We start from the raw sequence: 244,243 nt of genomic DNA, 5'->3' as shown, positions 1-244,243 counted from the left end.
GTCCTGTATAAATGTGCCGAAATTGTGTTCATTGTTCCATGTTGCTGCAGAACAGGAACCTGCTGTAAACCAGTTTTTAAACTGAGTCAGGCCCGTTTATTGCAACTTAATTGTTGCTTTTAAATTTTCCTGTGTAATAAATGAAGTGTCCCAGTAAGCTATTTCAGTGAGTCAGCATGCACAATACCAGGGCCTCTCCTAAGTGGCATGCAGCCATTATTAATGGTTTTAAGCACACCTGTGCTGTTCCTACTATGACATGTCAACATGTCTGCCGTGAAAGGTCTTTTACCCAGACACAATTGTCTGAGTTTGTGCGAATCCTTCCCTCAGTGTAGTAGGCTATTTACTTGGTCTTCACCCTACATGTCCACAATGTTAGGAAATCTCCTGGTCCCGCACCATCTTGATTCTTTCTGATTTTCCTTTGGATCACAACAGCTCTATTACCATAGGAATAAATGCCAAATACTTTTTATTTTAGTCCATGCAGCTTTTCTGATCGGCTCCATCTATTTTCTTATGTAGTGCAGTTCCTTATTTTCCATAGAATTCCAGAGCCTTGTGAGACTCAATAGGCAGAATGTCAAATTTTGCTGGATCTGAATGGGACATTACAGCTGCCTTTTAGTAATTGCCATTGCATTCTTGGATGTTTTATTTTTAAATGTTAAATAGCAATACACTGAGAGGGTTTGGTAGAGCTTTTACATATTTATTTAAAGTTTTTTTTTTTTTTTTTTTCTTAAATGTATACATTTTGAATTATTTTATATTTAACAGCTAACATTCATTATTAGTCTTGAGTCATTTACTTACAAGTTCAAGTCGAGTCGCAAGTCATCAAAACGGTGACTTGAGTCAACTCAAGTCCAAGTCACCAGGCCTTAAACCTACATTGTGTCATTTTTTGAGTTGATTCTTAGCAAAAACTTTTGTTCTTTCACAAATATATGTTCATTGATGTGTAATTACTTCCACCAACTAATCAAAGTATTCTTGTAAGCATAGAATCTGCCATTCAGAATACATACGAGCGAGTCGTTTGAGTGACAGCCGCCGTGTTGTGCCTCCATCTTTAAAATAAATTAGCCAAAGAGGGACATACCTCCACCTTTCGCCCTTTTACACTCAGTGGCACCCCGCACCGTGACAAATGCCAGGGGGAGATTACTCGCCAGGGAAGCGAAAAAGAGAATTTAAACAACAACACGACAGGCAAAGCAACAAGACCAAAGTTAATATTGGAGTGATTAGAGCAGCTGCGTGTAAACGACGGAGATACTAAGAGCTAATTTCGGGTTCAGCCACCGTAGCAGTTAAAACACGATCGGAATGGGATGGGCAAGAAAATAATATTCAGTTGGTCGTCATATACAATTTCCCCGCTAGATGGGAGAAATTCTTACACAATGTAGCTTTAAGTCCACATCTCTGCAAAAAGTGTAACGAGTAAGAATGACGAATGCTGGGCTGAACCTGTAGTTTTATCAGCTATGGGTCAGCACCACTCTGGTACGTTGCTATCCCAGCATGCATTGAGCAAGACACAGGATACACCCTGGATATGTTGCCAGTCTATTACAGGGACAACACACAGGGTTCATTTCAATTCCTGTATATACCTATGGTGTCAGTCATTAATCCTGTGCCTCGAGTTCCGTACTAATTTGACTTTATTCACACCCATGTTTTCCTCAGTTGTGTATCTTACCTGATTCTTAGTCCCTCAAGTCCACTCAATTTTTTTGTGAAATGTGATGTTCTTCCCTCTCGGGCGTCATCGGAAGCTTTGTCAGTTTCTGATGACAGTGGACTGTTGGAGCAGCTTCAATTATTTCTGTGACAAGCATCCACGCATACGCAACTTGCAACCTGCATTGAGACTATTTACAGACCAGAGAATTGATTTACATCTACAGCTATCATCTACGTGAATTATATTGCAAAATGTTTCAGGACAGCATAATGAAATTAAGCAACAAAAATGAACATGTGGGGTTGCAGAATGACCCTGCACAGAGACCACACATGGACAATACCTGAAGCAATCGATGCTGCTCAAAGGCCTGGGCTCTCTAATTGTATAAACAGAGAGCAGATGGATAACACACTTGGATGGATGTCATTAAGCTTCTCAAAAGACCAGAGCTGCACCAATGCCAGAGTTACCGCTCAGAACATCCTTAATACTAGCGAACTAGTCTCACATTGCCATAAAAATCTTTACAGCGCTGTGGAGTAAGGTCTGGCTACACAATAGATACATTCTGGGATAGAAGGAAAAAAAAACGTTCTGGGTTGTTTGCATTTCTTTAAACCAATCAATCGTCTCGCTAAGCTTAACATTAAGTTAACTGTTGACACAATACATTAATGTGAGCTATTTAAATTAGCTGGATACATGGTTAAACCTGATTTGCTCTTGCCAGTACATTTTTGTGTGTACTTCGTCCACAGCAATCCCACTAATCGATCCCAAAATGTCCCAGTTAGAGGAAATTCCGTAAACATTCTTTGTAAATCTTGCACGATCCAAATTTTCAAAATCCAAAAAACTTGCCATTTTCGCTAGCTCGAAGTTTGTTGGTGTTTCCGCAATGGGACGGAGTTTGACAATGGCAACACACACACAGAGCGGAAAGTGAGAGGCAAATCCTATCTATTTATCTTGGAAATATACTTTGATTGATCCTAGTGAACGAACCTGTATCAGTGATTTTCCTCTCAAGGGGTCGCTGAAGGTCAGATCCGGCTTTAAATGTGTTTAACTATGCCAGGTCTCAAATGAGACAGGCTACTGTTTCAGACAAAATTAAAGAACCAGATGGATGGAGACTTCCTGTCTCTTGCTGTAATTACAGTTACTCATCATGGATGGTTAGCTGCATTGGGAAAGTGGGCATGTGCCGCTGGTCATAAGGTATCTTTTAAGTGGGTAGAAATATATGTACAAGGACTCCCTTTACACTGTGTTCCAAATTATTATGCAAGTTCTATTTTACACTGATTTTCCTAAAATAGTCGATGCAAATGATATACAGTGTAGATGGGTGGATGAATGGATGGATGGATGGATGGATAGATAATATAATTTTCAAGTCACCAACCGTTAGGGTATAAGTTGAATTTCATTGAACAAACCACCCAATGAAAACAGTATTTTCTTTTCAAAAATAAAAAACTCAAAATGCACTGTTCCAAATTATTATGCACAACAGTTTCAAAACATTTTATAGGTTGTAAAGAACTGAAAATGGTCATTAGCTCAATTTGCAGCATTAGGAGGTCATATTTACTGAAATCAAAAGCTATTTCAATCACACCACATCTTAACAGGGCAAGTTACATGAAGAGATTTGTGGCTGATTCAGAGCACACACGGGTTTGTGCAGATAATGGCATAATGAGGAAGGTTTCTGCCAGACAAATTTATCGGATTAAGAGAGCAGCTGCTAAAATGCCATTACAAAGCAGCAAACGGGTATTTGAAGCTGCTGGTCCCGTGAACCTCAAGGTGTAGGATCCTCCAGAGGCTTGCAGTTGTGCATAAACCTACTATTCTGCCACCCCTAACCAATGCTCACAAGCAGAAACGGTTGCAGTGGGCCCAGAAATACATGAAGACTAATTTTCAAACAGTTTTGTTTACTGATGAGTGCAACCCTGGATGGTCCAGATGGATGGAGTAGTAGTTGGTTGGTGGATGGCCACCATGTCCCAATAAGGCTGCAACGTCAGCAAGGAGTTGGCGGAGTCATGTTTTGGTCCGGAATCATGGGGAGAGAGCTGGTAGGTCCCTGAAGGTGTGAAAATGACCTCGTCAAAGTATGTAGAGTTTCTGACTGACCACTTTCTTCCATGGTACAAAAAGAAGGGCCGTGCCTTCCGTAGAAAAATCTTCTTCATGCATGACAATGCACCATCTCCTGCTGCAAAGAATACCTCTGTGCCACAGGCTGCTATGGGCATAAAAGGAGAGAAACTCATGGTGTGGCCCCCATCCTCCCCTGACTTCAACCCTATTGAGAACCTTTGGAGCATCCTCAAGGAAAAGATCTATGAGGGTGGGAGGCAGTTTGCATCAAAACAGCAGCTCTGGGAGGCTATTCTGACATCCTGCAAAGAAATTCAAGCAAAAACTCACACTACACTCACAAGTTCAATGGATGCAAGAATTGTGAAGGTGATATCAAAGAAGGGGTCCTATGTATGGTCCTAAATATTACCTCCTAATGCTGCAAATTCAGCAAATGACCATTTTCAGTTCTTTACAACCTATAAAATGCTTTGAAACTCTGTTGTGCATAATAATTTGGAACAGTGCATTTTGAGTTTTTCTTATTTTTGAAAAAAATACTGTTTTCATTGGGTGGTTTGTTCAATGAAATTCGACTTATACCCTAACAGTTGATGACTTGAAAATGAGAGATCGATCTATCTATATCTATCTATCTATCTATCTATCTCATTTGTAAAATAATTTGGAACACAGTGTATATGGTAGTAGGTCCAAAAGAAAATGCAATATAGATTTCTGTAGGTGTGACATAAAGTAGCCAATTAAAATGAATTTGCTATGTGTCAACTGGGATTTTGACATGGAAAAACACTTGTAGTGGGTCAGCCAAGCACAAAAAAATGTGAGGTTGAAAAAAAAAAGTATCCAGTGATTTACAGACGTCTCTTTCGCCATGTAAGTCTATAAGAAAAGTATTTTGGGGCCAGAGGGCATCACATGACGGACCATTTAGTTGTTATTCTACTGTTTGGCTTTGTCAAATTGTCCAGTGCACTTCATGGGGTCTTGGTTGGAAGTTGGAACTAGTCTCGCTTTGCCAGACCTTCTTCTACAGCACTCCGGAGGAGGGTCTGGCTAGTCCACACAGCATTCTGGCCACTCCTCGCGTGGATTCGAACCCGCGTCTAACACGACACGAGGCAGAGGGAAATAAACTGCATTACCATTTTCGGCCACAGCAAGGGGTCAATGGGCAGGTGGCGCTCTTTCAACATTTAGACTGCTGCCGAGGGAGACAGTAAAGCCCGGTAAAGACTTTATGTTCAGAAAAAGCGGGCACTATGTGTGAATTCATCCACTTCAGAGGGACAGATGTCGGGGGAGTTGATGGTGATTGTCATCCAATCATTTCAAGAATGTTTCTTAAACTACTCCTGAAGGAATTTTACTTTATTAAAGGGAGATTTGATGGTGTTTAAAGATCTTGCACTGCCTTTTTCCCCACTGAATCCTATTTTTTTTTTTTATATCTCCTGGGATGTAATCATTTATAGTATCGTAATAGGTTACCCTAATTTTAAACTGTTTAGACATGAAGTGAGGCGTCGGGTCTTATAGAGACAAAGTCAGACAACTGTAAGTCTTCAAACAGACAACAGATCATTAGGCTAGGTAGCCTATTATCTGCATTATGCCAAAGGTCATTAAAAGAGTATGATGTCAAAGCTTAAGAAACTACTAAGTCTTTGTTGAGCAATTGAAAAATGTAAGTAGCTCTATATTGTGGCTTTGAGACTCGTTGCTAACAGACGTGATACATGCAGCAACAACGGCTGAGGGTTGGGGGGATAGAGAGAGGTAGTATCAAATTCTACAGCGCTTTATCCAAGCCCACCTCCACGCACGAGCTACGTTATATAGCTCCGAGTCTCGCAGCTACACAGCAACCTACAGAAGTGAAATGGAATCGAGCTGTATTTAAAGGCCTCCAACGTCAACTGTGTTTCACTGAGGGTGTATATTTGTTTTCTCTGTTCATTCCTATGTAGGACACACTCTCTGTTCATTCCCATGTCGGACACACTCTTTCTATCTCATAGTCACTGCAGACACTGAGTTCAGATTTTAAATTGCTTTAGTTTTCAAATTATTGGCTTTGATTTGGCTGAAGATGCCCATTGGAATTGTGGGTAACGCCTGATACGTGCCATGTAAAATTAATGTATAGGAATTCTCATGACTCATCCATAAAATAGGAACTTTAATCAGGTATATATGGTCATGGTGAGTTGAGCTCTAAGCTAAATCACATTTCCTCTAGCCACGGCTGCCACTGTAGTACTTTTCCAGTTATTTTGTCTGCTGAAAATACGAGCCCATTAGATTGTGTTGTCGTGTTGTTATTTTTTTAATGTGGCCTCTACTCGCTTAGAATGGAACCCTCATCTAAAGCGCCATGAGGCAGGGAGAAATAGGCTGCATTACCATTTTCGGCCACAACGAGGTGTCAATGGGCAGGTGGCGCTATTTCACAATGACTCACAGATCTGATACTACTCCTGGAGCCTCATCGTTTAACCAATTATTCGCCTACCCAGTTGGAATAACAACTTCAACTTCCAGATTATTTAGCCTATATTATATTAATTAATCAGAAATAGCAGTTGAATGCGGTGTCAAAACAATCAAAGTGGGGCACAGCTGTTTCTATCACGCAAAACTAAACACACATCTCCGGGATCCTAACATCGGCAACAACTAATGAACAGGCATGGCTGCAGGGTCAAAGTGGCGCGGGGCGGAAGAGCTTGCACTGCCTTTTCTCCCACTTGTTCCCACTTTTTTTAATCTCCAAGAAAGTAATTACTTATTAGGAATTATTATTATTATTATTATTACTTATTAACAAATGATTGTATTTTAACAGCCGTCTTCAAGTCAGACAAGACTTCATGCTGTCTTCAAACAGACAAGAGAGCATTAAGTAGCCTAATATCTGCATCATGTCAATGGCCATTATAGGAGTTTTATGTCAAAGCTGAAACAACTACAGGCACTTAAATCAAATGAGATGGTGATTCCCAACGTTAAAGAGAGAAGTAAAGCCATGTGTTTGCTTAAAAATATTCCTAGCAGTGTCAGGACTCCACTTGGGAACATGACTTTAGACTGAGGATGTGGCTTGGTGCTTTGCTTTCACAGGATGAGTGTGTGTTTCTTAAGCCCAGGGATGACAGAGGAAGGAGGCAGGCCACACACACATTTACTGGTTAAGCAGTCACAGTAGGCTATGCATCTCCGATCTTATTTTATTTATTTTTGTGATCAACAATTTTTTTTTATTAGAAAAGATTGAAATATTACATTTACGGTCACATTTACTTTGAACATACACAGCAAAAACTACAGTACGACACTCAATACATAGATCATGAGAGACAAGAGTGAGATGGTGAAGGAGATTAAAGATAGCAGTTACAATGTCAATATTAGCTAGTAAGTATAAAGCATTCCCCAGAAAAAAAAAAAATAATAATAATAAAATAAATATAAAAGAAACAAAAAGAAACACCCACAAATCTATATTCAGGTCAGAATTTTCTGTTTCCTGAGGTGGTCTTGGATGGACAGTGTAATCTGCGACCATGCCAGAATGGTTGTTAGTTTGGCCTTGTTGAGGTGTGCAGTTGTTCACTCAAGAGAAGTAATATACTGGTAGGCAGTTAGCCAGTATTGTGTCAAGGTTAGATTAGGGTGGAACCAAAGCCTTAAGATGGTCTTTTTTGCTGCCATAAGCCCTGCCAGGTGTAGTCTACGTTGGTTGAGAGTGAGGGATAGCTGTGAATCATCGTTAAGAAGGCAGACATCCAGTAGTGATGACACTATAGAAAATACATCAGTCCAGAAGCGTCTGATTGGGGAGCACTCCCAAACCATGTGCATTGTTGTGCCAAGTGCCTAATCTGGGCAGTGAGTGCAAATAGGATTTGGACTAATTTCATTTTGAAGAGATGGTCTTATTTTTTTATTTATCTTTATCTTATTAAAGAAAACTGAAATCGCAAATTGTCTAGTGCACTTCATGGGGTCTTGGTTGGAAGTTGGAACTAGTCTCGCTTTGCCAGACCTTCCTCCACAGCGCTCCGGAGGAGGGTCTGGCTAGTCCACACAGCATTCTGGGATGGGAGAAAAAGTTCTCTGGTTTATTGGCATTTATTTAAACCAATCACAATCGTCTTGGGCAACGCAAAGCACCAAGGGGAGCAACGGCGCCTCTGCAAAATAGCCTCGGGAAGGAACTTGTTTTGGTGGAACGTGTGTACGTTCAAAAGTTGTTTTAGTCGTGCAACAGAAAACTCAGATTGGAGAGATAGTTGCTCCAGAGGCGTGCGACCTCTGACATATATAGCAATTGTAAGTCGCTTTGGATAAAAGCGTCAGCTAAATGACACGTAATGTAATGTAAAGATAGGCTATCTAGCTGTCTGGATTTACTCTGCAGAGATCTGAGGAGCAGTTAACCATAGTCCTCAAAAATCCACCGGAGTTTAAAATGCCAACACAAAGGAAGCCCAAGGTAACCTAAGCCCAAGGGGGGGGCGGTTTCACAGCAGGAAAAAATAAACTTAAATTTCTTCCTTTTGCCGATTATGAACAATTAGGAACACAAGTCAAAACAAACAGTCAAGGATTATACAAAAATCACATTGCGATTTCAGTTTTTTTTAATAAGATAAAGATAAATAAGACCATCTCTTCAAAATGAAATTAGTCCAAATCCTATTTGCACTCACTGCCCAGATTAGGCACTTGGCACAACAGTGCACATGTTTTGGGAGTGCTCCCCAATCAGACGCTTCTGGACTGATGTATTTTCTATAGTGTCATCACTACTGGATGTCTGCCTTCTTAACGATGATTCACAGCTATCCCTCACTCTCAACCAACATAGACTACTCCTGGCAGGACTTACGGCAGCAAAAAAGACCATCTTAAGGCTTTGGTTCCAGCCTAATCTACCCTTAACACAATGTAACGTTTCAATCTTTTCTAATAAAAAATTGTTGATCACAAAAATAAATAAAATAAGATCATCGGAGATGCATAGCCTACTGTGACTGCTTAACCAGTAAATGTGTGTGTGGCCTGCCTCCTTCCTCTGTCATCCCTGGGCTTAAGAAACACACACTCATCCTGTGAAAGCAAAGCACCAAGCCACATCCTCAGACTAAAGTCATGTTCCCAAGTGGAGTCCTGACACTGCTAGGAATATTTTTAAGCAAACACATGGCTTTACTTCTCTCTTTAACGTTGGGAATCACCATCTCATTTGATTTAAGTGCCTGTAGTTGTTTCAGCTTTGACATAAAACTCCTATAATGGCCATTGACATGATGCAGATAATAGGCTACTTAATGCTCTCTTGTCTGTTTGAAGACAGCATGAAGTCTTGTCTGACTTGAAGACGGCTGTTAAAATAAATCATTCGTTAATAATAATAATAATAATAATAATAATTCCTAATAAGTAATTACTTTCTTGGAGATAAAAAAGTGGGAACAAGTGGGAGAAAAGGCAGTGCAAGCTCTTCCGCCCCGCGCCACTTTGACCCTGCAGCCATGCCTGTTCATTAGTTGTTGCCGATGTTAGGATCCCGGAGATGTGTGTTTAGTTTTGCGTGATCGAAACAGCTGTGCCCCACTTTGATTGTTTTGACACACCATTCAACTGCTATTTCTGACTGCTATTTCTGATTAATTAATATAATATAGGCTAAATAATCTGGAAGTTGAAGTTGTTATTCCAACTGGGTAGGCGAATAATTGGTTAAACGATGAGGCTCCAGGAGTAGTATCAGATCTGTGAGTCATTGTGAAATAGCGCCACCTGCCCATTGACACCTCGTTGTGGCCGAACATGGTAATGCAGCCTATTTCTCCCTGCTTCATGGCGCTTCAGATGAGGGTTCCATTCTAAGCGAGTAGAGGCCACATTAAAAAATAACAAAACGACAACACAATCTAATGGGCTCGTATTTTCAGCAGACAAAATAACTGGAAAAGTACTACAGTGGCAGCCGTGGCTAGAGGGAATGTGATTTAGCTTAGAGCCCAACTCACCATGACCATATATACCTGATTAAAGTTCCAATTTTATGGATGAGTCATGAGAATTCCTATACATTAATTTTACATGGCACGTATCAGGCGTTACCCACAATTCCAATGGGCATCTTCAGCCAAATCAAAGCCAATAATTTGAAAACTAAAGCAATTTAAAATCTGAACTCAGTGTCTGCAGTGACTATGAGATAGAAAGAGTGTGTCCGACATGGGAATGAACAGAGAGTGTGTCCTACATAGGAATGAACAGAGAAAACAAATATACACCCTCAGTGAAACACAGTTGACGTTGGAGGCCTTTAAATACAGCTCGATTCCATTTCACTTCTGTAGGTTGCTGTGCAGCTGCGAGACTTGGAGCTATATAACTGTAGCTCGTGCGTGGAGGTGGGCTTGGATAAAGCGCTGTAGAATTTGATACTACCTCTCTCTATCCCCCCAACCCTCAGCCGTTGTTGCTGCATGTAGCACGTCTGTTAGCAACGAGTCTCAAAGCCACAATATAGAGCTACTTACATTTTTCAATTGCTCAACAAAGACTTAGTAGTTTCTTAAGCTTTGACATCATACTCTTTTAATGACCTTTGGCATAATGCAGATAATAGGCTACCTAGCCTAATGATCTGTTGTCTGTTTGAAGACTTACAGACTGTTGACGCCTCACTTCATGTCTAAACAGTTTAAAATTAGGGTAACCTATTACTATACTATAAATGATTACATCCCAGGAGATATATAAAAAAAAAAAAAATAGGATTCAGTGGGGAAAAAGGCAGTGCAAGATCTTTAAACACCATCAAATCTCCCTTTAATAAAGTAAAATTCCTTCAGGAGTAGTTTAAGAAACATTCTTGAAATGATTGGATGACAATCACCATCAACTCCCCCGACATCTGTCCCTCTGAAGTGGATGAATTCACACATAGTGCCCGCTTTTTCGAGGAGCATCTCGCTGCAGTCTGCCCACATCCAAGTCAGTCATTTTTTTTTTTTACCTACGTCGTCTCCCCATATGCTCGAACGGACCAAGACGGTAGCAAAGCTGATATCCTCTCTTTTCACCAAGGGGGTAAGCTTCTCCTCGGACCACGAACCTTCTATGGCGCCATTTTAATGCTACAAAGCGATCACCTCCCGTTAGCATCCCATTGACTGCCATTCATTTTGACGTCACTTTGACAGCGAATAACTTTACATCTGAAGAGTTTAAAGACTCTATTTGTCCATTGTTTATTTCTAAAGAAACACGACAATGTATAAAAGGCTCCATTATGTTGTACCTCACGTTATGGCTCCGTAGCAGACGTTTTTGTAAAGATAGACTAACGATTGTGTCATAACCACACGACTTACTGTCGCATAGTAGAGGAATTACCGTATTGTACAGGAAAAGCGCGCAGGCAGTTTCGTCTCACATTAGCTGTTTAAGTGTACTTCCTAATGTTAACTATCATTTTAGTTAGCAAAAATTAGCCTGTGCCTATGTTATCTCCTTACATATACCTACGCTCTCCGTCTCTGCAAGATTCGGAATGATTGAGATTTCTCTTGGCACAGCTACCAGAAGACTTACAACTTTCAGACACGTTGCTCACGGCACATTTACGTTGTCTCTCTCAGTTGGAGGCTGCGCAGTAACGCTCAGCGCTCACCGGAAAAGTGCTTCTAACGGCCTTCACTGGTCTCCGTCCAGAGCAACGGGATCTGTTGGTCCATTCTTATATACAGTCTATGCGTTTCACATTAGATGACAGAAACTGATGTAAGCTAAACACAAACAACATTTCATGCAACAACAGTGAACTGTAATTGGGCCCGTGTACTTTTTCGTTCATTTGATTTCCGACTTTGAAACGAAAAGAGTGGTTCGGAAATAACGTAAGACTGCTCCGGTGAAAGCCTTGTTTTCATGAGCTTCTGGGGCTAGCTGCTAGTTAGCTCGGAAGCTACATCTGATGGCAGGCAGGTTGCTAATTAGCCAATGCTAAAAAGTATGGAAGTAGCCTACTAGTTTCCCCTGCTTTCTATCAATATTCCTCAGTATTTGTCTTTTGGTGTAGTTTGCTAACATGCTCGTAGACATGTAAATGAACTGTTTGCGTGCTAGCTAAGTCAACGGTCAACACCTTTTATATTGTAACGTGAAAGCTCAGGCTGCGTTAGCTTCAGCTAAACCACAGCCGCAACTTGCACTGCCCCGTTAAAATGCAACTTCAACCCTCGGATATAACGGTAATCATGTAGCGATTTTACTTTATCTAAACATCTGTATGTGTGTTCGACCTTTTGAAATACTTAGATTAGGTGTGTTACTGTGCAGGTAATATCCGAGGAGCATCTCGCATGATGGTGAATTCTACTGAACCAGACCGAGGGACAATTTAAAGACTCAGGAACCCTTTGCAGGTGTTTTGGATTAATTGATTAGAGTGGGACACTTTGAGCCTAAAATATTGAACCTATTCACAATAATCAAATTTTCTGTAAAATTTCAAAAACTGTAAACCATAGTCATCAAAATTATAACAAATACAGGCTTGAAATATCTCGCTTTGCATGTAATAAGTCTATATAATTAGTTTTACCTTTTAAGTTGAATTACTGAAATAAATGAACTTTTGCACAATATTCTAATTTTTCGAGTTTCACCTGTATGCTTCTGGTTCACCTGTTAATTGTTAAAGCAAAATCGCCCCTTTGTACATTTGGTTGTGACTGAATTCTTGCTGTTAATATGAAAGTCCATAACGAAACAACACACCATTCTACTTTTGAGGGCTAAATTAAATGAAATATGGCTCGTTTTCCGTTTGAACACATTGTCATCAATATTAACAAGGTTTAAAATGACCCATTTTTCAAATTTGGATATCATTTCAAAATCAGAAATCAGTAGTTACTACATGAAAACTTCACTGTTGCATGAAATATCGTTTGTGTTTAGCCTACATCATCAGTTTCTATCTAATGTGAATCAAGAGGCTATATCAGCTTCGCTACCAGGCTGTCATTTTTTTTTTTTTTTTGTCTTCAAAAAACTTTATTATTCAAGTACAGATCCATAAACACATTGAAAACATTAAATGCATACATACATACACGAAAAAGGGGCGCATTAAATTTACATTAAAGAGGTTTTAAGGCATTGTAAATGTTCAGAGTCCGGATGGCTTTCTTATTTGTCAGTCCTTTTTTAAAGTTTTAAAATATAATTTCATATAATTTTTAAATTGGTGACCAGCCTATTCGGTTTTCTTTCAGATCATTTACATTTATAGATATAAAATTTTCAAATAAAATTAAAAGATTCAAAATAAAAAACATGGCATTTATCCAAATAATTTTCTTCATAGTAAAAAAATTCTACCAGGCTGTCTTGGTCCGTTCGAGCCATAGACTGTATATATTAGTGGAGAGCGCATCCGGTTTGGCAAAATGCGGCAAATGCGGAAGTGCCTTAAACTTGCATTCTATCTGAATTCTATCTGAATGCAAAAAGGAGGTCGGTTTCTATAGAAGTCTATGGCGAAATGACCCACTTCTCACTTGATTTATTACCTCAGTAAACATCTTCATAATGAATTTATGGTCTCAATCGCTAGTTTTAAGTCTTCTGCAACACAGAATGATGTTCATTTTTTGAATTATGGTCTCGTTGATTTTAAAATCGACGATAAAGCAGGGGCTGTTTTAGGGCGTGGCTATGATGTGATTGACAGTTTGCGGCCTGTCAATCATGACAGGTTTAGCAAAGCTTATCCATGGCACGTAAACTTCATTTTGAGGATTGACCAGCTTTCGTCTTCCTGACGGTGACACATGGTCGCCTAATAATGTCTTGTTCAGCGTTTGGTTGTACGACTACACTCAAAGGAGTCGGCAGTTCAGTTTTTCCGGTAAGTAACGTTACATTTTGTTTTAATACTGTTTTTCGTTAGCCAACGTTAGCATCCCAATTAATATCAGTTAGCTAGCTAGATTGCACCTTGCTTACCAAGCTAGCGGGCTAACTAATAACGTTATGCAGACCATATAAACGGATTAAAATCATACTGTTAATACAGTCTATGATTAAAATATATATATATGCAACGTTACAGTATGTATGCACAACGATCTCGCCGGTGATCTGTTTTTAACCATATGTGGTGTGGTGTGGTGCTAATCGGTGTGCATGTAATGGTAATGTTAGCTTAAAATCAAAGCCTGATATAGCTAACGTTATAGTGCAAATTCATATAAACCCTATTCGCACGGGATTATAATAATTTTGGGACCGCGTATGATGTTTAAATTACCCCCCCACATCTGAGGTTCGTGTGGCGCATTGGCACGGGACAAGCGGTGACTGCTTTTACTTGAATATACTGAAATATATGTACCCCAAGAGTTGTGCAACGTCACCCAGACGCGCGCGAAGGATGGCCAGGGCGGGGCCGCCGCACGGGCCGGGGTTGCGTATCCTTTTTGGCCCGAATTCACCTGGCACATACCCTATCGTCCCCACGGCGGCGGCACCCACGCAACATCATCGTCACCCCTCGGATAAAGCTGCCGGGGGGGGGGGGGCGTCGAATCGGAGGTCTCAGTGCGGGGGCAGTGGGCCAGAATATCCGTTTTTGCGATAAAATGGCGCACATGAAAAAAAAAATATATTATTGTAAAGTTACATTAGTGTTCTGTCTTGAAAAAAACAAATGTATATTATTGTCACATCTTAACTTAATCTATTAAATATACATTTTAATAATTTTCATTGCAGATGCATACAGCAGATATGGTGCCTTGTTAGTGTAAATTGATAATGTATACACCTTCTGGATGTGAGTTCTAAATGCACAACATGAACCGCATTTATTTCCAAACAGATTTCCTTCTGATGGCAGGCTGAAGCAATGGTTGGTGAACATGAGGAGGGAGACCAGCAAATGGAACCCCGAAAAGTCACGTCCGTGCAGTTCACACTTTGAGGAAGATCAGTTTTTCACAAACCGGCAGGTAGACATTAATTTTAATGCATCATTTATACTTTTTATATATCACTTACAGTAGTGGTGTAAGTGTCTGAAATACATAACATGGAGTACCAAAACAGTAAAAAATATTCTGAATGCGTGGATAGCAACATTTAATGTAATGAGAAATCATCGGTCACCCAAAATGATGTCTGTGATAATGGTGTCAAACTTTTAATTTCCACCAACATCATTTTGTTACAACTGTGTATTATTGTCCTTATGGCTTCATTGCTCCTGTATAATGTAAATATTTTTTGTATATACAAATTTTTACATTTTTATTTAGTATGCCAACACTGTTGTTTTGTGTATGTTTTTGAGTATTTTATTATTAAAAATGAAGTACTTTTAATAGTGGTTATTCAACCACTATTAAAAGTCTGTACTTTATTTTTTAGAATACACCATAATTTGTACAGTATTATAATCCTGTGATATGTATCTTAATCTACCTGCTGATGTTTTATGTATCTACCATTAGGGCAAGAAGAGGCTGAAGGACACTGCTGTGCCTACCATTTTCAACTTTCCACCACATTTGTGTCCAAAGGAAGGAAGGAACAGAGCCACACGGACCAAGTTTGACTATGGAGGTAAGTAACAGTTTGGTCTCTACATCTGGCTCTTCATGTTCTTCATCCAGCTGTCTTGCTCAGCCTCATGGGGTGCCTGGATCCTCTGATTTGTGTTCTATGTTGGATAATGAGGCCATCACTGACAATTTAGATAGTGGTTATATTCCTTTTTCTGATTATAACAATGTCATTGTGATGCCAGAGACTGCTGAAGAGACCAATGCCATTGACATGGTCCTTCATGATGACATTGGTATGATAGATGCCCATGCTGAGGTTGAGGTCGCTGATGATGACATAACTGAGTGTACCATAAGCGGAGACTCACAAACAATCATGCTTGATCATGACTACCACCGCAAACCACAACAACAAATTTCAAGCATAGATCACAATTACATTGTTTCAGAGTCTCCAAGAACACTCAAGCGTAAAGTAGATGCAGTACAGGATCAGCTTGGTGTAGCTCGCAAAAAGCTTAGATTGAGGTCTGAGCAAGTAAAAAGAATGAAATCGCGAGTCTTGTGCTTGAAAGATCTGACAAAGATTCTTCAGAAAAAGTTGATGATCTCCAATGAATGTGCTGCTCTTCTGGACTCTATAAATGATGTACCTAGACATATTCTAAATAGAATTCAAAAGAAGTCGAAGTCAGCAACATTTTCTGAAGAACTAAAACAGTTTGCGACTACACTACACTTCTACTCTCCAAGGGCATATGATTTTGTCAGAGAAAAGTTCAATTTTGCTTTGCCGCATCCTCAAACTATTCGCAGATGGTACAACAGCGCCTCAGCAGATCCTGGATTTACCGTTGCATCTTTTACCGCTCTCGAAAGTCATGTCTCTGAAAACCGTAAAGAGGGAAAGGAAGTTATCTGCTCTTTAATGATGGACGAAATGTACATTCACCAGCAAATTGAATTTGGAGAGGATCAAATTCGACATTGGTACTGGCGAAATAGAAAACACGGTAGCCACACAGGCATTGGTCATCATGGTTGTAGCTATCAGTGGGTCTTGGAAGATCCCCATTGCATACTTCCTCATCAGCAGCATGACTGTAGCAGAGAGGGCGAACATCATTCGGGAGAGCCTTCGTCGCCTACATGCCATCGGAGTTCAGGTTGTCCATCACAAAACTTCTCCATGATCCAAGAGCTTGGTGCCAACCTTGACATACACAACATGAGACCTCATTTTCTCCATCCAGAGGATCAAACACAAAAGGTGCATGTGCTCTTGGATCCATGTCACATGTTAAAACTCTTGAGAAACTCATTTTCTACAGCTGGAGTGTTGGAGACAGAGGATGGGAAACAGATCAGATGGCAGTACATTGAAGAACTCAACAAACTTCAAGAAAAGGAGGGTCTGCGTCTTGGCAACAAGCTGAAAATGGCACACATCAATTGGCGACAACAGAAAATGAAGGTCCACCTTGCAGCCCAACTGTTCAGCAGCAGTGTGGCTGATGCACTGGAGTACTGTGAGCAAAAGCTGAATTATCCCCAGTTCAGAGGATGTGCGGCTACAGTTCAGTTCTTGTGAACGGTTGATGCAGCTTTTGATGTCCTTAATAGCCGCAATCCATTTGGGAAAGGACTTAAAGCACCAATCAAGCCTTCAACAAAAGATCGTGCCAGGGCTATTTTGGAAAAAGCAGAGTCATGTCTTCGTGGGCTCAAGGTTAAAAACAAGAGCAACAACTTGGTCTACATGCATGCCACTCAGAAGAAGACCCCAATCTGTGGCTTCATTGCTTGTGGTAGAAGTGTGCTCAATGTCTACGAAGATCTTGTGGAGAGACCAAGTGCACCATGCAGATACCTTCTGACATACAAGCTGAGTCAGGATCACCTGGAGCTTTTCTTCTCGGCAGTCAGGGCACGTGGTGGGTTTAACAACAATCCCAATGCAAGGCAATTTCGTGGAGCCTACAAGCGCCTTCTTGTAAGGCACCAGGTGAAGAAGGGCACAGGCAACTGTCTTCTTCGTGACAACACAGAGATCCTGGACTCTACACCTGCAAATGTCAACATTGCACGCAGGGTGGATGTGGCGCCTGTGGAAGTGCGTTTGCCTGAAGAAGAAATCCTGACTGACCTTGCAGATGTAGATAACCTCTCAGAGTACAAGGAGGCAGTCATTAGCTACATCACAGGCTTCATCGTGAAGAAAATGAAGTAGAAGGTTACCTGCATGCCTTGTTCACTGGCACTGACATCAGACTCTGCACATCCTTTTCTGGAGTTGAAGAACAGAGGTGGCCTACAAAAACCATCTGCCGGCATTATTGCTGTTTGCCAGGCCACAGAGAAGTGCTTTCAAAGGCTGTTAAAAACCAATTGGGGAAAGGCTCCACAAGGACGGGGAACAACAATGCAAATTGTCAGTCAAGTCCTTGCTGATTGTTTGGGGAAAAACCTATTCCCAAGTTTGCACAACCACGTGTTTGTATGTGCGTTGAAGCAAACCATGTCCATGTTCTGGCCAGGATGGCGTCTACCTGGTATTGTAAAGTTCAGCTGAATCATTTGGCAAGAAGGCAGACCGAAAAAATCAAAGAAGGCAAGCTTGTACGCAAGCGACTCACCAAATTAATACATTTTTATGGTGATTAAAAGAGGGTGCAATGCATATTGTGTGTGTGTGTGTGTGTGTGTGTGTGTGTGTGCGTGCATGTGCACGTGCGCAAAGTGTTTCCCCTAGGTTAACTCTTGTTTATTTGCCCTTAAATGTAACACTTTAAAGTTGCTTTAAATGTTTAGAGTAACTTTTAAAATAATTATCAGTAACTTTTGAATCCAAATTAATCACTTTTCACATTAACATAAATTAGGCATCCTGTGGCAGAGGACATTATTAATATTGTAAAATGTTAGTAACTCCAAGCATCAATAAGCAAATAATGACAGGGGAAATGCAGACGGATGTTTGTGCATGTCTGTATCCTTTTTATATGGTGTGTGTGTGTGTGTGTGTGTGTGTGTGTGTGTGTGTGTGTGTGTGTGTCCTTTTATATGGTGTGTGTGTGCACTGCATTATCTTTTATTGTTGGCCAGATTAAAAAAAATTCATGGACAAACAATCAAACCCCCGGTTTAGGCACTGTTGAAATTTTGTATTAGAGCCTGCATCTACGAGGCCTAAGTATTCAGAATTTCAATACTAAAGCCTGTCCACCTGATCTACATTCAGCTGTTGAGTATAATTTTTGAGGATGGTCTGGCTATTGCTGAACTTCAAAGCATACTGTTTACTTAGAGCCTGCACATGGGGCATACGTATCAGATGCTTTACTTTGCCTACTTCCAACAACATAGTTCAATTGTTCAATACATCCACCTAAACGTTAAAGGTTTTTGTATATAGTTTTACATAATTGTATATATTAAAATAAAATTGTCATTTACTTCCTTTTTGTTTTTCGAGAGCATACTGTACATAAATTAGGGCTGCACAATATATCGTTTATCGTCATTGTGAAATGAACTCGCGCAATAAACATCGCAAGAGGCTGCGACAGAGACAAGATAGGTTTTTTTAGGTTAGTTGAAAGATATGCTAGATAACTCTACTTTAAAATGTAACTGTTATTTCTTTTTTAGTGCTGTCTATTATATTCAATGTTCAATTTGTTCAATAAAATGTTGGAAATTCACATGCATTTTAGTAATGCAATATCCTAGTTCCTATGTGTTTAATATTTTTGGTCAATAGATAAATATTTCTGAAAAAGGAAATGGATTAAAAATAAAAAATAAAAACTGTCAAAGGCACAAAAAAAGTTTTGTTCTTGAAAATGTTTAAGCAAAATTCAATAAAAGTTTGTTACAAAATTACAATGTTATCTGTCCCATTCATTAATATGTCCCAGTTTTTAGCTTATTTTTGTTCATGTAGTGTTGTGTGTGTGCTCTTCTTTATTCATTATGTGTAAATGTATGATTGTTTTGGTTTGTATGTATTTTTAGTCTTATTTTTGTTTTATGCATTTCATTGTCTAGTTCAGAGATCTTCAACAGGGCATACGCAACCCCTAGGGGGAGTTACTGCTGTTGCTCCGGCTCTCTTTCAGCAAAGGGACCTTGCCTTAAACAATGTTGAAGACTCCTGGTCTAGTTCATATTTTTTTATTAAAAGAAATGCAGTATGTGTTGTGTGTTTAGTGTGTGGTGTTATTTTATGTATTTCTTTGCCATTTCTGTCCAGTCTTGTGTCCCCACTCTTGGCCTGCACCTTGTCGTGGTGAGTGGGCTTAAAACCAAGACAGGCTTTTATTTAACAGTTTGCAACGTGTTCAACCAACTTTATGTGTTCTCAGGAAATGAGGCTGTGCTCTGAAAAATCTTCAGTTCTGCAGCCAAATGTATTTTATAAAGCACCAGGTTCAATATTGGAGCTTCACTATGTAAGATCTTTTCTAAAATTAATAAATTCTAAATACATTATTTCAGACTGTTAATATACCTAACAAGCATGCTGTTGCAGGAGTTATTAACCACTGTTGTTGATGCTGTTACACTGATGTGAGGACCTTCTGTCAGCACATGAGTCTGTTTTAAGATGAGTCACATACATGTTACAATCTATATTTACAAATGCTGTTTATTACCAAAATGTACATATCACTAAAAAAGTGTTGCATACAATACACGATAAAGATAAAATTTGACATGTAGGAGTATGTTTACTTAATACTGCAAGTCCTCAACTGAAGCATACCTTCATGTACAAGCTCATATATTAATATAATTCATTGTGATCTACCATGCCTTAACTACATGTTTGTCTTTTACTGTAATTACAAAGGTATCCACACTGACAACTGAATGACCAGAGTCTACAGAAAGAAGACCTGTGTATAGAGCGATGTATTGGATGCCATTCATCATCGGTCCTTGGTATTTAGAGGTTCAGTTTATTGTTTGACTTAGTTTCTGCTGTAGTTTGATAGGTGATAGTAGTAACATTAAGTAGTTGTGTGGATTGAAACAAATTTATTAATATTAAACTGGAATAAAATTATGGATCTACTCTAGCAGTCACTACCTTCACAGGTAAAAGTATTTTTTTGTAATTTCACATAAAAGGGTCTTCAATAGCTGGAACTGATCCACCAGAAGCGCACCCACAAGCAAAATGTGAGTCCTGTAATAGATGTGTCCTGGTGTTACTGTTAGGCCTGCTGCTACTGGGTAGCTTCTCTGTCTCTCCTCTCTCCTTCCTCTGTCTGTCCTAACTGCAGGAGTGGAGTCTGGTGTGCGGGAGTCAGTGTTCCAGCTGCCTCTCATCTACCACAATCAACCTCTGCTTCATATACCGGGTCATTCCTCCACTCTGCATCAGATTGTAGTCAAGTCTCGCTCCTGACAAACCTTGTGTTCTGTTTTGACATTTGTGTATTTGCCTATCCTTATCCTTTCTCTTGTGTCTCAGCTGCCATTGGAACCTGACTCCTGCTACCGTTTCACTCCTGCCATCCACTGGACCAGATAACCACCACTGGACCCCACCACTAGCCAGCCTACTGTCTTCCTCTGACGGACCCGCTCCTTCCCAGAAGGAGACCTGTTCTCCAACCTGGAAACCTGGACTTGCTTTTCCCCCTCGGAAACCTGGACTCCGAGGGGTACTTTAAATAAAACCTGTTAATTCACACTCCTGGCTCTGCATTCTGTCTGCATTTGGGTTCTGTTCACCATTCAAAACTAACAGTTACCACTTTAGAATATATATCATTTATATATTTTATGTATTTAGGATTAAATTGTTAGAATTAGATATTGACATTGCATGTCCTTGTATGGTTTTTAGTTTTCTTACTTACACATTTGATTTAATTATTACATTTATGGTAATTGAATAAGTTGTTTATTTTTCCTTTGCAATTTGTGATCATACTTTTGTTATAATACATTTACAGTAACCCTACACAAATTAAACACTTTCAAAATTAACTATATTAAAGGATTTTGGTGAAGTGTTTTCATGGTGATTAAAATTGACAAGTACATAAAGACACAAGAAAAGCACAAACTACATTTTCCTGATCCTTCTTTGTCAACATGCAAGTATGGTAACATTTAATAGATTTATATTTGTTGATTAAAGCCAAAATAGACACTTTTAATCAATTACAAATTCTATCATAAATGTCTTGTATGACTACACAACTGTAATATGTTCCTATAGTTACTTCAGAAAAACAACAAATGTAGCTTTAAAATGTCCTTTATTTCACATTGAAATGCGCATTAACATCAAAAATTACATAAACCACAAACAACACTGGCAATATTTTTAACATTATGTTGAAAATTGAAGAATTAAATCATGTAGTTCACCTTTTACAATCTAGTGTAAATTCCACACATAAAACACTGCTGTGGGTCAAGGTAAAGGCAAACTTAACTGTCACAAGACATTAATTGGTCCCAGTAACGACCTCTATAAGTATGTAATGCTCTTGGAACAGCACACTGATACTAATTATAATAACGAAGAACTATGAACGCTAATGTTTTGAACTATTTACAATGTTTTACAACTACGTCCGACAGAGGGGAAGAGAGTGTCAAAGACCATGGGGTGGTAAGACTGGGGTGGTAAGGGAGGTAAAAAAAAAAAAAAAAACACGTAATAAAGGGTGTAGGGAACAAGGAAGAGCAGAGCTGGTAAGACAAACAGTGTTATGGCCACAATTGTTAAATAAAAAAATTAATAATATGTTAAATAAATGACACTCATCACATAAGGCATGACACTATAGGCTTTCTTTGGGGCTAAAAAAACCAACCCATTAAAACTCAACTTCAACATGGAAAAACAACAGACATGAACATTTCACCCTTGTTCAAGTTGGGCTTTAATAGATTCTGCCAAACTATTTACAAAAATATAATTTCACTTAGTGGTGAAATGAACTCCATTGTGCAAAAAAAGCCCAGGAGTGTCAAACCTTATTTGAGGGTGTTTAACAAAGCTGCCACTTAAACAATGAACATATGTAGCCATAACACTGTTCACAAACCTGCGAGCGTGGTCGATCTTCCCTGGATTGGCAACAGCCCTCCACCTGCATCTCTGGGTGATGCCAGAGAAGATGATTTTCATGCCAGGATACTGCAGGTGGAGGTGCTGCAGGTCCTCCTTCATTCCTGCGACGAGGTTGACGCCCTTGACATCTCCCAGGTCATTCCCGCCACAGTGAACAAGGAGTCCTCCGGGGCTGCTCTTCCTTGTAGGGACTGGAAAAAGAAAGGGAGAAGGCTCTTCCACCGCAGACCACCCCCGCCGAACCAAGAAATGTAGACATCCTCAATGCCAAGGTTGTTCTCCATGGTCTTTGCCGCTCTCTCAGCCCCATGCCGGACGTAGCTGTCTCCAATGATCCAGACTGTTGTTGGATGGAAAAACACATTGTAATAGTGTATCATATTTTAGGCTATAGAGAAAAAGGATAAATGAACAGCACTCTTTATTACACACAGTTATTTGAAAATGCATTATTACCTCGGCTTAGTTGTACAAAACAAATTTGCTAAAAGTTTAATGTTGTACAATAAATAGCAAAAGAAAAGTAACTATTACTTACTTCTGGGGCATTGGGTGGGTGCACAATATGCCATCGTGGCTCTCTGGCTCTCTTCACTCTCACGCATTTCTGAAAGAAACAGAAAGAATCATCAATTTCCATTTGAGCCCCTCATAGTTAAATATATATGCACACTAGCATGTAACTGTACTTCATTAATTATCTAGAAGAATACACATAAACCAAAAACAGTCTATTGTTCTTTATTGTAACTTTAACTAGTTAAATGAGCTTATTTCTGCTAACGTTAGCTCTTAAAAGCATGTCAAGGCTAAATGCGCCAACCATAGACTGATGGCGCGAACAGTAGCAAGACATTATGGTGCATTATGGTTATTACAGTTAACCAAACGTTATAATAAACTGACATACATTTATATTAATTTGCTAATAGTTAGCATTAGATAATGAAAAGCATTGGCAATCCCCGTTTTGCATTTCGCTGATACTACGTCTAAATTAGGAAAACGTAGCAAAACTTTGATTTTGCAGAAAATTAACGTTAGCATGTTTTACCATAAGTGGCAAGCTAACGTTACATACAATTTATATGGTAACTTCAGATACATTTACTTTACAATGTGACTTTACAATGTGACTCCTCTTATAACTATGGGACGTAGATATATTTAAAACCTAGCGAAGCTAAATCTTACCTCGAATTATGTAGGCTAGCTTTCAGCAGCAGTTGCATCCAGATTGCCAGTGAAAGGCAAGGCAAGGCAAGGCAGCTTTATTTGTATAGCACATTTCAGCAACAGGGCAATTCAAAGTGCTTTACATAAAAACAGATTAAAAAATTTAAAACAGATAAATTACAAGAATAAAAGTTACAGTGCAGTATAAGAAATGAAACATTGAAGAGCAATTAAAACAGTTAAAAATATAAAAGCAGATAAAATAGGAATTTCTCTTTATATGCTTATATAGATTGTCATACAGTGTCAACAATGCAACTTCAGTATAAGAAATGAAGTTATTTAAAGAAAGGCAACATCAAATAGATAGGTCTTCAGCCTTGATTTAAAAGAACTGAGAGTTGCAGCAGACCTGCAGTTTTCTGGGAGTTTGTTCCAGATATGTGGAGCATAAAAATTAAATGCTGCTTCCCCCTGTTTAGTTCTGACTCTGGGGACAACAAGCAGACCTGTCCCAGACGACCTGAGAGGTCTGGGTGGTTCATAGTGTACTAGCAGATCAGAAATGTATTTTGGCGCTAAACCGTTTAGTGATTTATAAACCAGCAAAAGTATTTTGAAATCAATTCTTTGATGCACTGGAAGCCAGTGTAGAGACTTCAGTACTGGAGTGATGTGATCCACTTTCTTGGTCTTAGTGAGGACTCGAGCAGCAGCGTTCTGAATCAGCTGCAGCTGTCTGATTGATTTTTTAGGGAGACCTGTAAAGACTCCGTTACAGTAGTCTAGTCTACTGAAGATAAAAGCATGGACAAGTTTTTCCAAGTCTTGCTGAGACATAAGTCCTTTAACCCTTGATATATTTTTAAGGTGGTAATAGGCTGACTTTGTAATTGTCTTAATGTGGCTGTTAAAATTCAGGTCTGAGTCCATGACTACACCAAGATTTCTGGCTTTGTCTGTTGTTTTTAACATTATCGTTTGAAGCTGAGTGCTGACTTTTAATCGTTCCTCTTTTGCTCCAAAAACAACCACCTCAGTTTTTTCTTCATTTAATTTAAGAAAGTTCTGGCACATCCAGTCGTTAATTTGTTCAATGCACTTAGTCAGTTGTTGTATTGGACTATAGTCCCCTGGCGATAAGGTTATATAAATTTGTGTGTCATCCGCATAACTATGGTAACTTATTTTGTTGTTTTCCATAATTTGAGCCAGTGGAAGCATGTAGATGTTAAACAGGAGAGGCCCCAGAACTGAGCCTTGGGGAACTCCGCACGTCATATTTGTATGCTCAGATGTATAATTCCCTATAGACACAAAGTAGTCCCTATTCTTTAAATAAGACTCAAACCACTTTAGTACTGAGCCAGAAATGCCAACCCAGTTTTCCAATCAGTCTAGTAATATGTCATGGTCGACCGTATCAAATGCAGCACTGAGATCAAGTAATACCAAGACTGAAATTTTGCCACTATCTGTGTTTAAGTGGATGTCATTAAAGACTTTAACAAGAGCTGTCTCAGTGCTGTGGTGTGGTCGAAAACCCGACTGGAATGCATCAAAACTGTTGTTTAGTGACAAGAAAAGGTTCAGTTGTTGAGAAACCGTTTTTTCAATGATTTTACTTAAAAATGGAAGGTTTGATATCGGCCTATAGTTGCTCATTAGTGACGTGTCTAGATTGTTCTTTTTTAAGAGTGGCTTAATGACTGCAGTTTTCAGGGCCTGTGGAAGATACTTGAGAGAAGAGACGTGTTTACAATCTGTAGAAGATCTGTAGCCAAACAATTTGCAACATTTTTGAAAAGGCCCGTTGGTAGAATATCAAGGCAGCAGGAGGAGGTTTTCAGATGTTGTATAATGTCCTCTAGGTTTTTACGGTTAATCATATGAAATTGGGTCATATTGGAATCTGTTTTGCCTGGACACTGTGACAACACATACCCTGTACTCGATATGGAAGCACTGACTGTTTGTTTAATTTTCTGAATTTTGTCATTGAAGAAGGTGGCAAAATCATTGCAGGCCTTTGTGGATAAAAGTTCAGATGCTACTGGTACTGGAGGGTTTGTTAACCTATCGACAGTAGCAAACAAAGCACGTGAATTATTATTGTTTTTGGCAATAATGTCCGAGAAGAAGGACCGCCTTGCATTCCTCAGTTCCAAATTATAAGTGCGAAGTCTCTTTTTATAGGTGTTGTAGTGGACCTGGAGATTAGTTTTTCGCCACCTGCATTCTGCTTTTCGATACTCTCTTTTTTCTGTTCTTACCAGTATGGCATTTCTCCATGGAGATCTTTTCTTATCAGAGACAGTTTTTATCTTAATGGGAGCAATGGCATCAATAACATTTGTAATTTTACAATTGAAATTGTCTACAAGCTCAGTGACTGAGACCCCTGAGAGGGTGGGTGTGGACGAGAAAAGCTGAATGAATGTTTCACTGGTGTTGTCAGTGATATACCGTTTTCTTATTAACTTTGTTTGGACACTTTTGTGCACAGAGATAGTGCCATTAAAGAAAACACAGGAATGATCAGAGAAAGCAGCATCAGTCACCACAACCTTGGAAATGTTCAAACCCTTCGAGATAATCAAGTCCAGAGTGTGCCCCTTGTTGTGTGTGGGCTCCGTCACATGCTGAGTTAGTCCATAGTTCTCAAAAATACAACACAGTTCTTTTGTCCCTCTATCCTGGGGGTTGTCAACATGAATGTTGAAATCACCAGCAATAACTACACAGTCAAAGTTAATACAGATTAAAGACAGCAGTCCACTAAAGTCGTCAAAGAAGGATGCACAGTATTTAGGTGGCCTGTAGATAATTAGAAATATAGGTCGAGAGGGGGACCTTAGCTGAAGAGCCACATATTCAAAAGAAGCAAAGTTTCCATAAGCTATTTGAGTACATTGGAACGAGTCGTTAAACAAAATGGCGACTCCACCTCCTTTCTTATTCGCTCTATTCTCAGTCATAAAACTGAAGTTAGGGGGAGCTGACTCAATGAGAACAGCATCACTGTTATTATGGTCTAACCAGGTTTCAGTTAAAAACATAAAATCAAGATTGTGTTTAATAATAAAATCATTGATTAAAAATGATTTACCCGCCAAAGACCTGACATTTAGTAAGGCTAATGTTAGTGTGTTAAAATAATTATCTGTCTCTGTTTTTGGGACAGGCTGTGGCTGATGAGGAATGGATGCTAAATTTGCTAAGTTGGCAGTTAAGTGCTTCTTTTTCTTACTTAGCGGATTCACCATTCTTTTTCTATTACCTATCACAACATAGATTGACGAAGAATTGAATACACAGGGCCCAGGCTTGTCCTGGAAAGAGTCATGAGTGCCACTAGGCATGCAGCCTGGGCCCAGCACATATCAGTTAAAGCTTGTTTCATTCTGTACACAAGCATACTTATCAGTCTGTTGAGAAGGAGTTAACTGCCGTCCTTGAGGGGGCAGAGGTGCCTGGCGTTTTACTTTCAGTGGTTGAGTCCAAACAGGGTCAGTTTGATGCTGGGGGCGAGTGATGGGAGAAGGTAGTGGGGTAAACTTGGTTCCAGCATCTACCAGCTGCTCCATCCGGTCAGTGAACCCCAACATGTGGCAGGAGGAAACAGGGGAAAGGGTGAATGGGGAGAGCGATGGATCATCAAAGGCGTCGGTGTTGGTAAGGGGGTTTGAGGAGTGTTGGACGGGTGAAGGGGGTTGAGATTTCTCGTCTCCGCTCTGAGGTCCTCCATGGTCAAATCTTTGCTCAGGTGGGGGCTGTGGTGGATCACTGCCGCACTTTGTTGTGTCTTCCTCTTGTTTTGTTTGTGTTGATTTATCTTGTCCTGTGTCCTTGGCTGAGGGAGCAGATGTGTGGTGCAGAAAGTAAAGTAGGCTAGAGGTGAACAGCTTTACTCCTGGCTTGTTAAGGAAAAGTCCATCTGCTTTAAAAAGATGTCTGCGGTCCCAAAAAATTTTAAAATTGTCAATGAACCGCAGAGAGTGGACGGTACATGCAGTTGAAAGCCATTTGTTCAGTGCCAACAGTCTGCTGAATCTCTCAGCTCCTATTCTGACTGGCGGTATAGGGCCACTGATAAACACCTTCGCATTTAGGGAGCTGACTGTGTTCAGCAGAATCATGAAGTCACGATTCAGCACTTCAGACTGTTGCTTTACAACATCATGTGACCCTATATGCAGTATAATGTTTTTCACAGTTGGGTGTGCTGCCATGATATCCGGGATTCTTTGGGCTAAGTCAGACACCATGTCTTTGGGAAAACAGAGAATTTTGGTGTTTTTACTGCTTTTTATGTTTTTTACAGCAGAGTCACCCACAATCAGAGTTTGGTGCCCAGTCGTTAGCTTTCCCTGTAGATTTTTACTTTTTGAATTGCTCTCAGTCCTTACCCTGCTGTGTGACGATGAGACGCAATCCAGGTCATGTCCAGGGTCCTGCAGCAGAGGAGCAAATCTGTTATCCAGTTGCACACTCAGTTGTTGGGGAGGCATTTTGTTGCTAATTCTCCCTTTTGCAGCTGTCCACGGCTGTGTCCTACTGAGTACAGGGGTAGAAGAGGCGCTCTGCCTGGGTGGTAATGCAGGCCAGCCGTTCATATCACAAATCTCAGGGCGCTGTGCCCTGCCCGTTAGTCGTCCTTTCCAGGAAAAGGATTTACTCTTAGGCTTTGCACCAAAAGAGTTCCAGGGAGGACTACCACTTGTTGATTTGTTACTTATTCCACAGCCCTCCTGTTTGTCCGTAGTCTTGCTGGTGCTAGTTAGCCGTGTGTTGGCATGCTTCTGTCCATTGTTTTGGGTCAATGGTAAAGTGGTGTCATTCCCACATGATCCGTTCACTTCCAGGTTTACTTCTAACCGTTGAATTTTGGTTTCCAGAATAACAATCTTCTGAAGGAGTTTGTAGTAGTCCTCCATGGAGAAGGGAACGTCACAGTCAGATACCGCCCAACAGTCTATGGCTCCTCCCTCACTCCTCCATCTCGTATAAAAACGTCACATCCGCAACCAGGATGGCTGCGCCCATAAACGCAAACTCAACGACGGATTGCTGATCTCCACAAACCAATGGGTGACGTCACACATGCTCTGTCCACTAATATATACAGTCTATGGTTCGAGCGTATGGGGAATGACGTAAGCAAAAAAAATGGCTGACTTGGATGTGGGCGGGGCTTGATGTCAAGCCCCGCCTTCCCGCAGACTGCAGCGAGATATACTTGAAATAAACTGCATTACCATTTTCGGCCACAGCAATGGGTCAATGGGCAGGTGGCGCTCTTTCAACATTTAGACTGCTGCCGAGGGAGACAGTAAAGCCCGGTAAAGACTTTATGTTTAGAAAAAGCGGGCACTATGTGTGAATTCATCCACGTCAGAGGGACAGATGTCGGGGGAGTTGATGGTGATTGTCATCCAATCATTTCAAGAATGTTTCTTAAACTACTCCTGAAGGAATTTTACTTTATTAAAAGGGAGATTTGATGGTGTTTAAAGATCTTGCACTACCTTTTTCCCCACTGAATCTTTTTTTTTTTTTTTTTTTATATCTCCTGGGATCAGGGGCGGATCTACCAGGGTGACATAGGGTGCCACCCTAAAAGAAAGCCTTGCCACCCCTGTTGCCACCCCATTTGGCAGCAACAAATTCAAATTTATGGCCAATTTGACAATTTATGAGTGCAAATCTACAATGTCCAACTGCAGTCAAAAACTGTTTGCTTCCCCTCTCACACATCTGCCACTCATCACCTGTGTCTTACCTTAATGCCTTTCCTGTGATAATACTGCTATCATACCTCTATTTCCTATTAAGTGAGATCACATCGTATGGTCACTTATTCCTAATATGAACTGTTTCACATGAAACCTCAAATGCCAGACATTGATTGCATGAGATTAAGTTTGTCTGTCTGAGTTTGTAAATGGCAGCCTGTGCACTTTTGTAGTGTGTAAATACCATTTCTCATCAAACTGTGATAACTGTAATTAAATTCAGTATATATACGTCTGCCATATGTTGCCACCCCTCAAAAATTCCTGCTCCCCTCTTGCCACCCCAGAAATATTTTTCTAGATCCGCCCCTGCCTGGGATGTAATAATTTATAGTATAGTAATAGGTTACCCTAATTTTAAACTGTTTAGACATGAAGTGAGGCGTCGGGTCTTATAGAGACAAAGTCAGACAACTGTAAGTCTTCAAACAGACAACAGATCATTAGGCTAGGTAGCCTATTATCTGCATTATGCCAAAGGTCATTAAAAGAGTATGATGTCAAAGCTTAAGAAACTACTAAGTCTTTGTTGAGCAATTGAAAAATGTAAGTAGCTTTATATTGTGGCTTTGAGACTCGTTGCTAACAGACGTGATACATGCAGCAACAACGGCTGAGGGTTGGGGGGATAGAGAGAGGTAGTATCAAATTCTACAGCGCTTTATCCAAGCCCACCTCCACGCACGATCTACGTAATATAGCTCCGAGTCTCGCAGCTACACAGCAACCTACAGAAGTGAAATGGAATCGAGCTGTATTTAAAGGCCTCCAACGTCAACTGTTTTCAGCTGTGATTTACATGGGAATGAACAGAGAGTGTGTCCTACATAGGAATGAACAGAGAAAACAATTATACACCCTCAGTGAAACACAGTTGACGTTGGAGGCCTTTAAATACAGCTCGATTCCATTTCACTTCTGTAGGTTGCTGTGCAGCTGCGAGACTCGGAGCTATATAACGTAGCACATGCGTGGAGGTGGGCTTGGATAAAGCGCTGTAGAATTTGATACTACCTCTCTCTATCCCCCCAACCCTCAGCCGTTGTTGCTGCATGTATCACGTCTGTTAGCAACGAGTCTCAAAGCCACAATATAGAGCTACTTACATTTTTCAATTGCTCAACAAAGACTTAGTAGTTTCTTAAGCTTTGACATCATACTCTTTTAATGACCTTTGGCATAATGCAGATAATAGGCTACCTAGCCTAATGATCTGTTGTCTGTTTGAAGACTTACAGACTGTTGACGCCTCACTTCATGTCTAAACAGTTTAAATTAGGGTAACCTATTACTATACTACAAATTATTACATCCCAGGAGATATAAAAAAAAAAAAATAGGATTCAGTGGGGAAAAAGGCAGTGCAAGATCTTTAAACACCATCAAATCTCCCTTTAATAAAGTAAAAATCCTTCAGGAGTAGTTTAAGAAACATTCTTGAAATGATTGGATGACAATCACCATCAACTCCCCCGACATCTGTCCCTCTGAAGTGGATGAATTCACACATAGTGGCCGCTTTTTCTAAACATAAAGGCTTTACCGGGCTTTACTGTCTCCCTCGGCAGCAGTCTAAATGTTGAAAGAGCGCCACCTGCCCATTGACCCCTTGCTGTGGCCGAAAATGGTAATGCAGTTTATGTCCCTCTGCCTCGTGTCGTGTTAGACGCGGGTTCGAATCCACGCGAGGAGTGGCCAAATTAATAATAACAAAACATCGAAACATGATGGGCTCGTATTTCCAGCAGACAGAACAACTAAACAATACTACAGTTGCAGCTGAGGCTAAAGGAAATGTGATTTAGCTTAGAACCCACTTCACCATCAGCACATACAGTACCTGATTAAAGATTACACTTCATGTCTAAACAGTTTAAAATTAGGGCAGCCTAACTTGCCTAAGTAATTACTTTGCAGGAAATGAAAAAAAACAGGCTTCAGTGGGGAAAAAGGGAGGGGCGGAGATGTGCGTTTTTTGTCAGACGTTTTGCACTTTAATTGTTTTGACACACCATTCAACTGCTATTATTATTTAATTAATATAATATAGGATAAATAATCTGGAAGTTGAAGTTGTTAGTCCAGCTGGAGGGGCAAATAATATAATTCTAAATATAATAATAAAATAATTATAATTAAATAATCTTTACGTGTCACCCGATTGAAACCTCTCATTTAAAGAGCAAAACTACACACCAAATCTCTAAGACCACAAGCTATTTCTCAGCCTTTCACTCAGTTTTCAAATGTATAAAACACACTACACACGCTTCTCTACCTAAGACACAAAAATCTGACAGGAAGTGACTTCCTTTCCTTTTCCAAACACAACCAATCAAAATGCTATACTTATTCACCAGGTCCCACACACTCTCCTCACATGTGCAAACACTAATTGCTTAACTGGTCACTAACCAATCACTGCTTTAGTATAGACCTATAAATAGGTCAAAGGTCAGATTGCCTGCTTTGAACAGCGGATGCCGACAATAGACAGAGAGCAAGGGGAGTAGGAGGGAGAGGCAGGGGACGACAACCACAGCTGCATCTCATGTGGCTTAAATTGCCTCCTCGAGTCCTCCACTTGCCTCCCTTCCTCACGTCTTAGTCCCTCCCACCGAGGAGGCACGGGGGAGAGCTGCACGGCTTCTGGGAAGGCTGCTCTCGTGTTTCCTCGGCTATATCTCCGAGGTGTTCCCTCCTTGATGCTCGCTCTTCGGCCCTCAGGACAGAATTAAGAGCTCTGAGACGGCCTTCACTGAGGAGGGACGGAACAACTTCCGGTTCAGCCGAAGACAGAGGAGTCGAGGAGCTATCAAATAAGGGACATAGGATGTACCTCAGGACAAGTTCATGGAGGAAGAGTTGGAAGAGGAGGAGGAGGAAGAAGAGGACGAGGGCAGAGAAATGAAGGAAGGAGAGCCATCTCTGTTTAGATCAGGGCCACACTTAGTGATCTGGTTATTCCCACCATATATATATATATATACACACACACACACACACACACACACACACACACACACACTCACACAACAGTGTATTTTTTTTACAGTGCACAGAGAGGAGCTGCCTCCAGCCCCTCCCCCTCGTGAAGTTGCGTGCTGCCGTGTGCACTTGCTCAGACAGGCTATCGTTACGTTAGCATGTTGCTGGTGTTCTTGCCATGGGATTAACTGTACTAATAAAACTGTTGAAACACCGCGGCCACGCTGCTGTGAAAGCTCCCCGAACGTCATTTATCAGTCTGATTGTTACCCCTCTCAGTGGCAGCTCCTCCACTCCATATCTTTATAACGGAGCTAACCGCTAACTGGAGCTAATCGCTAACCGGAGCTAACCGCTAATCAGAGCTAATCGTTTCCAACCGAGCCTTGAGTTCTGTGTGCCTGTATCCATTAACTGCATGTATTCACCTTATTTTTAACGGAAATACGGACGCAGCCAGTTGACGGATTTTTGTGCGAGACTTCCGGTCAAGCACTTCCGCTCACTGGCTAGCTAAACTCACTTTTCACCATAGCGGTTAATCCTTCGTAACAACTAAGTTAAGAAATCGTTATGGCTTCGAGGAAGACCGGGATTGTTTGTGCAGTTAGAGGGTGTCATAATAACTGGTACAAAAGAAAAATTTACTTGGAGCAGGAGTGTTTTATTCACCGAACGCGTACGAGAGCTGAATGTGGATGCGATGCGCCCTTCAACCTTTACCCGCCGCCGAAGAATGAGGAATCCCTTCGCCTGTGGTTAAAAGCTTTAAATTTGAAGAAACCACCGAAGCGACCGTATGTTTGTTCTTTTCATTTCGTGAACACAAGACCTACAGAAGACCACCCGATACCAGAAAAGTGGCTGGGCTACGAAGTCCCAATAAAAACTCCAAGGAGACGTGTCAGGAGGTTAGCAGACACAGGTAAGTTAACGGATGTTTAAAGCAGCCATATTATGCTCATTTTCAGGTTCATAATTGTATTTTAAGGTTGTACCAGAATAGGTTTACATGGTTTAATTTTCAAAAAACACCATATTTGTGTTGTACTGCAGTGCTCTCTCTCACTGCTGCAGATCCTCTTTTCAGCTGGTCTCTGTTTTAGCTACAGAGTGAGACCTCTTTTCTTCTTCTTCTTCTGTACTATCTTTGATTACACTTGCACATGCTCAGTAGCTCAGATGTAGATCATGTCAGCTAGCTAGCTCCATAGACAGTAAAAGAAAGGCTGTTTCTACAACTTCGGTCAGTTACAAGGCAGGATTAGCTGGGAGACTTCTAAATGAGGGCGCACATGGAAGTAGTTCTTTTGTAGATTATGGTGAACTTGTGTGTGTTGTAGCAGTGCTTTGCTATTGAGAACGAGGTAGCATGCTAGCGTTAGCATTAGCGTTAGCATGCTAACGCTACGAGCTAATGGTTGCGGTTAGCCTGCTCGTTTCGGCCTGTGACGTCACAAGCCGTGCCGATTTTGAACAGCTCACCCAGAGACTGAAGGCAGGACACATTCAGAAACCGTATCTCACTCTAAACACCATGGATGGATTTTTTTCAAAGTTTGTATGTGTGTGTGGAAGCACCAGAGACACAACATAACACCCCAAATCCCAGAAAAAGTGATTTTTTTCATAATATGGGCACTTTAATTATAGAATATGGTGCAAACGTTCATTTATTTCAGTAATTAAACTTAAAAGGTGAAACTAATATATTATATAGACTCATTACATGCATTATATATTAGTTTCACCTATTAAGTATAATTACTGAAATAAATGAACTTTTGCACCATATTCTTATATTTCGAGTTTCACCTGTATGCTCTCAGATAAAGCCAACTGTCTTTTAAGTTTGTTCTCTCTGTATATTTATTGATATAGCTGTATTTTTTTCATCCCTGCTAGTCCGGGGCATTTGTAAAAATTGGAAGCAATGTAATGCAATATGATTATTTGAATGAGCACTAATACAGGTGTTGCTCTATTAGCTTGGTGTTAACATAGTTGTAAGTAGTCTAGGTATGCTTTATGTTGTTTGCTAAACTGGTTGTGGGCTTATGTGGTCTTGTGTTTGGCAGATGACAGCCACTGTGTTGAGGAAGCTGACCAGGCTGTTCCACAATCAGAGTCACCTACGCATAAAGATGCTGACACTCAGTGGGAGTTTCAGGCACTGATGGATCACACCTACGTATTAGGACAAAAGAAGAATCATGTATGCGACAGAGAAACACAATGTGGTGGAGAAGAACCCCTTGCCCATGCCATCCTGAAGAATGACACTAGCTGTGTGTTGTACACAGGCCTTTCTCTCAGTGCCTTTTTTGATCATGTTAAATATCTGGAACAGTTCTATAAAGCAAACTTTAAGATGCACGTAATGGATCAAATATTGATGACCATGATGAAACTTAAGTTGAATCTACTCCAGGGTGATCTTGCAGAACGCTTTGCTGTGTCCCAGGGGTTGGTGAGCAGGATCCTCTCCTACTGGATAGACACAATGGAGGAGCACATGAGAATCTACATTCCTTGGCTGCCATGGGAGACAATCCAGAGCACAATGCCTCAGTGCTTCAGGGAGAAGTTCCCCAACACCACCTGCATCATTGACTGCACTGAGACAACCCTGCAGAAACCACACAACCTTGACTCCAGAGGCGAGTCATACAGCCATTATTATTCCAGCAATACTATAAAGTATTTAGTTGCTATTGCCCCGTGTGGGCTTGTTATGTTCATTTCTCCTGCTTATGGAGGCAGGTGTAGTGACAAGTTCATCACTCAGGAGTCTGGCTTCCTGGAGTATCTTCGTCCCGGCGATGAAGTGATGGCAGACAGAGGCTTTACCATCAGAGATCTGCTGTTTGAGACAAAGGTTAACCTTGTTCTACCAGCGTTCACTCATAAAGGAGGGCAGTTGTCTGATGAGGATGTAACTGCCACAAGGAGGATTGCAAATGTGCGCATACATGTGGAAAGAGTTATCAGGAGGCTCAAAGTGTTCAAAATAATCTCCCAGACTGTACCCATCAACTTGGCACCAAAAATGGACAAAATCCTCAGAATCTGTGCAGCCCTTGTAAACATGCAGGGGGAAATCATCCACGAGGATGCTGATTGAACATAGAAGTTTACATGTCAAAAAGATCCTGATTTCCACTGTAGCTTAATATTTGTAAATAATTATTTGACAGCCTGCAGTGCCTTGATTGTACTATGATTTGCACATATCATTTGTCTTTAACATTTTATTTTTCAGGTATCTCTATTCTGCACTGCTAATTAGTTATTTTACAGTAAACTGTAAACCAATGAAATTATACTGCACAAGAATGTGTTTTGGATCTCAGGTTTTAAAAAAATAGTTATTGTGTTTGGCACTTTTTCAAGTATTGTATAATATCAACTTATTTTTAGACTATAAATGTTTACAGATAAAAAAAAACATATTTAACTTGTGTCCAACTAAATTGTGTATTATTAAAATTTTCAATCTGTTTTTTCAATCGAGTTTTTCAATCTGTTTTTTCAATCGAGTGGATGTTGCCCTAACCACATGTAAATAACTAAAGAAGTGTATTTTATGTACATAAACTGGCAAAAAGATACAGTATTTCACTAATGGAATTTATTAACTCATGTCATTTGTTTACATTGAATGTAATTACAATTATTCACTTTAAAAATGGCAGAGGTGTCAATTCCAGGTTCAGAAAGTAAAAGTCCTGCCATGTGTTTATTCCACCAATGAACTCGGCAGGACTTTTACTTTCTGAACCTGGAATTGACACCTCTGAAAAATGGTAAAACAACTAAATTTAAACATTTCACTTATGGCATTATTTGTAGGCCATTTCATTTTAAACATATTAATTATAATCACAATTACTATTAAAATGGTAAAACATCACCTTCCCGTGTAAAACAAAAACGAGCACTAGCTATAAAAAGTAAAACACCAAGGAACTAGCCTAACAAAGGGTCAGCGGAACAATTATTAACAGTTAGGTATCATCACACATCAACACAGACACAGGAAAGCTGGTGTCTGGCATGCCCATACAGCAGGTTAAATAACCTGAGCCTATTTACACATATGTACATATTTATGGCACAGTGTAAGTCTGCCTGACAGAAACTCATCTACAATCCTTGGCAGCATGTGACTAAAATAGAAGGACTTGAGTTTAGGTAGAACTTGTGAACAATACTCCAAATCAAATGGCACATCAATGACAACTTTCTCAGATGGAGCCCAGACAAGCAGCTTGCATCTCTCTAGTCTTGTACAAAACATACCTAGTTGGACTTGAAGGTAGTAACCACGGGATCCATTTGGTTGCAGCTGTGGAACCCCGTCCACCATCTTCACATCTGTGAGCTTGCTGGAAAACACTTCAGCCAGAGATGAACAGTTCTTGGCCAGAACAGGACATTTAATCTCCAGCAGGTCTGTGGAGTTAACCACGCCATCTGGGCTTGCAGAAAGCCATGGTTCTGTGACACTAACTACAGTGCCTCTCTTCTCAACTACAAACCCACAGCTCTCCATCCACGCGTAGGCCACCTCCTCATTCTCCTGGCCATACCTGGTTGCAGTGTTCCCGTGGAACCTAGGAAACAGATGCTCTCTAAGAAAGTTATCTGGCTTAGTAGATGTACACACGGGGACCTTTTTTGCAGAGCTAGCAGTTACTCTTAATTTACGAGCATCAAACCACAAGTGGGAGGCACTCTGCATTTTAGTGGACTCCTCCAAACTGGCACATTTATCCCCATCTAATTTAATGTACATATCATAAAATGACATGCATTTCTGGCACTGTATGTCCGTGCCATGTTCACTATGAGGCTGCTGGAGCTTTGTGGGAGCTGCTGGAATTTGCTCTGGTTCAGCAGAGATGCATTTGTGCAGAAGGCTTCCCACTGGAACATTTGCGACTTCTAAGCTCATCTTCAGTGCTTCATGTGAGCTGTAGGCAGGAGTTGGCGGTAGAGATGGAGAGATGGGCAGGATGTTCTCAGAGACATCAGAACTGTCTTTGTGGTGCCTAAAACATATATTGCTCAACCTTTTGGGGACTAAATTACGCCGTGTCCCTGAGTTACAGTGGCGCTGCTCATCTGTGCAGGACAATCCAGTCAGACCTTTGGACACTGCAAACTGCACCTTTAACAAAGTTTAAATAGAACAGTTGCATATTTTTAATGTATTATAGTCCTTGGTGTCACAATACTTATATAGAAAATATGGACAGCTATAAACTGTCCATATTTTTCAACTTACCTTGATGATGTACTTAAACAAATTGCCATTCGAGATTAGACTGGTATGAATTAGAATTGGTGAAAATAGAAACTTACTTACCTACACAGAAGAGGTGGTTCACCAAAATGTGGTGTGCTGACAGAATATTACATTTACCCAAACTTGAATGACCTTACCTTAACCCAAAGAGCATCAATGAACAAGAGATTAGACTTTTACTTATCTGGAAAAGGTGCACGATCTGTTAATTAAAAAATAAAAACATTAGTCATATATTAAATTTTATTTAACAAATGCTTTAGAAGCCAATGTTTTCATCAGCTCTTTAGCACTTATTTGTATTGTTTGGGTATGAAATAGAAATAAACTCGAAGCTTCAATGTAACTCTAGCTTAATCTAATCTAAAATCTAGCTTATTTTAATGTGACAAACTTGCATCAAGAGCTCGGTGAGTACACATCAGATTGGTACAATGTCTCAAACTTCAAGCCTAAACATTATGAGGTAGGCAACAGTTCAGTTAACGTTTTGATATCAAATTGTAACGTTAGTTCAATCCCAAACATTTAGCACTGCTATCTCTGTAAAATAAACTGACAATCTAATCACAACGAGGCAACAGCTAACGTTAGTATATTTTGACACTGAACCATATACCGTATACCGTATGTAAAACAGACAACTGAACAGGCAATTCATTAACATACCTTCCATAAGATCGCCGCTGCGTGACTGCAGGACTTCCCCTGTCCTGCGACACAGGAGCACCCGGCCGTCTCAACAGTGCCGGTAGATGTAGTCAGGATCCATGCAGAGTGAACGTCAGACTTGCTTTGGCTTGGTTGAACATCAGCCTTCATAAATACCAGGTCATCGATGATGTTGTTATTGATTAACACCTTCCCAACTTTTCCACTGTGAAGGTACTGATACGCCTCTGTACTTTTATAATTGCGCATTGTAGACCCATCCGCACCAAGTGACAACACAAAATAATTAAATATGTCTTCGTACGTGATCTGAGGCCACTTCTTCATGTCATCCTCCCACTCATGAATAGTTTGAGGGTGTGGCACTGACCTGCCATTTGGATTATTAAGCGATTTTTGGAAATGTTCCCACGACATAGTTAACCAATTTAGTTAAGCTAATGTTTTGTGTTAGTGTTGCCCAGGGAAGCGATGAAACGGAAGTCCCGCACAAAAACCGGAAGTTCGACCCATATTTACTTCCGCGTTCGAAAATAAGGCGAATAGACTCAAGCCCGAACCCTTCATTTTATTAAAATGGCTGTAAAAGTTTTAAACTACAACTCAGAGTTGTTTGAATGACAGAAATCAGCTGAAGGTACGGCGTAGCGTTAGCGTGCTAGTTGATGGTTTCTCTGCGGAGTGCAGACTGATTTGCTCTCGCGAGTCATGTGACCAAATCGCAGCCTTTGCGATTAGGAAATCGCGTTTTAACATATCGCGATATTATCGCAAATGCAATTAATTGTTCAGCCCTAATATATATATATATATATATATATATATATATATACACACACACGCCACATATCTCAACCCCTCTCAGCAAATTACTTTCACTGTAGAACATTGTATGGAAATGTAGATTTAAGCCTATGAAAGACAAAAGAGCTTTAGATTTAGAACAACAATGTGTACATGGTATATCTAAAAATGTAACCTATTGTTATGAAAAAAGCCATTTGATGCAAATTCTTCTTTTTGAGATGTGTTTGTGGCATTTTGACTGCAGTGTTTCATTTTGAAGGAGATGAGAGGCACTTTTTGTGTGCAGTTTTGGGAATTGTGTGTAGAGTTTTGAAAAGCGGAGAGATAGTTTTGAAAACGTGTTTAAGCAGATGTAAAAAAAATTTTAAAAAAAAAACTGTAAACGATGAGGCTCCAGGAGTAGTATCAGATCTGTGAGTCATTGTGAAAGAGCGCCACCTGCCCATTGACACCTCGTTGTGGCCGAACATGGTAATGCAGCCTATTTCTCCCTGCCTCATGGCGCTTTAGATGAGGGTTCCATTCTAAGCGAGTAGAGGCCACATTAAAAAATAACAAAACGACAACACAATCTAATGGGCTCGTATTTTCAGCAGACAAAATAACTGGAAAAGTACTACACTGGCAGCCCTGGCTAGAGGAAATGTGATTTAGCTTAGAGCCCAACTCACCATGACCATATATACCTGATTAAAGTTCCTATTTTATGGATGAGTCATGATAATTCCTATACATTAATTTTACATGGCACGTATCAGGCGTTACCCACAATTCCAATGGGCATCCCTAGCTAAATAAAAGCCAATAATTTGAAAAAAAAAAAACTAATAATTTGAAAACTAAAGCAATTTAAAATCTGAACTCAGTGTCTGCAGTGACTATGAGATAGAAAGAGTGTGTCCGACATGGGAATGAACAGAGAGTGTGTCCTACATAGGAATGAACAGAGAAAACAATTATACACCCTCAGTGAAACACAGTTGACGTTGGAGGCCTTTAAATACAGCTCGATTCCATTTCACTTCTGTAGGTTGCTGTGTAGCTGCGAGACTCGGAGCTATATTACGTAGATCGTGCGTGGAGGTGGGCTTGGATAAAGCGCTGTAGAATTTGATACTACCTCTCTCTATCCCCCCAACCCTCAGCCGTTGTTGCTGCATGTATCACGTCTGTTAGCAACGAGTCTCAAAGCCACAATATAGAGCTACTTACATTTTTCAATTGCTCAACAAAGACTTAGTAGTTTCTTAAGCTTTGACATCATACTCTTTTAATGACCTTTGGCATAATGCAGATAATAGGCTACCTAGCCTAATGATCTGTTGTCTGTTTGAAGACTTACAGACTGTTGACGCCTCACTTCATGTCTAAACAGTTTAAATTAGGGTAACCTATTACTATACTACAAATTATTACATCCCAGGAGATATATATAGGATTCAGTGGGGAAAAAGGCAGTGCAAGATCTTTAAACACCATCAAATCTCCCTTTAATAAAGTAAAATTCCTTCAGGAGTAGTTTAAGAAACATTCTTGAAATGATTGGATGACAATCACCATCAACTCCCCCGACATCTGTCCCTCTGAAGTGGATGAATTCACACATAGTGCCCGCTTTTTCTAAACATAAAGGCTTTACCGGGCTTTACTGTCTCCCTCGGCAGCAGTCTAAATGTTGAAAGAGCGCCACCTGCCCATTGACCCCTTGCTGTGGCCGAAAATGGTAATGCAGTTTATTTCCATCTGCCTCGTGTCGTGTTAGACGCGGGTTCGAATCCACGCGAGGAGTGGCCAAATTAATAATAACAAAACATCGAAACATGATGGGCTCGTATTTCCAGCAGACAGAACAACTAAACAATACTACAGTTGCAGCTGAGGCTAAAGGAAATGTGATTTAGCTTAGAACCCACTTCACCATCAGCACATACAGTACCTGATTAAAGATTACACTTCATGTCTAAACAGTTTAAAATTAGGGCAGCCTAACTTGCCTAAGTAATTACTTTGCAGGAAATGAAAAAAACAGGCTTCAGTGGGGAAAAAGGGAGGGGCGGAGATGTGCGTTTTTTGTCAGACGTTTTGCACTTTAATTGTTTTGACACACCATTCAACTGCTATTATTATTTAATTAATATAATATAGGCTAAATAATCTGGAAGTTGAAGTTGTTAGTCCAGCTGGAGGGGCAAATAATATAATTCTAAATAATTCTAAATATAATAATAAAATAATTATAATTAAATAATCTTTACGTGTCACCCGATTGAAACCTCTCATTTAAAGAGCAAAACTACACACCAAATCTCTAAGACCACAAGCTATTTCTCAGCCTTTCACTCAGTTTTCAAATGTATAAAACACACTACACACGCTTCTCTACCTAAGACACAAAAATCTGACAGGAAGTGACTTCCTTTCCTTTTCCAAACACAACCAATCAAAATGCTATACTTATTCACCAGGTCCCACACACTCTCCTCACATGTGCAAACACTAATTGCTTAACTGATCACTAACCAATCACTGCTTTAGTATAGGCCTATAAATAGGTCAAAGGTCAGATTGCCTGCTTTGAACAGTGGATGCCGACAATAGACAGAGAGCAAGGGGAGTAGGAGGGAGAGGCAGGGGACGACAACCACAGCTGCATCTCATGTGGCTTAAATTGCCTCCTCGAGTCCTCCACTTGCCTCCCTTCCTCACGTCTTAGTCCCTCCCACCGAGGAGGCACGGGGGAGAGCTGCACGGCTTCTGGGAAGGCTGCTCTCGTGTTTCCTCGGCTATATCTCCGAGGTGTTCCCTCCTCGATGCTCGCTCTTCGGCCTTCAGGACAGAGTTAAGAGCTCTGAGACGGCCTTCACTGAGGAGGGACGGAACAACTTCCAGTTCAGCCGAAGACAGAGGAGTCGAGGAGCTATCAAATAAGGGACATGGGATGTATCTCAGGACAAGTTCATGGAGGAAGAGTTGGAAGAGGAGGAGGAGGAAGAAGAGGACGAGGGCAGAGAAATGAAGGAAGGAGAGCCATCTCTGTTTAGATCAGGGCCACACTTAGTGATCTGGTTATTCCCACCCCCCCACACACACACACACACACACACACACACACACACCTATGTGTGAATGGTGCCTGTAATATGTAAAAGTGCACTTAGTAGGCTAGTTGATAAGACTAGAAAAGCACTATATAAATACTGTCCATCTATACACACACACACACACACACACACACACACACACACACACAAATGTGTTCTTTATTCTAAAATGATACCAACAATGATGCCAAAATATGATATATATATATACACACACAAACACACACACACACACAACAGTGTATTTTTTTACAGTGCACAGAGAGGAGCTGCCTCCAGCTCCTCCCCCTCGTGAAGTTGCGTGCTGCCGTGTGCACTTGCTCAGAGAGGCTATCGTTACGTTAGCATGTTGCTGGTGTTCTTGCCATGGGATTAACTGTACTAATAAAACTGTTGAAACACCGCGGCCACGCTGCTGTGAAAGCTCCCCGAACGTCATTTATCAGTCTGATTGTTACCCCTCTCAGTGGCAGCTCCTCCACTCCATATCTTTATAACGGAGCTAACCGCTAACTGGAGCTAATTGCTAACCGGAGCTAACCGCTAATCAGAGCTAATCGTTGCCAACCGAGCCTTGAGTTCTGTGTGCCTGTATCCATTAACTGCATGTATAGACTCAAGCCCGAACCCTTCATTTTATTAAAATGGCTGTAAAAGTTTTAAACTACAACTCAGAGTTGTTTGAATGACAGAAATCAGCTGAAGGTACGGCGTAGCGTTAGCGTGCTAGTTGATGCTTTCTCTGCGGAGTGCAGACTGATTTGCTCTCGCGAGTCATGTGACCAAATCGCAGCCTTTGCGATTAGGAAATCGCGTTTTAACATATCGCGATATTATCGCAAATGCAATTAATTGTTCAGCCCTAATATATATATATATATATATATACACACACACGCCACATATCTCAACCCCTCTCAGCAAATTACTTTCACTGTAGAACATTGTATGGAAATGTAGATTTAAGCCTATGAAAGACAAAAGAGCTTTAGATTTAGAACAACAATGTGTACATGGTATATCTAAAAATGTCACCTATTGTTATGAAAAAAGCCATTTGATGCAAATTCTTCTTTTTGAGATGTGTTTGTGGCATTTTGACTGCAGTGTTTCATTTTGAAGGAGATGAGAGGCACTTTTTGTGTGCAGTTTTGGGAATTGTGTGTAGAGTTTTGAAAAGCGGAGAGATAGTTTTGAAAACGTGTTTAAGCAGATGTAAAAAAAAAAATTAAAAAAAAACTGTAAACGATGAGGCTCCAGGAGTAGTATCAGATCTGTGAGTCATTGTGAAAGAGCGCCACCTGCCCATTGACACCTCGTTGTGGCCGAACATGGTAATGCAGCCTATTTCTCCCTGCCTCATGGCGCTTTAGATGAGGGTTCCATTCTAAGCGAGTAGAGGCCACATTAAAAAATAACAACACGACAACACAATCTAATGGGCTCGTATTTTCAGCAGACAAAATAACTGGAAAAGTACTACAGTGGCAGCCCTGGCTAGAGGAAATGTGATTTAGCTTAGAGCCCAACTCACCATGACCATATATACCTGATTAAAGTTCCTATTTTATGGATGAGTCATGATAATTCCTATACATTAATTTTACATGGCACGTATCAGGCGTTACCCACAATTCCAATGGGCATCCTTAGCTAAATAAAAGCCAATAATTTGAAAAAAAAACCTAATAATTTGAAAACTAAAGCAATTTAAAATCTGAACTCAGTGTCTGCAGTGACTATGAGATAGAAAGAGTGTGTCTGACATGGGAATGAACAGAGAGTGTGTCCTACATAGGAATGAACAGAGAAAACAATTATACACCCTCAGTGAAACACAGTTGACGTTGGAGGCCTTTAAATACAGCTCGATTCCATTTCACTTCTGTAGGTTGCTGTGTAGCTGCGAGACTCGGAGCTATATTACGTAGATCGTGCGTGGAGGTGGGCTTGGATAAAGCGCTGTAGAATTTGATACTACCTCTCTCTATCCCCCCAACCCTCAGCCGTTGTTGCTGCATGTATCACGTCTGTTAGCAACGAGTCTCAAAGCCACAATATAGAGCTACTTACATTTTTCAATTGCTCAACAAAGACTTAGTAGTTTCTTAAGCTTTGACATCATACTCTTTTAATGACCTTTGGCATAATGCAGATAATAGGCTACCTAGCCTAATGATCTGTTGTCTGTTTGAAGACTTACAGACTGTTGACGCCTCACTTCATGTCTAAACAGTTTAAATTAGGGTAACCTATTACTATACTACAAATTATTACATCCCAGGAGATATATATAGGATTCAGTGGGGAAAAAGGCAGTGCAAGATCTTTAAACACCATCAAATCTCCCTTTAATAAAGTAAAATTCCTTCAGGAGTAGTTTAAGAAACATTCTTGAAATGATTGGATGACAATCACCATCAACTCCCCCGACATCTGTCCCTCTGAAGTGGATGAATTCACACATAGTGCCCGCTTTTTCTAAACATAAAGGCTTTACCGGGCTTTACTGTCTCCCTCGGCAGCAGTCTAAATGTTGAAAGAGCGCCACCTGCCCATTGACCCCTTGCTGTGGCCGAAAATGGTAATGCAGTTTATTTCCATCTGCCTCGTGTCGTGTTAGACGCGGGTTCGAATCCACGCGAGGAGTGGCCAAATTAATAATAACAAAACATCGAAACATGATGGGCTCGTATTTCCAGCAGACAGAACAACTAAACAATACTACAGTTGCAGCTGAGGCTAAAGGAAATGTGATTTAGCTTAGAACCCACTTCACCATCAGCACATACAGTACCTGATTAAAGATTACACTTCATGTCTAAACAGTTTAAAATTAGGGCAGCCTAACTTGCCTAAGTAATTACTTTGCAGGAAATGAAAAAAACAGGCTTCAGTGGGGAAAAAGGGAGGGGCGGAGATGTGCGTTTTTTGTCAGACGTTTTGCACTTTAATTGTTTTGACACACCATTCAACTGCTATTATTATTTAATTAATATAATATAGGCTAAATAATCTGGAAGTTGAAGTTGTTAGTCCAGCTGGAGGGGCAAATAATATAATTCTAAATAATTCTAAATATAATAATAAAATAATTATAATTAAATAATCTTTACGTGTCACCCGATTGAAACCTCTCATTTAAAGAGCAAAACTACACACCAAATCTCTAAGACCACAAGCTATTTCTCAGCCTTTCACTCAGTTTTCAAATGTATAAAACACACTACACACGCTTCTCTACCTAAGACACAAAAATCTGACAGGAAGTGACTTCCTTTCCTTTTCCAAACACAACCAATCAAAATGCTATACTTATTCACCAGGTCCCACACACTCTCCTCACATGTGCAAACACTAATTGCTTAACTGATCACTAACCAATCACTGCTTTAGTATAGGCCTATAAATAGGTCAAAGGTCAGATTGCCTGCTTTGAACAGTGGATGCCGACAATAGACAGAGAGCAAGGGGAGTAGGAGGGAGAGGCAGGGGACGACAACCACAGCTGCATCTCATGTGGCTTAAATTGCCTCCTCGAGTCCTCCACTTGCCTCCCTTCCTCACGTCTTAGTCCCTCCCACCGAGGAGGCACGGGGGAGAGCTGCACGGCTTCTGGGAAGGCTGCTCTCGTGTTTCCTCGGCTATATCTCCGAGGTGTTCCATCCTCGATGCTCGCTCTTCGGCCTTCAGGACAGAGTTAAGAGCTCTGAGACGGCCTTCACTGAGGAGGGACGGAACAACTTCCAGTTCAGCCGAAGACAGAGGAGTCGAGGAGCTATCAAATAAGGGACATGGGATGTATCTCAGGACAAGTTCATGGAGGAAGAGTTGGAAGAGGAGGAGGAGGAAGAAGAGGACGAGGGCAGAGAAATGAAGGAAGGAGAGCCATCTCTGTTTAGATCAGGGCCACACTTAGTGATCTGGTTATTCCCACCCCTCCACACACACACACACACACACACACACACACACACACACCTATGTGTGAATGGTGCCTGTAATATGTAAAAGTGCACTTAGTAGGCTAGTTGATAAGACTAGAAAAGCACTATATAAATACTGTCCATCTATACACACACACACACACACACACACACACACACACACACACACAAATGTGTTCTTTATTCTAAAATGATACCAACAATGATGCCAAAATATGATATACACACACAAACACACACACACACACACAACAGTGTATTTTTTTACAGTGCACAGAGAGGAGCTGCCTCCAGCTCCTCCCCCTCGTGAAGTTGCGTGCTGCCGTGTGCACTTGCTCAGAGAGGCTATCGTTACGTTAGCATGTTGCTGGTGTTCTTGCCATGGGATTAACTGTACTAATAAAACTGTTGAAACACCGCGGCCACGCTGCTGTGAAAGCTCCCCGAACGTCATTTATCAGTCTGATTGTTACCCCTCTCAGTGGCAGCTCCTCCACTCCATATCTTTATAACGGAGCTAACCGCTAACTGGAGCTAATTGCTAACCGGAGCTAACCGCTAATCAGAGCTAATCGTTGCCAACCGAGCCTTGAGTTCTGTGTGCCTGTATCCATTAACTGCATGTATAGACTCAAGCCCGAACCCTTCATTTTATTAAAATGGCTGTAAAAGTTTTAAACTACAACTCAGAGTTGTTTGAATGACAGAAATCAGCTGAAGGTACGGCGTAGCGTTAGCGTGCTAGTTGATGCTTTCTCTGCGGAGTGCAGACTGATTTGCTCTCGCGAGTCATGTGACCAAATCGCAGCCTTTGCGATTAGGAAATCGCGTTTTAACATATCGCGATATTATCGCAAATGCAATTAATTGTTCAGCCCTAATATATATATATATATATACACACACACGCCACATATCTCAACCCCTCTCAGCAAATTACTTTCACTGTAGAACATTGTATGGAAATGTAGATTTAAGCCTATGAAAGACAAAAGAGCTTTAGATTTAGAACAACAATGTGTACATGGTATATCTAAAAATGTCACCTATTGTTATGAAAAAAGCCATTTGATGCAAATTCTTCTTTTTGAGATGTGTTTGTGGCATTTTGACTGCAGTGTTTCATTTTGAAGGAGATGAGAGGCACTTTTTGTGTGCAGTTTTGGGAATTGTGTGTAGAGTTTTGAAAAGCGGAGAGATAGTTTTGAAAACGTGTTTAAGCAGATGTAAAAAAAAATTAAAAAAAACTGTAAACGATGAGGCTCCAGGAGTAGTATCAGATCTGTGAGTCATTGTGAAAGAGCGCCACCTGCCCATTGACACCTCGTTGTGGCCGAACATGGTAATGCAGCCTATTTCTCCCTGCCTCATGGCGCTTTAGATGAGGGTTCCATTCTAAGCGAGTAGAGGCCACATTAAAAATAACAACACGACAACACAATCTAATGGGCTCGTATTTTCAGCAGACAAAATAACTGGAAAAGTACTACAGTGGCAGCCCTGGCTAGAGGAAATGTGATTTAGCTTAGAGCCCAACTCACCATGACCATATATACCTGATTAAAGTTCCTATTTTATGGATGAGTCATGATAATTCCTATACATTAATTTTACATGGCACGTATCAGGCGTTACCCACAATTCCAATGGGCATCCTTAGCTAAATAAAAGCCAATAATTTGAAAAAAAAACTAATAATTTGAAAACTAAAGCAATTTAAAATCTGAACTCAGTGTCTGCAGTGACTATGAGATAGAAAGAGTGTGTCTGACATGGGAATGAACAGAGAGTGTGTCCTACATAGGAATGAACAGAGAAAACAATTATACACCCTCAGTGAAACACAGTTGACGTTGGAGGCCTTTAAATACAGCTCGATTCCATTTCACTTCTGTAGGTTGCTGTGTAGCTGCGAGACTCGGAGCTATATTACGTAGATCGTGCGTGGAGGTGGGCTTGGATAAAGCGCTGTAGAATTTGATACTACCTCTCTCTATCCCCCCAACCCTCAGCCGTTGTTGCTGCATGTATCACGTCTGTTAGCAACGAGTCTCAAAGCCACAATATAGAGCTACTTACATTTTTCAATTGCTCAACAAAGACTTAGTAGTTTCTTAAGCTTTGACATCATACTCTTTTAATGACCTTTGGCATAATGCAGATAATAGGCTACCTAGCCTAATGATCTGTTGTCTGTTTGAAGACTTACAGACTGTTGACGCCTCACTTCATGTCTAAACAGTTTAAATTAGGGTAACCTATTACTATACTACAAATTATTACATCCCAGGAGATATATATAGGATTCAGTGGGGAAAAAGGCAGTGCAAGATCTTTAAACACCATCAAATCTCCCTTTAATAAAGTAAAATTCCTTCAGGAGTAGTTTAAGAAACATTCTTGAAATGATTGGATGACAATCACCATCAACTCCCCCGACATCTGTCCCTCTGAAGTGGATGAATTCACACATAGTGCCCGCTTTTTCTAAACATAAAGGCTTTACCGGGCTTTACTGTCTCCCTCGGCAGCAGTCTAAATGTTGAAAGAGCGCCACCTGCCCATTGACCCCTTGCTGTGGCCGAAAATGGTAATGCAGTTTATTTCCATCTGCCTCGTGTCGTGTTAGACGCGGGTTCGAATCCACGCGAGGAGTGGCCAAATTAATAATAACAAAACATCGAAACATGATGGGCTCGTATTTCCAGCAGACAGAACAACTAAACAATACTACAGTTGCAGCTGAGGCTAAAGGAAATGTGATTTAGCTTAGAACCCACTTCACCATCAGCACATACAGTACCTGATTAAAGATTACACTTCATGTCTAAACAGTTTAAAATTAGGGCAGCCTAACTTGCCTAAGTAATTACTTTGCAGGAAATGAAAAAAAACAGGCTTCAGTGGGGAAAAAGGGAGGGGCGGAGATGTGCGTTTTTTGTCAGACGTTTTGCACTTTAATTGTTTTGACACACCATTCAACTGCTATTATTATTTAATTAATATAATATAGGATAAATAATCTGGAAGTTGAAGTTGTTAGTCCAGCTGGAGGGGCAAATAATATAATTCTAAATAATTCTAAATATAATAATAAAATAATTATAATTAAATAATCTTTACGTGTCACCCGATTGAAACCTCTCATTTAAAGAGCAAAACTACACACCAAATCTCTAAGACCACAAGCTATTTCTCAGCCTTTCACTCAGTTTTCAAATGTATAAAACACACTACACACGCTTCTCTACCTAAGACACAAAAATCTGACAGGAAGTGACTTCCTTTCCTTTTCCAAACACAACCAATCAAAATGCTATACTTATTCACCAGGTCCCACACACTCTCCTCACATGTGCAAACACTAATTGCTTAACTGATCACTAACCAATCACTGCTTTAGTATAGGCCTATAAATAGGTCAAAGGTCAGATTGCCTGCTTTGAACAGTGGATGCCGACAATAGACAGAGAGAAAGGGGAGTAGGAGGGAGAGGCAGGGGACGACAACCACAGCTGCATCTCATGTGGCTTAAATTGCCTCCTCGAGTCCTCCACTTGCCTCCCTTCCTCACGTCTTAGTCCCTCCCACCGAGGAGGCACGGGGGAGAGCTGCACGGCTTCTGGGAAGGCTGCTCTCGTGTTTCCTCGGCTATATCTCCGAGGTGTTCCATCCTCGATGCTCGCTCTTCGGCCTTCAGGACAGAGTTAAGAGCTCTGAGACGGCCTTCACTGAGGAGGGACGGAACAACTTCCAGTTCAGCCGAAGACAGAGGAGTCGAGGAGCTATCAAATAAGGGACATGGGATGTATCTCAGGACAAGTTCATGGAGGAAGAGTTGGAAGAGGAGGAGGAGGAAGAAGAGGACGAGGGCAGAGAAATGAAGGAAGGAGAGCCATCTCTGTTTAGATCAGGGCCACACTTAGTGATCTGGTTATTCCCACCCCTCCACACACACACACACACACACACACACACACACACACACCTATGTGTGAATGGTGCCTGTAATATGTAAAAGTGCACTTAGTAGGCTAGTTGATAAGACTAGAAAAGCACTATATAAATACTGTCCATCTATACACACACACACACACACACACACACACACACACACACACAAATGTGTTCTTTATTCTAAAATGATACCAACAATGATGCCAAAATATGATATATATATATACACACACAAACACACACACACACACAACAGTGTATTTTTTTACAGTGCACAGAGAGGAGCTGCCTCCAGCTCCTCCCCCTCGTGAAGTTGCGTGCTGCCGTGTGCACTTGCTCAGAGAGGCTATCGTTACGTTAGCATGTTGCTGGTGTTCTTGCCATGGGATTAACTGTACTAATAAAACTGTTGAAACACCGCGGCCACGCTGCTGTGAAAGCTCCCCGAACGTCATTTATCAGTCTGATTGTTACCCCTCTCAGTGGCAGCTCCTCCACTCCATATCTTTATAACGGAGCTAACCGCTAACTGGAGCTAATTGCTAACCGGAGCTAACCGCTAATCAGAGCTAATCGTTGCCAACCGAGCCTTGAGTTCTGTGTGCCTGTATCCATTAACTGCATGTATAGACTCAAGCCCGAACCCTTCATTTTATTAAAATGGCTGTAAAAGTTTTAAACTACAACTCAGAGTTGTTTGAATGACAGAAATCAGCTGAAGGTACGGCGTAGCGTTAGCGTGCTAGTTGATGCTTTCTCTGCGGAGTGCAGACTGATTTGCTCTCGCGAGTCATGTGACCAAATCGCAGCCTTTGCGATTAGGAAATCGCGTTTTAACATATCGCGATATTATCGCAAATGCAATTAATTGTTCAGCCCTAATATATATATATATATATACACACACACGCCACATATCTCAACCCCTCTCAGCAAATTACTTTCACTGTAGAACATTGTATGGAAATGTAGATTTAAGCCTATGAAAGACAAAAGAGCTTTAGATTTAGAACAACAATGTGTACATGGTATATCTAAAAATGTCACCTATTGTTATGAAAAAAGCCATTTGATGCAAATTCTTCTTTTTGAGATGTGTTTGTGGCATTTTGACTGCAGTGTTTCATTTTGAAGGAGATGAGAGGCACTTTTTGTGTGCAGTTTTGGGAATTGTGTGTAGAGTTTTGAAAAGCGGAGAGATAGTTTTGAAAACGTGTTTAAGCAGATGTAAAAAAAAAAATTAAAAAAAAACTGTAAACGATGAGGCTCCAGGAGTAGTATCAGATCTGTGAGTCATTGTGAAAGAGCGCCACCTGCCCATTGACACCTCGTTGTGGCCGAACATGGTAATGCAGCCTATTTCTCCCTGCCTCATGGCGCTTTAGATGAGGGTTCCATTCTAAGCGAGTAGAGGCCACATTAAAAAATAACAACACGACAACACAATCTAATGGGCTCGTATTTTCAGCAGACAAAATAACTGGAAAAGTACTACAGTGGCAGCCCTGGCTAGAGGAAATGTGATTTAGCTTAGAGCCCAACTCACCATGACCATATATACCTGATTAAAGTTCCTATTTTATGGATGAGTCATGATAATTCCTATACATTAATTTTACATGGCACGTATCAGGCGTTACCCACAATTCCAATGGGCATCCTTAGCTAAATAAAAGCCAATAATTTGAAAAAAAAACTAATAATTTGAAAACTAAAGCAATTTAAAATCTGAACTCAGTGTCTGCAGTGACTATGAGATAGAAAGAGTGTGTCTGACATGGGAATGAACAGAGAGTGTGTCCTACATAGGAATGAACAGAGAAAACAATTATACACCCTCAGTGAAACACAGTTGACGTTGGAGGCCTTTAAATACAGCTCGATTCCATTTCACTTCTGTAGGTTGCTGTGTAGCTGCGAGACTCGGAGCTATATTACGTAGATCGTGCGTGGAGGTGGGCTTGGATAAAGCGCTGTAGAATTTGATACTACCTCTCTCTATCCCCCCAACCCTCAGCCGTTGTTGCTGCATGTATCACGTCTGTTAGCAACGAGTCTCAAAGCCACAATATAGAGCTACTTACATTTTTCAATTGCTCAACAAAGACTTAGTAGTTTCTTAAGCTTTGACATCATACTCTTTTAATGACCTTTGGCATAATGCAGATAATAGGCTACCTAGCCTAATGATCTGTTGTCTGTTTGAAGACTTACAGACTGTTGACGCCTCACTTCATGTCTAAACAGTTTAAATTAGGGTAACCTATTACTATACTACAAATTATTACATCCCAGGAGATATATATAGGATTCAGTGGGGAAAAAGGCAGTGCAAGATCTTTAAACACCATCAAATCTCCCTTTAATAAAGTAAAATTCCTTCAGGAGTAGTTTAAGAAACATTCTTGAAATGATTGGATGACAATCACCATCAACTCCCCCGACATCTGTCCCTCTGAAGTGGATGAATTCACACATAGTGCCCGCTTTTTCTAAACATAAAGGCTTTACCGGGCTTTACTGTCTCCCTCGGCAGCAGTCTAAATGTTGAAAGAGCGCCACCTGCCCATTGACCCCTTGCTGTGGCCGAAAATGGTAATGCAGTTTATTTCCATCTGCCTCGTGTCGTGTTAGACGCGGGTTCGAATCCACGCGAGGAGTGGCCAAATTAATAATAACAAAACATCGAAACATGATGGGCTCGTATTTCCAGCAGACAGAACAACTAAACAATACTACAGTTGCAGCTGAGGCTAAAGGAAATGTGATTTAGCTTAGAACCCACTTCACCATCAGCACATACAGTACCTGATTAAAGATTACACTTCATGTCTAAACAGTTTAAAATTAGGGCAGCCTAACTTGCCTAAGTAATTACTTTGCAGGAAATGAAAAAAAACAGGCTTCAGTGGGGAAAAAGGGAGGGGCGGAGATGTGCGTTTTTTGTCAGACGTTTTGCACTTTAATTGTTTTGACACACCATTCAACTGCTATTATTATTTAATTAATATAATATAGGCTAAATAATCTGGAAGTTGAAGTTGTTAGTCCAGCTGGAGGGGCAAATAATATAATTCTAAATAATTCTAAATATAATAATAAAATAATTATAATTAAATAATCTTTACGTGTCACCCGATTGAAACCTCTCATTTAAAGAGCAAAACTACACACCAAATCTCTAAGACCACAAGCTATTTCTCAGCCTTTCACTCAGTTTTCAAATGTATAAAACACACTACACACGCTTCTCTACCTAAGACACAAAAATCTGACAGGAAGTGACTTCCTTTCCTTTTCCAAACACAACCAATCAAAATGCTATACTTATTCACCAGGTCCCACACACTCTCCTCACATGTGCAAACACTAATTGCTTAACTGATCACTAACCAATCACTGCTTTAGTATAGGCCTATAAATAGGTCAAAGGTCAGATTGCCTGCTTTGAACAGTGGATGCCGACAATAGACAGAGAGCAAGGGGAGTAGGAGGGAGAGGCAGGGGACGACAACCACAGCTGCATCTCATGTGGCTTAAATTGCCTCCTCGAGTCCTCCACTTGCCTCCCTTCCTCACGTCTTAGTCCCTCCCACCGAGGAGGCACGGGGGAGAGCTGCACGGCTTCTGGGAAGGCTGCTCTCGTGTTTCCTCGGCTATATCTCCGAGGTGTTCCCTCCTCGATGCTCGCTCTTCGGCCTTCAGGACAGAGTTAAGAGCTCTGAGACGGCCTTCACTGAGGAGGGACGGAACAACTTCCAGTTCAGCCGAAGACAGAGGAGTCGAGGAGCTATCAAATAAGGGACATGGGATGTATCTCAGGACAAGTTCATGGAGGAAGAGTTGGAAGAGGAGGAGGAGGAAGAAGAGGACGAGGGCAGAGAAATGAAGGAAGGAGAGCCATCTCTGTTTAGATCAGGGCCACACTTAGTGATCTGGTTATTCCCACCCCCCCCCCCCACCACCCCCCACCCCCCACACACACACACACACCTATGTGTGAATGGTGCCTGTAATATGTAAAAGTGCACTTAGTAGGCTAGTTGATAAGACTAGAAAAGCACTATATAAATACTGTCCATCTATACACACACACACACACACACACACACACACACACACACACACACACACAAATGTGTTCTTTATTCTAAAATGATACCAACAATGATGCCAAAATATGATATATATATATACACACACAAACACACACACACACACAACAGTGTATTTTTTTACAGTGCACAGAGAGGAGCTGCCTCCAGCTCCTCCCCCTCGTGAAGTTGCGTGCTGCCGTGTGCACTTGCTCAGAGAGGCTATCGTTACGTTAGCATGTTGCTGGTGTTCTTGCCATGGGATTAACTGTACTAATAAAACTGTTGAAACACCGCGGCCACGCTGCTGTGAAAGCTCCCCGAACGTCATTTATCAGTCTGATTGTTACCCCTCTCAGTGGCAGCTCCTCCACTCCATATCTTTATAACGGAGCTAACCGCTAACTGGAGCTAATTGCTAACCGGAGCTAACCGCTAATCAGAGCTAATCGTTGCCAACCGAGCCTTGAGTTCTGTGTGCCTGTATCCATTAACTGCATGTATAGACTCAAGCCCGAACCCTTCATTTTATTAAAATGGCTGTAAAAGTTTTAAACTACAACTCAGAGTTGTTTGAATGACAGAAATCAGCTGAAGGTACGGCGTAGCGTTAGCGTGCTAGTTGATGCTTTCTCTGCGGAGTGCAGACTGATTTGCTCTCGCGAGTCATGTGACCAAATCGCAGCCTTTGCGATTAGGAAATCGCGTTTTAACATATCGCGATATTATCGCAAATGCAATTAATTGTTCAGCCCTAATATATATATATATATATATATATATACACACACACGCCACATATTTCAACCCCTCTCAGCAAATTACTTTCACTGTAGAACATTGTATGGAAATGTAGATTTAAGCCTATGAAAGACAAAAGAGCTTTAGATTTAGAACAACAAGTGTACATGGTATATCTAAAAATGTCACCTATTGTTATGAAAAAAGCCATTTGATGCAAATTCTTCTTTTTGAGATGTGTTTGTGGCATTTTGACTGCAGTGTTTCATTTTGAAGGAGATGAGAGACACTTTGTGTGTGCAGTTTTGGGAATTGTGTGTAGAGTTTTGAAAAGCGGAGAGATAGTTTTGAAAACGTGTTTAAGCAGATGTAAAAAAAAAAATTAAAAAAAAACTGTAAACGATGAGGCTCCAGGAGTAGTATCAGATCTGTGAGTCATTGTGAAAGAGCGCCACCTGCCCATTGACACCTCGTTGTGGCCGAACATGGTAATGCAGCCTATTTCTCCCTGCCTCATGGCGCTTTAGATGAGGGTTCCATTCTAAGCGAGTAGAGGCCACATTAAAAAATAACAACACGACAACACAATCTAATGGGCTCGTATTTTCAGCAGACAAAATAACTGGAAAAGTACTACAGTGGCAGCCCTGGCTAGAGGAAATGTGATTTAGCTTAGAGCCCAACTCACCATGACCATATATACCTGATTAAAGTTCCTATTTTATGGATGAGTCATGATAATTCCTATACATTAATTTTACATGGCATGTATCAGGCGTTACCCACAATTCCAATGGGCATCCTTAGCTAAATAAAAGCCAATAATTTGAAAAAAAAACTAATAATTTGAAAACTAAAGCAATTTAAAATCTGAACTCAGTGTCTGCAGTGACTATGAGATAGAAAGAGTGTGTCTGACATGGGAATGAACAGAGAGTGTGTCCTACATAGGAATGAACAGAGAAAACAATTATACACCCTCAGTGAAACACAGTTGACGTTGGAGGCCTTTAAATACAGCTCGATTCCATTTCACTTCTGTAGGTTGCTGTGTAGCTGCGAGACTCGGAGCTATATTACGTAGATCGTGCGTGGAGGTGGGCTTGGATAAAGCGCTGTAGAATTTGATACTACCTCTCTCTATCCCCCCAACCCTCAGCCGTTGTTGCTGCATGTATCACGTCTGTTAGCAACGAGTCTCAAAGCCACAATATAGAGCTACTTACATTTTTCAATTGCTCAACAAAGACTTAGTAGTTTCTTAAGCTTTGACATCATACTCTTTTAATGACCTTTGGCATAATGCAGATAATAGGCTACCTAGCCTAATGATCTGTTGTCTGTTTGAAGACTTACAGACTGTTGACGCCTCACTTCATGTCTAAACAGTTTAAATTAGGGTAACCTATTACTATACTACAAATTATTACATCCCAGGAGATATAAAAAAAAAAAAAATAGGATTCAGTGGGGAAAAAGGCAGTGCAAGATCTTTAAACACCATCAAATCTCCCTTTAATAAAGTAAAATTCCTTCAGGAGTAGTTTAAGAAACATTCTTGAAATGATTGGATGACAATCACCATCAACTCCCCCGACATCTGTCCCTCTGAAGTGGATGAATTCACACATAGTGCCCGCTTTTTCTAAACATAAAGGCTTTACCGGGCTTTACTGTCTCCCTCGGCAGCAGTCTAAATGTTGAAAGAGCGCCACCTGCCCATTGACCCCTTGCTGTGGCCGAAAATGGTAATGCAGTTTATTTCCATCTGCCTCGTGTCGTGTTAGACGCGGGTTCGAATCCACGCGAGGAGTGGCCAAATTAATAATAACAAAACATCGAAACATGATGGGCTCGTATTTCCAGCAGACAGAACAACTAAACAATACTACAGTTGCAGCTGAGGCTAAAGGAAATGTGATTTAGCTTAGAACCCACTTCACCATCAGCACATACAGTACCTGATTAAAGATTACACTTCATGTCTAAACAGTTTAAAATTAGGGCAGCCTAACTTGCCTAAGTAATTACTTTGCAGGAAATGAAAAAAAACAGGCTTCAGTGGGGAAAAAGGGAGGGGCGGAGATGTGCGTTTTTTGTCAGACGTTTTGCACTTTAATTGTTTTGACACACCATTCAACTGCTATTATTATTTAATTAATATAATATAGGATAAATAATCTGGAAGTTGAAGTTGTTAGTCCAGCTGGAGGGGCAAATAATATAATTCTAAATAATTCTAAATATAATAATAAAATAATTATAATTAAATAATCTTTACGTGTCACCCGATTGAAACCTCTCATTTAAAGAGCAAAACTACACACCAAATCTCTAAGACCACAAGCTATTTCTCAGCCTTTCACTCAGTTTTCAAATGTATAAAACACACTACACACGCTTCTCTACCTAAGACACAAAAATCTGACAGGAAGTGACTTCCTTTCCTTTTCCAAACACAACCAATCAAAATGCTATACTTATTCACCAGGTCCCACACACTCTCCTCACATGTGCAAACACTAATTGCTTAACTGATCACTAACCAATCACTGCTTTAGTATAGGCCTATAAATAGGTCAAAGGTCAGATTGCCTGCTTTGAACAGTGGATGCCGACAATAGACAGAGAGCAAGGGGAGTAGGAGGGAGAGGCAGGGGACGACAACCACAGCTGCATCTCATGTGGCTTAAATTGCCTCCTCGAGTCCTCCACTTGCCTCCCTTCCTCACGTCTTAGTCCCTCCCACCGAGGAGGCACGGGGGAGAGCTGCACGGCTTCTGGGAAGGCTGCTCTCGTGTTTCCTCGGCTATATCTCCGAGGTGTTCCCTCCTCGATGCTCGCTCTTCGGCCCTCAGGACAGAATTACGAGCTCTGAGACGGCCTTCACTGAGGAGGGACGGAACAACTTCCGGTTCAGCCGAAGACAGAGGAGTCGAGGAGCTATCAAATAAGGGACATGGGATGTATCTCAGGACAAGTTCATGGAGGAAGAGTTGGAAGAGGAGGAGGAGGAAGAAGAGGACGAGGGCAGAGAAATGAAGGAAGGAGAGCAATCTCTGTTTAGATCAGGGCCACACTTAGTGATCTGGTTATTCCCCCCCCCCCCCCCCCCCACACACACACACACACACACACACCTATGTGTGAATGGTGCCTGTAATATGTAAAAGTGCACTTAGTAGGCTAGTTGATAAGACTAGAAAAGCACTATATAAATACTGTCCATCCATACACACACACACACACACACACACACACACACACACACACACACACACACAAATGTGTTCTTTATTCTAAAATGATACCAACAATGATGCCAAAATATGATATATATATATATATATATATATATATATATATATATATATATATATACACACACACACACACACACACACACACACACACAACAGTGTATTTTTTTACAGTGCACAGAGAGGAGCTGCCTCCAGCTCCTCCCCCTCGTGAAGTTGCGTGCTGCCGTGTGCACTTGCTCAGAGAGGCTATCGTTACGTTAGCATGTTGCTGGTGTTCTTGCCATGGGATTAACTGTACTAATAAAACTGTTGAAACACCGCGGCCACGCTGCTGTGAAAGCTCCCCGAACGTCATTTATCAGTCTGATTGTTACCCCTCTCAGTGGCAGCTCCTCCACTCCATATCTTTATAACGGAGCTAACCGCTAACTGGAGCTAATTGCTAACCGGAGCTAACCGCTAATCAGAGCTAATCGTTGCCAACCGAGCCTTGAGTTCTGTGTGCCTGTATCCATTAACTGCATGTATAGACTCAAGCCCGAACCCTTCATTTTATTAAAATGGCTGTAAAAGTTTTAAACTACAACTCAGAGTTGTTTGAATGACAGAAATCAGCTGAAGGTACGGCGTAGCGTTAGCGTGCTAGTTGATGCTTTCTCTGCGGAGTGCAGACTGATTTGCTCTCGCGAGTCATGTGACCAAATCGCAGCCTTTGCGATTAGGAAATCGCGTTTTAACATATCGCGATATTATCGCAAATGCAATTAATTGTTCAGCCCTAATATATATATATATATATATATATATATATATATACACACACACGCCACATATTTCAACCCCTCTCAGCAAATTACTTTCACTGTAGAACATTGTATGGAAATGTAGATTTAAGAATATGAAAGACAAAAGAGCTTTAGATTTAGAACAACAGTGTGTACATGGTATATCTAAAAATGTAACCTATTGTTATGAAAAAAGCCATTTGATGCAAATTCTTCTTTTTGAGATGTGTTTGTGGCATTTTGACTGCAGTGTTTCATTTTGAAGGAGATGAGAGACACTTTGTGTGTGCAGTTTTGGGAATTGTGTGTAGAGTTTTGAAAAGCGGAGAGATAGTTTTGAAAACGTGTTTAAGCAGATGTAAAAATGTAAACGATGAGGCTCCAGGAGTAGTATCAGATCTGTGAGTCATTGTGAAAGAGCGCCACCTGCCCATTGACACCTCGTTGTGGCCGAACATGGTAATGCAGCCTATTTCTCCCTGCCTCATGGCGCTTTAGATGAGGGTTCCATTCTAAGCGAGTAGAGGCCACATTAAAAAATAACAACACGACAACACAATCTAATGGGCTCGTATTTTCAGCAGACAAAATAACTGGAAAAGTACTACAGTGGCAGCCGTGGCTAGAGGAAATGTGATTTAGCTTAGAGCCCAACTCACCATGACCATATATACCTGATTAAAGTTCCTATTTTATGGATGAGTCATGATAATTCCTATACATTAATTTTACATGGCACGTATCAGGCGTTACCCACAATTCCAATGGGCATCCTTAGCCAAATAAAAGCCAATAATTTGAAAAAAAAAACTAATAATTTGAAAACTAAAGCAATTTAAAATCTGAACTCAGTGTCTGCAGTGACTATGAGATAGAAAGAGTGTGTCTGACATGGGAATGAACAGAGAGTGTGTCCTACATAGGAATGAACAGAGAAAACAATTTACACCCTCAGTGAAACACAGTTGACGTTGGAGGCCTTTAAATACAGCTCGATTCCATTTCACTTCTGTAGGTTGCTGTGTAGCTGCGAGACTCGGAGCTATATTACGTAGATCGTGCGTGGAGGTGGGCTTGGATAAAGCGCTGTAGAATTTGATACTACCTCTCTCTATCCCCCCAACCCTCAGCCGTTGTTGCTGCATGTATCACGTCTGTTAGCAACGAGTCTCTAAGCCACGTTGTAAAGCTGCTTACATTTTTCAATTGCTCAATGAAACGTCATAGTTTTTTTAAGCTTTGACATTATACTCTTTTAATGACCTTTGTCATAATGCAGATAATAGGCTACCTAGCCTAATGATCTGTTGTCTGTTTGAAGACTTACAGACTTTGACGCCTCACTTCATGTCTAAACAGTTTAAATTAGGGTAACCTATTACTATACTACAAATTATTACATCCCAGGAGATATAAAAAAAAAAAAATTGGATTCAGTGGGGAAAAAGGCAGTGCAAGATCTTTAAACACCATCAAATCTCCCTTTAATAAAGTAAAATTCCTTCAGGAGTAGTTTAAGAAACATTCTTGAAATGATTGGATGACAATCACCATCAACTCCCCCGACATCTGTCCCTCTGAAGTGGATGAATTCACACATAGTGCCCGCTTTTTCTAAACATAAAGGCTTTACCGGGCTTTACTGTCTCCCTCGGCAGCAGTCTAAATGTTGAAAGAGCGCCACCTGCCCATTGACCCCTTGCTGTGGCCGAAAATGGTAATGCAGTTTATTTCCATCTGCCTCGTGTCGTGTTAGACGCGGGTTCGAATCCACGCGAGGAGTGGCCAAATTAATAATAACAAAACATCGAAACATGATGGGCTCGTATTTCCAGCAGACAGAACAACTAAACAATACTACAGTTGCAGCTGAGGCTAAAGGAAATGTGATTTAGCTTAGAACCCACTTCACCATCAGCACATACAGTACCTGATTAAAGATTACACTTCATGTCTAAACAGTTTAAAATTAGGGCAGCCTAACTTGCCTAAGTAATTACTTTGCAGGAAATGAAAAAAAACAGGCTTCAGTGGGGAAAAAGGGAGGGGCGGAGATGTGCGTTTTTGTCAGACGTGTTGCACTTTAATTGTTTTGACACACCATTCAACTGCTATTATTATTTAATTAATATAATATAGGCTAAATAATCTGGAAGTTGAAGTTGTTAGTCCAGCTGGAGGGGCAAATAATATAATTCTAAATAATTCTAAATATAATAATAAAATAATTATAATTAAATAATCTTTACGTGTCACCCGATTGAAACCTCTCATTTAAAGAGCAAAACTACACACCAAATCTCTAAGACCACAAGCTATTTCTCAGCCTTTCACTCAGTTTTCAAATGTATAAAACACACTACACACGCTTCTCTACCTAAGACACAAAAATCTGACAGGAAGTGACTTCCTTTCCTTTTCCAAACACAACCAATCAAAATGCTATACTTATTCACCAGGTCCCACACACTCTCCTCACATGTGCAAACACTAATTGCTTAACTGATCACTAACCAATCACTGCTTTAGTATAGGCCTATAAATAGGTCAAAGGTCAGATTGCCTGCTTTGAACAGTGGATGCCGACAATAGACAGAGAGCAAGGGGAGTAGGAGGGAGAGGCAGGGGACGACAACCACAGCTGCATCTCATGTGGCTTAAATTGCCTCCTCGAGTCCTCCACTTGCCTCCCTTCCTCACGTCTTAGTCCCTCCCACCGAGGAGGCACGGGGGAGAGCTGCACGGCTTCTGGGAAGGCTGCTCTCGTGTTTCCTCGGCTATATCTCCGAGGTGTTCCATCCTCGATGCTCGCTCTTCGGCCTTCAGGACAGAGTTAAGAGCTCTGAGACGGCCTTCACTGAGGAGGGACGGAACAACTTCCAGTTCAGCCGAAGACAGAGGAGTCGAGGAGCTATCAAATAAGGGACATGGGATGTATCTCAGGACAAGTTCATGGAGGAAGAGTTGGAAGAGGAGGAGGAGGAAGAAGAGGACGAGGGCAGAGAAATGAAGGAAGGAGAGCCATCTCTGTTTAGATCAGGGCCACACTTAGTGATCTGGTTATTCCCACCCCCCCACACACACACACACACACACACCTATGTGTGAATGGTGCCTGTAATATGTAAAAGTGCACTTAGTAGGCTAGTTGATAAGACTAGAAAAGCACTATATAAATACTGTCCATCTATACACACACACACACACACACACACACACACACACACACACACACAAATGTGTTCTTTATTCTAAAATGATACCAACAATGATGCCAAAATATGATATATATATACACACACAACACACACACACACAACAGTGTATTTTTTTACAGTGCACAGAGAGGAGCTGCCTCCAGCTCCTCCCCCTCGTGAAGTTGCGTGCTGCCGTGTGCACTTGCTCAGAGAGGCTATCGTTACGTTAGCATGTTGCTGGTGTTCTTGCCATGGGATTAACTGTACTAATAAAACTGTTGAAACACGCGGCCACGCTGCTGTGAAAGCTCCCCGAACGTCATTTATCAGTCTGATTGTTACCCCTCTCAGTGGCAGCTCCTCCACTCCATATCTTTATAACGGAGCTAACCGCTAACTGGAGCTAATTGCTAACCGGAGCTAACCGCTAATCAGAGCTAATCGTTGCCAACCGAGCCTTGAGTTCTGTGTGCCTGTATCCATTAACTGCCTGAAATTATTGGATGCCAACAGGGTGGCCATCTGGCATTTCTGGCAAATGCCAGAGGGGCCGGACCATTTTTTTTAAATGTGGGCTGGTCAAATGTATTGTTGTGTAATATTAAGCATTTGGCCAGTTGGCAACGGCCGGCCTGGTCCCGAGATGGGCCGACCGACCCAATCAGAGGTTACTTAAATTGGGACGTTCAGTCAAAATCCAGCACGTCGCCTTCAAACGGGATCTCTGTTTGCAGAGTTCAGGCTGTAACGGACCCTCCAGGTGATCATGCTGCTCTGGGGGACCGGCAGCGCAGTGAGAAGCCGCTGCTGACGGGCGCAGAGCTCCGCCGGAGCTCTGACTGCTGTCTGTCGCGCTGCCGTCTGATGGCATCAGAATTAAATTGAGACAGTTTAATTCACAGTTAAAAACGTCTCGTTATTGCGTTAAATAGTAGTCTGATTGGGTACAGTTGGTTTTAACGCCTGATGCGAAGTGTAGGCCTATAGAAGTACACATGACAACCCTGAACAAGCAGCGTCGTTCTGCTCCGTCTTTCTGCTGTGCCCCATTCACATAGTAGTTTTACACTATGTAGGTTAAACTCTGCAATTAATCCGCGCTTTACATGTATGTATGAACTGTGGTGGTCCGTTACACTGTAGGCTATATTCAACATCACTTATTAAGTAGCCTAAGTCAATCCTACATTTTTCAACTTTGAAGCAAAACATGCTCCTTGGGTAAAAAAAGTTACCATAAAGCCCTGTTCATGCTAATTAAACAACTGAACTTTAGGGTCAAGTGTTGTCGTATCCGGCCCATGTCCCGGATGTGAAAGCCCCCTTACTGGACTACTGAATATAATAATATTCCATTATATTTTGTATTTTGAATTGTTACCTGCCACCAGAATTTTGTGATTTCCTTGCAATAAATGTTGACATTTTTACCATAAATTGGTGCCTAAAAATGTATCAGAATGCAGGAATTGAAGTCTTTTACCCTCATAATTTCCTGGAGGAGGACCCACAGACCTCCCTGCTTTATGTGTTCCCCCAAAGACCAATTCTGAGCAAGGAAAAACCCTCAAGTATAATCACAGACAGCCATAAAAAACATTTCAATTGCAGAGTTAGAGAGTTAAAACAGATGAAAAGATGGAGAACCAGACAGACAATATGTACAGTGTCAACAGAGAGAAACACGGACAATCGAACAGACAGACAGTGACAACAAAGACCAACATACTGTAGAGAATAACAGCGTACAAATGGCATAAATAGGCAGTATGTGTAAATTTGTTATAAACGCGTGCTCTTTAAAAATTAGTAAGCATTGTTTGCCAGTTACATTAAATGTTTAAAAATCTGTTACATAAGGTACTGCTTATATTATTTCACCATCTGTACACAAATGTAATTAGTGAATGCATGTGTCCGTGGGTGGGGCTGCATGGGCCTGGTAATGTGGGCTGGTTTGGCTATAGTGCCAGGGCTGAATTTTTGTCCCAGTCCGGTCCCTGGATGCCAATCACCATCAACTCCCCTGACATCAGTCCCTCTGAAGTGGATTAATTCACACAGTGCCCGCTTTTTCTAAACATAGAGGCTTTACCGGACTTTACTGTCTCCCTCTAAAGGAAATGTGATTTAGCTTACAGCCCACCTCACCATCAGCACAAACCTGATTAAAGATTACACGTCATGTCTAAACAGTTTAAAATTAGGGCAGCCTAACTTGCCTAAGTAATTACTTTGCAGGAGATGGAAAAAAACAGGCTTCAATGGGGAAAAAGGCAGTTCAAGATTTTCCGCTCGCGCCACTTTGCGCCTGCAGTCAATGTTTAACTAACAATGATTAGGCTAGTTGTTGGTGATATTAGGATCCTGGAGATGTCTCGGCTGCGGCTCATCTTGAGTTTCGGCGTGTATCATTTATAGGCCATTAATAAAACTACTTTTACAGTAGGTTGCCAGGTTGTTAAAATATAGCCTAAATGATTTTAAAAAGTTAAAAATAAATTCATAAATCACTGCCTCAATCGGTTAGTTTGTGTTATTGTGTGACTTTGGTGAATTAGAACTAACCCTTTAAAACACCCAAAGTCACGCAGTAACACTAACTAACTAACCAATGGAGGCAGCAGTAGTTCAAAAAAAATCTGAACTCTCCCTTTAAAACAGCAACTTCCTTTCCAATCCTCTTTCAATGGTTGGCTTTTATGTTATGTATGTGCTTTCTTTCCTCAGAAGCTTGTTGCAATTTTTGGAACATGCTTTGTGAAGCCTAGGCTATATTTTTCTTATTGTATTGAGAAATAATCCAAGTAGTACTAGAAGAAGTGCTTCATGGCCACTTATAAAACATATGTGACATTATGTCAATGACGGGTCCCCACAAAGATAGTGCCACAAACCTGTGTGTGTGTGTCTATTCTTGTTTAACTATATTCATGGGGTCCAAAAACTGGGAATACAGTATACTTGTGGGGTCCGGACAGCTTTGTGGGGCCAAAATGCTGGACCCCACAAGTTTAAAGGGCTGTTTGAGGGTTAAGACTTGGTTTTAGGATTAGGGTTAGAATTAGGTTATGGTTAGGGTGAGGGTAAGGGTTAAGGTTAGGCATTTAGTTGTGATGGTTAAGGTTAGGGTAAGGGGCTAGGGAATGCATTATGTCAATGACAGTTCCCCACAAAGATAGCGAGACGCACTGTGTGTGTGTGTGTGTGTGTGTGTGTGTGTGTGTGTGTGTGTGTGTGTGTGTGTGTGTGTGTGTGTGTGTGTGTGTGTGTGTGTGTATGTGTGTGCGTGTTAGGCATCGTGACATGTACTAATCTCCCTCCAGCTGAAAGGAAAGGCTGCTCCCTCTCGCCGTGCACCCTCCCCTCCACTACAGCTTCATAAACGCCACAGCGTTTGGTTCGGGGTGCCAGTGCAGCTGCTAACTCCTACTGGCACTTCTGGAGCTACTGGAGTCTTCTACTGCGCAGAGAGACTGTCTTCCTTCTGGAGAACTAACTCAAGGTACCCTCAGGTTTCCACAAGTTCAATTTTAAGACTTTTTAAGAGACTTTTTTAATACCATTTAGAATTCCAACTCCATGGCCATATACTGGCAATGGTATGTAGGATATAATGGAATATCAGAAAGGATTTTAGGCTATACAAATAATGATTTACTAACTACTTGAACTTAATACAACATTGTATTGTGGTACTCAATACATACATGCTTTGTGACCAAACAATGGATGAGTTATTTAATCTTATGAAAGGACAATACAAATGTTAAACCTTTTTGTGAACAAAATTTTAAGACTTTTGAGTCCTTTTTTCCCTCCGAATGTTGTATTTAAGACATTTTTTAAGACTTTTAAGACCTTGCGGGTACCCTGTAACTGTCATCTAGTTTCAAGCTCAGGTGTAGCTTGTGCAGAACAAACAGCTTTACTGAGCAACCATTACCATTTCTCCTCCTGATCTAGATACAGGCATGCACGCCAAGAAGTGTGAAGACCAGGGGTCATGCAGAGGAAATACTTTTGACTTAGCAAACCGTGCTTATGAGGAAAAGCAGATCAACAATGAAGTAAGTAGCACTCGTAATGCTTAGTGTTCTGTTTTTAATTGACAAGCATTTGCAATAGGGCTGCACACTGTGAGAAAAGTCCGTAAAAATACGGGCTAATATAGCCTATAGGCTACCATGTGAAATATATGAAGGAATATTCTGTAATGATTTTTCACAGATCTTTTTGCCGTTTTTGGATTTTTTTTTAATTAAATGTCTGTTAAAAGGTACAGAGGATACAGTGGTGTAATAAACTAGGGTTTTTTTCCCAAAGTTTTTGTTCCTTTTCAATGTTTTTTGCCGTTTATTTTATTTTATTAATTTTTTTTAATGCCTTTTTCAATTTGATCAATGAAAGAACGTTGGAAACAATTTCCTTTCATTTGTTTTAAATTCAACAAGCAATTTGTTTTATTTTAGCAGAATACTGAAAGCAGCAGAATTGCGTACACTTCAATATCTGTTCATTTATGCATGTGATCCACGAAGTTATCACATTGCATATATCCCTCATATTGCGCAGCCCTGATTTGTAGGCATGTTTGACAAAGTGAGACAACAAACTGAAATCAACAAACTGAAATCACATTTAGTCGTCTCTTTTCGTAGTCAAACATAATGTCGACATGTTTAAAAGAATCGTTAATAGTTTTTTTTTAATTATTAAAAGGAAGAAAGAAAAGGTCTTTGGGGGAATATCAGAAATGCTCTTTTTCGTCTCAATGTCTGTGTTTGATTGACAGCAGCTGGCAGGCGGACAGTGCCGTTGTTGTGACGAAGACTGTTCCCCCGTCAATAGGTGTTTCCTCCTACCTAAACCTGGCCCAAAGCTTATCCCTACCATAACTATGGATGGGGACGCTACGCATTTCAACAGGAGGGAAACACTATTTAATGGGGGAGCAGACTTCGACACAACACCGGTGTTGCACTATAAAGAAAGAGAGACCGAGTAAAACTGTCTTTAACCCTTGTGTTGTCTTCCCGTCGACCATGCAATGTTTTGTTTTTCTGGGTCTAAAATTAAAACTATTTGGTCGTCTTTTTCGACACTTTTGTCGCATTTCCCGAACTTTTTTTCCAATTTTTTTGTCACCTTTTTTGATGTTTTTGTAGATTTTTTTTCTGAAGTTTTTATTGTTTTCTTTTCCTAAAAATTTTCACTGTCACTTTTTTCAACTTTGTTTCATTAATTTTTTTCAAATGCTATAACATTGAATAAAACAAGCAAATTCAGTGAAAGTAGTGAACTGATCATTTATTTTACTTGTGAAGCGCGTTATTCTTTTTGACAATTTGGTTGAAAGAAACCCAAATTTCGGACTTTTTGAAAATGGGTCAAATTTGACAACAGGAGGGTTAAATGGGGTCGTGTTTGTAGTGTTCACGAGAATACCAGTGGTCTATGTGAATGCCCCCCCTCTTGCAGTATTCACGACCTTCGAAGTATAGACATTTTCAGAATTTTTTTGTTAAATTTCCGGAGATTTCCCGAGTTGTGACGTGTTTCCTGATGTTTTCAGAAATTGCAGAGCGTGACAAATTAACGTATTGTGCTTTTAGTTATAGAGTTTTTCTTTGTGATTGAGGAAAATGTTGATGCATCCAACAGCCTAGTCTTTTTCCTTGCATTTCCTGCATGCTACCCGCTGGGTCGGATTTCTTTTATTCTTCTATTGGGTTACAAAGAAAATGTAATCTAATCCTAATACTTTTGGATTACTTTTGAACAACATCAAAATCAAACATTGAAAATACTGCATTTTATAATAAAAAATGGGACGCCAGTGTTGTAGTCAAGACTAGGGTTGCACGATATTGACAAAATGTGATATTGCGATATCGATTATGAATATTGCGATATCAATATTAATTTTGATATTTTTAAACATATGTAAAAGTACAAAAGTTATCGGAAAACGCATCAAAATAGATTCATAACAAATCAAACAAGTTTTGATTTGATTTGTTTTACTGGTTGGACAGTATAAAATAAATAAATAAAGAGAACAGGACACAACTTTTCTTTCTCTTCTCTGTTTCTTCACTTACACTGTCACTATGTCGAAATATGCACACACACGTCATGTGACATGCTCCATAGGGTTTGTCACGTAGTGGCCCCGTGCGCTGACATGTACTAACATGTGCAAGTGGCACGGTAACTGGCCAATGAAATGATGATCATTATAGCATTTCAAGCGGGCTCTAAATCGAACACAACTAGGCCACACAGCCAACAGACGGGACGCAGCGCTCCACGAAATAAACAAAATATTGCATATTGCATGCACTTTCGATATAATATTGCGCAACGTGATATCGCGATAATGATATTGAGTTGATATATCATGCACCCCTAGTCAAGACCCCCTAAACCGAGACCCAGTCATCACCAACACCAAAATGTATCGAGACCGAGACAGGACCAAGACTTTGAGGGGTTGAGACCGAGTCAAGACCAAAACCAAGGCAGGGCAAGACCGAGTCAAGACCAGAACGGGTTAACAGTTACACATCTCAAATTAGAAATGAGTCAAGTTATTGTCAAGTCTAGTCAAGTGGGTTTTATTGTCATTTCAACCATATACACTGTATATAGTGAGACAGAACAACGTTTCACCAAGGGTCAAGTGGTGTTACATTTAAAAAATATAAAAACGACATTTGAATAAAAACGACATTTGAACAGGCTACATTTAGTGCACACACATTATAGATACATAAAGTGCAATTACTACTTAAAGTAGAGCATTTAAGCCAGACAAGGGACAGGACAGACAACAGACAACAAAAGACAGGGCATAAGTAGACTTATGAGTTAGGTTCACAGTGAGGTGGAGGTAGAATATATAGAATTATAGAATTTAGCAGCAGAGAAAAAAGTGCAGGAGTGCATTTTCCGTTCAGTGTGAAAAATGTGCATCATGTTTTGTTGTTCAACAGTCTGACTGCTTGAGGGAAGAAGGTCTTCCCCTATTGGTTGCATTTGAAGCAGGAAGTTCTACATCCAATTACAGTAATGGTGTTAACACATAAAGTCAGACAATGCAGAGGCAATTTAGTGATATCCCTGCAGTTGTGGTCTTGACCGGTCTTAAATCGTAATCAATAAAATCCAGAGTCCTCTTCATCAGAGGCTGAGACAAGACAGAGTATAAATGTGGTTGATTCCGAAATGATACCAAGTCTTGAGTACTACAATACTGTTTGACGCAGCCACAAAACATTTGAGTTCCACAAATATTCTTTTTTTTCTCTTTAAAACATCTCAAAACATTTCCGATGCAGATAAAAATGCATTTAGCATTTAGCAAGCAGCTTCTTGTTTACATTCGGCCACCAAAGCGCAGCAACCCGTTGATGCCGCTGTTGCTGCTACGTCATCCGGATCGTTGGTCTGATTGGTTGAAGGACTATCCAATTGCGTACAGAGTCATTTGAACTATGCCTGTTGATCACGCCTCTTGTGCAGTAGAAAATACAGAGCAGACTCCCCAGACTAATGTTCAATCTTAAAAGATTGAGCTTGGTCTGGTGATAGCCAGACTAGGAGTATGTGACATTTTTTGCTAAATGTTTTTCAGTTACAAGGCTGTAGTTACTTCTACTGTGTTTTTTTCTTAGAAGTTTTTGTCACTTTTTTCGAAGTTTGTTGCTTATTTGAATTTCACTTTTGTCGCCTTAGTGTTGCCTTCCTTCTTTCTACTGTGTTTTTTTTTTTTTTTTCGAAGTTTTTATAACTATTTTTGACCTATTCTTACTTCCTTCTTTCTATCGTCTTTTTCTAAGTTTTTGTCGTTTTTAAAAAAAAAATGTTTTTGTGCCTTTTTTCATCAGCATTTAAATGTTTTCCAGGTACAAGGTTATTGTTTAGTAAATTTATCGCTGACATCGCTGTATTCTTCCTCTTTATATAGACTTTTTTTTTTCTACCAAAAATTATTCGCGCTGGTTAGGGGGTACATGGCTTAAAAGAACTGTTCAAAGGGGCTACATTATTGAAAAAAGCTTGAGAACCACTGGTCTACAACATGTGGGATGCTGTTTCCTTTTTGTAGTTGCTGTCTTTTAATCAAAGAACTTTGGAGGACTTTGCTCTTGTAAAGCGAGAGGAGCACTCACTCAAAATGTTTGTCTTCCATTTTCAATGTGAATAAAAACTCAATCATCCATCAATCATCATTAAAAAACAAAAACACATATTATTTAAGTCACCATTAACAAAACTGGTCACCTGAGAGGAGTAACTTCCTTTGATATACAGTAGAACATATTCATTTAGAATTGGTATGAAACAAAGAATTTGCCATATTTTGAAGTTGTAATCAAAAATGTAATCTCGTAATCCTAGAAAATGTACAGTACCCATGATCTAACAACACATTTTTCAAATGTAATCTGGGTTTATTATAGTTACTTATCTTTTGGTAATCAGATTACGTAATCCTGATTGCATGTAATCAATTACTACCCAACACTCCGCTCGCTAATTGTTATCCTCTGTGGTTGGCTTCTCCATATGTACTGTAACGTTAAAGCTACAGTTGGTTACTTCTATAAAAAATAACTTTTTGTCATTATTGCTCAAACGGTCACTGAACCTGGACGAGGCTTGTGTTGTCTCTTTTTGTTGTCGTTGCCTAGCAGCGGTACCCTGAAAATCCAGAGTTCTCGCGAGAGCACAATTTGAATTTGCTCAGCGAGTCACTCTGTCATTCAGTAATGATGCTCATTAACTATGCCCTTGTAGCCGAGCTGCACCAATCACATCGGTGTATCTGATATAGGCGGGCCAGAGGCCAGCTAAACAGATGACGACAGTTTAATCTACCAGTTAGCTCCGCTGGTAGCTAAGCGTACGGGGCTCTCTCTGGATACATCACCCCGTGTATTGTTGTGATTGGTCGTAGTGTTAACCAATTGCCTGCAGTGAGATTTTCAAATGCATGCTTGGTGCCACCCCTGGAATTGGGCCATTTTCATTACTCGATGCCAGACCCTTAATCTTTCAGATTTGGGTCTGGATTTCCAGGCTATAGCAGCGGTGTTCTCACGACTTAAATGTTAAACATTTACAGGACTTTCCAAGGTGCCCTGCAGGTTTAAGTCAATGTCACTAGCATTAGGGTTGCAATATTCTGGGAATATTTAAGGTAGAAACTTTCCATGGGAAATAACTGGAATACAATGGGAATATTGTAATGGCAAAATTATATTTAAGCATGATTCTTTATATTCTTGTCTTATTTCTGTTTTACTTTGTCTCACAATGCTGAAAGTGAGTTTTTTCTTATTCTCACATGTTGAAAGTAAGAGCCACAAAGTCTGGGAACGTAATGTGTATGCTGAACAGATAGGGACCAAAAGGTCACCCTAAACTATCTGTTATTTCTCCCTGAATAGTTGAGACTTCTCACATAGTTGAGATAAACGGGGTGTCTAAATCTTGGGGTAGAAAGTGGTACCGAGGGGAAGAAGTGAAGTGGCTCCTGAATGTCTGACTATGTTTGATTGTAAGAAATGTTGAGTCATGTTTAGAAAGGGGGGGCATGTTTTTCTATCTCACTGGAGATGCATATATACTGTGTGCTTTTTGTTATTCGTTGAAGAGACCTTTCACACCAGAGCTGCGTGCCTTTTGTGAACCATGTGCTTCCTGCATTTGCAAATGTAAATAAATACTCAAAGACCAAACTTTGGTTTAATCCTCAAATCGTCCTTATTTGTTTCATCTGGTGTTTTTGATACGCACTCCTGCTGCTAACAAGAAAAACTTCCACTACAATCTATGGGTTATTTGCTCAGGTTCCTACTGTATTAACCATGTCATATGCAGATAGAAAGAAAACTTTTACCATACCATAAGCACAAGCAGACATAATCTATTAATTTGCCAAATAAATCCATTCAGTTGTCAAATACATACAATGTGAAATATGCCATGTGGCGAGTTAGCTAGCTAGTAAATTAACTAATGGGGAAAGGTACACTCGAGCCGACAATGTAGGCTATGTGCAAACTTAGGTTTTAAAGTGAACAACTAACTTATGAAATACATGTTTTACAATAAATCATTTAGCAGGATCAAACAAGCTACAGCCCACAACATACCTGCCAAGCCAACATTCCCGGTTCGCTCAGGGTTCTCCTGTGTTTTAAAGGTCCAGTGTGTAACGTGTTCAGTTGTTCATTATCAAAATCGGTGTTGCCCGTTCACAAACTTGTCCTTTTTCATGAATGTTTACCACCACCATCTAGTCCAAGTATTCCTATTGGCTTGAAATTTAACATTTGCGTTTGCATGAACTGGGGTAGACGCTCCATATTCCTGCGCCATCTTGAAATACATTAGCTAGTAAGGGACATACAGGACATACTGCTCTGCCTTTCGCGTTTTCGCTGTCACATGATAAACTCACAGGCGCTGCTAACGCTACTAATGGGTATCGTCGCTTCCCGGTCCCGGCGAGTTTGAAGAAGGAAACCTGTTTCAGGAACAGGAGTCTTCTTCTTCGCCCAGAAAAAGAAAAAGGATATTGAAAAGAGCAAGAGACCGGCTTTTTGAAGCGTGAAGGCTACCAAAGCTGTAATACGTACTTTGAACTGCGTGGTGCGAGAGAGTTGATTGCGATATATGATCTCAATGCTAGATGGGAGAAATTCCCACACATTGGACCTTTAAGGCCGTGTCCCAGCACCGTCCCGTTTTTGTTGTTTCTCCCAGGAAACTTGCCTTGCCCTCAAACTTGAATATGAATAATCGTCAAACATGGATCCAGGGTGCGATTTGCTGGGGGGGGTTGCGTGGGATTTCCCCCTTTCTGGTCTATATGTCCCTGCCTCTGCTGAATAATTTTGTATCCCTGGTGGAGACAAAATGTACCCTCCATTATATACCTAAAATAGAAGTATTTTTAAACTAAGTAAAGCGCTGTAACGTGAACAGTCTATAGTGCCATAGAACAAAATAATCAGAGCGGCAGTTGGTAGATGTGTTTAGCCGCCAATCGGTGACTGTGAGCCGGCTACAGGCACCGTCAGATGAGGGGGGCCATGGTAGTGAAGTTTAGCCAGAAAAAGTGAGCGTCATGCGGTGCTGACTTCAGGCGCCAAAACGAGATGGTGGTTTGGATTAAAACACTCCCGAGGACCGAACGAGCGCTTCCTGGGTGAAAGTGTTTTGTTTTCACCACGAGGTGAACACCCCACCTCCGTCTTGAAAGCACTGTGTTTTGTGTTTTATGTTGACACCACGTTATGCTATTTCATTTTGAGATTATTTTTCCATTGAATATTGAAGTTCATAAATATATGTTTTGGCACAGTGGTACTATATCCATGGTATTGGAAGGGGGATTTTATTCTTGCATGTTTTGTTTTGTTCTGCATGATCAAAAAGCATCCCAACCCCCTCTGCTTTGTTCACAAATGGCACCCTGCACAGATCTACAAGTTTTGGATGTTTGTGTGATGTCAGCTATTTTGCCAGATCGTCTATGAAACACAATCTACACACACAATCCAAACACTAGGTACAGTTTTAACCCAGCTGTCACTGCACCGATTCAAGGGACGTGTGCTCAGCCGCCCTCTGCGCAGCCAGACGGGCCAGCTAACTGACTTAACGTAGCTGTTAGCTTAGCTGCTGTCAAAATGGCAGGGCAGGACGTAAAATTACGAATCCCACTATGGCCACGCCAAGACCCGCCTTATAGACGGGTCTTGGCGTGTTTGTCTTTCCTGTTTACAAACATTACAGGGTGCGTGCGCATACCAGGGGCAGAAAGCCAGATTGGTGAGCTGGTCCGCTACTGCAACAACCTTAAGTATTTAAGCTTTCCTTATTGTTTGTATATAACTGCTGACTCGATAAACGTGATTTTAGTTGGCTCTGTTTGTCTGTCTTTAATTTTGCAGTGTTACTGTGATATATATGTATGGCTATAATTATCGTTTTAGGCTAATGTAATAGCCAATGTTAGCAGCAGGGTTACCCCTGAGTGTACCCCTATGGTTGGTTTATGCCTTAAAATAATGGCCAGGATTCCCGGGCGAAAGGTACGATATGTGTCTCCATTTCAAACATCACTGCAGGTTGACTGTTTTTAGCAGCAGAGGTTGACTGTGGGCGAGAGGGCGACAACACTCGTGGTTAGCTCACCGAAACTCTACTGCCGGTGCCTCGGCAACGTTAGCTAATGTCCGCTAGCATATAGGCTAACTATAGCCAGTTAGCTTTGTGTGTAACGTAATAAAAACCCACCTATCTTGTAGGAGCGAAGCTTAATATTTTATTTAATAACATTATGGTACAAAAGGAGCACTAACGCCACAGGTCTTCTGTTGACAACGTAGACGCAGATATAAGAAACTCCAAAGGCAGTCGTAATATTTACCTAGCAGGCTAGGCTAACGCTGTTGCGCTAACGTTAGCAAAACATCGGCGTAGCTTTAGCTAGCAGTCTAAACTTGTCTCGAGTCCGGACCTTTAACTATCTACGGTCCGGACTTGAGTACTACAGCCCTGACAGGTAAATATTAGCTGAACAACTGAACAAGCTGCAACTTTTCTGATTGATACAATGGGAGCCTGACTCTTACATATGACCCCAATCTGCCCTTCTTATGGCTTGAAGCCATAACCTCCGCCGGTTTTTGGCAAAAGCATGCTTCCCCCTAGGTATGTTAAACATCAGGCACCCATCACTGGCTCTGTTTGTGCAATTTACCACGCAACAACTCCTTGGCATTTTCACTTACACTATGCTGCTACTACTACTAGCTATACGAAACACGTCTTCTTTCTGCCCCCCCGGTTGCGTGCGCAAGCAGTGATGACGTTGCCGAGAAATCCATGTATGAAGCAGCTCGATTGGTTGGGGTTAGGCATTTGACCTAAAGTGGTTAAAGGAGAATTTGGTGCAGGTTTTTTTCAAACGAAAGTACACGCATATTTATAGCGATCAAGATTAACGTAGAAATTGGCCGGAATTCTCCTGTAAGGTTAGGATAGCCGATTGGTCAGGGGATAGGACCTGTACAAATGGGGTTACGTTACCTTGCGTTCTCATGAACGCCTGGCCAATAAATGCTTTTGAAGGGCGGGTCTTGGCGTGGCCATAGTGGGAGTCGTAATGTCGCGGGCAGGACGGCGTCCGCTTAAAAGTTTTTTAATACACCCGCAAATTAAAGCAGAGTTGGACTAAACAGTTTCCATTAATGTGTTACAAGTCACCAGGATAGTGACCGAAATTGCATGAAACAACAAGCATACAACACAAACTGTGAATCAAAATCGAACATCTAACGTTACGCACTTAGCGTTATTAATATGCGTTTGCTCTGTATCGCATTGTTAAACTGCAGTGTTTCTGTGATAAAATTATGTTTTGTCATATTTTAAATTAAATAAAATAAATAAAAAAATCTGGTAATTTCCTTGTTTATTCTCTTCTTTAAAGGTTACATTCAGTAAATGTGATGAGAACCAGGAAAACAGGAGCATCTCCGCCGGAAGGCCCACCAGCTCTGAGAAAAATGTTGCGACTATCATATTCTCACTGAAAAATGAAGTCGGTGGTCTCGTCAAAGCTCTCAGGCTTTTCCAGGTGGGAGTTTTACAGTATATCTAGTTTTAAAAGCATGCTCTGTCATCTTTAAATTCAAATTGCTGAATCTTTTCTGTTGAAATGATCATCTCCGGAGGAGTTTAATCCGGATTGGATTTTTCCCACGTTTTGTTCATCTTGTCTGTTATGTATGTATGTGCAGGAAAAACACGTCAACCTTGTTCATATTGAGTCCCGCAAGTCCAAACGAAGGAATTCAGACTTTGAGATCTTTGTGGATTGTGACACTGACAATGAACAGCTCAAGGAGCTGACTCAGCTGCTGAGGAAGCATACTGATATTGTTGAGATTACTCCATGTGAGGACTCCACTTTACCTGATGATGGTAGGCCATATAACTTTTGACTGAACTGATTTACAGTAAGAGTATTTATCTATTCATGGTTAAAAACGTATATAGCACCAACATTAAGAGTGTATAGGGCTGGGTACCCAATTCAATACTTTTTAGGCACCGCCTAGTCTATATCGACGACATCCCACTTCTGGGATTGCTCCGGTGCTGCCGGAAATTCCGTTGGATGTCCCTCATTTTCGGCCGGTTGTCCGTCACCTTCCTCTTTCTTTGTGTTGGTGTTCTAAACTCCGGTGGATTGATGAGGACTAGGGTTAACTGCTCCTCAGATCTCTGCAGGGTAAATCCAGACAGCTAGCTAGATTATCTGTCCAGTCGGAGTTTTCTCCCGCACGATTAAAACAACTTTTGAACGTCCACCAAAACAAGTTCCTTCCCAAGGTATTTTGCAGCAGCACCGTTGCTCCGTTCGACGCTTAGTGCCCCCCAAAATGATTGTGATTGGTTTAAAGAAATGCCAATAAACCAGAGCACGTTTTTCTCCCATCCCAGAATGCTGTGTGGATTAGCCAGACCCTCCTCCGCGGCGCTGTGGAGGAAGGTCTGGCAATACTTTTGAAGCACCGACCGAATTGTCTCCTTAGTATCGAGTATTGAAAAAATGCCTCATCATTCAATACCCAATTTCAGTACCTAAGTAGTAAACATCATCAGTGTCAGTGAGCCAATAAGCATGCAGCGCGCTTCTACCAAGGTCTAATAATGTCTGTGATTGGCTGTCTAACGTTACACGTTGTAGAGACACGCAGGAAAAACTCTACGTTACGCACAGACACGGGGCTCACATAGTAAGAGCTGAAAAATAAACAACAGATTTGTGCCGTAATGTTGTCATTTCTTTTTGTTTTATAAAATTGATATCCAAAAAAAGTATTATTTTGGAACCGGTATGGTATCTAAGTCACAGTATTGGTATCAGTACCGGTATCGTAAATTGATACCCAGCCCTAATAGTGTATAGTTATAACAGATTTTCTAATTGAGCTGAAATTGAATTGTATAGATATATTTTGTCAAGCATTTTGGTCAACTATGGTTGTTTGTAAATGTGCTGTATAATTCAATTTGAACTGAATTGTATTTCAGATATGGCCGGCGTGCCCTGGTTCCCTAAGAAGATCTCTGATTTGGATCTGTCTGCCAATAGGGTTCTGATGTACGGCTCTGAATTAGATGCCGATCATCCGGTATGCAGGACAGTGTACCTTTGATACTTTCTTTACTTTTATGATAAGGAAATTGTGAAAACGTAAACTGAGATTGTGAGTGTGTTTTTGCAGGGTTTTCAAGACAACATTTACCGTAAAAGAAGAAAATATTTTGCTGATTTGGCTATGAGCTACAAAATGTAAGTTCCATTGTTTCTCGGACTGCGAATGTAAATTGTTTCATTTCTGCTTTGATGCATGAAATTGATTTGGGGTGACATTTCCATAATGTAAGGATAAACCCCTTTTGATGTGCAATCTCATCGCGGGGTAGGTCATGGCCAATAACAATCAATAAAGGCAAAATATCAAATATCAAAACACACTTAAGCAAAAAGGTTCCCTTACAACCCCAAACCACATCTAATACATATCTATTATAATGCATCATCTCCACAAAACTGACAATATGAATTAGGAACTGCCAGTGAAAAAAATTATTTTAATAGTATCGGGAAATGGAACCTATAAGCTATTAAAAGGAAGAGAGAAAAAAATCAGGATAACAAAGCATAAAGATCCAATTTTATATTTTTAATTTAATATTTATATTTGGGTAAACAAGCAAATAAGTATTGAAAGATAAGTAACAGTTTTGTGTGATTTTTGAAAGTTATTAAAGGCTTGTCCCCCTATTTCCTTAGAAATCAGACCCAAAGGATGTTGAGTGTGTATGGAATTAAATGATGTTTCAAATATAAAGAATAGTTGCATAAATGTATTTAAAAAAAAAAACCAACCCATGAAAATGTCTCAGAGTAACATTAAAGTCTAGTCTGGATCAACGAAAGTAGGCCTACATTTCCAGGATAATGCCTGCCATCTGGCGCCTGCCATCCGGCACCGGATTTAAAGAAATACAAACAAAACAGAACATTATTTTTTTTTTTTAACTGTTTTTATTCATTTTCATTCAAATACAATTTGAATGAAATTCAAACCGGTCAAATGGCCTCCAGATTTTCTCATACACCCCCAATTTGCCTCACAATACAGTATATATGTCAGTCTCTCCATGGACATACATTGCGCCATATTCTTGATCCAAGCACTAATTGTAAGCGCCTCCATTTTCTTCCAAATGAGAGCTATAGTCCTTTTTGCCTGCTGATAGCAAAATCCATAAGTTTATATTCTTTGGGTTTCAGATTTAGATTTGTTGGATACAGGTGCAGCAAAGTCATCTTATGGTCAAGTGGAATGTTCACAGATAAGATGAACCTAGTTTTATTGATCACCTCCCTCATTCTGTCATGCTCCCAGACACAGTGCATGAATGTTCCTTTAGCCTCATTGCATTTAAAACAAAGGTCCGGTATTTTACTGTTGTATTTATTCAATTTTTCAGGAGTTGTGTATACCATTGTGCATCAGCCATTTATTTTGGAGTAGCTTTAAATTAGAGTTTGCTGTTTTTAAAGCCAAACATTATTAGCCCCTATATCAGAATGTTACCTCGTGCAGCCAGACCATGATACTCCAGTGCTGTGGAGATCTAGCAATGCGTGACTTACAGTAAGGGGTAAAGAGTGCTGGACCTCAGTTAAAAGGTTGCTCTGGCTACGGCCCTGATTGCAAACTACATTTAAAGGATGAAGATGTGTTTTAGAGACGCTTAGCTATAATCGACGATCGGAAAAAGTATCTGTGAGACAATTAGTTTTTTTTTCACTTGGAGAGATAAAATGGTAAAAAGTAAAAGAAAAGTAATAGTGGCGGTACAGCCTTCTCAATAATTAAAGGTGCTTTAAGCGATGTTGGGTGACGGCACTTGTTGACGTTCAAAGTATTTTCAAACAAAATGAGGCTACCTCGCCCCTCCCTCCTCCTCATCCCGGCCCCTCCCCCTCCCCTTCCGTGCTTCTCACTAACCCCCCAACCCCCACCCCCAAATCCGTCTTGTCGGTTATTGGCTGGAATGCTGCAAGACTGTTATGTTTGGTGGTGCAGGTTGGCACAGTTTGTTTTTGTTGCAGTTTGTGGAGCCTGGGCTGTCTACAGAGACCGCGTTTTTTACAGTGTGGTCAGGGGACAGGCAGCTAGCAGATAGTGAGGAGATGTTTGCTGTATGTGACAAAAAAATGTTGTAGCCTAAAAAACGCATGACATCGCTTAGAGCACCTTTAATCTAACCCCCTTCAATTAAAGAAACACTTATACACAAATACCGTACTACAAAATGACAGCATATTTATTCGTTCGCGACATTGCTACATTGTTTCCATCCATGTTTTTATTTGAGCTCTCAAAGTTGTATAATATATTGCTATCTTGACGTCAATGAGCTAACTAACTCTTTGTCTGTCAGTGGCGATCCTATTCTCCGTATCGACTTCACAACAGAGGAGGTGCGTACCTGGGGCGTGGTGTTCAGGGAGCTCAACAAGCTGTACCCCAGCCACGCCTGCAGAGAGTATCTGAACAACCTCCCTTTGCTGACCAAACACTGTAACTACAGCCAGGACAACATCCCCCAGCTGGAGGACGTCTCACACTTCCTCAAGGGTAAAGCATGATTTATGCTTCTGCATTAAATTGACGCCGTGGCTACATACATAGGTACATGGAGATACCGATCCTACGCCGTAGCCTGACGTGCACCGGTTGAAAAATGTAACTACACATCGCGGAGATGCACGCCGCTCGGCCGTGGCTTGGTAGCATTGCATTTCCCCTGACTTATTTCCTGGTTCTCCTCCATAAACAACATGAAATTCTTCCATCTTTTTAAAATGATCCAGCTTTCCTTTCTGAGTGTCTCAGCAAACAACATGATAGGAACAGGAATAACCACGGCTGAGTGGCCTTAGGAACTGTTTATCTAATAACAAGAGGATGTCAGCTCCACGAAATCTTCAACCCATCACTCAACAAGAAAGACAAAACATGAATATCATGATCATGATTTTTTTTCATGTTTTATTTTTATAGTAGGTACTTACATTATTTTCTGCTAAACTTTCCCAAAGGAAAAGTCTAAAGTTACTCACCATAGTGAGGTTACATTACATTGCCTAGCCTTAAGAATTAGGTAATCTACTAAATTTACTCTGAAAAAGACTCTTAAGCAATGTGTGAACCCATGCTGGGCCTCATGTAAGACCATTTTCTTAGTCTTACCCTAAATCTCTCTTACTTTTTTCAGTGAGGCTTGCGCGTAGTGTACCAAAGTCTTAACTGCACAAACTCATCTGTAAATGGATTGTGTTAACTTGATGAACACCACCTGTACATGAGTGAGTGCACATTCATGAAACTTGATCATTAGTGTAATCAGCGCTCCAAATATCAGCATAAGGCCCCGATCAGACAGCGCATGTTTTAGCAACCTGGGGAGGCTTTTTGTAATTGTTTTCAATGAGAGTGTGCCTCGTGTTTTTCCGCTGTATGGCCATCTGTTTTTGCAGCAGCGCCCTGAAGCCTCGGGTTGATTGTTTTGTTTTTAACTCAGAGAGTTAACCATGTTAACCACGCCATTAACTTCACGGCAAACAAACAGATGGCTGAGGACAGGTGATTTGGTGGTTGCATAGCAAAAAAAATAAAGACAGACTGATAGCGTCAATTCAGTGGGCCTCGCATTTTCCAACATGTAAAGCTGCAGACACACCAACCAGACGGCCGACCCTCCGCCCAAAAAAGACAGACTGTCATGGCGGCTCGTTCAGAATACGATCTCATATTGTACTAAAATAGTTCACCGAAACGTGTTTCTGAAAACATTTTAAGCGAGAAATAGGCCATGCAGTTGCTGAATCTGTCTTCATTTCAGATCGACAGAGGTCAGTTTAAAAGATTTTCGTCAGATTTTGAGAGACTCTAGTCACACTCATTCCGCTCCCCGTTTCCGGGTTAGCACTCTACCAATCAGATGGGTCATTTGAGTCTGACTGCCGGCAGTGCCCGCCCCGCCGATTATACATGTCAAATCGGCCAAAATGAAGGACGACGGCCCCTCCGACGGATAACGGCACGGAACACACCGAACGGACTCGAGTCACTGACCTCGCCAGACTGTCCAACGGAGATGCTGCTTAGCAAAATGCTTCACTACTCACATCGAAAACAATTTAAAAAAGCTGCCCCAGGCTGCTAAAACTCGCTCTGTTTGATTAGGGCCTAAAGTTACCTTTTGTGACAAAAACCGGAAACAACAAAGTCAAAGAAGTGTGTGTGTGTGTGTGTGTGTGTGTGTGTGTGTGTGTGTGTGTGTGTGTGTGTGTGTGTGTGAAGAGCACTCAGGCTTCATCATTCGGCCAGTAGCAGGGTACCTCTCCCCCAGAGACTTTCTAGCGGGTCTGGCCTTCAGAGTATTCCACTGCACTCAATATGTCCGCCACAGCTCCGAGCCTTTGTATACACCTGAACCGTGAGTACACACACACACACACACACACACACACACACACACACACACACACACACACACACACACACACACACACACAAGACTTTCACTTAATACTATCGTTTTTTTGAGTTTGAGTTCTTCAGTGAAGCAATATATCTGCGTTTTCCTTCTGAAATGTGTGTTTGATGCAGAGACACATGCCATGAGCTGCTGGGACACGTTCCTCTGCTTGCTGAGCCCAGCTTCGCCCAGTTCTCTCAAGAAATTGGTTTAGCATCGCTGGGAGCTTCAGATGATGCTATACAGAAACTGGCCACAGTGAGAAAACACACACACACACACACACACACACACACACACACACACACACACACACACACACACACACTCAAAACCAAAGAGGAGACCAAAACTAAAAAGGGTGAATATTTTTATTGGCACCGTTATTTTTGTGGTGTCGATATGAACTTCTGTGTTCAGATTAGGTGCCGTAACAATTAAGTACAGTGTAGTGCTAAAAAAACAGCATAACATGATTTGGCTGCTGAACAGCATACATTTTATTGAGACCAGCTGTCATGTTCATATTGACTGCTTGTGTGTCTCCTAGGTGTCTTTTTAGCCCCACATCCCTTATAGGCGGCAGGCCCATGTGAAATCTGTGCCTGCAGGATGCCAACAACACCTCTGTAGAGTTTAAACGATTTTAAATCGTTCTTTGTAATCCTAAATTAATATTGTCTATCACATTACAAGCAAAAAAAATATTCCGCTAAATTCCGCAGATTTTCATTCTGGGTCAGCACTGAAACCTAAAAAAAGAATCTGCAGATTCCTTTTGGGTCTGCTTAAAAGATACAAAGTTGAACTTCAGGTGAAAAATGAATGTCGATTTACTTTGACCACTCTAGTGAATCCACTGATTACTTCAGTCCAGTGAAATGTTGCCATTTTAAATGTTGATGTGACCAGGCCTAAAACGTATAATATGCAGTCTTTTCCACAAAAAAAACAATGTATAGACTAAAATATAAAAATAATGCCTCTCAATTGTCACTTATGACCACTAGAAGTGTGTGGTGGTGTCTGTATGTGTGTTCTCTTTTCTTCTGATTTTGGTGTGTGCGGGACGTTTGTGGGCATCAGCAAAGAGTCTTTGGGCCCCACGTGGGTGTGTAACCCCCAGCCAATAACAGTGTGCAGCCTGCTCTCATTTCCAACTGCCGCAGCTAACCCAGTACTACACACAGTCTATGTTTTCAATAGGTATTTTCTAACAAATAGAATTCGTTTAGATAGAAATCACTTATTTTGCTTTACCTGGACTTTAAGGTTTTGAGTGTGCATCGTCAGCATAGCAATGGAAAGTGCTTTGCATTTATGAAGTAGCGGTGTAGCAGGTGGGATACTATAAACCACCCTTAAAACAATAGAACACAAGAACAGTCAGTGTTTCCTCTATGTTGATTTTACAGTAGCAGCCCACCATGGCAACATTTCTGCCACCACAGTATCAGAAATAGGGCTGTACAAAAAATGTAGTCGCGGTTGCCTTTTAGTAGAACTATTCAGAGGTTATTGGGCCCGTCCAGTTTAACTCCACATACTGTTGTGTTGATGTACTTTATTGTCAAAACGTTCGCTTTCTTCTGAGTTGACTATTAAACGAACAGCTCCGCTAAAAACGTCACCGCGGTGGGTCCGTTCTAAGTGTAGACCTGTTGTAGATGTTAAGTGCCCTATAGTTCCTCAAAAAATACAGTTCAATCACAACAAAAAATATGCCTCATTGTGTGTGAATAGAGATGAATAAATATATTAGTTTGTGTTGCAGAGACGTGTCAGTTCCGTTTCAACTCAAGTTAGTCAAATATGCATTTGTATTTTGTATTTTGTATGTGTATGTATATATATATATATATATATATATATATATATATATATATATCCTTACCATATGTACACACATAACTTGTTTAGTGTAGAGATCTTCAACAGGAGGTACAGGGCCCATAGGGGGTCCTCAGAGTTGCTGCAGGGGGGGCCACCAAATTATTGTTTGATATTTCTTTGAAAGTTTTTCTTGTTGTTTTTTTTAAATTAGAACATGCCTGAAAATAGACATTACCATGAATCCAACATATTATTAGCAAAGATAAATCGGCCTATTCGTAAAAAAAAACTAAAAAACATTTAATTTACACAATAGCAATCAAGACTATTGATGATTCGATTTAGTTAAGCTTAAGGATACACTGTGCCTTTCACATGTATGTTTCACATTAAAACATGATGTATACATATAAATACTGATCCATCCATTTCCATCTATCCAGCCCAGTTTAATATGCAACTAAATCTTTATACAATATAAGTAGTAGGGGGTCCCTGCTCTGTCTCACTTTCAGTTATGGGGTCATTGGCTTAAAAAACGTTGAAGACCCCTGGTTTAGTGACTTAATCTGTTACTTACATTCTATAAGACTGTGTATGATTAGGATGATGTCAAAATGACAACCTGTTTTTGTTCTAGTGTTATTTCTTCACAGTGGAGTTTGGTCTATGTAAGCAGGATGGCAGGCTCAGGGCCTATGGAGCTGGACTCCTCTCCTCCATCAGTGAACTCAAGGTAATATATCACCTGTTGTCTAACTTTAAACAGGGCTTACAGGTTCGTCTGCTGCACTTTCTCTATACTGTGAATTTCCATGTGAGTAACTGCTTAGTAGTCCTGCTCAGGTTTTCTTACATGCGCTTCAAAAAATGCAAAGATTTCAAAGAAAGTTTGCTGAAGATGTGGCCTCTTGGATCATAACTTCTGGACCGAGAAACATTTTCTTTTCATATTATAGTTCCTTCGTTACCACAGAGCCATTTATTGTAAATATAGCAACAGTATTTGAACATTTGATTTTTTTTTTCCTAATGATAATAATTTAAATGAATGAACAAATACTGATCTGGATACTGATCAAATATGATTATCCATATTGCATCAGCTAATCTAAAGCAATAGGTGGTCAGAGGAAATGCTTAGCAAGCTTTTACTACCAGCGAAGAGAATTTTGAGTGGAAAGTGTAAGGAATTATGTCTAAAATAAGGCCCTAAGGCCTGTCAAATCTGACTCCAATTTATTAATTCCCGCGTCTTCTTTCATCGGACTTAAGTTTGCCAGAACACAAGGATTAATCTGAGACGAAGAGTTCAGTTAAGCAAGTTTACTGAAAGGCCAGCATTTAAGTTTACAAAACACAATTGTGGTTTCACAAAATGACAAAGTTTCAAAGTCTCTGGCAAATTATGAACCCTGTCTAGCCCAAAATCCACATCTCTTATCCTCTTTGCTTGAAGGCATTCCTCTCCTCCCTCCAGGCAGATCCTCCGCATCCTCAAAAGCTCATACATGCTTAAAAGGAAGAAAAACCTGACATCCTTGGATACATAAATGTAAACAAAATTATATGGTACACACAGAGGCACACATACATAATAGCCACACGCACACACAGTTCTGTTTTACTAACAGTGTGGCCAATGATCTAACCATTCCTTATAAGGCCTGTCTATTGCAACTTATTCTGAGCTGCAGGATGAGAACACACACAAAAGTCTTCCCCAGGTCTATACATGGTGCAAGGAATACATCCTTAGTACTGAAATAACACATCTAGTTTATAAAAATATTTCTACAAAAGACAAAACACTTCACATTTCTCCTATTCTGTGTGTGTGCTAATCCACGTTACTGTAACCTTGCTGTAGCTTTCACATGCAGTCAACTAATACCATGTTACTTGACCAACCAGGTTTAAGGCAGGGTTGGTAACTATTTTCAATAAACACTTTTTTTTATATATTGTTTGAAATAGTCTTTACACCCCGGCAGCAACAAATAATTTATGGACTCTGTAAAAGGAGTGAAAAAGATCCGTCATCTGTAGCTGCTGTAATCCTGTAAAAAAGGCCCACCAATCAGAGGCTTGCGGTCCACTTGGAAAGAACCAATGAAATGCCTCCTTGCCCCACTGTGCGTACTCTACCCCTCCCATGTATGAGCCTGAGCTCGATGCGCGGCGTCGCCGTATTGCTAACAGTAGTCATCATCATCATCATCATCATCATCATCATCTTCTTCCGCTTATCCGGTAACGGGTCGCGGTCCCTGCTGGAGCTGCTACAGTAGTCATGTTTGTTTTTAACATCCGGTATCCTACTTTATGAGATGTTTGCTTACCGCTGAACGAGACATGAAGAAAAATTGAGGTCCTTATTCCACTCTGCTCTGAAGCAGCGACGCAGCGGTGCTCGTACACGTCTGTGTGGGGGCTTAGCCCTAAGGACAGGGGGACGGGTTAGACGGAGCCCCGAGGAGATGCTACTTTCAAATCTTGCTAACTTTTCAACATTACCAACCCTGCGGTCCAGTGTGTAACGTTTTTAGTTGTTCATTATCAAAATCTGTGTTGCCCGTTCACAAACTTGTCCTTTTTCATGAATGTTTACCACCACCATCAAGTCCAAGTAATCCTTTTGGCTTGAAATTTTACATTTGCATTTGCATGAACTGGGGTAGACGCTCCATATTCATGTGCCATCTTGAAATACGTTGGGACATACAGGACATACTGCTCCGCCTTTCGCGTTTTCACTGTCACATGATAAACTCACAGGTGCTGCTAACACTGCTAATGGGTATCGTAGCTTCCCCCGTTACAAGGCAAGTTTGAAGAAGGAAACATGGAGGACCACACGTATTCAAAATCCAAATTTCAGGAACAGGAGTCAGGAGACTGGCTTTTTGAAGGCTACCTTAGCTGTAATACGTACTTTGAACTGCGTGGCGCAAAAGAGTTGATTGCGATATATGATCTCAACGCTAGATGGGAGAAATTCCTACACATTGGACCTTTAAGAAGGGCATTGGAAGGTTGGGTGAGGCGGAGGCACAAAAACAGAGAAAGGCCCAGGTTGCAGTCCAGATGTATTTATTTACAGGCTGGTAACATCGAGCTCGTGCAACCATAGTTTTAAGTGCAACGCCCGGCCCAAGAAAATAAAATGAATTCAAGAGACGACACATTTACCAATAGAAAAATATGGAATTGCAATGCAAAACATAAAAATAAAAAAATAAAAACCCATACACAGACTTGATGTATTTATAAACAGAAGTGGCTATGCAGCATTATCTCAGTATTTAAATGTCTACAATATGTCTCTCTCTTCTATTAGCATGCTTTGTCTGGCAAGGCCAATATCCTTCCGTTTGACCCCGTGGTGACCTGTAACCAGGAGTGCAAAATAACTACGTTCCAAGACGTTTACTTTGTTTCCGAGAGCTTTGAGGAAGCCAAGAACAAAATGAGGTCAGTAGAAATAAGTGCATTACCCAAAAAGAAAAATTAACCATTTCTTTACCAACAGCATCTACTGTATCACAGCAAAAGTTGGTAAAATTGTTTTTTAGTCTCCATGTTGTGACAGTTAGCATACCCAAGCATCAAGGAGATAACTCACAGTGTGTTTTTATGTTAATGTATTTAGTTAAATTCAAATTTGGTGTATTTCAAAGTCCTCCCTTTGTTGGGGATTTAACACTGTAGTGATGGATCCTGGAATTTCCCTTTTCATTTTGATATGTTTTTGAATTGTTTTTAAATGACTACACACAAAACGACGGTTGGATGATTTTCTAGCTACAATGCTACAGTGATGTAGAAGGTTGAACTAGGCTGTGGATATAACTGACTTTGCTGTGTCTGCAGGGAGTTTGCAAAGACCATTTGGCGTCCATTCACGGTACGCTACGACCCGTACACCCAGAGCGTGGACGTCCTGAAGGACACCAACAGCATCAATGACATGGTGAAAGACATCCGGCATGAGCTGGACATTGTAGAAGACGCCCTGAACCGACTCAACAAAGACCTGAGAGTCTGAGGGTCAGAAGAGGCTAGCTGGGTTTGAAAGGTTTGGGTGGGGACCAGTGGGTTGGGGCTGGGTATACATAGGTGGGGGATTAGATGGGGATGAGGGGGTTGGTGAGAATGGATTTCACGAAACTAGGATACTGACCTTAATCCAAGATGGATAGTTAGACTAAGCTGTAGTGATTCGATTATCTTGAGTAGAGTTATAATCATACAGCACTTAGTGCCTCCTTCATGGGACAGGCCTGTAAGCTGCAGAGTGCACTTGGCCTCAAGATAGCCTTACGCTCTGTCTCAAATCATGTTTCTGTGTACTTACACTTGCTATTTTGAGTACATATTGTGTTTATGCTGACGAAGTATGGCCAAATGCAGCGCACTATAAGTAACCGAATATGGCACTCGAAACGGTGAAAATATTCAGTGTAGAACGCTGGACACTACTCTCGATCACCGGTCTACGTAGCGACAGCTACGGGACCACCATCGTATTTTCAAACTCTTGAATATGTGACGGGCGAGGAAGCTGCAGCGGTTGTGACTGAAACGGAGAAAACCGAACTTTACAAATGTAATTTTTTTTTTTATCATTGATTTTTTTATTGCAATGTCATCATTTTACAACTCAAATCCGTACACAATACAGGTTGCAAAAAAACATTTTGATTTATCCTATCCCTCTACCCTTATCGTAGCCTGACGTCGTCATACTCAGATTCTAGTCAGAACTTCCCGACCTCGAATGTTGTGGGCGGGGCTAAGTTCGGCTGGCATCCAGGCTACCTATATCCCTTACACTACCCCCATCCCTCCCTCCATCTTCTTCCATATCGCCCCCACTCCCCTCCTTCCCTCCACCAACCACCATAATAATAATATCCACTCAAGGATATCATTCTTATCTAGTTAGAAGATCTTTTTAACTTAGATATCAAATCTGTCAACATTGAAATCGTATTTGGTTGTGCATCGTTGACTCGGGCTGAAGATAGTTCCAGGTAAGAAATCTCCGAAGCCAGTGAGGAATACAATCTTCTTGGCTGCAGTCAAGCCTGTTAGCCAGACTTTGCAAGTTTTTTATACAAATGTAATTTATACATTGTTGCGCGCCAACGAGGCAGTAATGCTCCACCTGGCTGCAATTTACCATTAAAAAAGAATGTGGAGAATAATTTCCAGTAAGTGCATGACGGCCGTGCGCGATTTGAGACTACACTACCCTGTCAAATGTTACTCACTACAAGTAAGTACATAGTGTTCACAGTGTACTGCACGTAAATGTACTCACGGAAGTATCCAAATTGAGACACACTTTGGTGTGGCAAGAAGGTTGGGGCATTATTTGGGGGGAGCTGTGCTAAAACCTTGATAAAGTCACCAATCTCCACGTATTTATGGAATAATGACTGGGAAACCAATATATCTGAAAACCTTAAAAAAAAAAAAAAAATAGTTAGCCAAAGTCAAAGGAATTACGGCCGGTCAATCCATAATGTAAATGTAACAAGTAATGTGTGAGTGCATAATTCTGTGATTGATTTCTATGGTCAAATATGACCATAACAATGCAGGAAATGTGGAGTGATAATGCCTTGCCTAAATGGGTTACTGTTGTAATTTATGTGATAGAATTTGAATAAATGTATAATAATGTTAAAAATAATACATATTTTAAATATAAATATAACATCAAAATTCCTAAAAATGTAAAGGTTAATGTCTAATGCTAAGCCAGTTGACACTGTAAAGATGGATCCTGGTATTAAATGTTTCTGCTGACCGCTGCCGATTTGTTTGTCTTCTCTCTATTAATGGAGCACTGTGGGGTGTTGCTGACCGCAATGGATTGCAATGCCTTTGTTAAATATAATATAGATATGGACTAGGCTTTATGTAGTGGATACCAATCCAATAAAAATACAAGAGAAAAAAGTCGTGCTCGGAAGCAACCCACACGTAGCAGCACAAATAGCCTTCTACGTACCCTGAAGAAGGCTGTTTCTACGCGTGGGTTGCTTGCCCAGTTCTATTTTTAATGTACTAAGATTCTGATATGAAATAAATTTAAATTTTTTGCAAGAAGAGTGCCTTGGACCAATAAAAACAAAGCTCCAAGTGGCCTCTATGAAAAAGGCTGCCTTTGTTCCTTTCTCCCAAGGCCCTGCTCCCTAAATTAAGTATTTGTTTTCTGATTGGTTCAGAACCAACTCAACATGATGACGTTTTATATATTTTTATTGTTTTTGAATTGGACGGATTTTAATTGCTATTTGTTTGATTTAAAGGCTTATTCTGTACAGAACACATGTTGTGTGGCTGATGGTAGTCTCGCTTTGACAGACCCTCCTCCAAAGTGCTCTGAAGGAGGGTCTGGCTACTCCATAAAGCATTCGGGGATGGGAGGAAAACGTGCTCTGGTTTAATGCCATTTCTTTAAACCAATCAGAATCGTCATGGGCGCCGCTAAGCTCAGCACAGAGCCACTGCAAATTAGTTGTGCGAGAAAAAACTCTGCCTGGATTTACCCTGCAGAGATCTGAGGAGCAGTCAACAATAGTCTTTAAAATTCCAACACAAAGAAAGCGGAAAAAAACGGAAAATACATGCATCCGGCGGAATTTCCTGCGGCACCGCAGCAATCCTGAAGAAGGCTGTTTGTGCCGCTACGCGTGGGTTGCTTGCCCAGTTCTATTTTTAATGTACTAAGATTCTGATATGAAATACATTCTTTTGCAAGAAGAGTGCCTTGGACCAATAAAAACAGAGCTGCAAGTGGCCTCTGTGAAAAAGGCTTCTTTTCTTCCTTTCTCCCAAGGCCCTGCTCCCTAAATTAAGTGTTTTGTGTCTGCTTGATCCTTAATTTTAGTGTCATGTTTTAGTTTATTCGATAAATTATCATTTGATGTGTATAAAATGACATAGGCCTGTCCGTATACAGTATATATATATATATATATATATAGGTAGTGATGTCAGCAGTAACTGATCTATGAAAATGGAATGGTATTTTCTGGATCCAGAGTGTTGAACGTTGCCTTTTCAGTTTAGCTCACTCTGTACATACTGTACCTGTACAGGTGCTAAGTTCCTGTTAGGGGAGGCTGAGATTTTAAAGTGTCTTCAGGAGAAGGGGAGTTGGCAGCTTGCTGTGAGGTTGCTGTTTTTTGTTGTTGTTTGACATTATTTTGCCTCAGTTTAATTTTGTTTTTTTTTATATTCCGGGGGGCTATTGCACAAAACCAGGATAAGGGATTAAGCTAGATATTCCAGTTATCCTGGATAAATTTAGCCTTGACTTGGTTGCACAAAAGCAGAGGCACCTAAGTTACCATAAAGATTTATTCTGTGCAGCTAGCCTGCTCCTGACCAGGCTAACAGCCAGTATTTATTAATCCTGGAGCCTTTTCTGTTCACTCAGCAGTGGTTTTTACCTTATTGTTATCAGCGGCTCACTCTGTGCAAAGAATACACAATGCATATTCTCCATTTTAGCATCAGTAAATCAGAAATCTGTGATCGAGACTGCGGTCTGTTAAAGAAAGCCATGAACGCCCATCTATCAGAATTACTTCAGCCTGGCTCGACCTAGTCGCTCCTCCTCAGCCTGGCTTGGCCTTCGTGAAACGCACCTAGCCAGGATGCACAGATTAGACTAGGTCAAGCCTCGCTTTATCAGTTATCCTCCATTTATAAATTCTACTTTTGTAAAAAAAAAAAAACACTCCAATGGAGCTTTCTCTCCCACAGACAGAACTTTTTCTCATCTCCCTGAAATGCCTTGCCCACATTCCTGTTTGAAATTCCTCAATCAGTGATGTCACTGATTGAGAAAGCCAGCCCAGATTTTCATATGTGATGCCTGCCACAGCCCGCCCAGTGGCTAGCTTGAATTTGGTTGACTAATCACAAAAACAGTGGACCAGCTGACCAATCAGAGCAGATTGGGCTCTTCAGAAAGGTGGCCAAGAGCTCAGACAGTGGGGTCGTTGGCGATGAGCCAGGTCTGCTCAGAATCGATCACCGGCGATGGCCGCCCAATGCATTCTGGATCTTGGAGGGATTTTAATTGCTATTTGTTTGATTTAAAGGCTTATTCTGTACAGAACACATGTTGTGTGGCTGATGGTAGTCTCGCTTTGACAGACCCTCCTCCAAAGCGCGCTGAAGGAGGGTCTGGCTACTCCACATAGCATTCGGGGATGGGAGGAAAACGTGCTCTGGTTTAATGCCATTTCTTTAAACCAATCAGAATCGTCATGGGTGCTGCTAAGCTCAGCACAGAGCAGCTGCAAAATAGTTGTGCGAGAGTCTGCCTGGATTTACCCTGCAGAGATCTGAGGAGCAGTCAACAATAGTCTTTAAAATTCCAACACAAAGAAAGCGGAAGGAAACGGAAAATACATGCATCCGGCGGAATTTCCTGCGGCACCGCAGCAATCCCCGAAGTGTAGGTTGATGGTGACGTTTAGAAGTCAGAGAGACTAAATCCGTTCAGATTCCAGATCATCTACAGTCTGTTGTTTATTAACATCAGCAACCGATCGCACGTAGAGCATTTTGACAGCTACTCTGTCATAATACAAAAAAAACAACTTGAGACGGCATACAAGCTGATATATGGGTCTGATAACATTTTAGTGACCTAACAGGATGTATGTGTGTTTCTGTGACTTCCTGTTCAGCCTGAAGGCTGCTGGAAACTCCTATAAATTGTCCGATTGAACGCGGATTTTTGTCACCACCCACTGCTGCCGCTGCCATCCACTTTACAGGCGAGACGCAGCTCATCTCGAACGTGCCGTGTTTCAGGCAGAGGAGCTGCAGCAATGGGCAGCATGAGAAACATAATATGTTTTTTGAACATCAAAGCATGTAAACCCATTGTAGTAGACCCCAACAGTACAAATATGACACTGAAAATGAGTATAGGGGCTCTTTAAAGCATAAGTGTGACCGTGTGTGAGTTCAAAAGACAGACTGGAGAAAAACAGGAGGATGCGCACACACAGGTTTCCAAGCTGAGTGATACAAGCCGCTAGTTTGTGCACCCTCACGTCAACATAGAGTCCAGAATGGATCCACAAGTCACGAGGGAGGTTGTGGTTGAGAAAAGAAATACACGTTACCTTTTAATCTGCAGGAATATCAATAACTTCAGACATAAAGTGAGTGCATCACACAGTTATCTAGAGAATCTTCTAGTTCATGTGCTGGTGATCAGTATGCCATAGTGAGTTTAGAAAAGGGTGAACTGATGTGAGAGGGCATGTATGCCTTTGCTGCCAAGTTGACAGTCTAGAGACACAACAGGAAGTCGGGGGAGAGCCATCGAAAGATGTTGACTGTGGTCTCTTTTAGGCCCCTCTTCTCATTTCTCACTTTGTACATCCTCGATTCCTTTCCTCACCTCCTCTCCTCTCCTCCTCTCCTGGCGTCTTAGTCCCTCCCACCTGAGATGCGAGCGGAGGAGGTGAGGAAGAGACACGAGGAGAGAGGAGTCGAGGCAACAAGCATTTAACAAAATGAGACATCCGTGCTTCGGAGCGTCACTTAATCATGGATTAAATATGACGTGTGGCACAGCGGCCATGGTTTGTATATTCCCGGCTCTTTCACACATCATGCCGAAAAGACTTCTGAAAAGGATACACCGGCGTATCCTCGTTCACGGCTCTGTTGGCAAGCGTCCTCATCTCCTTGAGATGCATTTTAGGAATTGAGACATCCTTCAAGATGACGCGCTTAGAGCAATTTCCAGGTAACAGGCAGAAGGATGGAGGAGATAAGGAAATGAGGAGGCACAAAATAGAGGAATGAGAAGAACCCTTGGGTTCTGACGTTACTGGTCCAAATCCAAATAGTCCAGTCCCAAAACTTTAATGTCAAACAAGTAGCTTGACAGGATGTACAGAAAAACACATTTGTTAGAAAATATTACAAATATAATATTTATATTTGTGAATGTGTGTCTATGTGTGTGGTTTCTGAAAAGGGAGACACAAAACATAATACAAAAAAACAGTCAATGTAAAGGAATAACTTGGTAGACTGGATTGATTTACTGCTATACACGGCGCTGCCACCAGGTGAAGCCATCAGACCACAATGGTGCCAGCTACCCACCCTAAATGATCCCACTTCAGATACAGCTGACAAGCTAAGAGCAAAGCAACCACTTATTGATCAAAGTAGGCAGCAATTAACAAAGTTATATGCATACAAATACATGCCTATGACCGTAAATACAACAACTATTGAAATATAGGCTCTAATAGATAGATAGAACTCTAGAAAAAAACTCTCCTGAACAGCTTCTTCATGAACTACACTAACAGAGAGAGACACTGAGAGACACTGAGAGACGGGACATACCATTGGGGGCGGAATAGTCCAAACTGTGTTGGCCTTCTCAACAGAGGTCCTGTTCTGAGCTTGTGTCTAGAAAAGATACAGCTACAGCTGGAAGTTACGCATATTTACGCAAAATCTAACATCATTTCATATTATAATTTTAATGTTTTTTTTTCCTCGGGAGAGTTTGATCCGGTTTGGTGCCTAAATTTAACGGTTCCCCTCTATAGTTACAACCCTGTTCTGACCTGGTTTTAACATCTGTCCTGAGTGATCTGATCACAAGTGGAAGTACAGATGTTTACATCTGGCATTAGAATGTCTCTCCTCAAGTGACCACTTGTGATCGGATCTCACTTTCCTGCTCTTTATTCAACTAAACACATTAATCATTTCTGTTTGTATATACGAAAAATAGACATTTGAATGGAAAGTCTTTTTTAAATCGTGTATGTTGGGCGTGTGCACATACATTTCTGTTGTTACTCTCACATAAATCATACATTATTACAGAAATGCGCGATGAATAATGAAAAGCGTGTGTGCGTGTGACTTCGGGACCGTCTACATTTAGCTGACGCTTTAATCCAAAGCGACTTCCAATAAGTACTTTCTACCATGAAGGTACAAAATCAGAACAGCAAGAATCACATTGAAGTACATTAACTTCAAACTACAAAGTGCCACATTTAAGTGTGTTTTTTCTAAAAAACAAAAAAGATAGCGTGGAAGAAAAAGATCTCTTATAGGTCCAATTTAGTGGCTGGTTCAGATGACTTTTATTAACTGCGCAGCGGAGACAGAAGTTCACAAGAAGCTGTACAAGTCTCTCTAACCAGAATGAGTTCTGGTCAGGGTTTTTATAGGAAACAACAGCCTCTGCTGGTTACTGGCAGCAGAGATCGGAGCTCGCTGAAATCATTTGGGAGTTGAGACCCCTCTTATCACTTTCCAACAGTTTAAATTTGGCATCATCTCACAATCATAACTCTTGAGAAGGCTGTTTATGTAATTCCTGCAATTGAGATTATAACTTCCTGACTGGACAAAAAATGTTTTGCCTTACAGGTTGGAATCATTTGTATAAATATGGATTCATATTCTTACAACACTTAAAACCATTTCCTTATTATGTGCTGTCTGCTAGAATGGCCACGGCCACACAGGCAGCAGGTGGTCCTGACAGCCGCAGCTGTCAGATGGGAACTGGCAGCCTTTTATAGACTGCCACTGACATTACCTCGACCCTACCACAGCACAAGGGAAATCTGAAATGTACTTAACCTAAACAATTATACAAACTACAACAAACACATAGACTACATTTCCCTACTGTTATTACTCTCAATTTACTTTGCATTGGGTTACCTTGTACAATCAAACATAGTTGGCCTGAACAACTTATCTAAGTTCGTAGGCCTACCAAGGCGTAGGAAACCAGAGTAGGCTTAATCACAAAACTGACCAGTAGCTCAGAAATCTAAACTGAAAATAGAGTGGGATCTGAATCCTAAAGTAGTATAGAAAGTAAAACTAGTTTAAAAAGGGAAAGTAAAATACCCTTGAGCCAGACGAGTTTTGTTCCCCAGCCAGATTGCCCATGTGGGTACCACATGTTAGTTTTGGGCTGCTCTCTGGGCCATTTTGCCCTGATATCCCACAGATTGAATCCTACTCAACATTTTTGAGTTTGTATCATTATAATGAGCAGGAAATAAATTCCATGTAGACATCTATTTGCAAACCAAATTCTAAAATAAGTAAAGAAATAAGCCAGCTGTGAGTTTGGTGACCAGCATAAGTGGTTTTACAATAAACTGAGCCATTGTTCAACTGTGAACCAATGCGATAAGACACATACAACCATTCTATTAACTGCAGCACGGTGGGAACAGGCTTCTATACAAATCTGCCTGACTGGTAAGACAGAAGTCTTTTTTCAAGTGGGAGATTTTTTATGTTGTGAGAAGAACCATTTAACAAACGGAAGCAAAGCAGACCCCTCCCAAAATGTCGAAGAATGGTAAGTCGATGTTTTATTTTGAAGGCGTTCAACGGAAGTCTAGTGTTAGCATTGGATTATGTGTGTGTGTGTGTGTGTGTGTGTGGGGTCTACAGACGGTGAGGGAGGGAGGAGTTGGGTGTTGCCTCAGCTCTGTCTCCAAACTGAAGTCAGGATTCCCAGTCGAGACTCAGCCCCGTTATACACGCCGCGACACCTGGCCTGCTGCCGCCGTTCTGTGAACTCTGCACCGAATACATTTGACTAACGTTAACCGACCACAATGGGAGTCGAAGGCTGCACCAAATGCATCAAGTACATGCTTTTTTTCTTCAACTTCATCTTCTGGGTAAGCAAGCCTTGGTCATTTAAAAAAAATGATTTTTCAATGTGTGTTCACTTCGGTGCGCAGCGCCGCCTCCTCTCGCTTGGTTAGCGGTGTTGGTTTGTTTAGGCTAGCCCGTTATGAATGAACGATGCTGGATAAACTAACAACACACATTACATCTCACGCATGTGGTACCTTTACCGTTATACCTCATGAATAACCGCGCGACAGCTATTTCATCACTAGGGGAGATTATGGTAATGGTAAAGGCATGTGTGGTAAATGTACGTAGCATATTACACACCCACGAGGTGGTGAATATCATAGAAAAATATGCAGCTAATATGCCCGGGTAGAGTCCTCCTAGCTAGGTTTTAAGTCAGCACTAAAATTAAACGGAGAAAGTAGCATTTTTGTATCCCCAAAATAACAACTTCGCGCGATAATTTTAATTTGTTGTGACATGAAACATACGGTTCAACCGTTTTGAATTACATTTAGGTCACTGACAGGCTCAAATACTATAGGCAACATCCGTAACGTCAGTTTGTAGCTCTAATTTTAGCCTACAGTGAAGCCGTAGATGTTGGGCGGCAGTGGAGACTGCCTCGCTTGGGTTTGGAGAATGGCTTTGTTTGGATTACATCCTCCACCTCATTTCGTGTGTGCGTGTGTGTGTGTGTGCGTGCGTGCGGAGGGGGGTACTCATGGTGGTTTCCATTTGGTGAGTCAAGGCCTTGTGTTGGGTGATGGATCATGGAAACATTTGTGGGTGTTTGAGTTTGTTCTCCAAACAGTTCCTTCGTTCGATCCCCATTTACTCATTCACGTTTTTCTTTCTTTAAAATTCAGCAGCCTGAATGAAAAAAGTGGCACTTTGTTTTCCTGTAATTTGTAAAGGGTGTTAAAACAGTGCAGGGGGCTTCATTGGTGGGGGCGTGGTGTTGTTGCTGAGACACTGAAATATGATCATGGAATTCCAGTTGGAGTAATTCATTTAAAGGCCAAAACACTGCACAACAGTTTACACTGACAAAGGATTTTACGGCAACTATTTTATTTTGCACTTACTGGCAATCGATAAGATGTCAACAGACGCTTGACTAAAAGCCAAAAAATGTAAAAGTGGCGCTAGTTGAAAAGTCAGAGGATCACCAAAACCAGTATGATTCATCCTCTGGGGACCATGAATGTCTGAATTAAATTCCAAAGCAATTCATTTAGGGGTGTTTTTTTGAGTCAGTGCAGAAATTCCGCAAACAAAAAAAAAAGAAAAAGATGATGACAATGAATGGTGAAAAGAGGAAGGAAAAGAGATGGTAATCAGTATTTTACACAACCCTAGAAATAGAGGGTTAGTTAGAAGTTCATTTTAAGAGCCAACTGTAATATCTTTGTTGGTCGATTGCATTCATTTAATGTGCGCTCTTCATATTAACTTTTTAAATTAAAGCAGGCGTGTTGCCCACTCATCTGTCACTTGGGTACAGATCACGCTTCCTGTTACAGCCTCTTTGCAGAGAAAATCTAGACACATTAGAGGATGTTAGTAGTGTAAGTGCAATAAACACCACAGGCTGACATGTTGCAGACAGGTCCCCCAGTTTAGAAGTAGCTTAATCAGCAAATAAGCATGTCTGTGTTGAGTGTTTTAAAGTGTTTGCAGTCAACATTTGTTCCATGTAACTTGCCATTTTTGCTTGATTATACAGCAGTAACGATTAATCCATTAGCAAAATTGTTGCAGATTATTGTTCCGAAGACTGACTAATCAATCGTATGATTGTGTCAGCTTTCATCTGTTTCTCAGCAGTATCAAATTGACATCAGAGTTCACCTACATATATGGAAAATGTTGTCATATTGGTGTTGGTGGACTCACACCTCGCCTACAGTTTGAGCCCAGGAAACCCAACAGGAAATGCTGAGAATAACGATCCACCATTGCCATTATCAATACTGGATGTCAACTAAAGTGCTGGCATGGAAAGGTTAGCAACAGGCTCTTTATTTCCCACTGCTGCACTTTTCCTCAGTCTAACTATTCAGGGACCAGAGAGTTAATAATTAAGCCACAGTGCTAACACTATCTAACAGATAACAGGCAGAAAGTCACAGCAGCAGCTTCAGCGCCCCATCTGTGTCTACACGAGATGCGTTTAGGTACGGTGTCCACTGTCCACGCAGGAAGAAAATCGCCCTTTCAAAGACACACTTTTCTTTTCATTCGTTTCATTCATTTTTTTTGACTTATTTCCTTCATTTTCCATCATGAAAGCGTGTCAGAACTAGGGCTGCACAATATATGGTATTTCTATCGTCATCGCAGTATCAACTGCACTTTGCACTTTGTTGTGTTTTAGCTGAATACTGAAAGCTGCAGAAGGCAGAACTGAGAACACTTCAATATCTGTTTATTTATCGCAAGTAATATCGTTATTGCGATATTTAACAACGTCAACACAAAGTTTCCTCATATGGTGCAGCCCTAGTCAGAACCCGTGTGTCAATTGCCAATGGCAATTGTTAGAGATACAAGCTCTTACCACTTATTTATGTTATGGTTTTATAACCCTTTCAGACAAGACCTTATGTAAAACCGATATGATAGTTTGGGTTAATAAAATGAGTGTCCTTATGCCTAATTTATACTTCTGCGGAAAGCTTCTGCAGGGCCCCAGAGATGGTTTGCGAGGCTCTCAGAGAGTGGAACGTAGCACGCACCGTAGCTAGCCTGGCTCCGCCCTCCTACGTACTTCCGCTCAATTTTCATTTTCCTTCAGTACTACGTCTGGGTTTGCGGTATATTCTTGGGTTTTCTCCGACCAAATATTTGGCGGGCCAATCAGCGAACAGAGGGAGTGGCTGAGAACGATGACGTTGCGGTCATGACGTGTGCTAGTTTGAGTTATAGTTCCGTAATGGCGGCGGAGAAAGATGCGGTCCGTTGTGGCAACGCTGCCGAATATCCAGAAGTTAAAGCCCGAGCAAGAACAATCTTTGCTGAGTTTGGTTGGTGGCCATGATGTTGTGGCCCTCCTCCCCACGGGGTTCGGGAACAGTTTGATTTTCCAGCTTGCTCTGTTAGCGGTTAAGGAGTTGGCTAAGGCTAACGCTAGCGATGGTAAGCCGATAGTTAATGTTGTCTCCCCTCTTGTGAGCCTGGTCCTACCAGACAGTACGTAGGAGGGCGGAGCCAGGCTCTGGGCAGATCCAATAGTTTTAAACTTCAACAAAGTACCCCCCTTCAAGGAAGTTAACACTTGTCAATGGCGAGTGGCCAGACTCTCTGTACAAATGAAATGGACCAGAGTCTGGTAGGACCAGGCTACACCGTAGCTGCCGCAGAAGTTTGATCGGACATCAGAGCCGGGAGGTGGGATTTCCGGATGGTTCTGGTCCCAACCGGGGGTTGATGCATAGACTGTAAGTGAAGCCAAAACATCTGGATCGCCCCCTGGTGGCTGGCTGCACGATAGGTCATAAATCCCGCTCCCTCCGTGTTAGTGCATGGGACAAAGGCCAAAACAAAAAAAATCAAAGTACACGTCACATACGTTTTTCCCCAATGATGGTTTCTGTCATTTAAGGTAGTTCTTATGTTCATTTTTCTGCTAAAATTGTTTTTTTATTAGTTATCTGATGCCATAAATAAACGGGCTGAAACATCATGACTGACAGCTGTGATTGACTCACGATTGGTCTGGCGGTTGTATAGGCGGGACTTTGACAGGAAATTGGGATGTGCCATCCATCTTATATATATATATATATATATATATATATATTTTTTTTTTTACAGTTCATGGTCCCAACTTAGGCTTTGTTTGCTACCTTTCTAGTTAGATTTGTTTTTGTTTAGTGTTGTTAGCCTTTGCCCGCCCCGTAGTGAAATCAAGCTCCATGTACTTTTCATATCACTTAAATAAATTCAATTGTCACTATAGTAAGTAATCTGTTTCTGTGGCTGCATGGAGAAGACAGGGCTTTCTCACGTTGTGTCTCGGCCACCCCTCCACAGGCCACAGCCCGGTCGCTGATGGCGCGAAGATGTTTACCGACAGGAACCAATCGTTTCGTAAATCGATTAAGTAGGCCTAAATAGTACCGGAGCAAACTCAGCTGATACCAGAGTGGGTATGGGACATCTCTAGGAAATACAGTGTTGTGCTTAAAAAACATTTTAATTTGGACTCTATAAATTGCTTTCTGGCCCTTTTTAACTTATATTTTTGGAAACTTCTGCTGCCGATGGATGAAGTTGTACTTCTACTCAACTGCAATGATGAAAAACCGAAAACAGGAGAGAAATAAATTTCCTGACTCTGTGTGCAAAATAGTCATTGTCCAGAAGTAACGCTTGGTAACGCTCCTGAAAAAGTGACTGTTAATGTGATTGTACATGCATTACAGCATCTCTTTGGCTCCTTCTTTCTTTTTAACACATATTCCACTTTAACCCTTTTAGCTTTATTGGCTGCTCTAAAGAGCCGGCCGTGAAAGGATCGTTTAGAGTGGACGGGTCCAGTTATTGTGAAGAAACACTTTGACTGTAATGTGCGGTCATTGAGCAGCCGGCCGCGGAGGCTGCCTCTTTAAAAAAGGAGACCTCCTGTTTCCATAAATCACACTGGACACTGAGAGGGTTAAGAGGCTACATGGGTGGGGGTGGGGGGGAGGGAAGCCTCTGTGTGGCGGTATAGGAGGCTTCTGGGAACTGCAGACAACACCCCAACCCCCCACTCCCCATCCTCCAGCATGCCCAGCATTCTACAACCCCTGTACTCTGGGCAACAGGCAGAAATAGACATTGCGGGGAGGGCGGGGGGCACTTCAGCTGTGCTGATCTCACTTTAGATGTTATTTGAAGCAATTTCTGAGTTTCCCTTCCGTGTTGAGAGTCATTAGGTATTCGGTTACAGCTGCAGTGACCTTTTTCTGGGTTGCAACACATTTAAACTTGCTTAATATTAGTCTTAGGGTTTTGCTCAGAATGAGCCTGATGCGCCTCCACTGTCAGTCACCAGCAGCTATGCCCTGTATGGTGACAGCAGCAGGCTGTAGGAAACCTCATGATGCTGGCCCATGTGTTTAGACAGTTTACTCGGTGTGGAACGTGTGACAACAAATGCAGTGGCTTAATGAGCAACAGGTGGTTTGATAATGTCTTTGCCATCTGTGGCCATAACTAATGTCAGCCACTGAAAACGGGGCAGGTAGCCTATTTTACGTGTTGTTCTATGTTAACACTATTGTAAGCCTGTGATACCTACCTAAGAGAAGTTCTAGTGTATGTCATAATTGTAGCATGTCCGCTTGCCTCTCAGTTTAGATTTCCTGACAAAAGGCCTCTTTAAATGACAGACATTTTGACTTGCTATATTTAGGGCTGTATCAATTCCAAATTTTGCTGCACAATTAATTGTCTCAGAAATAATTGCGGTTAACAATATAGAAAATTGTCTCTTTCAGTCCAATTTATAATAAATCCCAGGATACATATTTTGGTTATATCACTGTTATGTGACCCAGATAGTGTAAAAACACAAATAAACCACGGCTCTTCATTATCATAAAACATTGTTTTATTTTTATTTTTTTTAAGATAATTTTTTGGGCTTTTGTTTTTTAAGATTATTTTTTGGGCTTTTTTTTTTTTTTTTTTTAAGATTATTTTTTGGGCATTTTCCAACCGATCTATCCGGGCGCCCCAAAAATGAACATAAAATTGATAATTACCATCAACAGTCATACACCTTAGGACCTTAGCCAATGTTGGCAATTAATTACGGTTAAACAAAGAAACGGTGATACTTAAAAAATATTGCGGTTAGACAATTATGCAATAGTTGGAAAGCTCACTAACAACATTAATAATAGGTCTGTTCCTTTTTAAAAGGCCTAGTAAGCCATGCCAATGAACCAACACGCACTATACCAGGGTTCTGTTACCCACACGCCTAAATTAGCACGCTTTATTATTATAAATGTTGGGTAATCTGTTGTATATTTTCCTCAATTAATTGATTCGTTGTTTGGTCTATAAAATGTTTGTTTTTTTAAATGGCGAAAAATGGGGATCAGTGTTTCCCAAAGCCCAAGATGACGTCCTCAAATGTCTCGTTTTGTCCACAACTCAAAGATGTTCAATTTACTGTCACACAGGAGTGAAGACACTAGAAAATATTCACATTTAGGAAGCTGGAATCAGAGAAATCTTAAATTAAAAAAAATGAGTCTGTTACGTTATTTGACAGAACTCTATGAATGTGGCTGCTATTTCTGACAATTTGATAAGCACAAATGTATATTTTGCTTGAGTAAATGAAATCCCAATAAACCAAACTGCTTAAAACAATAGCATTAATATTAAAATACCACCGTTAAAATCACCGGGAGAGTCCGGTACAGCCTGACTCTGGACGCTAAAACTGAGATTTCAATCAGGAGAGACTTCGTTGCAGATATGCAAATATTTATTGTAAATAAGCATAATATGAAATGTACATAGTCTTTCGGGATTAGACTCCATCGTTACAAAATATTTAAAGGGGTAGAGAAGCCAAGACATATTCCCCCCGATGGAGCCTAGACACTCGTGATGGCGGAGAGGGAACCCAGAGACCAAACGAAGGACCTGTCTGCCGGAAAGGGACTCGGGTTGCCGTGGTCGACGATAATCGGAGGTGGAAGGGGAGGAGGAGGGCTGCACGTTAGCCTGAAAAGACTGCTGATAGCAATGAGAGAAGCCATTTAAAGCAGGATGTCATGCTGTGATTGGATCATGAATTTCGTGGCCAATTGTGGTTGGTTTACTGAAAAGTGAACGCCTCTTGAAGCTGAATAGTTTTAGGGAGAGATCGTGGTGATTGCAGTAATTTAGAAGGAATTCTTCCTGGAAGAATTTGTGCTGAGTTTCATTAGCGCTCATATTTAAGTTTATGTTCTTGTTGTTTGGCGCTGGTGATTTTCCTTTGGGGCTGGCTAAAACCACCTTTGGGGTGCCCCGAAAATTCCTCTATGCAGGAAAAACCCTGATAATGTGCAAAATAGTTGTTGTTTTTTTTAAATACAATGTGTCTGTGATCGCTAGGAGCCAAAATCGCAAAACCACGATCAAAATTCGATATGGCCCTAAGTTCCAATGGTTCTCTAAAAATTGGTCGGAACCAAATCTGTGGTTGATCCTTTGGAAAAGCTGCCAGTCCCTCTGACTCAAACATCCCACATACCGTATTTATAGCTCAAAGACCACCTCATGGATTTGTGATTAACTACTTTATTACTTTCTCTCACAAAACCAGCGGCCGGTAGAGTTTTATGGGTCACACCTCTTTGCGTGTCCTGTAGGCTGTAGCTGACCTGGGGCCAGGACTGTCCCCGGACCTCAGATACCAGTAGTCGCTGCTCCAGCCTCGGCCACATCTCAGGCTCACAAATCATGGATTTTAACCATGTTCTGTCTGGGTTCTCCCTCTGACTCATGATTTATATAAATACTGTAAATGAAAGCCTTTCAGAAATCATTTTAAATCTGGTTAAACCTTTATGCATTCCACTGACGAGTCAGTGGTAATTCACTGGTTGGGAGACGGGGAGTTCACTTAAAGTTAGTGAGTCATTCTGTGTGTGTGTGTGTGTGTGTGTTGAATTTCTACACTCTTGCCAGTTATGCTGTTGATCTGGTTGCTAGGCAGCCGCTGGCCTTAGCTCTGGAATGGACCTCACTAAAAGAGGAGGAGGATGGGGAGGGAGGGCCTGTTTTGGTTCAACATCTATTCACAGAAACTTGTGTGAGCTAGTTTAGTTTAGATATTCTCTTTGGCCACGTTCACTATTTTGGATGTATGGAAGTATGAGATTTATAAAATAGCCAAACCCCCATGTGGAGTCTGTTGTGTCCGCCAGTGTTTTATTTTACTTATTTTACTGTGTGAGGTATATGCTGTATATGTTATATTTAGGATTTCTTTGTCCCAGGCCGAACAAAAGGGCTCAGGAAGGCTTTTGGTCAATGTAAACCACCCAGAACAATACATCAACAAAGATACACATTGCAGTATGTGCAGGGTTTCCCCAAGGAAATTGGTGAGAAGAGGAAGTATGATAACAGATGAACAAAGCGTCTCCCAGACGTTTGCTGCTGTGTTTGCCTGGTTGCCTCTGCCTGCTTTTTGACATTTTTGGAAATACACTTAGTTGCTTTCTTACAGAGATTTAGATGAGAGGATTGATATCACTCTTGTGTCTGTATGCTAAATATGAAGCTATACATATATATATATATATTAGTGCTGTCAGTTAAACACATTATTAACAGCGTTAACACAAACCCATTTTAACGGTGTCAATTTTTTTATCGCGAGATTAACGTTCTTTTTGGCCTAGCAAACTTTGTAGTTTTTTTCACATGCTGTTGCAACAACTAGTAACGTTAGAAAAACTACAACACCACACCGGATCTAGTTAGACCGGAAACTAAACATCAGCACGCCCCACACAGTTGTTTGGGCTTGCGAGCCGGCCAAAGAGTAGTAGGCTAACGTTCGCTAACGTTACGTTTTGAGTGGATGGCGAGCGCGAGATGCCGATATGGATGCCAATAAGATTCTGAATGGAAAGTTTACGCTACAAGGCAAAGCCTCTTACTGGCATGGATGACTGTCCCCGGGAATGGTGGTCACCACATGAAGGGGAACACAGTGAAATGGCCCGCCTTGCTTAGCAAGTAAGTAGTTAGCAACACCGGCCACATCAGTACCTTCTGGAAGGTTGTTTTCACTCTCTGGGCATGTTGTACAAAAGAAGCGAGCTTCCCTGTTGTCTAAAAATGTCAACAGGCTTGTCTGTTTGAGTACCTGGCTCAAAGCAAAGAAGAAGTAGGCTTACCTTTTATTGCTAGCTGTTACTGTTCATTCTTTCTGAAATAAGAGGCTGGGTTGATGAGCCTCTGGTGAATAAAGAGCAGTAGCCTGACTGCTATGTTCAAAGCAAACTTGAGAAAAAGAAAGTATTAAGCCATGGTTTAACTGCACTATAGGCTGAGTCCTAGTTTCTCAGAAAGGGCTGTTGAAGGGGCTGTTTGTGTGACAAAGTATTTTTTCACCCTTTTATTGATGGACAGTGTTACATTGTGTGAGTGATTATTTGCTCCAAGTGAGAATGTTAGTTTGAAATAGAACACTACAGTATATGCCAATGTTGTTTTCAATAAAAAAAACATTTGCATAAAATGATGGGACAAAAAGAAATCAAGGGACATTTAGAATAGATAAAAATGTGCGATTAATTGCGAGTTAACTATGACATTAATGCGATTAATCGCGATTAAATATTTTAATCGTTTGACAGCACTAATATATATATATATAAAATGAACCCTTCAATTTATGTGTATATACACTGAAAAATGCCTGGCTGCATCCAAGCAGTGTTGCCAACTTGGTTGTCTGGATCAACGGAAGTGCATTTCCAGGATAAGCCAGACAAGCTTTGCCCCGTCACAACATGAACAACCTTTCAGCTAGCAAGCTAACGTTGGCAAAAAATGGCAAGTTTTGATGACTATTTCAATCACGCAATACGGCAGGCCTGCTTGGTTCTTTTGGTTGTAAAGATTTACAAAGAATACTGTATGTTGATACCATTTACTCTCTTACCGTTCCTACCGGATTACTATGAACAACAACAACAACAAGTTAGTTACAATACGGCGATACACTGGTAAGAGCAAATGAGGTTTAACCATGTATCCAGCTAATTTAAATAGCTCACGTTACTGTGTTGTGTCAACAGTTATCTTCATTCATGCGGTGTTTTCTTTTGCGGGGTGCAAATGTTCCACCAAAACAAGTTTCTTCCCGATACTATTTTGACCCGGACGCAGCGAGCCACCGTCGCTGCGTCCGGAGCTTAGCAGGGTTGGGTACCGTTTGGATTTTTACGATTCCGATGCCGAACCGGTACTTTTAAAACGATTCCGATTCCTAAACCGATTCTTGAAAAACTGAAAGATGTCACCTAACACATAACTACAATAATTTAACAAATAACAGTTACACTAACAAGTAACAACAAAATAAATGTTGTTGAGTTGGTATGCCAACCAGCTTCAATCTTCAGCAGTTCTTTTGCAGAAAAATGACCATATTTGCTTCTCTGGCAAGATACGACACCTCTCCTGATGTATGGCATGTCCTGCACAGAAGAAAACTCTCTCAGATGGTGTCAAAGAGGCCTGTACACACAGCTATGAGTTTGAAAGGGCAGACAATTTGGGGAGGCTGTCCCGCCTCCCCCACCACCAGGCTACAGGGTCTTGTCCTGAACAATAGACTAGCAGAGCAAGTGTCCGTTTTGGTGAGCCCAGAGGGAAAATATGGCATTTTAAAAGTAGCCTACATTTACGATAGCTAGCTAACGGAGGATCTAGACTACAGAGAAAGTATGATATTTTTACGTCCGTTTCGGAGCGTGTACAAAAAGCCGTCTATCAGCACAGCAGTGATTGTAGAGTGCATGTCGGAGAATAGCGCGGACACGCGCTTCACACCGCGAGCGGGCACGTGCGCCACTCAGCAGAAAAGGGAGAAAGCGACAGGGAAAATATTTCAGTCAGAACCGAAATTTGCGTTTTAATCCGGTCCGAATACTACAGTTTGCGTAGTGGAACCGGGTTTCGGTACCCAACCCTAGAGCTCAGCGCCGCCCAAGACGATTGTGATTGGTTTAAAGAAATGCAAACAACCCAGAGCATTTGTTTTCTCCTCTCCAAGAATGCATCTGTGGTGTACAGACCTTACTCCACAGCGCTGTGGAAATGGGTCTGGCGATGCCAGGCTACCAACTTGGCCACTTTTTTGCTATATCTAGCGACTTTTCAGACCAGCTTAGTGACTTTATTTCTAAACGCTGCCATTTAGACCATCAGGGAAAAGGCGAAAAACATATATTGTAAGTCATCCCTTGCATGCTGCTCAGAGTAGAGAGTAGTCGCAGTCCACGGCTCTACTGCCAACAGCACGGGTCTCTTCCTCTCCTCTTGCGCTGTGCTCAGTACTTTAGTTGTCAACATTGTTTACAAGAGATTGATGCCTTTAGTTCACCGAAACATGTTTCTGAAAACATTTTAAGCGAGAAATAGGCCATGCAGTTGCTGAATCTGTCTTCATTTCAGATCGACAAAGGTCAGTTTAAAAGATTTTCGTCAGATTTTGAGAGGCTTAGTCACGCTCATACCACTTGCCGTTTCCGGTGAGTCCCGACTGCCCTGTCTCCGACTGAACACGTCAGGTCGGCCAAAATGAAGGACGACGGCTCCTCCAACGGACGACGGCACGGAACACACCGAACAGACTCGAGTCACTGACCTCGCCAGACTGTCCAACGGCTGATTATCTGCCCGGTGTGTAGCTGCCTTTAAGCATACAGACATGAGAGTGATCTCTTTTTTTTTTTATTATTATTTTTTGGGCATTTTAGGCCTTTAATATACAAGGCAGCTGAAGACATGAAAGGGGAGAGAGAGGGGGAATGACATGCAGCAAAGGGCTGCAGGTCGGAGTCGAACCCACGGCCGCTGCATCGTGGAGTAAATAGTCTATATATGGGCACCCGCTCTACCAACTGAGCTATCTGGGCACCTCTATCTTTGTCTACCTTTCGACAAGAAAGTGCATGAACATATTTCACAATCTTTCCTAATCTTTTTTTTTTCTTCCATTAAGGCTAAGGTCTTTGCAAATACCTTGAACTGTGACATTTCCCTTGATACTTTTGCCCCTTTTCGATCAGAACACAAGACGTATTAAGAGTTTGCTTGCAAAACGTAATGTGCAAAATAACGTTTTTTTTCTCAATTACATTGTGTTTGTGATCGTTAGGGGCCGAAATCGCGATCAGAATTCCATTGATTGACAGATGGATGGATAGATAGATCTAGTCTTTATTGTCCAATGGGGAAAATAGTTTTCACTGTCATACATACACATTACATGTCATTTTAGCTGATGCTTTTATCCAAAGCAACTTACAGTTGCTATATATGTCAGAGGCCACACACCTCTGGAGCAACTAGGAGTTAAGTGACTTGCTCAGGTACACATTGGTTGATGTATCACAGTGGGAATCAAACCCAGGTCTCCCACACGAAAGGCATGTGTCACATCCACTGCGCCATCACCACCCACCACTAGACACCTTCACCCCAAACACCCTATAATGCACAGTTCCCTCCAGTCCGTTCTACTGGCACCCCTGGTGGGCGGCATATACAACATATACGTAGGTAACGCAGCCCTATACTGAACTGAAGAAACTGCATGTGTTGTGTGTTGCAGCTTGCAGGAGGTGTTATCCTGGGCGTGGCCCTGTGGTTGAGACACGAACCCAAGACCAGCAACCTGCTGGATGTGAAATTTGATGGAGCCCATCCCCCCAGCACCTTCTACATCAGTACGTATCTCATCTGTACCATCTCCACTCTCTGCCTCTGTCTCCGGCTTCCCGCTGTGACTTTGTCTTGTGAAAAATGTCTTTCTCAATCCTGTGGACACAGTTCAGTAATAGAGCAGCATGTGGCATGAAAAAACGCCTCTGTTGCCACACTCAACCTAGTTCCCAGCTGAATGACGCTCAGAAAATGCTGGCGTTTCTGACGTTTCTGCTCATTTGCATTATTTCCACACGACGGCACTGCCCTTTGTCCACTAACCAGGCCCAATTACACGTTACCCAGTTATTCAAATGGAAAGGCTCTCCTATGTTATTTAGTCTTTTAATTATTCTCGTTAGACTCATTTTGCTTTATGGATTAAAAGGAAAGCCCTAAATTCTGTCTTAGTCTGTTATAAAAAAAAAAAGAAGAGAAAAGCTGCATGGAAACCGAACTGAAAATGAAAACTCATATTGTACAAACAACATATTCTATTTCATTCTTTTTTACTGATAAACATAGACACTAAAACACGTGGGGCTATGTTTAAAATAGCACAAAATACCGTACACGTCCATATTAGGGAGTTCAGACCACAGCATGTGACATTGGCCTACATTTCAAAATGCAAGTTTACATTTAATATATTCTGGCAGGTTATTTGATCACCATGAATGTCAAAGCCAAGTAAACTTAGGGATGTTAATGATTACATTTTAACCGTTAACCGGCAATAAGATTTTCGACCGATGAATCAGTTAAACAGTTAGAAACAATATTTTTAAAATAAAAAATAAAAAAAGTTATTAAAACAACTTTTTTGCCTGATAAAAGAAATATAGGCAATACAATCTATTTGCTAAACTGAACTGTAGTTAAGTTGCTAGCAGTGATGGAGTACTCGAGTCCTGGACGAGTCCGACTCCAGTCTCTATTCTCTGGTCTCGTGACTTGACTTGGACTCGCGGACTGATGACTTGGACTTGGACTCGGACATGAGGATATATAAAACCGGACTTGAGCATTCATGAAAAAGGACTCAGACATTGGATGACGTTTCTGACTAAATAGGTTATAAAAATGTGATCTAAGACGTTACCCTTTTCCTGTTTCCGGCTCCGAGACCGCTGGGGAGATGTTCCATCCAGGGCTGATGTTCTTTTGGGGGTAACCCCCTTTACTTCACCAACAGTACTAACACAAGATGAAGCCACCATGTCTTGAGAAGCTTCTTGTTTATTGTTAACTGTTAACTCACTTTACATCGTCTTTTTTCTCGCGCTTTTTCCTCTCATGGCCGTTACAGACCAACCAGACGGCCGACCCTCGGCAGAAAAGGCAGTTAGACTGATCAGTCTCCCCGAGTTGGTCAAAAAAGTGTCTCGGAACACACCAAAGCGACGAGACGTAATACGTCTCCATAACAGCAGGCAGCGCTAATCTGTATTGTTGCCCAAAAAATGAAAACCGGCAGCTGATTGGATGAACGCGTCACGTGGGTCTGGCTGCTGCTTCCGGATCTTGGATTTTTTAACTGGCCATTAATGGCGACGCATTCAGAATATGATCTCATATTGTACTAAAATAGTTCACCGAAACGTGTTTCTGAAAACATTTTAAGCGAGAAATAGGCCGTGCAGTTGCTGAATCTGTCTTCAATTCAGATCGACAAAGGTCAGTTTAAAAGATTTTCGTCAGCTTTTGAGAGGCTCATCCGCTCGCCATTTCCAGGTGAGTCCCGACTGCCCTGTCTCCGACTGAGCATGTCAGGTCGGCCAAAATGAAGGCCGACGGCTCCTCCAACGGACGACGGCACAGAACACACCGAACAGACTCGACTTGGACTCGAACACTGGGGACTCGAGATGCGACTCGGGCTCGACTCGGACTCTTCTTTGGTGACTCGGACTTGGACTCGGACTCGACCACTGGGGACTCGAGACTCGACCCAAACTCAACAGTTGGTGACTCGACTACAACACTGGTTGCTAGCGCTAACTTTGCACAAGCAAGCTGCGTTTTAAGCTGCACCTTTTTTCTGCTCATGGCTCTCTGCTGGACGGCGCTCACGACAGAGAGCTACGCGACACGCGACACATGGCTCTGTATCGATGAGGACCGGCGGGTTGAAATCGGCCGTGCTACACACAGAGTATGCCAGGCAGACACACAGCCTACAACCTCACAGGGTGACGCGGTGGAGACAGGCTCGGAAATGCACACCACGGATCGCTGTGGACTTGTGTCGGTCATGCAAGCGTAAAAATTCCAGGACTGGAGCGCCCCGGTAGCTCAGTTGGTAGAGCGTGCGACGCAGAGGCCCAGGGTTCTGATCTGATCTGCGGCAAATTCCCCCCTCTCTCTCCCCTTTCATATCTAAGCTGTCCTCATGATTAAAGGCAGAAATGCCCGAATTTCAGGACACTGGTTGCATGTGTCCACGACAACGCACAGAACATCGTTGCCGCGCGACCGGTACAAGTCCGCAGCTGTCCACAGAACGCAGAGTGTGTCGGTTAATGATCGGTTAACTCTAGGGGAGAGCCGGGACAGTTGAAACAGCATGGGGGGGCGGATGAAACATGCAGTTTAAGCCATTTAAACTTCCCACAACTTCAATATTTTACTACATATCATGAATGGTACTCCCAAAAGGTGTTATTTTAGATAGATTGTTGCTGGGCTATACGTCTTCGTGAATGTCTGTTAACATCTAATCGCCGTCATCATGAAGCGGTTATTGAAATATCATGCACTGTGGATGATTCTGGCATTTTTATAGCTAGAACAGTAAGTTTTCCCATTTATAAACTTATAAATGTTTCTATTGTGGAAAATGTCGTTTCACTAGGTTTTTACGTGGGTTAGGTCACTGCACATCCAAATAAGTGCCCTTAACGACCCACAGCCCATCAGTCTCCATTGGATAACATCGACCCCCTACCTGGTGGGCTCAAATATATTTTCATCTTTCTAAAACTGCTTTTCCATGTCTCACCTCCATAAATTATTGTATAAACACAGATATTTGTGCATTTACTTAAAATACATGGAGTTACAGCCAGGTCAGGATGGTTGAAACAGCTGTTTCAATCGTCCCGACATAGATATATGCCATTATAGCTTGTTTTGCTTTCCATGTAAACAAGCATGCAATATGAAAGTCTGGGATTGTGGAGAACACTAAATGGTCTACTGAATAAGAATGTAGTCGAACCTTTAAATGAAAAACACTCATTAATGACACCGCTAATGAAGTTTACTTTGGACCATCAAAACTCGTTTATGGCCTGTAACTCTGTGATAAAAGGAAATAACAGGAAGGCATTTGGCTGTTAGAAGGAGGTTAACATGCTCTATGTTTTGACCTAAGGAAGTCTGTCTATCATCATTGCACTCAGAGAAAACTGGAATGTTTCATCCGTCCCGCGTTTCAATCGTCCCGGCTCTCTTAAAGAAAGAGTCCAGCCGTATCATGAAACCAGTGTTGGCTGCCTTGCTGCCTTTCTAATGTTATCAAATACATTATCAGTCACATCCATTTCTATGATGTGCTGCAATGACTAACAGTAGGTGGTATACAGTATGTGATAGGTCCACATTAACTATTAATGGCCAGAATAAGTGGACGATTAAGATGAATGTGATAGTCATTATCAATAAGTTGAAGATAATAGGTGGCTTTTATAAAACCTTTTTGTAAATCATCACCATACACATCAACTACATGACAGGGTTTTTCCTGACTCAGGGGGGGAGGGCTACGCACGGCAGTAAGCATGATCGGTCCGTGTACAGTTAAGGCAGTAAGTCTGTGTTACCTTTTTTTGATAGAAATCTATTCATTTTCAAGTCAATTTGATAAACAAAAGCATATACTATGCTTGAGTAAATAAAACCCCAATTAACAACGGGTTATTAAAAAAAATAATATCAATATTAAATAAATCACCAGGAGAGTCCGGTATACAGCCTGACTCTGAAGATAAAACTTATATTAGCTCTTATATTCAAATTCATGTTCTGCTTTTCCAGTGGTTGTTTGGTACATTGCTCCTAAACACATTTGGAGAGGATTTGATTTGCTATTTTTTATTCTCAATTCTCGTCATTTTGGTGCTGGTGATTTTCCTTTGGGGCCGGCTAAAGCCTCTTTGGGGGGGGGGCGCCAAAAATTCCTCTACGCAGGAAAACCCCTGCGTGATAGTAAAGAATTGTGACCACTAATTTTCCCATTTCCGTTCAACGAAGTGAGCACAACAGAGCAGATGAAATGTACGCAGATATTTCTGCTCTGTCCCGCTAAAACAGATTTTTGAACTGGAAATCTGGGCTTTACTGTGCCATCTGGTGGTGACGGTCCATAGCTGTATGAGATTATTATTATTTATTTTTTTAAATAAGCGTTACAATGACAGCCTCCCAAGTGGTGAATGGGAAGAAAATATTAACTCTCAGTAATGTTTTAGTCTTGTTGCATTGCACGTTTCACCTCTAATAGTCCTTCACAGAGGTCGAAAAATCACTTTCGACACAACAACACTTATTAGTATTCTCGGTTGTCCCCTGGGACCAATCGGAGCCGAACAGGCCTAAAACCCACCAGGAGATACAGATAATGAAATTTAGGCAGAAGAAGAACAAACAACTTGCATATGTAACACATTTAGCTCATATTCACAATTTTCCAGTCTCTGTACCATTTTTTTTTTTAATGTTTTTGTTTGAGCCATGTGTGGTGGAAAGTGGGCAGCCATGATGGACCAGGCACTGAAACAACTGCTAGTTTCTAGAGAGCTTTGTTCGCCATTTATGTTCTGATCGCTTGTTCTGATCCACAAAGTTCAGGATCAACCAATCAGATCCTTTTTATTTTTTTTATTTTATAATATTGATCCTTCTGAACCGAACAGTAGGGTTGCAAATAACAATTTTCTTTGATTATCAAATTATCCAGCACATGTTTTGTGATTATTCAATTCATTGCTTAGTCTACAACATGTCAGAAAACAGGGAAAAGGGCAGAATGTCAGAATGTGTCTTCACGTTGCTTGGTTTGTGCGGCCAACAGTTCAAAGCCCAAAGAAGGTTTTCCGTGATATAAAACAGAGGAAAGCAGCAAATCCTTAGATTAGAATCCTTCGATTAATCCGCTTATTGTTTCAGAGTCCAGTCAATCATAGCATTGTTTCACACACACACACACACACACACACACACACACACACACACACACACACACACACACACACACACAATACAGTACAGTACAGTACAGCACGGGGTGTGTATGGCTGGCCCTCAGTTACCTGGGCGTGAGAATGGTAAAGTGGTGTGAACTGTGTTAACGATGGAGCGAGGCCCGGCCGCCTCGCCCACATCACCAGCGACTTGTGACCAGGACTAACAGACGACACACCGCTCATCATATGACTCTGTTAAAAGATAGCCCCACCCCACACACACACACACACACACACACACACACACACACACACACAGTCACTCCCTCCTGACTGCATCAACAACCTGAGTCATCTGCCTTGTGAAGAACAAGAGGGAGAAGAGAGCTGAAAGGGAAGATGATAGCAACATGCAGAATCACAAACATAAATGTGAGGGTCTCCTATCTCTAGGATTAGGCATCGAGAACCGGTTTCCAACTTGGAACCGTTTCAAAAAGTTGTCATTCCATTGGAATCGTTTGGAAAATTTCGTTTTGAATGCGACCGTCCGGTTCCATATTCAACACACGCAGGTTTGGGTTTCCGTAGCGGCCGGCGTACTTCCAGCAGGCGCTCGTTGCGTTGCAGCCACGGAGCACAGTAAGCAGCGCTCTAAAGTGTGGCTTTTTATTTTACGTTGAAAAAGCCCAGTAAAACTGGAAATCACCCCTGAATCCAAATTAAATGAAAGAATGTCCCTCTACCTGTGAAATAAGCACGTGGCCCGTTTCAACTCCACCCCTCAAAAAAACTGCAATCGAGAATCGATTAAGAAACGTAATTGAAAGGAAGAATCGGAATTGGAATCTGGTAATTGTTCTATCTCCATCTAAAATACAGCTACAGAAAAACATGGAGGGTGTGCTTTCTCCGTTTCTCTGAGGCAGCATAGCTGTGGTTGTTCAGTGAAAAACGGCTCACCAGTCAAAGAGGAACTACTTAGGGACTTTCTCTTGAACAGCCTCAATGATTGCATCCTTCCCATTACATAAAGCCTCCCTCTCATTCCCGAGGAGGGGAGAAAAAGCCTCATCGGTATAGGAAAAAATTCCTCACTGGCCCTCCCTTCTCCTCCTCCTCCTCCTCCTCCTCACCGGCCCCACCCTCTTCCCCCCTCCCTCCGCTGTGAAAGTTTTCCTCTCCTTCACTCCGCCTGGTTTCTTTTTCCACTGTCGCTCCCCCCTCACTTTGCCCATCTGGTTGTGGTTAGTGTTTTGAGTCGCGCTGTCTCACTTCTCCTTATTTTTCCTTTAGTGCTTCCCTCCGTCTATCTCTGTCTGCCTCTTTTTTCCCCTCCCCCTCCCCTCCTGTTTTCATCCCCTGCTGCCAGGAACGTTTCAATATGGAGTCCTACATCTGCTCTCCTTTCTCTCACCCCTACCCGCTCACAGACACAGTAACCCAATGGCAGGCCGCCTCTTGCCTTTCTACAGAATTAAACGTACACTGAGTTTCTCAGTTAATAGACAGGTCCATTTTTAGGGAAGTCTCTTCTCTAAACTACCCAAACCTAAAAACAACAGAAATGAACGGGTCTATAGCTGAAAAATCAGTTGGAAGTGAAGTAAGTGCTTTGAAAAAATGTGATGTCTTAGTTCCTGTTAAGTCATTTTGTTTTCCAGTTACATCAGTTTTCTCAGTAAAGCAAGAGTAGCAAAGGAGATGAAAGGTCAGTTCCTTCCAGGTTACGTAATTATTAAAGCTTCTGTGGCATAGTTAGCAAGTGTCATGAGCATGGTAGTTGGAACTAAGAGGACAGGCGCACGTGTACTGAGAGGTTTATGCGTCGACGCAGAGGGCCAGGGTTCAAATCCGACCTGTGACGATTTCTTGCATGTCTTCCCCTTTTTCACCTAGCTGTCCTGCCGAAATTAAAGCCTGAAGAGGCCCCAAAAAAAAAAATTTAATAAAAAAAAAAAAAAAAAAAAAGAAAAGAAATGCTTCCGTTTTTATCAGAGAACAGACCTATGATCTATATCTCAGTCACATGTCTGAAAAACCGATACCAAGCCTCAATCGTTATGTAACTGTTTTTAAACTTAAATGAAGGGTTTTGGTGCGTTAATACCAATGCAGTGCATTCTGCTTATGCAAATAAGCTCAGAATGTATCTTGCAGGGAAACTACAGTCATGTGAACAAATTAGGATACCCATGCTAAAGTTGACTGAAAAGAGGAATAAAAATAACATCTTTAGGAAATTGATGAATTAAAAAAATTAGGAAAAATCCAATCTTTAAGGACACCAATTTTCTTTGTGAATGAATAATGTATCATAAATAAATAAATGTTCTTCCTTAAAATACAGGGGGCATAAGTAAGTACACCCCTATGTTAAATTCCCATAGAGGCAGGCAGATTTTTATTTTTAAAGGCCAGTTATTTCTAGGGCTGCCACCTCTTAGTCGAGTAGTCGACTAATCGGTCGTTTTGGTCTTAGTCGACTAAGATTTCTTTAGTTTAGCTTAATTACTCATTTCCAAGAAACTTATGAGCACATTTCTGGTAAACACAAGATTTAAAGTGGTGCTTTTGCAGGATTAATTGTGGAGAAAGTCAGTTTTACAGATGGTTCATTAACTACATTTATATTGTGCTTTTCTAGTCTTAATCACCTCTCAAAGAGCACAGCTCTGTCGATTACATCAACTAATCGATTAATCGACAAAATCATATAAGTGTTAGTCAACTAAGAATTTCTTTAGTCGAGGACAGCCCTAGTTATTTCATGGATCCAGGATACTATGCATCCTGATAAAGTTCCCTTGGCCTTTGGAATTAAAATAGCCCCACATCATCACATACCCTTCACCATACCTAGAGATTGGCATGGTTTTATTTCAGTTAGCCTAATAGCTGGTTTGATTTGCATTGAGAGATGATTTTATGGAAAGTAGCCCATGCCAATCTCTAGGTATGGTGAAGGGTATATTTTACTCACCAAAGTAATCGCTTAGATCTTTGAAGGCAGCAATATGGCTGAAAGTCCAACGGTGCAAGAAACACGATCAAGTCACACACTCAAATATTTATTTTGAAGAGGAAACAAAGACAAATGGTAAAACTGTCTGCCGTAAACATCCATCACAGTTTACTGGGGCTGTCGCTTTGGATTCAAAATATTTGCTCTGTAATCATGTATTCAAATTGAAATGTCTCAGTGTATAACAGAAGTGCACCAGGCTGTGCCTTGTTCTCCAGTGGTGTTACAATTCCCCAAATTCTTTTTAAACCTCCATTGTGTAATTTTTGGAGTTTATTCTTAGCAAAAAAAAACCTTTGTTCTTTCACAAATATGTGCTCATTCATGTGTAATGACTTCCACCAACTAATCAAAGTATTCTCTTAAGCATAGAATCTGACATTTAGAATCATTCGGAATACATATGAGCGAGTCGCTCAAATGACGGCCGCCATGTTGCGCCTCCATCTTTAAAATACATTAGCCAAAGAGGGACAACACCACCGCCTTTCGCGCTTTTCACTCATTGGCACTGACTGTGACGAATGCCAGGCAGGGAGGGGGAGAAGATTACTTGCGATTTGAAAGCCTGTTTAAAAAGGATTGCGCCTATTCTCGATGACATGTAACGGAGTCGCCAAGGAAGTTAAAAAGAGAATTAAAATGACAACGCGACAGGCAAAGCAACAAGACCAAAGTTAATATTGGAGCGGCTTTTCCAAGACGGAAAGAGCTCATAAGGAGCAAGGATTTTAAAAAGGGACGCCGAAGTTGCCTGCTTTCCTCTCGACAGGTAATTCTGCCTATTTGTGTAAAATTAAAGTTTTATAGTTGCTACTTGCTTGGCTAACTATAGCATGGTTGTGCATAACGCTAGAACGACGTCTATGATACTTTTCCTCGCGTCAATGATGAAAAAGGATTGTCTACCTTGTAACATAAACGTCATCATATGTGTCGTGATTTCCCTGGCAGCTCACGTCATGTTCAGTTGTACACAGACTAGCTACAGCTAGAACAGCTGCGTGTAAACAATGGAGATACTAAGAGCTAATTTCGGTTGCATTGACATTGTTCATACTGCTCAGAGAAATATATTAAAAACTAGTAATATTCAGTTGGTTGTCATATACAATTTCACTGCTAGATGGGAGAAATTCTTACACAATGTAGCTTTAAGTTAACTCCACCGAAAATGGAGTTATGGTACTGTGTACACCTCCCTTACAGTCAGGCACCAGTGATGCTGAAAATGGAACATTTTACTTTAACATTTTGATATTTTAGATTACGCTACGTGGGTTACTTTCAAATTCGACTCAATTTGATTGCCCATTTCATTCGATTCATTATCGATTCAATCAGGGATATTTCAGTTACTATACCAATTTTGCTTGGATATGAAAGAAATTATCAGAGAACTAATGCTGTAAATTGTAAAAAGGAACCCTCTAACCTGCTGCATTATTAAAAATATTAATGTTGACGTTAAGAATTGACCCCAAAGCAGTTACATAGAGACAGAAAAAGTGCTTTCTTTATTGCAGAGGGTTTGATGCAGAGACAGTATACCTAAAGCCATACATCTGTGAAATAGGCCATGGCAGCTTTTCCCTAGCCAAAATTTCACCTAACTTCGGAGTGCCATCTAGCGTGACATGGGTTCCTTAGATCATCTACTTTCATACGATACCAATATCTTCACTCTAGCTTCAAAACAGAGCCTCTTAGAAAAAATTGATTTTTAATATTTTTTGAATCGATATCAGATCATTCAAAGGAAGATCATTTTTTTGAAACCCAGCCCTAGATGACAGACATTTCTTGGTTTAACTTTGGCCTACCATACTTGCCGTAGTTGTGCTAGTGCGCTGTCTTTTTAATTTATTCAACAAATAAAGTCATTCAGTTTAAATAAGTCACAATACTAGAGCTTGGGATTGTAATTTCTAAGGTTGTAACTGTGGTAACTACACATTTTAAGTTGATTATGTTAAGTTGAAATACTGAGTTAATGATTAATGAGTTCATGATAGAAGATCAATGAAAGTCATTTAATTAGATTATGGGTTTGATAGTAGAGCCGCAGTCTACAGTGGTGCACTGTACGGAGTAAAATGAAAGCTGCTAAATGGTTGTGATCCGTCACGTTTCAGACGCGACCACATTCTGCGAGGTCATTTACACAGTAGAGCTGGGCGATATGGAGAAAATCAAATATCGCGATATTTTTGACCAAATACCTCAATATCGATATTGTGGCGATATTGTAGGGTTGACAATTGGTGCTTTCACAAAATATGCACACAATGAGATTTTTGATAAATAATCATCAGTTATGTTGATATAATTACTATGTGGGTAAAGGCAAATAAACAGCTAGAACAGTCTCGTGTGTTCAGAAAATGACAGCACTTTACTGTAATGCAGCCTTTTAAACCAGGAAAAGATAACACAACCTGTGTCATATCAGGATATTACGATATCCAAAATTGAAGACGATATCTAGCCTCATATATCAATATAATATTTACATATTGCCCAGCCCTATTATACAGCCATGTTACTGTTACTGTTCAGGCAGAGAGTGGGTAATCCAAGCAGAACCAAACAGAAACTTTATCTTTCTAAGAGTTATCTTTCACGTACAGCCTCAGGAAGTTATTACTTAAACCACTCGACTCACTTTCCTTTTCGGCAGCGAACCACATGGTCACTGACTTGTCAAGACGTGCTGTCACTGGGACACCTCAGGTGATTTCCAGAAGAGTTAACATGAAACCAACATGACACACCCTAGTATTTGACGCATGGCATAGGGATATTCACATGTCTGGTGGTTTACGGTACCAGCTCACAAAAATAGAATCAGAGTCAGAGGACTATCCCCTCTTCCCAAGCAGGTGGGCTTTATTTGGAATATTATAGGTCTAGGAAAGGATTTCAACTTTAAATGTACGTAGCTAACTGTTATTTCCACTCATGAGCCACAGTTGTACTCCACATGTTAATATGCTGTTCTTTACGCAAACCGGACTATAGCTTCCCAACATTAAACCACAGATTCATATTTCTAGAGCCACAGCTAGGCCTGTTATAACTATCTATTTGAAAAAGGAAAGCAAACAGTCTTGTTATAATGTCAAGTGTTGATGGAGATATAAAAATGAACCACAGATGTGATTATTGATGTGCCAAAACTAAATGGAAGAAAAATACAGTCATGTCTATGGATGATATTATTGGTTTTTAAAGCTGCGTTTTATAGTGTTGCGTTTAAAGTCAGACAGCTGCTGGGTTGTGATTCAAGATAGAGCAGTACATAGCAGAATATCAAACAACATCATGTCCCCACGGACATTATGTTGTTTGTTAGGTCTGATAGGTCCAGAAAGTCATGTTTTGTTGTCAGCTATTTGGTGCCAGGTAGGTAGCGTACAGTGAGTTTATTACAGTTTTTTATTTTTTGGCTGAAAGACAAAGGTAACTAGAAAGGCCCTCAGAGAGCGCAGACCTCAGCCACGGCCATGCCCTATCTCACAATGTTAAAGTGAAAAGTAATTTGTGTACCCGCCCCATGATTCGGAGCCACTCTAAAATGTAATGCGTTCTTCTTTGGCCCATGCTACACTCTTCCACCAAGTTTCATGAACCCCAGGCCAGTAGTTCTTCCGTAATCCTGCAGACAGACAGACGGACAAACAAACAAACCGAACCGAAAACAAAACCTCGTAGAGTGGAGTTTGTGGGCAAGAAATCTTCAAGAGGCTAGAGGCTCTGTAGAGTGGCAACCATGCTTCACATTACACATTAATCCATTGGTAATACCAAATAGAAAATGAACTGCTTTTGGGAGCAGGAACAAAGAAAACCAGTCATCACAATACAGCATAACACTTTTTTTTAAACTAAATAAGTAATGTGAACAAACATTACAGTAAATTAAAAAGGTTAGAATGCATTGGTTTAACAAAAATCATCCAATTTCACACATAATTCTTCCAAAGCTATGGGGACTTGGGCACCTGACGTCGTCATACTCAGATTCTAGTCAGAATATGAGTCTGATACTGCTCCATTGGGCTGTGATTATGGGGCGTGTTTCAACCGAACAAGGAAAGAAAATGCCTCTGCACTCAATTGGATAGACCTTCAACCAATCAGAGCAACGGAGACAGACGTCACAGAAGCTGCAAGTCAAAGACAGGCTTCGACAGAGCAAAGGCAGAGGCGGCAGTTTCCGTGTCGTGCGGACGGGTGTGGCAATGTGTATACATACGTGATCGCTTTTCTCTGTTCGTCTTTTAAAATTAATGCGCTGTCCATATCTTCTATAACAGGACGCAATGGCAGCCATCTTTGTTGTAAACAAATTCAACCCAAGCGCTCTTTGGTGACTTGGTTGATTACGTTACTGTTGATCATCTGTCCATCATCGTATAAAGCCCGCCCTGACAATTTGATTGGTCCGAACAGCTCTGGTTCGAGCATAGTTGCTCCACAAGGGATCAAGTCAAGACCGAACTTCCCGACCTCAAATGTTGTGGGCTGGGCTAAGTTCGGCTGGCATCCAGGCTAATGGGGACTGATGCGCCGCTTTGGACTGACTTTTTTTTTTTTAAAACGTCCATCGAATCTGTTATCAAACTCTTGGAGGACTGAAAGAGCCGTGGCCACTGTCAACAAGTCCGAGTCGTCCGCCAGCCAATGCATGATGTTGATTGATTGAACTGATTGATTCTACAAAGGAAGGCTTAGTATCAAATATAGCGTTAACATAAAAAAATAAAAAAAAACTTGAATGACCGATTTACAGATTCTACATGTTCTACTGAATAAAACCAAGTCATTCTGGGCGCCCAGATAGCTCAGGTGGTAGAGCGGGTGCCCATATGTAGAGGTTTACTCCTCGACGCAGCGGGCCAGGTTCGACTCCGACCTACAGCCCTTTGCTGCATGTCATTCCCCCCTCTCTCTCCCCTTTCATGTCTTCAGCTGTCCTATCAAAATAAAGGCCCAAAAAATAATCTTAAAAAAACAAGTCATTCTGTGTAGCGTTCCTTTTTCCACTGCACTCAACCTGAAGTCAGAATTTCTGATGTCCTTACATGGCCCTAAACTACCAAAATATAACAAGGATCCGGAAGCAGCAAAAAGGAAAGGCTTTCATTGTATAATAAACAATAGTCGGATGACGTCAGCGAATCAGCTAAACACATCTGTATGAAATATTTGGAGGTGCGTTGTTGTACTTGCTTCATCGTCACAGAGAAACTCCACCTGGACTATATGTTGTTTGCAGCAGCGAGCGGATAATCAAACACACTAGGCTGAGTTTTAGGAACATGGATACTTGATGTTGCTTATTTTAAAAGACAAATAGGTTTTTCTTTATAAATACAATTCTGTTATAATAATACTAAAAATACTACATTGATTTTTGATTCGATTTAAGTTATATCCTGCGTATATGTTTTGTAATTTATATAATATGACCACTTGTTACTCTGTTCGACCGTCCGGCAGGCACTTTAGTTGAATTATGCTGACACCTTGAGGAGCAATACAAATTCAAATCTAATACCAGGTTGTAGAAATGTAAAGTTGGCAGACCATTTTGTTATTGCTGCGTATTATTACTTGTTAGCACACTGTGTGGTCTGAGACAATCTTGACACACGTCAGAAAAAGCTGCAACGCCCGCGAGTCACGTCATCCATCAGCTGCACGGGGCAGATAGAGAGCATAATGGAAGAGGATCCACGAGAAAATGAAATCAAGTCAGACAGGAAAAGACATTTAAGTAAATGGAATTATTGAGAGCATAATTTGGAATGAGCGAATGCATTAAATAGAAAGGAGAGATGGGGCGCTGGCAAGAGAGGGAGGGATGGAGAGGGCAAACGGCATTGAGGGAGGGAGGGAGGGAGGGAGGGAGGGAGGGACTGTGTCACACTGGAGAGCCACAATATAAGAGATGGAGGGAGCACTTGGTCCGTCTCCAAGATATCGATTTATAAATTAGCCGTAGTGTGTGTGTGTGTGTGTGTGTGTGTGTGTGTGTGTGTGTGTGTGTGTGTGTGTGGCTCTGTGGGTAGAGAAGAGGTGGGGGATGGGGGGGTACGGGACCAGTTAGTGGTCCACAATCGAATTATGTCTGAGCTGACAAGCAGGAGTAATGATGCTGGGGCTGAACACAGAGAGCTGCACTCCCAGCCTGATAGCAGCACAATAGTCCCAATATGCCCCACGGTGCTCACTGACATCAATATGTGAAAAAATGTACTTGGATGAAATCCAGGTAGGGATTGTGTTATTTATGGAGCCCCAAAGTGCTCGATATTAATTAAATAAAGACCTCATATTTAATTACTTAATCATATGAAAATGTTGAAGTGTAAAATATATGAATGAAATCTCGGCTATTCGTTGTGAAATGTCATAAGAGAGACTTCATTCAAGAGTGAATGAACATGGTGCATAATAGGTTGATATGTTAGAGTCTTTCGCGATTAGACTCCATTGCAATGTTAAATTATAATGGGTATAGAGGCCAGGGATATATAGGAATACACCCCCCCCCACCCCCCCCCACACACACACACACATACACACACATTTAACAATCTACAAGACAGGAAAGTCTTGGGCAATCTTTTATATTCATAGGACTAAAACTCGCAGAAACAGCACTTTTGTTTTTCAACGTTAAACATTTTTTTTGTCATTTAAGCAACATTTTCTCACAGGCTCCATAATGCCATTAATACTGAACACATTCAGAAAGAATACATATTTGTATTTGCGCCAGTATAACCATGTCCCGCCTCTCCAGTCCCAGCTTTGACCCAGCCTGGCTTACCAGACATCAGACCTTTGACCTGAACCTTTAATAGCCTTGCACTTTATCTCAGCTGTTCCTCTAAAAAGGCCACTGAGCAAGATGCGAGTCGCAGAAATGACTTTCCCTCCCTCCACCCTCCATAGAGTCAAATATTAACCTTCAAGCATCCGACAGCCTAACACAGGAAACACATGGAGGTCTCTACAGCTGCTGCCAGATAAGTGCAGAGAGAGAAAAAAAAAAAAAAACCCAAGTGCAGCACCTGTTTAATGTCCTGGAGGAAAAGATAATGTTTTGAATTATGGCACAGACAAGAAGCAACTTCCTGTGAACATAACTGGAACATGACTCACTTTATTCTACTGGCATGAAAACAAGATTGTGCCGTCTGCTGTCCGTCACATGGTATTGCATACAGGCAGGTATTAAAATGGGGTTAAGGATCCTTAGAACGCTTCAAAACCACAGCTTCTAGTGGTTTCTGTTCTTCTAACAGCTGTTTGCATGTACTTGTTTGTCTCTAAGAAGCAGCATGACTTGAAAAAGAAGACGCTTTATTTATTTGGCACATACAACTGCACAGTACAATGTAGTGAAGTTCAATAGAGCTGCAAAGCTCTGCTGCTGGAGCAGTACATAGCAACTCTAAAGCTCTTAAGCTCTTTAGATTTCCTTGGATAAAATTAAGTTGCATAACTTTGAGTGAAGTAATCGATTAGTTGTCAACTATCAAATGAATCGGCAACTATTTTGATAATTGGCTTGAGTCATTTTGCATTTTGCAAAAAGTCAAACATCTCTGATTCCAGCCATAGGCTGTATAATATTAATGGACAGAGCATGTGTGACGTCACCCATTGGTTTGTGGAGATCTGCTATGAGTCCTCGAGTTTGCCGTTACGGGCGGAACACATCCTGGTTGCGGATGTGACGATTTTAGATGAAAGGGAGGAGTGAGGGAGGAGCTGCTTACACTCTACGTTACGTTACACACTTACACTGGCAATCACATCATAGCCACGCCCTAAAACACCCCCTGCTTTATCGCCGATTTTAAAATTCAACGAGACCATAATTCAAAAAATGAACATCATTCTGTGTTGCAGAAGACTTAAAACTAGCGATTGAGACCATAAACTCATTATGAAAATGTTTACTGAGGTAATAAATCAAGTGAGAAGTGGGTCACTTTCTCATAGACTTCTATAGAAACCGACCTCCTTGTGCAACCGCATGTGTCGCCTCCTGCTGGAATTCAGATAGAATGCAGACAAGAGACAAAAACAACTAATCCATTAATCCAGAAAATAATCCACAAATTAATCGTCAATAAAAAAACAATTGTTGGTTGAAGCCCTAAAATTCAATCTCTGCAATTGACCCATCCCGAGCATTAGGAGCAGTGGACGGCCGCATAGCAGCGTCCGGGGAGCAACCTGTGGTTCAGGGTCTCACCCAGGGACACCTTGACATGCAGCTGGAGGAGCTGCTGAACCAACAGCCAGTCATGTGTTTGAAGGAAGACTCCCTCTTCTACCAAAGCTGTCAAGTGTTGCCATGGATATTAATCGGTCAATCTCCACTGTCCTTCTGTCCAGGTGTCCACATCCTGATCGCTGTCGGCGCGGTGATGATGGTGGTCGGTTTCCTCGGTTGCTATGGTGCCATCCAAGAGTCCCAGTGTCTATTGGGAACTGTGAGTAGAGCTGCAACAATTCCAAGTTTTGCTTTACGATTAATTGTGCCAGAAATCACATCACATCACATCCCCTTCACCATACCTAGAGATTGGCATGGGGTACTTTCCATAAAATCATCTCTCAATGCAAATCAAACCAGCTATTAGGCTAACTGAAATAAAACCATGCCAATCTCTAGGTATGGTGAAGGGTATGTGATGATGTGGGGCTATTTTAATTCCAAAGGCCAAGGGAACTTTATCAGGATGCATAGTATCCTGGATCCATGAAATAACTGGCCTTTAAAAATAAAAATCTGCCTGCCTCTATGGGAATTTAACTGGTATTTTATTTGGTATTTTATTTAATTGGTATTCTCAAAGGTTGGATTTTTCCTATTTTTTTCAATTAAGGCATTAAGATCAATTTCCAAAAGTTGATTTTTTTATTCCTCTTTTTAGTCAACTGTAGCAGGGGTTCCAATACTCATGAGCAGCACTGTATAGGGTGAAGTGCCAACATCTAACAATTGAATTAATAATAAAAAATATATAGTTGCGAGGCGTAAACGTAGCAAAAGCTATTCATTTTTAAACCAAAAGTACTATAATGTAAATGCACTGAACACATGTGTTAGACCGGAAGGATGAGTAACACTGAACTTTTGTTTATTTCACAAGAAAACTTCAACTTTATAAAACCCTATTTTCTCTCATTAAAACGTAAAAACCTTGGTAAGCTGGACCAGTGTTCTGATGTCTCCATTCTGTCCTGCAGTTCTTCACCTGCCTGGTCATCCTGTTCGCCTGTGAAGTTGCTGCTGGAATCTGGGGCTTCATGCACAAAGACACAGTAAGACTGCAAACCTACACTTCAAAGTATCAATACATCAATATGCACGCAACATTAAGTCCAAAAGTCAGTAAACACCTCTACAGGGTATTTGCAGGTCCTTTAAGGAAACATATTACATATTATGAAACACATGCCTCAAAAAGTCAGGACCTATGTTTGTTGAGGGTGTTTTTCAGATATTCTGGTTTATTTTGCCTGAATTGGCACTTTAGGGCCCTGACACACCAACCCGACGGCTGACCGTCGGCAGAAAAGGCAGTCGGACTGATCAGTCGGCTCCCCGAGGTCCAAAAAGTGCCTCGGAACACACCGAAGCGACGCCGACTTGTAATCGTAATACAAAGAACTGAAAACCGGAATTGACGAACACCTCACGTGGGTCTGGCTTCTCCAGCTGACCGATAATGGCGGCTTCTTCGAAATACGATCTTGTATTTTACGAAAATAGTTCACCGAAACGTGTTTCTGAAAACCTTTTAAGCGAGAAATCGGCCATGCAGTTGCTGAATCTGTCTTCATTTCAGATCGACAAAGATCAGTTTAAAAGATTTTCGTCAGATTTTGAGAGGCGTACGTCACTCATCCCGCTCGCCATTTTAGGGTTAGCACTTCACCAATCAGATTGGTCATTGAGTCCAACTGCCCGCCCTCCGACCCAGCGAGTCAGGTCGGCCAAAATGAAGGCCGACGGCCCCTCCGACGGAAGTCGGCACGCAACACACCAAACAGACTCGAGTCACCGACCTCACCAGACTGTCTGACGGCCGATTATCGGGTTGGTGTCTCAGGGCCTTTAGACTTACAGACTTAGTATAAGCCTGAGTGACTGTGCTGTTTAGTTGATGTGCCTTGTTAGCAGAAAGTGCAATGGAAACAGGCCATGAGAATCAACGGTTGGGAAAAATGTGGATTAACCTTAATATGCATGGCCACTCTAGCCTTAGTTTTTGCCTCTCATGTGTACCATTACAGAGCCAAGCATCTGTCTAAAAAAATAAATAACCAGCAATCTTTGAAAAACCCAGAAGGTTATTTAACAACACTTGCTGCTGTTCTAAATGTAATGTAATTTTTTTTTCCAGTTAACAAACATTGCGATTGCATTTCCTAATCCAAACAAAGATGGCAGCCGAGAATTACATATATCTGCGCCCAATTTGTATGATTTAAAACAAGATTAAAACGAAATCTTGGGAAAACCGGTTTTAAAAAACAGGTTATAGGTAGAAATCTTTTCTGTAGTACAAAATAAAGAATACTTTTTCATTCAGAGGTTAGAAGAGTCTTTAAGGTTTCTGGAAACAGCTTGAGAACAGAGGTAAGTGTTGTTAACTGACCCTCTGGGTTTTTTCAAAGACTGCTGGTTATTTCTTTTTTGAAAAAAACGATGCTGAGCTCTGTGATTGTAATGTAGTAGGAAGACATGAGAGCCACTAACTGGGGCTAGTGTTAGATTAACAATGAATAGGGAAGTGTGTCAATATGACAACAATGGTAAATACGTCTTAAATCAACTTTTATGTAGCACTGCACAGATCTTTAAAATCATTACAGACTTGAAATGCTACACTGCTGATAAAGTATTTCCCATTAGGGGGCCCTATTTTAACGATCTAAGCGCACGGCGTGAAGCGCATGGCGCAGGTGCGTTTAGGGCGTGTCCAAATCCACTTTTGCTAAAAAGGGTCCGGGCGCATGGTTCAAAATGTACTTAGTGTCTTTGTTAATTCATAGGTGTGTTTTGGGCGTAACATGCAATAAACCAATCAGATTGTCATCTCCCATTCCCTTTAAAAGCCAGGTGTGTTTGGACCTTGGCGCATTGCTATTATGATGGCGGATTTGCACCGTAATATTTTTATTTGTAATCTTTTGCATGTTTGTGTGCTGCAGCGCTTCCCTGTGTGTGTAACGAGCACTGTGTGTGTATCGAGCACTGTGTGTGTATCGAGCACAGTGTGCACGCGCGTAGTGCACGAGCCTAGGCGCCTTTTACTAATTTGCTGTTAAAATAACAATGAAATGCTGCGTTATTGACTTTAAACCAGGTTTTTGTTGGTCAATGGTCAGTTCCCGCTGCCTCAAGATAGCAATACGCCAAGAATGCACCTGAACACACCTCCCTGTAAGACCAGTGCGCCCATGGGCGCACAGATGGGCGCAGGTGCATTTGCTATTTAAACGACGGGGCGCTGGACGGGAAATTAACAACTGCGTCGGTCTTAAACTAGCAAAGACACTTACGTCGGGCTTTGCGCTGCGCCGGGTACAAGATAGAGCCCGTAGTGTTAAGTTTGAAGCTGAGCCCGCAGTAAGCTGTCTGTTCTTGTTTAAAGGTATCGAAGGAGATGATCAACTACTACGACTCTGTGTACGACAAGGCCATGACCCAAAGCATCACTGACAAGGACAAGAAAACGACTGCTGCCTCCGTGCTCAAGGTCTTCCATGAGACGGTATGAACACGCACTGTCAAAGAAATCATCATCAATTCTATTACAAGTATTCATTTGTTTATGTTTATATAGTATAATAATTATAATATAACATGATAAGATGCACTTGGACCTAACAAAGGACAGGTTTCAAGATTAGGGTTTAGGTTTTAGCATTTACCAAGTATCGAATTATTTTATTTTAATCCTTTCAAACCTCTATTTATGCTTACCAATCAACTTTTGAAAGTTACTAAAAGTAGAAATAACTGAAATTTTAAAGCATGCAGTTGAAATCTGTAGGTTGAGAAGCCCTGAAACCGTTTTGAGCGGCAGCCTGTACTGTACACAACCTACGACCTGAAAATTCATCCGGAATGACATTTTATAAAGAACAGCAGCAGAAGATGCCAACTGTTGATTAAACACATATCTACTTATTGAAGCAACAGCATCCTTCTGACTTCAGCACACATTATTTTCATAAAGCCACTTGCTCCAAATACTGAAGGTCCTTATTCAGTAGTATATCCAGGATATTCTGTTTGTTTCAACTCTGAGCTTTGCTAATAAGAGCATGCGAACCCATACCGGGCCCACCAAATCATTTTCACTCACTCCGAGCGACATAGTCGATACAGAATATCAGCAATATTGGTGGCTGTTCCAAAATACAGTTATCAGCTTTTAGGGAAAAAAGTCTACAGTTGACTGTGCTTTAGTCTGCTGTCTGGATCCTCAGAGAGAAAGGTGGAGTCTGTTACAAGCAACATTTGAATTGGGAATTTAAAATGGGGAATACTTATACAAACCAGTTATCAACTTCCAACATCATTGTGATCAAAATTGCAGAATGCAAGTTAATAAAAGGAAACCTGGCAATGTGAAGTGTAGCCGTTTATAGATGTTCAGCGTGTATGATCAGGTAGAAGGCGTGAGGGCTGGAAATCTGTTCACATTGCATGAATGAATGCTTTATTTCCTAACACGTAAAAATAAAACAAAAATAAAAAAATATAAAAGCTAAAAGAACAAAAACACAACATTAACTTAACATGTTCAAAAAGGATGGTGACCTACGTCATGGCGCATTGCATTTCTGGCACGCCGCTTTCCGTTTACATTATATTCCACCACGAGCACACAGCGACAAACTCAAATCAACAGAGAACTCTGTAACAGTATCTAACAAGTGTATTGAAGCAGCTCTGTTGTAAAGGCTAACGTTGCTCGGTTAACACAATGAAATCATGTTAGAAAGCACATCCGAAACAATTGTTCATACTAAGTAACAATGGTGTTAGCCACGGTGCTAGCAGCATTGATAAGTAAGCCAAACGGTGCTGTCACTACTATTTTAGTGATTTATAAGCAACCTGTTTCTTGCAGATTGTCACGTTACTTAGAAAGAAAAGTTAACATATGAAGTCGAGGCTAACGCTGACAGCTGTAGGGCAGCTAACATTAACTTTAGCTGTCTCCATGAAGCTCCCAGCTAAGCTCCTATAACTCTCGACGCAGTTAGGAAACCAGAACGAGCTAACGTTAACATAAGCATTTTGGCTCGGTGGATGTCGATTTTTAAGTCATGTTAAAACTATTTCCCATCCTCCTTCCGATTTCTAGCCGCAGCATGTCACTCCCCCCTGTACTAACGTTACGTGATGTTAAGACCTCACAATGCCTTGTGTTTCTCACTCCCGCTAACGTATTGTTCGTCAGATGCGACATGACAAAAGCATTTCCAATAAAACCCGTGCTGGCGTGGAATCACAGATGATAGTTTGATCGGAACCATCTCCGAGCGGCCTACAGTTGGAGAGATAATCTCTTCACTCAGAGAACCAAGGTTACAACGTAACCAAGCGATTAGCTAACATTAGCCAACATATTTATAAAAAAAAAAAAATCACATTCGAATAGTATTGATTTTTTTTTACTATTCGAATTATATTTGCCTTTCGGAATTCGTTCCAACAGCCCTAATATGTATATATGCAAACGCAAAAAAGAAAACACATATTTACACGTGTATATATTCACCATAGAAATCAATAATTTAAATAAATAAATCTGTGAGAAACACTCCTTCCTCCCTGTACCTTGTGAAAACCATAGTGTTGTACTGCTTTTTAAATGGATTACTACTGACTATATTAAAATGATAGAGCTGATCACTGCCAGACGAGCACACTAGGAAGCCAACGACAGAAGGAGTACTGTGGGGAGGAGCAGGATGATCACTGTGTTGTCTTTGTGTTTCAGCTGAGCTGCTGCGGTAAAGGCCTGGGCACGTCCATTTTCACATCGATCACAGACACTATGGGCATGACTGAAATCTGCCCCAGCTCTGGAGTCTCAGTTGTAAGTGCCGTCGTCCATCTCGACAGTTCTATCACCACTCTGATGCCTCAACAGCTTGTGTTCACATTGCATCTAGATGAAAGCAACACACAGACAGTTTGAGTAGGTTACATTTCAGATACAATATTAAAGGTAAAACTGATCACGTTAACATGTATCATTATATACAATACACTGTCCTCACAAAGTTGTGTTTCTCAACCTTTCTGCTTGGAGTTAGTCGATACGCAGGTGGCAGAAGAATGGCAATTTTCTCTGACGTATTTTTAGGGCTGTCAAAGTTAACGTAGTCTGGCATTGCCAGACTTTCCTCCACAGCGCTGCAGAGGAGGGACTGGATAATCCACACAGCATTCCGGGATGGGAGAAACACGTGCTCTGGTTTTTTGGCATTTCTTTAAAGTGCTCATATTATGCTTTTTGGCTTTTCCCCTTTCCTTTCTTGTGTTATATATCTTTTTGTGCATGTTATAGGTTTACAAAGTGAAAAAGCCCAAAGTCCACCCCAAAGGGACTTACCATCTCCAACAGAAAACACTGTTCACAAACTGCTCCAAACAGCTCTATTGTAGTCCAGCCTTTACTTCAGAGACAAACGTGGTCACTTTGTAACACACGTTATATTGCTCGCCTAGTTGCTAGCGTGGCACTCCCCCATGCTCTGCAACTGACTGGCTAGCAGTACTTACTGCGCATGTGCGACTCCCAACAAAGATGGTACAGAAGTGAGATGCCTCACTCTGTAGCTAAAACAGAGAGCTCAACACACAGGGTGAAAAGAGGAGCTGCAGCAATGTGCAGTACAACAAAAATATGGTGTTTTTTGAAAATTACACCATGTAAACCTATTCTGGTACAACCTCTAAATACAATTATGAACCTGAAAATGAGCATAATATGAGCACTTGAAACCAATCACAATCATCTTGGGTGGTGCTAAGCGCGGACGGAGCAACAGTGCCTCTGCAAAATCGCCTCGGGAAGGAACTTGTTTTGGTGGAACGTGTACGTTTAAAAGTTGTTTTAGTCGTGCAACAGAGAACTCAGATTGGACAGATAGTCTAGCTAGCTGTCTGGATTTACCCTGCAGAGATCTGAGGAGCAGTTAACCATAGTCCTCATGATTCCACCGGAGTTTAGAACGCCAACACAAAGAAAGAGTAAGGTGACGGACATCCAGCCGAAAATTAGGGACATCTGGCGTATTTCCGGCGGCACCCTGAACAATCCCGGAAATGAAACGTCAGCGATACAGACTAAAGTTAACGCAATAATAATGAGTTGACGCAAATTCCTTTTAAAGCCACGCGCGTCCTGGGATTGGGCCTCGGGCCGCTCCCTAGTTTGGGAAATCAGATAGCGAGTGACGTTGTGGATGGCTAGCAGAAACAAAGCGCCGCGAGCAGAAATGGATAAAGAAAAGGGTCTGTTGAACGGCGAGTTGAGTTTCAGAGCCCTTCCAGATGGTTCTCTCCACAAGACTTAAGTTATTTGCATGCACTGTTGACGTGAACTGATTCTTTAATGCGATCAGTTACACCTGGTTGACCAGTCAAAATATCTGCTGTGACAAAGGTGTGTGGGAGCAGCGGCCTAAAAACGGTTGAGAAACCCTGATGTAAAGCAATAAGTTTAAGCCTTTAAGTGCAGTGCAGTCTTAGTGGAAAGATGTGCAGGGAACGTTCTCTGTATTCAGGACCTGTGCTGCACGGGGGCCCTCACTGGATTTCTTGGCAGCATGCTGACATTAATGAAATGACCTGAGTCCAATCCAAGCCTCGCAGGTTGCCAGGATTGTCTTTTGTTCTGTTTTCCGGAACTGATGTTTCCCAGTGTGTTACGCCAATGCCTTCAAAAGAAGCACTGGCCTTTACTCTCAATGAAGTCAGGCAATGGAAACGTGGATTGATTTGACTATGGGTGTAATCGTTATGCAAAGGGACATGTAGGCTACTGTGAAAGAATTTGTAATAAAGTAATTGGAACATAGTAATAGTTGTTAAATTGTTTAAATATAGAATTTGCTTCTCATATTCACCATGTTGATGTAGCATATGCATGTGCTGACATTTGCCAGAGAAATATTGTACTTTTTACTCCACTACATTCATCTGACAGCTTTAGTTACTAGTTACTTTACACATTAAGATTATTGCACACAAAACACATGTAGTTTATAAAATATGATGTTTTATTATAAATTAAACTACCCAACAATATAACGGCCTACAAGTCCAGCTGAGATGATTAGACCATTAAACACACAACTGTTTGGATCCTTTCCACTTTCAAAAATGGGAGGATTTTTCTGCATTGAGTACTTTTAGTTTTAATACTTTAAGTACATGTTCCTGATGATACTTACATACTTTTACTTAAGTAACATTTTCAATGCAGGACTTTAACTTGTAACAGAGTATTTTCACAGTGTTGTATTAGTACTTTTGCTTAAGTAAAGGATCTGAATACTTCCTCCACCACCGACCACGTTGCTAGCTAATTCTGATTTCAGACTTTGTTGTAGACAGTGTTTGACAAAGTTTATAAAGTTTTAATGCAAACTATATATATATATATATATATCTATCTCAATTTGACTCTACTCATCCTCTGCATGTTTGAATTGAAATCTTATTCATGAATTTAAAGTCTAATAAACATACCTTTGTCCACAAATGTCAGTTCTTATTAATCCAACGTAAAGAGCAGTAAACATCGGGGCGCACCCGTAGCATTAAGGCTGAGTCCTTACCGCAGTGGCCAGGGTTTGAGTCCGGCCCTTGGCCCTTTGCTGCAGGTCTTCCCCTCTCTCTCCTAATTCCTCTCTGTTTCTGTCTAAATAAAAGCATAACATGCCTTAAAGTAAAAGTCCTACAGTACAACATGGGGTTTAGAGATTTTCTGGTTAGTGTTAAGGAGTTGTTCTGAGCAGGTAGAGGTAACAACAGGGAGTGATGTGTGATATCGACTTGTCTTAACATATTGTTCTTTAGTTGACAGTCTGTTAGTGAGATTGATCCTCTGGTTAGTTTGAGCTGTAGTCTGTGTGTGTGGGTGCTTGTGGCTTGTCAAGACGCCTCACTGATGGACCATTAAGTGCGGGAAGAAAGATGCACTCTAATCCTAATGATGTGTGGGCTCTATGGCATAGTGCGATATCCTGAGGAGGAGGGAGTCTTCTTCTGTCAGTTTGAGAGGAATAAAAACAAAGAGGTCTGAGCTCCACTGGAAGGAGCACCATTTTCAAACCTTTGCTCCACCCCCCTCTCATTCACAGTGTCCTCACATGTTAAGTAATTATTACAATTTGGTTTTAGTTAAGGCCACAAAAACACTTGGTGAAGGTTAGGTTAGAATGTAGTCATGGTTGATAGTACATATAGTAGTAAAGGCTGATTTTCAGTCTGAGGTGGTACTGGAAAATTAGGGCCACGGGGTGCGTTGAACACCCTGTTGTGTGCGCAGTAGAGGATGAATACCCGAACCGAGCCCGTCGGGACCTAACGGGCCGGGCCGGGTTCGGACAGATATTTAGAAACGATGTTCGGGTCGGGCTCGGTCACATCAGCGCGATAAGGCATTGAACATTTTAAATTTAAAAAAGCTTGTTATGTAGGTGCGCGCCTGTGCGCTTGTTGCCCCGTGTGCGCTCATCTGTTGACATTTCCGAATGCCTTCCTACAAACGAACATGTGTCATTAGTATCAGAAAAAAAATGAGATTTTAACTGTGTCGGGCTCGGACATAAATATCTTAATGCCTGTCGGACGCAGGCCGGGCTCGGACAGAAAAATGCGGCCCGATCCGCACTCTAGTGCGCAGGCGCTCTGCCTTTTTATCACCACGAGTTTACAGACAGGTCTCTGCTGATTGGGTATCACCTGTGACACAGCAAATAAACAAGAGACACCCCCACCAAACGAGAGAAAACGCATCTCAAAGACGTCGCCCACCGTTTTAGAGGTGCAACGATGAATCGATTAATCGATTAGTTGTCAACTATTAAATTAATCGCCAACTATTTTGATAATCGATTAATCGTTTGAGTCATTTTTTTATTAAAAAAAATAAGATTTCTCTGATTCCAGCTTGTTAAATGTGAATATCTTCTAGTTTCTTCTCTCCTCTGTGACAGTAATCTGAATATCTTTGAGTTGTGGACAAAACAAGACATTTGAGGACGTCATCTTAGGCTTTGGGAAACACTGATCCACATTTTCACCATGTTTTGACATTTTTATAGATCAAACAACTAATCGATTAATCGAGAAAATAATTGACAGATTAATCGACTATGAAAATAATCGTTAGTTGCAGCCCTACACCGTTTCACACCATTCCGAAGAAACATGTCGTTCAACCAGGAAACCGTAGCAAAGCGGTGCACACTGTTTTGAAATTGAACGTGCCCCAGGTCTCTGGTACTATAGTAATGCTGCTCTCTAATGTTTCACACACACTTTGCAGAATTCATGCAGAGTGGAATGCCGTACAAACAACATTTAAAAACAGGAGAAAAACATTTCAAGTTGTGTATAATCTGCCTCCTTCTTGAGTGTAAACTGCATATGTCCCGAGTGAGATTGGAACGCTTGACAGGCGTAGCAACCCATGTAAACAATTTTGGTATCAACTCCTCCTTACACGTGCTTGTCCCAAACTCTGAATCCAGCCCTGAATGAAGAAGCAGCCCAAACTGGTCACTACTACAGCTGTACAGTGGAATACTACTTAAATACTAATAAGCCCAAGTAAAATGTGCCAGATATAAATGATGAATGACGTTCTGATGTGTTTCCTTTGCAGGATTGCCACAAGAGGATCGATGAACTGTTCACAGGGAAGATCTACCTGATTGGTATCGCCGCTCTGGTGGTTGCAGTTATCATGGTGAGAACGTCACACACATCAAACCTTTCGATAACACGGTGGTCAGAACCTTTTCTTTCTTTTTTTTCAATCATTTTGCCAATTTTAGTACTTCTTTACCAACTGTGGCTGCTTGTGTTTGGACAACATTTAACATGTTCATGTTCTGGTACTGGTACTGCGTGTCTGTCTGTTGGTTATTGTAAATCTTTACTTTTCTCACCCAATCCCACAACAAAGATCAAAAAGCAGCAATGTGTTAGTCCATCTCTCAATGCTTTCTGACTTCCATAGCCTCATGCCAATTGAATAATAAAGGTTTTTTTAGGCCAGGGACCCCTTAGCTGAAAGAGAGACCGATTAGGGACCCCCTACTACAAACGTATACTGTATACAATTGAGATGCATATTAAACTGGGCCGGATAGATGAAAATAAATGTTTATTATTTATATTGTTATTATTTATTGTCTATTATATATCATGTTTTAACGTTACATATACTGTACATTATATACCTTCATGGATTCCCGCCCATACTAAAATGTCAAACTATTCCTCTGAGCCTTCTTTTGCTGATTGTAATGCAGACTGAATACTTTTGCTGCCTCTGTGACATCCCATTTTTTTTTTTTTTATATCGAGGATCAGAATATCTAATTGTGGTGGAATTTCCAGAACCACCATGTTGTGGTATGATGAGATAAAGGGAAAGCCTAGACAGCATCAGGTCATTCATAGGCCAGTCTCCAATAACTAAACCTGTTAATGCATTTTTATGTTTGTCTCTCTTCAGATTCAGGCAATCTAGGCAGCTGGATGACAAGGGAATGTTTTGTTTCAGGACTGTCTCCTTTTGGAGGGCGGTGGGCCAGCCACACTTTTGCCTTCTTCCTAGAGAGAGAAAGAGAAAGAGAGAGAGATAGGCTGAACTAGGCGTTAGCATCTGTGTTTAGGCACCTGCAATATCTTTGTTTACCTTAAAGGTTCAGCTAGACGTAACGCCTCCAGCATGAGATTAGATACACCTTCAGGAGGACAGGAACTTCAGAGAGTTGGGACGGCACTGCAAAAAAACACATGGTGGTTAAACTGTACTGCCTGCTTAATTGTCTCCTCAATTGAGAGTTCATTAAAGGAACACGTCGACTTATTGGGACTTTGTCTTATTCCCCGTATCCCCCAGAGTTAGATAAGTCCATACATACTTAGCACAGATCCTGGAGGTAACCGGCTCCATCTAGCCTACTGCTCCCAATAAGTGACAAAATAACGCCAACATTTTCCTATTTACATGTTGTGATGTTGTTACATGTCACTGCTACTTCTGCTACTTGGGCGGAGTGATTTGCTTGCAGCACCTGAGAAGCTCCGTGGTGAGGAGCAGAGAGTAACAACGGTGCTTTTCAGGTGTTGCGCTTAATCACTCCGCCCAAGTAGCAGTGCTTCGCCTTCTGAGAATATAGTTCCCAGTATGTATACGGTTAGAAGATGGCTGTGTCTCATGTGACCTTGTTATTTGTACACGCTGTGACTATACAAATTACAACATGTAAATAGGAAAATGTTGCCGTTATTTTGTCACTTATTGGGAGCAGTAGGCTAGATGGAGCCAGTTACCTCCAGGATCTGTGCTAAGCTAGGCTAGCGGTGGGTGCGTCAGACAGAGTTACGACACGCACGGAGATGAGAAGGGTATGTATGGACTTATCTAACTCTGGGGGATACGGGGACTAAGACAAAGTCCCAGTAAGTCGGCATGTTCCTTTAAATGCTTCTGTATAAGTCATCAAAATCTCCCCAACCTTCTTCACGTAGGTGAAAATGAGATGTGCTGCTCCTGAGTTTTTTTTCCCTCGACACTAATCACAACCTGTGTTTGTGTTCTTCCTCCCAGATCTTCGAGATGATCTTCAGCATGGTGTTGTGCTGCGGGATCCGCAACAGCCCGGTGTACTAAAGCGACGCTCGCCAAATGAAGGAAGGACGACGTCTCCGTCTCCGTCTCTTTCTTTTTTTTTTTCCCTTTTCTTTTATAAGCAGGAACACGTCACATATATTGCTTGCTGGATTTAGTCAGCTCTTTGAGAAGACAAACGTAAAAACCATCCTCCATTGAGCATTTTTTTTTTATTTTTTATTTTTTTTTTATATATTACATGTCAATTCTTTTGTTTTGTTAGTCACAGATGCTGTTATGCATATTTGACCAGTGCTATCCTAACCTGATATGTAGATATTATATCACACGGTCACACATGAATGCCATTCACCAGTTGGTGCTCTAATCCTTTAGTGACGCATTAGTTGTTTTACTGCTCCCTTTGCCTATGAACATGTACTTTTTTTTTCACTGTTTGATGTATAAACTGTATATAAATATATATATTAACAGTGCTTTATGACTGCCTAAGCATGGGAAATTGTATTACAGTAGGTCTTTCTCCTATATTCTTCCTGCACTCTCTGCGTGTTTGTCTTTGCTCTAGACTGAACCAGATGACGGCGTCCCCTGCCCTACAGACCATTGTCTCGGTTTTCACCCACACTGCTGTGGGATGTCTGTCTAACATAAGGAATCTCAGTGTAATCCGGAAGCTGGAACCAAAGTCAAAGTGGCCCGATGTCTTGTCACGTTGGCCCCTGTGGAGTTATTTGTTGGTTTGTCTTTGGCTGTTTGTTGTTCATCGTGTCTCCAAACGCTGTCCGAGTGCTCAGTTGTATAAAACCTACGAGGAAGGTGTTTCCTCCTCAGTAATGTTCTTTAGATTTCCTTGGACAAAAATGAAGCTGCTTAACCTTGAATTAAGGACAGCCGCGATGATTAATGGATGAGTTGTCAACTGTCAAATCAATCCCCAACTCTTTTGATAATCGATTCATCGTTTTGAGTCATTCTTTCATGAAAGCAAAAAGTCAAAGTTCTCTGATTGCAGCATCTTAAAAGTCAATATGTTCTAGTTTTCCTCTCTTCTGTGACAGTAAACTGAATATCTTTGAGTTGTGGACAAAACGAGACATTTGAGGACGTCATCTTGGGCTTCAGGAAACAACATTTTTCACCATTTTTAAGACCAAACAACTAATCGAGAAAATAATCGACAGTTGCTGCCCTAGAAATAAGTAATGGTCTTATAAACCATACTTTATATTCATCTAAAAACACACAAATGTCTATTTTGGCCTAGTTCCAGACTTGTGAACCACCACCTACATCTCGTATTTTGTCAAAAAAATTTCAATTGGGTGGTAAAAATGCAAAAAAAAGGCATTCGTATGAGTACTATTCATTCTGAATATTGAGCAGAATCTTTTTGTATGATATGATTTTCTCCAGACAACAACAGGAGTAGCAGGAGTAGACACGTTACCGTGCTTTTTGCTGGGCTGAGAAATCCTTATTAATTATTTCAGCACGTTTGAAATATTTCCCGGAAACCCATTTTGGTGTAATCTGTATGTGAGTAAAAAATAACAAAACATTAAGATAGATCTAAAAGAGAAAAAACTTTTAACGGTTTTATACAACTGTGCACTTATTTGTGGAGGCGACTTGCTTAACACTATGACCATCTCTCCCAAATCGGAGGGCTCAAATTGAAATGTGACCCATAGCACTTACACTTAGAGCAAGTTGGCTGATCTCTGTGTGACTGACACTCCTGTTGCATCCATAGTATTGATGGTGTGCTTTTTCCCGAACTTGTTAACCATCAGCTGTTAACTTCAGCCAGCTGTCCTCTGGTTGCTCAGCTCTGCAGGCTCGTAGAGGAAACACGTGGTGCGAGTCCAGCCTGTAGCCGTCGTAGCAGCAGAAAGAGCCTTACTTTGGTGTTCTGAATCAATCTGGCGTTGCCTTGTCTGGTTGAGTCTAGTCCTGCCTTATCTGACCTGATTGTGTCATTAATGTACTCTCCCCCCCTCTGGCTTCACAGCCCACTAACCTCTTCTGGTTGACACCGTTGCTGTGGTAACTGTCCCTGATGCGGGGCTGAGTCAGCCAGCGGTTCGCACCAAGCTGTTTGCCCTCCTGCTTACGTTGCTATGCTGTTGGTTTGGCCCTGTATGCACCACCAAAAACAGTTTGAGCTAGTGTATTTGTGTGCACATACAGAACAGGGGCGGACACAATATCACGAACACCAGGTGCAGTCGAATCATGATGTACGGAGGCCCATTCCTGCCAGGAAAATAAGTCCCTGAAAAACTAGCAACGATTTAAGAAGATTGAAGAGTAGTGGTGTCTGTTTTGGGCTGGGTTCAAATAATCGATATTCCAATTTAAAAAGTGATCTGATATTGATTATTACAATCCCGAAATCAATCTTTTAATATATGCCTTTTCACCATGGATGTATAACCCACCACCAACGTTTTGGGAGTCAATTCTTAACGTAACAATCCGGCGCGTTATAAAAAATATTTGAGGGTGGCCTCTTGCTTGTACAATTTACAGCATCTGATAATCTCTTTTACATCCAAGCTAAATTGATATTATAACTGAAATTCCCCTTTTAATATTAAATTGAATCCGAAATGTAATCGAAATCTGGACCTTGTGAGTCGGAATCAAATCCATTCGGTAAATCCTTGGCAATACCCAGCCTTAGTGTTGTTGCTTCGAGATTGCCAGGCAACCAGCATTGGCTCCTGGAAGTCCAAACGCCCAGAGAAGAAATAGTTCCAGCACGTAGTTCCCCTTTAAAACCACAACTTGTGGTATCTTGTAATTAAAACCTAACCCAAGTCGTATTTGACTCCCATATTAGTACATCTGTCAGTTTCACAAATCCACTTCAGGGCTGTCGTAGTAGACTGCGTTAGGTTTTTACTGGTGGTCAAGATTTTGTGTCTGCGTCCTTTTAAGTGTTTTTTATGACCGTCTCTGGCTGATTGCAGTGGTAATATTTGTATTGGTATCGGTATAGGGCAGCGCAGTTGCATTAACAGCTACCGCGTGGACCACAAATCAGTCTTAACTGCCTGCTCAAGCTCAGCCAATCAGAAAGCTCCCACCTGGCAGCTGAGCACGGAGGCTTGGAAAATAGATTTTGAAGTCTGTTGCTACTAGACCCTGCTGCCGCTGACACTAACACACAACTGTTTCACGCATCATACACACTCAAATGAAATCATTATCATCTCGCGTCCCCTTTCGTATTATCACAGCTTTTGTCAACCAACTAAAAAACCTTAGCCTGTTAACGTCTACTTAAACCAAGAAAAAACAGTAAAAGTGTCTTGTAATATTTACAGCTCTGATGTACTAACGAAAATCATGAAGGCTGTAGATAGACAATGTATGCCTTTTTTCTCTTCTTGTATTGTGATATCTGTGTTTGGTACGTCGTCAAAGGAGTCTGGACAGAAAGAAGGGTGGGGATGGGGTGGGGGGATTTTGTGGCAGTGGAGACTGAGGAGTCAAACCTTCAACACATCAGCTAGTTTCCCCTCAGAAATCATTGGGTGTGGGTTGGATAGGACTACACTCATCAGTCCGGTGGTCCCCGATGGTGAGAGAACTAGCTGCGTTCCTCCGACAGAGCCCACCGTCCATGTTGATGCCTCTTTCATTTGGGAGATGACACTCAGGACCCACTGCCACTTACATCTCAACCCCCCCTTCTCTGCTCTTCTAGACTTTTGGTTTGCCCAAATATAAAGGGATTAAATGTATTTTACAAATAAACAACCATCAGGTGCCCTTGTCTTTCTTTGGGAATCCTAATGCGAAATGTGGAAACTACTAACTCATGACAAGCATGAGGAATGAAGGGAAACCTACAGGCAGGCTGAAGATTACTTCATTACTTATTTTTTTTTTTTAACATCAGCAAAAAAGATATAAAAATCAACACCCAAAATACAAACATACTCACATGCACGCATATACACACACACACACACACACACACACCAGGGGCCAGTGATATCTTTTTACTGACCAGTCAACTGACGGGAGCTTTTCTTGCATGTTAAAGAGACTGCAAGATTGGAAAAATGTAAGTCAAGATAGCTTAATAATAAGGTTTTGTTAGTTTATTAATAGGCATATAGCAGTTTGAAGTGGACTGTCAAAAAAAAGTTCATTCTGGGGCCAAAAGCTTAGGAGCCATACAATGATTTAAACTTAAGGGTTATATAATAGTGTATTTTTCCTCCAGGAAAATGTTTTAAAAGTCAGACTATATCTTGCTAGTCTTATGCACTTGTCTTGACTATTGCAATGCAATGCTAATTAAATGCTATTTTAATCAAATTAATTGTAATATTTGCTGTAAAGCAGGGGTCTTCAAGAAATCTGAAGCCAACTCAGAGAGAGACAGACCAGGGACCCCCTACTACATATATTCTATAAAATGAGTACATACTGGGCCTACAGTAATGTGTAGGGCGGCCTAAAGCCTTTATACACACCTTTTTTTGCATAGAATACTAAGCTATTAAAATAATAATTGTTGCATGATTTTATAAATCATGTTTTAATGTGAAACATACTGTACATGTGGCACAGTGAATCCTTAGAATAACTGTATCTGTGGTTGGCTATCTTAGTGACCTACAGGCCAGTAAGCCTATCACCAGTGGGGTTTTTTCACAAATAGGCTGATTTATATTTGCTTATAATATGTTGGCTTCTTATCAAGACTTAAATTTTTGAAAAAACCTATCATAAATTAGGAAATATAGTATATAATTTAGTCAGGAAGGTTAATTCAGGGTTTAGTTCACAATGTGTCTCATATTTGCTGCCCTGCTTCGCTTTTACCCTTTTGATTTTATTTTCTCGTTCAGCCATACTGCTGTAATAATTCCCATAACTTAGACAAAGTGTGTCCATAACATTATTCTTTTATTTTTATTTTGAAAGAACAAAACAGAACATGTCACATGTCAGGGTCAGATAAATGCACACCTTTCTTATGCTGCTGTAACACAAACTAAACACAAGGGGGAGACGTTGACAGTAACAGTAAATGCTTAGTGAGCACATTAAGCTCAATCTACTCTAATACAGGTTACTGCTGGCCAATCACAACTACAGCACATGCTGAGGGGCCCCCACTCTTTTACAAACTCCCATTTAGAATGTTTATGTATACAACTGTGGGCCCCTCATCCACACCATAGACATACATACACATATATACAGTATGTCTATGATCCATACCCACTCCAGCACCACAGACCTATACCATAGACCAGTGTTTCTCAAATGGGGGTACGTGTCCCCCTAGGGGTACTTTGGAGGACTGCAGGGGTACGTGACATTTTTTGCTAAATGTTTTTCAGTTACAAGGCTGTAGTTACTTCTACTGTCTTTTTTTCTTCAATGTTTTTGTCTCTTTTTTCAAAGTTTTTTTTCAGCTTTTTTAAAAGTTTTTGTCACTTTTTTCGAAGTTTGTCGCTTATTTGTTCCTCTTTATATAGACTTTTTTTTCTACCAAAAATTATTTGCGCTGGTTTAAAACATGGTTTAAAAAATTTAAAAAATTGTTCAAAGGGGGAACATTATTGAAAAAAGCTTGAGAACCACAGCTCTGCCTGGAAGACGACGTTGGGGGCTTAAAACACCAAACACCAGTCAGAACGGAGGACGAGGTATTCATCTTCCCGAAAACGCAACAAAATGAAATGTACCTGCTAGTGTCATCAACAAACATGTAGATGATAAGGCAACTGTTAACTGATGTCATGCTGTGAATGTGAAATATTAACTTTAGCCACATAACATTAGCAGTACTTTGTTAGCATCATTTTGCTAGCCTTGGATTGGTTTCTTCACCAGAAAGTATATTGTGCGCACAAGAAGAAAAAAAAGTCATATCATGTCCCCTCAGGAGCTCTGTACCTTTTCACATCAGTTTCAACATTTAATATTATTAGATAGTAAATTCTAGTTTATTTAACTGATTTTGTGCATTAGACTGAGATAATACATTGATTGCAGTGATCTTAGAAGACGTGCATGTAATCTCTGTCTCTGTAGGTAAAAGCCTACCAGCACCCTTATGCTAATTACCACATTATATCACCATAGTTGATCTTTGGACAGCTTCAGGCAAGCTGTTTCCCCCTTGCTTCCAGTCTTTACGCTAAGCTAAACTAAGCTAAGCTAACCTCACCTGGCTGTAGCTTCATATTTAGCATACAGACATGTAGGCTAAGTGGTATCAATCTTCTCATCTAACTCTGGGCATGAAAGCAAATTTCTCAAAGTGTCAAAAAATTTCTGTAGCTACACTTTTAGAATAGTCGGTAGAACTACGGGATAATATAATGTGTTAAAATGAAGGAATTTTCTGTAATGTTCTTTCACAGGTGTTTTTCCGTATTTAGATTTTTGGATTAAAAGAAATGTCTGTTAAAGGTAGGCTACAGAGGATATACTATAAATTTGGAGAATTTTCGGTTTCTTTTGGATTAACAGAAATGTCCGTAAACTTAACGGAAAAAGGTACTGGTATTTTTCTGCCAGGACATTATCCATTTTTCTACGGATTTTTTTTCTTACAGTGTACACCTAACATTACAAAACATTAGCTACGTGATCTTTTCCATAATTCAGGGTCAAGTAAATAAACACATTCTTGATAGAGCATGATGACATCATACATTTGAATGTTTGGACAAATCAGATGGCATTCTGTCTGACTCCCATAATCCCCCTTGGCTTTCTATAACCATGGGCAATAGTATCCAGGTGAGCTTTACTTCTACAATGCATCTGGTGCTAGAAATGCCTTTGAAGCTACACGCCCTAGAAACCATTCTTTTGTGGACAAACTAACCATGCAAATACACGTCAAGTGTCTTATACAAGTAAATCAGAGCTAGGACTTTTCATTCTGCTAGCATTTAAACTGACATCTTCATTACATGTCATTTAGCTGACGCTTTTATCCAAAGCGACTTACAATTAAGTGTGTTCAACCTTGAAGGTGCAAACTCCAGACAACAAGTAGTAAGTGCAAGTACATTAGCTTTAAATAGGTAATGCTACAAAGAGCCATATGAAAGTGCAGTATCAAGATATATATATATATATATATATATATTCATCCATTAAATGAAGGAGGGAGACGAGAATGTGCTGCCTGGATCATTAATTGGAACATTTACTTGTAAAAATCTTCTTCCTGCCAACCCTGGCTACCGAAATCTGGTGCCACTGATATGTCTGCGCTTCTCTCTGATGCTCTGAAACAGGCAACACAAACACCGCTGCACGGGACGCTAGTTAACACTATATTCGACAGCAGCTAACGTTAGCCTACCACTAGCTAGTAGCTGGATTAAACATGGTTACAATGCTGACAGCTAACGCTAAACGGTGTAAAGTTTAACTGTGTTTTTTTTCGTTTCTTTTTTTACTTTCTTAAAAAGTATCGGTTCAGGCACCGTTAATTATGCACGCGATTAATTTCGATTAATTAATCACAGAGTATGTAATTAATTAGATTACATTTTTTAATCGATTGACAGCCCTAATATATATATATATATATTTTTTTTTTTTTTTTTCATAAGAGAATGACTCAAACCGATTAATCGTTTCTCAAAATTCTTTAAATTAATAGCCGATTCATTTAAAAGTTGACAAGTCATCAATCAATCTTTGAAGCTCTAATTTTGAATACATCTTCTTTTGTCCAACAGGTGAGTTTGTCAATTATCAGATCTTAAAATCCAGATCCTGAAGAGTTCAAATTATGATACAGAATGCAATTTATATAAAAAAAAAAATACTCTAATGTTACATTCTTTATTGTGTGATTCAACATCATTATAATATTTCATCCTTGCAATCAGGACAAAGCACACTGTTGCTTTTGTCTCTCTTTTTTTTTTCATTTATTCATTCACATCGTATCTTTAAAACACAATTTCAGAAGGTACAATGATCATATGTAGGCCGTGTGAAATGGGGAACCACAAATAAGCCACCAAAAGCTTTTTGGAGAGGGTCTCAATAGACTTCTGCAACGTCGGCAGCATGCTACATTAAAGCTACACTAATCAATGTTCTTATGTTAAAGTGCTCATATTATGCTTTTTGGCTTTTTCCCCTTTCTTTATTGTGTTATATATCTTTTTTGTGCACGTTATAGCTTGCAACAGAAAACACTGTTCACAAACTGCTCCAAACAGCTCTATTGTAGTCCAGCCTTTACTTCAGAGACAAACGTGGTCACTTTGTAACACACGTTATATTGCTTGCCTAGCTGCTAGCGTGGCACACCCTCATACTCTACTTCTGAATGGCTAGTAGTCCTTACCTAGCTACTGCGCATGTGCGACTCCCAACAAAGATGGAACAGAAGTGCGATGCCTCACCGTAGCTAAAACAGAGAGCTCAACACACAGGGTGAAAAGAGGAGCTGCAGCAATGTGCAGTACAACAAAAATATGGTGTTTTTTGAAAATTAAACCATGTAAACCTATTCTGATATAACCTCTAAATACAATTATGAACCTGAAAATGAACATAATATGAGCACTTTAACAATGGATCAAAGGACTTTGTGTAAAGGAGTGGCTCGTAGTGACAAACCCACAGAGTTTTATCACCTGAATTTGCAGTTTCCCTCATTGTTTTTAACGTCTTCTGGCTCATTGTTTGGGTTATAAAGCCTGCGACTTTACTATTTTATTCACTCACCGCTGGTATTAATATTAATACCAGCCATACATTTTGTAATAAACTGGTATTGTTTCAGTAGGCCTGTGTAAGCCATGTTTCACACTGTTCCTCCCCCACTCATGCTGCTACTTTAGCACATAACCATTGCTCATTGCCAGTTTGGTGATTAATAGCTGAGAGTATTAGTCCTGGATGCTCTGAATTCCAACACCCACTCCCTATCCAAAGGAAAACCATTTCCGCCCCTTCAGCTGTCACAACAAGAAAACAATGTCTAAAACTAATGGGATTGTCTTTCAAAAATACCTCTCAAAGATTTGGGGATTTACTCAAAAATGTCAATGTCAAGCGCTTTCACGTGTTAACCCTTGTGTTGTCTTCCTGTCGACCATGCAACTTTTAATTTTTATCTTTTTTTTTTCCACCTTTGTCACTTTTCCTGGCGTTTTTCAAGCTATTACGACGTTTTTGTCACTTTTTTCGATGTCTGTCGATTTCTTCTGCACTTTAGTTGAAGTTTTTGTTTTTTCCCCATGTTTTTCAAGCTTTTTTCACAACATTTGTCACTTTTTTCAACGTTCTTTCATCACTTTTTTTTCAAATGCTATAAAATTGAATAAAACACCCAAATTCAATGAAAGTAGTGAACTGATCATTTATTTTACTTGTGAGGAGCATTGTATGGAAACATCTACGTTACTTTTTTTTACAATTTGATTGAAAGAAAACCAAATTTTTGATATAGAAACTTTTTGAAAATGGGTCAAATTTGACCCGAGGAGGGTTAAGAAACATCAATATTATTGTTATATATTGCTGTTCATTTTAACAAGCCGATGGCTAGCAGGGGCTTTCTGATTCAAAGGACTCAGCATTAATATCCCTGTATCAATATCACTACCAGTGATAACTCATAACACCCTGTATAAAAAACATGAATGAAATATCCTTTTAATTGGTTGTACCTGGGCATTGTTTCCCAAAAGCATCCAAAGGCTAAGATGATGTTAACCGATTTTAATTTTTAATGGGACTAAGATCATCTTAGTTGTATGAGGCTCAGGTTCTGTTAATGAATGTGTTGAATATGGAAGTCTGTGACTGCCAATTTAAAAATCAACTTGACGTTTAATTTTCAGTTTCTGTGTGAATGATGTAGGATTTTATAATCACATTTTCAAGTTTGAAAAGCTTAATTACCTGCAAAATCAAAATAGAAGCTCTACTGTCAGATCATTTTCGGTGCATAGCAGTGCTATAATATTAGAAAGAAATGAATGCAAATTTGACTTTTAATTTTTTTAACCAGGCAGACAAAATGAAATTGCAAACTAAGTCTACAGCCACACACTAATTATTAACTAAGTTTGTGTTTAAAAAAAACGCATATCCTAAAACAGAGATATTTGGAAATGCTGCTGACCCCTGAAGTTTGAAAACTCTGGGTTGCTAAATGCTTGTGTGGATGGAGATTTTTTTTGTTTCAAAATGCCATTTGAAAATGTAAACATAGTAGTGTGGATTTAGCCTATAGACCATGACCATAAAAAAGCCACTACATTTAATTTTCATTAAAATGAGCTATAATCAGGATACAATACAATAACAAAAGGTCTAATTTGCCATTTCATTTTCATGTTTAAGTTGCACATTGTTTGCCAAAAACAATGTGCAACTTAAACTTTTGTTTGTTTAAAAAACAAAAAAATTAAAAGTCCATTTCACCTTAAAATGTCCTTATCAATATGGCGGTGTTATTGTTTGGAATACACTGAAAACTGTTTTTGTTTTAATTCTTATTATGCATTTCTATTAGTTTTCATTAATTTTGTCATAAATCATGCACACACATATGAAGAATTAGAATTCTGTTTAATTGAATGATTTCATTTCAGCCACAAACTTCCAGAGTAGAGGACATATAGAGCAATGCACGTAAGAAAAATTATGAGCTACTACTCCAAACCTTCTTGGACACACAACAAGTAAACAACATGAGAGCACAGCCATGTGTTAAAGCTATAATTTGTGGGATACTGATAATTAAAACACTGTCTGACTAGCCTGTAATTAAAAGTAAAAACGGAAAAAGCAGGGCAAATTCAACTGGAATGAATTTACTCTTAACGTAATCTCTGCATGTTTGTATGGCTTCTTTGTTAATTAAATGATAAGAACATGTTGGTTAGCATTCCTGGGTTTATGCAAGTCAAATTAAGAGGTCAGAACCTCTGTGTGTAAGTGAGTATGTGTTTATTCGCTAAGAATGCAGCACTCCCCATTACACCCACACCCAAACTGAGAGCCGGTGGTTTCTGTAGGTTTGTGTGAAAGCCTCAGCGTCTCAGTACTAGCAGGATTGTTTCTGAGACAGGCTGCAGGAATCCTCCCTGAGCCTCTCTGGCCTTGACTTATTACTGCTTCTCAGACTCAGTCTTAGCTTCCCAGACCTCCCCCAAGATTTATCATGTTAGTTGTAGGTGATGAGGTTACTTCCACATTCCTGGACCCTTAAACAACCGCCCATCAACGAGAAAACTGGGCTTATTTCGCAATACTATCATCGTTGCTCTCATTTATTCGCATTTGAAATGTTGGCAAAAAGGACAATAAAGTGGAGATAGAGCCAGAGGGGAAAAACAATCTAACGTCACTCACTAGTAGTATTTGTGTCGGGGGAGTGGGGGGGCTTTGAGATGATGTCCTGTTGTACTTGTTTATCTGAAACGCCAGCGTCACTTCAGCTGAGCATGTCAGCTAAACTTGTGAACCCTCTCACCCTGACCCCACCCTGTCCCTCCTGATGGCTTCAGTCACCACTTACATCATTCATAGGTTTGGATGAGGCTGATTATTTTCAAGAGCTTGCATAACATACAGACATGCAATATGTAATCTAGGTTTACTAATGTGTGATGACATTTTACAAATGAGCATCATTTTTAGTCATGTTTGGCTCACATCATTGAAGATTCAAACAGACTTACAGGAGTGGAGAGCTGCAACGATTCACTGATGAGTTGTCAACTATTAAATGAATTGCCAACTATTTTGATAATTGATTGATCGGTTTGAGTCATTTTCTATAAAAAAAATATTTTATCAGAATACAGCATAGCAAATCTGCTTAGAAATATAAGAAATATTGAATATATTGCAATACACAATGTATTCCTTACAGCAACAAGTGCTCTGCAGCGAGTTTAATATTTCTACTTCTAAACTGGTCTCAAAATTTTAACAAAGTACACAGTTGCCATACAAAGAATATATTTACCAAATGGAAAGGCAGCGATTGGCAGAACAGGCGGCAAAGTGCCAGTACTCTGATCCAATGGAAATCAAATTTGACAGATTGACAGCACTCTACCCCAATGGAGTGGCAATCATATTTCAGGGGCTAGACCCGCCCCTGCATCTTGGGCTTTGGGAAACACTGATCAACACTTTTCACCATTCTCTGACATTTTTATAGACCAAACAACTAATCGATTAATCGAGACAATAATCCACAGCTTAATAGACAAAGAAAATGAGTTGCAGCCCTACAGGAGTGCCATGGAATGTACTCAGCAGACTCTTGACTCTAGACCTTCATCATCCCGTCAAAAACTCACTTGTTAACACGCTGTGTTACCTACATGTAAACATTTTGCATCCACACAGGTTGTTCATAGATATTTCTGCACGGTCACACACCGAAACACCTACTAAATGTCATCTGACTAAATCAACATTTAATACAAGTTAATGACAGTGTCATGTCATTGTCTGCCGCAGTGTATTTGTTGATCATACCACTGGGAGTCACCAAAGTCATACATACATCCTACATACGGGCTTTAAGTAGCTCAGTTGCCAGCCTTAGCCTAACATCACAGCATCATGAACATGTCAGTGATCACAGATCATAAAAAGTCCTCACACAGATGAAGACAAACATTTGCATTTCATTAGTCCTACCTGTCGGCTATCCACCATGCACTTCTGCAACAGTCTTTGTCACTGTGACAGGATGTGGCAGATAATGAGCCATACAGCATATAGTAAGTTACTTCACCAGTAACTTTGATAGTTTACATGAGGTGTTAGCTTACAGTACGACTTTCCATACAGACACACAAACGTAACAATACAAACCATGGGTATACATGCAGTTTAGTGTCCCAAATTCCCTGTAACGTATCCTCATTTGTACAACCACCTCGAGTGGTTAAGGTTAGGATGTTGGTCCTATCCCCTGACCAATCGGCTATCCTAACCTTAACCACTCGAGGTCAAATGCCTAACCCCAACCAATCGAGCTGCTTCGTAGGGCGGGTCTTGGCGTGGCCATAGTGGAATTTGGGACACTAAACTGCACGTAAACCCAAACCATGAATATGGAAAAAAAGGAAAAAAATCATAATTTTCAACCATTTGATGAGATTTCGTCTTATTACAGAAAGTGTATAAAACCCATGTCCAAAATAGTCACACTTTATGTTATTGTATTTCGTATGGATGGAATTAGAGAGACAATAGGCTAAGTATTCCCCATTTTCATGGGGACCACCAGGAGCCCCCTCAAGGACCCCTGGGGGTCCCTGGACCCCACTTTGGGAACCACCGATGTAAGCTACAACATTCACATTTTTATAATGATTCCATCAATTCAAACAATTTCATATTGCTTTATATTGTGACTCACATCCTGACATAATCAGTTGAATAATGCTCCGTCACTAAAGTACATATTGTGTTACAAGTTTGGATATTTTGGCGGATAAACAAATCAAATAGCCTACGTTATAGTACCAACTCCATACACAGTAGGCTATCAACATTTTTGCAACTTTCCAGATTGTAAAACAATGTAGGCCTAATCAAAATGTTTGGGGCTAACTGAAACATAATCCGGGCGCCGTTACGTTTCCTTCAAAAAATATTTGCTGTTGCAAAATGAGATGTAAACGTCATTTCTCGGAGTCACGGTTGTCCTGACAATGACTTTAGGTGGATTTGGGTTGCCCCCCCACCCTGAAGGTCCCGCCTACCTACAGTCAGTCGGGCTGCTGACCGTTCTCCATTTCGCAGCGGACACTCAGACAACACAGAGCCGCCCTCCGGACGAGCCGCGCCCGCTGAAGGACCTTCTGTTCCCCGCTACTTTTCTCTCTCTTTGTGCCTGGGTCAGACTGTTTATCCCCGCTCTAAGCATGAGTGTAGCGGTGGCAGAGGGCTGCTTTCTGTCCGCTCTGCAGCCCAACTCGTCCTGCACCGCCTATGGGCTTCCCTCGGACGGTATGTCTCCGGCCAGGAGGGTCCGAGAGCAGGTCCGGATGCGACTGGCTGAGAAGAAGTCCTCCTCCCTGCCCAGGCTGGACGACTCTATGTTTGGACCAACAGGTGAGCCACATCACTTTAAAAGTTGGTTTCTAATTAGCCCCAGCTGCTTAACGTTAGATAGACTACACGTTGTTTTCAGTCAATAAACTACAGGTTGAAGCACTGCTGCTGCTGCCAGACCATTAAATACACATTGTGCAATAACAATGTTACCAGTAAAAACATGCTGATAAGGAATTACAAGGCAGAGTTAACTGTGGTTGAGGTGGTGTAAAGTTTATATTTATTCATAAGATTATATACACTGCTTCAAAGAGGCGTTAGTGGAAGGATGCATGTGCAATATCTGGAAGGGCATTGGTGCAATATTTGTAATTTGATAGTGAATGTGTGGGTCTAATATAATACAACATTTGTGCAATAAGTAAGTTATTGATCGCTGCTTGATTTAATGGGAAATGTGCAATCTGGCTAGAATATATGTGCAATATCTGGGGGAGGATGTGCAGTAGGTTATCCTTCTTTGTGTGTGTGTGTGTGTGTGTGTGTGTGTGTGTTTGTGTGTGTGTGTATATTATTGAATGGTAAGTTGATTACATTTGTATTAGACAATTGGGGTTTACGTGCAGTTTAGTGTCCCAAATTCCCCGTAACGTAACTCCATTTGTACAGGTCCTATCCCCTGACCAATTGACTATCCTAACCTTAATCACTTGAGGTCAAATGCCTAACCCCAACCAATCGAGCTGCTTTGTAGGGCGGGTCTTGGCATGGCCATAGTGGAATCTGGGACACTAAACTGCACGTAAACCCACCGCACAATTGTATGTTTATTAGTGTGTTTATGTGCAATGTGTCGCCATTTTTGTTCTCTCGACTGCCCAAGACAGATTTCTCCTAAAGGAAACAATAAAGACATATCTTATCTTATCTCATTAATTAGCTGCATTGATTGTTTTTCGAGCACTTAGGCAGTGGAACAAGTTGTAAATGCAAGAGTAGTAAAAGTCTCCTTGGCTCTGTTTTAGTCTCTACCAATTCCTGAGGGAAACACGATGGCTTTAGCTGCTAAATGTTCCACTGTGTTCACCAGCTTCTTACAAACTGTGTCTGTTTGGCGATCGGTGCTGGGCAGGTAGTGGTCAGTGGGTTTATCAGAGCATTTGTGCTGGAAACAGCTACCTGCTGCTGAAAAGGGTGGAGTCTGTAGAACTAAAACAATGAGCTGAAGGAGTAATGCTTAAATATTTGATGTAGCTGAGGGTCGCTGCAGTTTTTGGGAGACAATTCTTGGTTGGTTCGTCACTACAAGTGGCCCCTTTGACATTACACCTAGTCACGTGATCTGTTGTTAATATAAAATATTGATAAGTGCAGCTTCAAAGCAACGTTTGTTTTCCACTGAGAAACAACACTCTTACCTCAAAACCAAGATACAGACAAGTCATTTAATCGATAAAATGTCCGACCTACTGCACAAAAGTTCCAACAACAAACCTTGATATTTAAGAGGCTGAAACCATTGAATTGTTTAGAACTCGTACAGATTGAAATGTGGGTTTGGGCAACCATTGTTGGCTCTATAACACACGTATTTCTTTATTTCTTGCTTACCTGACACCTGAGTATGGTAACCTTATCATCCTTGATGTGATTGTTTAATATTCCGTAGTTCTGGCTTAGGAACTTAGGAGCATACATTATAATAGTGTCTGTAACAGGTAAATACTTACATTATATTTTGTGTGCTGCCTGTATTCTACAGGGACTTATGTGTGCTGGGTTCGCCGTGTTGTACATTGTGGTGTTGCTACAATGTGGGTTTTTTTTTAATCATGAAAAAATCATTTCACATTCTTACCCTGTTTGTGGTGTACTATGTATCTTTACCATTAACACCTCATTGTACTTTCCTAATGTAACTGTACACCATTTGAACACAGTGGCGGAAGGTTGTGGGCTGATGGCTTACTTTTTTTCAGTAAATGTAACCATTCTTACTTATTCTTACTGTAAAAGATTAGCCACTGACACGCAGAGGTCCAGGGTTGGAGTCCGACCTGTGACTATTTCCTGCATGTCTTCCCTCTCTCTCTCCCCTTTCTCACCTAGCTGTCCTGTCCATTAAAGGCGGAAAAGCCCAAAAAAATAATCAAAAAAATAAAGTAAGTAGGAAAAAGTCAATAAGTCAGTCATGCTCCATTATTATTACAAAAAGACTCAAACGTTTAAAAAAACAACTCTGATTATGTCATCTCAGCTTGGGCATGACATTTAAAATGTTTGACAGAATTCCTGCATTAAACACTGGAGGTGAAAGATAGTGTGACAGAAGTGGGCATTTAGGAGCCAGGGAGGGGCTAATATATGATGCTATACAGTTGCATTATGGGATAATGTTATGGGAAATGCTTCTGTTGCTTAAATTTTTGACCATTCTTTTTTAAGAATTATATCTCCTGAATATTCCAAGACCTAATTGGATAGAAATAAGCTAATTCCACAATTTAACATTAATTTTGTTTGTTCGTAGGGCACACAGATCCAAAGAAAGTTGCATATCAAATTAATGTCATGTTCCAAACTGTCCTGAATGAATACACGCACTGTTACAACACTATTATTCATACAGTCAAGTAGTGATCGACCAATGATCAGCCTGGCCGATTATCAGGATCAGGATTGGCATTTTGCAGATTATTGGTATCTGTGTTTTAGTTGACCGATAATTAAAAAGTGTGCTTCTTTGGCTCCGCTACAGCTCTGTTAGCAGGCTGCGACACCTGCAAACAAACTGTTAGCACATAACAACTTCAGGAAGCTATTTTTGTTTTTATTTATTAATTTTTTTGACTGTGTATTAAGTTTAAAGTTTCTGTTTTATTAAATGCTTGCTTAAAGCATTTAAACTAACTTTTGTGTTGGAGTTTGTAACATTCCAAATTGTTAATTTTGACAAAAGATTTTCTTACTTTACTGTACAATAAATGCATATCGGTTCCAAATATCAGTTTCATTAACTACTAATAATCGGTATCGGTATTGGCCTTGAAAAACCAGTATCGGTCGATCCCTACTGTTAAGTGCCATCCCATGATGATGTGGAATTTAGAAATTCAAATTACTTTTTACTTTTGGTCTTTAGAAAATGTGTTAAAATGTGCACATGCTGGGTGCCCGGATAGCTCAGTTGGTAGAGCGTGTGTCCATATGTAGAGGTTTACTCCTTGATGCAGCGGGCCCTGGTTCGACTCCCACCTTTGGCCCTTTGCTGCATGTCATTCCCCCTCTCTCTCCTTCCATTTCTTCAGCTGTCCTGTCAATAAAGGCCTAAAAATGCCCAAAAATAATCTTTAAAAACGTGCACATGCTTGTTGTTGTGTTCCAGTTCCTCCCAAGGCTGTTCGGATGATTAATGCCACAGCACTTTAAAGTCCATTCAGTTTATTCCTGGATGATTACTATTATGTCAATTTCCTTCACCAAGCCATTCATTCTAACCATTTCACAGGTTTTTGAACGGAGATGACACATTTATAAATGTATTAAATTCAACAACATGTGTATTACATAAAACTTTACCCAAAAGTGATGTAAATGAGGTCAGAATAGTTGTTTATTCTTGTTTATTGTTGGCCCACTACACAGGTTGTATTTGTCCACTATAGGAACCACACGGTGTGCTACTTCCTGCTCATTTCCTGTTTTTTTTCCTCCCATGGAAACTTTAATTATGACACCACAGGTTCCAGTCAGGATGGTTTTGACTTATGACTGTTCACATCTTGGACAATAACTGTTTTTGTTATTAGTTAGGAAGTATGAAGCAAAAGTGATAAGTGGGATAGTACGGTTTTTTTTTGGAAGTGTGGTTGTTTGAGGTACGTATCCATAGTGTATTACCTACAGTAGATGGCGGGCGGCATGCGGTAGACAAACGTATTGTAGCCACTTAAAAAAAATCTATATATGTTCAAGTGTGCGCTAAATAATATTTTCACCACTTTACCTTGCCGTCAGACAGTGCTTTCCAACGGGGAACTGAAGCCGTTATCTCCGCTTTCTTCAAAGCCACCAGACTCTGACAAAAACATTTTGTCAGGTCATTTTACCTCGCAGAACACCGGAGTTCTTGCTCTACCGCTGCCTCCATCAACATCCATCCACAAACAAACTAATGGATCAAGGCAGCGGTAGAGCAGCAACTCCCGTGTTCTGTGAGGTAAAATGACTGTTTTTGTCAAACGAGTCTGGTGGCTTTGAAGAGAGCGGAGATAACGGCTTCAGTTCCCCGTCGGAAAGGGCTGGGAAAGAAGTGAAAATGTCCTAAATATAGTGTACACCTAAGCTGATATTTTTTTTACCCCGTCTACAGCAGGACATTGCTTAGTTTACGTGTCGGTACTTTTGCCTGCTTCTCCAAACTGGGGGCGTGCTAGTCTCGCATTGCCAGACCTTCCTCCATAGCGCTGCTGAGGAGGGTCTGGTGAGTCCACACAGCATTCCAGGATGTGAGAAAGACGTGCTCTGGTTTATTGGCATTTCATTAAACCAATCACAATCGTCATGGGCGGTGCTAAGCGCCGTACGGAGCAACGCCGCCTATGCAAAATAGCCTCGGGAAGTTGTTTTAAGTTGTTTTAATCGTGCAACAGAAAACTCAGATTGGACAGATAGTCTAGTTAGCTGTCTGGATTTACCCTGCAGAAATCTGAGGACCAGTTGACCATAGTCCTCATAAATCCACCGGAATTTAAAATGGCAACACAGAGAAAGCCCAAGGTAAAGGATCTCTGGCCTAAATGAAGAAGTAATCCCGGAAGTGGAACGTTGTGTATATAGACTAGGGGCGTGCTAACCGCCATCTACTGTAGCTAACACACTGACTATGAAAAAGTACCTCATAGAACCACACTTCATAAAAATCCGAACTTTCCCTTTAAGTACACAGATCCTCCTTATGGTCTCTGCTTTGACATATGAAGGTTTATTAGTGGCCAGTCAGCCTGGGAAGTTCAGATGATCCACATCTGTCTCATCGCAGGCCAAATGGTGACCTGGCATTAGTCTTTTCAAATGGAAAGTACGGGAGAGGAAGGGGAAATCCCTCCCTCCCTCCTCAGACTGCTTCTCCTTCTTCTGTCTGATAAGACTGCAGCGCTTCAGTTTGACCCAACAGAGAGTCAGGATGTTGTTTGAAAGCTGCATGTAAGCTTGTGTGAGATCGTCATTCATTAGTAAAAATGACTAACTGCATATCTCCAAGCCAGCACAGATTACTTTTCATTAGAAATTCCCATTACACATCCACAGTTTTAGGTGGAAACCAGAAAAATGACACACCTTTACAATTTGATGTAATTTGCTATTTAACATTTCCCAGGTGATAATCCGACATCCGATGAGTACCTGGGGCACAAAAACTGAGTTTGGAGCTATCCCCACATAGCAGCATCTCGAGCCGAGGACATTTAAAACACCAGTTTAAAACTACCCAGCCACTGACCCAAAATTATAGAATTAAAGGTGCCGAAGGTAGGATTGCGAAGATCCAGGACTTAGCCAAAAAATTTGAACATCGACAACTTCTCAGTCCCAAAAGTGACGGTCTCCTAAGCTCCTCCCCCCACAAGGGAGAATGAATGCGTGTGCATGAGCACAGTTAGTTATATATGTGATTTTGGATGTCTTTTTACTTCAGTATAGACAGCCAGTGGTTACCGTTTATGTCTGGAATTAATTAGAAAGGCTGCACTGCATTACCTTGCAACAATAAGCACCTTTTGACAGAAGTTATTGCAGAATTGATTCAATGTGATTGATGACACGCTTCCATTTTCTGCTCAAGAGTCTGGTAAAACATTTACACAAAGTACAAATGTGAAAGAAGACCAATACACATTTAGAATTGTAAAAAACATATTTTACTTTTAAAAGACAAATTGAATTAAAAATTAGTTTTTTTGCTTAGACAGCAGTATACATCGTATATGTATTGGTTTTGACTTGTGTACCTATTTTGTCAAAATTATAATTACCAAAAAAGAAGACATTTTTCAGCAGTGACAGAGGCCCTCATGTGTGTCACAACCAAAGCACAGCATTGTGCTACTTCATGACTTTGTTTAGTATTGTTATAGTTAAAATTTCCCTACACAAAAAGTCAGGAGCGTTCAGATTTTAGTTTATTTTACTTTAAAACAAAACAGCATGTGATGTAAAGTATGCGTAATGTTGTGGTACGTAGGCTAATACATGCAAAACCACAGATTTAAAGTTATTGTAAAACATTTTCGTTTATGGTGAAATGGCTCTAATTGCCATGTAGCCTGAATAAGTCAAATTTTCTCATGAGATCTAAGTTGGTGCTTTACCCGTTGTGACCTAAGTTTGGAATTTATTTTGTGTGACATTTGAAGTTGAATGGAACTGAATAAGCCAAAGAGGTTTGGCAAAATCGGATGAAGTTTACACATGGTGGTCTGAATTCAACATAGTCTGGATGCAGTCCAAACCACAATGAGCGTGAAAACAAAGGAAACAGATGGAGAGGACGAGTGGAGCAAAACAATGCAAACTTGGATGGAAATGAGATGCTTGTGTGGAGCGATGATGAGTGTGATTGACCAGGGGTGTCAACTCCAGTCTTTAAATTGTAATGTAAAAAAACTTGTTGAAAGAGAAATGCAAGTGAGGTTCAACACACCTCCTAAGCTCAGTGACCACCTTCTGTGTGGAACATTCCTTTCCAATCTCCTCTTTACAGCATGTTATCAGAGACTATTTTAGACTGGTCTCTACATCGGCCAGTGGGGTCAGGCAGGCTGTCATTGTCTGATTTTTTTCACTGGGCCATACAACTCGAGGGCTAAACATCAGGGCAAATTGGATATACTTAGATCTGATGACATTTGACAGTTGAGAAATTTCCCCTCGGTTATAGCACTTCTGGCCTTACGATTTGTGCTGAGACCTAAAATACAGCATTCTGGATATACTGGCAGAAACTCAAAGCATTGTATTTTAACCTGGATTTTTCATGTCCAAGTGAAAGTAAAAAACATCTTAGGAGTTTTTTATTTCACTACCTGAGGTAGTAAAAACAACCAAGTTTGAAGGGTTGTGAAAACATCCTTATCCACAACAGATGAGTTAGATTTGCAGTTAAGTGAGATAAGAAGCAAAGAGCATAAAAACTGTAACCATTCCTAACCACCAAGGCCAGGGTCAAACTTTCAATGCAACGCAATGACAGGAGTCAATTCTATACACAATCCTGTCCCAATTGTTTAACTATATGTGAGCTTGGATGAGAGGAGATGGGAGTAGACCCTGACATACAGAATACCACTGCAACACTTGTGCTGTAGCATAAAGATGGTGATATTCATCAGTTATTACATACATTATGTCCTAAGTATTGGTCGAGTTGGCACTAAATTGGCAAACCTCACCATTTGTCTAGTGCGAAAGCCAGATCAAAATATCCCCCCCTGAAAAGTCCAAGACATGCTAACTTGAAAACCATTGACCAGATTGCCATGTCATTTACTGCACATGCATGTCCGCCAGAGGATGAACCATTTCCATTTTGGCTTTCTTCAACACTCAGGCCAGAATGTTAAAGCAACAGTTCAACCTTTTTGGGAAATATGCTTATTCACTTTCTTACCGCGCGTTAGAGGAGAAGGTTTATACCACTTATGGCTGTAACCTAAATATAATGCTTCAGCCAGTAGTCGGTTTGGCCACAAAGGTTTCCCGTTGCATGTCTGTTTATTTTTATCATATAATCTTCTTTTAGTGCAACCCTTGGGGACATCTTAGCCCCATGGATTGTCAATATGTTGTTTGTTTTATCCCACACTTTGGCATTGTGGGAAGTAAATTATGTTGCAGATGATTGTAAGACTCTATTTATTGTGTATGGAGTTTAGACTTGTGTTGAAGACCAAGGTGTTGGAGAACAAGTTGTTTTTGGATATCATGGGACAAGGACTGGAGCTGTAGCAGAAGATGAGTTTGTGACAGAGATGGATTGAGAAAACGTGTTGCGAAAGGGTTGGCTCGGTATCATTACCCAATAATGGCTCATGGTGAATATGAGGAGCTGCACACATTCCATACGCAAAATAAATACATAAATCACTCTGAGGCTTCTTGTTTTGCAGAGCCAATGAGAAAGCTGTCTCATCTGGGCTTAATCACAGTCATAAACGTTTGAGAGAAGAGTTGATTGAAAACATACTTAAACTTCAGATAAGCAACACTCCAATATTCTGGATTTTTCGTGGCATGTGAGCGTTTTTGTTCAGACACAGTAACTAAGTATTAGCCTACTTCTAACCATTTGACTGTGTGTCTTAGTTGCATGTCTGTCACTATTCGAAAGTTGAGACATAGACCTTCAGTAAAGCGCTAAAAGACATATCTAGGGTAGACTGGATACGACACCAGACACCCTGATAGAGAAGTCTGGATATAGGGGAGTTACAGCAGAGACACCCCCACTCTCCTGGATCACTGCCAAGATAGATAGCTAGTTCAGAAACATACACAGTAACGCTTGTGTTATGCTTGATCAGAATTAGTTTGTATGGCATGTTGTCTGACAACCTCTGAAATCATAGTTTTTTTTCCCAACAGCCACATGTGAAGGCAGGGTAAAAAGTTGACCGTCATGAAGACAGAGGAGATGCGATACCGTTTAAATATGGGGATAACGGTTCCAATTTTCCGACAAGGTCTCTTGAAAGCATTTACAGTGTTGCACTTGGTTGTTCACATGCAAAGTAGCATAAATAGTTGTGTTAAGAATGAAAATAGGGAGCTAGAGAGCTCCTTTCTCATCCCCGCACAGCTGGTTGTGAATGTGGGAAACTCGGTTTTTGCAGATAGCGTCAGACACAGGCCTCTCTAATCCGATGTCGGGAAGCTGTGGTTGTCCGACCATGTGTCAGAAGCTGTTCTGATGGAGTATAATGGCAGTTTAAGTAGTCACCTGCGGTCTATTGGCATTTCAAGATCCCTTATCACAAACACCACCACTGACAGTGTGGACAACAGAGTTAGACAAACTATGACTGGAGCCCTGGTAAACGTGGGGTATACTCACCGCAGTCGAGCTGTTGAGCGCCAGTGTGACGTCATGGGAGCGCCGTAACTGTTTATACTCGCGTGTGGTGGTCGCGACCGACTTTGCTATTTCTATGGACTAGAAGAAGAAGAAAAAGGTCAACAACGGCAGAACTGGCAGCAGCATTGACGTCAACGCTTCGATTTGATTGGATGACCTACTTTGTCGGATCAAGCCTTTCATTCGCCATAAAAGAACTCATCTTAACCCAGTAAGTTTACAAGAGAGACTTGCAGTCACTCTGAGAGTCAGGACTGATCGCGTCGGGGTCCTGATCACCCTGTCGGGGTTGTGTTCGCTATAACAACCGCCTCGCTCTACATTATCCCTTACTTACGCTTGTTAATAAGTTTGCCAGATCGGGTAGCGGATCTGTAGTTCGAATGAACTGGACAATGTAGTGTAATGGACAATTCCGCTTCCAACCTGTAGGGGGACCGAAGCGGGAAAAGTTACATAGTGTTGCTTTAAGTTCTTCAACATAGAATGGGAGTCACCTGGGTAATTTAAAGCTTTAGTGCGTAACTTTTTTATAATAATGAACGTCCGTTACATTCAAGCGATTGCCAAATGAGTTGCTGCAAAGCTAAGACTGTCAGCTCCACACAACTCTCTCTGTACAGTTACAGGTATAATATGTATGGATGTATAATAAGAACTGCATACAGCATTCAAGGCAAAGTCCAGTTAATTCCTATGAGAGTTGCTCAGTGGTGCATGAAGCCATCATGGAGCCCAACCTGTGTATAAAATGACCCTGATGATCGGCGCTGGTCCCGTACTATAAGGCCCATATAGAAGGCGCACTACAGACCTCAACCGGCCGAGCCGGCTACTTCCGGCTTAACGTTCCACTAACTTGAATGGGGATTAAATTATTTAATTGTGCGTTTTTTTCCAGACTTTCCTAATGTTTTTGGACCGAATGGATTAAATTCTGATAGTGAAACGGTTCACACAAAGCAGTGAATCAGAGGAATTAAACTGTATTTTCTGATTGTTTCACGGCGGTTACATTGTAAAGGACAAATAAACACACACTGAAGCTGCCACATTGACGGATTATGAGTGAATGCAGAGTTTCAGTCTGTGTGTGTGTCGGTTAAACTTGTGCGTTGGTATGATATGCTGAAGGGTGTGACAAAGCGGTGGTACCTGGAAGTGAGAATGGGCTGCAATCTTCACTTTGTCGTCTCGTTGACTATCCCTTCATGGAGAAACAGCTGATTGTGCATTGTGAGTTCTGTCTGTCTGTTTATTTTGTATCGATATTTTTATCGACAAAAGAGGGGCCCTGCAGAAAAAGTGTGGGAACCACTAAAAAACAAGGTTTAAAAACATTGGAGCCCTCCTTTAAATATTGGTGCAATCGAATTTGATAAAATGACTAATTTTGTGTGGAAAAACTCTTAATGATTACAGCTGATAAGAACCCTTATAATTAAAAAGCTTTAGTCGTCTCTGTGGTTGCGTTGCTGTGTAATAAGAGATCCAGATCACATGTGCCGTGCATGTTCTCCCTATTGTGGTGGTCGTGTATGTGCATACCTTCCCCCACCCCCACCCCTGACCTGGTGATGCTTACGCTCAGGCATGCAGGCCAGGTCCCCTCCCAGCAGCATCTCCTCCCTCCTCCCTCCTTCCTTCCGTCCTGCTGGACTGGATGCCGTGTTTTGTTCTCCTCCTAGCATTTTACTCCAGGCTAGGCTCCCCCTTTCCTCTCTCTGTTCAGCTCATAGCTGCTCACTTGTGTAATGTTTTATAGAATAACGACTCCTGGGTGTTCATTCATACATGTGGTTAGTTTCTTCAAGTCTTATGTTCATTATTTCCATCTGTGAGTTGAATCCATCTGTTTTACAGTAGTTCTGCCCAATGTGTACAAAGAGCTTTAATGTGGACACTTTCCTGTTAACATGATCATTTCTGTTTAGTGCTTATAACATAATGTTTAGTTTAGTTTATTCACACAACACAACAACAATACGCTTTGATACAAGGTAAAACACTGTGCAGGGGAGGTTAGAAGCCAAGAAAAGGCTTATAAAGATACCATCCCTCCAAAGCCCGAGACACACCAAGCCGATAATCAGCCGTCGGACAGTCTGGCGAGGTCAGTGACTCGAGTCTGTTTGGTGTGTTCCGTGCCGTCGTCCGTCCGAGGGGCCGTCGGCCTTCATTTTGGCTGATTTGACATGTTGAATCGGAAGGCGGGCACTGCCGGCAGTCGGACTCAAATGACCAATCTGATTGGTAGAGTGCTAACCCGGAAATGAGGAGCGGAATGAGCGTGACTAGAGTCTCTCAAAATCTGACAAAATCTTTTAAACTGACCTTTGTCGATCTGAAATGAAGACCTGGCCTATTTCTCGCTTAAAATGTTTTCAGACACACGTTTCGGTGAACTATTTTAGTACAATATGAGAACGTATTCTGAACAAGCCACCATGACAGTCTGGCTTTGAATTTCCGGAGAAACCAGACCCATGTGTTCGTCCAATCAGCTGCCGGTTTTCATTTTTGGGGGCCTTTTTAAGGGCCTTGTTGATTTTAATGATGCTAGTAGATTGTTCCAAAGAAATGGTCCTTTGTATTTCAATGTATATTGGTTCATGGAGATGGAAGTCCTTAAAGTGTCCTGTGTTGTATGAGTGAATCTCTGTGGACAGCATACAATGTTTTGGAAATCTTGGCCTATTGTCTTACGGGGCCTTGACCTGGTTGCTGTGTAAATAGTGAACATTGTAAATAGTTAGTTTGTTACTTGCTGTTTCACAAATTGTGCTTGTGGGCAGCACTGTCTCCTCACAGATGTCTTAAGAGTTACCCCCATACATACGGAACAAGTAACGAGCGGAGAGATAGGTTACATTGTTCTCGCAAACTTTCAGGCTGCTCAAAGAAGGTTTCTGATCAAACTATCAGGGATTCCATGCCAGCACAGGTGCTTTATAGATAAACTGTAAGGCGGGTGTGTCTTCAAAATACCTTCCGTTAAGATGTCCACTTTTGTTTTGTTCTACAGACCCATCTGTATCCGCTTTACACACACACACACACACACACACGCATATGCACACACACACACACACACTCACTCGCACACACACACACACACACGCACGCACGCACACACACACACACACACACACACACACACACACACACACACACACACACGCTAACAATTTAAATACTTATCGTCTCTTTGGGACCCACTATTGCACCACACTTACACATGAACGTCCGTTTTGTTGTCTTACTGTATGCATATATGGATGTTTTTATGTATGTATACCTATGTATATATGTTGTATCACTGTCTGTTAAATCCCCCGTTGTGTTTCAGCTTCACCAGTTCAGAGAAGAAAAAAAAACAGTTGAAGGTTTAGTCCAAGCACCTCTCAATGAATCATTTTCCATCTGCACTGTGCTCTCTTATCCACCAGTGCGGTTCATAACACGAGGTGGCATTCTGAATATGAATATGAAATCTGTTTTGACACAGTACCATAATGATCCAAAACAGTAACATTTGCTCTTTCTTCTCTTTGTCTAGACTACAGCTTCCCTGAGGCAAAGAGCTTTTCCCACAGCCACGGTTTCAGTTCCAGATCCATGATACACACACCCAGCCGCGTCATGGCCGTGAGTACCGCATGCCACTACTGCATTACACTACAATACATGCAAGAAAACATGGAAAAGAGCTGCCCAGTACAGATCAGTGCAAAAAGACTGTAGGTTTGGGAGCCGTTTAGTGTATCTTAGGGCAAAGCCTGGTAACACAGCAGCTTAAACCATGTACATTTACAGTGGTTAGTTCTTCTGACATCACTACAAGAATTGGTTTGTTTTGGTATTTTACACAGTGTGAAGAGGATTCACTGTACTCTCCATGCAGCCAGAAACATGTCAGTTTGACTGAAGATCTTCTTTGTGGAGTTTACTCTTGCAGTCCACAGATACAGTACACAAACAATCTGGATTGGAGATTGCACTCACGAAGTTAATTGCTGACATTTATTCTATTCTATGCTATTCAATTTTATTCATAGTGTCAAATCAAAACAGATGCTCTCATCGGACACTTTACAGATAGAGTAGGTCTAGACCAGTGGTTCCCAACCTGGGGTCCGGGGACCCCTAAGGGGGGCGGCAAAGATCATAGGGGGGGCGCAAGTCTTTATCTGGTTTGAGGTTGAGGTAAAAAAAAAATATTTGCATGTTAAACAAATTATGATAATACACTAGAATATAAAAGTTGGTATAAAAACTATATATTTTTGTTCTCGCTTAAAATTGTAGGCAGGCTACTTAGTAGGCCAAACCTCCGGGACCTCTTAACCTGGGACCTTGCTGTCATCAGGTCAGCTGCTAGCTGCTATCTGCTATCTGCTATCTGCTAGCTGCTATCTGCTATCATCCCGCCACAGCATCACTATTTTATGAATGAAACATGGCAGAGAAACATAAAAGTGCTGATAACTCCTCTGTATCAAAAAAGAAAGTAAGGCTCTATCTCGAGAATTACCTCCACTTCGGTTTCGGGGGGGGCTCAGCTTTTCTTACACATAAGTAGGGGGGGCGCCAAGGAAAAAAGGTTGGGAACCACTGGTCTAGACCACACTCTATAATTTACAGAGACCCAACAATTTCCCACCAAGAGCAAGCATTTGGTGCAACAGTGGCGAGGAAAAACTTCCTTTTAACATTCAGAAACCTCAGACAGAACCTGGCTCTTGGTGGGCGCCCGGTTGGGGGGAGGGGGGGGGGGGGGGATTCACAAAGAGAAAGAGAGAGAGTGTGTGTGTGTGTGTGTGTGTGTAATGCCTAGTTTCCTGTGTAATGAGGGGATTATTAGCAGCATTCCTTTTGTAATCCCTTTCGGTTTTACCTCCAAATAGTGGTTGAGATGATCTGGATAAACTGTTGGCTTGTTTACCACTGACACTTCATTTCCTGAGTCTTTCTTGTCCCAGATTTCTGGGTTCAAAACCCAGCCAAAACTATAAAAATAAAATAATAATAAATAAATAACAACATAAGTTGTAATAAAATGATCATTCACTCAGACTTCATTTGCAGAGCTCTTTTTATACATACAAAGTGCTTCACGGAGACCACACAAAGCGACATGACTTTGTAATTAATAAAACACTCAATAACAGCATACTCTAAAAATAAAAACATGAGCTGATAGCATTTCCTCAGCTCGTGTTCGGCGTGATAGCCCAACATAAACACCAGAAAGAGATAAAATCTTCAACTTGGTATATTCCAGTGGTTCCCAACCTTTTTTCCTTGGCGCCCCCCCTACTTATGTGTAAGAAAAGCTGAGCCCCCCCCGAAACCGAAGTGGAGGTAATTCTCGAGATAGAGCCTTACTTTCTTTTTTGATACAGAGGAGTTATCAGCACTTTTACGTTTCTCTGCCATGTTTCATTCATAAAATAGTGATGCTGTGGCGGGATGATAGCAGATAGCAGCTAGCAGATAGCAGCTAGCAGCTAGCAGCTAGCAGCTGACCTGATGACAGCAAGGTCCCAGGTTAAGAGGTCCCGGAGGTTTGGCCTACTAAGTAGCCTGCCTACAATTTTAAGCGAGAACAAAAATATATAGTTTTTATACCAACTTTTGTATACATTATATATTCTAGTGTATTATCATAATTTGTTTTAACGTGCAAATATTTTTTTTTTTACCTCAACCTCAAACCAGATAAAGACTTGCGCCCCCCCTATGATCTTTGCCGCCCCCCTTAGGGGTCCCCGGACCCCAGGTTGGGAACCACTGGTATATTCCAGCTTAGACCAAGAAGTAAAACAGGTTAAAACGGTACATTTTCTCTTAAAGAGTAGCGCAGTGTTCGTCACTGTTCATTCCTTGATTGAAACCTTGTGAGTAAAGCCTAAACACACACACACACACACACACACACACTCTAATGTGTATGCATACTGTTACCTCTCTGGTCTAATTGCTGACCAAATTCAGAACAATGTGAAGGCAGAAGAAAAATATAAACAGGACGCATGTCTGTTTCTTTTAACTGGCCAGTCTAACAATAAACAGGCAGCGGTGAGCTTCCTGCAGCTTACTGTACAGTAGCCTGGCTTTACTTTAATATAGGAAGAGCTGTTGAATGTGGAACCTCTCACACCAGCTTTTTGCTGCCCTGGACGGTTTCACCAGCCTCAAACACTGTTTATGTATAACGGTGAAAAAAGAAGATACTCACGACTTCTTTTCGACCTTACACCAAACAACTTTTCAAGCTATTCCAGTGTCACAGAGAAATTTCCAATTTCATTCCATTGGAATGAAATCATGAGAGTCTTGCTAGAATTGGGGCACACTCCCGTCATATCAACCATTCGTTGTAAGGTGGTCATAAAACTAAGTCCAAGCTGTCTTAAGTCAGTCTTTTTCCCGTCTTGACGTTCAGACAAAACCAAACGTGTTTAAATTCTTTTCAGAGTCTTCAAGTGTATGGTAGGCATTACCTGTTCTGTAAGAGCTTCTCTATAAGTACTGAGGAAGTTATAGGAACATTTGCCTTTTTCATTTCAGAAATTCAGAAATAATGGTGTGTATCTTGGTCTGCTGCTGTGTGTCTGTTAACCTTTCATTTCTCCCCACACCTCCCGCCCTGCAGATGCCCACAGCACCCCTTCGCTCCCCCGGTTTCTCCTCTCGCTCTGCTGTGGAAAGCAGCTCCAAGGTGAGCCATAAAGACTCCAGCACGGCCCGGAGCAGCTTCCGGTCCTTCCAGTCACAGAGCAGAAGCAGACGCTCCAAGTCACTGTGCCAAGCAGACCAGGAGGCACTTCCTCTCACTGTGCTGCCTCCTCCAGAGAACGCCTCCTACATGATCACTGTGCCTCCCTCTGGCACCCTAAGGCGCAGCCTCAGCGGGACACTGGCCCAGGACAGAGGCTGCTGGCAGGCCGAGGAGCTGCCGTGTCAGTACACCTACAAAGGCCCATCCCACCGCACCATCAGCAGAATCACCAACCGGCAGCAGCAGCAGCAGCAGCAGCAGCAGCAGAGCTCTGCCATTGGCCAGGAGGGCTGGGTGGGGACTGGCAGGGGTGTCCCCATGGCAGGTGACGGCTGGGGGACACAGTGGCAGCAGCACGTGTCCAGGGCCAACCATGCCATGGGGACGGGCCAGTACCAAGCCACGCTCCACCGGGCCGCCTCGCTCCGCAGTTTGAGGAGTGTCGGGAAAGGAGTGGATATCTTGGATGGAGCGTCGATACACAGCAACGACCCACTGGAAGAGTGAGACATATTATTCATTCATTTACCTGGCTAAAGTATCTGGGCCGGTTATTATTATTTTCATTGTGGATCATTGTCATTTGTTTTCTGGATTAATGGATTAGTTGTTTGGTCTATAAAACGTTAGAAAATTGTGTGTGTGTGTGTGTGTGTGTGTGTGTGTAGTATGCAGAGTCTGGACATGGCTACAGCTGTCAAATATCTGTCTGAGTCCGATGATGCCTTGCAAGTCCTGGGAGCGGCATACATACAACACCAGTGTTACCATAGCAATGATGCCAAAAACCAGGTAACACGCTTTATTGTGTCTGGTCATATTTCTCTTATTTGCTGTATTTATCTATTTGTGTTTGATTGTATCATTTAATTTAGTCTGCAATGTGTCCATCACCAGCACTTCTTATCCATATGTTTGCATCAACACTATATGGTGATCCTCTCTCTCTCTCTCTCTCTCTCTCTCTCTCAGGTCCGTGCTCTGCATGGCGTCCCAGCTCTTGTTCAGCTTTTCTCCAGTGACAGCCTAGAAGTGCAGCGCTTTGCCACCGGCGCCACGCGGAACCTCATCTACGAGAATGCTCACAACAAGGCGGCACTCATCGACGCCGGCGGAGTGATGCGTCTGGTCAGCATCCTGAGCAAACCTGACGAGGAGCTTCGAAAGACCATCACAGGTAGTAATGGTCCTTGCTTTCAGATGGCTTTGAACCCTGCCATTGAGCTTAAGATATTTACTAGGGCTGTCAATCGATTCAAATCTTTAATTGTGATTAATCCCATGATTGTCCACAGTTAACACAGGGATTAATTGCAAATTAATTGCACATTTTTATCTCTTCTAAATGTACATTTAAAGGGATATTTTCAAGGTTCAAGTGATCCTTTAGACTCGACATACTCTAGTGGTAACTCCATTCACATCGACAGTACATGCAAATGACTTTAGTCTTGTGGAGAGAACCATCTGGAAGGTACCACTACCGGTCAAAAGTTTGGGGTCACTTATAAATTTCCATTCCACTCCATTATAGACAGAATACCAGCTGAGATCAGTTGCATTGTTTTTTTTAATCAGGGCAGCAGTTTTCGGATTACATTATGTGCTTACATAATTGCAAAATGGTTCTCGACTGTTGTAGGAAGAAGTGGCTGATCTTTAATGCAATATCTACATTGCCCATATCAGCAACCATTCATCCAATGTTCCAAAGGCACATTCTGTTTACGAATCTGATATCATTTTAAAAGGCTAACTGAGAAAACATTGGAGAAGCCTTTTGCAATTATGTAAGTACATAATGTAATCTGAAAACTGCTGCCCTGGTTAAAAAAAACAATGCAACTGATCTCAGCTGGTATTCTGTCTATAATGGAATGGAATGGAAATGGAAGTGACCTCAAACTTTGACTGGTATTGTACCTGTAATTCAGTCCCACCATCCAGGTGTTGTTACTGACTGATCTTTATGTATATTACTGCTTTGAATTACTCAGTTACTCAGGCTACAGGTTAAAAACGTGTTTGCTGTGGCTGCAGGTGTCCTGTGGAATCTGTCCTCCAGAGACAACCTGAAGGAGAAGCTGTCCAAAGAAGCTTTATCAGAGCTGACAGAGAACGTACTCATCCCTCTGTGCAGCAGCATGCCACTCAGCCCGTCTGAGAAAGACATCTTCTACAACACCAGCGGCTGCCTCAGGTGACTACACAAGAGCCTGCCCAAACTATTACCCTGTGCCCAACACATGTTAATGTTCTATGGGTTAGACACTGTAATCATACCAAAAGTTTGAATTTGTCACATTTGCTAGTTGGCAGTATACACAAAGTACAGCTGAGGCTCATGGGAAAGTATTTCATTCTGGACCAAATTGGTGGACCAACCAACTGATCAGTCAACTGGCACTGCCACGTCAAGAGACCTACTGCTAGCATGGATCAAAAGTAACAATCATACTCCAAAAACAATGGTCGAATGTTCCTCCACGTTGTTTTCCTCAACTTGGTCGGCTGAATGGCACTAAATACTACATTATTCATTAACCCTATCTGCTGTTGCTATGGAGATACCAGGCAGAAGCATACATTTTAAAGTTAAGGACAGGGGCAGCACTTGATTGCTTATATTGGAAACAGCATGATTAATTAAAGGTACATTCACATAGATGATCTCTTTACGCTGTCTTTACAGAATGCAGATTTTATTCACTTTAACAGCTTCTGTCAAGATCATATAAACATAATTTTTCCATAGCATGGAACTGAAGTTACACTGGGTTACACCTTGTAAAGCATGTCTCTGAGAAGTTTATTGACAGATAGAATTACATGTAAGTGCAGTAAGATCCAAAAAATAACTCATCCTTTCAAAGTGGTGAAGGCGCTACTGAAGGTTCTTAAAGTTTGTGCTATAATCACTCAAAGATTCATTTTATGAAGACAGCTTTACAGCAGTACGTTCCAACAGCCTAGCCAGGGTTTAAATTTCTCTATCTGTGTGTTTGACTGCATAGGAACTTGAGCTCAGTGAATGAGAGGACGAGACAGAAGATGAGAGACACGCGAGGCCTGGTGGACTCTCTGGTGTCCTACATTCAACAAGCGGACAGGGCAGATGACAAGGTAACTCTGACATGCACTGTTATAGCCTGTGACATTTTGATACACTGTAAATGACAATGTCTGATTTGAAAAGCACTATGGTCAGGCCTGGCAGGCCCTTTAAAACATCAATAGCTAGGAGCACTCACCACCCAAGCTGGAGATAAAAAGACCAAAAAGATTACCGTATTTTCCGGACTATAAGTCGCTCCGGAGTATAAGTCGCATCAGTCAAAAAATGCGTCATGAAGAGGAAAAAAAACATATATAAGTCGCACTGGACTATAAGTCGCATTTATTTAGAAATGTATTTCACAAAATCCAAGACCAAGAACAGGAAAGGCAAGTTATTCAACTACACAACAGCACACAGAACAAGGGGCTGAATACGGTAGGTGTCCGGTATGTTAACGTAACACATTAACAGTTATTCAACTACACAGTAGCACACAGAACAACTACCAGGGCGTGGAGACGTAACTGCAGCGTTGACGAGCCTCTCCCAGCAGGACGCTGTTCAAGCACCCATCTGTGGACTCGTTCCTCCAGCTCTGGCCATCTTGCTTTCAGCCCGCGATTAGCCGATTAGCTTTCTTTGTTTCCTTCATTGCAGTAAGAGTCACCTTTTCGCCAGTCCCTCGCAAGTTTCTCTCTCACTCCAAACTTTCTTTGTGCTGCTCGATTACCGTTTTCGGCTGCGTATTTTACTACCTGCAGTTTGTAATCTGCAGAATAAGATTTTCTTTTCTTTCTCAGTTGTCTTTAGGAGCAGCATATAGTTGTCACAAGCCTAGAGCGCCTCTCGCGGCTGTAGATGGTAATGTTTTCAGTATGAAATAACATTTAAAAACATGTTAAATTATATATATTTTGATATATAAGTCGCACCTGACTATAAGTCGCAGGACCAGCCAAAGTATGAAAAAAAGTGCGACTTATAGTCCGGAAAATACGGTACACAAAATGAAAGACTCCACAGCTTCTTATGACATTTAATAACATATTCACGTTAAAGGAAAAGGCCTGTCTATATTTTTCTTTTTTGTCAACAAATCCCATGACCCAAGACCCAAACTAAGACTTTGTTGTTAGTCATGCTCTCAGTACTTTCTAACTTCCCTTCCTTTTTAGCGGCGGATTAATCCACATTCAGTGCTCTAATGAGTATGTGTAGCAGCAGGACGGTGTGGGATTGAGTCAAAATAAACTACAGTGTGTGTTCATGGTAATGAAGGAACATGTCAGCCAGTGCAACAGTGTGGCTCACTGATGTGTTTCAATAGTTTTTGAGTAACAATTGAGCTCTATGGCACAGAGGGGTAACATATACCAGGCTTTGACTACTTAGCAAGATCAATTTTATTGTCGGTTCGGGTCTTTTCTAGCCTGGGAAAACTCTGACGAACTTCCGGCAAATTTGAGATTTGCTCTGCAAGTCAGTCTGGCCAAGAGCCCATTCAAGCCCATTTCCAATTTTTCCAAATCGAGGCACCAATCACAACTGTTGAGGCGGGCTTTACACGATGACGATGACGATAGCGCAGCAACGGCAAGCAGCTTTTTGTTTACATTCAACATGGCGGCCACCGAAGCGCAGCAATCCCCCCTCTCTCTCCCCTTTTAGCTGTCCTATATAAATAAAGGCCTAAAATTCCCAAAAAATTCACCAGCCGTATCTTTTAAAGCACTGCGTTAGAAGCGTGTTGCATTATTCGTTGGTATTTCTTCAGCCTGGCAGCTCCACTGGAATTGCACTAAGGGACTAAGGAATGTTAGCTTGTTATCCAATTCAGTACTTTATCTCTCAGTTCTACATTGTGAGGTACAGGGACCTGCGTTACTAGTCATACTTGGATAAATCTTTAACTAACTGGCAGATGATTGATAAAGGCTCTGCTTCCATTAGACAACAACATCAACCCTTCCTTCCTGTGTCTGATTTGACCAACATGCTGTGGGACATGTCATCGGTTTTTAAAATGAAAAAAATAAAAACACAAGGTGGCAGCTCTGGAAAGTTCGTATTTGATCTAAACTCTCCAACTAAATCTGATTCAAAATAATATTGAGTAGAGGAAAAAGGTCATGCTGAATTGTGTTTTACAACGTATTTAAGGTTTATGGATTGAGTTAGGACTCATTGTTGACAGCATTAAGACCATTCTCTATAATTTGCTGGCAGGAACACATTCAATTCCTCTATTCCGCAGATAATCTCCGTTTGTCCAAGACAAATTTCCTTCAGGACAATAAAATTCTGGCTTATTTTATCAATTCTTAGCTCATGTACAGTACTAAAATGAGCAAAATCCAGCCACCAGTATCTCAATTATGTGACCATTATAAACGGTCTCATTCACTTTAGTTTTCTCTTCTTTTAGATGATTATTTACTAAAAGTATTGTAGTTGGTTATCTAAAGTATTCAATAAAAAGATCCAACCAGATCCACTTTTGGCAATATCTGCCTATTCTGTCAAGACAAGTATTTTTTTTGTATAATTTTGTATAATCTTCATGTTTTTGAAAATACTGTAGTTGAATGAGATGAGATGAGTGGCGTAGCTCTGTGGATGGACTGCAATGTCTGCGGTTCACCACTTTGGTCCAGAGCAGTGTTGTAGTATAAGACCAGTCTTGGTCTCAAGACCACTTTTTGAAGGTCTCGTCTCGGAATCGACCGCATTTTTACTCGGTCTTGTCTCGGTCTTGGATAAAGAGGACTCTGGATCTTATTTCAAGACTGGTCAAGACTACAGCTGCAGGGATATCACTAAATTGCTTGTGCATTACTGTTATTGGATGTCAGACTTTCTGCTCCAAATGCAACCAATAGCTTGACTAATTTCTAATTTGAAATTTGTTACTGTTAATCACTTCTCCCAGACCCTTTAACACGCACTCCCAAGAAAGTGAATGCGGGAAACAGGAGAAAAAGCACTGGCTGTCTGGCACTGGCCTAGTCTTGGTCTTGACTCGGTCTCGCCCTGCCTTGGTCTTGGTCTTGTCTTGGTCTCGATACACTCTGGAGTTGGTGATGACTTGGTCTCGGTTTAGGTGGTCTTGACTACAACACTGGTACAGAGTGAAATATCTCAACAACTATTGGATTAATTGCCATGGCATTTTGTACAGACATTCATGGTGTCCAGAGAATGAATCCTACTCCTCTGACTTTTCATCTAGCGCCACCATCAGGCCAAAGTTTACATGTAACTAGTGAACTATATCAACATCTAAAATGTGCTCACAGCGCTGTGTTGGTTCCATGTTCCATGTTTCTATGCCTCAGTAACCTTTAAACATTCAAGGACATCAGGCATTCAACTCAGATTTCATATGATCAGAGTACAAACTTATCAGCTTATTCCACCAGTTGTGCAGTTTACATGTTTCAGCATCCACTCAGGCTAGTTATTTATTTATTACTGCTTTCAATACAAATGGTCCACTCTCACCCTCCTCTTGTCAAACCCCAATTCATTTGGTCTCCTGTATCTGTCTTTCTTAATGTTTAGGGTTTGGAGAATTCATTGTGTGTGATGAGGAATCTGTCCTACCAGCTGTACACGGAGCTTCCTCCCTCGGTCCGACACCGTCTGGAGGGCCCGACGAGAGCCTCGGCCTCCAGGGACAGTGAGGCCATCGGCTGCTTTACTCTGTATAACAAAAAGCACACTGAGGTACAATTCATCACACATCGTGAAATGACACACCGGAAACACGACTCTAAGCTAATGCTTATGTTGCTCTGCGTCTGCAGGATGTGTCAATAGCCAACTGTTTGCTAGCATGTTGTGCATACTGTAACAACTTTAAAAAGTGATATTATGTCAATGTGTGTTTACAGCTAGTTCCGTTTCCCTTAGTTAGAAATCAATCAATCAGTATTAATCAATTAATACTGCTTAAGTCTTAGGTCCTAAAATATAAAGTATAGAGTCAATGACAATTAATGTAACTACAACTTTTAATAGGAATTATCAGTATGGTAACGAGTTACATGCAGGCATATTTTACCAAAGAGTTGTTTTGCTTTGCTTTTTTCCCTTCATTTTATATATTTATGTATTCATTTTATTTTTAATTACATTACTTACCTTTAAAGTTATCATACGTTTGTCCCAAATGCATGTCCGCTTTTTAGACCCAAAGTTTATATAATCCCAAACATGTTGCATATGATGTCAGCCTACTAGCTTGTCTGCTACAGCCACCACACCCATCACAGCCATGCTCTCATTCACTCTGCACACTGTCACTGCTATTCCTGCTGCTTGGCAGAAGGCTGTCTGCTGGTGATTGCCCAATGCTTTTCACATAGACTGTAAAAACAATAGACGTTAGCAGCAGTGACGTCACCCATTGGTTTGTGGACTGCCGTTTAGAAGCCTCGAGTTTGGCGATACGGATGTCGCCATCTTGTTTTTCTTAACCCAGATGTGACGATTTTTACGGAGAGGGTGGAGCCAGTGTTGTTTATGGTTGCAATGATGCTGTGCTAAGCTAAATGCTAATGAGTGAAAGTTGCCGATTTTCAACCCTTCAGGAGCGAGTCCGGTGGATAATTATAGCTGGGTAAACTCGTTATGAAATTGTTTACTAGTAAGAACTAGGCTCATTTTCTCATAGACTTCTGTAGAAACATAGCCTAGTTCAGTGGTTCCCAACCTTTTTTCCTTGGCGCTCTCCCTACTCATGTCTAAGAAAAGCTGAGCCCCCCCTCCGAAACCGAAGTTGAGGTAACTCTCGAGATAGAGCCTTACTTTCTTTTTTGATACAGAGGAGTTATCAGCACTTTTACGTTTCTCCGCCATGTTTCATTCATAAAATAGTGATGCTGTGGCGGCAGGAAAAATGAGGATGATAGCAGCTAGCAGCTGACTTGATGACAGCAAGGTCACAGGTTAAGAGGTCCCGGAGGTTTGGCCTACTAAGTAGCCTGCCTGGTTGTGATTGGTGCCTTGATTTGGAAAAATTGGAAATGGGCTTGAATGGGCTCTTGGCCAGATGGACTTGCTGCGAAGTTCGTCAGGGTTTTCCCAGGCTAATAGAAACAGACTTCTTTTTGCAACCAGTGGAGTCGACCCCTGCTGGAAATGAGATAGAATGCGAGTTTAAGGCACTTCCGCATTGACTTCACCTCTCCGACCCGGAAGCTTCGTCCATTATTTTTACAGTCTATGGCTTTTATCCACGTATACATCTTAATGAAGGCTTTAATTGTCAGTAGCTGATATTGAAAACATGAAGAGAAAATGCATTATGACTGCATGACATTACATGACAAATGTTTTCTACCCATCTCATTCTCTTTTGGAGTCTTACAGACAACATCAACACTAGCCAACCATTTTTTTTTTTTATCCTTTTCTGGCCTCAATAACATACTCATTGTTGTGACACAGGTCTGGGAAGCTGGGGTGCTGTTTGTCAAATGCAATATCATAATCAGAGTTTGTAATGTGCTTGAGGCATTTCTGTACAAGTCATTTTAAAGATGTTTCACTTATCAAGCCTCAACAAGTCAAGCATTAGGTCGGGCCGTTGACACTGAGCAGGCCAAGGTTCTCTCAGGTATCTCGGTAATAGCTAGATAATAAGTGGCTGAGTAGTTAGAAACCTGAGAAGTGTCCTCAGGTCCACAGGGAGGATCCGTTTCCAATAGAACCAACACACAACCAGCAGATCACATTACTTATTTTAATAGCAAGCAGTGGAGGCTAAAGGAGTACACATCAGGCCCACTGTTACATGCATGTTCTCATAGTCACCCCAAGAGTGAGGATAAAGAGACCCGTTTAACTATATATGACCTACTTTTGCATGTTGCTTAGAGCAGATCATTAGCCAGGTTATATAGAGGCTGAACTGGGAGGATTTTTATCCTGCTTTAGCAGGGCCTGAGGGTAGTGATCTGTCCCTTTGTTAATGTGGCTAACACTTTAGTCCAGAGGCAGATGTCTTTCAGGCCATAGTGCGACATTCAGGGTCTCTAAAGGATACTCAGTTGTTCTGGTCGGAATCTTTTTCCTTGACTTGCCTTTGGTCCATGACCAAATATCTTGAAAACCAATGGCCAAACTGACTGTATGCTAACCCCCTCCTCCGAACAGTGATTGTCCAATAACAGCTTAGCAATGGTAACTGGCACTGCCAGCCTGTCAAGCTTTGTATTTGCCCACTAAAGCAATGTGCATCTGCATTTAAAGAGTTTTGAGAGTGATTTTTGGGAGAGTTTTTAGGCCTTTTTCATGATGATTTCATGATCAGAAATACAAGAGCAAACGTGTAACGAATGGATTAAGCACTGTGTTGCTCTGAAAATGTGAACAATAAAGCATGAATCTGACCTTGGTCATTTTGTTAAATGCATATTGTTTGCATTTTGTTTAATGCAAACAAAACCAAGGCCATGTTCTTTTCTAACAAAAAAGAAGGTGGCAGCTGTTTCACCCTGCATCATGTCCTCACAAGGTACCCCTTTTGGCACTGTGACTATCTACAAATATTTCGGTAAAATTGATTAAAGCCTTTCTTTCAAATTCCATGTTGATTAATTAATAAAAAAAGATATATATAAAATTATTTATAACCACTTGTAAACTCTTTAGGCCACTAGCCATCATTATCCATGCATAGAACTTTGCACTGGTATAATTATATTTACAAATCCATCAGTGGTCTGCTGCCCAATTATTTGTCCACTTAAAGGACATGTCATGTAAACAGTGTTGCCATAGTCTACATTCCCAGGGCTTAATTTTTTTCTCCATCCCCCCCAGTTTGTACAACATTTGGTAAAAGGCTTCCTCCCACTCTGCCCCCTGAACCTGTAACAAGCTGCAGCAGGAGCTGAAGCTGTCCAGGCAGCCTGATTCCCCTCCCCTAAATTACTTTTAAGACATCTGGAGGGAGTGTACATGGGGGTCTGCCTGTTCTTTTTGATAGTTAACCTTAACAACAATTTCAGGCCATTCTCATGAACCATCCCTATATCTACGAAAAAGTAATGCACTGTAATTTCTATGTGTTCCACGTATTTATTATGCACCACATTGACTGCGTAGGGAGAAGGTCGGGGTGGATGCATGGGTCCTAAAACACAGGGCTTTCAAGCAGGGAAGTCATGTCCAGGAAGAAGTTAAGGGAAAAACACAAGACGTGACTTTTACCCAGAAAACGGGTGTTTTAAACCAAACCACAATCTTTTTTATAATCTGAACTAGTTGTTTTGGTGCCTAAACTTGGTCTCACCGCATGACAGTCACCTTTGTTAGGCTAAACCTAACTGCAATGGCCGCTGAAACGTCAGCAACCTCGCGGTTCTCTGTACCCGGCTCACAGTCACCTTTTCTCGACAAAATTTAACTGGAAAGACAGCTAACCTTAAATGTCATGTGACCAGTCGGCACGTGACGGGGTCAGTGGTCGCTGTAATTTCGTAGGCTATCATACGAATTGTTGTGCATAGATTTTGGTACGATATCACACATTTTGGCACTTTTGCACATGACTTGTGTCCTATTTTAAAGAAGAAGAATACGTACTTTATTAATGTCTTGTCTGTCTGTAACTCTGTGTTTTGTTGCTGTTGTGTCTTGACCAGGTGTCTCTTGAGAATGGGACTGTGTTTAAATGAGATTACCTGTATGGTTAAAAAAAAAACGATGTAAGCTAAGCAGCCAAACAGGGTTATGTTTGAATGAAATAAGTCTTTTTTGCCGTATCACGCTTATAATACTAGGACTAACTAGCTTTACACTGCAAAACAAGAACAATACTGCTTTTTTTCCCATGTCTTCTACATGAGTCAGCAACTGGTAAGGATACTGACTTTTTGCCTGGAACATGTTAGCTTTAGCATCTGCCTTTTAGCGCAATATAATATATGTAGGCATCATGTGCGTGTTTAAGGCCCCTTTTGCAAGATTCTCATTTTAAAATGAGTAAGTTGAAAACATGAAATAAGTCAGCCGGAAACAGTTTTTTTTAACCAACTAATGGAGCTAACGTTAGCTTAATTAGTTACAACTAGCGACACCTGATAAGAGCTGATACAAGATAAAAAACGATGTGAGTAAAATGTAATAGAATAAACTTACAGTTGTGTAGCTACAACAGAACGTATTGTAAGTAAATGTACAATAAATAGGCATTTTCTCTCTCTTTTATCTCCATGGCAGCGTAACCAGAATCTGTCCATATTGTCTGAGGTGTCCCGACAACCTAAGGGCCCTGAGTGGCTGTGGCACCCTAATGTGGTGGCGCTCTACAAGCTTGTTCTGCAGAACAGCGACAGCAGCTCCACCAGCCGCGAGGCTGCCATAGGTGCCCTGCAAAATATCACTGCAGGGGAGGCCAGGGTAGGATTTCACAGAAATATTAACTATGCATTCCAAAATTAACTGTCTGATTTCTTTTGTGTGGTTGCTTTGGAGAAGGATTCTTCAGCAAGATAGCCAACAATGCCAAGACTGTATGGCTGCAGCCTGGAGCGTCCCATCTCATGCTGTCCCGCCTGGTGCCGTCCCCGAGCTTCTACTTTTCAAAATAAAAGCTGGCGTCTGGAATAAAGTACTTTACTACTTTAATACTTTATTTTTTTTAAAGACACTGAGTGTACCTTAAGGAAAATCACAGAAAGAAACCATCTTTGTCTGCAACCATAAATTGCTCTAGGTATAGAGTTATAATATTCGCTAACAAATGTCAACCAACGCTGATGCAGGTTTCATCAAATGTACGTTAACATCAGGGACACAACAATAACATCCAGAAATCAGCAAACTATATGTATGGTTAAAATTGTTACTTTAACAGTTTAAACGTTTTCCAATTGATTGCAACAAACGTGCCATAGGCGTCGATTTCGGTGTGGGGACAGTGGGGACGCGTACCTACCAGATTAGATAGACCAGTTAAAAAAAAAGTCCATAACACATATAATTCTTGAGCGACAGATGCCAAAAAATCCAGAGCAATCTCTATCCCCACAGGGCAAGCACACACAGGCACACACACACACACACACACACACACACACACACACACACACACACTCTGCTGCTGCGCTGGCTGCAAGCATCTCTGTTCACAACGCTGCCTGTCGGGACATTCTGCTTAACGTGAAAAAGCTTAACTGGTTTAATGTACCTAAACAACGATCAATCATCACTAAATTTCTCATGGCCATATCTTATAATGAACACTTAAGCCTGTCAAAAGAACTAAACCGAAATCCAACGATTAAGTTCTCACATTAACATTTTCTTCTTCATTGGCGCCTATGGCGAGGAAAAAGCTTCTACCTAAACAATGATCAATGATTACCAAATGTCTCTCTCATATTGCTCCTCATAACCACTGAAAACTGTCAAAAAATCTAACCAGAAATGTGGTGATGATTGATCGTTGTTTAGGTACATTAAACCACGTTAAGCTTTTTCACGTTAGGACTTATAAACCCCATGAGAACCGTGGGGAGTCAACCCACAGCCGCTCCGCTGCCCTGCTGAAAATGTGAAGCAGAAACGCTTAATTTCAGATAACTTCCATAATAATTTCACTTTGGGTTGGATTTTTTGACAGTTTTCAGTGGTTATGAGGAGCAATATGAGAGAGACATTTGGTAATCATTGATCATTGTTTACGTACATTAAACCACGTTTTTATTCATTAGCTACAGGACAGCGTCTTTCAAACATGACCTGCTCGAAAGAGAAACAAAAAAATGAATGCGTCATTGTACCCAGCACTTCTGGAAATGTACTTCCAAATTTGCGTCTCTCTTCACATTTCAAACCAAACTGACGCCCATGAACTTACCCGTATCTCCATCTGGAAAATAATTTGATTTCGTATTTTTGACCCTCTGAACTTACCGTTGGACACGCCTCGGCATGAGACGACACGGCATGAGATGGGACGGCTTGACATGGGACGCTCCAGGCTGCAGCCATACCCGCCTCAACAATGCACACAATCAGAACAGAAGTCAGTACAGGCTCATGTGATCTTTGCCCCTCTCTGCCAGTGGTCATCGGTACTGAGTGGTGTGGTGGTGGAGCAGGAGAGGATGCTGCCCATCCTGCTGGATCTGTTAGACACCAACAGTGACATGGAGCTGAGGTCTCTGACCGGCCTGCTGAGAAATCTGGCCAGACACTCCACCAACAAAGACCACATGGGTAAGATGCAAACTAGGATTGCTGAAGGTGCTTCAGTTCTCTTTGGCTCGCATTGCCAGAAAAATCTCCACAGGGGAGTTAGGTCTGGCTGCAACACAGATACATTCTGGGATAGGAGAAAGAAACGCTCTGGGTTGTTTGCATTTTTTTTAAATCAATCACAATCGTCTTAGGTAAGTCTAAGTTCGGACGCAGAAACAGTGGTTCTGCAAAATAGTCTTGTACAGGAACTTGTTTTGGTGGAACATTTGCACCCTGCAAAAGAAAACGCCACATAAAATCTTAAAGTGCCCATATTATGAAAAAATCACTTTTTCTGGGATTTGGGGTGTTATTTTGTGTCTCCACACACATACAAACTTTGAAAAAAATCCATCCATGCTGTTTAGAGTGAGATACGGTTTCTGAATGTGTCCTGCCTTCAGTCTCTGGGTGAGCTGTTCAAAATCGGCACGGCTTGTGACGTCACAAGCCGAAACGAGCAGGCTAACCGCAACCATTAGCTCGTAGCGTTAGCATGCTAACGCTATGGCTAACGTTAGCATGCTAACGCTAGCATGCTACCTCGTTCTCAATAGCAAAGCACTGCTACAACACACACAAGTTCACCATAATCTACAAAAGAACTACTTCCATGTGCGCCCTCATTTAGAAGTCTCCCTGCTAATCCTGCCTTGTAACTGACCGAAGTTGTAGAAACAGCCTTTCTTTTACTGTCTATGGAGCTAGCTAGCTGACATGATCTACATCTGAGCTACTGGGCATGTGCAGTGCAATCAAAGATAGTACAGAAGAAGAAGAAGAAAATAGGTCTCACTCTGTAGCTAAAACAGAGACCAGCTGAAAAGAGGATCTGCAGCAGTGAGAGAGCACTGCAGTACAACACAAATATGGTGTTTTTTGAAAATTAAACCATGTAAACCTATTCTGGTACAACCTTAAAATACAATTATGAACCTGAAAATGAGCATAATATGGCTGCTTTAAATGACTGTTGACATAATACAGTAACCTGAGCTATTTAAATTAGCTGGATACATGGTTAAACCTAATTTGCTCTTACCAGTGTATCGCTGTGTGTAGGCTACTTTGTCCAAAGCAATCCCCACCAATCGGTCCCAAAATCTTTACAATCATTCCCCGAAAGAACCAAGCAGGCCTGCCTTGTTGCACGATCCAAATTCTTTTCACAGCTTACAATTTTTAGCGTGTAGCTTGCTAGCTCGAAGGTTATTGTTGTTTCCTGTAGCGGAGGGATTTTGAGAAGGGCAACACACAGAGAGGCTTTATCCTGGAAATGTACTTCCATTGATCCAGACTAGAAGGGCACTGACAATAGTTCATAATTACACTTTAGTTCCAACAGCTACAGAGGCAGTTAATCAACTAGGAGACTGACATTGCTTAGTCCCATTGGCACTCTGTATCTTCCTCCATGACTCTGTATGTTACTCTATGTCCTGATTAGAAAATGGAGTCCCGTACTGCTGTGGTCACAGTACTAAACACTTCTGTGAGTTTTCAGTCTGGTCTGAACCCCCTACTTTGTATAATGTGGAACCAACACAGCACTAAGTGTGTTTGTAGGTGTTGAAATAACATGAATGATAAGTACCGCCTAGTGGGAATCAGTGCTAAGGTTAGCAAGGCTAACTAGCTTCCACTTCCCTTGTGGAATACAAACATACAAAGTTTTCGATACTTGATACTATGGAGGCAATTTGTTCGGGGCCTTAAAGTGTCAAAGTTTGGTACCCAGCCCTTTTTAGAAGATTTATATAAAAACAGTCCTGTAACACAACCCCCCTTGCTCTTTGTCCTTGCAGCTAAGAGCGTGGTGAACATTCTGGTGTCCAAGCTGCCCAGTGATGGCCTGCAGAAAACACCATCCAGCGAGGTGGTGGTCAACATCTGTGGAGCCCTCAATCACCTGGTCACCGGCAGTTCCTTGGCAGCCCGTGACATCTCATATTTCAACGGCTTGCCCAAACTGTTGGGAATCAAGACATCCCATGATAACAGGTAGGACTGACTTTTACTGGAATCATCAAATATCAATACGGTACAGGGAGAACACAGAGCTGCTGCTTCAGAAAGCAGAATGAGTAAAAGTTATTAACTTACCATACATTTTGAATCTATGAAAACTGTTTTACCTTTTCTTTGTGCTCTTTATAATTGGTTAATATTTTTTAGGTCCAACAATCTTTCAGTTTGGAAGTTGTTATCTCTGTTTGCTGTCAATGACTTTACATATTCTGGAACTGTTACTGCGCTCCCATCTGGCCACACAAACATATAACCCTCTGTTAAGATTTTAGAAGACATTTTAGAGTGTTTATCACTGGGTTTCTCCCCTCTGCTTTTGCTGTGGTATTTCCTCCTTGTCTCTAACCGTCTGTCACTGTGTGTTGGTTTAGCTCTGGGAGTATAAAAGCCGCCAGGGCGGCCTCCACTGTCCTCTGCAACATGTTCCAGTACAACAAACTGCACAAGGACTACAAACTGGTGAGGTGCAAAGCTGCTGATGCAGCTATTTTGTTTTCTATTAATGAATAATGAGTCATAGAGTTATGATGCTCTCCACAGCTTCCCAGAGCCCACGGTGAGGTCTTGTTTTAGTTTTCATTCATTTATTTAGGTTACACTTCTATCTGAACTCTAGTCTTATCTAAATAAGACTATATTATTTTATATTATATTATCTATACTTTTTTGGGTTCAGCATCACTGCATCATAGAGCATTCATCTCCAGACATACTTTGCTGCTACCTTAGAATCATCATGTCATCATCTGGGTGCCTGGGTAGCTCACCTGGTAGAGCGCATGCCCATATTTATAAAAATATTGTTGAAAAAAAAGCCAATTATCATACATTCAGCAGTAAAAACCAATACGACCAATTAAACCAATAAAACCTTTTAGTTCTCTTTTGGTCTCCACCAACTCCCAAGGGAAATATCTGGCTCTTGGTTAGCTGCTAAATGCTCCACTATGTTCACCGGCTAGATAGTTGCTAAATTGTTTCTGCTGCTTGGTACTGGTCAGGTGTACAGTTGATTTATCAGAGCTTTCTTTTCAAAAAACAACCTGCCAGTTACGTCTGGAAACAAGGTTAATGTGACGGAGTTTGAGGGCCAGAAAATATAGCCTACTAATTAAACTAAAAGATGCTTAACGCTCTCTGGAGCTGGAACGTTTGGTAATAATTGTCTTGTCCTACTTGGACACCAAGCCTTGAAAAGGGATCAACTAAAGTTGAAATCATGGCTCCTGACAACCAACAGAATCAAAGGTTGCAAGCAGAAGATGGACACATTTTAACTTGACATTATAAATTGAGAGGTCATTTTGTATTTGAAGATAGGGCAACCCTAACCTACAGATCCATGTGACCTCACATTGCCGTAAATGTTTGTGTGATGGAAGTGTTTTATCTCTTGCTGACCGCAGAGCAACCACAGGAACGAAGCACCCCAGAGTTAACTCGGTGCACCATTGTTTGTTTTAACTGCAACAGCAGAAGAGTTTCTGTTTGGCAGCAGCAGCAGCAAGGGCTGTTATTTCTCTCAGTGCTTCTAATCCTCGCACCAGTGATCTGACCGTGGTGAGCCATGACCACATTCTGAAGTACATCCATCATAAGACAGATGGATGGAAGTTATATAAAAACACTTTATTAAAAGGATATGACGAGGAAGAGAGATGATGGTGAAGGTGGGACAGTGTACGGATTGTTATGGGGTGGTGGATTATGGAAATGGGTTGTTGACTTACTTAAAACGTAAAAAAAATAAAAAATAAAAGGGTTTGGCACGTGTAAAATTAGAGATGTATTGTTGTGTATATTGGTTATCCTACTGTAAAAAGATATGATATATAAAGGAATGAGTTAAAACTGAACGAGGGGTGGGAAACATCACAAGCTTCGGCTTCATCCTGCTCCTTTTCGGACAGTTTTTGAAAATATTAATTGTAATAGTATTGTAATATTATTTGTAACACTGTATAGATATTGTTCTTGTTGCTACGCTCTTTTGTATTTTTATATTTTATTTTATAGTTATATATGTATATATGTATATATATTTTATTTTTGTTCGAAATAAAAATAAAAATGAAATGATTACATTAACTAAAATGTTTTTGGCTTCGACGCTGAGAGTCGGAGGCAGCTGGAACATCGCTAATTGCCTTCAGTGATCCCAACAGTACTGTCACTATCCTGTGACCTGACAGCCACCTCTTTGAATGGGTCCGGGTAAACTACAGTTGAAGCCCAGAAACCTTCATTAAAGTCTTCATTAAAATAGTTGACCCCCAGTGTTGAAAGACAGGCTTTCAGGACATTCACCCATCATGCCCCGGTTAGTGTTCCTGTTTATGCGTGGTTGTTGGTGTTTGGGATTCACTATGTTTGGCTCAAGTCTCATACTATCATGTATCCGTTTTCCTTCTGGTCCTTGGCACTTTGCCTGAGCCCTGGGCTGGGATATGTGGCAGAACATTTTATCAAGAGCTCTTTTGTTGTATCAGTTGATAAAAATAACGTCAGAAATTAAAGCACATAGTAATGTGCTTTGTTGTAGGGGTGTTTGACTCACACCCTTTTCCAGGAAATGCCTCTATTTTTTAGTATTTGAGACACTTCAACTATGGTGATACGTCAGGGGATAAAGTTTGTGTGTATCTTTTGTCTTTGTGGGCATGTTTTCGGATTAGTTCAACAGGAAACACCAGTTTGTTTCACGTCAAACTTGAAGTAGCCTAGCCCCGTTTAGGAAAGTGCTGGTATTCGAGACCATCTTTAAAGGTATGATATGGAGAATTATCCTAAAAAACAATGTATGGACTAATACAAAAGTAATCTCTCTCAGTGTGTGGCGGTGTTTGCCCTCTGCCTGTATGTCCTCTTTTCTTATTATTTTTCCGAGTGCGGGACGTTTATAGGCGCCAACAAAGAGTCTTTGGGCCAATCCCAATAGACCCCTTGCCCTATCATTCTGTTTTGCATGGAAGGGGTGTCCTGATTCTTGTTGGGATAGAGAGCTAGGGTAGTGTTATAGAGAAGACACACCAGCCCGATAGTCGGACCATCTGGCGAGGTCGGTGACTCGAGTCTGTTTGGTGTGTCCCGTGCCGTCGTCCGTCCGAGGAGCCGTCGGCATTCATTTTGGCCGACCCGACATGTTTAGTCGGAGACAGGGCAGTCGGGGCTCACCCGGAAATGGGGAGCGGATGAGCCGCTCAAAATCTGACGAAAATCTTTTAAACTGACCTTCAATCTGAAATGAAGACAGATTCAGCAACTGCATGGCCTATTTCTCGCTTAAAATGTTTTCAGAAACACATTTCGGTGAACTATTTTAGTACAATATGAGATCGTATTCTGAACAAGCTGCCATGACAGTCTGGCTGTGAATTTCCGGAGAAAAAAGAACCACGTGACGCGTTCGTCCAATCAGCTGCCGGTTTTCATTTTCTGGGAAACGATCAGACTGTTAATGGAAACAATACAGAGCAACGCCGCCTGCTGCTATGGAGACGTATTACGTTTCGCGCATGCGCAGAGCGTACGCTCAAGTCGGCGTCGCCTCAATGTGTTCTGAGCCATTTTTTGGATCTCGGGGACCCGACTGATCAGTCTGACTGGCTTTTCTGCCGACGGTCGGCCCGTCTGGTTGGTGTGTCAGGGCCTTTAGGGCTACCGTATATGGCCCTCCAAACTCAGGTTTTTCACTTAAAAGCGAGTATTATGAAATGAAAATCCTTGCAAAACATCATCTGCAAGATGGTGACTAAGGCTGCACAAACAAACAAAAAGAAACCCACAAATGTAATTATTTTCTTCATTAATAAAGATTTAAAAGTTCCGAAAAAAAACGTATCATGCCGTTTCAATTAATTATATTTTATATATATATATTATATAAAATAATTATATTTATATTTTCAGAGACTGGCCGGGTCAGACAGGCGGCTGTCAGTCATTTAATACACAGAGATTTTGAGCCAGACTAAAATATGTGAATATGTCACTTTATTAAGTTTAATATATTTTCAGGTGAGGAAGTAACCATTTAAATTCCCAATATGTCAGTTTATTTGAAAGAACACCTGATTGGAAATGTGTCTAGAATCTATTACATTGATTTCATCACAAATATTGTAGAGCATACATAATTGTCTTGGCTGATAGCTGTTGTGTAGAATTGTTAATTGACAGCCCTTATCAACCCCCACAGCTTTACTGTGCTCTGTTTGCAGTGGGACAGTAATACTTCCTGCACCTAATGGTCTTTTGTAAGTGTTATGGCTAAATTTAAGTCACAGAGCCAAAAACAACATTGCAGTGTTAATATAAGGTATTTTAGGCTGCTGCATGCGTGTGTGAATGAAGACATGAGTCTGAAGTCAAAGTGGAGAGCAGAATGTGTGGGTGTTGGCTGACATTGTGCTCGAAACTGTTGTCTCCACCAGATGGTTTTCCCATCTGTACACATCTGTTTTTTATCTTACTTGACCTCTGCTCCTCTCTTCCCATTGGTTCTCTGCTTCACTCCTTTGCTCTGTTCTGAAAGCCTGTTGTTAGCCTATGGTCATGCCTTATCTGAGGATACTTGGCTCTGCAAATGAAAATATTTCCCCAGAATGTATCGTAAATAAATAAATGTTCTTCCTTAATTTACAGTGGGCATAAGTATGTACACCCCTATGTTAAATTCCCATAGAGGCAGGCAGATTTTTATTTTTGAAGGCCAGTTATTTCATGGATCCAGGATACTATGCATCCTGATAAAGTTCCCTTGGCCTTTGGAATAATAGCCCCACATACCCTTCACCATACCTAGAGATTGGCATGGGGTACTTTCCATAAGATCATCTCTCAATGCAAATCAAACCAGCTATTAGGGTAACTGAAATAAAACCATGCCAATATCTAGGTATGGTGAAGGGTATGTGATGATGTGGGGCTATTTTAATTCCAAAGACCATAGGAACTTCATCAGGATGCATAGTATCCTGGATAGTATGCATCCTGATAAAGAGATGATAGAGAGATGATTTTATGGAAAGTACCCCATGCCAATCTCTAGGTATGGTGAAGGGTATGTGATGATGTGGGGCTATTTTAATTCAAAAGGCTAAGGGAACTTTATCAGGATGCATAGTATCCTGGATCCATGAAATTTAAAAATAAAAATCTGCCTGCCTCTAGGGGAATTTAACATAGGGGTGTACTTACTTATGTCGCCTGTATTTTAAGGAAGAACATTTATTTATTTACCATACATTATTCATTCACAAAGAAAATTGGTGTCCTTAAAGGTTTGATTTTTTAATTAAGGCATTAAGATCAATTTCCAAAAGATGATTTTTTTATTCCTCTTTTTAGTCAACTTTAGCATGGGTTCATAAACTTATGAGCGCCACTGTATGTGTTAGCAAACAATGGCTTATTTACACATCCAGCAGATAGATAATCCCTTCATATGTTTGTGTAACCTGAGGAATGTATGTCCAATATTCTCTCTCATTTAGCTTTGTTTTGGTCTACACCCACCCCTGAGAAAAATATCCGGCTCTTTAACGGCTTACTGGGTTATCATCACCAACGTAACTCATTCCAGTCTCAATATGAAAATATTGATTAAAGCAACTTTAAAGTTGCTACCTGCTTGCAGCTTATTGTTGCTTTTCCACACAACTGTGATGGAAAAGAACAGCTCAGAGTTCATTCTGTCAGCTGTTCAGTTAAAGAAGAACAAAAACCCCAGGCAATTATTGAAACTGGGAATGAACTCAAAAATCTGACAATATGTTAAAATACAACTTAGAACAAGTGGGTTTTCTCCCAGTTTATGAAGTTGATAAAGATCCAAAGTGAGTGGCTAACAGGATTACAGCAGCCTGGGCACGAACAAGACAAGCAGTTCCTTTTATAGAAGGATGTTTCACCAATCTGCTGTGGAATGCCACACTGATTATATTAGATAGCACAACCTCTAATGCCTACTGTCAGGGGTTTGTAATTGCAAGTGGAAATAACCCAACATTTTACTCGATTAAAACTACATTTACATACATTTAACAATCCTTTTAAAAATGCCTTTAGTTTTGTATAACACAGTGACAGCACTCTTTCTCACTGCATTCTTGTGAGGCTCCCTGCTTTGTCTCCTGAATACTCTACTTGTGTCTATCACTGCTGGTGCCTGGCCCAGGTTTTTATTTGAGTTTTAGTTTCTGAGCGACCGCGGCGCTCTCAGCAGAGATGCAGAGAATTTGGCTGAGATATTTGGGATTTGTCTCTTTTGTGCCTTCTGGAATGAATAAAAGTAGAGTTTGGATATGTGGACTTGGCAGTCCCTGAACACTTATGTTCCTCCTGTATAACACACACACACACACACAGACACACAGCCCTCGCCGACAAACAAAAGCCATGTGTTTATCTGACTGCCTGGTGGCCATGGTGAAGTTATTACATTTGATAGATATCCTGTTGTGTGTCTGTCCTCAACCCAATCTCATGCAGTTCATACAAAACTTGCTGCAAACATGCTGTGCTGTCTTCACAAGTCACAGTACAAACAAACTGGTCCAAAGCAAAATATCTGGAAAACTACGAGACAGACTGCCATGAAATTCGCTGCTTTTTTTACCCATGCATGAGCTTTTCCCCAGAGACACACACCAGACAATATTAGTGTGAACAAAATATTTCCTCATATAAAAGAAAGACCATAGAATTTCCTGCGCTACCCCGAGAGGAAGGACATAATGGTCGAGTGGGGCAGGTGTGGGCTGTTGCACTAGGCATTTAGTAGTCTCGCATTGGTCTGGCTAGTCCAAACAGCATTCTGGGATGGGAGAAAAACATGCTCTGGTTTATTGGCATTTCTTTAAACCAATCACAATCATCTTGGGCGGCGTTAACCCCCGGACACAATGAGGGTGCCTCTGCAAAATAGCCTCGGGAAGGAACGTGGTATACGTTAAAAAAGTTGTTTTAGTGGTGCGACAGAAAACTCAGATTGGACAGATAGTCTAGCTAGCTGTCTGGATTTACCCTGCAGAGATCTGAGGAGCAGTTAACCATAGTCCTCATTAATCCACCGGAGTTTAGAACGCCAACACAAAGAAAGAGGAAGGTAACGGACATCCGGCCGAATGAGAGAGACATCTGGCAGAAATTCCGGCGGGCACCTGAACAATCCCAGTCGTCGATATAGACTAGGCATTTAGTCACCACTGAATGGCAGTGCAAAAAGGATTTTTAGCCTCTTTAAAGTTGCAGTTATCAATATTTTTACATTAACAATGGATCAGATGACTATGTCTAAGTCTCCACAGCGCTGTGGAATAAAGTCTGGCCATGGTCACATGTTTATAATGGCCACTCTGCAGCAGTGAATAGAACAGTCATAATTGGGAGTCATTGGAAATCGACCTATTCTCTCGTTTAGATATGAGGATCTGTTGGTCTAAAAGTTAAGCAATGTACCCAGGGGTTTGGCTATTTAATGCCTTATAGGTGATTAAAATAACTTTAAAATGGATTCTAAAACAAACTAGAAGCCAATATAATGAAACTATGTGGCAGCAGAGTTTTGAACAATCCGTAGGTGAATAAAGACTCAAATATGCAGGTAACTAAAGGTAGGTAGGTAACTAACAAAATTCATCGTATGTGTCCTCATACCTGGCAAATAAAGCTGATTCTGATTCTGAACTATCTTAGTGCAGACTGAGCGCACAGCCAATGGTTGATGGCAGCACAAGCTGAGTGTAAATATCTAGCCCAATCATTAGGCTACATCATTTTCGGGAAGACTGCTTTTCACAATGTTTATCAGTATTTGTATTGTGTCTAATGTTTTTCAGAAAGGATTTGCCAGGCGAGACTTCACAGATGCTGCCATCTAGGCCGCAGCACATTATGTGATTCACCCTGAGCTTTCGACCTCAGGATCAAGGTTGCTGGGAGGAAAAAAGACGTGGGACGATTCACTGAGCAGATTATCTTACTGTGACAGAAAGAGAAAAATGGACTGGAACCAATGGACTCAAAGCGTGTCCTCTTTCAGGTGGCTGGCTGTGTGTTTAACTTGGCTTAGCTTGCACTAGATAGCCTGTGATGACGGGAATTTAACGGTTTCAACACAGAGGACTTCACCCCCGAATATACCGTTATGCTCTTTGACTGATATACTGATATGTTGTTTTGACACTGATTCCAAGTTACTTTAAACTAATGTTGTTTATAGCTGATATATGATGCCCACATTAGAGAGAGAGAGAGAGAGAGAGAGAGAGAGAGAGAGAGAGAGAGAGAGAGAGAGGCTTAAAGAGATAGCAATCGGTCAATCAGTCCACCCTTAGGTCCAGACTAGGGTGACCAGACTTCCCCGTTTTCCAAGGACAGTCCCCGGTTTTGGTGGCATGTCCCCGGTTGGAGATGTTTCCTTGGAAACGTCCCCATTTTAAAATACTGTGTGTTATAAACCGGCCGAAAAGTGAAATGATATCTTATGTGGCAAGAAAGACAGCAGAGCCTACCGGTTGACATCTTAATCGCTCTGTGCTTGTTTTTTAAAACAGTTAACATGGTCAAAATACATGAAACCAGAATTTATTTTATAGATAATAACATTGGATATTTCAGTGATACTGTATATTGACCGCTGTACTAGGAAAGGCCCCCGCCATTTTCATTTCAGAAATCTGGTCACCTTAGTCCAGACTGGAGAGTCTCGACAACTGTTGGATGGATTGCCAGATTCCCGGCCTGAATCATTATCCCAGGCCCGGGCTTTGGTGATGATCAGGGTAAAATATGAATTAGTCTAATACTTTAGTTTATGAACAAATACCTGCAAAACTAATGACATTCCCATCAGCCTCAGCTGCGCTTTGTGTTTAGCGCTAATTAGCTAATCTTAGCATACTAACACGCTAAGATGATGAGCATGGTAAACCTTTTCTGCTAAATAGCAGCATGTTTGCGTGCTAATGTTAGCATTTAGCTCAAAGCACCAATGCTAATGCACACCAACAGCTTCACAGAGTAGCTAGCGTGGCTGTTTGTAGTCTTTTTAACAAACAAATGTCAGACGTGTTTTTCTCTCAGATGTTAACCATCAGAGTTGGGGCGTAGCCATTTTCGTTTTGGCGGGGGGGGGCAGCAGCTCCAGATGTCATTTAAGTTTAGATATCAGCCATTCATATCTTGTTCATTTGAGATTTTGCATTTGTTTGATTTCTTTTACTTGTATCTGTCCTGAGAATGAAAATGCTCTTAGAAATGAATGCATTTAATTATCATTTCATAAAAGAATAAATGAGAAGACAGCACGAGAGGCCACCATGGCAGTCTAAGAAAGGAGCATCAACTAGGCCTACTCTTCACCAAATATCAAATTATTGGCCAAACAACTGTTTGCAATACAGTATGTTGTGCTCATAATGATGTAAATCATCCCCTTTAAAAAAATATACTGTATGTGCTGTGGAATAGGATCAAAGATTGGAGAAAATAGTGTGTTATTTAAGAAAGAAATTGGATACTCCTACTCTGCCCTATATAATCTATCTAGTCAAACCAAATTTACTTTACAGTAGAAGGAGAAGCCTGAGCCTCACAATAGTGTCTGCTGAGAGGCCAGCAGGAACCAAGGAGGGGATTTCTCTGGAAGGCCGTGTGGGGGAGAGCGTTGTAACCTTCGGACCTGGAGTTTATCACATGGAGGAAACTGCAGCAGACCAGCAGCAGATGGAGGAAGGGAGTGGCTCAGACTGACTGGTGAATAAAAAGGCCTGGTTCTGCAGTGGGAACAACTGGAGAGAGGGGCTTCAACAAAAAGACCACCCACCCCCTGAAACAGGGAAGCAGTGAATATAAGAGTTCTATAAAGTGAAATGATCTGCATTTTTGTGCAGCTGAATTTGTACATCCATTCTCTTCCCCTCAGATTCCAGGACATTGAGCATGTTAAGCTGCACAGAGCAGATGTGAACAATAAGTTAGATCAGGTAGAACTGCATCGTTATGGAGTATGTAGTTGTTTTAAATGTGTTCCCTGTTCTTCCTTGTACTCCATTTTTGATCATGTTTATTAATGATCATAATAAATATTAACATTATTAATATTTGGCTGATTTTGAGTTGATTTTCTGTAACTTTGTTCATATGGCAGCTGACTGGGACATTTTTTACATTCAACATGTAACATGACGTTCAACTTACAAGTGTCTCAAACTGTACTTACTGTGAGTGTTTCCATTTTATGCTACTTTATACTTCTAACCCACTTCAAGGCAAATCATTGTACCCATATACTGTAAAAATAATAGTGTGCCAGCCCAGGTCAGACATAGACAGACAAATTAGACACAATTTTGCCAACAGCACACGTAGGCCTACTGCTCACAACATAATGGGGTATCTCAATTAATATTCATGATTTTTCTTGGTTAGTAGCCTACATATCTAAGAAATAATATTAAAAGACATTGAGTGAGTTTCGTGTGGGACCAACTTTATTTTTCAGAATTAAAGTATTCTTTTGGAAAATGCACCCACTGAACTTTGTGAAAAGGTATTTTTCATTGCATGGCACTAAACGAATTATTTGGAACTGCTGCCACAGGCTTGAACTAAAGTTATGGTAACACTTTACGGTAAGGGTACATGAATTATGAATTAATGCATGAATTAATTCTTGATTTGTGCATTACTTCATTCCTTTATATCTTATGAATCATCAGGAATTGACATGAGTTCATAGCCTCTCATTCATGACCTCACGCATGAACAACACATCAACTAAAGCATTAGGTAAGTTGTGTTCAAATCAGAATTTGCGCAATGATGACCACATTTTTTTTGCAGAAAAATAAATAATCATGATCATGCTTAATAAATCATAATTCATAATGATGTGCCCACATACCTAATGCTTTAGTTGTGTTGTTCATGTATGAGGTCACAAATGGCAGACTATGAACACAATTCCTGATGATTCATGGGATATTAAGGAATGCAGTAATACATAAATCATTAATTACAAAATGCATAATACATACTGTACATCAATTAATTCATGCATGAATTCATGATAATTTGTGTACCCTTACCGTAAGTGTATTCTAACCAACAACACGCACACAAAGAATTAGTCTTTCTACATGGGTTTAGTTAATGATTGTGCTATAATAAGACCAAGTCGGCTATGTAATCGCTGACAACCGGGAAAATTTCATAGTGGTTAGTGTAAAGCAGGACATTTTAGCGTCCCGACAGGCTTTTGTCGGGACAACTCAAAATCGGGACTGTCCCGGTCACCCTATTTATTACCTCAGTAAACAGTTTCATAATGAGTTTATGGTCTCAATCGCAAGTTTCACGTCTTCTTCAATACAGCATGATGTTCATGTAGTAAATGATGGTCCCATTTATTTTGAAATAGACAATAAAGCAGGGGATGCTTTAGGACCTGTCAATCAGGACAGAGGCTTAGCAATGCTAACCATGCTTGGACGCTAACCACACTGTGGACATTAAAATAGACCTCACTTTTTTTTGGCTGTTATCCGTGTTTTCGTCTTAAACTTGGACCCTCTCACCCCTCTCTCTCTGCCCGACTGACAGCCAACCTTTCTTGTCTTAACGTCACTGCAACAAGCTCTAAAAAGGCTGTGACCTCGCGGTCGTCTGTACCCAGGGCACAGTCACTGTCTGTCGGCTGTCTGTCCGCTGAACAGAAGCAGGGGATCAATTTCGGTACTACTTTTTCCAGACCCTGTTATACAGCTTGTCTACGTGTATAGACAAGCTGTATAAAAGGGTCTATGTAGTAGATTACACATAAAGGTTGCATGCAATTTTGTAAAAAAGTGTGAGCCATCTTACTGTCACAATATATCATAACCTTGAAGCTCTGCGATGGTAACGTTAGCCACAATAACATAACATAACGTTACATACATTGCAAAACGACCTGTAGAGAACACTGTGTCCCAATCCAACAGGCTACGGGGTGTTTTGCCAAAGTTAAATTGTATGTTTCCATAATGAAGAAGTCAAACTTGCGGTTTCTGGCATATGTCATGGATCCTACGTTAGCGTGTATTAGCATGTCGGCATTAGCACCAATCAGGATCACTTCACCGGCTATGTCTGCATTTTTTTGCGAGTAACTAACTGGAGTTCTCTATATAATTTAATGCAAGCACATGAATGTTGAAATGAATGAAAATGACTATCCCTACGTTAGCCGTGATATAAATGAATGAAGCTCAACGCTTACCTGTCCTTTTAGGCTCTAAGCTGTCTCCATCTTTTAAATGCATCTCCAAAATGTACTTGTGTTTTACCTTGTCTCTGGTTATGCAACTGTTTAGAAAGAGTTGTTTTTTTAAGGCGGGTAGAATGAATCTATCGTGCTGGGTTCGCATTTTTTACAGGTATATCTGGCAACCCGGCCCGGCTGTCTTAAACGGGCAGATGATACCAACACACAAGTCAAAACACAAACAGATATTCCGTCACGGAACGGAAATTTCAAAAGGAGAAAATACTGGCATTAGCATTGTTGTCAGAAAACATAGTATTTCAACTTAGTGGTGTTTCCTTAATATCTGATGACACATTGGGGTCATTTTTTGATGAAATACAGTAAATATATTACATATTGCACCTTTAAAGTCTATGTTTTTACTCCACTACATTTATTTGTCAGCTTAGATTTGAAATTAATCAGCATTGTTTCAAGTCTAAGAGCTACTTCTACGTTCTGGCAATTTGAATTCTGGGAAGTTTGAAGTTGATTTTGTGAGCAAGTGGTAGCCAATGTAACGATCTGACAGCTGCATTGTGGATCAGCTGAAGCTGTCTGATTGGTTTCTTGGACAGACCTGTGAACAGCGCATTAGAGTAGTCCAGCCTGCTAGAGATGAAAACACATACAAGTTTCTCAACTTTCAACTTTAATTTGTACCCGGAGGGCAATTGGTTTTTACAGCAAGGTATACAATACATGAACACAGAAGGAGATGGGGGGTGACCTGAATACCAGTGGGCTAGAAGACCAACAATAGTCACTGGTGACCAACTTTGACATTTCCCAGTGTACAAAGCACAACATCAATAACATTTAAAAAAGACAGCGGCAGAATGACAAAAAAGCTACAACTACCCACAATAAAGTGCAAAGTGACCAGGCATGTTGGATACATGAGCAACATCTCTTACATCATGACGCAAATTGTCCAAATCAGCGGCAATAAAATGTTTTGACAAGACGTCCCTGATCTTACGATATTTTAAGGTGGAAGGGCTGATTTTGGTATTGATTTAATGTGACTACTGAAAATCAGGTCAGAATTAGGATAACACCAAGATTTCAAGTTTGACCTGTGCTCTTCAAGACAGATCATTAAGGTAAGCACAGAGTCTTTCTTCATTTGCCCCAAAAACAATGACTTTGGTTTACATGATGGATAGATGCTGCTCAGATGGATCTTCTCTGCCCTCCTGTGGCAGAAAATATCACAGCATATACAGGTGAAACTGAAAATTAGAATATCGTGCAAAAGTTCAGTTATTTCAGTAATTCAACTTAAAAGGTGAAACTAATATATTATTATAGACTCATTACATGCAAAGCGAGATATTTCAAGCCTTTATTTGTTATAATTTTGATGATTATGGCTTACAGCTTATGAAAACCCCAAATTCAAAATCTCAGAAAATTAGAATATTACACGAAATCATTAAAAAAAGGATTTTAAATACAGAAATGTCGGCCCTCTGAAAAATATAATCATGCATATGTACTCATTACTTGGTTTGGGCGCCTTTTGCATGAATTACTGCCTCAATGCGGCGTGGCATGGATGCCATCAGCCTGTGGCACTGCTGAGGTGTTATGGAAGACCAGGATGCTTCAGTAGCGGCCTTCAGCTCTTCTGCATTGTTCGGTCTCATGTCTCATCTTTCTCTTGGCAATGCCCCATAGATTTTCTATGGGGTTCAGGTCAGGCAAGTTTGCTGGCCAATCAAGCACAGTAATCCCATGGTCATTGAACCAGGTTTTGGTACTTTTGGCAGTGTGGGCAGGTGCCAAGTCCTGCTGGAAAATGCAGTCAGCATCTCCATAAAGCTTGAAGGAAGCATGAAGTGCTCTATAATGTCCTGGTAGATGGCTGCATTGACTCTGGACTTAATAAAGCACAGTGGACCAACACCAGCAGATGACATGGCTCCCCAAATCAACACAGACTGTGGATACTTCACACTGGACTTCAAGCATCTTGGATTGTGTGCCTCTCCATTCTTCCTCCAGACTCTGGGACCTTGGTTTCCAAATGAGATGCAAAATTTGCTCTTATCAGAAAAGAGGACTTTGGACCACTGAGCAACAGACCAGTTCTTTTTTTTCTTTAGCCCAGGTATGCTTCTGACGTTGTTTGTTGTTCAGGAGCGGCTTGACAAGCCCATGTCCAGGATCCGTCTGTGTGTGGTGGCTCTTGATGCAGTAACTCCAGCCTCAGTCCACTCCTTGTGAAGCTCCCCCACCCTTTTGAATGGCCTTTTCCTGACAATCTTCTCCAGGCTGCGGTCATCCCTGCTGTTGTGCACCTTTTTCTTCCACACTTTTCCCTTCCACTTAACTTTCTATTAATGTGCTTTGATACAGCACTTCGAGAACATCCAAATTCTTTTGCTATTACCTTTTGAGGCTTTCCCGCCTTGTGGAGGGTGTCAATGATTGGTTTTCTGCACAACTGTCAGGTCAGCAGTCTTACCCATGATTGTGAATTCTACTGAACTAGACTTAGAGACCATTTAAAGGCTCAGGAACCTTTTGCCGGTGTTTTGGATTAATTAGCTGATTACAGTGTAACACTTTGAGCCTACAATATTGAACCTTTTCACAATATTCTAATTTTCTGAGATTTTCAATTTGGGGTTTTCATAAGCTTTAATCCATAATCATCAAAATTATAACAAATAAAGGCTTGAAATATCTCGCTTAGCATGTAATTAGTCTATATAATATATTAGTTTCACCTTTTAAGTTGAATTACTAATAAATTAACTTTTGCACGATATTCTAATTATCCGAATTTCCCCTGTACACCTAAGAGCTTCAATTTAGTGTTGGTAGCATAGGGTTAGGGTCCCCCCCCTGTTGAAGATCTCAGGTAGACATCTCGGGTTAAAGCAATTCCCCGGTTTCTCAAACATTGTACAAATGTTTTTCTATCTTTGAAACTACATGCAAAGTAGTTTCATCAACATCTTTATAACACAGAGAACATTGAGATACTGGAGCTGGATGGCAAATGTAGCAAAAGGATCAACAATTCCCTTTAAACGAGATAAACCTTTTTTACACACTGTTTCTTCAGATAAAATACTTTGTATCGATTTGGTTGTTGGTCGTACTTTACTGTTACACATCGCACATAAACACACAATAAACATACAGTAAACATGCATAAAACATTATCATACATTATCTCATCCAATGTGTTCAATGAACATCTGATAAACCTCATACAAGACCCCCCTACCTTCCCTCACACTCACAGAAGAAGAGAAGAGTATTAGGCCTGCTGCTGCTGCTCCTACTGCTGCTAGGTAGCTCTCTCTCTCTGCTCTCCCCCTCCCCTCTGTCTGTCCTTAATTGCAGGAGTGAAGTCTGGTGTGCGGGAGTCAGGGTTCCAGCTGCAGCTCATTCACCATAATCACCTCAGCTTTAAATACCCGGTCAAACTTGCCACTCATCGTCAGATCATAGTCAAGATGACTGTGTTAGTCGCGCTGCTGATGCAACCTGCTTGGTTTTGCTCTTTGTGTTTTTGGCCTGTCCTGATTATATTTCTCCTGTGCCACAGAATATTGGAGCCTGACTCCTGTCTCCGCTTCACTCCTGCCACCACCATCCTGCTTGCCACAACTGGACCTCACATTGGACTCACCACGGACACTAGGACTGTACGGTACCACTCCTGCTCAGAACCCCTGGATCTGTTAACCCCCTTGTAGACCTGGACTTGTTCTTTCCCTTTTTGAAAACCTGGACAATTTAACATTGAAATAAACCTGTTAAACCTCCTCCGACTCTGCGTAGTTGTCTGCATTTGGGTTCAAATTCAGTTTCAATCATAACAAAGAGAACCCACAACACATCCTCCTCGTCATATTGCACTTAATTCTGCCAAGATTGCACATTTCCCATTAACTCATGTTGTGGTCAATAACCTATATGCCCACATGCACAACTGCACAATTAAAAATATTGCACCAGTACCCTATCAAATATTGCACATCCTACAACCATAATGGTAAGTACCAGAAACATTACCTATGCTTAACCTCAGCACATTCAAGTCCCCCCCCCCCCAATGCACCCACACATCTTATCTTTTATTATTCATTAGTTTGATTAAAAGCGGCACACATGAGAATTTATACCTGTTCAGCTTGCACTTTGGTAATCTGTACCTTCTGCTTGATGGCATAAGCTCATACTCACTATTGGGATGATGTGATTTGGGTTGTGGCAGTGGTGTAGTCTAATTTATTGTAGTGGGAATACTGTACTGTATATGTATGGGCCAGAATGGGACTTTGGGGGGGTGGGGTCTGGGTGTCCTCCCCCAGGGAAATTTTGAGCGTCAAAGACTTCATTTCCAGCATTTTGATACACTTTTATGCACCAATTCACAGCTGAAATACCTTTATTTAGCCTATGCAAAGAAAAAAAAAAACACATGACAATTCAAAGTATGTTGTTGTATGTCATTGCGCATTTTTAAGTGGGTATATGGAAATCCTGGAGTTTTCATAGTGAGTATACTGCGTATACCTGCGTATCACGTAGACTACACCACTGGGTCGTGGGTGATTTAGTGTATTTTACGATGCTAAAATTACTGTTTAGTTACATGGAGTCTTGTGGCTTTAGCGAATGATTAACAATTCGCTTAAAAAGGGATCTTACTCTTCAACAGAAACGTCGACCTCCTTAAATATATCCCTTCCATAATGTTGTCAGACACTTAGAATATTAATCTGAGCATGTCAATGGCAAACCAAGCACTTTTGTGAATGTAAATACAAGCTGCACAATTGCCCTACATTGTTGCGATCTCGCCTAATACTGAACCAATGTCAAAGATTGTTGTTCTCATCAGTCACTTAGACACAAAAACAAATAGGTTGAAAGGGTTGAAAAAAACGGTAGTTAACATTTCAAGAGGAAAGGAGCTTGCAAAGTGGAGACATGCTATGTGCATGTCACTGCAAAAGTCCAAATTTTAGCCTTGCTCATTCCCCCAAAGTAAAAATCCTCCGTATAATTTCGTGCTGCTTTTGTTACCCAATCTGCTTTCTGCTGACATATCAACACAAAGTCAACTCGAACATAATGAACAACAACAAAGTTTCATTCTCAAAACCAATCATGACCTCTTTCAAATAATCAGATACACAGATGTAGTCCTGAGTGGTGATTATTTCAACAAGTGTGTTTATTAATTTTCAGAAAATAATCACACTACAACAAATAATACAGGTGCAAATCAGAACTGTCACAGTAAGGCTCATCTTCAATAAAATAAACATAAACATGACAGGGCTGTAACATGCGATATTTGGCACAGTAAGTCAACATAAGTCATCCTTAAGAATCACCGGTGGTCCAAATGTTAACTTATCCTGAAGTTATCCCGAAGAGAAAAGCACTTCAAATAAAACTAAGCAAAGACAAACAGACATATACTAAATACATAGCAATATTCATTTGTTGATGGTTGACATACACGGAGAGCATGCCTCCAATGCTATCCTCCCCTCTAAGAACACCATAAAAGATCTCCACATATTCTCAAAGACGAGATATTTACCCTTTAACGTAAAAGTGAGTTTTTCCAGTGCAAGACAGTCTGACAGTCCTGCAAGCCAGACATTAACACTTGGTTTGATAGTGGATTTCCAAGATTTGGCTATGGTATATTTAGCTTGTAAGATGCAGAAAGTAATCATAGATTTATTTTCCTTGCTGAGATTATGATTTGTGGGAAAAATGCCAAAGATACACAGTTTGGCGTCTAATAATAGCTTTATATCTGTGACATGTAAAATCATATCCATCACTTCTCTCCAAAAAGCCTGGATTTGTGGGCAGTCCCATAGGCAGTGATATAATGTGCCCTTTCTACCACATTTGTAGCACGTGTCGGGATTATTGAGGCTAAATTTATTTAGCTGAATTGGTATTACATATGTTCTCATTATCCACTTATACTGAAGTAATTTAAAATGGGTATTTATTGTTTGTGTTTGAGATTTTAAGCAAATCTTCTGCCATTCCAAAGTTGAGATTGCAGAGTTTAAATCCTCACACCATGCCAATCTCTTACTCTCTGTGGAAACCTTTGATCCATCCATGATTATGGCATAAAAACTTGACGTCAATCCCCTCTTAGGGTGTTGATTATTGAGTATTTCTTCTATACAGCTAAGAGTAGGTAGAGATAAAGATTTCTGTATCTTAAATATATAGCTTCTTATCTGCAGGTATTTAAAAAAATGTTTTGGTTGGATGTCATACTTTTGCCTCAAATCTTCAAACGACATGAGAATGTTATTGTTAAATAAATCTGCAATTTTACTTAGGCCTTTGTTTGCCCAAATTTTGAAGCCCATATCTTGTTTGCCAGGTGTAAAAGCGCTGTTACCCCAGATTGGTGTAAATTGAGATAACACAGGTATCTCACCAGTATGTTTATGAACCTCACACCATACCATAATCAAGTTTTTAACAAAGGGATTATGTGTTAATGTCTTTAATCCTTTTAATTTAGCTGAATATAAATATGAATTGAGTGGTAAAGGGGATGTCATGTTTCTTTCCAAACTCATCCAGGAACGTGGCGTTTCTTGTGAGAACCAACAAGAGGCAGTAGTAAATTGGGCAGCCCAATACCATTGGAGGTTTGGGAGTTTCCCACCTCCTCTATCATAGGGGACATAAAGCAAAGATAAGCGAAATCTAGCCTGTCTGTTGTTCCAAATGAAATTACGGAACATGCTTTTCATCTTTGAAAAAAAGTGAATAGGAGGACTAAGAGGAATGGAATGAAAGAGGTGAAGAAATTTCAGAAGAACATTCATTTTAAGTATATTGATATGCCCTATCATGGAAATTGGTAACATGGACAATCTATTAATAGATTCAGAAACTGACTCTATTACTGGATTATAATTTGCCTCTACTAAATTGTCAATTTTAGGGGTAATTCTAATACCAAGATAAATGAAGCTATCTCTAACTATTTTGAATGGTGTTTGAACTGGGGGATTTACTCTTTCAGAGTGCTTAAGGAAAAGAATAGCAGATTTGTATTCATTCATTTTGTAACCGGAAAGCTTACTAAAAGAAGTAATGGTATTAAACAAGTGATGTAGTGACTGTTCTAAGTGTAAATCACAATATCATCCGCGAATAAGCCTATTTTGTTGTCAATCTCATTTATTTTAATGCCGGTAATATTCTGATTACTCCTAATGGCAATAGCCAAGGGCTCAATTGCCATCACAAACAGAAGGGGACAACCTTGGCGTGTGCCTCTCGAAAGTTCGAAAGGTTTGGATATAATATCGTTAGTTAATACTGATGCGACCAAGTTATTATACAAAACTTTAATCCAATTAGAAAAATAATTACCAAAGCCAAAACGTGCAAGTACTTTGTGGAGATATCGATGCTCAACTCGATCAAACGCTTTCTCTGCGTCCGACGAGAGTGCTGCGGTATCAGGATGTTCTGTCTTCGCATAAATAATATTGAGAACCCTACGGACACAGTGGAAAGCTTGACGTCCCCTAACAAATCCATTTTGGTCTGGATCAGGAAGAGAAGGCAGGTATCTTTCAAGCCTTCGTGCCAATATTTTAGCAATTGTTTTAGCATCAGAATTAATCAATGAAATTGGTCGATAGGAATCACATTTTGTTGCTGATTTTTCAGGTTTCAGTATCAGAATTATAAGTGCATTACGCAAGGATGGTGGAAGTTTGCCAGAATTAAACCTTTCTACAAACATATCTAACAGTGGTGATGAAGCTTGTTGAATGAAAAGCTTGTTCTTAAAAATGCCTTTCCCCCTTTCATTTTGTCAATTTCTTCAGAAATTTCAGCTGATGTGATAGGGGAATCTAGATCAGCTTTAGCTTCTTCACTAAGTGAAGGTAGCGTTAACTGATCAAAAAAATCTTGAAGAGATTCATTAGTAACTAAACACTCCGATGAGTATAGCTGTGTGTAATATGATTTAAAAAGCGTATTAATTATTTGAGGGTCCGATGATTTGTCTCCATTAGCAGTCACAATCTCTGTGATAGTTCGTTCATTTTGTTGTGTTTTAAGCACCATGCAAGTAATTTCCCTGCCTTCTCTCCCTGATCATAATAGGTCTGCTTCAGTCTTATTAAGAATACCAAGGCTTTATTGGTAGATAACCTGTTATACTTTGCTTTTAGAATTACAAATTTCCGTTGTTTTTCTCTATTGTTATCACCAGTTATTTCTAATTCAAGTTCCTTTATATCCCTTTCCAGCTTCAAAATCTCTAAATATTGTTTATTTGATTTATTTCTTGTATATCCCATCATTTGACCCCTAATAAAAGCTTTGAAAGCTTCCCATCTTATTGAGGCAGATGTTTCTATTGTGTTCAACTGAAAATAGTCATCAATATTTTGCCCAACGTGGTCAAGGAATTTGGGATTTTGTAACCACTGTGGCTTTAGGCGCCAAAGGGTTTTTCTTTGGACAGCAGTTGAAGCTGAGTAATTAAGCAGAAGTAAAGCATGGTCAGAAATGAGAATACTCTTGTAAATACAACCACTAACATTAAGAGCAAGTGATTTGGACATAAGAAAGTAATCAATGCGACTATAAGTATTATGTGTAGCTGAATGACAGGAGAACTCTTTCTTTGCAGGGTTTTCTACTCTCCAAATATCAATTAGGTTAAGCTCCTGCATAAACTGGTGAATTATTTTCCTGCCCCTTGCATGAGTTAGATCGATGCCTGAAGAGCGGTCAAGTTTTGGGTCAAGAGTGCAGTTAAAATCACCCCCAATTATTATGGCCCGCTGTAGAGAAGAAACTAGTAAAAATACATTATTATAAAAGTTTGGGTCGTCATTATTAGGACCATATAAATTCACAAGAATCAAGTCTTGGTCTATTAATCGATGTCACGATTGTTGTTTCTGTTAGTGTTTCCTGTTTTATTTTGAAGTCTCTGTGTTCCTCCCTAGTCTTGTCTTGTTTTACTTCCTGTCTTTTGTTTTCCCCCCTGTTTGATTGTTCTGCCCCGCCCTGATTTGTTTCACCTGTTGTGTCACCTGTTTCTTGTTAGTCCTTGTTAACCTGTGTATTTAGTCTCTGTCTTGTCTTTGTCTTTTGTGGGAGTGTAATGTTTTTGTTGCTGTTCGGAGTTTCAAAGTCTGTTGTGTCTATATATTTTTGTCTCGTGTTCCCTGTGGTTTTGTTTTCCTGCCCGGATTACTTATGTTGTTTTGCCTGCTGCTTTCAGGGGCCTGTTGCACAAAACCAGGATAAGGGATTAAGCTGGCATATTCAAGTTATCCTGGATGAATTTAACTTTGATTTGGTTGCACAAAAGCAGGTTGAATTAAACCCAGCCAAGTAACCATGGAGATTTATTCTCTGCAGCTAACCTGCTCCAGAGCAGGCTAACAGCCAGGTTAAGATTAATCCTGGAGTCTGATGTCTTAAATCAGCTGCTGCTCTGATCCGAAATAAACGTGTTTAACAGTTATTCCGTTGTCTTCTGAATGTGTTCTGCTTTATTTTTATTAACATGCATTACTTGTCACTATTGCAGTCACAAGTTTGATTTAAATTCTACTATTGCAGTTGTTTGGATGGTAAGAAATGGTTGCACATGCACCGGAGATAAAGTGGGACAATGCGGAGGAAATGGACTTTTCCTCCGCTGCTCTGCCCGTGAATTTTCCCCGTGCAACGTGGAGAGGCGGGGGAGGCAGGGGGATCCTCCCACACCGTGCAGCGGACTCTAGCGTCAATAACGACGATAATGGCACCTGACCAAACGTCCGTATTTTACGAGATGGGAGTGAGAATGTGTGGGAATGCCGCAAAGCTTCTTAATCTTTTTATTTTGGTGCTGTCACGCATCTTGGAGCTTGGGAGTGAGAAAAAAACATGAATAAAAGGCTATATTGTTTTACAGATATGCTTACAGTGTGTATTGAAGTCACTTACTTCTTTTTCTAGTTTTTGTCCAGTCATGTTTGTTCTGTATGAACATTAATTGTAGAAAGATATTTAATATTATAGCTTATAGAGATTTGTGGATATGGTTGTAAAACATATTCTCTCATTATGAATAAGGGTTTGAAATTAAGCCTGAGGAACATGAATTCCCTCTGCTCACTTTTAAGGCAAAGTAGGCTAAATAATAAAACATTTTATTTATATATTGCTTTACAGGCTACTCAGACACTTTACAGTAAAACCAGCACATTTAGCACAGATACAGCAATAATACCAACACAAAACAAGCATATTAAAAGCAATTAAAACTTTGTAAAAATGTGGAGTGACTAGTAGGCCCTAAGTAGATCTTTTAGTAGGCTTTTTCTCTCTGTCTGATAACAACAGCCATGTTTCCCTTTTTGCATATATGTTTCACCTCCTCGTAATTTTCCATTAACAGCTGCTGCTCAGCGGGTTAAAGATATGCCGCATGCGTCTTCTCCATTTCTGCATCAGTAAATCTGTGATCGATACCGTGGTCTATTTAAGAAAGCCGTGGACGTGCACTTATACCAGCTATCTACACCTGACTTGACATAGCTTCACCTTCTCATCCTGGCTCGGCAAACGTGCAACCGATTAAGCCGCGATGAGCAGACCACACTAAGTCAAGCTACGCTTTTTCAGTTATCCTGGATTTCTTCATTCTACTTTTGTGCAACAGGCCCCTGGACACCTTTTGTTGGTTTGTACTTTGTTTTTGTTTAATAAATTATCGAGCTCAGTGTACTTTGCCGGCTCTGCATTTGGGTCCAAGCCTCGCAGCCCCATTGTGACAAACGAGGCTTGTATAATAATGAATCTGCCCGCTGGATCCAAAACAGTCTTTTGTATAAGAAGAGGAACAGACTTATGAACAAGCACTGCAATTCCCCTGGCATGTGATGAAAATGAGCATGTGATTACTTGACCTACAGTTTGTGTCAGGAAGGAGGTTTAACAAACTCTGAGTCTAACCCTGAACTCTGAGTTGATTTACCCTGAGATGGGAAACTGAGTTTTCGGTTCCAGAACAGCTGATTTGAGTTGGTTCAATCAACTCAGAGTAGGTTCACTCAGGGTTAAGCGCGTGCACCACAACTTTAAAAAGGCAGCATGAATGGAGCACTGATACTACGATTCACCATGGCAACAAGCAACAAAACTCAGTCGGCATACTTTACGCCTCTGGAACTGGAAATACTCATGCAGGCGTACAGCGAGTATGAACCTGTATTTCGCAAAAAGAGCAACACAGCTGCTGCAGCAAAAGAGAGAAACGGCGTGGGAGAAAATTGCTGCTCGGGTAATGAGCATGTGATAGAATATATATATATGTATGTATGTATGTATGTGTGTGTGTGTGTGTGTGTATATATATATATATATTATTTTTTTTTTTTTGATACCATTTTTGTAACATATTGGTTATTATATTGCCAGATTCCAGACAATCCCACTTACTTATGTATATCCCACTTACAAATATGAATATATATTTATACTGGTATGCTTCCTAGTGACATTAATGCAAAAATATGAAGAAAAAACTATTCAACCTGTGTGTGCATGGTTACAATTCTGAAGTGCAAAATAGTTCAGGCTACAGCACAAATACAGTATTTCCATCCATACATAAGAATAATCAAGTCTTACCTCTGAATTTCTCTTCAAAGTGCACCAGATTGATGCATTTAAACGTTAAAATAGACTAAATGTTCTTACAGGGGAGCATGCCCATGGACCCCCCTAGAGGGGCTTGTGCCCCAGTGCAGCTCTAGGTCTTGTGATGCCCCTGGGGCAATGTCCCCGTTTTAAGTTTTACAAAGATAAAATCATTACCTTTTTTGGAGGTATTTACGCTTCTGAGCCGAAAATGTCCCCGGATTTTGTCTCAGAAATCTGGTCACCTTAAAATACATACCTCTGTACTGGGCTTTCTTCTCCTCCTCCTCTTTCCTTCGTTTTCATCCCTGTGCACCAGAGAGTTTGGAACTTTTCATTTTGAGAGAATATTCTAACTAACATTAGCTTGATCGAGTGTGCCCGGCGCGCATCCCCCCCCCCCCCAACACATGTCATATTTTAATTTCAACATATGGGTGGGGGGGGCGACATGTGAGGGGGCGCCATGTTCATTTGTTTTAATGAGGGTTTTATATCATTTTATTTCGTTAATCAATGTTGAAAGATGTATGCTTAAGGGCACCACTAGTGGACGCCCCCCACCAATTTTGGCCTTGGTGGCCTATAGGAAAGGCCGGCTCTGGACACACAAGCTCAAATAACTGTATTGCTAGTATGTTTTGCAAACACAGAGGTATGTTTTACTATTCAATATATTCTACACAAAATGAAGCTTTACTGTAAATCATTACGTCCATGCCTTCAGAACTTGTGGGTATAATATTACCACTTGTATTTGACTTTTCCTGGCTCGGCTCGTACTGTATGTTTACAGTTTTATCTGAGTTAGATCGTCACTATTTAAAAAAACTTTTTTTTACCTTTAGACCTGTGTAGGGGGCTGTAGTAATGTAGGCTACATGGTCAATATAGCCGTAGCCACGAGGAAAGAAATGTGAAATACGTTCGGGTATTTTCTAAACTAAACCCAGGTAACCAGTTGGTTCAGATCAACTAAAGACAACATGTTACCTGGGTGCTGACGTAGTTAATTAATATATGACTGGAAAGCAGAAGATCCATGAGCTTTGTAGCTCACAGCGTAGAGCTGCTGTTAACAGGTGATTATATGTTTTTGCCCTTGTGAGATCAAAACCACCTCGACACAATCTTGCAATCATTATATTAACTTAAATTTCTTTTTTGTATGTGGCTGTGATGTAGTGCTTACTTATACCATCATATTCGCCGCAGTAGATCTGGGAAGAGATTTCAAAATCGCCAGTAATGTGTTTGTGATTGTGTGACGAATCTGGCGAGAGAGGCAGCAACAACTGCTGCTGTTAGGTAAACACAATATACGGAAACCAGTTAGTGTGGAAACCAGTAGGGACATAACACCGGCAGCCAGGTTTGAAGGAATGCAATCGCGTCACCCCCTTTAGTTTTCTCGGGCAATCCAATCAGCCGTAGGTTCGATCTCCGGTGTCTGTTTTCGAGGTCATCAAGTTTTAGTGTTAGCTCTTGAACTTTCTTTTGAAGGGACTTTTCCTTGCCAGTTAGCGCTGAAATGTCATCTTCAGCTTTGCCAATGCGGGACTCTGCCGACGTTAGCCTCTCTGAAAAAGCACCAATTGCTTCTTTTATCTCTTGGTTAGACGAAACGACTTCACGCAACTGAACAGAGAAGTCAGCTCTCATTAAATGAATGGCGGCTAAAATGTTAGCCCCATCATCTTGGTGGCCTGCCTTAAGGGTCTTATATACTAGACGCAGCCCAGCTGGCGCGTGTAAATGTGACGTCATGGGATCGCCGTGACTATTTATACCCGCGCTGGTGCTCACGACACTAGTTGCAGTCTTCTCCTGAACAGAGGTGGCGCTAATGAGCAAAGGCTACAGACGTTGCTCTTTCTACGGACTAGAAGATGAAGAAAAAGGTAAACAACGGCAGAACTGGCAGCAGCATTGCCGTCAATGCTTGGATTTGATTCAATGACCTACTTCGTCAGATCAAGCCTTTCATTCACCATAAAAGAACTCATCTTAACCCAGTAAGTTTACAAGAGAGACCTGCAGTCACTCTGAGAATCCTTTGTCGCGCGCCGCTGAAAAAAAAAGAGCCGTGCACGACCTCTGCTCACGTGCCATAAATCGGGTGCGCCGGCAGGATATTACGTAATTTTGACGTCACGATGGCATGTGCCATCTTGGATGCGTCTAGTGTAAAACACGCTTTAGCATCCTCTGAGTCTACCTCGCCATCCACCGAGGTGTGGTCCATGCTAGCATTGTCATCATCGCCACCCGTTGCCGTTTTAATCTGGTTGGCTGTTTGCTCTCTTGCCATTTTTATTCACAACAAGAAGCGATTATTAAACTAAACTAGTTGGTTGAGGATCGATTTGGCAAAATGGAAGTGCTAAATAAAACACACAGGATTGGAGCTCAAAAACATGCCGCCTCTCAGGTAGACGCCATAACCGGAAGTCCTGAGTGGTCCACCATTTCCTCCATAAGGCCCATTAAAACCAGAGATATTTTCAAGTTTCTTTACATCACTTTGGCCTTGTTATGATTATTATAACTGTATGTGATTATACGTGATCCAAAATGATTACTTCAGTTAGATTACATTGCGGTATGATTTTAATCTCGACAATTTACTCATGAGTGTGTTTTTCTATAAATGTGTGATTTATTTCATGCTTGATGTCTAATGGATGAAAACCATGGCTGTATTAAGAGATGATGAAATTAAGTGATGAAAACAAGGCGTGCCTTTTCATTTATTTTTTTATTCAATCTTTATTCACAAGCATGGATATACAGCAGGTAAACGACATCTTCTGTAGCCTACAATTTTTAGGTCTACAATCATAAAAAAGCCAGGAAGGTCAAGCATGGTGGGTTATACCTGTAGTATGTGTTGTATGTTAATGCGTCTGTATGTTTTTTGAATGTGTCTATGTTTCATGTGTTTTTATCAAGACTGTTTAAAGCTATCAAAGGAAAGGCATTGGAAATGAGCAATAGCTATAATGATGTGATGCAGTAGCCTACATTGGTGAGTTGTTTGTGTAAGTGTCTACGTGGAATAGCGTCTGTCCCTATCAAATAAACATGAAATGAAAAATGGGAATACAAAAAAATATACTGCTTAATATTGGCAGCCAGTTCCAGAAAGCCTCGTTTTTGTCTATTTTGACTCAGGCCTATGTATCCGATCTAGCATCTACCCTGATGGGGCGTGCCTCCCAAGTGAGTCCGGCTCGTGCGTCCCGCCCACTTGGTGCTTCTGTGTGTGTGTGTGTCACTTCCTTGTTCTTTAGCGTAGACGAAAACTTTTCAACCTACAGGCAAGTCCGGACTTTTGTGACTTGTTTTTCTTCAAACTAGCTAACTTTAGTGTTAAATGTTCGAACCAAACTTCTAGCCAATTAATCATTCCTCGCTCCGAGCTGACTGAAGTTAGAAGTTATTATGGCTGACAACCGAGAAGAGGAGAGAGAGGAAGCAGAGGAACCTCAGGGCGCCGTGGGTGGGGAAGGTATGTAACGTTAAAGCCGGCAGGTGTGAACAAGCTAACGTATAACGTTAGCGGCCTTTCTCTTAAAAACATACTTCGTTGAAACCTCTCTGAATATTAGTATTTAGGTAACAGGGTCGTCACATTTTCTTATAAAGAACGTAGGAACCGGTGTGTGTCGAAGTCTGTTACCCCGTCGATATGCGGTTTCCCTCTATCTTGACCTAAACATAACCCCAGACTCGTCGGTTATTGTGGTGAACGTGACTCCAACCTCGCTCAAACCCCAACCAGTTATTATCTGTGCTACGATTTACCATAACCTCATCTAAGCCCTGACTGGGCAGGGTGGCGCTATGGGAAACACCACTCTTCGGGAGGAAACTATAGCTATATGATATGGGGAACAGAACTATCAGCTTGCTGTGTTGTGTACGTTAAGACTACTGGATGTTTAAAATACTTCCTGTGTCCTGTGGTTATTTATTCCAAAAGGCATTAAATATCAACAAGATACTGTAGCTTGCTGCGAGAAGTGTTGAAATTAGTTAATTTGATGTATGCCGATTTAATGTGTGCATTATAAAGAATAATACAGGCCTTATGTCTGCTCTACCCTGTAACCTAAGTGCAGCTAGTGACAAACAAGGTAATAAACAGGCAGATTTTTTTTACCTGAGCCAGGCGGGGAGTCCGGGACGTGTGAGTCAGTGTGTAGCTATGTCTGTTGCTGTGAAAGCTGTCCTCTAAAGTTTGGACGGGGCTTCAGACTTTATTTGATGTAGCCTACGGTTAGTATACATGAACAAATATGAGAGCCAACATCATTACAAGCTACGTGACTGTCAAACAATGCATACCACTTAATTACGGTGTTAAAGACTAGCTAGGCGGGACTGGAGATGGCACAATGACAAATGACAGAATTCCCGCTGACAGCATTGGAATGGTGACGTCACACGAAGATGTGGGCTACGTGAAAGAAACCCTTTTAAAACGCTATTTTGATATAGTTGTGAATTTTCACTGATATTTTGAAACGATTTACAGGAATATTTAGGCGATATAGACGGCATACATTGTTGATAGAAAGTGTAATAGATGTGACACTATAATTTCTTCAACAGTAGTAACAATGGCATTGCTGCACACTTTGAAGACATGATTATATGCTTTTACTAGTAAAAGTTCACAAATAATTTTTTTTTTTAAAGTTCAATGTAATGTAGCCTACATAGTTTTGTTAATACAGATGTTAGAAATTATACCAAAATATATTAATATTGATTAATAAAAATATAAACTGTAATGATTATATTGGTGGATTATTTGTAAAATGTTGTCAAAATAGTAAAAATAATAGTATTAAATAATTTCCCAAATTTCATCAGAAAGTAAAAAACTATTCAAATGTAATCAATATCAATGGATTTGATGTAACACAACATTGCACTCTTTTTTTAATTAAAGAAAGTGCTTCAATACAGTAAAACAAAACATTGTTAAATAGTGCTACACATTTGAGCTTTAAAGGAACACGCCGACGTATTGGGACTTTAGCTTATTCCCCGTATCCCCCAGAGTTAGATAAGTCCATACATACCCTTCTCATCTCCGTGCGTGTTGTTACTCTGCGGTGAGCAGTGGGTGCGTCAGACAGAGTTACGACATGCACGGAGATAATAATAATACGGTGAATAAGCTAAAGTCCCATTAAGTCGGGGTGTTCCTTATAAGCATCCAAGCATCATGGGAATTTTACAGATGGAGGCGGGGGGGGACAATAAACATAAAATTAAAGAGCAATTATTGAAGGGGACATGCACATACAAAATTGTACTTGTATAGGATATGTGTAATTGTGGAACTCAAGTAAGCAGGCTGGCAAGGCTATTTTATTCACTTTAAACATTGGATAAAGTGACTCTTTTCTCCTTTACAGATGATGCAAGCTAACTAACTAGCCAGCCAGCCGGCCACTAAATTATTGAGGTTTAACACCTTAAAGTTTCATTCACACACTATTGTCACAGCGTAGAACAGCACAGCACTCTCGCCAGATGAGTGACAACTTCGTTCGGCTCATTTTCTATAACCAGTGTGTAGCATGAAAGTATGGTGGGTGGAATTCACAGGCTAGCTAACTATCTATCCATCAAGCTACCAAACAAGCTTAATAACATAACTGTTAACTTAGTGGACTAGTGGACAAATACATCATTTTTTTGTCAAGATTAATTTATTAATGACTCAGCATCATCTGTATTAGTGAAAATGATCCCTTTATCCAATGTTTAAAGTGAATAAAACAGCCTTGCCAGCCTACTTACTGACGCAACTCGTTCTCTCCCACGAGTCCCGTCAGACTTCTGTGTACGTAACGTAAAGGGAGAAACCAACCAAGCAGTGGACCAAACCACTCTGAGGCAAGGCAGGGGGGGACTCAAAAGGTTTCTAAACTTAAATCACATTTTTTGCTCTGTTTGCGTTGCGAGAGGGAGACAACCCTCAGATGGGGTAAGTCTTGACCCCCCCGCAATTTCCTCCTGTGGTCTACACAAAACATAATCCAACATAAATCAACATACCTTGTTAAACCAATAAACTTTTCATATGATACCATGATAAGTTGGTAAGCTTTATAACAAGAAACTTCTATTTTCTTGTTTTGAATTTGAAAGGAATATGACAATATTTTTCTCTTCATTTAAACAAACAGTGAAGTGTGTATGATTGAAATGATGGTGGGTTTTAATCAATCTTCTCGTTCCAGATGTCATTGATGATCCCATCATAGAGCGAGGAGCAGTGATCCTTAGAGGGTAAGTCTCATCTTTACAACTCGAATAAGACTAAACTCAATTTATACAGCACTTTAAAAGAAAAGTTACAGAGTGCTTTGCATGGTCGAACCAGAAATAAACATGAAATACAATGAATAACAATAATCCAAGCGAGATGTAAACTATGACCTTCCCGAGATCAGGTCGAGAGAGAGAAAAAACAACAGATCTTTGGAGATTTGGAAGAGAAGGGGAGAGAGAGGGGGGGAATGACATGAAGCAAATGGCCGCAGGTCGGAGTCGAACTATTTTATATATGTTTGGTGAAGCAGTTTCCTCATCCTAGGTATGTGATTGAACGTATAAACACAGAGGAGCCCAGTCAACACGTGTCCTCTGAGTATCTGGGAGGAAGGCCAAATGAACAACAGGATCCCCAAATTAAAGAAGTGGTGGAACAGCTGATCAGGATTTCAGATGAGATAAACCGGAACACTGAGCTCCATCAGTAAGTTGTGCATCATACACAAACACAACTAGTGGGCTGCATCAGTCAGCAGATCCATCGCTTATTGCTCAATCACAGCGCTTGAATGTTAATCTACATGAACTCTTTCAAAGAATACACCTAGCTAATGTGGTCGGTCTTTTTTTTAACCATTTTGACTGTGTATCATGAAAGACGCATGTTTGAAATAATAGACAAACCTTTGTTTGCTTGACTGAGTAATACATTTTGTTTTTGAGGTTTTATTTGCCCTCAAACAACATGCAACATGACAATGCAGAACATACATGAAAAATATGTCTTATGAAGATAGAGTGAGGAAATTAAGTTTACCAACTCTCATATTTAGGAGATACAGAGGAGATATGATTCAGGTGTATAAGCTTGTACAGGGAAAATACGATGTAACAGTTGAGCCTATCTTTCAGTTTTGGAACAATAGATACGAGGGAATTCTTTAAAACTTTACCCTAGAACATGCCTGTCTGAAAAGAGAAAGAAGTTTTTCACACTCCGTGTGGTAAAATACTGGAGTGAGCTTCCAGAAGAAGTTGTGCGTTCCCCTTCTATTAATTCCTTTAAGAATAGGTTGGATGCATTTTGCCTGTCAAAAGGTGTAATGTATAAATATAAAGCTTGTCTGTAATTTATTTATGAATTGTTAGAAAACTTCAATTATGAAAGTAATGGGTTTTATAAAATGTTAAAATGTGATTTTTTTTATATATATATGTGTGTGTATGTGTGTGTATATATATATATATATATATATATATATATATATATATATATATATATATATATATATATGTATATGTATATATATATATATATATACATACACACACACACACATATATATATAAAAAAAATATATATAAAAATATATATATATATATATAAAAAAAAAAAAATATAAATATATAAAAAAAAAAAAATATATATATATATATATATATATATATATATGTATATGTATATGTATATATATATATATAATGTTTTTTTGTTTTTTTTTTTTCTACAGTGAGTTAAATCAAATCAAAACATTTGAATCTGTCCATTTCTTCCTGTCAGTCTGATTAACCAAGTTCAGGACGACTGTGCTCGGAACATCTTCATGAAGGTGGCCAGGAAAATCTTTGCTGATGGCATCAACTGGGGTCGAGTGGTGGCTCTCTTCCATCTGGCCTACAGACTCATACTCAAGGTAACACACACACACTCCCACAGAGCAGTGCTTCTCAGCAGGGCTGTTTTTTTTCCTTCTTCTGAAATTTGTTTGCGCTCCTTCGCAAATAATTTTGCGTTTCCTCTGATCCAAAGAGGCTGAGCTGTATCATTATATAGTATTGTGAATAGGAGGGACAAAGAGTAGCCACAGTACAGCTACTATAGCCTTATCCAAAGTATCAAAGATTCAACTACAACTGCAGCCATAGCCCCAGCAATAACCAAATCCACAGTGTTATCCAGCAGAGCCAGGCAGAGCAGCTGCAGCTAGTAGCTGTATACTAGGGCTGGGCCATATGGAGAAAATCAAGTATCACAATATTTTTGACCAAATACCTCAATCAATTCAATTCCGCGGTGATATTGCAGGGTTGACTATTGGTCAACAACACTGATATCCAAAATCTAAGACGATATCTAGTCTCATGTCAAGATATCGATATAATATTAATATATTGCCCAGCCCTACTGTCCAGAATGACGCCGAGACTTTTGACTTGGGAGGAGGTGGGAATCGGAGAGCCAGCAACTGATATGGGGAACCGGTGGGTTTCGGAGAGTGTGGACTTTGAACCAATGAGGAGAACCCAGCTTTTATTGCCATTGAGTTTGAAAAGATTGATTGGCATCCAGTCAGTCAGTCAATTAACTGGAGTACGTAAACAGTAGTTTTAATTATTTAAGTGACAGGTTATGGACTGTAGTGGCCGTTACTCAAGACTGCTACAGTAGCAGCTATCATCTAGTTTACTTTTTGACTAACAAGTCAAGTCCTTATAAGACTATTCACATTGAACACATTCACATACATTTCTCCATGTAGTGATTTTACACTTTACAATTTTTAAATAAAATGGATTAAGTCAGTCTATTGTCCAGCCCTAGTGCCACTTCAAGATTGCCACTTCAAGAGCTCTCTCTCACCACCATATATAGCATCTATGCTGAACTGGATCACAGGACCTTACCAAACTCCCTCAACACATTGCCTTATGCTTCATGTCGCACAGGTCTGCTTATAGTTTCTATGCACCAAAAGCATGGAATCCCCTTCAATGTTCATTTAAGCTGGACACTCTTCCTACCCCTGCACATTTTAAGATTGTAGTTTCAGATCACTTCACTTCTGTGTGTGATTGGTTTCATTGAGTATTATTTACCTGTTTTGTGCTTTATGTTTTATGTGCTTTGTATCTCGGCACCATTGAAAATGAGGGAAACATCAATGATTTCCGAGATTCTTAAATAAAGGTTATGATGAAGATTCCTTTCTTAAATTATACCCAGACGTCTGGCTTCAGTAGCTGACAACTTCAGAGATGTTCTGACTGGTCTTTTGGTTTTGGTTTTAAAGGCGATGAACTCCAACCATCTAGAAAACATCCGAACAATCATCAGCTGGTTTCTGCAGGCCATCAGAGAGTTGCTCTACTCCTGGCTCGTACAGCAGGGAGGCTGGGTGAGTGATGCCTTGTCAAGTCAATTTATTTATAAAACATATTTGAATTATAACCAACCTAAGCTGAACAAAGTGCTGTACAAAGTTATACTGTATTTTGAAAGCAAAGGAATACAATTAAAACATAGACAGAGATCTGTCAATTCTGTGCTATATTCATTTTTAAACCCTGGTCTGGGAGAATACTCAATTCTGATTGGCTGCAGGGTGTCCATATAAAAAAGTGTTCTAGGACACCTACTAAACGAGTTCCGGTGAAACTGACTGTTTACTGTTCTAAATGAATGCGCTACGTTCAAATTCAAACTAAATGTGAATGTTATTTCCAACACTGTGTAGTGCTTCAGTGCCTCACACCACAGGATGGCGCTAAAACACAAGCTGCAGGAAGTCTCTCTGGACTGGCTTTGTTTCACAGCGATCATCTCCTATCCCGTTCGCTGTTCAACTAGCTCCTCAGGCTGCAGCCGACAGTGCACATGGCCGATCATTTGTTTGTAAAAATCTTTATATTGATTTGGGGACAATGACATGGCTGATAGCTAGCTTGTCTTGTTGTTAAACATACTGTCAAATTATATTTATTGATTGTCAACTGTATAAATGTTATTGACTTTAAATCTTGCTAGCATAGTGTTGGCTTTCTGGCTTGTAGCTGTCCAAGTTGAAGGCTTCTATGAGCCGAGCGGACTATAAATATCCCCCGTTACTAAGGTCCGTCCTATTTACTGGAGCAGTGAACAACGTTTGCATTGCATAAGAACCTAATGGGATGGGAATGATTGTTCTAGGTATTACTCAAACCCTCAGGCATAACCAGGGATACAGGGTATTGTTTGAAAAAACGTATAGCTATAGTGCGTAGTTTCTATCGCCCCCATGAGGAATTCTAAGTAATGACAACAAAACTGTCGCCGGGTCCACATGATACAAGCCTTCCGTGATCGCGCACGCGCCCCCACCCCTCCTCCACGCATTTGCTAGTAGCCAAGGAGGACATGGAGGATCAAAAAACATGATGGACTCTTCGGAAGAGGTCATTATCTTCACTCGAGCTTCTGCGCGGGAGCTGATAGTCTTAATTTGCTTTGTAGCAACTCATCTGGCAATGGCTTGAATGTTCACGTTCATGATTATCAAAAACTTACGCACTAAAGCTTTAAGATTGCGATTGTAAATATGAATTAATGGTTTAAAAAAAGTATTTGGCAAGTGACCATTGTATAAGCGGGTTTACGCCCTTCATGTTGGACACTTAATTCCTGACAATGGACACCTCGTTGGGCGTTAACCCTTACCAAACGGCATTATGGTCTCATGTATGGATCCAAAGCTCTTAATCTTGCTGTCTTGATTTTTTGTAGGAGGGGGTGATCCGTGGTATTTCACGCTGGAGGACACTAACCATAGTAGCATCAGTAGCATTGGTGGCAGCTATTGTTTACTACAGGAAGACCCGCTGAGAGCATCGGACTTGGCAACCGGTGCTGCAGTCCCATCTCCTGGATAAACGCAGCTTGTAAATTTAAGACGGTGTCTGGACATTAATTACAACCACTCCTCCACTCCATCTCATTAACCGGCAGAGGTCAAGTACTGTACATAATCATCTCTTCTCAGGATTCCAAGAACAATAAAAAAATTGCATTGGCAGCCAGCTGTCCACTGGACATCTCCATCAGCCTTCACCAGAAACTGTAAGGAAGTACACATGAGCTGCTGCAACACACCCTGTAGCAGCCATTTTAGAGACTGTCAGCTCTCAGCAGTGGCTGTCAGAAGGTGATGGTGTTTATCGACATGTAATGTAGCTGTAATTGTACTCAACAGACTAAACGACCTGACTCTACCTGAACCAGGTCTCAGGTCCACATGAGTTGTGGGTGGGGTCAAATGTAAATGTCTCCAGGTCTTGGGTCTAAGCAGAATTTGGACTAGACCTGAGAAGACATAAAAATCAATGAGCACATAAACAACAACAACAAATTAAAAGTACTGTAGATTCATTATGTTAGCTTGTGCTGGAAATTTCAATGCATTTTAGCGATGAGGCAGCCACGTTGGCTCTGTAGTGCATGGCTGCAAGAGAACAATTTGAAACGGCCATGGTTTTCCCATCTGCATCTACTGTAAAGAGTTTGATGAAGTAGTAAGTATAGTAAGTATAAGGGAAGTGCTCTACACTACCAGGAAGCACAATTTTGTAAACCACTTTTTCTGGACATATCAGGTAGATAAGACCTAGTCAAAGGCCCTTTTCAGATCAGATACGCATTTTCAGTCTTGGGAATACCCCTACTTGGCTGTCTCAACAGAATTCAAAAGAGCTACAAAGTGGAAGAACATGCTGGTTCCAGAAGTAGCCTATAATCATTCCCACTTTTAAATTTATCTTTTAATATTATCCTCCACATGAGAACACAGGAATGTCACGGCAAAATGTAAAGCTACAATAGGTTTATATTCAAACTGATCTCACAGAATTCCGTGAAATGAACACGTCCCCTTAACTCAAAATCTGTGGCAGTGTCACGGAATTGCCGAAAATTCCGTGATGGGCCCACGGAATAATTCCGTGAAATGAACACGGCCCCTTAAGTTAAGGAAAAGGTCGTGGGTGGGCGGGACAACAACGGTTTGCTTTTAGGAAAAGAAGAACGAGATGGCCATATACAGCGGATGGGTTGGGTTTAGGAAAAGAACAACCGGACGGTTGGGTTTAGGAATCCTGACACGCGGGACCCATCCACCACCCCAATCAACCTCCTTACGCGGATTTTCGGGCTTTCATACTACTCGCTACCGGTGTCGCTCTTAATGCTACGTCATCTTCTCATTGGCTTTACTTTGGCATTGTTTTCCGTGGTGGCCACACGGAATTTCCACACATTCCGTCCCACCACCACGTAATGCGCTGTTAACAGTTCTTGATCATTTCACGGAATTCTGTGAGACCAGGCGGTTTATATTAGAGCCATCAGTTTGTTTCTGAGGAATCCTGTTTTACCGTCACTTGGTAGATGAGTTTCGGGCACTGTGGTTGTGGAAAAGAAGCCAAAAACAAATGAGAGCTGCAGGGAATTCACAGCGCGTCATAGTTGCAGTAGACCTTTTCACAGCAGAACATTTGGCATGTGAAAGCACAAGCACTGGTGTCATAATTAATAGCATAAACAATGGCTGCATACCATTTGGTTTTGGCCTTTGCCTTTTGTAACTACGTTGGTAATGAAATAAGTTACACAATATTCCAAGTCGAAGTGTCAGCTGAGGAAATGGGTCTATTGCCAACAAAACACGGCGTCTGATTCGGCTGAATCTGAATGTGAATTAATTTAAACAAATCATTGTATCATCACATTTCTACTAATGTTAAGCTTCAGCTGGGTTATTGGATGGCTCTTACTGAAATGCTTCTTTAGAGTTGTTGTTTTTATGTTACTTTGAGCGTAACTGATATTTGATATTTTCTAATAGTTTCTAAACTTTTGTACTAATAATTCAACCAGAGAATTTCATGTCTATCATTCAACCTCATGTTGAAAGTGAATGGAATTTTAGCTTCCAAGACACTGGACACTGGGAATTATTCCTCCCAACAACTCTGTAGCTGTGGTGAGGTTCTTTTAGAGGGTAAGATACTTTCTTGCTGGTGTTGATACTGTGTTCATCTCTTAGCTAAGTAACTGTGGTCCGTTGGCCATCTCTGTGCCGTGAACATGCCTGAACTACACACTGGATCAGGCATCTAGCTGAATGTCGACGTATGCAGACGAGGTCGTGCAATTTTCTGTACCAGCAGTGTTAACAAACTCATTTCTGTTGCCTCTGCCTTTCTGTGATCGTCTCCCAACGTGTGAATGTAGTCGGTCACACTGATACACGTGACAGATGTTTCAGTTGTCAGACACCAGTATGAACATAAAGCTGCAGACACACCAACCAGACGGCCGACCCTCGGCAGAAAAGGCAGTTGGACTGATCAGTCTACCCGAATTGGTCCAAAAAGTGCCTCGGAACACACCAAAGCGACGAGACGTAATACGTCTCCATAACAGCAGGCGGCGCTAATCTGTATTGTTGCCCAAAAATGAAAACCGGCAGCTGATTGGACGAACACGTCACGTGGGTCTGGTTTCTCCGGAAATTCAAAGCCAGACTGTCATGGAGGCTTTTTCAGAATACGATCTCATATTGTACTAAAATAGTTCACTGAAACATGTTTCTGAAAACATTTTAAGAAAGAAATAGGCCGTGCAGTTGCTGAATCTGTCTTCATTTCAGATCAACAAAGGTCAGTTTAAAAGATTTTCGTCAGATTTTGAGAGACTCTAGTCACGCTCATTCCGGTCCCCGTTTCCAGGTTAGCACTCTACCAAATTAGATGGGTCATTTGAGTCCGACTGCCGGCAGTGCCCACGCATGTTACGCATGTCAAATCGGCCAAAATGAAGGCCGACGGCCCCTCGGACGGACGACGGCACGGAACACACTGAACAGACTCGAGTCACTGACCTCGCCAGACTGTCCAACTGCCGTTTATCGGCTCGGTGTGTCAGCACCTTAAGATGGTGATTTGACTGAGGAACTCAGCAGCCTAGAAACTGCTGTTAGCCTTGGTTAGCAGGTTTATTCCCAACCCTCACATTACTGTCTGACCACAGAAACAGAAATATGTCAGATCTGTCAGAAAATAACAAGAGAGGCAAAGGCAACAAAACACATGTTGAAATCAACAGGTGATGGCAAACTGAGTACGCGCCTACACTAGCTGTTTGTCAAAATGTTGATCTGTTATTCAGTCACACAAGAGAAGGAAGAAGAGACTTTATATTTCTGTCTTTCTTTTCCATTTGTCTTCCACTGTGAATGGTACTATTTTAGATACTAATGCTAAGGTGGATGAAGACTCTGGGTAACGTTAGCAGCGTTTTCAACTAGGGATGTCCCGATCAGCTTTTTTGGCCCCCAGTCCGGATCCAATTTTTAAAATATTGAATATCTGCCGATACCGAGTCCTGATTCCGATACTTGTATTTGCCTAGACAATAGAGCTGCACGCCATTTTTTTGTTTACAAAAATAACTAAGTAAACAAAGTAATGTCTTCAGCTTAATACATGTAACATAGTGCAGCAAGCATTTTTGTGAAAGTCAAATATGAAATCAACTTCTTAGAATGTTGTAGAATTTACTGGCGTAAATGTTCGGAGTAGGGGGATCGGGGTGAGTGCCTATCCCCCGATCAGTTAAAAAAATGCCCACATCGGCTCCGATCGGGACATCCCTATTTTCAACCAACATCATATTAGTTTGAGCTGACTCCTCACATTGAGAAGGTTTACTGGGTCTACATTTGGAGACGTACAGTATTTATCCAATTGTGAAAGTTGCTTTTACAATATTACAGAATAGACCTGCTCAACATCACAGTCTACATATGAATTCCTAGCCTACAGATGCTGGTTCATTTTTAAACCTGTAAAACCTCTGCGACTACAAAAAAAAGCTATGTCCTTTTAGTTTATTTAAGTTTGTAATAATCTCTGATTCTTAAGGTAACACATGAGGGATAGGACCAGACTTTAGAAAGCCTTCTCAGCTGTTCTCTGGGGAAAACGGTTTATAGATAAATGCGTCTTAATTCAAACTAATGCTTTTTGGATATTACGATGTGTGAGGGTGAGCTGATCTGACGGGTGATTTATACGGTAGCAGTCAGTGGCTTACAGCAGACCTACCTACTTGCTATTATCTAGTGCCATGTGAGCGTCACTAAGATATTTATGCTAGCAAATTGATCTTGCACTTTTTAAAGGGATATCGCACTATTTATCTATGTGTTATGGTGTTTGAAAAATGTGACCCTATAATTTTTTTATGATAGAAAAATTATCTAATTGGACTCCATTTCTGTGAATAAATTAAATGATACCACTTATTGCTTGCTGTGTGAATGTTCTGACTCAGCTACTGTAGGTCATGGGATATCTACATGTATATAGTCATCATGTATACAGTCATAGCTAACTAATAACTAACTTATATTCATTCAATCACTTACATAGCAGTTACCGGTATGTAAGGAGGGAAATTAGGGCCAATTTGAAATATGTATTTGAGTCCTGAGTTAGAAGTCAGAATTCTGAGTTTAAAGTCATAATTTGGAGTTTAAAGTCAAAACTGTTTTTTTTTAATGTTTTTTTTTTTTTGTTTGTTTTTCATTTGAGCCTATGTATTCTTACGTATGTATTTGATTGTTGTATTTTCCTGTTGCACTGCAAGTGGCTGGTGGAGAACAGTCTTTTCATTTTCTTGATGTGTGTAAGTACACAAGGAACTATATCAAATACATTAATCTGTAAATTCTGACTTTAAACTTAGCACTCAAATACATTTTTCATATGTGGCCCTAATCCTCTTCTGTAGTTATGTTAATGATGGTGTGAAGTGGGAAAATGTTCCAGGTAAACAATCAAGGTAATTCTTTAAATACATTTTTTTTTTTTTTTTTAAACTGTTGTACTATATATTTGGCCCTGTTCTTACAGCCCTGACACCTCATGTCAGGGCTGTAAGAACAGGGCCAAATATATAGTACAACAACAATAAAGGAGACGGAACAACAATAGATTTCATAATTTAATTAAATAAATAGCTTTAAAGGTCCAATGTGTAGGAATTTCTTCCATCTAGCGTTGAGATCATATATCGCAATCAACTCTCTCGCACCACGCAGTTCAAAGTACATATTAGAGCTACGGTAGCCTTCACGCTTCAAAAAGCCGGTCTCTTGCTCTTTTCAATCTCCTTTTTCTGGGCGAAGAAGAAGGCTCCTGTTCCTGAAATTTAGATTTTGAATACGTGTGGTTTTTGGCTGACTTTATAGGGCTTTATGTGGACCAAATTGTATGTGAGAAGGCTATATGAGACATGCAATAATCGGTGCATTCGGTAGCACGTACTTTGTCTACCGAGCTAGCAAGATATCACTAGCGTAAGCTGTTAACCTTAGGGAAAGTTTGCAGATTTTCTGCCGTACATACAGATGAATGGCGCCAGTATCTGGAGGTCTGCGTTTAACAGCCGACAACACTTCGCCAGATGACTTGACCCGTGTTTTTGCTATGACAAGTCAATATTTCTTATGACTTGTCATAGAAATTAAGGGAACAGTCATAGCAATTAAGGGATCAGTCATAGCAATTAAGGGAACAGTCATAGCAATTAATAGCAATTAAGGGAACAGGATACAATGCCACAGCCTTTCATCATTGAAGTAAATTGTTAAGAAAACACTCATACATCGATACAATGCATACGTTTAAAAGAAACATATCCTGTGGCTCTCTAAACCTGTAAATCTGAGATTTCAAAATCAGAAATGAAAGTCAGAGAGCACCACTTCTTTATTCAAAACTAAACTAAAAACCTTTGGTGCAGTAAAGGGAAGCTGTCGATGCTTCCAACGTCTCTGAATACATAAAAACATGGGTGAAACTGCTGGGGGCGCCCTGGTAGCGCACCTGGTAAAGTGTGCCCCCTGTGTACCAAGGTTCAGTCCTTACCGCAGCGGCCAGGGGTTGGAATCCGACCCACGGCCCTTTGCTGCATACCTTCCCCCTCTCTTTCTTTTTTAACATGAATTTCAAAACTCCGCAACCAAAATGATTTATTATTTTTATTCAGGAATTCAACTGTCTGTCACGTAAACCCGAAAATACAAATAAAAAAATCATTAAAATCATGAACTCCTGTGTCATTATGAAACAAATAAAACAAACACAATGACTGCGCTTTAACATCAGCAACATCCAATCCAATCACTCCTTCTCGTGGCTGCCTGCCCTTAACATGAATTTCAAAACAAACATATTGACTACTCGACTGCAGCAGCCAGGATAGCATCCCAGCTGCTTTAGGCCCTGTTTACACGCATATGGTTATTTTGAAAAACTGAGACATTTCCCTTCGTTTACACGCAAACGGAGAATTCACCTCTGAAAACGAGTCTTTCTAAAAACTCCGGCCAGAGCGGAGATTTTTGAAATCTTCCTTTGCATGTTTGCATGTAAACTGAGACAAACGGAGGTTTAGGCATAGACAGTATATATAATGGACCAACATATCCTGTTGCTCTGGACGGAGACCAGTGAAGGACATTAGAAGTACTTTTCCGGTGATGGCTGAGCGTTACTGCGCAGCCTCCAACTGAGAGAGACGACGTAAATGTGACGTGAGCAACCTGTCTGAAAGTTGGAAGTCTTCTGGTAGCTGTGCCAAGAGAAATCTCAATCATTCCCAATCTTGCAGAGACGGAGAGCGTAGGTATATGTAAGGAGATAACGTAGGCACAGGCTAATTATTGCTAACTAAAATGCTAGTTAACATTAGTAATTAAACTTAAACAGCTAATGTGAGTCGAAACTGCCTGCAGCTTCTCCTGTACTATACGGTAATTCCTCTACTATGAGACAGTAAGTTGCGTGGTTATGACACAATCGTTAGTCTATCTTTACAAAAACGTCTGCTACGGAGCCATAACGTGAGGTACAAGGTAATGGAGCCTTTTATACATTGTCGTGTTTCTTTAGAAATAAACAATGGACAAATAAAGTCTTTAAACGCTTCAGATGTAAAGTTATTTGCTGTCAAAGTGACGCCAAAATGAATGGCAGTCAATGGAATGCTAACGGGAGGTGATGGCTTGGTAGCATCAAAATGGCACCATAGGAGGTTTGCGGTCCGAGGAGAAGCTTACCCCTTTCGGTTTAGGCAGCCGAGGAAGAGAAGAGAGAGGAAGTGATTCGTTGTTGTTGTTGCTATTTTCAGGATTCTGATAACGTGGGCTTGAGCTTCTCGTTACACTGCCACCTACAGGTTTGGCATGCTCTTGACGGCATTGACGGCATATGTACATGGGTACATGTAAACAAACAATTTTCTGAAAACTGACAACAGTGCACGATTTTATTTTTGAAAATGGAGAGGTTGAAATGTCTGTTTATAAAAATAGCCAGCCACGTGTAAACGTAGCATAAGATATCGACTGTAGAAACGGTTTGGTCACGTCATGTCTGAGAGTACTGAACACAGGTTTAGATTTCTGTGTGGCTGGAGGGAGATGTAGTTAAACTCTCCCGGCTACTACTCGAGAGTCTGCTCTTGAGACTTTGCTCTAATTTTCGGGACAATTAGGGCAGAATTCGGGATTCGGGACAACTGCTTGGATTTCGGGACTGTCCCGAATTTTTCGGGACGTCTGGTCTCCCTATTTCAAGAATGTTTCTCGAAGTACTCCTGAAGGAATTTTACTTCATTCCCGGGAGATTTGATGGTGTATGTCATCAAATAATTTCAATTAGGTTTCTTGAACGCATGAAGGAATTTTACTTTATTACCGGGAGCAATGTCTTTTAGGCCCACATAAATACATTCAGTAGGCTAATATTTGTCAGTGACATGCTGGAGAGTGCTGGAAAGTGAATAAATAACAATTACGCAGCGCTTTTGGGCACAGCTGTTTCTGTCAAGTGAAACTAAACAGACATCTCCAGGATCCTAATATCACCAACAACTAGTTAAACTTCTGTTAACAAAAAACAGGCACTGGACTGCAGGCTCAAAGTGGTGAGGGCCGAAGATCTTGCACTGCCTTTTTCCCCACTGAAGCCTGTTTTTTTCATCTCCTGAAAAGTAATAATTTATTAGACTACCCTCATTTTAAACTGTTTAGACATGATGCGTTGGGTCTTATAGAGTAAAACCTATGCTTCTTTTTTTTTGCATTCAACGGTATTATTATTGGGCTGCGAGAAAAAAAACACATAGTAAGACTATAGGAGTCAGACAAGTATAATAGAGGAATCGAGCTGTATTTAAAGGGCTTCAATGTCGACTTTGTTTCACTGAGGGTGCATACTTTTCTTCTCTGTTCATTCTCATGTAGGACACTATATCTCATAGTCACTGCAGACACTATTTTCAGATTTTAAATTGCTTTTGTTTTCAAATTATTGCCTTTTATTTGGTTGAGGATGCCCATTGGAATTGTGGGTAACGCCTGATACAGGAATTCTCATGACTCATCCATAAAATAGGAACTTTAATCAGGTATATATGGTCATGGTGAGTTGGGCTCTAAGCTAAATCACATTTCCTCTAGCCACGGCTGCCACTGTAGTACTTTCTCAGTTATTTTGTCTGCTGAAAATACGAGCCCATTAGATTGTGTTGTCGTGTTGTTATTTTTTAATGTGGCCTCTACTCGCTTAGAATGGAACCGTCATCTAAAGGGCCACGAGGCAGGGAGAAATAGGCTGCATTACCATGTTCGGCCACAACGAGGTGTCAATGGGCAGGTGGCGCTATTTCACAATGACTCACAGATCTGATACTACTCCTGGAGCCTCATCGTTTACAGTTTTTTTTTTTACATCTGCTACACACGTTTTCAAAACTCTCCGTTTTTCAAAACTCTACACACAATCCCCAAAACTGCACACACAAAATGCCTCACACCTCCTTCAAAATGAAACACTGCAGTCAAAATGCCTTAAAGATGTCACAAACACATCTCAAAAAGAAGAATTTGCATCAAATGGCTTTTTCATAACAATAGGTTACATTTTTAGATATACCATGTACACACTGTTGTTCTAAATCTAAAGCTCTTTTGTCTTTCATAGGGTTAAATCTACATTTCCATACAATGTTCTACAATGAAAGTAATTTGCTGAGAGGGGTTGAGATATGTGGTGTAAACACCAATGCAATGTTGAAACAGAATATAAATATATACAGTATATATATATATTTGGCATCATTGCTGGTATCATTTTAGAATAAAGAAAACGTGTGTGTGTGTGTGTGTGTGTGTGTGTGTAGATGGACAGTATTTATATAGTGCTTTTCTAGTCTTAACATCTTTTTAGTTTTATTTTTTTTATTTAACCTTTATTTAACCAGGTAGGCCATTGAGAACAGGTTCTCATTTGCTACGTAGAAAAGCGTAGACATGCAAGACAACAAATAGTTTCACATTCAATACAGTACAAGAATACAGAATACAAAATGCTACATAAAGTGCAGAATAAATGGGCATTACAAATGCCGGCACGTAGTGAGGTGTAAGTAAGTCGATGGATGTGCAATATAGAAGAACAGAGAGTCTATATCAATGCTGAGATGGTGTAAAGAGACAATGGTGTAAAGAATCAATAAACAGTTAAGTCTAGTGGTCTAGTTAGTGAGGTAGATCAGTTGTAACACAATGTATATGAATAGACAATCTAGATAAATGCTGAGGTGTAGTAGAGAGTCAAAATACAGTTAGTGCAAGTTGTGGTCTATTAAGTGAGGTAGATCAGTAGTAACACAATAAGCAGTAATATAAATGGTGAATGTAGAGAAGAGACAATACAGTTAGTGCAAATGGTGGTCTAGGAAGTGATGTATCAGTAATAATACAATATGTAAGAATAGACAGTCTGTATAAATGCTGAGATGTAGTAAAGAGTCAGTGTACAGTTAGTGCAAAGTGTGGTCTAGGTAGTGATGAGGATAAGTAATAACACAGTATACGTGCTTATGGGGTAGGTGGGGGTGGGGGATAACCAGTGATCAGTTAGTGTGGCAGAGATGGCTCTCCTTCCTTCTTTTCTCTGCCCTCGTCCTCTTCCTCCTCCTCTTCCTCCATGAACTTGTCCTGAGGTACATCCCATGTCCCTTATTTGATAGCTCCTCGACTCCTCTGTCTTCAGCTGAACCGGAAGTTGTTCCGTCCCTCCTCAGTGAAGGCCGTCTCAAAGCTCTTATTTCTGTCCTGAGGGCCGAGGAGCGAGCACCGAGGAGGGAAACACGAGAGCAGCCTTCCCAGAAGCCCTGCAGCTCTCTCCCGTGCCTCCTCAGTGGGAGGGACTAAGACGTGAGGAAGGGAGGCAAGTGGAGGACTCGAAGAGGCAACTTAAGCAACATGAGATGCAGCTGTGGTTGTCATCCCCTGCCTCTCCCTCCTACTCCCCTTGCTCTCTGTCTATTGTCGGCATCCACTGTTCAAAGCAGGTAATCTGACCTTTGACCTATTTATAGGCCTATACTAAAGCAGTGATTGGTTAGTGATCAGTTAAGCAATTAGTGTTTGCACATGTGAGGAGAGTGTGTGTAACCCAAGGGGGTAAGTGAACGTCTGGAAAGCGTAGGTCCTATGGCGCCATTTTGATGCTACTTAGCGCTCACCCGCCGTTAGCATTCTATTGACTGCCATTCATTTTGACGTCACTTTGACAGCGAATAACTTTACATCTGAAGCGTTTAAAGACTTTTTGTCCATTGTTTATTTCTTAAGAAACACGACAATGTATAAAAGGCTCCATTACCTTGTACCTCATGTTATGGCTCCGTAGCAGACGTTTTTGTAAAAATAGGCTAACGATTGTGTCATAACCACGCGACTTACTGTCGCATAATAGAGGAATTACCGTACAGTACAGGAGAAGCTGCAGGCAGTTTCGACTTACATTAGCTGTTTAAGTTTAATTACTAATGTTAACTAGCATTTTAGTTAGCAATAATTAGCCTGTGCCTATGTTATCTCCTTACATATACCTACGCTCTCCGTCTGTCTCTGCAAGATTCAGAATGATTGAGATTTCTCTTGGCACAGCTACCAGAAGACTTCCAACTTTCAGACAGGTTGCTCACGTCACATTTACGCCGTCTCTCTCAGTTGGAGGCTGCACAGTAACGCTCAGCCATCACCGGAAAAGTACTCCTAATGTCCTTCACTGGTCTCTGTCCAGAGCAACGGGATCTGTTGGTCCATTCTTATATACAGTCTATGGTGTGACCTGCTGAATAAGTATAGCATTTTGATTGGTTGTGTTTGGAAAAGGAAAGCAAGTCACTTCTTGTCAGATTTGTGTGTCTTAGGTAGAGAAGCGTGTGTAGTGTGTTTTATGCAATTGAAAACTGAGTGAAAGGCTGAGAAATAGCTTGTGGTCTTAGAGATTTGGTGTGTAGTTTTGCTCTTTAAATGAGAGGTTTAAAAAATCGGGTCACATGTAAAGATTTTGTGTGTAAGCAGTTGTAAATAAAACTGTAACCTATTATTGTGTGTATATAATGACTGAAGAAATGTGAGCATTGTGGACCATGTCTACACCCATCACATCTGAATACAACAACGCCATGCAGGAATTCAATGACCTCACCTACATGACCAGCGAGCAGCACCGAGAATCCTCAGAAGCAAGGATAAAAAGAGATCACTCTGATCTAGAAAAGATCAAGGAAAAGCTTAGCATTTGCACACCATTCTCTCCAGACCCATCTCTGAGAAACATTGTAACTGGTGTTGTTGCCAAAGAGGAGGTGAATGTGCATGAGTTTGAGACTGTTGGCAATGAGATCATTGAAAAGATGATTGGAAAACCCGTTTTTGGAATATCCTTCAAACGGAAAGACCGGGCAAAAAGCCTTGCAGATGACTCCACCATCAAAGTTGCCCAAGATCAAACCATTGATCCTGCTTTGCTGTTCCAACGGTTCCTGATCATGTCGAAAACTGGACAGTTTTCACTGGAAGATGTAATGAGCTATGAGCTCTGCTCATTTCCTGCAGCCCTGTTCAAAGGCAAGGAAATCTTCTGTAAAGCCAACAAGCCCCAACTAGAGCAGGAGTTCTTAAGCACTCTTTCTTCTCAAGCACTGAGTTCTTAAGCAAGAAATCTAACAAAACCGTCCTGGATTCCATCCCACCAACTGAGCATGTCCTTGATGGTGGTTCCCTGGTTCACAGTTATGTCATATGCAGACTTTACCATACGCGATGATGGTAGAGCAACAGTCATTTTTGATGGTTATAGCCAGCGGTGGAATGTAACGAAGTACAAATACTTTGTACTTAAGTAAATTTTTCACGTATCTGTACTTTACTTAAGTAGAATCAATAGTGCATACTTTTCACTTTTACTTTGTTACATTTTGCAGCAATTATCTATACTTTCTACTCCACTACATTTCTACAATGTTCCGTTACATTTTCTGATCAGTTTTTCCCCCTGCCAAAACGTTTTCCTGACCGTCACACGTTTGTCTCACCAGTGAAGTTTGGTTGCCATAGATATATATGGGGTACCGCCGATTCTTCATCGGCTTCCAAGCCGGCTCCAGTGCTCCAGAGCCCGGGCGCAGCGCCTCTGACCCTCGGTAATACAGCCTCCGGTAAAAGTGAAAATCAAAATGTTTGTTTTTATTTTTCCCGTTTTTAAAATATAGTTGCCATCTAATTCTTTCCACAGCGTTGTTTACTTCTCCACCAGGCTTCGTAAGATGGGTTCATATCTTATTTATTTGGCTGGACCTCTTCACATCGCCTCCCCATTTTAGCTGCTTCACACACTTTATTTGCTTACGCTCCCATGGTTAAATGAAATAAAATTTAAAACTTAAAATACATCCATGAATGAAACCAACCACATTCCGATTCTAACAACATATTTCCGTTTTATGCTGGTTAGGATAGGAACTTTTTTTAAAAGCCAGGCCTTGTTTGTGGTAGTGGATAGTATGGATACTGTCAAGCAGCATCAAAATAACTGAACCACCCCTTTGTAAATCACGGGTCACTAGATACAGTGCCCTCACTGACCAAGTTGCAAACTAACAAACTAACCAACTTTTTTTCTTATTTGCATATTACCATTTAAAATGGCAATATGCAATTAAGATTAAGAGAATAAATCGTTATGCAAGTACTTTTACTTTTAATACTTAAAGTACACTTAAAATCAGGTACTTTTTACTTTTACTTAAGTAGGGTTGTCATTGTGGTACTTCTACTTTTACTAAAGTAAATATGTCTCTGGTTATTTGTACTTTTACTTAAGTACTGAGATTCAGTACTTCCTCCACCACTGGTTATAGTGAAGGTCCTTCCATCAAAGAAAATACGCATCAGAGACGTGGTGAAAACACTCACCCCATCGTTAACTTCAATGCAGAGACTGAGTTTGTGGGAAGAAAGGATGATTTCCTTTCTAGATCTTATGACTGAGGAGCTGGAGAAGAAGGGCTGCAAAGCTGCAGTCAAGGCCTCAGAACATCAGCCCACAACCTTGATAGGGGAGGATACAGACTTACTCAGGGGTGTCAAACTCATTTTAGCTCAGGGGCCACATGGAGGAAAATCTATTCCCAAATCATGGTATATATAACTTAAAAACAACAACTTCAGATTGTTTTCTTTGCTTTAATACGATCAACATAAAACATAAAGCTGGAGCCTGAGGACAGTGTGTCTACTATTAATCACTATTAATCATAAAACACCTCAAGTTATTTGAAAATTGTGAGGACAAAGAACACACAAACACACAATGCCTCAGTGATTCACAGAAGTATATCACAGATCACAGAACTATATCAGGGTGTCTCATGCAGCACTTTAAGTGGGGTTGCATAGTTTATTTGACTCCTGATACCTGGCATCTTTTAGCTTTAACCAGCGCATCAATATCAGGCATCACATCCTGAGTGGCAGCCAACTTCAGGATGTGATTCAAGTGCTTGTGCGTGAGCCTTGAGCGCAGCTTTGTTTTATTTATGCTCATTACAGAGAAAACTTGCTCACAAAGATATGTGGTTCCCAAACATGCACAACAATTTTGCGGCGAGGGCTGTCAAGTTGGGGTAACCTGGCAAGAGATTCTGATAAAATGTGTCCAAGCCAGCTGCGGCAAATTTGCCCTTCAAATCCGAGTCACACTGCAAGTCTATTATTACAAGTTGGATGCCGACGGGCAGATCAGAGGGATTCACGGTGAATGGCGAGCAAAAAACTTTGAAGTCTTTCTCCAGTTCACCAAAAATCTGAAATCGTTGCTTAAACTCCCGTAACAGTCCCGTTATTTTATTTTTGAACCGCTTCATGTCTGCCACATGTTGGGTCGCGCACACATTTTTCAGACAGGGCAAGTGAGCTGCATCACCACCGGCGAGTTGCGTCTCCCACAATGACAGCTTCAACTTGAAAGAACGTATGCTGTCATAATACTGCGTGACAACTTTGTTGCGCCCTTGCAGCTGTTTATTCAAGTTATTCAGGTGCTCTGTAACATCCACCATAAATGCAAGGTCCTGCATCCATTCTGCGGAATGAAATTCTAACACTGCTTTGCCCTTTTCTTCCATGAACTGTTCAATTTCTTCTCGTAAATCAAAGAAATGCCTCAGCACAGCACCTCGGCTTAACCATCTTACCTCAGTGTGGTATGGCAGGCCATAGATGTGGTCTTTCTCTCTGAGAAGGCTGTCAAACTGATGGTGATTCAAACTTCTGGATCGGATGAAATTAACAGTTTGGTTGACCACCTTCATGACGTTATCCATCTTTAATGACTTGCAACACAAAGCCTCCTGGTGCAAAATACAGTGAAAAGTCCAAAAATCACATCCTCCATTTGCAGATTGCACTTTCTCTCTGAACTTTGTCACAACTCCTGCTTTTTTCCCGATCATTGAGGGCGCACCATCTGTAGCCAGGCTGACAGCGCGGGACCAGTCCACTCCGACCCTGTCCAGCGCGCCAACGAGTGCGGTGAATATATCAGCTGCTTTCGTTGTATTTGTCATCGGCACCAACTCCACGAACTCCTCGGTGACGGTCAATGTGTCATCAACTCCGCGGATGAAAATGGCCAGTTGTGCAACATCTGTAATGTCCGTGCTTTCATCAATTGCAACTGAAAACGCAATAAATGACTTTACTTTTTGCTTCAACTGGCTGTCCAAATCCACTGAAAGATCGGAAATCCTGTCTGCAACTGTGTTTCTTGTCAGACTGATATTTGCAAAAGCCTGGCGCTTTTCAGGGCACACAATCTCCGCTGCCTTCATCATGCATGTTTTTACAAATTCACCCTCACTAAATGGTTTTGAAGCCACTGCGATTTCATTAGCAATGAGGTAGCTAGCTTTCACTGCAGCGTCACTGATGTCTCGGCTGTGAGTAAACACAGACTGCTGTTTCTTCAGACCCGCCAACAGTTCATTCACTTTCTCTCTTCTCCGCTGTCCTTGAAAGTTGTCATATTTGTCGGCATGAAGACTCACATAGTGGCGACGAAGGTTATATTCTTTCAGCACTGCAACATGCTGTGAACACACCAGACATACAGCTTTCCCAACACTCTGCACTCTGTGTCCACTTTTCTCTTTTTTGACAGAGACATATTGGGGCAATGAGGGTGCCAAAGCACATAATGTTAAAAGTAGAAACTGTAATAAATATCGCGGGCTGGCTGCACTTGCTTGACCTACTTGCTCTGCCCCGGTATAAACAGTTTGCTTGCTTAACACAATTGCTATTGCTCCATCCAGTGGACGCAATTGGAACAGCAGTTTATTTTATTGAAAAATTGCAGCTCATTTTTATACTTTACAAAATCATCTCGCGGGCCGGATTAAACCCGTTTGCGGGCCTGATCCGGCCCGTGGGCTGTACGTTTGACACCCCTGGACTTACTCATTCTTCTCCTCTACTATGCTGGGGTGAACAATAGAGGCCTCTATTTTCGTTCAAGTCCAAAGCTACTAAAGTGTACAACATCAGTGAGATGAAACAAGTCCTGGGAAGTGACTTGTGTTCCCAGTTGCTGTTTATTCATGCCTTCACAGGATGTGATACAACTTCACGCACTTTTATTGTTGGCAAACAGACAGCATTCCAGAAACTTGTGAATGGTGAATCAACCATCCAGTCCTGTGCAAATGTGTTTCTGCTGCCACATCAAGCAAGGAATGTGATAGAGGACCATGGGACCAAGGCAATGGCAGTGTTGTTTGGCAGAAAGAGTACCGATTCACTTGCCTCTTTGCGCTACAACCTTTTTAGCAAGAAAATCGTTACCGCCAAATCATTTGTTACCCCATAACGTCTGCCTCCAATTGAGTCCTCAACCAAATACCACTGCCAAAGAGTTTACTTCGAGATCATGGTGTGGATTGGAAAGGAAGGTGACATGAACACAGTGGATTGGGGATGGAAACTGGTGGACAACCGGTTCCTGCCAATTATGACCAGTAAGACTGCTGCCCCAGAAAGCCTCCTGCAGATGATCCACTGTAATTGCACAACTACCTGCCGAACACAATGGTGCAGTTGCAGGGCATATGGACTACCATGCCTGCCTGCTTGTGGACCATGTCAAGTTGGGAATTGTGAGAATCACTATAATCAACCTCTATGGGAGGAAGAGTGTGACGACTAATGGTAAATCTACTGAAGGTCACAGTGCAAAAAAGAATATAAAAAATAAACTAAATAAGAGGAAACAACTGAAGAAAACATAAAAAGATATGTATAAATAAGAAAAGTATTAAAAAAAGTATAAAAAACAAAAGGCGAAAAAAACTAAATGCATTATAAAAAAATAATTTCAAAAATCTTTAAAACAAATAAAACACAAAAATAAATGGGGTTAGCGTTACTGAGCCTTAACGTGGCAGTCCTGTTTTGACTAATTTGACAGTACCACACAGTTCTGATGAATTTATTTAAACCATATGAGAAAGGAGAAATATGCAATTACTTAAGGGACATTTTATTATTAAATCGTATGTAATTGTATTCACCCTTATTTTTCACATAAATATGCTTGTAACCAATTGTTTTAATATATAATTGTACTTGTAATCACTTATCTATCATGCAAATATGCTAATTAGAATATTACATGGCCAAAACAAGTATCAGGCACCAGCATTCCTGGTCTAGGAGGAATTCAAAGGAGTAATGGTCATTTTAAGGACCTGACGGCCGCCATTTTGAAAATGGGGCCTTTCTTGGAGTCAAACGTTGGTAAACTTTTAGTATGTTTTTCAGTACATCTGATACTACTGTAAACCACTGAGAAATATTTTGTTAGAATTTTTTTGGAGTCAAGCCATATTTGCAGCTGACTATTAGGCCTATATTAATTAAATAAAAATAGCAGTTGAATGGTGTGTCAAAACAATTAAAGTGCAAGACGTCTGACAAAAACGCACATCTCCTCTTTATCATTTTATTTATGCAAGATACCCAAAAAAGTTATGGGGAACAGAACGAAAATATGAGGACACTGCTGGATAACAGGCACGCAAAAACCCACAAAAAAAACAAAACCAAGCCAAAGATGGCCATACAGTTACTTCAGGTGTGACACAGAGAGAAATGCACCTCCAGATAAAGCATTTCATCTGTAGGCTACATGCAGCGGGTTGCAGCGCGCCACAAGACTCGGAGCCAACCAGACCATTGTGTGAATTACGCAGCGCTTTTGGTCACAGCTGTTTCGATCAAGCGAAACTAAACAGATATCTCCGGGATCCTATTATCATATCATCATTGTTACAAAAAAAAAAACAGGCACTTGACTGCAGGCGCAAAGTGGCGCAAGCGGAAGATCTTGCACAGCCTTTTTCCCCACTGAAGCCTGTTTTTTTTCATCTCCTGCAAAGTAATTACTTAGGCAAGTTAGGCTGCCCTAATTTTAAACCAAGCCCCCAGGAAGAGCGTCAAGTCTAAAAGCCACCATGGGCTTAGCGGATAACGGTGGTACTGCACCCCATGGCCCAGAAAGACTTTTCACATAGACTTTGCATGGCGAAAGAAACGTCTATATTTCAGCGGATAATTTGTTTCTGGGTATATCAACTTAGCCCGAACACTGAAAGGGTCCTTGTTTAAAACGTCACGTTTTTAACATTTTTAACATTCAGTAGAAGCAAATCCAGAATTATTAAATGTGGCATGATGAACGCGCATAGTGGACGCGAGCAGAGCCGCGGGACTGTGTCCGCCCGCTCACATGACTGTTCTCCCGAGCTCATGTAGCTGTAATAATGGCTATAGCTAATGGTTGTAATTCACCATGTGTTCTATTAAGACGTCCATGGTATTATCTTATGAAGTTATGATACATCCGAGGGATGTATGTAGCTATGCTGTAAAGCCTATTAGCTATGTGGATGTAACGTCATTAGCATTTCCCAAACTGGCGGGCTATCGGCTAGCTAGCTAGTTGCTAACATCAGGGGTAGCTAGCATGGCTGTATTAAGATCTATACATAGCTAGTTATATGCCTAGCTACATAACGTTACTACAGACATAGTGATTACATCGCCCTGGTTCTCTCTTATGATACATCCGAGGACTGTATGCTGTAAAGCCTGTAACGTGGATGAGAGCTGAAGCCATGGATGAGCTCTGTTCACGAAACTGCAGGCTAACTGCTAGCTAGCTAGTAGCACAACATATTAAATCTCCTTGGTTGTCTAGCTAAATACATCTATCGTTTATTTGGCTAAGCATGTAAACGATAGGGAACAACGAAAACACAATGTTTAACATTAGTGAATATTTTAGACAATGAAAACGGCGAGTTCATGAGTTCGCCACTTGTACGAGACACGCATGTTGCTACCGGTTGCTACGACAACACAAACAAATTGTTGCTAGTGCGCATGCCCATCGTGAGCCAACCAGGGTTATGGGCCAACAATGCGGAAGAGCCCAGCTCCATGTTTGCTTTATGGTTTGCTCATTGGAATGTACGGGGCTTCCCGCTGAACACTGTATCCAGTTCTCTTAATACATCCATGTTTTAAACTGTTTAAAGTGTAATCTTTAATCAGGTTTGTGCTGGTGGTGAGGTGGCCTGTAAGCTAAATCACATTTCCTTTAGTCTCAGCTGCAACTGTAGTAGTGCTTAGTTGTTCTGTCTGCTGGAAATACGAGCCAATCATGTTTTGTTGTTTTATTTTTAATGTGGCCACTCCTCGCGTGGATTCGAACCCGCATCTAACACGACACAAGGCAGAGGGAAATTAACTGCATTACCATTTTCGGGCAAGTATATCTCGCTGCAGTCTGCGGGAATCAACATCCAAGTCAGCCATTTTTTTTTGCTTATGTCATTCCCCATACGCTCGAACGGACCAAGACAGCCTGGTAGAATTTTTTTGACTATGAAGAAAATTATTTGGATAAATGCCATGTTTTTTATTTTGAATCTTTTAATTTTATTTGAAAATGTTATATCTATAAATGTAAATGATCTGAAAGAAAACCGAATAGGCTAGTCATCAATTTAAAAATTACATGAAATTATATTTTAAAACTTTAAAAAAGGACTGACAAATAAGAAAGCCATCCAGACTCTGAACATTTACAATGGCTTACAACCTCTTTAATGTAAATTTAATGCGCCCCTTTTTCGTGTATGTATGTATGCATTTAATGTTTTCAATGTGTTTATGGATCTGTACTTGAATAATAAAGGTCAAGAGGCTATATCAGCTTCGCTACAGCCTCTTGATTCACATTAGATAGAAACTGATGATGTAGGCTAAACAAACGATATTTCATGCAACAGTGAAGTTTTCATGTAGTTACTACTGATTTATGATTTTGAAATGATATCCAAATTTGAAAAATGGGTAATTTTAAACCTTGTTAATATTGATGACAATGTGTTCAAACGGAAAACGAGCCATATTTCATTTAATTTAGCCCTTAAAAGTATAATGGTGTGTTGTTTCATTATGGACTTTCATATTAACAGCAAGAATTCAGTCACAACCAAATGTACAAAGGGGCTATTTTGCTTTAACAATTAACAGGTGAACCAGAAGCATACAGGTGAAACTCGAAAAATTAGAATATTGTGCAAAAGTTAATTTATTTCAGTAATTCAACTTAAAAGGTAAAACTAATTATATAGACTTATTACATGCAAAGCGAGATATTTCAAGCCTGTATTTGTTATCATTTTGATGACTATGGCTTACAGTTTATGAAAACCCTCAGAAAATTTGAATATTGTGAAAAGGTTCAATATTTTAGGCTCAAAGTGTCCCACTCTAATCAGCTAATTAATCCAAAACACCTGCAAAGGGTTCCTAAGCCTTTAAATTGTCTCTCTGTCTGGTTCAGTAGAACTCACAATCATGCGAGATGCTCCTCGGATATTACCTGCACAGTAACACACCTAATCTAAGTATTTCAAAAGGTCGAACACACATACAGATGTTTAGATACAGTAAAATCGCTACGTGATTAGCGTTATATCCGAGGGTTGAAGTTGCATTTTAACGGGGCAGTGCAAGTTGCAGCTGTGGTTTAGCTGAAACTAACGCAGCCTGAGCTTTCATGTTACAATATAAAAGGTGTTGACTGTTGACTTAGCTAGCATGCAAACATTTACATGTCTACGAGCATGTTAGCAAACTACACCAAAAGACAAATACTGAGGAATATTGATAGAAAGCAGGGGGAACTAGTAGGCTACTTCCATACTTTTTAGCATTGGCTAATTAGCAACCTGCCTGCCATGATCAGATATAGCTTCCGAGCTAGCTAGCAGCTAGCCCCAGAAGCTCATGAAAACAAGGCTTTCACCGGAGCAGTCTTACGTTATTTCCGAACCACTCTTTTCGTTTCAAAGTCGGAAATCAAATGAACGAAAATGTACACGTGCCCAATTACAGTTCACTGTTGTTGCATGAAATGTCGTTTGTGTTTAGCTTACATCAGTTTCTGTCATCTAATGTGAAACAAGAGGATATCAACTTTGCTACCGTCTTGGTCCGTTCGAGCGTATGGGGAGACGACGTAGGTAAAAAAAAGAAAATGACTGACTCGGATGTGGGCGGGGCTTGATGTCAAGCCCCGCCTTCCCGCAGACTGCAGCGAGATGCTCCTCATTTTCGGCCACATCAAAGGGTCAATGGGCAGGTGGCGCTCTTTCAACATTTAGACTGCTGCCGAGGGAGACAGTAAAGCCCGGTAAAGCCTTTATGTTTAGAAAAAGCGGGCACTATGTGTGAATTCATCCACTTCAGAGGGACAGATGTCGGGGGAGTTGATGGTGATTAGCACCCAATAATTTCAAGAATGTTTCTTAAACTACTCCTGAAGGAATTTTACTTCATTCCCGGGAGATTTGATGGTGTTTGTCATCAAATAATTTCAAGAATGTTTCTTGAACTACACCTGAAGGAATTTTACTTTATTACCGGGAGCAATGTCTTTTAGGACCACATAAATACATTCAGTAGGCTAATATCTGTCAGTGACATGCTGGAGAGTGCTGGAAAGTGAATAAATAACAATTACGCAGCGCTTTTGGGCACAGCTGTTTCTGTCAAGTGAAACTAAACAGACTCTCCAAGATCCTAATATCACCAACAACTAGCCTAATCAGTGTAGCAGCCCTTGGAACCGAAATGAAGAGAAGTCTCGAAAACGGATGCAATAACGTTTATTGCCGCTCTTCCAGCACCGTGAAACTAAAAGGATATGATACAAATAGGAGCAAGTAAATAAATTACAAATAAAGTGCATGGGTTTATGCAAAATATTAACTGGATGCTCAAATGATAAATACAATAGGCTACAATAAAGCCAATGTTTACATTAAATTCACAAGTTGCTGACCCGTATTAACAAGCTCATAACCCAAGAAACATTGCAGGTATCATTTAACACATTGTATTACAAGTTAACTTGAATAACTGAACATGTTGAATAAATGTCACTTATGGATTTCATACCTCGCTCCACTTCCCAAGGGTGCAAAGCTAGCAGTCTACTTAGCTGTCCATTAGCCCCTTGCAGGTAGTTCACCGACAGACTTAACACAAGCATATACGTTCAAAAAGTAATCCGAAGCGAGGACATACACATAAGCTTCAGTAAAAAAAACTATGAGAAAAATGTTGAGTTTACATGCTGTATATATGTGGTGTATGTTTTATGCAAGAGAGCGAAAAATATGGCTCTCGTCTAGCAAGGTTTGCTGCGCGCTGCAATCTGTTTTTTTGCAGCTTCCTCCTGTTCCGTGTGATTTCAAAATAAAAGTCTCTTAAACTATGGTCACTTACACTCCCACCAAATCATGTAATGGTGAATGAAGTAAACATGAAAATGAACAATGAATCAGTCATGATTTCTAGGCTACCTTAGTACACACAAAAAAAAGAAACATCCCACATACGAGGAAACAAAACAGATAACCCAAACATGTCTGATGCAAGTGGTTTGTGTTGGAAATTATTTACTGAGTTTCAAGTAGTAAGACAAGTTTTTGGACAGGTCGTTCTATAATTGAGGCTTTGAAAGTGTAGTGTCCCTTTCCCGTCAGATTCCGATCTCCTACTAGTAGCTTGACGCGACGAACCAACCCATCACTTCCTTCTGTGACGCCAATCACTCGTCCAAGACGCCACTCATTTCTTGCGAGCATGTCATCTTTGATGATAACTAGGTCATTTACCTTTAGATTCCGCCGAGGTAAGTGCCACTTTTGTCTTAAGGAAACGTTCAGGAGGTATTCTCTTTTCCACCTGCTCTAGAACTGCTCGACAAGGTATTGTACCCTGCGCCACCTTTTTGCAGCATACAAATCCTCCCTAAGAAACTTCCCAGGCGGTGGCAAAGCAACTTTGGATTTCATCAAGATAAGGTGATTTGGAGTCAAGGGCTCTAATGAGTGAGGGTCATTGATTCCTTCCACGTTTAATGGACGACTGTTCACTATGGCCATTGCTTCGTAGAATAGTGTTCTGAGAGAAGAGTCATCTAGTCTACCTGGGCACTGAGCAACAGTAGCATTCAACACATTTCGAATGGTTCGGATTTGTCGCTCCCAGACGCCTCCTGCGTGACTGGCGGAAGGGGCATTGAAGATGAACTCACATTGTTTATCTGCCAGGAAGGCTTCCAGTACCTTTGTATCACATTGCTTAAGGGCTTCCTTGAGCTCATTCCTAGCTCTGACGAAATTTGTGCCCTGGTCACAGCGGAGTTGACTGACTGCTCCTCTCAGACTTAGAAAGCATCTTATGGCATTGATAAGACAGTCTGTAGACATCTTCAAGCATTTCAATGTGGACTGCTCGTAAATACAAACATGTGAAGATAAGCCCATATCGCTTGTAATCTTTGTGACTCTTCTTAATGACAAATGGGCCGAAGCAGTCCATCCCACAGAATGTAAAGGGGGCTGAAGGTTGGCAGCGTTCTTTTGGAAGGTCAGACATTTTTTGTTCCTCTGTAGGTCGTCTAAGCTTTCGGCATTTTATACATCTGTGAACAAACTTAGCAATAGTCTTACTCCCACCAAGGATCCAAAAGCCATTGGCTCGTAGTTCCATCAATGTTTTATTTCGTCCCTGATGACAGATCTGGGCATGGTAATGAGCTATAATCAACTCAGTGATGTGGCTGTCTCTTGGGAGGATAATGGGGTGCTTTAGTTCTTCACTGAGGGCTGACTCTTTCAGTCTCCCACCAACACGAAGCAGTCCTTCATCTAGAATGGGGTCTAGGCAAAGAAGAGGACTTGAACTTGGGAGACACTTGCCCTTGTGACTTGTTTGAAGTACCTTTATCTCTTGAGAGAAGGCTTGTTGTTGGACCAGCTTAATCACAACCTCAGCAGCTCTCTTACATTCTTCAATGGACACACAGTCAACGTGTTGTGAGATTTCCTTAGATCCAACTCTCTTGATTCTTGCAACCACCTTGACGAGCTTTGTCCAGGAGGAAAACCGGTTCAGACGGCTTAGGATATCACTTGTTTCACTGACTTGGATTGCAAATATTTGAACTGCCTTGACTTCTGGATCTCCGACCAGCAATTCAGTTGAGGATTTAGGTGGCAAGAGCACTTCTTGTTCCCACAGAAATCTGGGCCCGTATAACCAGTTGGATGAAGCGATTTCTTCTGCGTTAACACCTCTTGAAGCGTGGTCAGCCGGGTTTTGTGTTGTGTCAACGTAGTGCCATTGGTTGGGATCTGTACTTCCTCTTATCAGTTGAACGCGGTTGGCCACAAACACGTGGAACCTTCGTGCTTCATTGCAAATGTATACTAGCACCACCTGAGAGTCAGTCCAAAAAGATTCTTCATCAATCTTTATCTGAAGTTCTGTCTTCAACATGACGCTCATTCTGGCTGCGGTGACAGCAGCTGAGAGTTCCAATCTCGGGATACTTAAGATCTTTGATGGAGCTACTCTGGATTTTGCCATTACGAGACTGCAATGGATTTCACCTGTGTTGTTTGTGTACCTTAGGTAGGAACACGCGCCATATCCTGTACTGCTGGCATCTGCGAAGTGATGTAGTTCAATCCTTACAATGGTACCGAAGTTGTGAGGGACATTACATCGGGGTATAGAGATCTCCTTTAACCTTCTGAGGCCATCCTTCCACTCCTCCCACCGTGACTGAAGGCCTACAGGAATGGAATCATCCCATCCAACACCTCGGCGACACAGCTCCTGCAAGATACATTTCCCTCTCAGGGTGAATGGAGCCACGAACCCAAGTGGATCATAGAGAGAGGCGACAGCTGACAAGATACCACGGCGAGTTGGGGGGTGGTCTTTAGCATCGATATTGAAGGCAAAGGTGTCAGTTTCCATGGACCACTGAATGCCAAGTACGTGTCCTTCTGGTAAAGTGCCTGGATTGAGATTGAGGGGGTCAGTAGTTGCTGCTCTTTCCGATGGAGCTACACAGGTAAGGACCTCGCTTCGGTTCGAGTTAAACTTATGTAAGCGCAAGCCTGCACTTTTGCAAAGTTGCTGCGCCCCGATGATTAGCTCTTTAGCCTCTTCCTCCGTTGAAACACTGATTAACCCATCATCCACATAGAAATTATTCTCTAAGAAGGATGATGCTAGGGGATGGTCAGTCTTATGTTGCTGTGCCAAGTACCTGAGCCCGAAATTGCCACACCCAGGGGAGGAGGCAGTGCCGAAGAGGTGGACTGTCATTCTATATTCTTGAGGTTCTGCTTCCAACTGACCTCCCTCCCACCAAAGAAACTTCAGGTAATTACGGCATTCAGGTAAGACAGAGAACTGATGAAACATTTTCTCAATGTCACAGATCACAGCAACAGCTTCTCTTCTAAACCGTAGAAGAACTCCTACTAGAGAGTTGATCAAATCAGGGCCAGTTAGTAGTGTGTCATTCAAAGAGATCCCATTAAACTTAGCAGAGCAGTCAAAAACAACTCAAAGTTTATCGGGCTTTCTGGGGTGGTATACCCCATGATGCGGTATGTACCACACAGTTTCTCTCTCAGCGGCTGGGGGCTGGTTCTGCATCACCTCTGTCCATGATGTCTTTCATGAAGGCTGTGTAGTGGTCATAATATTGTTTGTTTGACTTCAACCTTTTCTTCAGGTGTTGCAACCTAACAGTGGCCAGCTTCTTGTTATTTGGAAGAACTGGTAAACCAGTGCCCTTAAAGGGGAGTGGCATTTC

The 244,243-nt window shown here is 40.9% G+C and overlaps 4 protein-coding genes and 1 long non-coding RNA gene across 6 annotated transcripts; all 5 read left to right on the top strand.

The window, feature by feature from the left end:
* Positions 1–65,719: 65,719 nt before the first annotated feature.
* LOC116067391 (tryptophan 5-hydroxylase 1-like) lies at positions 65,720–88,578 on the top strand. The gene is made up of 12 exons (XM_031323816.2): positions 65,720–65,858; positions 66,320–66,423; positions 75,870–76,016; positions 76,180–76,363; positions 77,480–77,580; positions 77,674–77,741; positions 79,910–80,106; positions 81,835–81,970; positions 82,144–82,270; positions 84,486–84,581; positions 87,186–87,319; positions 87,719–88,578. The coding sequence occupies exons 2-12, from the start codon at positions 66,328–66,330 to the stop codon at positions 87,891–87,893; spliced, it is 1,461 nt and encodes a 486-aa protein (XP_031179676.1). The 5' UTR covers positions 65,720–65,858; positions 66,320–66,327; the 3' UTR covers positions 87,894–88,578.
* A 7,763-nt stretch (positions 88,579–96,341) lies between these two features.
* LOC116067387 (CD81 protein-like) lies at positions 96,342–141,931 on the top strand. Of its 2 annotated transcripts, XM_031323813.2 has the most exons (9): positions 96,342–96,585; positions 108,903–109,017; positions 125,627–125,724; positions 126,485–126,559; positions 128,899–129,018; positions 131,263–131,352; positions 132,617–132,626; positions 136,169–136,251; positions 138,127–141,931. In XM_031323813.2, the coding sequence occupies exons 1-9, from the start codon at positions 96,520–96,522 to the stop codon at positions 138,187–138,189; spliced, it is 720 nt and encodes a 239-aa protein (XP_031179673.1). In that variant the 5' UTR covers positions 96,342–96,519; the 3' UTR covers positions 138,190–141,931. The 2 variants fall into 2 exon arrangements, with proteins under 2 accessions (XP_031179673.1, XP_031179672.1); XM_031323812.2 differs by lacking the exon at positions 132,617–132,626 and having other exon boundaries at positions 131,263–131,361; positions 136,168–136,251.
* A 9,913-nt stretch (positions 141,932–151,844) lies between these two features.
* LOC116067386 (plakophilin-3-like) lies at positions 151,845–193,566 on the top strand. The gene is made up of 13 exons (XM_031323811.2): positions 151,845–152,262; positions 164,898–164,986; positions 167,997–168,625; positions 168,791–168,914; positions 169,095–169,299; positions 170,163–170,322; positions 171,137–171,245; positions 174,742–174,906; positions 179,410–179,589; positions 181,260–181,413; positions 183,240–183,435; positions 183,834–183,921; positions 191,304–193,566. Exons 1-13 carry the CDS (start codon positions 151,860–151,862, stop codon positions 191,343–191,345), a joined length of 2,544 nt encoding a protein of 847 aa, XP_031179671.2. The 5' UTR covers positions 151,845–151,859; the 3' UTR covers positions 191,346–193,566.
* A 10,378-nt stretch (positions 193,567–203,944) lies between these two features.
* LOC116067389 lies at positions 203,945–231,195 on the top strand. Its single transcript, XR_004109191.1, has 3 exons — positions 203,945–203,955; positions 210,401–210,403; positions 231,043–231,195. It is a non-coding gene; the product is annotated as an uncharacterized LOC116067389 (long non-coding RNA).
* zgc:153993 (uncharacterized protein LOC767645 homolog) lies at positions 210,687–218,555 on the top strand. Its single transcript, XM_031323814.2, has 6 exons — positions 210,687–210,959; positions 213,712–213,760; positions 214,068–214,229; positions 215,307–215,439; positions 216,817–216,921; positions 218,286–218,555. Exons 1-6 carry the CDS (start codon positions 210,893–210,895, stop codon positions 218,382–218,384), a joined length of 615 nt encoding a protein of 204 aa, XP_031179674.1. The 5' UTR covers positions 210,687–210,892; the 3' UTR covers positions 218,385–218,555.
* Positions 231,196–244,243: the final 13,048 nt, after the last annotated feature.

This window comes from Sander lucioperca, chromosome 3, assembly GCF_008315115.2.
Source record: "Sander lucioperca isolate FBNREF2018 chromosome 3, SLUC_FBN_1.2, whole genome shotgun sequence".
NCBI classification, from domain to species: Eukaryota; Metazoa; Chordata; class Actinopteri; order Perciformes; family Percidae; genus Sander; species Sander lucioperca.
The sequence above is the reverse complement of the archived record's forward strand: the minus strand, read 5'-3'. Positions and strand labels throughout refer to the sequence as shown.

Bases quoted from the DNA above. Each gene is read 5' to 3' on its own strand.
- LOC116067391 (XM_031323816.2), top strand. From the start codon at position 66,328: ATGCACGCCAAGAAGTGTGAAGACCAGGGGTCATGCAGAGGAAATACT. The intron at 81,971-82,143 runs GTGAGTACACAC...TGTTTGATGCAG, and splicing joins CCTTTGTATACACCTGAACC to AGACACATGCCATGAGCTGC. The intron at 84,582-87,185 runs GTAATATATCAC...CTCTTCTATTAG, and splicing joins CCTCCATCAGTGAACTCAAG to CATGCTTTGTCTGGCAAGGC.
- LOC116067387 (XM_031323813.2), top strand. From the start codon at position 96,520: ATGGGAGTCGAAGGCTGCACCAAATGCATCAAGTACATGCTTTTTTTC. The intron at 126,560-128,898 runs GTAAGACTGCAA...TCTTGTTTAAAG, and splicing joins GCTTCATGCACAAAGACACA to GTATCGAAGGAGATGATCAA. The intron at 136,252-138,126 runs GTGAGAACGTCA...TCTTCCTCCCAG, and splicing joins TGGTGGTTGCAGTTATCATG to ATCTTCGAGATGATCTTCAG.
- LOC116067386 (XM_031323811.2), top strand. From the start codon at position 151,860: ATGACTTTAGGTGGATTTGGGTTGCCCCCCCACCCTGAAGGTCCCGCC. The intron at 183,436-183,833 runs GTAGGACTGACT...GTGTTGGTTTAG, and splicing joins AAGACATCCCATGATAACAG to CTCTGGGAGTATAAAAGCCG. The intron at 183,922-191,303 runs GTGAGGTGCAAA...AATGTTTTTCAG, and splicing joins TGCACAAGGACTACAAACTG to AAAGGATTTGCCAGGCGAGA.
- zgc:153993 (XM_031323814.2), top strand. From the start codon at position 210,893: ATGGCTGACAACCGAGAAGAGGAGAGAGAGGAAGCAGAGGAACCTCAG. The intron at 210,960-213,711 runs GTATGTAACGTT...TTCTCGTTCCAG, and splicing joins GGGCGCCGTGGGTGGGGAAG to ATGTCATTGATGATCCCATC. The intron at 214,230-215,306 runs GTAAGTTGTGCA...TCTTCCTGTCAG, and splicing joins CGGAACACTGAGCTCCATCA to TCTGATTAACCAAGTTCAGG.